The 243,793-nt window shown below is 33.3% G+C and overlaps 5 protein-coding genes across 12 annotated transcripts; 4 read left to right on the top strand and 1 right to left on the bottom strand.

The window, feature by feature from the left end:
• The first annotated feature begins 2,662 nt into the window (after positions 1 to 2,662).
• On the top strand, positions 2,663 to 58,187 carry LOC140449873 (uncharacterized). Of its 3 annotated transcripts, none has more exons than XM_072543261.1 (2): positions 2,663 to 3,016; positions 56,603 to 58,187. In XM_072543261.1, the coding sequence occupies exons 1-2, from the start codon at positions 2,743 to 2,745 to the stop codon at positions 57,646 to 57,648; spliced, it is 1,320 nt and encodes a 439-aa protein (XP_072399362.1). In that variant the 5' UTR covers positions 2,663 to 2,742; the 3' UTR covers positions 57,649 to 58,187. The 3 variants fall into 3 exon arrangements, with proteins under 3 accessions (XP_072399362.1, XP_072399361.1, XP_072399360.1); XM_072543260.1 differs by lacking the exon at positions 56,603 to 58,187 and adding an exon at positions 35,648 to 37,840; XM_072543259.1 differs by lacking the exon at positions 56,603 to 58,187 and adding an exon at positions 12,543 to 14,855.
• Positions 58,188 to 58,241: 54 nt separating this feature from the next.
• LOC140450537 (uncharacterized) lies at positions 58,242 to 98,154 on the top strand. Its single transcript, XM_072544194.1, has 3 exons — positions 58,242 to 59,700; positions 78,306 to 78,674; positions 95,796 to 98,154. Exons 1-3 carry the CDS (start codon positions 58,257 to 58,259, stop codon positions 96,923 to 96,925), a joined length of 2,943 nt encoding a protein of 980 aa, XP_072400295.1. The 5' UTR covers positions 58,242 to 58,256; the 3' UTR covers positions 96,926 to 98,154.
• Positions 98,155 to 112,119: 13,965 nt separating this feature from the next.
• LOC140450538 (uncharacterized) lies at positions 112,120 to 113,187 on the bottom strand. The gene has a single exon (XM_072544195.1). The coding sequence runs from the start codon at positions 113,185 to 113,187 to the stop codon at positions 112,120 to 112,122; it is 1,068 nt and encodes a 355-aa protein (XP_072400296.1).
• Positions 113,188 to 123,878: 10,691 nt separating this feature from the next.
• On the top strand, positions 123,879 to 241,393 carry LOC140449876 (uncharacterized). Of its 6 annotated transcripts, none has more exons than XR_011951909.1 (2): positions 123,879 to 124,295; positions 241,149 to 241,393. XR_011951909.1 is itself a non-coding variant. In XM_072543266.1 (2 exons), exons 1-2 carry the CDS (start codon positions 124,022 to 124,024, stop codon positions 137,113 to 137,115), a joined length of 2,097 nt encoding a protein of 698 aa, XP_072399367.1. In that variant the 5' UTR covers positions 123,900 to 124,021; the 3' UTR covers positions 137,116 to 137,523. The 6 variants fall into 6 exon arrangements, 5 of the variants coding, with proteins under 5 accessions (XP_072399367.1, XP_072399369.1, XP_072399371.1 ...); XM_072543266.1 differs by lacking the exon at positions 241,149 to 241,393 and adding an exon at positions 135,293 to 137,523 and having other exon boundaries at positions 123,900 to 124,295; XM_072543268.1 differs by lacking the exon at positions 241,149 to 241,393 and adding an exon at positions 139,445 to 141,215 and having other exon boundaries at positions 123,914 to 124,295.
• On the top strand, positions 177,154 to 178,975 carry LOC140449400 (uncharacterized). The gene has a single exon (XM_072542559.1). It carries the CDS (start codon positions 177,216 to 177,218, stop codon positions 178,470 to 178,472), a length of 1,257 nt encoding a protein of 418 aa, XP_072398660.1. The 5' UTR covers positions 177,154 to 177,215; the 3' UTR covers positions 178,473 to 178,975.
• Positions 241,394 to 243,793: the final 2,400 nt, after the last annotated feature.

A 243,793-nucleotide genomic window follows, 5' to 3' on the forward strand; every position in this document is an offset into this window, starting at 1 on the left:
AAAGCCGAGTTTCAAAGTTGGCGTCCCAGTAAACAGCTTCCATCCTCGTTTTGTTTGCCCCAGGTCATCAGCTGGAGATGCATTTGCTTGTGTTGCGTCAATCTGAATCCATTTTCAACCTAGGAAATTTACAGTAAAAGTAAGAAGTAAAATGAACATTTAGTGAAATCCAGGTAACATTTTTGTTGAACTTTTAAAGTAAAAATAGACATTTGCCATAAATAATTTCTTTCATAACAGGTTAAGAAATTGTAATAAGTATAAGTAAAATTATAAATGTTAGGGTGTGGTTAAGCTGTCATAATATTATTCTCAAAGATTAGAATTTAATATTGACATATGACAGTTAGCCTTATTTTTTTGACAGTTGATACATACCTAATCACATTTAAGATTTTGTTTTGTTTTTGTTATAGTTAAACTTCATGTATAGTCCCATTAAAAAAAAATCATTTGTAATAATTTATTTCAAAAATTATTTCTGCTACATAATATCGCCCAGTAACAATTGTAAGTTCTTGTAGGATCTCTAACTTCTAGAGTTTGTAAACGGATAGAACATACTAACTTTGTTTTTTTGTTATTTTGTATTTATTTTTGTAACTATTTATATAGTATTTTTTGTACTTTTTATAGGTGGGTTGAGTTTACCGAAAGCACAAGCTGATTATAGGCGCAAATGTCAAACATGGAACAAAAAATTTCGGTATAGCAGTGTTGGCCTATTTTTATAATGTAGATGCTGTATGCTTCAAATATAAAAAGATAAAGCTTTAGAAAAGTACATTTTGTTTATATTATGTTATGAATTCTGCAATTTTTTATTTTTATAAAACAACAATGAGTAAATATTTGTTTCTTTTTAGATTAATTGCAGTTCATTATTAGACATTTTTTTAGCAATTACCCTTTGATAGATTAGGGGATAGATTTGGCAATCGTCAAATAAGCAGTTGCCAGATTACAACAAATGTTTACAATTAATCTCGAAACAGACAAATATTTACTCGTTATTGCTTCATATAAATTAAAAATTTCAGATGCAGAATTCATAAAATAGTATAATCAAAATGTACTTTTTAAAAATTTTGAGAACGATTTCCGAAGTGGAAATTGAAACGTCAATAAAAGTACTTTAACCTTTAATTGTGACTTATTCCCATTTAAATAGTAAGTACTTTTTAAAATTCTCTCTTTATATTTGCAAACCGAAACATTTTTGACATTTGCGGCTATATTCAGCTTGTACTTTCGGTAAACTCAACCTATAGTTGTAACTGTTTGTGGTGAGACAAAAATAAATATTTAATTTTTTTTCTAAACCAATTTGTTTATTTCTTTTAAAAAAAAGTTTCTAACCCCTTTTGTATTTTTTAGGAAGGAAAAGCCTTTTCTTTCATCGAGCAGGAAGATTCTTCAAAGCGGCGTCCTTATTTTAAATAGCTTGAGAACCTTCTTGTGTTTTGTTTGTCCAGGAGATTCATGTAAGTATAGTATTTATAAAGTCAGTTGAAACATTTCACTCCGACGAGATTTATAAGGGCAGTTCAATATTACATTTACCGGTAATCAAGTTAAAGTATAAATAACATGCGTCAATGTTTCAAACGTCTTTGAACAATCCCCGTACTTCGTAGGAACGAGATAGAAGAAAGAGAGAATGAAAGATACATCCCATCAAATAAATATTGGACATTGATATGTTATTCAAAATCACCAATATTTAACAGGCTACTAAGGTTCGCTTCCAACCGGCGGCGATGGTGTACAGATAAGAAACGCTGTTGATTCATGCCAGTGCTGTACAGCTAAAATGTTTATTATTTTACGAAGTATAATAACTGTTTTAAATCATTATACTGTCAATATGGCCTATTGCCATTATACATATATAAATTATTTTTGTTGCTAAATATGACATGTTAAAACTTTTTTATACACTTATGTACTTTACGACTGTTTTAAGAAAATTAAAATTGTCCTTATTCTCTTCATTAATCTATATTTGAATATAAAAATAAATGATGCGCCCATATCTGGTAATATGATATTATTCTTTTAATGTTTGTCGGCAACCAGTTTTTTGGGTGTTTCAACTGACTTTATAAATACTATACCCCTTTTGTTTTACTTTTTGTAGTGGCCCCAATCCAGTCCCTTAACGGTCGGTCGATGGAACACGAACGAGTAATGTGAATTTAAAAATAAAAATACAAAAGTTGGTTGGTCGGTGTCGAACGGTTGGTCGTGGTCGGTCGGGCAGTCTGATGCCTACCTAATACTTTTTTTGTTATTTTTTCTGTATTTTTTGATTATTTGGGCACTTTTACTAGCTTCCAGCACAGAAAACATTAAATTTTGAGTTTTTTTTCACTTTTTCGGCTAAGTCCACAAAAAATTTGGGCATTTTTGAGGCGTTCCGTCTTACTAAATAACTACCAGAAAAATATTTATGGGTGTGGAAACTATTTTATACTTATTCTACACTTATAATAATTTCGTAAAAGTAACTTTATATTTTAAACATTCATAATACATATTATACAAAAAAAATATGGCAACACTGTGACGCAGTGGCGGTGCTTTGACCAATTGACAAAAATATATTTGGTTATGTTATGTTGTGACTTGTGACTGTTTTGTGTTTTGTGTGATGGTGCAAATGGTGCTGGTTGTATTGATGTTATTAGTGGTCTGTGGTATTGATTGTCAATTGTGTGCTCAAAATTAATTATTGTGAAAATGATGTATTGTGAAAATGATAAAATCGAGTTAAATAAGATGAAAGTGAAACAAGAAGATAATAAAAATGAATACACATGTAAGGAAGAAATAGACAATGAGGGAGGTGCTCTTTTTGATACCCTTAAAGTTGAGATTAACGAGGAGCCCAAGAGGGAAGCTACAAATGATGGATTTGATTATTTAGTATTAAAGGGGAACTCTATAAAGACAGAAAAAGAACCATATGAAGATAAATTGATACCATTTGAAGAAAAAGAAACACGTGATAAAAGTAAGTAGTTAAAAGAGTACTGCTCTTTATAAAATATTGCTACTAATAACTTTACTGAAATATTCTTAATTGCGCCAAATGTATGAAAATGCAGGTCCTATTTGCAATGTTAGGTGATTAAACCTTAATGAAAATCATAAAATTTGAAGAAGAATTTCCATCTATAACTTGGTCTTCAGTTCTTGAAAAAAATTGCATAACCCAATCAACAACCAGAACATGCATTTTAAATCAACAACATTGACAATCAACAAATCATTAAAGGTAACTGTAACATGCTATTAACCTTTCAGTGCTGTTAACGTGAATTATTTAAACATAAGTGCTAACGTCCGTTTCTAGGACCATGTATTTATAAATACCCTAGTACTATTAATTTAATTTTTTTTAATTATTTATTTTAAGGGTCTTAATAAATATAGTTTTAATTAAAATAAATACAGTTTTATTTAAAAATTATATTTACGAACATTTATTTTGACAAAAATAATTCCTTAAAAAAACAAGCAGCTGTTGTAAAAAGTGAGAAAAGAATCCTTAAAATCTTACTATAAACAAAAAATTGTCTTTTATTTGTAAACTAAAAATGAATTTATCCACTTATAATACCCACATTTAAACAATTCTAATAATATAACGTAACTTTAAAATTAAAAAAGTCAATCTTTTTCTGAACATTCCACATATATATACCTTTAATTATGTTCTAAACACATACATTTATTACACGAGTAACAACTGTACTTTGTTTTTCGCCTTTTCTGGCTTCCACAGTAAAAACAACGACCATGAGGTTTTCCAATATTTTGCACATTCAATGTGATATCAAACATTTCTCTGAGTCGCATACTTATTATCCTTCGCATACCCATTGTCTCTAAAAATATTCTTCTAAGTGTTATGCATTGGGGCATCCGATCAGAATTACACTTATGTATTTTAAATGAATTTATGCCAGCAATATTCAATATTGCATAAAAAATCACCATGGACCAACGATTAGTTGATCTTGCACAATTGTAGCTTTCACACATCTTATCAATAGTGTCCACTCCTCCTTTGGTTGTGTTGTAATCAATTATTATGTTAGGCTTACCAGTATGTGGATCCAACGTATCATCATCATAATGCATAGTTGACATTGGGAGCACAACTTTTTTCGGTTTTGGAATATACGAAACAATAGTGCATTTATCTTGAAATGCTAACATACTTGTAGAAGTAGGCCTATTGACAGGTGCCGTAAACTCCAAAGGCAGTTCTGGCTTATTTCTTTGAAGAGTTTCAATTATAGTTAGCTGATGATTGGCCAATAATGTATCAGCTAGCTGCTTAGTGTTAAAAAAATTACCAAGAGTAACATTTCTATTTGTACCCCAGATAGGTCTGCACAAACGTACTACTAAATCAAAAGTCTGTGTGGTTTGCTGGTAGGGTCCCTGTGGTTGCTGACCAACATAAATTTCTAAATTTGAGGTATAAGCTAATTTAGCATCAGTCAAAGCATATATTTTTATACCATACCTATTTGGTTTTTTTTTGGCATATAAACCTTGAACCACAGCGCCCTCTAAAGGCTTCTAATTTTTCATCAACTGTACAATAGTTTGACATGCTGTAGTGTTTTGGCAAATTGGTGTTGAAGTTTCAAAAAAGTTTCATATAGGAGCTAATTTATCTGTTGTTTGTCTCTCTGTACGAGTTTGTTTATTATCAAAGGGAATAAATGCCAATAAAAATTAGAATCGTTCATATGACATTGTATTTCTAGTATACCCATCTTTCTGTAGGTTCTATTCAGAGGATCAGCATGTAGTTCAATATTTATGTTTGTATTTATCACAATAAGTTCCAACATCTGCTCTGTTATAAAACAGTCCCAAATATCACTAAAGATTAATTTCTCCCTAGCACCTCCCTTTACAGCTGGTAAATACGTAACTAAATTTTCTGCTCGTGTACGAATTCGCTTATTATCAAGATGCTTTCACCATTTAGTTTTTTATCCTTACCAAAAAAAAATAGGAATTCTTCAGCAAATATTTTCTGCTTCTGACTCATGTAAAATATCATGTTCTGCTTCTGATATATCCTGTTCACTATCTGTATCAAGATTTTGTATTTCAACTTCATCTTCTTCAGAACTATTCGCAGAATCATTGCATTCCAATTCATTATTACTGTCAGCTAAAAGTCTCTGTAAATAGTTTTGCTCCTCCTCGTAGTTCATTTCTATTTCTAAGAAGTAAAAAAAAATATTTTATTCACTAAAAATACAATGCTAAAAGATACAATCCCTACCTTTAGTACAACCACAAAAGCTAAAGTCTCTGAGACTGAAATTTTGTGTAACGAACGAACTATGTATCTAAGTTAAAAAATCTTTTAAAACTAACAAGGGTTAGGTAAAATATGAAGCTATTGAGTGACCTGGCCCAAATATAGAAACAGATCGTTAATTATCGGTATAAATAGGTTCGCTCCGTCTGTGAAACCATACGTTAGCACTGAAAGGTTAAAATAAATGTATTTTCTATCAGGGGGAATTATAACATGAACCACCATAATATTTGACCACGTGTCAGATTCAATAATCTGGGCTAGTTGTGCATTTCTTTGTAGATGTGCATATTTCATTGTCTTGTGTAGGATATTTGGCACTGGGATTAAATTGTTCTATTTTTTACTAATTCTGCTGCTATTATTTTGTATAAGTATTACACTACTTCTTGTTGCCTTCACAATTCTACCATTCCTATCTTTAATATTTACTTACTCAGTTTTCCACTGAACTTTCTTTTTCTCTAAATTGAATCTCTATGCTTCCAAGCATCCAATCCACATATTTAGAATAGTTATTTTAATTTGGAGAACAAAAAATTTGTTGATATCCATAACTGACTTTCTTACAGTGGTCCATGACTTTTCAATGGTATATCTAGTCATATTACCGAAACTATTGTTTATTTCTTCCTATCTCAATTCTTTGAATTTGCTATACTTGAGAATCAAATTTGTAGGCAGTAAAATCTCCGAATTGTGAATGCGATAAACCAACAACATCGTTGCCAGTTTGTAATGATAGATATTCTAGCAATTTATCATTTAATCATTGACATGCAGCAAAATTATCATATTAATGATCGTTTTGTATTTGTTAAGGTATATAATAAAATGTATTTAGTAACATCAATATTTATGTATAATATTATATTTATATACAATACTTATATATAGAAAACATTTAAAGTACGATAATATTCTTTGTAAAAGTCATACATGACAACATCGCATTCTAGGACCGGTAGAAAGGAATAGTAGATCAACGTTGTCATAATATAGAGAGAGATAAATTGCTCATTGACTTCCTAGCTTAGCCTTCAGTAGCGTATCGTTCACACTGTTGCAGTGACTTTTAAAAATTAATCTTAATATATTATGATATGAGACTTATATTTAACTTTGAAGTGTATACTTCTTATCACAAAAAAACACTTACTTTCAAATTCCATAATCTTGTACAAAACATACGAGACAAAGAAACTTTCTATGACATTTAATGAGAAACTAGAATTTTTTTTAATGACATTTTTTGTTTGTTACAAAAATTAATTATCAAAAAGGCAGGTAGAGAGATTTACCGTGCTGTTATTTCAATGAAAGGTTTCTTTTCATTGGAATTACTTATATTTTAAATATACTAATTTACATAATTATGAAAATCCAATTTTGAACTTGCCGATTACATGAAGTGAACTTTTACTTTTAGTGAACATATAAACACTCACACATATATATTATAATTAAATAAAATAAATCGAATCGAATATACCTAATATATATAAGAAGTATTCATTTTTTTAAGAGCAAAGTATATTGGTACAAAATGTATTTTAGTTTGAAAACTAGGTTAACAAAACAAACTTACTTACATATGAAAGTAATCTTAATAAAATGGTTCGACCTCCACAGGAAGTTAAAACATTAATCATCGTATGAAGACGACTCGTCGGCTGATGAAGAGCTATCGCGATCACTATTATTTACATTGATAATTAATGGTTCAACCGAAATGTCCACTCTTGTGTCTAAGTCCCACATTCTATCTTCTTCTTTTATAGTGTGTCTTATACAATTTTTCCAAGACTCAGGTGTGACATTTTGTATGACAGTAGCTAACAAGCATTTCACCTCCTCCATTTTAAAACTCAAGTTTTCCCTTGCCACTTGGTTTTTTATTTGAGCTCATATAAGCTCGATAGGGTTCAGCTCACAATGATAAGGAGGGAGGCGATGTACAATTATGTTGTTTGCACGAGCTATTTCATCGACTGCATATTTCTTGAAAACGGGTATATGTATCCTCACGAGGTTTAATAATTGTCCTTTCAACATGTTGTCATTGAATGGTATATTTTTTTGAGAGAGCCAGTTGATTATTTCACCTTTTCGCCAGGCAGTCGTTGGTGATGCCTCCCACCGTCGACTGTGGTATGACGCATTGTCCATAACAACGACAGAATTTGCTTCAAGGCTTGGTAAAATATTTAAAAACCAACCTTCGAATCTTTAAGCGTCCATTTCCTCATGGTAATCGTTGGTTTTCTTGGATTTGAATAGTAACAAGCCGTTGTCCAAAAAACCCGAATCGCTGCCTATATGTGTTATTATGAGCCTCCATCCTTTACCCACTGCTGTTTTTAATCCTAATGAAAAGCTCTTCAATGAAGGCTTGTCGACGACTTTTAATTTCCAAACCTTGCCACACCTTTGAGACACTATGAACTTGATTTAGCCAAGTTTCATCTAAATAGTATTCTTTTCGTCCTTCACGACGATACTCTCGGATTTTTTGTAAGTAATTTCTCCGCCACAAAACAATTTCATCTTTTTCTAAAAGAACACTATTCTTGCTTCTTTTTATATATTTAATGTTCATTTGTTCTAATGTTCGCAATAAAACACGTCGTGATATTTTGGGTATTGAATTATCGGAATTTATTTCAACTTCAACTTTCTTTAAGGTTGGGATTTCGTTCCGAAAAAAGAAAGCATGGAATTTACTCCGAATAGCATATTTGGTAATTAACTTTAGTCAAATCACTACACAGGGTAACTACATCGTTGACCGACATACTTTTATTCCTTTCACGGAGTCCACAATACACATTGAATATAATAGTTTTTTCTCCCATCTCGAAAAATTTGGACGTCGTTTACTTTTACTGCTTTCACTTTCCATATTACTCACAGCAGTAAAATAAGTGTTCACTGCTTAGATAATCTAATCGATATGTGAGTCATATCCTGCGGTGGGGCTACGATGAATAGAATACTATTTTGCTGACGTCACGTTGCGTAGCAACGACGAATAGAATCGACGGTTGCTGGGCAACGTGATGTCAGCAAAATAGTATTCTACTCATCGTCATCACACCACTGTTTACTTCGATAGCAAAACAACTGAATACCTGAGTAGCCGACTTTCACCGACTATCGCGGTTTTAAGGAGGTGTAACTATTACCTTCTAAACTAAAATTATTATTTATTGTAATTAATTCAAATTTCTAAAACAATAATAAAAAGGAATAGGTTGTACAGCGATGTAGTATATCTTTTCTAAGTAAAAATATTAAGAGAATAAAAGTTTTGATTCTAAAAGTATGTCGAGTGGGAGATAAAAAAATTGAACGTATTAAACGAGCACTGAAAGATATATGTGGCGTCCTTCATTATTTTTAGTTGCGAATTTTGATTTCTCGTTACAAAAAACTCCAGCTTACCAAATGTTGTGTTGTTATCCCATGCCTATCACGAAATATTTAAAAATAAAAGTTTAACTTTGACCCCCTTTATTTTGGTTATTATCAACTTTCGTACTAAAGTAAGTTAGTTTAAATCGGCCTATTTTAATCTCAGGAATCTAAGATTAAGTTATGGCCATTCGTTACCAAACACCATGTATATTATAGTTATATATATATATATATATATATATATATATATATATATATATATATATATATATATATATAATAACCCAAATGTCAACAATAACCATATTAAAATTAACATAATTATAAATAGGTACATATTTATTTAATACAAGTAGCTTTGTCGTAACTTCTTATGATATTTTTCGTACGCCATTGGAAGACCTACAATAGCAATGAACCATCACTATTACTTCCAAGAATTTACTGCCTAGATTTCTGGATTCTGACTATAACACCTTGTATTTCGTTTTTTTAAGTTCTTTTCCTTAGTTTAACATTGGCAGCTAAAGAAATATGCTTAGACTGTAAGTCCACTTCAGGTAACCTATTAATCTATGTAATAATATTTGTTAATGTCCCAATTTATTGTCATATAGTCTATTTAATTAATTTTCATTGTTTCCCCTTTTTATGTGTTTTCATGTTTTTACATCCATAACGGATAGGCACCACAAGAAGATGTGTTTTCAACCTTTAGAGCTCTTGCAACTCTTACACATTAAAATAGTTGTCTGAAAATGAATACTTGCTTAGTTTTTTTAAACATTTATGGCCGCCCCAGGTTTATACATTATGGAGCATTTGTAAAAAAATATTTTGAAATATTCTGAATCTGTCTTAATTTTTTTTTATTTATATTGAAGTTTTATACACTTCATTATTAATATAACCCCAAATAAATGAGTCTATGGTAACCTGCGTGGTCACCTGCGTGGTTTCATTTGTGTTTGAAGACCCTGCATATTTGTAACTAATTTTAAAATGTGAAATTTACAGCTGTTCCTATTTTTGCAATTTTGTAAATAACTTTTTTGGTATCTCCTGTAGAAACGGGTAAATATGTTTCAAAACCTCGTGGACCTCGTAAATACGCATGCCCGAAAAAATAAATGGATCCTAAAAACATTTACCATTTTAATTTCATAGGAAATTAGGCGACAGGGTAGGATTTGCACGTGCTAATGATGTCCAGTATTTCCAATAAACATGACATATTATGTTTCTCTAATCTTAAACATTCTAGTTATGCCATTTTTATTTTATCTCACATTGAGAGATGTAATAAAAATTTACGACTTCCCGTCTTCACTGCCGATAAGAATTGCTGTGTAAAAATGAAAAATATTTACATTGCACTAATTTGGCTTATAAATAAACCTTTTAAGAACCGAAAAAAGTCTAGAGGACAAATAAATAAATAAATAACAAATCAATGTATTGTATGATAGAAAAATAATAGGATTTTGGTTTCAAATTTAGCAAAATAATATGTTTATATGAGACGAAAACCTCGAATTCCTTGGGAAAAATATTCCCATGAGATTTTTTGCATAATCACTTTCATAAAATACCGCAGAATAATGTTCAAGAGGTCTCTCATACAAAAACTCGTCTTAATTTATTAAACCGTTTTGTATAAATCCATTTTTAGGTTGTGATATGGGCCTCAAACAACTAAAAACAATGATTTTAAATTAAATAAGACCAAACTAAAGTCTCAGAAACTGATAGAACAAGGTTTGGTGAATTCAAAAATAATTGTGTGTGTTTTGAGCCTTTAATCATCATTTTTTGTTTTTTTTTCAGTTTTAAATTATTTACAAGTTGAAAACGATCACCTTTAGAGAAAAATTACAATTAACTTTTTTATTCTGAATGATCCAAAAAATGATAAAATATTAAAAACGATTGTTTACAAAAAAAAAAAAAAATATATTAAAGCTATTTCACTAACGCAAAAACTAGTTCATCTCTGTCTCGCTACGATAACACGCTAAAGAGGACTGCAAGTTTTTAGCAATGCCTGATATCATTGTTTCGTTCGTCGATCGACGTCACTAAATGATTACGTCAGGTCCACAACTTATGAATTATTTCTATAACGGAATTTGTCAGAAAAGATGATTACCCTGTATATGCCTTAAAATTTTTCGATTGAATAACTTCTCATCGTTTTTTGTCAGAGTCAATGATTCTGATCCATGTTAGGACTAATTTGATAAGTGTCATAAATTTTACATTTTGTTCTTATTATATTGTTAGATTTTAAGTGTTTGACAAGTCCGTTATGTTTTATTGGCGTTGTATATTCTCTTTTTGACGTTTTCTCTAATATTATTCCCTGAAGAGACTAATGAGCCTAGATGTGTAAAATTCTTTACATTCTCGTAGTTGTAGTGGCCTCAGTTTCTGGAGTTGCCTAAGTCCTTTTGACCTACAAATGTTCATTTATTTTGTTTTGGCATAATTGATTTTTAGGCCGCTGTTTTCTGCTGCTTTCTCTATTAGATTTAATACTTCTGTCATAACATTTCTGCCTCTAGCTATGATATCAACGTCGTCAGCAAATACTAGTATTTGTATATGTTTTGTTATTATTTTTCACCTGGTACTGACCATTGATTTTCGTATGACTTTTTTTCGGGTGATGTTAAATATAATGCAGCATAAAGCGTCTCCTTGGTAGTCCAAGCAGTACTCTCTTAGTAAAGATCGTATCAGTTGATTCATTTTGGATTCTGATTTTGCTCTACACTCGTAAAAATGTTTCTTCGATAATAGTAATCAGTTGCGTTGCTATCTTTAACACTTTTATGGACGATTGTTCGAACGCTAATCAAAACTTGATTGTAATCAAATATTTAACTAAAATCAAATACGTCACATTTTGAGGTTATGTTGACTGATTTATTTTATTCAATTTTATTATTTTGCGTTTTAATTTAAAATAAGCCATATAATTAAACTCTTTCTGATGTTAATTTCATGTTTTTATTTACAAATCAATAATAATAATAATAAGCAATTTTTAATATTTTTGACATCTGCTGGGACATATTTGATTGTAATTTAATATTTGATTACAATCAAATTTTGATTAGCGTTCGAACAATCGGCCCTTAGGTGTTTGGATCTGGAATTTTCGATTGATATAAACATAGGCACTCTAAAAGTCAATGGGGAGGTGATTCGTGTCTGTATCAAATTCGCCCACTTTTTCTTGGGTTCTTCTCAGTGTAAAGATTAGATCTATTGTTGATTTTTACATGCAGAAACCTTATTTGCTCATATACTAAATTGCTCATATATTTAGTAACGTTAAGCTCGATAATTTCCACATTAGAGTTGGTCTAGTTTTTTTGTGTAACGGCAAGATTATTCCAATATTCTATTCCAGCGGATGTTGTTTATTTTTCCATATGGTCAGTATATGTTCGAACATTGGCTTAATAGTTAGTCTTCGCCGTCTTTTATCTCATATTGACGAAAATTAAATCTGCACAAACCATGCAAATTTTTATAAACATACTTACCAATACATGGTTTAAGTAAATGTTTGCTGCCTTTCAAAAAGCGTGTGCTGGCTTTTGCTTCCAGCTACGATAATTATTATATTTTTATTAATATTATAATTACTGTTAAATAAGTATACTTTGTTCTATTAAACATAACCCCGAGATTTACCGACCATAAAATATTGTTTTATTTAAGGACATGATGGTGGTTTAATAGATAATAACGATTTTAGGTTCTCGCCATGAAGATATACAAACTGATGAACAGTTATTCAAAGACTATGTTAGAATTACCGCTGATATGGACCAATGTTTAAGTGCCTCGACGAATGTGAACACCGAGAAAAACTACTTTACCACTGAAATTTGCGATGTACAGTATTCAACAAAGAATCATTTAGAGCCAGATACGAGGGTTTACGTTGGAGACCAAGTTTTCACGTGTACAATATGCCTTAAAAACTTTTCAGAAAGTTCTGATTTAAAATCAAGTGTAAACAGTCACGCTGCAGGAAAAAAACATTTAACGTGTGGAATTTGTTCTAAAGAGTTTAATAAAGATAGTCTTTTAACAGTACCTACTGGAGAAAATACTTTTCCATGTGAAATTTGCTCCGAATTATTTTCACGAAAGTCCGTTTTGAAAGAACATATGCGATTACATATTGACGATAAACCTTTTTCATGTGAAATTTGCTCCAAAAGTTTTTCACAAAAATCCGGTTTAACAGTTCATATGGGAGTACACACTGGCGATAAACCTTTTGCATGTGAAATTTGCTCCAAAAGTTTTTTACATAGATCCAGTTTAAAAGAACATATGAGCATACACACTGGCGAAAAACCTTTTGCATGTGAAATTTGCTCCAAAAGTTTTTTACATAGATCCAGTTTAAAAAAACATATGAGAATACACACTGGCGATAAACCTTTTGCATGTGAAATTTGCTCCAAAAGTTTTTCACATAGATCCAGTTTAATACAACATATGAGAATACACACTGGCCACAAACCTTTTTCATGTGAAATTTGCTCCAAAGGTTTTTCACACATTTCCAGTTTAACACTACATATGAGAATACACACTGGCGAAAAACCTTTTGCATGTGAAATTTGCTCCAAAAGTTTTTCACAAAGATCCAATTTAAAAGAACATATTAGAATACACACTGGCGATAAACCTTGTGCATGTGAAATTTGCTCCAAAAGTTTTTCACATAGATCCAGTTTAATACAACATATGAGAATACACACTGGCCACAAACCTTTTGCATGTGAAATTTGCTCCAAAAGTTTTTCACAAAGACGCAGTTTAACAGAACATGTTAAAATACACACTGGCGATAAACCTTTTGCATGTGAAATTTGCTCCAAAAGTTTTTCACATAGAACCAGTTTAATACAACATATGAGAATACACACTGGCCACAAACCTTTTTCATGTGAAATTTGCTCCAATGGTTTTTCACGCAGATCCAGTTTAACACTACATATGAGAGTACACACTGGTGAGAAGACTTTTGTATGTGAAATTTGCTCCAAAAGTTTTTCACAAAAATCCGGTTTAACAATTCATATGGGAGTACACACTGGCCACAAACATTTTGCATGTGAAATTTGCTCCAAAGTTTTTTCACACAATTTCAGTTTAACACGACATATTATGAGAGTACACAGTGAGAAAACTTTTGCATGTGAAATTTGCTCCAAAAGTTTTTCACAAAGATACAAGTTAACAGAACATATGAGAGTACACACTGGTGAAAAACCTTTTGCATGTGACATTTGCTCCAAATTTTTTTCACATAGATGTAGTTTAAGAGAACATATGAGAGTACATACTGGCGATAAACCTTTTGCATGTGAAATTTGCTCCAAAAGTTTTTCACAAAAATCCGGTTTAACAATTCATATGGGAGTACACACTGGCCACAAACCTTTTGCATGTGAAATTTGCTCCAAAGGTTTTTCACATAGATCTAGTTTAACACAACATATGAGAATACACACTGGTGAGAAAACTTTTGCATGTGAAATTTGCTGCAAAGGTTTTTCACATAGATCTAGTTTAACAGAACATATGAGAATACACACTGGCGATTAAGCTTTTGCATGAGTTTGCTCCAAAGATTTTTTACAAAGATCCAACTTAAGAGAATATATGAGAGTACACACGGGAGATAAACGTTTTGCCAAATTTACGAAATTTGCTCAAAGAAGTTTTGACGAAGATCGAGGTTAACAAATCATGAGAATACACACCAGTTTTTTTAAAAGATCAAGGTTAACAGAACATTATATAAGAATACATACTGGAGGTAAACACTTTAAATGTGAAATTTGCTGCAAATTCTTTTCATATCGGTTATAAATAACCCTTTATCTTGTTATAAAAGAATATACCGTGGAGATAATACTATTGCATGTGGAATTTTGTCATTTACCTATATAAAAATGCTAAAAACAGTAATGAATTTAATAGGAAAATATAGACTAGCGGAATTCATCTTTTTTATTTATAGTTGTAATTAACAAACGAGTCTACATAAAAGTGTTTTATATCATTTGTGATTAATAAATAAACAAGATTTAATACTGAGAGCCTTATTGATTTTTTTGAGCATTTATAATTGATCTGCAATATTAAGTTTAAAAGCGATTTAAACTTAGGTTTTTAGGAACGTAGGTTAGGAACCTACCTGCAGTACGACTTTTATGCGTAACTCTCAAGTTTTAGTAATATGTGTATTTAGTACTTTGGTGTTCGTAATTAAAGAGAACTGACATATCAGCGAAACATATGTCACTCTAATATGATTTACTATGGAATCACTAACAGGAGAATATTACTGTCATTGCATGTGGTTGCTTTTTTAAAGACAAATCACCTGCTATGATTTTTCTGACGGGTATTGTTAAGTTTAAGTTCATTTCATATAATCGAATGAATCATCTTTTAAAAAAAGTCATCCGAGAAATTCAACTCAAAAATATTGACAATATCAGAAAGTCATCTACTTTAAAATGTATAATCATTGTTTTTTTACGAGTAACAAAATTTGTTTTTATTAACGTTTTTTATGTTGAGAATTTTTTTTATATTAAACACCTACTGTGTTTATACCATTGGAATCTGGTCAAAGCTGACCAATTATCAATTTTTATCTGTCTTAATTTACTAAAGGATGCATTCTAAGAGCTTACACTATGGCGTCCTCTTATTTTATCTAACAACTATGCACTAATACCTAACATGCAAATTCACAACACAGCACTATGCTCTGCTTTTACACTAATTACACTTTACATTAACTTAAATGGTTTTGTTCGTTTGAGTCTTCTGTCTAACTCAGTATTATCGAGGAGCTGGATGGCCTCGATGTTTACGTATTTATGTAGCCGTTGTTCGTGACTACCTGCCATCTTCTTGATAATTTTATTTACATCTTCCATCTCAAAGTCCTTGTGGAGGTCGACATTTTTTATGTACCAAGGAGCATCAACGATGTTCCTTAGTACTTTATTCTGGAATCTCTGGATGATCTGGATATTACTTTTATTAGCACAGCCCCACAACCATACATCCATACTGGTCTCAGTATTTGTTTGTATATCAGTTGTTTATTATGTGTGGACAAAACTGAATTTCTTCCCATCAGCCAATACATTTTCTTGTAACGGATACCTAGTTCCTCCCTTTTCTTTTTGATATGGGCTTTCCAGCGAAGCTTTGCTCAAGTGTGATAGCCAAGTATTTTGCAGTAGATGCGTGCGATATTTGGGCATCAGTTATTCTAATTGGAATGTTTTGGATTTTTTTGTTTGTAAAATTAACGTGAATTGATTTAGACTCGTTTAGTTTAATTTTTCATTTTTTTGTCCACTTATGGATTTTATCTATTGACAACTGTAATTTTTCTGCTGCTTCTTCACTGGTATCACCTATTGCTAGAATGGCAGTATCATCTGCAAAGGTGGCTATTATGGTGGCTGGTAAGAGTGATATTGGCCTGTAAGAAGAGACTTCTGTTGGTGATTTCCCTGGTTTTGGTAATTATCTCAGCTATTTTCCATAAATTTGGGACATATCTTAATCTAAAAGCAGCATTAATTAGGTTGGTAAATTTTACTATGGCTGTGCGAGGCAGGTTTTTTAGTAATTCTCCAGTAATTAGATCGTATCCTGGGGCTTTCTTCAGATTTATGTTTTCTTTTATTTCATCAGGTACTTCTTTTGGGGATTTGGTCTGATTGTCTCTTCTATCTGATTAGACTCTATCCATATTTGATCATTAATTTGGTCTTCATGTGGTATGAATGTATTTTCTAAATATATGGCAAATATCTCTGCCTTTTGCTTATTGCTCCTGGCCCAACTTCCACTTTAATGGGTGGAGAATGGATTACTGGTCCTTTTAGCCTTTTCGTTGCTTTCCATAGGGAGTATTCAGTACTGCTATCATCCCTCAATTCTCTCAGATAAGAACTCATTGATTTATTTTTTATATTTTGAATCTCTCTTTTAAGCCTTTGAGTTGCATTGTTCAAATTCGTTTTATCTTGAGGAGCTCTGGTATGTTGCTACCTCCTTATTAGTTTTCTTTTATTCTTAATTAACTTTTTAATTTCCTTCGCATAGTTGTTTCTTTTTACTTTTGATACTTGAATCTGAGTGTTTTCCCATGCTGATTTTTGTATATTTCGAGCAAACAACTCTACTTCCTCATCTAGTTGTTCAGATATTTTTAATTGTACAGATAATTCATTTTTTTCTTCAAGGGTTTATTTAAACTTTCCCAGTCTGTTAATTTGTTGGTTAATATTGGATTACACTCCTTTCAAATAATCATGTCACTCAATGTGAGTATTATTGGAATGGTCTGAGTTCATATCCCAACAATCATCAATATCTACATAATTGGCTGAGATATTTTTAATAATGAAAAAATCAATTAAGTCCGGTATCTTGTTCCGATCACTTGACCAATGCGTCGGTCTACCCGTTGATATTGGTTCACATTTCTGTTCTTTCATGGCTGCCAGCAACTCGTTCCCTTTTGGTGTTGTCAATCTTGATCCCCATTGAGTGTGCTTTGCATTAAAGTCACCTCCAATGATATATCTTTTTCCCATACTCTTCAGATATTCTTCATACTGTTCTTTTTTAATGGAATGCTAGGAGGGCTATAAATTGAACTTATAGTAATTTCGCAATTAGTTTTGAGCTTACACATATTGTGGTTGCTTGTATGTGTTCAGTTTCATATTTTAGCTCCTCATAATGCTGAATATTTTTTATTATTGCGCTGCCTCCTTTTGCTGCATTGTCAGGATGTATAGTGTGGTATATCTTGTATCCTCTAAATTTTATGAAAGATTGTTTAGTGAAATCCACAAGGAATCTACGTTCCTGTAGTTGGCTGTATACTATATATTAAAAATATATGGTATATGTAATATTTAACTTTTAACTCGATTATAGAAGGCCATGTATGTCAAAAAACAACATTTGGTACCTGGTAAATGTAGAACTTTTTAAGTTATAAGTTCATGAACTTAAATATCTGATCGGGTATTTCCGTTAACACCGAGATTTATTAAATCTGTTGATAATCTAATTGTATTTTTGGGTACACAAGATAATACCCAGCCACAAGAATTTGTTTTGAATGCCAATATCGCTTCCCGTATCAAGGGTGGTTTGATTCCTTTGGTCATATATATATATATATATATATATATATATATATATATATATATATATATATATATATATATATATAAATATATATATATATGATGGTGTCTCCATGTGTCATATGGACACATGGAGTAGACAAACTTACTGCATTTCTAGAAATACATTAACAGTATCCATCCCAAGATCAAGTTTACGATGGAATTAGAAAGTAATCAACAACTACCTTTCCTAGACGTCTTAATAATAAAGAAAGAAAACGGCAACATTGGATATACAGTGTATCGAAAACCAACCCACACTGACAGATACCTACATGCAGATTCACACCACCATCCTGCACAATTGAATTCAGTCATAAAAACTCTGACTATAAGATCTGAACGACTAACAGACGAAGAACACAAGAAAAAAGAAATGCAGAAAGTTACAAAAGCGTTAAAAAACAACGGCTTTTCCACACACAGAATCGAAAAGGCACGAAGACCACAAAAAACAACAAAAGAAATAAAAGAAGACGAAAAACCGATTGCCAAAACCACTCTACCGTATATTAAAGGCACAACAGAGAAGATAAGCAGGGTCCTGAGAAAACACAAAATAGAGACTGTCTTCAACACCGACAGAAAAATCGCAAACATATTACCATCTGCCAAGACAAAGATTCCCCTAGAAAACCAAGGAGTATACAAAATTCCCTGTGGAGAATGCGATAGAGTTCCTGTAGTTGGCTGTATACCATATATTAAAAAATTTATTAAAATCCTTTGTAAAAGGTATATATTTAAAAACCCAAACGGGCTATGTTAGACAAAACGTTTTCGGAATCCATAATTCCATCATCAGTGTCTAGGAGTACATGAATGTAGCCACTAAATATATGGGTAAAAACCCGTTAAAAAATAATTAGTTACATTTGGTTTACAGTATTTCTTATAAATTATTAAGATGTTAAAGTTTCCGTTGTATTAGGTAACATGGCGACATATGACTCTTGCTAGTCCTGAGACGGTGTGTCTACGAGGACAGTTGCTTCCATAAAGTCCTCGTCGACACATCGTCTCAGGACTAGCAACATCACGTGGAGTCATATGTCGCCATGTTACCTAATCCAACGCTAACTTTAACATCTTAATACTTTATAAGAAATACTGTAAACCAAATGTAACTGATTATTTTTTAAAGGGTTTTTACCCATATATTTAGTGGATACATTCATGTACTCCTAGACACTGATGATGGAATTATGGATTCCGAAAACGTTTTGTCTAACACAGCCCGTTTGGGTTTTTAAATATATACCTTTTACAAAGGATTTTAATAAATATTTTTACAATGTTGCATCACTTTATATTCAGTGGGAACACCCAAAAAATTTTGGTGAAATATTTAGTAGCAATTATTCAAAGCATATGTTTTGAATAGGTAAAAGAATAAGACTTCCTCACAATCAATTTAATCTACTACCAACGACCGGTTTCGCATACTAAAATTTGCTATGCATCTTCAGGTCAACGGTACATGGTAAACTAAATGCTGAAAATATAATAACTCGTATTAGGATTTTGTCTGGTACAAAATGTATAGCAATTATGCCAATATTATATGTGTGCGATTTATTAAGTATGAATTTAAATTAATTAAATAAAAATTAAGGGAAAAATGATTTAGTGAAAATTGATGTTACTTGCATCCCGATATAAGGATTGTTATTAAATGTTTGAGAAAACATAGTTTAAAAATCTGTTATGGTAAATTGATGACAGGTGATCATCTGTTTAACTGCAACTATTTAACAAGTAAAGGGATAGTTCTTGAGGGGAATCTGATATTAACAACTAGGATAGGAATGTAGGTCTTATATAAATTGTTTGTTGAAAAGTAAATGTGATGTTATATTATTTAAAAGTTATTTATATTTATTGAAGAGGTATATTTTGAAATATGTGTTATTTATTGAAATTATTTATCTAGAACAGGCAGCGCTGTAACAAAGTAGAGTAAGATAGATGTTCTATTTTTGATGTTAGTTTGGGTGTGCAATTACTCCCAATTATATTTATCAAGTAAATGAAGATCCAATCTTGGTCTATTTTGGACAAAAAGAAATTATTGTGATGTCATAAAATTGAATTGGAATTAAATTTAAAGAATTACAATTAAAAAACATTTAAGGACAAACAGAACGCATTCACAAGACAAAACAGACATCAAATAAAAAAAATTAAAACATTTTTAATTCCTCACTCTCCTGGTCAGAATTTCATCAATTTTGTAAAAGGTATTATCGAATTATATATTGAGAATTATTCCAACACTGTGTCACTCAATATCTCCCAGAATTAGGTTTGGTAAGAACTAAAAAAACGGGACAGATATTTCAGTAATTGAAAGTACTCTCTAGCTATTCTAAGCTTTCTAAAGCGCAAATACAACATCTATACTTCGATATTTCCTCCTAGAATTGTTGCTAAAATTCAAGTAAGCTGCAAACCAATCACAGAGTAAAAAAGATACCGAGATCCGCTCATAAAAACAGAATATAATCATATCTCGGCATCTATCAGATTAGAAGTCAATAAGTTGAAACAACAATAGTGAATGTCAGATACTTCTGACCTAGACTACCGAGATGGTGGCAAATTCTGGAACAATTTTAAAATCATAAAACTAAAATAAGTCAAACACTTTCACACTTCCTATTTAACAGTATCTTAAGCAATCCTTAAGACAAGACCGACACCTTTAAAAACTCACTCTCGGCCGCCTTCCAATTCCCAGATAACCCAAAATTCAACCAGTGATTCGGTAAACCGAGCAGAGAATGGAGGACATACTGTATGATTCTCTACTTTACATATAAGCTAAATAACATGCGATAGTTTTCCCAGTTTCAAGAAGAACAAGGTTTTAGGTCGGGACGATCGTGCACCCACGCTATGTTTATAATGAGATAAGTCTAAGGGAACTCATTAGAATACAACAAACCGGCATATCTATGTTTCGTCAACCTTAAGAAGACATTTGATCGGGTCAAATTAAATGACGTTGTCCACTCATTGTACGCAAGAGAGATACCTCTAGGAATAATCAAAACGATTGAAAATATCTACCAAAACAACACAATAAAAGTAAACGAAGAACTAACTGATCCAGTTGAAGCTGGCAATGGGATAAGGCAGGGTGCGTTTTTTAAAAATCCAATTTTCCTTATTACAAAAAATTTGTTTATTTCCACGATTTTATCTCTTATGCCATTTTATGAATCGATAGAGGAATATTGATTCTACTTTTAAAAATTTTCGTATAAGGGTTACTGGTGCCTCATGTAATGTTAATAGGTCCGTGATTTTATTCTTCGTGCCATTTGGACGTTTGTTAGTGTTGGCGATAAGGAAGCTGCAAAAAAAGGCATAACCGCAGATCAGGAAAAAGAAAAATTACGCTTTGGAAAAGTTGCAAAATGTTTCAGCATCGGTCCGAGATTTTCTCGCTTATGCCGTTAAAACTATACGATGCTTATAGCCGGAGTTTGCCGGAGGCATAAGTCGTATATTTGGTAAAAATTGAGTGAATTTCCACGATTTTCTCCGTTATGGTACTTTGCATACATATAGAAAACTATATATTGAGCTTTTGAAGATTATGTTTATAATAAAAAGAATTCTTTTTCCTCAAATTTCCATTAATTTCTTTACCATTTGTAACCTTCTTAAGGGCAGAATAGGCAGTAAGATCTCCCAGACTATATCTACTTCGACCTGCTAACCATTGGGATTTTCCTAAGGATTTATTTAATGTAGCAACATGTCTTGCCCTTTCACCTTTCATTTGCGCCCTCAGAAGAAGATAACAAATGTCTAATATCGAATCGATTTCGACACTACCGGAGTCGGAACTGTAGTTGAGCGGAGAACTGATTACCCTAGTTAGATATCGTAATAAGTTGACTTATCCAAAAATTGGAACGTGTGATACCATGAGTGCATGAACAGTTCTGTGTCGATGCCCACATTTTTCCACATCAATTTAATGTTAACACTTGGGACACCACTTTTTGGTATGTAACTTGCCAATGAGGCACTGAGTTTTTTGGCATTTTCATCCAATGTTGAAACTGAGGAGTGTATATGGAACGTAACCTTCAATTCGACAATATCATGTAGTAGCTTCTGAACTATCACTAACGAATATTGCGGATTTGTTGGGCTTGCGTTCATAACAAGATCAGGAAGAGCATTCAGCTTTTCTGCTGACATACTTGGGAAGTTTTGTTTGTTGCTACTGAATTTGCATTAATTTTTAAATCCAATTTAATTGAGAGAATTTGTTTCTTGAGGTCTGCCAGCTGTTTTAAAAATTTCCTCTTGTTAAGCTTCTAATTCTGCCATGCCAGGCATTTGATGGTTATTCTGGTCGAATACCCTCGATTTTTCGTACCGAACGTAAACGAATAAATAAAATCTTTTATAAATAAATAAAAATAAAATTTTTCCATAAATCTTTTTCCCATACAAATATTTTCTTACTAAATGTAGAGTCAATTTGAACTTTATTGCTATTAAATCAAGTTTATATTAAATTACTAGCGGACCCGACAGACTTCGTTCTGTCAAACAGATTTGGAATGTGGCAGTTTATTTCTTTAATTCTCCTGAACAGAACCGTCACCATGATGATAGGGCGGTGTGTGAGGTTCAGCTCGGGTGACCTAAGTATCTTCGCTTCCAGAACTTTGGACCCACTAAAAACCTCGACTGGGATGTCTGCGAGAGGGCTTCAAACTAAGAGGGGAACTTAACGTTAAAATCTGATTGAAAAATAATTTAAAGGGATAGTGGAAACCTAAAGGTGACAAATATTTATAAAGTGAGTGCTTCAATGACAGAGATAATTAATTGTTTATTACTATTATTATTAACATAGGGTTAATAACCGATGTAATAAAGAATAATGAATTAAAACGTATATAAGTATTTTCAGTAATCGCTTTATTGTAAATCAAGTGAATCATAATTATTAACAAAAATCTGTTTTATGTTTATTATAGTGCTTTATGATATACAATGTTTCTTGTTTGATTACCTGGTGAATTTACAAACAAATCTGACGGTTTTCCAGCACGGGAACAGGTAAGATCTACGGAGCAATCATAACACATTTGGCGGTGCAATGATTTTATTAGCAGGAGATTATAGTCAAACATGCCAGTGATTCCACGATCAACGCCAGCTGATGAACTTAATGCATGTTTAAAGTCCTCCAATTTGTGGAAACATGTCAAGGTAATACACTTAAGCAAGAATATGCGTGTCGAGTTGCAAATTAACCAATCTGGAGACATATTCTCTAAACAACTCGTTGACATTGTTAATGGCAAATTTCCTATAGACACCTTGATTGGTTGCATTAACTTTCCTCAAAGTTTTTGTCAGTTAACTCGATTAAAAGATTATTCAAAAGGTGTTTCCAGATGTTGCTCAAAATTACAGAAACCATGATTGGACGAGCGAACGGGTTATATTGTCTGCTAAAAACATAGATGTAAATTAATTAAATTTCAAAATTCAAGAACAAATTACAGGCGAATTGAGGATATATAAATCAGTTGATTCGGCTACTAACCAAGATGATGCCTTGGTTAGTAACTATCCGCCTGAATTTTTAAACTCGCTGGATTTACCAGGATTGCCACCTCACAATCTTCAATTAAAGGTTGGATCGGTAGTTATAATGTTGAGAAATATACCAACCGCATCTTTGCAACGGCACACGGTTAGCGATAAAAAAATTATTGAACAACGTGATAGAAGCAACTATGCTGAAAGGAAAGTATAAAGGAGAAGACGTTTTGATACCACGCATCCCAATGATTCCGACTGATGTACCATTTGAAGTTAAACGACTACAGTTTCCAGTGCGGCTTGCTTTTGCTATGACCATAAATAAGTCTCAGGGGCAATCATTAAGTGTTTGTGGTATTAATCTAGAAAACCCATGTTTCTCACATGGTCAATTGTATGTTGCCTGTTTCCGTGTTGGAAAACCAACAGATTTGTTTGTATATTCACCACGTAATCAAGCAAAAAACGTTGTATATCATAAAGCACTACAATAAAAATAAAACAGATTTTTGTTAATAATTATGATTCACTTGATTTACAATAAAGCGATTACTGAAGATACTTATATGTTTTATTTCATTCTTCTTTATTAACCCTATGTTATAATAATAATAATAAATAATTATTTATCTCTATGTTTTGTCATTGAAGCACCCACTTTATAAATATTTGTTACCTTTAGGTTCCCACTATCACTTTAGATTATTTTTCAATCAGGTTTAAACCTTCAGTTCCCCTATTAGTTTGAAGCCTTCTGACAGATATCCCAGTCCGGGTTTTTAGTAGGTCCAAAAGGGTGGCCAAAGTTCTGGAAGCGAAGATACTTAGGTCACCCGAGCTGACCCTCACACACCGCCCTATCATCATGGTGACGGTTCTGTTCAGCAGAATTAAAGAAATAAACTGCCATATTCCAAATCTATTTGACAGAACGAAGTCTGTCGGATCCGCTAGTATATATATATATATATATATATATATATATATATATATATATATATATATATATATATATATATATATATATATATATACATATATACAGTATACTCACTCTATAACGAACACGGTTATTACGAGGTTTCGCTTATAACGAGATACATTAGATGTCCCGTGAAATTTCTATTGAACCATAACCCTCTATAGCGAGGCAAATTTGGTTATAACGAGAGAAAATAAGATCCAAAAACGTGTTTTTTTTTTACGTTTTTTGCCCGGTCGTGGCTATAAATAAATACCTTTTTAAACGGCCCCCTAATAAACGTAACTGCCGCCCGCAATAAACAAACTTCTTTACAATGAATAAATACAACTGTTTCACGTCTTTAGAAAATATGATATATAGAATAAAACTGGACAATTTAAAGCAGTTAAAAATGAGAGAGTTCTTAAAATTGCAGAAGCAATAGTTTATGTTATTCTTGGAAATCCGCTTTACCTATACATTATGTAGTTGGAAAAAAATGTAAGTACAGATTTTTTGTTTTAACGTATATCATTGACAATAAAAGTAAACAGCTCTTTTTTGTTTTAATGTATTTCATTGACAATAAAAGTAAATATCTTTTTTTCATAAACGCCGTTCAAACAATATTTATTAGCATCTTATATTGCTCCGAAAGGCTTCACTATAGGAAGTCAATGTTTTAGAAAACTACATATTCATATGTATGCACAGTAATATTGTTGTTTAATATAACGAAATCGGCTTATAACGAGGTAATTAGTCTGCCATTTCAGTTCTCGTTATAGAGGGAGTCTACTGTATATATATATATATATATATATGTATATATATATATATATATATATATATATATATAAATATATATATATATATATATATATATATATATATATATATATATATATATATATATATATATTAATGTGATATCAAGAATTTCAATTTTAAAACTTTACAAAAAATATACTCTGTGGATGGCGGATGCTTATAAATTTCGTATTCACACCTCTTTCTCTTAACTCCCCTTTAAAACGTTCATTTCTAAAATATGTCGCATTATCCAATAAGATGTTGTCTGGTCTCCCCACTGTTCCTATGAAATCGTCGATTTTCCGAAGTATTTCGACTCCCTTCGTGGTTTTACATGGGTACAATTTGACATATTTTGAAAAAATATCCACCATAACTAGGATGTGTTTATTCCTCTGTGTTGTCATTATCAGATCGCTCAACATATCAATGGCGACAATATCAAGTTTCTTCCGAACTATGACGTTTTTTCTGACGTTTTCATTTTTGAAATTCCTACTTTTACACTTCTGGCATATTACACAATTCCGGGTCACTTCTTTGGCTATTTTATAGTTATGTCGACAGATGTAGTTCTCCCTGAACATAAGCCATGTCTTGTGTTCCGTGTCCGTTGTCACCTTGTAACCTTATAAAAACTTCCTTTGCCATCTGCTCCGTGATTACATATAATTCTCTGCCATCGACCCTCTTAAAATACAAATTATCTTCTCGTTCAGCTTCTTCTTCCCTTATTATGTTTATGCCTACGTGAAGAGTTTTGTGGTCTTCTTTTGCGGAATTGTTCATCTCTTGTTAGAGCATCAGCCAAAATATTTTCAATTCCCTTGATATATTTAAATTCAAAATCATACTCTTGAAGTAAAAGAATACCCCTATGAATTTTATTATTTCCAGCCTATTTCTCATAATATGCACCAAAGCTGCATGATCTGTCTCAATTGTGAATTTTGCCCCAAGTAGGTAAAAACGTAATTTATTCACACAAAATAACACACTGGCAAATTCTAGTTCGGTAACGCTGTATTTTCTCTCATATGTTTTGGTGACACGAGAAACAAAACATATTGGCACTTCTACATCTTCCTGGATTTGTAATAACACCCCTGCGAATTTTTGTATGGATGCGTCGGTAATAAGAATAAACGGTTGGTCGTATCTTGGGTGGTGTACTCTTACAGCTGTGGAAAAAGCTACTTTCAAATTTTTGAAAGCCGTTTCTTGCTCAGTTCCCTATTTCCACCGGACGTTTTTCTTAAGTAATGCTATCAAAGGAATTTCTTTTGTGCTTATGTCTGGTATTAGTTTTTTGAAATAGTTTACCATTCCTAAGAAACCTCGCAAAGTTTTTAAATTGGTTGGTTGAGGGTAATTATTGATGACTTGAATTCGATCTTCTGCAAGGCTAATTCCTTTTGTGTCTAATTTGAAACCCAAATACAGTACTTCTTTTTGGAAAAACTGACACTTTTGGATATTTAATTTTAATCCCGCTTGATCAAGTTCTTCGAGAACCGTATTAATATGTCGTAAATGACTTACTATATCCGGTGAGAAAATTAATAGGTCATCTATGTAATGTACAACAAATGCTCCATACCTATTTAAAATCGTGTGTAATGCGCGAACCAAAGCAGCGCATGCACTCTGTAGTCCAAATGGTACCGCCCTAAATCGGTACACAACTCCGTCAATAGAAAACGCTGTATAATTTCGACAACTTTCTGCCAATGGTATCAGCCAAAAACTGTGTTTCAAGTCGATTTTGGAAAAAATGTGTGATCCTGTAATTCGTCGAAATATGGCTTCGATGTTTAAAGGCACTTCGTATTGAGCAACTGTGTGTGAGTTAATGTTTCTTGCATCTAAACATAATCGCAAATCATCACTTGATTTTTTAATGCGTACTATTAAGTTGATATATGGAGAGTCACATCTTTCTATCACCTTGTCTTTGATCATTTTCTCAATTTCCTGTCCGACGCTTTGCCTGTATTTATAAGGGATTGGGTATTTTTTTGATTTAAAATTTTTCAAGTTTTTGACTTTAAACGAATATTCATAATTTCTCGCAACTCGGCTTTCTTCATTGATAAGATCTTCATAATTATCTAAAATTTTCTCTATTTCCTTTTCCATGTTTTCTCCACATATTATTTTTCTTTCATCCTCGTTTTGTTCACATGTGTTCACGGTCCATAGTATATCTTCACAAAATTCTGGATTTTCGTCCATAATGTCCATCTCTTCCCTGTCCTCCTCCTTTAGTTCTTCTTCTGTTTCTTTTCTATTTTGTTGTCGGTTGCCGACAATTCTTCTGTACCTTTTCTTTTCTGGTTCTCTCTTGTCTCAACCTTTTTTTTTCTTCTTTCTTCTCGTTCTCCCTTTTTTTCCTTTTCTTTTCCTCTATTGATTGATTTATTACCTGCATTTCCAGTTTGTTCTCTACTGTCGTATTGATTTCTTTATGGTTTCCCTGTTCATTTGTCCTTTCAACAATTTTCGTCATATCTGTTTCTTGTCCCTCTTCTTTGTGGTCTGGTTCTGCTCTGATTTCCAATTTATTTTCAGAAAAATTAATCGTCATGTGTTTTTCGCTCAACTCATCTATTCCCGCTATCATATCATGATTTAAATCGTCGATCACCACACATTGCATAATATAGAAATTTTCTCCCACTCTGATCCGTACTCCCAAACATTCGTTTACTGTCGTCAATTTTTTATTGTTCGCACCCACTAAAGCAACCCTAGGAATCTTGTACACAAATCTGTCCAAATTCAATTCTTTTACTAAATTTCTATTAATTAATGATATTTGCGATCCAGAATCAATCAAAATTTTAATCGCTTTATTTTTTATAAATGCATCTAAAAATATTAAATTTGAATTAGAGTTTTGTCTTTCGTTCCCCGCCAACTGTATAAACTCTCTTGGATGACAAAATATACCAGAGAGTTTTTTATGTTTATTTAGTGGATGCTTTCTTGAAAATCCTGTCTGGGTTCACTGCATCCATCTTCTTCCTCTCGTTCTATGGATACATGGTTCATTTCTCTTCTGTTTTGTCTTTGGAAGCTTTGGTTGTTTCTCTCGTCCCTTTGTTCGTTAATATTCCTATTCGGATGATTTTGTGCAACTCTGTCCCTATTATTCCTTTCATATGTTCTGTTTTGTGTGCCGTTTCTGTTATCGTAACTTTGTTGTCTATTGTAATTGTTGTAATTTCTCGGCCTATATTCGTTTGTTGTTCCGGGATATCGGTTTCTCTGGTCATAATTTGCTTGGTATCTTCTTTCCGGTCTATGATATTGGTCATTCTGTCTTCTATTTCTCATTTGCCTTCTTTTCGCCTCTTTTAACTGTAAAAATTGGCATAAACTATCAATATCTTGATAGTTTCTTAAGATCACGTGATCCTCCAAAGTTTCCTCAAAATGTCTGCTGATCATTTCTACCAGCTGCTCGATAGAATCTTTGTATTCCAGATATTTTGAATTATTGTATATCTGTAATGCACATCTTTCTTCAGATATCCCCATTTCCTCAGTATACTTTCCATTTTGTAGTTTTTGATTAATTTCCCTTTGTTTATTTTTCCCCCAGAAATAGTTGAGGAATTTGTTTTCGAAATCTGTCCAATTTTCAAATTCATCCTCTGCTTTCGTACCATAACGCTGCTCCTTCTTTCAGATGGTTCCTAATTGTTTCTTTGCCATCGTCAAAATCTCCAATATGTTGCAATTTGGTTTTTAAATTTTTAACAAATGGTACTGGGTGTGTCGTTCTAATGTCCCCGCCAAATTGTACTTTCGCCTCGCTTGTGCTATGGATGATAACTTCTTTTCTCTCTCCTCTTCTTTGTTGTTTTATTTCCGCAATATGTTTTTCATTTTGCTTTAAAATCCTTTCTACTTCTGTCCTGTCTTCTTGTAGCGCCATTTCAAATTTTTCTTCTAACCGTTCTAATTCCTTTTTCTGGACAATCTTGATTTCCTTCATCTTGTTTTCTACTTTCTTTTCTTGTTCTCCCATTTTATTTTTAATTTCATTAATCTCTTCTATCTGTTGTATCATTTCTCTTTTTATCTCCTCTACACATCCTTTAATTTTCTGTTCATAGTTTTCCAAACGCTGTTCTATATTCCTGTTGTTTTCTTCTATTGTTTGTTTTTTTTTCATCCATTTTTAGTGATGTTTCTTTTTGGTTTTTCTCTATTGTTTGTTTAGTCTCTTCCATTTTTTTGTGACTGGAGTTGCATTAGTTGTAATATTTTATCTATTCCTGATGATTCTTTTCTCTCTTCAACTATTGTAACATTTCCTTCATTATCCGATCCTTCTTCCAAAATTGTTTCATATTCTCTGTTTCATCATCCTCCTTCCTTTCCTGCATTTTGCTTTGTCTCCTTGTGACAGACATGTTGTTTCTTTTTGTTACTCTTTTTGTCCCCGCCAAATGTGAAATTTTACCACACTCTATATGTTGCAGACACGACACTTATTTCTCCCCAAATGTAATAAATTTTCACGACAAATATCAAAAATACGAATAGTAAAATAATATTAAACATAAGATTGGTAAAATAAAATTAAATAATTTAAAGCAATAAACATTCGATGAATACGATCACTCAATAAATCAAATTTTTGTCAAATGGAAAATTGTCAAAATAATTTAAAATTCAAAATTCATTTAAAATCTCCGGACCACCTGTAATTATTCCGTCTCTCTTTCCCTATCATCAAATGTAAAGCTTGCGATATTTTAAAGCCCTTATGTTGGGTTGCCACTTAATGTGATATCAAGAATTTTAATTTTAAAACTTTACAAAAAATATATTATTTAAATTTTTGATTTATGATTTATATCACACCTTTCAATTTTGTTATCTCAGGTTTTACTTGTGCTTCAATATCTATACTTTACAGCTGATGAGTTAGGACCAAAGAATAACGAAATAAAACAACATAATATGATATGGAAATAATGTAATAAAATAAACTGATTAAAATACCTCCAAAAATTATTAGCATACAATGTTTATCAAACAAAATTCGTTCTACGTACGTGAACCATCAATAATGCATGGATAATATAATACAATTACAATCTAAAATCCATCTTATTATTCTACATAAACAAATCAAGTAATATTCAGTGTTCTTCCTAATGCAATTTTGGTATATCGATTGTACCAAGAAAAATTTGTATGAATTATCCAATTCTCTCCACAGCTCCGTCTCCCCTCTCAGAGCAAATTTGATCCCCTTCGACTATCGACACCTTATTCACACGTTGCTAATATGATATAAGATTATTTGACTCAAAATTCTCAAATTGAACATATTATGAATGTTTCTCCCGTTGATACGCTTCCTCTGCCTTGAGTTGTCCAATTCCTCGTTCTATGCAAAATTAACTATCAGTTCTCAGCAGCCTCCTATGTAATTGGCAATATTAAACAAGATATTGCAATTTAGTGTCTTCAATGCTCTCCTTCGAATGCACGTACCTTTCCAATGATGCCAGCCTCTTTTCCTCTCGCCAAACTTAATCTCTCGTTCCGAAATATTTAACGATTATATTTTGCCTACCTTAGGGTAATATTTTGGGGGTAGAAAATTGGAGACAGAAACTATGGGAGCGAAGATAGGGCAAGCAAAACAATCGTTATATGTGCGAACGGCACTCGGGGGTTAGCTGGAGAGCTGTGGTCGTGGATAAGTTGAAATAAATGGGTCGGATTGGAGTATCTACACAATGAAATAAAGGGTCATGAATCACTTGGGACAGACAAAACAAAAAGAAACAGGAAACACCTCTAGTAGAGCGCCACTTCGAGGTGCCTAATTATAACCATTACAACAGCTAGTTGTAACTAGGGAAATAATTATCGGAAGTGAAAAATATATCTTTTTTACATGAAACTCAAAAAAGGGGTTAAAGAGTTAGTTAAGAAAAGTAAACAAAATAGTTTTAAAAAAATTAAACATTTATTGTGTCTCACCACAAACAGTTACAAAATAGACAATGCAAAAATATCATATCAATAGTAGCAAAATACAAAAATACAAAGAAAAAAACTTACATGTGTCCTTATCTGTCTAAAAACTCCAGGAGTTGGAGATACCACAAAAAAAACTTGTTACTGCATGGGCAATATAAAAACACTATATTAATGGTCACAAATATAATTTAGAAATAAATTATTGCAAATAAAGAAATATCTTTTAAAAGAAACTATTTCTTGGGAGGTAACCTTCTTTAAAAACCAAAACAAATTAATATCAAACAAATAATAATAAATAGCTGTCATACGATTTACAATATTATTTATTAAAAATTTAACTGGTTATAAAAGCAATAATTACTTTAGCAAAAAAATGTCTGCCTTTACTTTAAAATTTAATCACTTAAAAAGTTAGCTGTATTTCACGGTTTAACTTTAAATTTCTGAAACCATAACTGGAAATATAACTGGGGTTGAACTCTCTGCCCACGATCAAATACAAACTACTTCTATGGTCTGGAATGACGACCACGTACAAATAAAGTGAGGTTGAAATGGACGGCACTGGATACAGACTTCAGACTTCTTAAAACTCAACAATGGAACATGTTGTTATCCTTTAAATTTGTTGTACTCGCCGTATTACAATGTCTCATATGAGGGACGGCTTACAAACAAACAAAACAGTGATTACCCCTACCAGAGTTGACACATTACTTTGGGTGGACATCACTTTTTTTTACAAATTTGCCGGTTCCTAGACCGATTAACTAAAACGTCCGCTTACGATCACCTACATTTCAAACCTGACTTCTATTTTAAATTTGTAGAAATAACACGTATTATATTAATTATTTTAACTTCGTATCTCGATTTTTAATTTGAACCGGAATAATTTTTTACCTGAGAATGTAACAGAGACAAACACATCTATATTTTGAAACAACTGAATACAAAACTTAAAACAAAATTTATACTCATATATAGATATCAAATATAAAACGCTACAATGCCCCTTCTTAAAAGAAAAAACTCGGATAATCTTATCCAGTTTTTGATAAAGGCAAGACAACAAAAACAAAATCAGAAGATGACCTCTTAAATGAGTCGAGACTTCTTAATAATATCTTTTAGATGATGGCTAGCATGGGATTCAACAATAAAAACAAAATTAGTTGTAAAGAATGGGCTAGGGTGCCATCGATCGCCAGACGATTTAAAGTCGAGTAGACTGAAATTTTTGACTACTTGAACTGTAGGTGACATGAGTTTCTATGCCTTGGGAGAAGCTAACCTTATGCCCTGCAGTGAACCTCGCTGACGTTCACAGCAGTAACACAAGTGATTGGTCGGACAGGCATAGGCATGCCACTTCGTTGCCTAAACCAAATGTGATACACAAATCAAAAAAAAATTGCTCTTCACTTAGTAGGTAGGCGTCTACTATCTCCACTATACGCCTAGCGAGACAAGGAATTCGGCAACGGTTCCACAAAAAAATTGGAATATAGACCCTAAATCTATATACCTACATATGACAAAATGTGATCCACATATGTGTCTCCAATCAAAATAGGTTACCTGTACTAAAATTATCAAAAGTGAAACAATATTTCTAAGGGATGAAATCAAATCAACATACAAACTCGAAAGCAAAGACATGGGAAAGGATGAACTAATTACTTAAGGATGACATATTAAAAATTTAAGTAAAATAGTAATGTGTAGTAGGGAGTACGGACTCTCGCTCAATATCAAAAAGACGAAGTTTATGAAAATTTGTAAAAACAACCATAATACTAACGAAATCTTGACAGTAGAAAGCCAGCAGATCGAAAGAGTAAAAAAGTACACTTACCTAGGAACACTTATAACAGAAAATAATGACTACACTGCAGAAATCAAAGTCAAAATCGAAAAAGCACGTTCTAATTTTAAACGCCTAACAAAATGTTACGTATACAGTGTACTATACTATGGAGTGGAATCATGGACGTTAAATCTAGACACAATGAGACGACTTAACGCCTTTGAAATGTGGACCTATAGAAGAATTATGAGGGTTTCCTGGTTAGATAGAGTTACGAATAATGAAGTACTGAGAACAATAGGTAAAGAGAAGGAAGTTGAACTTACAATTAAAGAAAGAAAGCTACAGTATCTCGGACATGTGATGCGGGGCGAGAAGTATGGCATCCTGCGACTCATAATGCAAGTAAAGATATCGGAAGAAGACGAATTTCATGGCTCAAGAATCTAAGAGAATGGTTTCGTAGCGGAGATGGTACCTGAAGAAGAAGAAGACATATTGTCCTCAACTGACACAAAAGGCTTTAAAATCTTTAACATGCCACTTACCAAGATCAGAACCATTTAAATCTGACAAACGATAAACCACTGGTGACAATTTTTCCTTGATGGTTGCTTCAATATACTTCGGTGCTAGTTTGGACATAAACTTGTTGACAGCACGAGACAAAACCTTATTTCTTTTCCAAACTTTATCACCCACTTGAAATTGGACTTCTTTTCTACGTAAGTTGTAACTTCTAGCGTTACGTTCATATCTTTTCGAAGATTAGCCTTAACCTTTTCAAAAACTTTATCTAGACCTTTAACTTCTGAAGCATACATGTTACGGTCATGAATAACTTTTCATCGTTTTTTGGCAGATTCAGTGTTTCTCATACATGTTATGACTAATTTGATAAGTGTCATAAATTTTACATTTTGTTCTTATTATGTTGTTAGATTTTAAGTGTTTGACAAGTCCGTTATATTTTATTGGCGTTGTATATTCTCTTTTTGACGTTTTCTCTAATATTATTCCCTGAAGAGAATAATGAGCCTAGATGTGTAAAATTCTTTACATTCTCGAAGTTGTAGTGGCCTCAGTTCTCGAAGTTGTAGTGGCCTCAGTTTCTGGAGTTGCCTAAGTCCTTTTGACCTACAAACGTTCATTTATTTTGTTTTGGCATAATTGATTTTTAGGCCGCTGTTTTCTGCTGCTTTCTCTATTAGATTTAATACTTCTGTCATAACATTTCTGCCTCTAGCTATGATATCAACGTCGTCAGCAAATACTAGTATTTGTATATGTTTTGTTATTATTTTTTACCTGGTACTGACCATTGATTTTCGGGTGATGTTAAATATAATGCAGGATAAAGCGTCTCCTTGGTAGTCCAAGCAGTACTCTCTCTTGGATTCTGATTTTGCTCTTCACTTGTAAATGTTTCTTCGATAATAGTAATCAGTTGCGTTGCCATCTTCAACACTTTTATGGGCAATTGTTCGAACGCTTATCAAAACTTGATTGTAATCAAATATTTAACTAAAATCAAATACGTCACATTTTGAGGTTATGTTGACTGATTTATTTTATTCAATTTTATTATTTTGCGTTTTAATTTAAAATAAGCCATAATTAAACTCTTTCTGATGTTAATTTCATGTTTTTATTTACAAATCAATAATAATAATAATAAGCAATTTTTAATATTTTTGACAGCTGCTGGGACATATTTGATTGTAATTTAATATTTGATTAGCGTTCGAACAATCGGCCCTTAGGTGTTTGGATCTGGAATTTTCGATTGATATAAACATAGGCACTCTAAAAGTCAATGGGGAGGTGATTCGTGTCTGTATCAAATTCGCCCAATTTTTCTTGGGTTCTCCTCAGTGTAAAGATTAGATCTATTGTTGATTTTGGCATGCAGAAACCTTATTTGCTCATTTACTAAATTGCTCATATATTTAGTAACGTTAAGCTCGATAATTTCTATATTGGAGTTGGTCTCCTCTTTTGTGTAACGGCAAGATTATTCCGATATTCTATTCCAGCGGACGTTATTCTATTTTTCCATATGGTCAGTATAGGTTCGAACATTGGCTTAATAGTTAGTCTTCGCCTTCTTTTCTCTCATATTGACGAAAATTAAATTCGCACAAACCATGCACATTTTTGCAAATGTACTTACCAATACCTGCATTGTTTAAGTAAATGTTTGCTGCCTTCCAAAAAGCCTGTGCTGGCTTTTGCTTCCAACTATGATAATTATTATATTTTTATTAATATTATAATTACAGTAAAATAAGTCTACTTTGTTCTATTAAAGTTAACCCCTTTAGCTTTCTTCTGAGATTTTTTAACCGATCATAAAATATTTTTTTATTTAAGTATGTACACGATAGTGGTTTAATAGATAATAACGATTTTAGGTTTTCCCCATGAAGATATACAAACTGATGAACAGTTATTCAAAGACTATGTTAGAGTTACCGCTGATATGGACCAATGTTTAAGTGCCTCGACGAATGTGAACACGGAGAAAAACTACTTTACCACTGAAATTTGCGATGTACAATTTTCAACAAAGAATCATTTAGAACCAGATACGAGGGTTTACGTTGGAGACCAAGTTTTCACGTGTACAATATGCATCGAAAACTTTTCAGAAAGTTCTGATTTAAAATCAAGTGTAAACAGTCACGCTGCAGGAAAAAAACATTTAACGTGTGGAATTTGTTCTAAAGAGTTTAATAAAGATAGTCTTTTAACAGTACCTACTGGAGAAAATACTTTTCCATGTGAAGTTTGCTCCAAAAGTTTTTCACAAAAATCCGGTTTAACAGTTCATATGGGAGTACACACTGGCGATAAACCTTTTTCATGTGAAATTTGCTCCAAAAATTTTTCACATAGATGTAATTTAAGAGAACATATGAGAGTACATACTGGCGATAAACCTTTTTCATGTGAAATTTGCTCCAAAAGTTTTTCACAAAGATCCAATTTAACAGAACATATTAGAATACACACTGGCGTTAAACCTTTTGCATGTGAAATTTGCTCCAAAAGTTTTTTACATAGATCCAGTTTAAAAGAACATATGAGAATACACACTGGCGAAAAACCTGTTGCATGTGAAATTTGCTCCAAAAGTTTTTCACAAACATACAAGTTAACAGCACATATGAGAGTACACACTGGCGAAAAACCTTTTGCATGTGACATTTGCTCCAAAAGTTTTTCACATACATGTAGTTTAAGAAGACATATGAGAGTACATACTGGCGATAAACCTTTTGCATGTGAAATTTGCTCCAAAAGTTTTTCACGAAGATCCAATTTAAAAGAACATATTATAATTCACACTGGCGATAAACCTTTTGCATGTGAAATTTGCTCCAAAAGTTTTTCACATAGATCCAGTTTAACAGAACATATTAAAATACACACTGGCGATAAACCTTTTGCATGTGAAATTTGCTCCAAAAGTTTTTCACATAGAACCAGTTTAATACATCATATGAGAATACACACTGGCCACAAACCTTTTTCATGTGAAATTTGCTCCAAAAGTTTTTCACAAAGATCCAGTTTAACAGAACATATTAAAATACACACTGGCGATAAACCTTTTGCATGTGAAATTTGCTCCAAAAGTTTTTCACATAGAACCAGTTTAATACATCATATGACAATACACACTGGCCACAAACCTTTTTCATGTGAAATTTGCTCCAAAAGTTTTTCACACATTTCCAGTTTAACACTACATATGAGAGTACACACTGGCGAGAAGAATTTTGTATGTGAAATTTGCTCCAAAAGTTTTTCACAAAAATCCGGTTTAACAATTCATATGGGAGTACACACTGGCCACAAGCATTTTGCATGTGAAATTTGCTCCAAAGGTTTTTCACACAATTCCAGTTTAACACGACATATTATGAGAGTACACAGTGAGAAAACTTTTGCATGTGAAATTTGCTGCAAAGGTTTTTCACATAGATCTAGTTTAACAGAACATATGAGAATACACACTGGCGATTAAGCTTTTGCTTGTGTTAGCTCCAAAGATATTTTACAAAGATCCAATTTAAGAGAATATATGAGAGTACACACGGGAGATAAACGTTTTGCCAAATTTACGAAATTTGCGAAAGTTTTGACGAAGATCGAGGTTAACAAATCATGAGAATACACACCAGTTTTTTTAAAAGATCAAGGTTAACAACATATTATATAAGAATACATACTGGAGGTAAACCCTTTAAATGTGAAATTTGCTGCAAATTCTTTTCATATCGGTTATAAATAACCCTTTATCAGGTTATAAAAGAATATACCGTGGAGATAATACTATTGCATGTGGAATTTTGTCATTTACCTATATAAAAATGCAAAAAACAGTAATGAATTTAATAGGAAAATATAGACTAGCGGAATTCATCTTTTTTATTTATAGTTGTAATTAACAAGCGAGTCTACATAAAAGTGTTTTATATCATTTGTGATTAATAAATAAACAGAATTTAATACTGAGGGCGTTATTGATTTCTTTAAGCATTTATAATTGATCTGCAATATTAAGTTTAAAAAAGCGATTTTAACGTAATTTAGGAACATAGATTAGGAACCTACCTGCAGTGCGACTTTTATGCGTAACTCTCAAGTTTTAGTAATATGTGTATTTAGAACTTTGATGTTCTTAAATTAAAGAGAACTGACATATCAGCGAAACATATGTCACTCTAATATGATTTACTATGGAATCACTAACAGGAGAATATTACTGTCATTGCATGTGGTTGCTTTTTTAAAGACAAATCACCTACTATGATTTTTCTGACGGGTATTGTTAAGTTTAAGTTCATTTCATATAATCGAATGAATCATCTTCTAAAAAAAGTCATCCGAGAAATTCAACTCAAAAATATTGACAATATCAGAAAGTCATCTACTTTAAAATGTATAATCATTGTTTTTTTACTGAGTAACATTGGAATCTGGTCAAAGCTGACCAATTATCAATTTTTATCTGTCTTAATTTACTAAAGGATGCATTCTAAGAGCTTACACTATGGCGTCCTCTTATTTTATCTAACAACTATGCACTAATACCTAACATGCAAATTCACAACACAGCACTATGCTCTGCTTTTACACTATTTACACTAACTTAAATGGTTTTGTTCGTTTGAGTCTTCTTTCTAACTCAGTATTATCGAGGAGCTGGATGGCCTCGATGTTTACGTATTTATGTAGCCGTTGTTCGTGACTACCTGCCATCTTCTTGATAATTTTATTTACATCTTCCATCTCAAGGTCCTTGTGGAGGTCGACATTTCTGATGTACCAAGGAGCATCAACGATATTCCTTAGTACTTTATTCTGGAATCTCTGGATGATCTGGATATTACTTTTATTAGCACAGCCCCACAACCATACATCCATACTGGTCTCAGTATTTGTTTGTATATCAGTTGTTATTATGTGTGGACAAAACTGAATTTCTTCCCATCAGCCAATACATTTTCTTGTAACGGATACCTAGTTCCTCCCTTTTCTTTTTGATATGGGCTTTCCAGCGAAGCTTTGCTTCAAGTGTGATAGCCAAGTATTTTGCAGTAGATGCGTGCGATATTTGGGCATCAGTTATTCTAATTGGAATGTTTTGGATTTTTTTGTTTGTAAAATTAACGTGAATTGATTTAGACTCGTTTAGTTTAATTTTTCATTTTTTTGTCCACTTATGGATTTTATCTATTGACAACTGTAATTTTTCTGCTGCTTCTTCACTGGTATCACCTATTGCTAGAATGGCAGTATCATCTGCAAAGGTGGCTATTATGGTGGCTGGTAAGAGTGATATTAGCCTGTAAGAAGAGACTTCTGTTGGTGATTTCCCTGGTTTTGGTAATTATCTCAGCTATTTTCCATAAATTTGGGACATATCTTAATCTAAAAGCAGCATTAATTAGGTTGGTAAATTTTACTATGGCTGTGCGAGGCAGGTTTTTTAGTCATTCTCCAGTAATTAGATCGTATCCTGGGGCTTTCTTCAGATTTATGTTTTCTTTTATTTCATGAGCTACTTCTTTTGAGGATTTGGTCTGATTGTCTCTTCTATCTGATTAGACTCTATCCATATTTGATCATTAATTTGGTCTTCATGTGGTATGAATGTATTTTCTAAATATATTGCAAATATCTCTGCCTTTTACTTATTGCTCCTGGCCCAACTACCATCTTCCACTTTAGTGGGTGGAGAGTGGATTACTGGTCCTTTTAGCCTTTTCGTTGCTTTCCATAGGGAGTATTCAGTGCTGCTATCATCCGTCAATTCTCTCAGATAAGAACTCATTGATTTATTTTTTATATTTTGAATCTCTCTTTTAAGCTTTTGAGTTGCATTGTTCAAATTCGTTTTATCTTGAGGAGCTCTGGTATGTTGCAACCTCCTTGTTAGTTTTCTTTTATCCGTAATTAACTTTTTAATTTCCTTCGGATAGTTGTTTCTTTTTACTTTTGATACTTGAATTGGAGTGTTTTCCCATGCTGATTTTTGTATATTTCGAGCAAACAACTCTACTTCTTCATCTAGTTGTTCAGATATTTTTAATTGTACAGATAATTCAATTTTTTCTTCAAGGGTTTATTTAAACTTTCCCAGTCTGTTAATTTGTTGGTTAATATTGGATTACACTCCTTTCAAATAATCATGTCACTCAATGTGAGTATTATTGGAATGGTCTGAGTTCATATCCCAACAATCATCAATATCTACATAATTGCCTGAGATATTTTTAATAATGAAAAAATCAATTAAGTCCGGTATCTTGTTCCGATCACTTGACCAATGCGTCGGTCTACCCGTTGATATTGGTTCACATTTCTGTTCTTTCATGGCTGCCAGCAACTCGTTCCCTTTTGGTGTTGTCAATCTTGATCCCCATTGAGTGTGCTTTGCATTAAAGTCACCTCCAATGATATATCTTTTTCCCATACTCTTCAGATATTCTTCATACTGTTCTTTTTTAATGGAATGCTAGGGGGGCTATAAATTGAACTTATAGTAATTTAGCAATCAGTTTTGAGCTTGACACATATTGTGGTTGCTTGTATGTGTTCAGTTTCATATTTTAGCTCCTCATAATGCTGAATATTTTTTATTATTATTGCGCTGCCTCCTTTTGCTGCATTGTCAGGATGTATAGTGTGGTATATCTTGTATCCTCTAAATTTTTATGAAAGATTGTTTAGTGAAATCCACAAGGAATCTACGTTCCTGTAGTTGGCTGTATACCATATATTAAAAATATATGGTATATGTAATATTTAACTTATAACTCTATAGAAGGCCCTGTATGTCAAAAAACAACATTTGGTACCTGGTAAATATAAAACTTTTTAAGTTATAAGTTCATGAACTTAAATATCTGATTGGGTGTTTCCGTTAACACCCAATCAGATATTTAAGTTCATGAAATTACAACTTAAAAAGTTTTATATTTACCAGGTACCAAATGTTGTTTTTTGACATACAGGGCCTTCTATAATCGAGTTATAAGTTAAATATTACATGGTCATTATACTACAAAAGTTTTATTTTATTCACGCAAGAACACTTTCATATTTTAAATATATTTATTTATATTCCACCAATAACAACAAAATTTCAAGAACTCAACTTACTTTCCACATGTGTCTAGTTTCTATTTTCCAGGTACCAAATGTTGAAGAAACATAAAGGGCCTTATATTAAAATCTCTATTTCACAACACTACTACACACATGTATAGTTGGTTGCCTAACTATAACCACATAATCTTCTCTCCACATTTCATCTCATATACATAATTTTAAAACAACAACATTGATGGTTGATACTGTTATATTAATTTATTTTACTTTAACAGTTTTAAATAACGTTGGCTTTTGTCTTAAGTAGACACATACAGTTATATTGACTGCTCTGTTACGACTTCCGTCCTAACTTGTCAACATTGTCATTTTAATCAGTTGCTTCCATAAAGTCCTCGTAGACACACCGTCTCAGGACTAGCAAGAGTCATATGTCGCCATGTTACCTAATCCAACGGTAACTTTAACATCCTAATAATTTATAAGAAATACTGTCAAACAAATGTAACTAATTAGTTGTTAACGGGTTTTTACCCATATATTTAGTGGCTACATTCATGTACTCCTAGTAAGTATTAACCACACTTTACATTAACCTTGGTCAAAATTTAAACTTCATGTTCTTTTTAATTAAGTGGTTACATATTTTCTAGGACACTGATGATGGAATGATGGATTCCGAAAACGTTTTGTCTAACATAGCCCGTTTGGGTTTTTAAATATATACCTTTTACAATGGATTTTAATTAATGTTTAGTGAAATGTGTTTCGGATATGAGACACAAGTCAACTTTGTCTATGTCTAGGACTGCTTGTAACTCATTTTGATGTGGTAGCATTCCATTAGCATTCCATTCCATGATCCGTAATTGCTTAGCCATTTCTAATTTTCGGTATAGCACCTTTAGCGCTATGTTCCAATCTGCTCTCTATATTAATGAGCTTTTCTAATATCATTTTCAATGTATTGTCGGTTTCTACTCCTTGATACGACTGTTTTGTATTGTTTACTACATCACTATACTTTTTATTTTCAGTGACAGCTTGTATTTTTGGTTTTTCCTTCACATTACCCCTTTGTGGGGGTTTTGGAGCACTTTACTTGTTCTCTGATTTCTCAGCTTTTGCATTTTTTTGGCTACATAACATCCGCGGTAATTTGCAGGATGACTTTCGCCACAATGGATGCATTTTGCATCCATTTTTTGATCTATTGCACTGCGGTATCAGTCTTGAACTCTTTAATGGCTGGATCTCAACTCTCATGCTTAGTATATCCGTTATTCCAAAAACTTTGTTTATATCTTCATCCTGTCTGAACGTCAGGACGAACATATCTAAAGGATTTTTAGTTTCCCATTTCAATTTCTTGTCAGCTTGAATAGCTTTGTATCCTCTTCTTTGTAGATCTCTTACTATATCCTGTGGCTGAAAGGTATGATGTAATTTTTTAACAATTACTCTGATTGGACTTTCTTGTTTGTTTTCATATGTGTGATACGAAAAATTACTGGTATTTAAACACTTTATTAGTTCCCTGTATTGATCGCTGTCGGGTGTATTAATCTTTATCACTTCACTATTTATGACTCTCATAGTGAAGTTAATACCAGCATCGACTAGAGTTTTACTTAAGTCAGCAGCATTTTTGAAACCTTCTACTACGACTGGTGGTAGCAGTTTTGGCTTTTTAATTTGTTTTTCGGTGGTTGTGTTTGCTCTGGGGAGGGAGGAGATAATGAAGTATCCATTTTACGCTTTTTGGTATTCCATTTCTCATTTCTTATCCACTCCGTTTCATTTGCTAACTCCTCTTCATCAGTCCCATATTCAGTTTTGTCTGATTTTTTGTCGTCTTTTGATCTGTCAGCATTTATTGTTGATCCTGTATATTGTTGGGTGTTTTCAAGCTGTGCTAATCTTTTTCCATTACGAGCATTATTCCATTTAGTCGCTGATTATCTATATTAAACTTTTTAACATTTTTTTCTGATTGGAACCAAGCATTGTATAGTGCTTGTTCATTTTGGGAACGTTGTGCGTTCTCTGCAAATAACACGTTATTTTGCTGGACTAATATCGCCTCAGTTTCCGTCTGAATAGAAAACATTTTTATTATTAATAAAAATAAAAGCAAAAACTTACTGATTGTCTTTTATTAATTGGTTTCGCGATAACATAACGACCGTGAACTAGATCGTCTGACATCACTCACGATAAATGATATCCTTAATTAACTTAACTATTTGTTGATTAGGCAGGTCTCGGACACAAAACCTTACCGTTCAGCAGTCAAATGAGTACTAGAGAAAATTTCTGAAGTTAAAATTGAGATGTCAAATAAACTCATTGTAAAGTAAAATTGTGGCTTATTTCTCATAAAAACAGGAAATTGCATTAAGATGCCACAACAAAATAGCTTCAGAGCATAATCATTTCATTTCATTATTAACAACATTTTTCTTATTGTTTTGATTCCTTTGGTCATATATATATATTAAACAAGAGGTTCATACAGAATCTTTATTATAGCAATCAAGAAGCTACAAGTTACAAGTTACCCTGGCCGGAATGGCGGTACCGGATGACATCTGTCTGTCATCGGTCTTCTTCTTTTTTACCTTTAACGTAATATATTACACGTTCCCTTTTTTTAGATAGTACAAAACTAAAATACAAATACAAACAAGTAGCCACAATTTCAATTTAACACATAGTCCTTTAAATATGTAGGAGGCTTGTGAGATCTCTTATTTGTTTTAATGATAGTGTTACCTTCCTCCTCATCTCTTACATTCACTAGGTTATCTAAAATGCAAGTGTTATTTTTAAATCTAGGTAAATCACAATAACGTCATTATTTAAATTAACATTTTCAAACATCTCAATATCAGTAAGACCTTCATGGTCACTATGATTTTCACAGATATCACTATCATTCTGACTCACAATTTTAATATCAGATTCAGTTGAGATATCATATCTACCATGACCAGTTGGAGTACTAACATTGTGTACTTCGTTATTGTCAAGCAAGATATTTTCATTTTTAAATAAATTCAAATGAAGATCATATAATAAAAAGTCTTTGTTACACGATAAATTTGTTTTATTTAGAAACTTTCTATTTCGTCTACATTCTGTAGGGGAGAGGCGGGAATAGTGACACACAGGGAACAGTGACACATTTAAAATCCTAGTAGAAAATATGTTAGCAAGTTGGTGATATTGTGGAATTTTACAGTTGGTATAATAAGAATACTACTTGTCTTATAAAAAGTTGACAGAATCTGTTGTGTTTGGAGAAAATCGCATGTTTGTGTTTTGTTAGTGCAGAAGTATTTTGTCAAGGGTGTTTTTAGTTGTTTACTACGAGGAAACAAACCTGAATTATTGGATTGTGTTCTGGGTCGTAAAAAAGTCGTATAAAATGTAAGTAATAGCAATAAAATTTCTTTAAAATCTTTGTAGATTAACAAAAAATTTACAAATTTTTGTATAAAACAGCATTGTGGGTACAGTGACACGAATATTGATAGGGAACAGTGACACGATGTGTCACTGTACCCTTCTTGTGAATTTCATAAAATCTTGACAGCAAATGAGTGCTGGAAAATCACATTAGGGTCTAAGAAGCTTTTGTTAATTATGAATTTACATTACAGATGGTACGTCAGAAGAAAACGGATAAGACAGTGGGTAGATTCAATGAAGATTCTATGAGGGAAGCAGTCAATCTAGTTATCAGTGGTATATCAATTCGTCAAGCTGCTAGAGAGAAAAACTTAAGCTTTAAAACCGTAAGCAGATACGTAAAGAAATACAGAGATGATCCCGAATGCCGAATGGCTCCTAACTATAAAATAAACCAAATATTTTCTTTGGAACTAGAGGAAGCTCTCGTTGATTATATCATAACGTGTTCAAAAATGTTTTACAGTTTAACAATTACCGATTGTCGCAAACTTTTATATGACTTAGCGAAAGCAAATAAATTAAAAATTCCAAAAAATTGGGAGGAGGAAAAAGCTTCAGTCGACTGGTATAAAGGATTTCGCCATAGACATCGTACAATATCCTTAAGAACTCCAGAGGGATGTAGTCTAGCAAGAGCAGCAGGATTCAATAAAGAAAATGTAAACTTATTTTTTAATAAGTTGGAAATAGTTTTGCAGCGACATCCAAATTTTTCAAATGGATTCAGAATTTACAATTTAGACGAAACCGGAACTTTGACAGTTCAAAACAATTCGACAAAGGTGCTAGCCAAAAAAGGCACTAGACAAGTGTCTAAAATTCAAAGCAGTGAAAGAGGTACACTTGTTACCACATGCTGCATTGTAAGTGCAAATGGAAGTGCAATCCCACCCGTAATGGTATTTCCGAGAGTCCATTTTAAAAGCCATATGTTGGCAGGAGCGCCATGTGGGACGTTAGGCTTGGCTACGAAAGCAGGATGGATGAACACAGAATGTTTTATTGAAGTTTTAAAACATTTCATTAAACATACTTGTAGTTCAAAAGCTAACCCTTCACTAATAATCATGGACAACCATGAGAGCCATATATCTCTTGAAGCTATCATTCTGTGCAAAGATAATGGGGTCACTGTTTTGACTGTGCCTCCTCATTGCACCCATCGGTTGCAACCATTAGATGTGGGTCTGCTAAAACCGTTTCATATATTTTACAACGATGCTTTAAGTTCGTGGGAAAAAGCTAATCCAAGCACACCTGTGACAATCTACCATGTAGCATCATTTGTGGGACTCGCTTACCCCAGATCTATGACACCTGTAAATATATCGGCAGCTTTTAAAAAAACTGGAATATTTCCCTTTGACCGTCACGTATTTAATGATGATGATTATTTCGCAAGCCAAGTTACAGAACGACCATTAGTTAATTCACCAAATATTGATCCAAAACCATCTACCTCGACAGGAGGTACCACAGATAACTCTATCAAGAACCAGGACGTAACTCCATTACAGAAATTGTCACCTTCATCCACAAGTGGAAGAAAATTGACATTTGTAAGTCCATCAGCTATTCGTGAATATCCAAAAAAAAGTCTGACAATTTCGGTTAAAACTAGAAGAAAAAAAGGCAAGACTATGATTGCTACTGACACTCCAGAGAAAAACGAAATTGAAAGTAATCGAGCCAAAAAAGCGAAAACAGTTAAAAGAAGCATAATCTCAGAAGACATTAAAAACAATGATGATGTTATTGAGTCGGAAGACGAAGATGGTAAAACTTATAGTCTCCATAATTCTGACACGTCAGAGGGAAGTGAAATATTTTCAGATAGTGATGATGAAGACCTATGTGATTTGACATTAGATCCAGCCAAAATTTGCGACATTAAGATCAATGATTTCTTATTAGTGAGACTCAAATATGAAGCCCATTCCAATAAAGAAATCGAAAAATATTATATTGGGAAAGTTGTGGTGATAAACACCATTGGTACGATGGAAGTCAGTTTTTTACGTAAAAATTCAAAAAATGTCACATGCTTTGTGTTTCCATGTGTCACAGACATTGGTGTTATATTCAACAACCAGATTATAAAAATTTTGGACCATCCAAAAATTAGCAGGGGTCGACACTTTTTTCCTAATGTTAAAACGGACTTGATTTCATAGAAAACAACAAGGATTTATAATATTTTTCTATAGATCAATAATAAAGATACGTTTTTATTGTTTAATTAGTCCTAAATAATAATACTTACATATTACAGTTGAAAAATGTCTTTGCACCCTTCATACCAGGGAACACTGACACAATGCAAAGTTTCAGACTTTTTTTTAAATCTATTTGTTTTCTTAATTTATAGCAATGTAGTCATTCATGATGTATTTGCAACACAATAACACGTCCAAATTGATATTTGCAAGTAAAATCCTATTAATGGTCTAGCGATGACAGAAATTCAAATTTTTCTGTGTCACTGTACCCACCTCTCCCCTACCTTTTGAATCCTGAACAATATAAGACCTATCATTAACTATGTCTCTTATTACTCCCCTTTCCCATACTTTTCCTTTCTGAATTAAAATGTTATCCCCTTTAATAAGTTTATCTAATTCTTTTGCATTTCGGTCAAAATATTTTTTTGAACATTTTGATTATGTTTCAATTTTTCCTGTATAATACTGAAATCTAAAACTTTTGGAAGTAGAGTTTCATTAGACATAGGTATCCAAGTTTTTAACATTCTGTGCAAAAATAGTTGGGATGGAGAATAGTCTAGATTTGTTAATGGGGTGTTACGGTATTCCATAAGTAGAATAGGCAAATCTTTAGTAGATTCAGACTTTTGTAACATTTGTTTAGTTATTCCTACATATTTTTCAGCAGGTCCATTTGATTCGGAATGGTACGGACTGCTAAAAATAACTTCAAAATCCCAATCTTGAGCAAACTTTTTAAAATTCTCAGAATTATATGGCATATTATCTGCATAAAATTTTTCCGGGATACCGAATTGAACAAATTTTTCTTTGCAAAAATTAATTACCTCTTGAGATGTTTTACCTTTAGTTTCAGTTACTTTCAACCACTTCGAGTAGAAATCCACAATCAGTAAATAGTTCTTATTATCGTATTGAAAGAAATCTGAAAACAAATATTGCCACGGTCTACAAGGTATTAAATGATTAATTAATGGCTCTTTTTGATTAGATCTTTGAAATATTTGACATTTTTCACACTTTGAAATCATATCCTCTATATCTCTACTTAAATAGGGCCAATATAGTAATTGTCTAGCTTTGGCTTTAGTTTTTGAAATACCAAAATGTGCTTTATGAACCAATTCCAACATTTCTTTCTTTAGTGAATTTGGAACAATAACTTTATATTCCAAAAATAATAAATTATTAGATAAATAAATCTTTTCTCTTAATTTATAGTAAAACTTTAATTCCTTGTTCAAATTCTTATCACTAACAGGCCAAGATTCAATACAGTATCCTTTTATTTTTCTTAATGTTTCATCATTATCAATTTCCCTTTGAAATATTATTTTCTTATTCTCACTCATAGGAATATCCTTAGATATGGCATGAATGGCATATTCCATTTCTGGATCATCCTCAACTTCTGTTTTTAAATATGTCCTAGATAATGTGTCTGCAATTACCATGTCCCTACCTGGCAAATAAACAAGGTTGATATCATACTTTAATAATTTAAGTAACATTCTGTGCAACCTAGCACTGACTTTATTAAGATCTTTCTCAATAATTGATATCAAAGGTTTTTTGCTAGTCCTGAGACGGTGTGTCTACGAGGACAGTTGCTTCCATAAAGTCCTCGTAGACACATTGTCTCAGGACTAGCAACATCACGTGGAGTCATATGTCGCCATGTTACCTAATCCAACGGTAACTTTAACATCTTAATACTTTATAAGAAATACTGTAAACCAAATGTAACTGATTATTTTTTAACCCTTTGAGACCCTGTGTACATGTGTATGTACATAGCTTTTATTGTTTTGTTAAATACCAACTACTCGCTTATCTATACCGAAATAGCATTCAGTCACTCAAATATACATTTACGATCCACATTTTTAACTTCTGCTTCCATCTAGTGGTCAACAGGTAAAGTTGTCAGCGATTTTGTTGTAAAGTGTCAGCTGTTTAGTTGGTAACCGATACTGCTAGTTTTATTTTACGAGAAACTGTTATCTTTTGTGAAACGAAATCGATCCAACTTTTTAAGTGTGATTTATAAGGTAAGTAGTTTTTTATAAAGTACAAAACATTGCCATAAAAACGATAGTTTTGAAATAAACAAACATTTTTTAGATGCACATGAGCATGTACAAGTGGTCTGAAAGCATATTTCTGATTGTACATCTGTATGTACATATGGTCTAAACTTGGGTAACTTAGTATTGTTGATTGCAGATAACATGGATTACAAAAGAAAAAAATATGATTTCGACAACCCAAAACATCTCCAAGAGTAAATTGACCTGATAGAGGACGGTAACGTATCAGAAATAGACAATTTGGAAGTTCCCGGAGGAGAGAGTTCTGACGAGGAGGATGGAATTCTGGATAACTGTGAGAATAAATCTATTATAAGACCATGGGTTGATGCTTTGACCAGACGTGAGTCACGTGACACTGGAAGAAGGTGATGGCAGTGAAAATGATAATGAGGAGTTAGGGAGAACTTATGATTCAGACGACGAATATATACCAGATGAAGTTGCAGGTTACTCGGGTACAAAAAAATTAGGAAGTAAAGTATGTTTGTACTGGGAAAGAAGTCTTGGTATTAGAATGTTCCTAGATAACATGTCTAGGGACAGATTTTTCCAGCTTAGAACATGTTTACATCTAGTGAACAATTTGGAAAGACCAGCAGGTGATACAGATAAATTTTATAAGGTTCGTCCTATCATCGACGCTGTCAGAAAGAGATGTTTACAGCTTGAACTTGAGGAAGTACTTAGTGTTGACGAGCAAATGATTCCTTACACAGGAAAACTTTCCGTAAAACAATATGTGAAGGGGAAGCCCTGTCCTTGGGGAATAAAATTATTCGTCTTGTGCGGAAAAAGTGGTCAGGCTTTTGATTTTGTTTTTTATCAGGGTAAATCTACAGAACTGAATGCAGATAATAAAACAAAACATGGATTAGGGGCATCTATCGTTCTTCAACTAGCCGAAAGAATTTCCACCAGTGAAGGCAACAAATTATATTATGACAATTATTTCTCATCCTATGAACTACTTGAAATATTATTGGCCAAAAAAATATATGCTGGAGGGACTATACGAATAGATAGATTTTACAAACCTCCTGTGTTACCAGGCAATGAAATGCTGAAACTACCGAGAGGTTCCGTAGATGAAGTCGTCAATAAAGAAAAAAATGTGGTGCTAGTCAAATGGTTAGATACAAAGACTGAAATTAGCCTCCAATTATGTTGGTGCAGGTAATTTAGACATAGTTAGAAGATGGGACAAAAAAGGCTCTTGTTACGTAGATGTTAACCGACCTGAAATTGTCAGATTATAATTATGGAATGGGCGGAGTTGATCTAATGGACCAGATGATTAATTATTATCGAATATTTATTAGATCGCGAAAGTGGACATTGCGTGTTATTATGCACATGATAGACTTTGCTCTCACCAACAGCTGGCTGGAATACAGGAAGGACTGCGACAAATGTAATACAACCAATAAGGATCGAATGAAATTTCTAGACTTCAGAGTCAGAGTTGCCGAAAGCCTAATCAATATGGGCAATTCAGTAAGTAGAAAACGAGGAAGACCAGCATCTTCATCTCCTAAGCCTTCTCTTTCAACATTTAAAAGACGAGGAGAGACGAGACCATTTTTGGAAATACAAACGGACAATTTTGGTCACATACACACATAAAAACACAGATTGTAATGGACGTAGTCATGTGTTCTGTACAAAATGTAAAATACATATGTGTTTAATTAAAGCTAGAATCTGTTTTGCAGCTTTTCATGAACAATAAATATGTAATAATAATTACTTTGTAGTAAATATATTTTTAGTGTTGAGTTTATATTTAAGACCATATGTACATACATATGTACAATAAAATTTTTTTTTTAAAAAGCGTACACAAGTTTTTTTCATTTTATCTTACTAATTGAAGACTTTTGAAATATAAAAACACAAGATTTCTTTTTGAAAATAAAAAAGTCAGGTCTCAAAGGGTTAAAGGGTTTTTACCCACACATATTTAGTGGCTACATTCATGTACTCCTAGACACTGATGATGGAATTATGGATTCCGAAAACGTTTTGTCTAACACAGCCCGTTTGGGTTTTTAAATATATACCTTTTACAAAGGATTTTAATAAATATTTTTACAATGTTGCATCACTTTATATTCAGTGGGAATACCCAAAAAATTTTGGTGACACAACGAAGCGTCGTCGGGTCAACTTAAATTATAGATTTATACATAAAATGCATAAGTATGTACTATATTTTCGGAGAGACAAAATATAATTTTGACAGAGAATAAGTTTTTATATGTTATTTTGTGGCTATATTCATTTTTCAATTCTATTAAATGAATATTTAGTAGCAATTATTCAAAGCATTTGTTTGAATAGGTAAAAGAATAAGAATAAGACTTACTCACAATTAATTTAATCTACTACCAACGACCGGTTTCGCATACTAAAATTTGCTATGCATCTTCAGGTCAACGGTACATGGTAAACAAAATGCTGAAAATATAACTCATATTAGGATCTTGTCTGGTATAAAATGTATAGCAATTATGCCAATATTATATGTGTGCAATTTATTAAGTATGAATTTAAATTAATTAAATAAAAATTAAGTGAAAAATGATTTAGTGATGTTACTTGCATCCCGATATAAGGATTGTTATTAAATGTTTGAGAAAACATAGTTTAAAAATCCGTTATGGTAAACTGATGACAGGTGATCATCTGTTTAACTGCAACTATTTAACAAGTAAAGGGATAGTTCTTGAGGGGAATCTGATATTAACAACTAGGATAGGAATGTAGGTCTTATATAAATTGTTTGTTGAAAAGTAAATGTGATGTTATGTTATTTAAAAGTTATTTATATTTATTGAAAAGGTATATTTTGAAATATGTGTTATTTATTGAAATTATTTATCTAGAACAGGCAGCACTGTAACAAAGTAGAGTAAGATAGATGTTCTATTTTTGATGTTAGTTTGGGTGTGCAATTACTCCCAATTATATTTATCAAGTAAATGAAGATCCAATCTTGGTCTATTTTGGACAAAAAGAAATTATTGTGATGTCATAAAATTGAATTGGAATTAAATTTCAAAAATTACAATTAAAAAACATTTAAGGACAAACAGAACGCATTTACAAGACAAAACAGACATCAAATAAAAAAAATTAAAACATTTTTAAATCCTTACTCTCCTGGTCAGAATTTCCTCAATTTTATAAAAGGTATTATCGAATAATATATTGAGAATTATTCCAAGACTGTGTCACTCAAAATCTCCCAGAATTAGGTTTTAAAAAAACGGGACAGATATTTCAGTAATTGAAAGTGCTCTCTAGCTATTCTAAGCTTTCTAAAGCGCAAATACAACATCTATACTTCGATATTTCCTCCTAGAATTGTTGCTAAAATTCAAGCAAGTTGCAAACCAATCACAGAGTAAAAAAGATACCGAGATCCGCTCATAAAAACAGAATATAACCATATCTCGGCATCGATCAGATTGAAGTCAATAAGTTGAAACAACAATAGTGAATGTCAGATACTTCTGACCTAGACTACCAAGATGGTGGCAAATTTTGGAACAATTTTAAAATCATAACTAGATCAAAAAGTCAAACACTTTTACACTTCCTATTTAACAGTATCTTAAGCAATCCTTAAGACAAGACCGACACCTTTAAAAACTCACTCTCGGCCGCCTTCCAATTCCCAGATAACCCAAAATTCAACCAGTGATTCGGTAAACCAAGCAGAGAATGGAGGACATACTGTATGATTCTCTACCTTACATATAAGCTAAATAACATGCGATAGTTTTCCCAGTTTCAAGAAGAACAAGGTTTTAGGTCGGGACGATCGTGCACCCACGCTATGTTTATAATAAGATAAGTCTAAGGGAACTCATTAGAATACAACAAACCGGCATATCTATGTTTCGTCAACCTTAAGAAGACATTTGATCGGGTCAAATTAAATGACGTTGTCCACTCATTGTACGCAAGAGAGATACCTCTAGGAATAATCAAAACGATTGAAAATATCTACCAAAACAACACAATAAAAGTAAACGAAGAACTAACTGATCCAGTTGAAGCTGGCAATGGGATAAGACAAGGGGATTACCTGAGTCCTCTATTGTTCAACGTGATCATATATAAAATAAAAAAAGTAAACAACTTAAAATAATCTTCTATGCAGACGACGCAATACTATTCTCTTAAAGTGAAGATGATTTACTTCTGAAGCATACATGTTACGGTCACCTGGAATTATCTCAATATCTTGGTTCTGTTGATCCTTGTGATCAACACCATAATAGTTTCCACTTAAAGGAACATGACGGCCATAATTCAAGAAAGCTGGAGTACATCCAGTCACTTCATGCTTTGCAGTGTTAATAGCTTGTCTAATCTTTGCTAAGTTCTTGTCCCAATCTACATGGTGTTTCACATATGTACATATTGCTGTACCAATGGTTATATTGTTCCTCTCCACAAAATTACACTGAGGTGCATATACTGGGCTAAACCATACTTTCTGAACGTTATACCTATTACAGAGCTCAATTAAGAGAGGATTGTTCAGATTTGAGGCATTATCACAAATCACATATTGAGGAACACCAAACATTAGGAAAACATCATTTTCCAAAAACTCAACGTATGGACTAACGTATATTTACTAAACCAATCAGCCACTACTAATAACCACGTATAACCTTTCTTTGAACGAACAAAGGGACCTATCAGATCTATAGCAACTATTTGCCAAGGAAACTTTGCCTCTCTCAATTTACATCAAGTAATATTTATAAAAAAATTACAAACAGAAAATTGAAAAAAATATCAACACAGAAAGATAGAAAAACCACTAATTTTAACTTATTGTATTTACATAAGGTGTTCAAAATGACTTACCAAAACATTTATGCATGATCGAAAGTGGTCGTTGAAAGAGTTCTTACATTATGGAGCATTTGTAAAAAAATATTTTGAAATATTCTGAATCTGTCTTAATTTTTTTTTATTTATATTGAAGTTTTATACACTTCATTATTAATATAACCCCAAATAAATGAGTCTATGGTAACCTGCGTGGTCACCTGACTAATCCATCCCTTATACTCTGTATAACATAAAACAACTTTATGTTCGTGTAATGAGGAAGGCTGATGTTTCATTTGTGTTTGAAGACCCTGCATATTTGTAACTAATTTTAAAATGTGAAATTTACAGCTGTTCCTATTTTTGCAATTTTGTAAATAACTTTTTTGGTATCTCCTATAGAAACGGGTAAAGATGTTTCAAAACCTCGTGGACCTCGTAAATACGCATGCCCGAAAAAATAAATGGATCCTAAAAACATTTACCATTTTAATTTCATAGGAAATTAGGCGACAGGGTAGGATTTGCACGTGAGAATGATGTCCAGTATTTCCAATAAACATGACATATTATGTTTCTCTAATCTTAAACATTCTAGTTATGCCATTTTTATTTTATCTCACATTGAGAGATGTAATAAAAATTTACGACTTCCCGTCTTCACTGCCGATAAGAATTGCTGTATAAAAATATAAAATATTTACATTGCACTAATTTGCCTTATAAATAAACCTTTTAAGAACTGAAAAAATCTAGAGGACAAATAAATAAATAACAAATAAATGTATTGTATGATAGAAAAATAATAGGATTTTGGTTTCAAATTCAGCAAAATAATATGTTGATAGAGACGAAAACCTCGAATTCCTTGGGAAAAATATTCCCATGAGATTTTTTGCATAATCACTTTCATAAAATACCGCAGAATAATGTTCAAGAGGTCGCTCATACAAAAACTCGTCTTAATTTATTAAACCGTTTTGTATAAATCCATTTTTAGGTTGTGATATGGGCCTCAAACAACTAAAAACAACGATTTTAAATTAAATAAGACCAAACTAAAGTCTCAGAAACTGATAGAACAAGGTTTGGTGAATTCAAAAATAATTGTGTGTGTTTTGAGCCTTCAATCATCATTTTTTGTTTTTTTTTTCAGTTTTAAATTGTTTACAAGTTAAAAACGATCACCTTTAGAGAAAAATTATAATTAACTTTTTTATTCTGAATGATCCAAAAAATGATAAAATATTAAAAACGATTGTTTACAAAAAAAAAAAAAAATATTAAAACTATTTCACTAACGCAAAAACTAGTTCGTCTCTGTCTCGCTACGATAACACACTGAAGAGAACTGCAAGTTTTTAGCAATGCCTGATATCATTGTTTCGTTCGTCGATCGACGTCACTAAATGATTACGTCAGGTCCACAACATTATGAATTATTTCTATAACGGAATTTGTCAGAAAAGATGATCACCCTGTATATGCCTTAAAATTTTTCGATTGAATAATTTCTCATCGTTTTTTGGCAGATTCAGTGTTTCTAATACATGTTATAACTGATTTGATAAGTGTCATAAATTTTACATTTTGTTCTTATTATGTTGTTAGATTTTAAGTGTTTGACAAGTCCGTTATGTTTTATTGGCGTTGTATATTCTCTTTTTGACGTTTTCTCTAATATTATTCCCTGAAGAGACTAATGAGCCTAGATGTGTAAAATTCTTTACATTCTCGAAGTTGTAGTGGTCTCAGTTTCTGGAGTTGCCTAAGTCCTTTTGACCTACAAACGTTCATTTATTTTGTTTTGGCTTAATTGATTTTTAGGCCGCTGTTTTCTGCTGCTTTCTCTATTAGATTTAATACTTCTGTCATAACATTTCTGCCTCTAGCTACGATATCAACGTCGTCAGCAAATACTAGTATTTGTATATGTTTTGTTATTATTTTTCACCTGGTACTGACCATTGATTTTCGTATGACTTTTTTTCGGGTGATGTTAAATATAATGCAGGATAAAGCGTCTCCTTGGTAGTCCAAGCAGTACTCTCTTAGTAGAGATCGTATCAGTTGATTCATTTTTCATTCTGATTTTGCCCTACACTCGTAAATGTTTCTTCGATAATAGTAATCAGTTGCGTTGCTATCTTTAACACTTTTATGGACGATTGTTCGAACGCTAATCAAAACTTGATTGTAATCAAATATTTAGCTAAAATCAAATAGGTCACATTTTGAGGTTATGTTGTTGACTGATTTATTTTATTCAATTTTATTATTTTGCGTTTTAATTTAAAATAAGCCATAATTAAACTCTTTCTGATGTTAATTTCATGTTTTTATTTACAAATCAATAATAATAAGCAATTTTTAATATTTTCGACAGCTGCTGGGACATATTTGATTGTAATTTAATATTTGATTACAATCAAATTTTGATTAGCGTTCGAACAATCGGCCCTTAGGTGTTTGGATCTGGAATTTTCGATTGATATAAACATAGGCACTCTAAAAGTCAATGGGGAGGTGATTCGTGTCTGTATCAAATTCGCCTACTTTTTCTTGGGTTCTCCTCATTGTAAAGATTAGATCTATTGTTGATTTTTGCATGCAGAAACCTTATTTGCTCATTTACTAAATTGCTCATATATTTAGTAACGTTAAGCTCGATAATTTCTACATTAGAGTTGGTCTAGTTTTTTTGTGTAACGTCAAGATTATTCCGATATTCTATTCCAGCGGACGTTGTTTATTTTTCCATATGGTCAGTATAGGTTCGAACATTGGCTTAATAGTTAGTCTTCGCCGTCTTTTATCTCATATTGACGAAAATTAAATCCGCACAAACCATGCAAATTTTTATAAACATACTTACCAATGCCTGCATGGTTTAAGTAAATGTTTGCTGCCTTTCAAAAAGCGTGTGCTGGCTTTTGCTTCCAGCTACGATAATTATTATATTTTTATTAATATTATAATTACAGTTAAATAAGTATACTTTGTTCTATTAAACATAACCCCGAGATTTACCGACCATAAAATATTGTTTTATTTAAGTACATGATAGTGGTTTAATAGATAATAACGATTTTAGGTTCTCCCCATGAAGATATACAAACTGATGAACAGTTATTCAAAAACTATGTTAGAATTACCGCTGATATGGACCAATGTTTAAGTGCCTCGACGAATGTGAACACCAAGAAAAACTACTTTACCACTGAAATTTGCGATGTACAATTTTCAACAAAGAATAATTTAGAACCAGATACGAGGGTTTACATTGGAGACCAAGTTTTCACGTGTAAAATATGCATCGAAAACTTTTCAGAAAGTTCTGATTTAAAATCAAGTGTAAACAGTCACGCTGCAGGAAAAAAACATTTAACGTGTGGAATTTGTTCTAAAGAGTTTAATAAAGATAGTCTTTTAACAGTACCTAGTGGAGAAAATACTTTTCCATGTGAAATTTGCTCCGAATTATTTTCACGAAAGTCCGTTTTGAACGAACATATGCGATTACATATTGACGATAAACCTTTTTCATGTGAAACTTGCTCCAAAAGTTTTTCACAAAGATACAAGTTAACAGAACATATGAGAGTACACACTGGCGAAAAACCTTTTGCATGTGAAATTTGCTTCAAAAGTTTTTCACAAAGATACAACTTAACAAAACATATGAGAGTACATACTGGCGAAAAACCTTTTGCATGTGACATTTGCTCCAAAAAATTTTCACATAGATGTAATTTAAGAGAACATATGAGAGTACATACTGGCGATAAACCTTTTTCATGTGAAATTTGCTCCAAAAGGTTTTCACAAAGATCCAATTTAACAGAACATATTAGAATACACACTGGCGTTAAACCTTTTGCATGTGAAATTTGCTCCAAAAGTTTTCCACATAAATCCGGTTTAACAATTCATATGGGAGTACACACTGGCGATAAACCTTTTGCATGTGAAATTTGCTCCAAAAGTTTTTTACATAGATCCAGTTTAAAAGAACATATGAGAATACACACTGGCGAAAAACCTTTTGCATGTGAAATTTGCTCAAAGAAGTTTTTACGAAGATCAACGTTAACCAATCATATGAGAGTACACACTGCATGTATTTCGGAAATTCACTGAAATTTCACATGTAAATCTTTTTTATTGCAATTTGTACCAAAAATGTTCACGAAGTTCCTATTTAAAAAAACATATGACAATACACACTGAAGATCAGTTTTGCATGTGAAATTGACACCAGTTTTTTAAAAAGATCCAGGTTAACAGAACATATATAAGAATACATACTGGAGATAAACCCTTCAAATGTGAAATTTGCTGCAAATTCTTTTCATATCGGTTATAAATAACCCTTTAACAGGTGATAAAAGAATACACCGTGAAGATAATACTATTTTATGTGGAATTTTGTCATTTACCTATATACAAATGCTAAAAACAGTAATAAATTTAATAGTAAAATCTGGACTAGCGGAATTCATCTTTTTTATTTATAGTTGTAATGAACAAGCGAGTCTTTACATAAAAGCGTTTTATATCATTTGTGATTAATAAATAAACAGAATTTAATACTGAGGGCGTTATTGATTTCTTTAAGCATTTATAATTGATCTGCAATATTAAGTTTAAAAAAGCGATTTTAACGTAGAATACACACTGGCGTTAAACCTTTTGCATGTGAAATTTGCTCCAAAAGTTTTCCACAAAAATCCGGTTTAACAATTCATATGGGAGTACACACTGGCGATAAACCTTTTGCATGTGAAATTTGCTACAAAAGTTTTTCACAAAGATACAACTTAACAGAACATATGAGAGTACACACTGGCGAAAAACCCTTTGCATGTGAAATTTGCTCCAAAAGTTTTTCACAAAGATACAAGTTAACAGAACATATGAGGGTACACACTGGCGAAAAACCTTTTGCATGTGACATTTGCTCCAAAATTTTTTCACATAGATGTAGTTTAAGAGACCATATGAGAGTACATACTGGCGATAAACCTTTTGCATGTGAAATTTGCTCCAAAAGTTTTTCACAAAGATCCAATTTAACAGAACATATTAGAAGACACACTGGCGTTAAACCTTTTGCATGTGAAATTTGCTCCAAAAGTTTTTCACAAAAATCCGGTTTAACAATTCATATGGGAGTACACACTGGCCACAAACCTTTTGCATGTGAAATTTGCTCCAAAGGTTTTTCACATAGATCTATTTTAACACAACATATGAGAATACACACTGGTGAGAAAACTTTTGCATGTGAAATTTGCTTCAAAAGTTTTTCACAAAGATACAACTTAACAAAACATATGAGAGTACACACTGGCGAAAAACCTTTTGTATGTGACATTTGCTCCAAAAATTTTTCACATAGATGTAGTTTAAGAGAACATATGAGAGTACATACTGGCGATAAACCTTTTGCATGTGAAATTTGCTCCAAAAGTTTTTCACAAAGATCCAATTTAACAGAACATATTAGAAGACACACTGGCGTTAAACCTTTTGCATGTGAAATTTGCTCCAAAAGTTTTTCACAAAAATCCGGTTTAACAATTCATATGGGAGTACACACTGGCCACAAACCTTTTGCATGTGAAATTTGCTCCAAAAGTTTTTCACAAAGATACAACTTAACAGAACATATGAGAGTACACACTGGCGAAAAACGTTTTGCATGTGAAATTTGCTCCAAAAGTTTTTCACAAAGATACAAGTTAACAGAACATATGAGAGTACACACTGGCGAAAAACCTTTTGCATGTGACATTTGCTCCAAAATTTTTTCACATAGATGTAGTTTAAGAGAACATATGAGAGTACATACTGGCGATAAACCTTTTGCATGTGAAATTTGCTCCAAAAGTTTTTCACAAAGATCCAATTTAACAGAACATATTAGAAGACACACTGGCGTTAAACCTTTTGCATGTGAAATTTGCTCCAAAAGTTTTTCACAAAAATCCGGTTTAACAATTCATATGGGAGTACACACTGGCCACAAACCTTTTGCATGTGAAATTTGCTCCAAAGGTTTTTCACATAGATCTAGTTTAACACAACATATGAGAATACACACTGGTGAGAAAACTTTTGCATGTGAAATTTGCTGGAAAGGTTTTTCACATAGATCTAGTTTAACAGAACATATGAGAATACACACTGGCGATTAAGCTTTTGCATGAGTTTGCTCCAAAGATTTTTTACAAAGATCCAATTTAAGAGAATATATGAGACTACACACGGGAGATAAACGTTTTGCCAAATTTACGAAATTTGCTCAAAAAGTTTTTACGAAGATCGAGGTTAACAAATCATGAGAATACACACCAGTTTTTTTAAAAGATCAAGGTTAACAGAACATTATATAAGAATACATACTGGAGGTAAACCCTTTAAATGTGAAATTTGCTGCAAATTCTATTCATATCGTTTATAAATAACCCTTTATCAGGTTATAAAAGAATATACCGTGGAGGTAATGCTATTGCATGTGGAATTTTGTCATTTACCTAAGTAAAAATGCTAGAAAACAGTGTAATGAATTTAATAGTAAAATTTGGACTAGCGGAATTCATCTTTTTTATTTATAGTTGTAATTAACAAGCGAGTCTTTACATAAAAGTGTTGTATATCATTTGTGATTAATAAATAAATACAATTTAATAGTGAGAGCCTTATTGATTTCTTTAAGCATTTATAATTGATCTGCAATATTAAGTTTAAAAGCGATTTAAACGTATGTTTTTAGGAACGTAGGTTAGGAACCTACCTGCAATACGACTTTTATGCGTAACTCTTGAGTTTTATGTAATATGTGTGTTTAGTACTTTGATGTTCTTACATTAAAGAGAACTGACATATCAGCGAAACATATGTCACTGTAATATGATTTACTATGGGGAGATTTACTAACAGGAGAATTTTACTGTCATCGTTGCATGTGGTTGATTTTTTAAAGACAAATCACCTGCTATGATTTTTCTGACGGGTATTGTTCATTGACTTAAACTTAAGTTCATTTCATATAATCGAATGAATCATCTTCTAAAAAAAGTCATTTGAGAAATTCAACTCAAAAATATTGACAATATCAGAAAGTCATCTACTTTAAAATGTATAATCATTGTTTTTTTACTGAGTAACATTGGAATCTGGTCAAAGCTGACCAATTATCAATTTTTATCTGTCTTAATTTACTAAAGGATGCATTCTAAGAGCTTACACTATGGCTTCCTCTTATTTTATCTAACAACTATGCACTAATACTTAACATGCAAATTCACAACACAGCACTATGCTCTGCTTTTACACTAATTACACTTTACACTAACTTAAATGGTTTTGTTCATTTGAGTCTTCTTTCTAACTCAGTATTATCGAGGAGCTGGATGGCCTCGATGTTTACGTATTTATGTAGCCGTTGTTCGTGACTACCTGCCATCTTCTTGATAATTTTATTTACATCTTCCATCTCAAGGTCCTTGTGGAGGTCGACATTTCTGATGTACCAAGGAGCATCAACGATATTCCTTAGTACTTTATTCTGGATGATCTGGATGATCTGGATATTACTTTTATTAGCACAGCCCCACAACCATACATCCATACTGGTCTCAGTATTTGTTTGTATATCAGTTGTTTATTATGTGTGGACAAAACTGAATTTCTTCCCATCAGCCAATACATTTTCTTGTAACGGATACCTAGTTCCTCCCTATTCTTTTTGATATGGGCTTTCCAGCGAAGCTTTGCATCAAGTGTGATATCCAAGTATTTTGCAGTAGATGCGTGCGGTATTTGGGCATCATTTATTCTAATTGGAATGTTTTGGATTTTTTTGTTTGTAAAATTAACGTGAATTGATTTAGACTCGTTTAGTTTAATTTTTGAGTTTGTTGTCCACTTACGGATTTTATGTATTGACAACTGTAATTTTTCTGCTGCTTCTTCACTGGTATCACCTATTGCTAGAATGGCAGTATCATCTGCAAAGGTGGCTATTGTGGTGGCTGGTAAGAGTGATATTAGCCTGTAAGAAGAGACTTCTGTTAGTGATTTCCTTGGTTTTGGTAATTATCTCAGCTATTTTCCATAAATTTGGGACATATCTTAATCTAAAAGCAGCATTAATTAGGTTGGTCAATTTTACTATGGCTGTGCGAGGCAGGTTTTTTAGTCATTCTCCAGTAATTAGATCGTATCCTGGGGCTTTCTTCAGATTTGTTTTCTTTTATTTCATCAGCTACTTCTTTTGGGGATTTGGTCTGATTGTCTCTTCTATCTGATTAGACTCTATCCATATTTGATAATTAATTTGGTCTTCATGTGGTATGAATGTATTTTCTAAATATATGGCAAATATCTCTGCCTTTTGCTTATTGCTCCTGGCCCAACTACCATCTTCCACTTTAATGGGTGGAGAATGGATTACTGATCCTTTTAGCCTTTTCGTTGCTTTCCATAGGGAGTATTCAGTGCTGCTATCATCCGTCAATTCCCTCAGGTAAGAACTCATTGATTCATTTTTTATATTTTGAATCTCTCTTTTAAGCTTTTGAGATGCATTGTTCAAATTCGTTTTATCGTGAGGAGCTCTGGTATGTTGCTACCTCCTTGTTAGTTTTCTTTTATCCTTAATTAACTTTTTAATTTCCTTCTGATAGTTGTCTCCTTTTACTTTTGATACTTGAATCGGAGTGTTTTCCCATGCTGATTTTTGTATATTTCGAGCAAACAACTCTACTTCCTCATCTAGTTGTTCAGATATTTTTAATTCTACAGAGGACAGTTGCTTCCATAAAGTCCTCGTAAACACACCGTCTCAGGACTAGCAACATCACGTGGAGTCATATGTCGCCATGTTACCTAATCCAACGGTAACTTTAATATCTTAATACTTTATAAGAAATACTGTAAACCAAATATAACTAATTATTTTTTAACGGGTTTTTACCCATATATTTAGTGGCTACATTCATGTACTCCTAGACACTGATGATGGAATTATGGATTCCGAAAACGATTTGTCTAACACAGCCGGTTTGGAATATATACCTTTTACAAAGGATTTTAATAAATATTTTTACAATGTTGCATCACTTTATATTCGGTGGGAATACCCAAAAAATTTGGGTGACACAACGAAGCGTCGTCGGGTCAACTTAAATTATAGATTTATACATAAAATGCATAAGTATGTACTATATTTTCGGAGAGACAAAATTTAATTTTGACATAGAATAAGTTTTTATCTGTTATTTTGTGGCTATATTCATTTTTTAATTCTATTAAATGAATATTTAGTAGCAATTATTCAAAGCATATGTTTTGAATAGGTAAAAGAATAAGACTTACTCACAATCAATTTAATCTACTACCAACGACCGGTTTTGCATACTAAAATTTGCTATGCATCTTCAGGTCAACGGTACATGGTAAACTAAATGCTGAAAATATAATAACTCGTATTAGGATCTTGTCTGGTATAAAATGTATAGCAATTATGCCAATATTATATGTGTGCGATTTATTAAGTATGAATTTAAATTAATTAAATAAAAATTAAGTGAAAAATGATTTAGTGAAAATTGATGTTACTTGCATCCCGATGAAATATGTGTTATTTATTGAAATTATTTATCTAGAACAGTCAGCACTGTAATTAAGTAAAGTAAAATAGATGTTCTATTTTTGATGTTAGTTTGGGTGTGCAATTACTCCCAATTATATTTATCAAGTAGATGAAGATCCAATCTTGGTCTATTTTGGACAAAAAGAAATTATTGTGATGTCATAAAATTGAATTGGAATTAAATTTCAAAAATTAAAATTAAAAAACATTTAAGGACAAACAAAACGCATTCACAAGACAAAACAGACATCAAATAAAAAAAATTAAAACATTTTTAATTCCTCACTCTCCTGGTCAGAATTTCCTCAATTTTGTAAAAGGTATTATCGAATTATATATTGGAAGTTATTCCAAGACTGTGTCACTCAAAATCTCCCAGAATTAGGTTTGGCAAGAACTAAAAAAACGGAACCGAGATTTCAGTAATTGAAAGTACTCTCTAGCTATTCTAAGCTTTCTAAAGCGCAAATACAACATCTATACTTCGATATTTCCTCCTAGAATTGTTGCTAAAATTCAAGTAAGTTGCAAACCAATCACAGAGTAAAAAAGATACCGAGATCCGCTCATAAAAACGGAATATAACCATATCTCGGCATCTATCAGATTAGAAGTCAATAAGTTGAAACAACAATAGTGAATGTCAGATACTTCTGACCTAGACTACCGAGATGGTGGCAAATTCTGGAACAATTTTAAAATCATAACTAGATCAAAAAGTCAAACACTTTCACACTTCCTATTTAACAGTATCTTAAGCAATCCTTAAGACAAGACCGACACCTTTAAAAACTCACTCTCGGCCGCCTTCCAATTCCCAGATAACCCAAAATTCAACCGGTGATTCGGTAAACCGAGCAGAGAATGGAGGACATACTGTATGATTCTCTACCTTACATATAAGCTAAATAACATGCGATAGTTTTCCCAGTTTCAAGAAGAACAAGGTTTTAGGTCGGGACGATCGTGCACCCACGCTATGTTTATAATGAGATAAGTCTAAGGGAACTCATTAGAATACAACAAACCGGCATATCTATGTTTCGTCAACCTTAAGAAGACATTTGATCGGGTCAAATTAAATGACGTTGTCCACTCATTGTACGCAAGAACTCTAGAAATAATCAAAACGATTGAAAATATCTACCAAAACAACACAATAAAAGTAAACGAAGAACTAACTGATCCAGTTGAAGCTGGCAATGGGATAAGACAGGGTGCGTTTTTTAAAAATCGAATTTTCCTTATTACAAAAAATTTGTTTATTTCCACGATTTTATCTCTTATGCCATTTTATGAATCGATAGAGGAATATTGATTCTACTTTTAAAAATTTTCGCATAAGGGTTACTGGTGCCCCATGTAATGTTAATAGGTCCGTGATTTTATTCTTCGTGCCATTTGGACGTTTGTTAGTGTTGGCGATAAGGAAGCTGCAAAAAAAGGCATAACCGCAGATCAGGAAAAAGAAAAATTACGCTTTGAAAAAGTTGCAAAATGTTTCAGCATCGGTCCGAGATTTTCTCGCTTATGCCGTTAAAACTATACGATGCTTATAGCCGGAGTTTGCCGGATGCATAAGTCGTATATTTGGTAAAAATTGAGTGAATTTCCACGATTTTCTCCGTTATGGTACTTTGCATACATATAGAAAACTATATATTGAGCTTTTGAAGCTTATGTTTATAATAAAAAGAATTCTTTTTCCTCAAATTTCCATTAATTTCTTTACCATTTGTAACCTTCTTAAGGGCAGAATAGGCAGTAAGATCTCCCAGACTATATCTACTTCGACCTGCTAACCATTGGGATTTTCCTAAGGATTTATTTAATGTAGCAACATGTCTTGTCCTTTCACCTTTCATTTGCGCCCTCACAAGAAGATAACAAATGTCTAATATCGATTTCGACACTACCGGAGTCGGAACTGTAGTTGAGCGGAGAACTGATTACCCTAGTTAGATATCGTAATAAGTTGACTTATCCAAAAATTGGAACGTGTGATACCATGAGTGCATGAACAGTTCTGTGTCGATGCCCATATTTTTCCACATCAATTTAATGTTAACACTTGGGACACCACTTTTTGGTATGTAACTTGCCAATGAGGCACTGAGTTTTTTGGCATTTTTATCCAATGTTGAAACTGAGGAGTGTATATGGAACGTAACCTTCAATTCGACAATATCATGTAGTAGCTTCTGAACTATCACTAACGAATATTGCGGATTTGTTGGGCTTGCGTTCATAACAAGATCAGGAAGAGCATTCAGCTTTTCTGCTGACATACTTGGGAAGTTTTGTTTGTTGCTACTGAATTTGCATTAATTTTTAAATCCAATTTAATTGAGAGAATTTGTTTCTTGAGGTCTGCCAGCTGTTTTAAACTGTCCTCTTGTTAAGCTTCTAATTCTGCCATGCCAGGCATTTGATGGTTATTCTGGTCGAATATCCTCGATTTTTCGTACCGAACGTAAACGAATAAATAAAATCTTTTATAAATAAATAAAAATAAAATTTTTCCATAAATCTTTTTCCCATACAAATATTTTCTTACTAAATGTAGAGTCAATTTGAACTTTATTGCTATTAAATCAAGTTTATATTAAATTACTAGCGGACCCCACAGACTTCGTTCTGTCAAACAGATTTGGAATGTGGCAGTTTATTTCTTTAATTCTCCAGAACAGAACCGTCACCATGATGATAGGGCGGTGTGTGAGGTTCAGCTCGGGTGACCTAAGTATCTTCGCTTCCAGAACTTTGGACCCACTAAAAACCTCGACTGGGATGTCTGCGAGAGGGCTTCAAACTAAGAGGGGAACTTAACGTTAAAATCTGATTAAAAAATAATTTAAAGGGATAGTGGAAACCTAAAGGTGACAAATATTTATAAAGTGAGTGCTTCAATGACAGAGATAATTAATTGTTTATTACTATTATTATTAACATAGGGTTAATAACCGATGTAATAAAGAATAATGAATTAAAACGTATATAAGTATTTTCAGTAATCGCTTTATTGTAAATCAAGTGAATCATAATTATTAACAAAAATCTGTTTTATGTTTATTATAGTGCTTTATGATATACAATGTTTCTTGTTTGATTACCTGGTGAATATACAAACAAATCTGATGGTTTTTCAACACGGGAACAGTTAAGATCTACGGAGCAATCATAACACATTTGGTGGTGCAATGATTTTATTAGCAGGAGATTATCGTCAAACATTGCCAGTGATTCCACGATCAACGCCAGCTGATGAACTTAATGCATGTTTAAAGTCCTCCAATTTGTGGAAACATGTCAAGGTAATACACTTAAGCAAGAATATGCGTGTCGAGTTGCAAATTAACCAATCTGGAGACATATTCTCTAAACAACTCGTTGACATTGGTAATGGCAAATTTCCTATAGACACCTTGACTGGTTGCATTAACTTTCCTCAAAGTTTTTGTCAGTTAACTCGATTAAAAGATGAACTTATTCAAAAGGTGTTTCCAGATGTTGCTCAAAATTACAGAAACCATGATTACCAGGATTGCCACCTCACAATCTTCAATTAAAGGTTGGATCGGTAGTTATAATGTTGAGAAATATACCAACCGATAAAAAAATTATTGAACAACGTGATAGAAGCAACTATACTGAAAGGAAGGTATAAAGGAGAAGATGTTTTGATACCACGCATCCCAATGATTCCGACTGATGTACCATTTGAATTTAAACGACTACAGTTTCCAGTGCGGCTTGCTTTTGCTATGACCATAAATAAGTCTCAGGGGCAATCATTAAGTGTTTGTGGAATTAATCTAGAAAACCCATGTTTCTCAAATGGTCAATTGTATGTTGCCTGTTTCCGTGTTGGAAAACCAACAGATTTGTTTGTATATTCACCAGGTAATCAAACAAAAAATATTGTATATCATAAAGCACTACAATAAAAATAAAACAGATTTTTGTTAATAATTATGATTCACTTGATATACAATAAAGCGATTACTGAAAATACTTATATACGTCTTATTTCATTATTCTTTATTACATCGGTTATTAACCCTATGTTATAATAATAATAAATAATTAATTATCTCTATGTTTTGCCATTGAAGCACCCACTTTATAAATATTTGTTGCCTTTAGGTTCCCACTATCCCTTTAGATTATTTTTCAATCAGGTTTAAACCTTCAGTTCCCCTATTAGCTTGAAGCCCTCTGACAGATATCCCAGTCCGGGTTTTTAGTAGGTCCAAAAGGGTGGCCAAAGTTCTGGAAGCGAAGATACTTAGGTCACCCGAGCTGACCCACACACACCGCCCTATCATCATGGTGACGGTTCTGTTCAGCAGAATTAAAGAAATAAACTGCCATATTCCAAATCTATTTGACAGAACGAAGTCTGTCGGATCCGCTAGTGTATATATATATATATATATATATATATATATATATATATATATACATATATATGTATATATATATATATACATATATATATATATATATATATATATATATATATATTGTAGCGAGATTAAATAAAACGAGCGGTTCGAATTTATATACATATATTTATTTATAACTTTACAGTTCGGTACTCTCTTATTAACTAACTCTACTTCTAACATTGTTACCTATATATACTACAGTTACTAGGTTCGAGAATATTCTGGCGTTGTCCCACCTCTAATTCGCCTACGTGGCCGGTTATTCTCTCTCGCACTCGATACGCTGCGAAACTTCGAGAGAGTATTAGAGATGCAATGCAACCGTTACCTGGGCCATGCCGAGAGCATGTTCGTAACACTGCTCCCCTCTTAAATCTGATTGTCCCGATCAGCAACTCTATATGTAGGCACAGGATGGCGGAATCTACAGGACTCTCCAGCTCTGCATGAACCCTTTAGAAAGAAATAACAGTCTACTGACTTTGAAGGATACGATCTCATCGGGTTAATGCAACACACAGTAATTCGTACGCCGGTTTCTCGGAAGATTACTTCAAGCATGCTTCTGACAATCTTCCAGTCCAGATTATCTAGTACATGGCCTATCTTGGGTAAGGCCAAATTCTTGATGTCGTAATTGCACACAATTTTCTTCAAATTAGTTAGAGCACGCCATATATCCTCGTAGCTTGCCCTGTCTGTATAAGACTTCCTGGTCACCATATATAGCAAAGATCGAGAACCATCTTCTAATCTCAGTACTCTTCCAACTTTAGGCTGCTGGTTTTTTAACTCGTCCAAACGACCGAATTTCTTATAAAATACAGATGAGATTCCTTTAGTCATATCAAGATCTTGGGCAACACAGTGGGCTAGAGAGACGTTATGCGGAACACTAAAAAGATCCTGCTGAACTTCTGTGGTCACGCCGAATCTAGCACTCTTTCTCTCTGCGTAATTTGACATAAATTCATTAAAGCTTGGTCGTCGGTCATCTTTGATCTCATGTTGAAGGGTTCGTGCTTCTTCTGTTTCATTTGAGCCAGCATATGGTGCAAGACGATTTATGTGAACTACTTTTGGTTTACCTTTCGGCAACTTCTTAATTCGGTATATTACGTCATTTATTTTCTTTTTAATTTCATATGGACCTTCCCATGGTCTTTGCAGTTTGGGAGACAAGCCTCGACGACGTTGTGGATTATAAAGCCAAACAAGATCACCTACTTCATAGCTTTCACTCTTGCATCGAGAATCATATTGATCTTTCATTCTGTCACTGGCTATCTGGATGTGTTGTCGGGCAAGTTCATGAATGTTGTTCATTCTTAACTTCAGGCGGTCGACATAATCTTCGCTTGCAACATGTTCTTCGGAAGGTCTGCAGCCAAACTCTAGGTCGCAGGGTAAACGAACTTCACGACCTAACATCAGGCAGGTTGGAGTCTGGCCTGTAGTTTCATTCACGGCCGAGCGGTAGGCCATTAGGAATAAATGAATGTGCTGGTCCCAATCCCTTTGATGTTCTGATACAACTTTGGACAGGTGTTTACCCATTGTTCGGTTCATTCTCTCGACCATTCCATCTGATTGTGGATGCAGGGGTGTCGTTCTGGTCTTATTGACACCAATCGATTTACAAACGTTTTGGAAAAGGGTTGACTCGAAGTTTCGCCCTTGGTCGGAGTGGATCTCCAAAGGAACACCAAATCGGCTAAAGAATTCTTTAACAAGTACCTCTGCAACGGTAGCAGCTTCTTGATTTGGTATCGCATAGGCCTCAGTCCATTTCGTAAAATAATCCATGGCTACCAGGATATATTTATTTCCATCATTTGTCTCTGGAAGTGGACCTGCAATGTCGATTGCTACTCTTTCCATAGGACTACCAACATTGTACTGTCTCATGGGTGCCCTCTTTTTACCAGCTGGACCATTACTGGTTGCACACAGTTCACATTTCCGGCACCATCTTCTTACATCATCTTTACAGTTCACCCAATAGAACCGTTCTCGAACCTTTTGCAGAGTCTTCGTGATACCAAAGTGTCCACCTGATGCACCGTCATGCAACTGGCGCAATACTTCTGACACTTTACTTTTAGGTACAATTAACTGAAGCTTAGTTTCTGTACCATCATCGTTCTCAAAGGTTCTATACAGAAGATCATCTTTCAGCACTAGGCAATTCCATTGGCTCCAGTAACACTTGACTTCTGGACTACATGCACTAATATCTTGCCAAGAAGGTCTCTCACTTCGACGCATTAAATCCAATACTATTTTTATACATGGATCATCTGCTTGAGCGTCTTGTAGCTGTTGAGGCTGCCATTGCTCATTAATGACGGTGGTTCGTCTCACGGGGCAAAGTCGTTCTTCTAATTTAAGACAGTGATTACAATTTGCACTGCACGGCCGTCTCGAAAGGGCATCAGCATTTGAATGAACTCTGCCAGCCCTGTGTTCGATCTCGTAATCATATTCTTGTAATCGTTCTAACCATCTTGCCATCTGGCCCTCTGGATTACGAAATTGTAGGAGCCATTTTAGAGCAGCGTGATCCGTGCGAAGAAGAAACTTTCTGCCATACAAGTATTTATGGAAATGCTCACAAGCCTTCACTACGCCTAGCAATTCTCTTCTGGTAACGCAATAGTTTCTTTCTGGTTTTGACAAGACTTTGCTAAAGTAAGCGATGACTTTCTCCTGCCCATCTTGGATTTGGGAAAGAACAGCTCCTATTGCACTGTTGCTTGCATCGGTGTCCAACACAAATTTTCCTGCCTGTCTAGGGTAGCTTAAAATCGGTGCGCTGATCAGAGCCATTTGTAAGTGTTCAAAAGCTCTTTGACACTCTTCGCTCCATGTATATTCTTTGCCTTCTTCTGTCAACTTTGTTAATGGCTTGGAGATATTGGCAAATCCTTTGACAAAACGTCGGTAATATGTACATAGGCCAAGAAAACTTCTAATTTCGTGTTTATCTCTTGGTACTGGCCAATCCTTAATTGCTGCAAGTTTTTCAGGATCAGCTGTTACACCATTACTTGCTACAATATGTCCCAAGTACTTCACTTCTCGTCGAAACAAGTGACATTTCTTCGGACTCAACTTCAGATTCGCTGCCCGCAATCGTTGAAAGACTTCTTTTAGATTATTGGCATGTTCATCGAAGGATCTTCCAACTACAATTACATCATCCAAATAAACCAGGCATGTTTTCCATGTTAGACCTCTTAAAACTGCATCCATTAATCTTTCAAATGTGGCCGGGGCATTACATAAACCAAAGGGCATAACTGTGAACTGCCAAAGCCCTGATCCTATCGAGAATGCGGTTTTTTCACGATCGGCTGGCTCCATGTCTACTTGCCAATATCCACTTTTCAGATCGAGTGTGGAGAACCAACGAGAACCAGAAAGTGTATCCAAAGTATCGTCTATTCTGGGCAAAGGATAACTATCTTTTTTAGTTACTGCATTGAGCTGTCGGTAGTCAATACAAAAACGTGTTGAACCATCTTTCTTTTTTACTAGGACTACTGGTGATGTCCATGGACTGTTTGATGGTTCAATTACCCCTTGATGTTCATATCTTTGATGATGTCCTCGGCTTCATCTCTTTTCGCAAATGGAAGTCGTCTAGGTTGTTGTCTGATTGGCTGAGCGTCTCCGGTATTAATTTTATGCTTTACTATGCTTGTTTTGCCATTATCCTTCTTATCCATGGCAAAAACATCTTGAAATTCTATCAGCATAGACTTCACTTTTTTAGTTCGTTCATCATCAAGATCTTGGCACGTTTTAATCATCGTCTCAACAAGCTCCTTTGGATACTTAGATTTCGACGGTTTCTCATTAGTATTCATGGAACAAATCGAAGCCACGGTAACACACTGTCCGATCAAAGTTCTTTTACTTAACTTAATAGCAGTTCCCTTTAAATTCATAACTCTTACAGGAACGACATCTCGAATTCTCACCAAAGCTTTTGCCGTTAGGAACTCGGCATTATTCACATCTTCGACCATCCTTAAACTTCCCTCTCGGCAGTAACCATCAGGTCTGGTCATCAAAATTTTCTCACTATTACCGGGTATTGTTACGTCACAAGTAGTTATTAAGCTGATAACATCTTCTTTGTCTTCATGAAACGGCAACTCTTCACCACTGATCTCGAGAACTCCATCTTTGACATTCAATACAGCCCCAACTTTCCTTAGTAAATCCATCCCCAATATGAAATCATCGGAGATCTCTGCAATTAATACTGTATGTTTCACTGTGGTCTGGCCAATGGATACTGACATATTAGCCTCGCCATATGTATTAATTATCTCACCAGTTGCTGTTCTAAGCTTTACTGTTGCAGGCAATAATTTAAGATGGCCTCGTACTACTTCTGGCCGTGCAATAGTTCTCGTTGCACCTGTATCTACCAAAAACGATCTACATTTATTATTAATACGACCTTCTATGTACAAGCTATGAATTCCACCTGAGGACGTAATGTTCACAGTTACTATGGGGGCTGTGTTTCTCGAGGTCGGCAGTTGCCCCTTGTTGTCGACCCGTTCTAGTTTTCCGACTGTTGTATCATTTTCTTGCAATTACGGCGAATATGACTTACGTCACCGCAATTCCAACATCTGGGCTCGCGTCTCTTCGGCATCGTGTTGCGAACTACTTTTCGTACCATTTCTTCCAGACGTTCATCGTTTGGTTCGTCGCCTTCTTCAATGGTTCTTACTCGATGACTCCGTGAAGTTTGACTAGCTGTTTCATGTTCCAAGGCAATAGCGAGCGCTTCATCTAGAACTTTCGGTCTTGCTAGTCGTAAAGCTTTCTGTAATTCACTTTCTTTTAACCCATTGACGAAGGTATCTACAGCAATTTCTTCTAAAATAATGTCTGGTACCTCCGGATAAGCCAACCGCACTATACGAGCAACATCTGCTTCAAACTCTTGCAAATTTTCACTTGCTCGTTGAATTCTACTTCTTAGTTGCGCCTTGTAGACTTGTTGTAGATGGGCATTTCCATAACGTTTGTCTAGTCGAGTGAACAAGGTCTGGTAACATTTTTCTTGACCCTTAGGAATCGATCTTAGGATATCTGCAGCATCACCTCGTAAAGCAGCAGTCAAGGAAACAGCTTTTTCTTGTTCTGTCCAATGATTGGCTGTCGAAATAGCTTCAAATTGTCTAAGGTATATGGACCAAGAAGACTTTCCATCAAATGGTGGCAATTTGAATCTCATATTATGTGTCGTCTAAAAATAAAATCAGAAGATGACCTCTTAAGTGAGTCGAGACTTCTTAATGATATCTTTTAGATGATGGCTAGCATGGGATTAAACAACAAAAACAAAATTAGTTATAAAGAATGGGCTAGCGTGCCATTGATCGCCAGACGATTTAAAGTCGAGTAGACTAAAATTTTTGACTCTACTTGAACTGTAGGTGACATGAGTTTCTATGCCTTGGGAGAAGCTAACCTTATGCCCTGCAGTGAACCTCGCTGACATTCACAGCAGTAACACAACTAATTGGTCGGACAGGCATAGCCATGTCACCTCGTTGCCTAAACCAAATGTGATACACAAATCAAAAAAAAAATTGCTCTACACTTATTAGGTAGGCGTCTACTATCTCCACTATACGCCTAGCGAGACAAGGAATTCGGCAACGGTTCCACAAAAAAATTGGGATATAGACCCTAAATCTATATACCTACGACATATATACATATGACAAAATGCGATTCTCACATGTGTCTCCAATCAAAATAGGTTACCTGTACTAAAATTATCAAAAGTAAAACAATATTTCAAAGGGATGAAATCAAATCAACATACAAACTCGAAAGCAAAGACATGGGAAAGTATGAACTAATTACTTAAGGATGACATATTAAAAATTTAAGTAAAATAGTAATGTGTAGTAGGGAGTACGGACTCTCGCTCAATATCAAAAAGACGAAGTTTATGAAAATTTGTAAAAACAACCATGATACTAACGAAATCTTGACAGTAGAAGGCCAGCAGATCGAAAGAGTAAAAAAGTACACTTACCTAGGAACACTTATAACAGAAAATAATGACTACACTGCAGAAATCAAAGTCAGAATCGAAAAAGCACGTTCTAATTTTATAAAAATGAAAAAGGTCCTATGTGGCAAAGATTTAACATTAGCTCTTAAAGTACGCCTAACAAAATGTCACGTATACAGTGTACTATACTATGGAGTGGAATCATGGACGTTAAATCTAGACACAATGAGACGACTTAACGCCTTTGAAATGTGGACCTATAGAAGAGTTATGAGGGTTTCCTGGGTAGATAGAGTTACGAATAATGAAGTACTGATAAGAATAGGTAAAGAGAAGAAAGTTGAACTTACAATTAAAGAAAGAAAGCTACAGTATCTCGGACATGTGATGCGGGGCGAGAAGTATGGCATCCTGCGATTCATAATGCAAGGAAAGATAGATGGCAGAAGAAGCATCGGAAGAAGACGAATTTCATGGCTCAAAAACCTGAGAGAATGGTTTTAATGCAGCTCAAAACAACTTTTTAGAGCTACTGCCTCAAAAATTAAAATAGCTATGGTGATTGCCAACCTCCGTAGCGGAGATGGTACCTGGAGAAGAAGAAGACATATTGTCCTCAGCTGACACAAAAGGCTTTAAATCATGCCACTTTAAATATGCCACTTACCAAGATCAAAACCATTAAATCTGACAAACGATAAACCACTGGTGACAATTTTTCCTTGATGGTTGCTTCAATATACTTCGGTGCTAGTTTGGACATAAACTTGTTGACAGCACAAGACAAAACCTTATTTCTTTTCCAAACTCTATCACCCACTTTAAATTGGACTTGTCTTCTACGTAAGTTGTAACTTCTAGCGTTACGTTCATATCCTTTTCGAAGATTAGCCTTAACCTTTTCAAAAACTTTATCTAGACCTTTAACTTCTGAAGCATACATGTTACGGTCACCTGGAATTATCTCAATATCTTGGTTCTGTTGATCCTTGTGATCAACATCATAATAGTTTCCACTTAAAGGAACATGACGGCCATAATTCAAGAAAGCTGGAGTACATCCAATCACTTCATGCTTTGCAGTGTTAATAGCTTGTCTGATCTTTGCTAAGTTCTTGTCCCAATCTACATGGTGTTTCACATATGTACGTATTGCTGTACCAATGGTTCTATTGTTCCTCTCCACAAAATTACACTGAGGTGCATATACTGGGCTAAACCATACTTTCTGAACGTTATACCTATTACAGAGCTCAATTAAGAGAGGATTGTTCAGATTTGAGGCATTATCACAAATCACATATTGTTGAACACCAAACATTAGGAAAACATCATTTTCCAAAAACTCAACGTATGGACTAACGTATATTTACTAAACCAATCAGCAACTACTAATAACCACGTATAACCTTTCTTTGAACGAACAAAGGGACCTATCAGATCTATAGCAACTATTTGCCAAGGAAACTTTGCCTCTCTCAATTTACATCAAGTAATATTTATAAAAAAATTACTAACAGAAAATTGAAAAAAATATCAACACAGAAAAATAGAAAAACCACTAATTTTAACTTATTGTATTTACATAAGGTGTTCAAAATGACTTACCAAAACATTTATGCATGAATGAAAGTGGTCGTTGAAAGAGTTCTTACATTATGGAGCATTTGTAAAAAAATATTTTGAAATATTCTGAATCTGTCTTAATTTTTTTTTATTTATATTGAAGTTTTATACACTTCATTATTAATATAACCCCAAATAAATGAGTCTATGGTAACCTGCGTGGTCACCTGACTAATCCATCCCTTATACTCTGTATAACATAAAACAACTTTATATTCGTGTAATGAGGAAGGCTGATGTTTCATTTGTGTTTGAAGACCCTGCATATTTGTAACTAATTTTAAAATGTGAAATTTACAGCTGTTCCTATTTTTGCAATTTTGTAAATAACTTTTTTGGTATCTCCTGTAGAAACGGGTAAAGATGTTTCAAAACCTCGTGGACCTCGTAAATACGCAAGCCCGAAAAAATAAATGGATCCTAAAAACATTTACCATTTTAATTTCATAGGAAATTAGGCGACAGGGTAGGATTTGCACGTGCTAATGATGTCCAGTATTTCCAATAAACATGACATATTATGTTTCTCTAATCTTAAACATTCTAGTTATGCCATTTTTATTTTATCTCACATTGAGAGATGTAATAAAAATTTACGACTTCCCGTCTTCACTGCCGATAAGAATTGCTGTGTAAAAATATATAATATTTACATTGCACTAATTTGGCTTATAAATAAATCTTTTAGGAACTGAAAAAAATCTAGAGGACAAATAAATAAATAACAAATAAATGTATTGTATGATAGAAAAATAATAGGATTTTGGTTTCAAATTCAGCAAAATAATATGTTTATAGAGACGAAAACCTCGAATTCCTTGGGAAAAATATTCCCATGAGATTTTTTCCATAATCACTTTCATAAAATACCGCAGAATAATGTTCAAGAGGTCGTTCATACAAAAACTCGTCTTAATTTATTAAACCGTTTTGTATAAATCCATTTTTAGGTTGTGATATGGGCCTCAAATAACATAACTAAAAACAATGATTTTAAATTAAATAAGCCCAAACTAAAGTCTCAGAAACTGATAGAATAAGGTTTGGTGAATTCAAAAATAATTGTGTGTGTTTTGAGCCTTCAATCATCATTTTTTGTTTTTTTTTTCAGTTTTTAATTGTTTACAAGTTGAAAACGATCACCTTTAGAGAAAAATTACAATTAACTTTTTTATTCTGTATGATCCAAAAAATGATAAAATATTAAAAACGATTGTTTACAAAAAAAAAAAATATTAAAGCTATTTCACTAACGCAAAAACTAGTTCGTCTCTGTCTCGCTACGATAACACACTGAAGAGAACTGCAAGTTTTTAGCAATGCCTGATATCATTGTTTCGTTCGTCGATCGACGTCACTAAATGATTACGTCAGGTCCACAACATTATGAATTATTTCTATAACGGAATTTGTCAGAAAAGATGATCACCCTGTATATGCCTTAAAATTTTTCGATTGAATAACTTCTCATCGTTTTTTGGCAGATTCAGTGTTTCTGATACATGTTATGACTAATTTGATAAGTGTCATAAATTTTACATTTTGTTCTTATTATGTTGTTAGATTTTAAGTTTTTGACAAGTCCGTTACGTTTTATTGGCGTTTTATATTCTCTTTTTGACGTTTTCTCTAATATTATTCCCTGAAGAGACTAATGAGCCTAGATGTGTAAAATTCTTTACATTCTCGAAGTTGTAGTGGCCTCAGTTTCTGGAGTTGCCTAAGTCTTTTTGACCTACAAACGTTCATTTATTTTGTTTTGGCATAATTGATTTTTAGGCCGCTGTTTTCTGCTGCTTTCTCTATTAGATTTAATACTTGTCATAACATTTCTGCCTCTAGCTATGATATCAACGTCGTCAGCAAATACTAGTATTTGTATATGTTTTGTTATTATTTTTCACCTGGTACTGACCATTGATTTTCGGGTGATGTTAAATATAATGCAGGATAAAGCGTCTCCTTGGTAGTCCAAGCAGTACTCTCTCTTGGATTCTGATTTTGCTCTTCACTCGTAAATGTTTCTTCGATAATAGTAATCAGTTGCGTTGATATCTTTAACACTTTTATAGGCGATTGTTCGAACGCTTATCAAAACTTGATTGTAATCAAATATTTAACTAAAATCAAATACGTCACTTTTTGAGGTTATGTTGACTGATTTATTTTATTCAATTTTATTATTTTGCGTTTTAATTTAAAATAAGCCATAATTAAACTCTTTCTGATGTTAATTTTATGTTTTTATTTACAAATCAATAATAATAATAATAAGCAATTTTTAATATTTTTGACAGCTGCTGGGACATATTTGATTGTAATTTAATATTTGATTACAATCAAATTTTGATTAGCGTTCGAACAATCGGCCCTTAGGTGTTTGGATCTGGAATTTTCAAATGATATAATTATAGGCACTCTAAAAGTCAATGGGGAGGTGATTCGTGTCTGTATCAAATTCGCCCACTTTTTCTTGGGTTCTTCTCAGTGTAAAGATTAGATCTATTGTTGATTTTTGCATGCAGAAACCTTATTTGCTCATGTACTAAATTGCTCATATATTTAGTAACGTTAAGCTCGATAATTTCTATATTGGAGTTGGTCTCCTCTTTTGTGTAACGGCAAGATTATTCCGATATTCTATTCCAGCGGACGTTGTTTATTTTTCCATATGGTCAGTATAGGTTCGAACATTGGCTTAATAGTTAGTCTTCGCCGTCTTTTATCTCATATTGACGAAAATTAAATCCGCACAAACCATGCAAATTTTTATAAACATACTTACCAATGCCTGCATGGTTTAAGTAAATGTTTGCTGCCTTCCAAAAAGCGTGTGTTGGCTTTTGCTTCCAGCTACGATAATTATTATATTTTTATTAATATTATAATTACAATTAAATAAGTATACTTTGTTCTATTAAACATAACCCCGAGATTTACCGACCATACAATATTGTTTTATTTAAGTACATGATAGTGGTTTAATAGATAATAATGATTTTAGGTTCTCCCCATGAAGATATACAAACTGATGAACAGTTATTCAAAGACAATGTTAGAATTACCGCTGATATGGACCAATGTTTAAGTGCCTCGACGAATGTGAACACCGAGAAAAACTACTTTACCACTGAAATTTGCGATGTACAATTTTCAACAAAGAATCATTTAGAACCAGATACGAGGGTTTACATTGGAGACCAAGTTTTCACGTGTAAAATATGCATCGAAAACTTTTCAGAAAGTTCTGATTTAAAATCAAGTGTAAACAGTCACGCTGCAGGAAAAAAACATTTAACGTGTGGAATTTGTTCTAAAGAGTTTAATAAAGATAGTCATTTAACAGTACCTACTGGAGAAAATACTTTTCCATGTGAAATTTGCTCCGAATTATTTTCACGAAAGTCCGTTTTGAAAGAACATAATATGCGATTACATATTGACGATAAACCTTTTTCATGTGAAATTTGCTCAAAAAGTTTTTCACAAAGATACAAGTTAACAAAACATATGAGAGTACACACTGGCGAAAAACCTTTTGCATGTGAAATTTGCTTCAAAAGTTTTTCACAAAGATACAACTTAACAGAACATATGAGAGTACACACTGGCGAAAAACCTTTTGCATGTGACATTTGCTTCAAAAATTTTTCACATAGATGTAATTTAAGAGAACATATGAGAGTACATACTGGCGATAAACCTTTTTCATGTGAAATTTGCTCCAAAAGGTTTTCACAAAGATCCAATTTAACAGAACATATTAGAATACACACTGGCGTTAAACCTTTTGCATGTGAAATTTGCTCCAAAAGTTTTCCACATAAATCCGGTTTAACAATTCATATGGGAGTACACACTGGCGATAAACCTTTTGCATGTGAAATTTGCTCCAAAAGTTTTTTACATAGATCCAGTTTAAAAGAACATATGAGAATACACACTGGCGAAAAACCTTTTGCATGTGAAATTTGCTCAAAGAAGTTTTTACGAAGATCAACGTTAACCAATCATATGAGAGTACACACTGCATGTATTTCGGAAATTCACTGAAATTTCACATGTAAATCTTTTTTATTGCAATTTGTACCAAAAATGTTCACGAAGTTCCTATTTAAAAAAACATATGACAATACACACTGAAGATCAGTTTTGCATGTGAAATTGACACCAGTTTTTTAAAAAGATCCAGGTTAACAGAACATATATAAGAATACATACTGGAGATAAACCCTTCAAATGTGAAATTTGCTGCAAATTCTTTTCATATCGGTTATAAATAACCCTTTAACAGGTGATAAAAGAATACACCGTGAAGATAATACTATTTTATGTGGAATTTTGTCATTTACCTATATACAAATGCTAAAAACAGTAATAAATTTAATAGTAAAATCTGGACTAGCGGAATTCATCTTTTTTATTTATAGTTGTAATGAACAAGCGAGTCTTTACATAAAAGCGTTTTATATCATTTGTGATTAATAAATAAACAGAATTTAATACTGAGGGCGTTATTGATTTCTTTAAGCATTTATAATTGATCTGCAATATTAAGTTTAAAAAAGCGATTTTAACGTAACTTAGGAACATAGATTAGTAACCTACCTGCCGTGCGACTTTTATGCGTAACTCTCCAGTTTTAGTAATATGTGTATTTAGAACTTTGATGTTCTTAAATTAAAGAGAACTGACATATCAGCGAAACATATGTCACTGTAATATGATTTATCATATTGTCATATTTATATTGTCACTGTAATATGAGGATATCACTAACAGGAGAATTTTACTGTCATCATTTCGCGTAGTTTCCAGACCCTTCCATTGTAAAAATGGACTGAGACAGGGAGATGGACTGTCGTGTCTCTTATTTAACCTTGCACTATAAAAAGTAATTCGAGAGTGCCATATTAATACGATTGGCACCATCTTTAATAAATCTGTACAAGTGGTCGGATATGCAGATGACATAGACATTATTGCTACGTCCACAGAATCTCTGATCAAAGCATTTCGATCACTAAGGGCGTCTGCACTTAGAATGGGATTAAAAATAAACGCACAGAAAACCAAGTATATGTATTGTACTAGATAAGGCAACCAGATACCTAGACTATTAATTGATGATCTGGAACTGGAAGGTGTGGACACCTTCGTCTACCTGGGCTCGCTGCTGACCAAAGACAACAATGTCAGCGAAGAAATTAAAAAAAGAATAGTGCTTGCCAATAAGTGCTATTATGGCTTGAGGAAACATATGGCCCCAAAACTATCCAGAAAAATTAAAATGTGAAAATTGCTATAAAGTTTTTTCACACAATTTCAGTTTAACACGACATATGAGAGTACACAGTGAGAAAACTTTTGAATGTGAAATTTGCTCCAAAAGTTTTTCACAAAGATACAACTTAACAGAACATATGAGAGTACACAGTGGCGAAAAACCCTTTGCATGTGAAATTTGCTACAAAAGTTTTTCACAAAGATACAAGTTAACAGAACATATGAGAGTACACACTGGCGAAAAACCTTTTGCATGTGACATTTGCTCCAAAATTTTTTCACATAGATGTAGTTTAAGAGAACATATGAGAGTACATACTGGCGATAAACCTTTTGCATGTAAAATTTGCTCCAAAAGTTTTTCACAAAGATCCAATTTAACAGAACATACTAGAAGACACACTGGCGTTAAACCTTTTGCATGTGAAATTTGCTCCAAAAGTTTTTCACAAAAATCCGGTTTAACAATTCATATGGGAGTACACACTGGCCACAAACCTTTTGCATGTGAAATTTGCTCCAAAGGTTTTTTACATAGATCTAGTTTAACACAACATATGAGAATACACACTGGTGAGAGAACTTTTGCATGTGAAATTTGCTGGAAAGGTTTTTCACATAGATCTAGTTTAACAGAACATATGAGAATACACACTGACGATTAAGCTTTTGCATGAGTTTGCTCCAAAGATTTTTTACAAAGATCCAATTTAAGAGAATATATGAGAGTACACACGGGAGATAAACGTTTTGCCAAATTTATGAAATTTGCTCAAAGAAGTTTTTACGAAGATCGAGGTTAACAAATCATGAGAATACACACCAGTTTTTTTAAAAGATCAAGGTTAACAGAACATTATATAAGAATACATACTGGAGGTAAACCCTTTAAATGTGAAATTTGCTGCAAATTCTTTTCATATCGGTTATAAATAACCCTTTATCAGGTTATAAAAGAATATACCGTGGAGATAATACTATTGCATGTGGAATTTTGTCATTTACCTATATAAAAATGCAAAAAACAGTAATGAATTTAATAGGAAAATATAGACTAGCGGAATTCATCTTTTTTATTTATAGTTGTAATTAACAAGCGAGTCTACATAAAAGTGTTTTATATCATTTGTGATTAATAAATAAACAAGATTTAATACTGAGAGCCTTATTGATTTCTTTAAGCATTTATAATTGATCTGCAATATTTTGCAATAGTTTAAAAGCGATTTAAACGTATGTTTTTAGGAACGTAGGTTAGGAACCTACCTGCAATACGACTTTTATGCGTAACTCTTGAGTTTTATGTAATATGTGTATTTAGTACTTTGATGTTCTTACATTAAAGAGAACTGACATATCAGCGAAACATATGTCACTGTAATATGATTTACTATGGGGAGATTTACTAACAGGAGAATTTTACTGTCATCGTTGCATGTGGTTGATTTTTTAAAGACAAATCACCTGCTATGATTTTTCTGACGGGTATTGTTCATTGACTTAAACTTAAGTTCATTTCATATAATCGAATGAATCATCTTCTAAAAAAAGTCATTTGAGAAATTCAACTCAAAAATATTGACAATATCAGAAAGTCATCTACTTTAAAATGTATAATCATTGTTTTTTTACTGAGTAACATTTTAATCTGGTCAAAGCTGACCAATTATCAATTTTTATCTGTCTTAATTTACTAAAGGATGCATTCTAAGAGCTTACACTATGGCTTCCTCTTATTTTATCTAACAACTATGCACTAATACTTAACATGCAAATTCACAACACAGCACTATGCTCTGCTTTTACACTAATTACACTTTACACTAACTTAAATGGTTTTGTTCATTTGAGTCTTCTTTCTAACTCAGTATTATCGAGGAGCTGGATGGCCTCGATGTTTACGTATTTATGTAGCCGTTGTTCGTGACTACCTGCCATCTTCTTGATAATTTTATTTACATCTTCCATCTCAAGGTCCTTGTGGAGGTCGACATTTCTGATGTACCAAGGAGCATCAACGATATTCCTTAGTACTTTATTCTGGATGATCTGGATATTACTTTTATTAGCACAGCCCCACAACCATACATCCATACTGGTCTCAGTATTTGTTTGTATATCAGTTGTTTATTATGTGTGGACAAAACTGAATTTCTTCCCATCAGCCAATACATTTTCTTGTAACGGATACCTAGTTCCTCCCTATTCTTTTTGATATGGGCTTTCCAGCGAAGCTTTGCATCAAGTGTGATATCCAAGTATTTTGCAGTAGATGCGTGCGGTATTTGGGCATCATTTATTCTAATTGGAATGTTTTGGATTTTTTTGTTTGTAAAATTAACGTGAATTGATTTAGACTCGTTTAGTTTAATTTTTGAGTTTGTTGTCCACTTACGGATTTTATGTATTGACAACTGTAATTTTTCTGCTGCTTCTTCACTGGTATCACCTATTGCTAGAATGGCAGTATCATCTGCAAAGGTGGCTATTGTGGTGGCTGGTAAGAGTGATATTAGCCTGTAAGAAGAGACTTCTGTTAGTGATTTCCCTGGTTTTGGTAATTATCTCAGCTATTTTCCATAAATTTGGGACATATCTTAATCTAAAAGCAGCATTAATTAGGTTGGTCAATTTTACTATGGCTGTGCGAGGCAGGTTTTTTAGTCATTCTCCAGTAATTAGATCGTATCCTGGGGCTTTCTTCAGATTTGTTTTCTTTTATTTCATCAGCTACTTCTTTTGGGGATTTGGTCTGATTGTCTCTTCTATCTGATTAGACTCTATCCATATTTGATAATTAATTTGGTCTTCATGTGGTATGAATGTATTTTCTAAATATATGGCAAATATCTCTGCCTTTTGCTTATTGCTCCTGGCCCAACTACCATCTTCCACTTTAATGGGTGGAGAATGGATTACTGATCCTTTTAGCCTTTTCGTTGCTTTCCATAGGGAGTATTCAGTGCTGCTATCATCCGTCAATTCCCTCAGGTAAGAACTCATTGATTCATTTTTTATATTTTGAATCTCTCTTTTAAGCTTTTGAGATGCATTGTTCAAATTCGTTTTATCTTGAGGAGCTCTGGTATGTTGCTACCTCCTTGTTAGTTTTCTTTTATCCTTAATTAACTTTTTAATTTCCTTCTGATAGTTGTCTCCTTTTACTTTTGATACTTGAATCGGAGTGTTTTCCCATGCTGATTTTTGTATATTTCGAGCAAACAACTCTACTTCCTCATCTAGTTGTTCAGATATTTTTAATTCTACAGAGGACAGTTGCTTCCATAAAGTCCTCGTAAACACACCGTCTCAGGACTAGCAACATCACGTGGAGTCATATGTCGCCATGTTACCTAATCCAACGGTAACTTTAATATCTTAATACTTTATAAGAAATACTGTAAACCAAATATAACTAATTATTTTTTAACGGGTTTTTACCCATATATTTAGTGGCTACATTCATGTACTCCTAGACACTGATGATGGAATTATGGATTCCGAAAACGATTTGTCTAACACAGCCGGTTTGGAATATATACCTTTTACAAAGGATTTTAATAAATATTTTTACAATGTTGCATCACTTTATATTCGGTGGGAATACCCAAAAAATTTGGGTGACACAACGAAGCGTCGTCGGGTCAACTTAAATTATAGATTTATACATAAAATGCATAAGTATGTACTATATTTTCGGAGAGACAAAATTTAATTTTGACATAGAATAAGTTTTTATCTGTTATTTTGTGGCTATATTCATTTTTTAATTCTATTAAATGAATATTTAGTAGCAATTATTCAAAGCATATGTTTTGAATAGGTAAAAGAATAAGACTTACTCACAATCAATTTAATCTACTACCAACGACCGGTTTTGCATACTAAAATTTGCTATGCATCTTCAGGTCAACGGTACATGGTAAACTAAATGCTGAAAATATAATAACTCGTATTAGGATCTTGTCTGGTATAAAATGTATAGCAATTATGCCAATATTATATGTGTGCGATTTATTAAGTATGAATTTAAATTAATTAAATAAAAATTAAGTGAAAAATGATTTAGTGAAAATTGATGTTACTTGCATCCCGATGAAATATGTGTTATTTATTGAAATTATTTATCTAGAACAGTCAGCACTGTAATTAAGTAAAGTAAAATAGATGTTCTATTTTTGATGTTAGTTTGGGTGTGCAATTACTCCCAATTATATTTATCAAGTAGATGAAGATCCAATCTTGGTCTATTTTGGACAAAAAGAAATTATTGTGATGTCATAAAATTGAATTGGAATTAAATTTCAAAAATTAAAATTAAAAAACATTTAAGGACAAACAAAACGCATTCACGTTCAATAATTCAAAAAATTAAAACATTTTTAATTCCTCACTCTCCTGGTCAGAATTTCCTCAATTTTGTAAAAGGTATTATCGAATTATATATTGGAAGTTATTCCAAGACTGTGTCACTCAAAATCTCCCAGAATTAGGTTTGGCAAGAACTAAAAAAACGGGACCGAGATTTCAGTAATTGAAAGTACTCTCTAGCTATTCTAAGCATTCTAAAGCGCAAATACAACATCTATACTTCGATATTTCCTCCTAGAATTGTTGCTAAAATTCAAGTAAGTTGCAAACCAATCACAGAGTAAAAAAGATACCGAGATCCGCTCATAAAAACGGAATATAACCATATCTCGGCATCTATCAGATTAGAAGTCAATAAGTTGAAACAACAATAGTGAATGTCAGATACTTCTGACCTAGACTACCGAGATGGTGGCAAATTCTGGAACAATTTTAAAATCATAACTAGATCAAAAAGTCAAACACTTTCACACTTCCTATTTAACAGTATCTTAAGCAATCCTTAAGACAAGACCGACACCTTTAAAAACTCACTCTCGGCCGCCTTCCAATTCCCAGATAACCCAAAATTCAACCAGTGATTCGGTAAGCCGAGCAGAGAATGGAGGACATACTGTATGATTCTCTACCTTACATATAAGCTAAATAACATGCGATAGTTTTCCCAGTTTCAAGAAGAACAAGGTTTTAGGTCGGGACGATCGTGCACCCACGCTATGTTTATAATGAGATAAGTCTAAGGGAACTCATTAGAATACAACAAACCGGCATATCTATGTTTCGTCAACCTTAAGAAGACATTTGATCGGGTCAAATTAAATGACGTTGTCCACTCATTGTACGCAAGAACTCTAGAAATAATCAAAACGATTGAAAATATCTACCAAAACAACACAATAAAAGTAAACGAAGAACTAACTGATCCAGTTGAAGCTGGCAATGGGATAAGACAGGGTGCGTTTTTTAAAAATCGAATTTTCCTTATTACAAAAAATTTGTTTATTTCCACGATTTTATCTCTTATGCCATTTTATGAATCGATAGAGGAATATTGATTCTCCTTTTAAAAATTTTCGCATAAGGGTTACTGGTGCCCCATGTAATGTTAATAGGTCCGTGATTTTATTCTTCGTGCCATTTGGACGTTTGTTAGTGTTGGCGATAAGGAAGCTGCAAAAAAAGGCATAACCGCAGATCAGGAAAAAGAAAAATTACGCTTTGGAAAAGTTGCAAAATGTTTCAGCATCGGTCCGAGATTTTCTCGCTTATGCCGTTAAAACTATACGATGCTTATAGCCGGAGTTTGCCGGAGGCATAAGTCGTATATTTAGTAAAAATTGAGTGAATTTCCACGATTTTCTCCGTTATGGTACTTTGCATACATATAGAAAACTATATATTGAGCTTTTGAAGATTATGTTTATAATAAAAAGAATTCTTTTTCCTCAAATTTCCATTAATTTCTTTACCATTTGTAACCTTCTTAAGGGCAGAATAGGCAGTAAGATCTCCCAGACTATATCTACTTCGACCTGCTAACCATTGGGATTTTCCTAAGGATTTATTTAATGTAGCAACATGTCTTGCCCTTTCACCTTTCATTTGCGCCCTCAGAAGAAGATAACAAATGTCTAATATCGAATCGATTTCGACACTACCGGAGTCGGAACTGTAGTTGAGCGGAGAACTGATTATCCTAGTTAGATATCGTAATAAGTTGACTTATTCAAAAATTGGAACGTGTGATACCATGAGTGCATGAACAGTTCTGTGTCGATGCCCACATTTTTCCACATCAATTTAATGTTAACACTTGGGACACCACTTTTTGGTATGTAACTTGCCAATGAGGCACTGAGTTTTTTGGCATTTTCATCCAATGTTGAAACTGAGGAGTGTATATGGAACGTAACCTTCAATTCGACAATATCATGTAGTAGCTTCTGAACTATCACTAACGAATATTGCGGATTTGTTGGGCTTGCGTTCATAACAAGATCAAGAAGAGCATTCAGTTTTTCTGCTGACATACTTGGGAAGTTTTGTTTGTTGCTACTGAATTTTGCATTAATTTTTAAATCCAATTTAATTGAGAGAATTTGTTTCTTTAGGTCTGCCAGCTGTTTTAAAAATTTCCTCTTGTTAAGCTTCTAATTCTGCCATGCCAGGCATTTGATGGTTATTCTGGTCGAATACCCTCGATTTTTCGTACCGAACGTAAAAGAATAAATAAAATCTTTTATAAATAAATAAAAATAAAATTTTTCCATAAATCTTTTTCCATACAAATATTGTCTTACTAAATGTAGAGTCAATTTGAACTTTATTGCTATTAAATCAAGTTTATATTAAATTACTAGCGGACCCGACAGACTTCGTTCTGTCAAACAGATTTGGAATGTGGCAGTTTATTTCTTTAATTCTCCTGAACAGAACCGTCACCATGATGATAGGGCGGTGTGTGAGGTTCAGCTCGGGTGAACTAAGTATCTTCGCTTTCACGAATTTTGGACACACTAAAAACCTCGACTGGGATGTCTGCGAGAGGGCTTCAAACTAAGATGGGAACTTAACGTTCAAATCTGATTGAAAAATAATTTAAAGGGATAGTGGAAACCTAAAGGTGACAAATATTAATAAAGTGGGTGCTTCAATGACAAAACAGATTTAATTAATTGTTTATTATTATTATTATTATTATTATTAACATAGGGTTAATAACCGATGTAATAAAGAATAATGAAATAAAACGTATATAAGTATTTTCAGTAATCGCTTTATTGTAAATCAATGAATCATAATTATTAACAAAAATCTGTTTTATTTTTATTATAGTGCTTTATGATATACAATGTTTTTTGTTTGATTACCTGGTGAATATACAAACAAATCTGATGGTTTTCCAACACGGGAACAGATAAGATCTATGGAGCAATCATAACACATTTGGTGGTGCAATGATTTTATTAGCAGGAGATTATCGTCAAACATTGCCAGTGATTCCACGATCAACGCCAGCTGATGAACTTAATGCATGTTTAAAGTCCTCCAATTTGTGGAAACGTGTCAAGGTAATACACTTAAGCAAGAATATGCGTGTCGAGTTGCAAATTAACCAATCTGGAGACGTATTCTCTAAACAACTCGTTGTACCATTTGACTTTAAACAACTACAGTTCCCAGTGCGGCTTGCTTTTGCTATGACCATAAATAAGTCTCAGGGGCAATAATTAGTATTTGTGGTATTAATCTAGAAAACCCATGTTTCTCACATGGTCAATTGTATGTTGCCTGTTCCAGTGTTGGAAAACCAACAGATTTGTTTGTATATTCACCAGGTAATCAAACAAGAAACATTGTATATCATAAAGCACTACAATAAAAATAAAACAGATTTTTGTTAATAATTATGATTCACTTGATTTACAATAAAGCGATTACTGAAAATACTTATATACGTTTTATTTCATTATTCTTTATTACATCGGTTATTAACCCTATGTTAATAATAATAATGATAAACAATTAATTATCTGTTTTGTCATTGAAGCACCCACTTTATATATATTTGTCACCTTTAGGTTCCCATTATCCCTTTAGATTATTTTTCAATCAGGTTTAAGCCCTCTGGCAGATATCCCAGTCCGGGTTTTTAGTAGGTCCAAAAGGGTGGCCAAAGTTCTGGAAGCAAAGATACTTAGGTCACCCGAGCTGACCCTCACACACCGTCCTATCATCATGGTGACGGTTCTGTTCAGGAGAATTAAAGAAATTAACTGCCATATTCCAAATCTATTTGACAGAACGAAGTCTGTCGGGTCCGCTAGTGTATATATATATATATTATTGTAATATTTAAAGTCTAGGTGCGCCAAGCAATAATTAGCTAATTAATTTTTTTGATTAATTAAAATTATTTAAATGATATGATTATGACTCTATCACAATTTTTAATTCTTTTATCTCAGGGTTCAATTCGTGCTTCTATATCTATGCTATTACATGTGAAAGGTAAGGTCCAGAGAATACCGGAACAATAAAAAACACATATGATCTAACACTATATATTGAAATAAAAATAATGAAATAATTCACACTCAAAAGTTTTCAATAAACAAATCTCATATAAGGATTCTCAAAATTTTGTTCTCCGTACGTGAACAATCAAAAATTAATGGTACAAACAATATTAATTGAAATCTCAAAATCCCAAACTATTCTAACTCTCCTAATCCAAATATTTATATCCTTTCTAAATTACGTGTAAAAATTGTGTTATCAATAAAAGAAAAAACTGCAGAAAACAAAATTATCTCTCTCTCTGATGATGAGTGGTCCAAATCCTTGTTCCTTGTAGATTATATTATCTCCTCTCAACCGCTCCCTATGTAATCAGCAATCTTACATCAGATTGTTGCAAGTATATCGTCCTTAATGATCTCCTTCAAAAGCACAAATCATTCAAATTATGATAGCCTTTCTCCTCTCGATAAACTGAATCTCTCGTTGGCCCGAGTGAAAAATTGACTCTTGGAATATCTTCTCTTTACGATAAACTGAATCTCTCGTTGGCCTGAACAGTGACTCTTGGAATATAAGTAGAGAAATATGACTTACAATATTTTGTTGTTTCAGCTTCTGTCAGATACACTAACTCCACAAAAACTCACTAACATTCAACACTACTGCTTGCTACATTTCGGGAACCGACAGAGAACAAACACTGTTCTTTCTTGAAGACTTGGAAACCAACTGACTCTATCTTTTCTCTCTCCTCAATCTCGCTAAACTTTCTCCCACACACTTATCCCACCTTTTTCAATCTCCGCCAATCACAACTCGTCACAATTCCCCCATTTCTTCATTTCGATAACAAACAAATTTTTACCTATAATTATAAATTTCCTAAAACTTATTTACAAATAATATTTTTCTATAAATCTTAAAAACTAACAAAAACCTCTTTCTATAATCCCTTCTATTGTCTTTAATCACTGCATTAATGGATTTTGAAAAACCCCGTTCAATTCTTTGGCTTTCACTTAAACTTATGCGGGTCACCCAAGTATAACAAAGAAATGATTGATGTAAAGCTTACATTTTGTTTGGTACAGGTAATTCAAGGATTTAATAACTTTCCTTCTCCGAAATGTTTGTTGGATATTATCCTACTTATCTGAATTATTTTAATGTTTTTGAACTTTGAAATATTTTTAAACAAACCAATATTTTTCTCGATTTTACATATCATAACAAATCCCCGCCATTTGATCTGCCGAAAACTCTTTGTTAAATTTTAAAAATGACAAAAGTTTTCTAGGATCAAATTTTTCACTATGTTATTAAAATCTACTTATGATACTGACAAATGTCGTGAATGTTAAAACACCCCGTATATTGCCTGTCTTTATACGGGATTGGATATATTTTCGTTTTAAATTTTTCCAAGTATTTTCCCTTAAAAGAAAGTTCATAATTTTTAACCACTTGATTTACTTTATTAACAAAATCTCCATGGTTTCCTAAAATCTTCTCTATTTCCTTCTCCATGTTTTTTCCACAATTTATTTTTCTTTCATCCATCTTTTGTTCACATGTGTTCACTGTCCATAATACTTCTTCACAAAATTCTGGATTCTCGTCCATCAGTGCCATTTTTTCTTCTGTTTTCTTTTTATCCTCTAATTCCCTTTGGTATTCCGAGCACCATGTTTCTATTCCTTTCACTTCTCTGATGATACCTTTTTTTTCTTCCTGCTTCCATTCTGTTTTATCGTCGGTTGCCGACAATTCTTCTGTACCTTCTATTTCCTGTTTTTCTCTGGTCTCCATCTTATTTTCCTGCTTTCTTTTCGAACTCTTCTTCTTTTTCTTCCTTCTCTTTTTCTTTTCTGTTAGATCTTGTTCTTGTACTTTCGGTTTATCCTCTACAGTCATATCGATTTCTTCGCGTTTTTCCTGTGCATTGATCCTTCCAGAATTTGTTTTCCTATCTGTTTGCTTTTCTTCTCCTGTGTTGTCTGGTTCTGCTCTGATTTCCAGTTTATTTTCCGAAAAATTGATGGTGATATCTTTTTTCCTCAATTCATCAATTCCCGCTATCATATCATGATTTAAATCTTCAATCACCACACATTTCATAATATGGAATTTGTTTCCCACTCTTATCTGTACTCCCAAGCCTTCGTTTACTGTCGTCAAATTTTTATTGTTTGCACCCACTAAATCAACCCTAGGAATCTTATACACAAATCTGTCCAAATTTAATTCTTTTACTAGTTTTTTATTGATTAGCGATATCTCCGATCCAGAATCAATCACAATTTTAATCGCTTTATGTTTTATAAATGCATCTAAAAATATTAGATTAGAATTAGAAATTTGTCTGTCGTTTCCTATTGCTACATGATTCATCTCCCTTCTATTTTGTTGTTGGAAGCTCTGGTTATTTCTATCGTCCCCTTGTTCGTTAGTATTCCTATTCGGAGGATTTTGTGCATCTCTATTCCTGTTGTGATTTTCATATGTTCTCTGTTGTGTGTCATTCCTGTTATCGTAATTTTGTTGTCCATTGTAATTATTGTAATTTCTCGGCCTATATTCGTTTGTTGATCTGGAATGTCGGTTTCTCTGGTCATAATTTGATGAATACCTTCTTTCCGGTCCATTATATTGGTCATGTTGTCTTCTATTTCTCATTTCTTTTCTTTTCGCTTCTTTTAGTTGAAGGAATTGGCACAAACTATCAATATCTTGATAGTTTCTCAAAATCACGTGATCTTCCAACGTTTCCTCAAAATGTCTGCTGATCATTTCTACCAGCTGTTCGGTAGAATATTTGTATTCTAGATATTTTGAATTGTTATATATCTGCAAAGCATATCTTTCTTCAGATATTCCCATTTTTTCGTGATATTTTCCATTCTGTAGCTCTTGGTTGATTTCTCTCTGTTTATTTTTCCCCCAGAAATAGTTGAGAAATTTATTTTCAAAATCTGTCCAATTTTCAAACTCATCTTCCTTGCTTTCATACCATAACGCTGCTCCTTCTTTCAAATGGTTTCTAATTGTTTCTTTGCAATCGTCAAAATATCTAATATGTTGTAATTTGGTTTTCAAATTTTTAACAAACGGTACTGGGTGTGTTTTCCGAATATCCCCGCCAAATTGTATTTTCGCCTCGCTTGTTCCATGGATGATAACTTCTTTTCTCTCTACCCCTCTTAGTTCAATTTCTGCCATTTGTTTTTCATTTTGCTTTAATCTTCTTTCTACTTCCTTCCTGTCTTCTTGTAGCGCCATTTCAAATTTTTCTTCTAACTGTTCTAATTCCTTTTTCTGGACCGTCTTACTATCTTTCATTACATTTTCAAGTTTGCTTTCTAATTCCTCCAAATTATCTTTAATTCTCATTTCTTGTTCTTTCATATCATTTTTAATTTCATTAATCTCTTCTATTTGTTGTATCAGTTCTTTCTTTATCCCCTCAACACATCCTTTAATTTCCTGTTCATAGTTTTCCAGACGCTGCTCTATATTGCTCATTGTTTGTTTTGTTTCCAGTTGATTTTTTTCCATTGTTTGTTTTGTTTCATCCATTTTTTGTGATGTTTCATTTTGGTTTTTCTCTATTGTTTGTGTCTGTATTTGCATCATTGCTAATAATTTTTCCAGCATTCCTGTTTCTTTTCTTTCCTCCATTATTGTGGTATTTCCTTCATTATCCGATCCTTCATCAATAATTGTTTCCTCTTCTATCTTATCCTCTTTCCTTTCTTGCGTTTTACTTTGACTCCTTGTGGTCGACATGTTGTTTCTTTTCGTTACTGTTTTTGTCCCCGCCAAATGTGAAATTTTACAACACTCTATATGTTTCAGAACACGACAATATTTCTCCCCAAATGTATTAAATTTTCACGACAAATATCAAATATGCAATTAGTAAAATTCAAATAATTCAAAATAAATATCAAATGTATGATTGGTAAAGAAAATAAAATCAAATAATTCAATAGCAGTAAATATCCACTAACTACGATCAATCAATAAATCAAATTTGTATTCCCTGGAAAAATTGTCAAAATACTTTCAAATTCAAATTCCCTCAATGTTATATGTCTTTATCTCTGGATTACCTGTACTTATTCCAGATCTCTTTCCCTTCCTTCAAATGTAAAGCTGCGATATTTTCAAGCCCCACGTTTTGGAAGCCAGTTATTGTAATATTTATCGTCTTGGTGCGCCAAGCAATAATTAGCTAATTAATTTTTTTGATTAATTAAAATTATTTAAATGATATGATTATGACTCTATCACAATTTTTAATTCTTTTATCTCAGGGTTCAATTCGTGCTTCTATATCTATGCTATTACATGTGAAAGGTAAGGTCCAGAGAATACCGGAACAATAAAAAACACATATGATCTAACACTATATATTGAAATAAAAATAATGAAATAATTCACACTCAAAAGTTTTCAATAAACAAATCTCATATAAGGATTCTCAAAATTTTGTTCTCCGTACGTGAACAATCAAAAATTAATGGTACAAACAATATTAATTGAAATCTCAAAATCCCAAACTATTCTAACTCTCCTAATCCAAATATTTATATCCTTTCTAAATTACGTGTAAAAATTGTGTTATCAATAAAAGAAAAAACTGCAGAAAACAAAATTATCTCTCTCTCTGATGATGAGTGGTCCAAATCCTTGTTCCTTGTAGATTATATTATCTCCTCTCAACCGCTCCCTATGTAATCAGCAATCTTACATCAGATTGTTGCAAGTATATCGTCCTTAATGATCGCCTTCAAAAGCACAAATCATTCAAATTATGATAGCCTTTCTCCTCTCGATAAACTGAATCTCTCGTTGGCCCGAGTGAAAAATTGACTCTTGGAATATCTTCTCTTTACGATAAACTGAATCTCTCGTTGGCCTGAACAGTGACTCTTGGAATATAAGTAGAGAAATATGACTTACAATATTTTGTTGTTTCAGCTTCTGTCAGATACACTAACTCCACAAAAACTCACTAACATTCAACACTACTGCTTGCTACATTTCGGGAACCGACAGAGAACAAACACTGTTCTTTCTTGAAGACTTGGAAACCAACTGACTCTATCTTTTCTCTCTCCTCAATCTCGCTAAACTTTCTCCCACACACTTATCCCACCTTTTTCAATCTCCGCCAATCACAACTCGTCACAATTCCCCCATTTCTTCATTTCGATAACAAACAAATTTTTACCTATAATTATAAATTTCCTAAAACTTATTTACAAATAATATTTTTCTATAAATCTTAAAAACTAACAAAAACCTCTTTCTATAATCCCTTCTATTGTCTTTAATCACTGCATTAATGGATTTTGAAAAACCCCGTTCAATTCTTTGGCTTTCACTTAAACTTATGCGGGTCACCCAAGTATAACAAAGAAATGATTGATGTAAAGCTTACATTTTGTTTGGTACAGGTAATTCAAGGATTTAATAACTTTCCTTCTCCGAAATGTTTGTTGGATATTATCCTACTTATCTGAATTATTTTAATGTTTTTGAACTTTGAAATATTTTTAAACAAACCAATATTTTTCTCGATTTTACATATCATAACAATATATATATATATATATATATATATATATATATATATATATATATATATATATATATATGTATATATATATATATATGTATATATATATATAAAATGTATATATATGTAAAATTGTTTACATTCTCGAAGTTATAATTACCTACAGTTTCTGGAGTTGCCTCAGTTCTTTGGACCTACGAACGTTCATTTATTTTGCTTTGGCTTCATTAAATTTTAGGTGGTTGTTAATGATTCTATAATATTCTTTCTCCTTCTAGCTATGATATTAACACCGTCAACAAATGCTAGTATTTGTATACTTTTTGTTATTATTTTTCCTCTAGTACTGACCGTTGATTTTCTTATGACTTATTTTAGGGTGATGTTAAATAAGATGCAGGATAAGGCGTCTCCTTGGTAATCCAAGTAGTCCTCTATTAGTAGAGATTGTATAAGTTGATTCATTTTGGATTCTGATTTTATTTTACACTCGTAAATGTTTCTTTAACAATAGTAATCAGTTGCGTTAATATCTTAAACACTTTTAGTGTTTGGATCAGGAATTTTCGATTCATATAATCATGGGCACCCTCAAAGCCAATGGAGACGTGATGCGTATCTGTATGAAATTTGCCAATTTTTTCTAGGATTTGCCGCAATGTAATGATTAGATTTATTATTGATTTTTGCATGCAGAAACCTCAATGGTATGTCCGAAGTATTTGTTCCTCATACATTTTTAGTTTTTTCTATTTAGTTTAGTTTTCGCTTACTAAATTGCTCATATAATTTTTACATTGTAATTGGTCTCGTTTTTTGTGTACCCCAAGACTATTCCGATGTTCCATTCCAACGGACGTTGTTTATTTTTCCATATGGCCAATACAATTTTGAGCATTGGCTTAATAATTAGTATTCGCTTTCTTTTATTTCATATTGATGAAAATTAAATCCGCACAAACCATGCGGCGCTTTTGGGAACGCACTGAAAAATGCCTGCATGATTTAAGTTAATATGTGTGTTGTCTTCCAAAAAGCGTATGCTGGCTTTTGCCTCCAGCTGTGATAATTATTATATTTTTTGTTTATATTATAATTACAGTCAAATATGTACACATGTTCTATTAGACATAATCCCGTCCACTCTATTCCGAGTTTTTTTTAACTGGTTATAAAATATTTTTTGATTTAAATACATGATAGTGGTTTAATAGATAATCATGATTTTAGGTTTTCCCCATGAAGATATACAGACTGATGCAAGCCAATTATTTAAAGACCATGTTAGAATTACCGGCAATTTGGACCAATGTTTAACTGATTCGACGAATGTGAACACGGAGAAGAACTATTTTACCACTGAAATTATTGCCAAACAATTTTCAACAAAGAATCATTTTAAAGCAGATACGAGTGTTAACGTTGGAGACCAAGTTTTCAGGTGTACAATATGCATCAAAAACTTTTCAGAAAGTTCTGATTTCAAATCAAGTGTCACTAGTCAAGCTGCAGGAAAAAAATATTTAACGTGTGAAATTTGTTCTAAAGAATTTAATAAAGATAGTCTTTTAACAGTACCTACTGGAGAAAATACATTTCCATGTGAAATTTGCTCTGATCTATTTTCACGAAGATCCATTTTGAAAGAGCATATGCGAATACATATTGGCGATAAACCTTTTGCATGTGAAATTTGCTCCAAGAGTTTTTTAAAAAGATCCAATTTAACACAACATATGAGAGTACACACTGGAAATAAACCTTTTGCATGTAAAATTTGTTCGAAAATGTTTTCGCTAACATCCAATTTAAGAATACATATGAAAATACACACTGGAGAGAAATCATTTACGTGTACAATTTGCACCAAAAAGTTTTCACAAAGTTCTAATTTAAAACAACATATGAGAATACATACTGGCGATAAACCTTTTGCATGTGAAATTTGCTCCAAGAGATTTTCACAAAGATCTCATTTAACAGAACATGTGAGAATACACACTGGCGACAAACCTTTTGAATGTGAAATTTGCTCCAAAAATTTTTCACGAAGATCCAGGTTAACAGAACATATGAGAGTACACACTGGCGATAAACCTTTTGAATGTGAAATTTGCTCCAAAAATTTTTCACGAAGATCCAGGTTAACAGAACATATGAGAGTACACACTGGCGATAAACCTTTTGCGTGTGAAATTTGCACGAAAAGTTTTTCAAAAAGCTCCAATTTAATACAACATATGAGAATACACACTGGTGATAAACCTTTTTCATGCGAAATTTGTTCAAAGAAGTTTTTACGAAGATCGAGGTTAAAAAAACATAGAATACACAATGAATGCATTTCTGAAATTCACTGAAATTTCATGTGTGTAATTTGTACCAAAAACTTTCACAAGGTTCCTAATTAAAACAACATATGGGAATACACAGTGGAGATAACTTTTTGAAATCACCTTTGCATGTGAAATTGGCACCAGTTTTTTTACAAAGATCCAGGTTAACAGAACATGAACAGATAAGAATACATACTGGAAAAAAACTATTTGAATGTGAAATTTGCTGCAAATTATTTTTACATCGATCATCGAGCAAAAAGACAAAAGAGGGAATCTAATCGTTATAAAAAGGCGACCAAAAAAGTGGCCTCTGATGGCGGACATATCCGGAAATGCGAATGCGCCAAATTTAAATTTTCCGACACTTATTAACAGTAGCTATAAAATAGTTTTCAAAATGTGTCTTAGACGAGAAAATTTTAATTAAATATTAACGATAACAGTCTAAAATGTGAAACAATTGTTAAAAAACTTCAATATAAATAAGATTTCATGTGACAGTTGGGACAAATAATAACATAACCCAACTAAATTTGATTTCTTAAACAAGGAAAGACTCTCTTTCCTTGTTTAATGTGGCCTCTCAAGATTGCACTTCCTGTCTAACAATATTTTTGCCCCCACTACCTTTACATTCCCTCTTTTGTCTTTTTGCTCGATGACATCGATCCACTTTAAAAGGTTATAAAAGAACATACCGTGGAGATAATACTACTGCATGTGGAATTTTGCCATTTATCTATATAAAAATGTTAGAAAACAGTATGGAATTTAATAGTATTAATAGCGGAATTCATTTTTTTTATTTATAGATAGATTTACTGTTTATTATCAATCTAATAATTATAATTTATATCTAAAACTAATACAAAGTTAATCATGCCTAATACATCGTTTTGTGCTAATTGTTCCAAGCTAACTTCTACCTAGAAAGCTCCAGTGTGATGGCTGTAAGAAACCAATACACATTGCTTGTACGGATCTCCAGATCGATGATAGAGTTACAAGGCAAAAATTATGTAGTTCAATATTTAAGAATATTACCGAAATCAAGAGTTTATTTTAGAGGAGTTTAAAGCGGAGATTAAGAAGAAAATTGAAGACTTTGATATTAAACTATCTGAACTAAGCAATAAATTAAATCAACGTGATTCTATTACAACAGAATTTACCGACAGCATTGTCAATATAGCAGTTGGCCGTATATCTCGTTCCAAAAATTTTTGGTTAGAGGCGTCCCTGAACCTGTAGGATATATATATATATATATATATATATATATATATATATATATATATATATATATATATATATATATATATATATATATATATAAAAATTCATTCGAATTATCGGGTAAACAGGTGTGTAATGAAAATCTTTCTTTTTTCTAAGATACTCAATATTTCGCTATTTATTTAATAGCTTCCTCAGGAGTAAACTAAAGCAATTTGAACATTACAAAAAATGGCGTACAAATACATTTTAAAACACTCACAGAAATTAAAAGACTTCGCAAATAAAAACTGACATTGAAGTATTTGAAATATTGAATGTCAAGATTAAATTGTCTTAAGCACGTTCTTTACAGCTATACGATAAAAAATTAAAATTATTTCAAATGTAAGAATAAAAATAACAATAAAAGAAACGTTAGAAGAATGATATTTCTTTAATGAATTATTAAGGTTAGTTGTTATTAAGATGAATGTTGGCTATTTTGAATATTTATAAATTTTGTTCAATATATTACAATATATGTTACTTAACTGTCCAGTGTCAATCTTAATAACAACTAACCTTAATAATTCATCAAAGAAATATCATTCTTCTAACGTTTCTTCTATTGTTATTTTTATTTTTACATTTGAAATAATTTTAATTTTTTATCGTATAGCTGTAACGAACGTGCTTAAGACAATTTAATCTTGACATTCAATATTTCAAATACTTCAATGTCAGTTTTTATTTGCGAAATCTTTTAATTTCTGTGAGTGTTTTAAAATGTATTTGTACGCCATTTTTTGTAATGTTCAAATTGCTTTAGTTTACTCCTGAGGAAGCTATTAAATAAATAGCGAAATATTGAGTATCTTAGAAAAAAGAAAGATTTTCATTACAGACCACTTTACCCGATAATTATTTAAGATTAATTAAGATAAAATAAATTAAAATCATGTGGTTACCGAATTTCGCTAAAATATACTCAAAACTTATTTCCCGTTTAGGTCTTGATAATGAGAAAGTGAACAAAAACCATAGCAATGTGGTTTTTATATGGCAACCATTAAAAAACTTTAAAGAATTTTTACGTGGCAACGTTATTTTAACACGCATTAGTAAAAGGTTAGTTGTTATTAAGATTGACACTGGACAGTTAAGTAACATATATTGTAATATATTGAACAAAATTTATAAATATTCAAAATAGCCAACATTCATCTTAATAACAACTAACCTTAATAATTCATTAAAGAAATATCATTCTTCTAACGTTTCTTTTATTGTTATTTTTATTTTTACATTTGAAATAATTTTAATTTTTTATCGTATAGCTGTAAAGAACGTGCTTAAGACAATTTAATCTTGACATTCAATATTTCAAATACTTCAATGTCAGTTTTTATTTGCGAAATCTTTTAATTTCTGTGAGTGTTTTAAAATGTATTTGTACGCCATTTTTTGTAATGTTCAAATTGTTTTAGTTTACTCCTGAGGAAACTATTAAATAAATAGCGAAATATTGAGTATCTTAGAAAAAAGAAAGATTTTCATTACAGACCACTTTACCCGATAATTATTTAAGATTAATTAAGATAAAATAAATTAAAATCATGTGGTTACCGAATTTCGCTAAAATATACTCAAAACTTAGTTCCCGTTTAGGTCTTGATAATGAGAAAGTGAACAAAAACCATAGCAATGTGGTTTTTTTATGGCAACCATTAAAAAACTTTAAAGAATTTCCGTGGCAACGTTATTTTAACACGCATTAGTAAATTGTTTTATTTAAGTTGTCAGTATTTTAATTTAAGTAAAAAGTTCGTTCAATTCAATTCTGAAAAAATTTTTAGATTAACGGAAATGCATAAAATAACAGTTTTACAAATGATTGGTTACGGAGATAACACCCGAACACAACAGGAAGTAACTCGCCTATTTCATGAGAAATTTCCTAATTTACCGCCTATATCCCAAGGAACAATAAGTAAAATAGAGAAGCAGTTTCGCGAGTTTGGTCATGTAAGGCAGATAAAAAAAGCAGCTGCCAATGCACTGAGTGATGAACTCAAATTAGATGTGTTGCTTAAGTTTCAGGAAAATCCACATACATCGAGTAGACAGGCATCCACTACATTCAATGCTAGCCATACAGCGATAGTAAACATATTAAAAGAAAATAAATTGCATCCCTATAAGATGATACCTACTCAGGAGCTCATGGAAGACGATTTTGATAGGAGAACTTTTTTTTGTGAGCAAATGATGGACATGTTGGATAACAATATTATCCAATTAGAAGACGTTATGTTTTCTGATGAGTGTACTTTTTCACTTAAAGGTCATGCTAATCGGCAAAATTGCCGCTACTGGGCCACAGAAAATCCTCACTGGATGAAAGAAGAACACACTCAATACCCTCAAAAGGTTAATGTTTGGGCAGGGATTGTAGGAAATAGTATCATTGGTCCCTTTTTCATCGAGGGCAACTTGAATGGCAACAATTATTTGGCACTACTTCAAAATGATGTCATTCCAACGTTGGCAAATTTATATCCTGATCCAGGAAAACCTCAAGTTCCAGCGAATACGATATGGTTTTAGCAGGATGGAGCACCACCACATTACCAACTTAATGTCCGGCAGTACCTCGATACAATATTTCCCAATCGGTGGATAGGGAGGCGAGGATCGATTGAATGGCCAGCGCGATCACCTGATCTTACATTATTAGATTTCTTTTTATGGGGATATGTGAAGAGCCATGTGTAAAAAACTAAACCTTCGGATTTAAATGACATAAAAGAACGAATAACGCTTGCGATTAGGTCGATCAAGCCTGTTATGTTAAATAATGTTAGAAGGCAGTTTTATTTGAGATTAGGATATTGCCAAGACGTTCGCGGTGAACATTTTGAACATCTACTTCATTAACATTCATAGTTCTTTTTCGTGTTCTACATTTTATTACGTTTTGCATTATATTTTAGTTTTTGATTGTATTGTAGCGAATTTCGGTAACCACATGATTTTAATTTATTTTATCTTAATTAATCTTAATATACTTGAAAGCGACAACATTTTTGAATGGAGAATGAAAAGACCTTTCAAACGATATATCACAAGCCTATACTTCCTATTTTAAAAATTGGGAGTTGTACCTGTCATTCTAAGGGGGTTGAAGGTAGGAGTTGCATTTTCACGTTAAAGAATGTCAAGTTATAATTTAAATTTGACGTGTTTCGGGATTTTTTATAAATATGTACAGTAACCTAAATAATGAATTTATTCCATTTGGCTTTTACACACTGTATATGCGTGGAAGAATACCGTTCAGTATCTTGATAAACCGGTCTGTCTCACCTTGTATCCACGGAAAAATTTTCTAGATACTTATAAGAACTTCTTTTTAACCGTACTTAGTAAATAGAAAAAACACAAGTAAGCCTATATCAAATAAACCTCAGGAACAACAAAAAATAAGGAAATTGGAAGGTAAATTTTACCGATCACCCATTTTCATAAGGAAATCTTATTGATGTAAGTGGCCTACAAACTACCATCGATTTGGATCAGTTAATCGCTTATGGTCGTTATTAAACTGTGTAGCAAGTATTCCTTGTCTGAAGTTGCATTAAGATAAGTGTCTCTAATTCATTCTTATGTACTGTACTTTTGGTTAAACAACGTAAATACTTTAACGTCAGTGTTAGTATCTAATCTATTTGAAGTTTTAAATTTTCCTTCTTTAGTTCGCTCTAATCATAAAGATTTAAATCAACTTTATCTTTGAATTTTACTTTATATTCACCTTTTTATTTATATCATCAACGAATGCATGTAAAGGGGTATAAGTACTTATCAACCTAAGCATTGGTATTTAAAAAAAATTTTTAAAGCTAATTAAGTGTTGTTATAACTATAATTTTTCATGGTACAACCATGTATGCGCTCAGTCATTAGCACTCAAAATTTTATGTCTGTATTTTGTTGAAGTTTTGATATGTAATCACTCAGGTTTTCTTTTTGTATATTGTAAAAATTTTTGATTTAAACAAAGGGAACATTAAAAAAAAGAGTATATCATATATTTTACATTTTACATTTATATATTATACCTTATATAATCAAGCCATTTTTTTTATATTTTTCTAGAATAAAACCACATATTGTATATATTGCGTTTTATTTTACCTACACCTAGTCTCTCTCAGCTACTTGGGGTTTAAATAGTTTTTTAAGATTAAATCATACTTTTATCGTTTATCACTATACTTTCTAGCACTCCCACTATAATATCAACGGAGGAGAAGTTCCAACAGACCTTTACTCCTGGCGCCCATCCTTCTTTTTGTTATCAACTCCTTTCCTCTTCTGCGATCTTCGATTTTTATCTGTTGTTTCTTTATCATCATCTATTTTCTTCTAACACGGCACGAAAAGCCAGCCGATCTCCATTCCCTGAATATTTACGTGTCATCCTCTTATTGTTTTTTATCTCTCTCCCACTCACTAAATTTTAGTTAACCAGCTTGGCCATCCGTTCACTTAAATTCTTTCTTTTTTTCTTCTTTCTTTCGCCAATCCAGTCTTTTATCTTTATTACAAAAAAAAAATAACCTTATATCCCCAAGTTATAAGGTTATAGTGCCTTCTTTAGATATTATAGATCCGAGATATTTATATTCATTGCATGTTTTTGTGTTTCTAATTTCTAACTCTGGATCTTCTTCATCATCTCCTATTTTAAGATACTCTGTCCGCCTATGTCTATTCCCATTCCGGATACCTGTTTCATCCACTGCTCTAGCGATGATTGAATATATATTTTAAATAAGGTCGGAGATAGACAACATCCTTGTTTAAGCCCCGTTGTTATTGGAAATGCTTCAGATATAAAGTTTTCTTCTTTAATGACACTTCTTGCATTTTTGTATATATTTGCGGTAGTATCCACATACTCTCTACTGAGACCTACTTTCGTCAATGTTTGAAACAGTTTTTTCAAAGGTACCGTATCGTATGCCTTCTCTAAATCTACAAACAATAGGTGGGTAGATAGATTCCTTGCCTTCCGTTTTTCGATTACCTGCTGCAGAACGAATATACCATCAGTGCATGATCTTCCTGCATGAAATCCATTTTGTTCTTCTATGTCTTCGTATTCTGATTCTATTCTTTCTTTTATTATTCGACCGTACAACCTACCCACTGAGCTGATAACAGTTATTTCCCTATAATTAGAGCATTTGCATTTATCACCTTTCTTGAATATTGAACTGATGTATCCAATATTCCAATCATCAGGGATATTTTTTCCTTTTAAGCATTTGTTAAATAGTTGAACCAACATCTCATGTAATATTTTTGGTCCATACTTTACCAACTCAATTGGGATGTCTCCAGGTCCTGCTGCTTTACCGTTTTTCGATCTTTTGAGGGCATCGTTTAACTCTCCGGTTGTTCCACCCTGCCCAACTCTTGTTTCACCCATATACCTATCCACCTCTGCACATCTTCGATCCCACATCTCATTTTTACTTTTCACTACTTCTCTTTTTACATCTGGATTTAATTTTTGATATATCTTGTAATCTTCCTCCTTTCTAGTTGACATCTATTTCTGATAAGCAGTTTTATGCTTGTTGACTAACGTTGGCATATTTTCTGACCACCATTCTTGATTTTTTGTTTCATGTTTGTCTTTATAACCCAAAGCTTCACTTGCAGCCTCATGAATGCATTTTTAAGTTGCTGGTATAATTCTTCCGCTGATACATTTTCTCGATCCACATTTTGTAATTTTGTGGCCAGTCGTAATTTGTAAAGAAATTTCGTTGAATCTTCTTTTAAGCTTTCTAGGTTATATTTAGGGGATGTTACTTCTTGTCTCTATATTCTGTACCTGAGTGTTATTGTTTTTGCGATAGTTAACTATCACGTTGACCATAAGTAAACGATGGTCGGATCCACGTTCTGGTCCACGGTATACCCTTACGTCAGTTGTTTTCAGCTGGGAAGTTTGACGTTGGATTACATAGTCGATTATCGAGCGCAGATTCCTAGTAGGTTGTACCCATGTAAATTTGTGGATGTCTCTATGTTGAAAAAATCCATTCATAATTTTGAGAGACATTGTTTCACAAAAATCTCTAAGACGCATTCCGTTGTCATTGGTTATTTGTTCCCCATATCTTCCTACTACTCTGTTATTTTGTTTTCTCCGTACTCTGCCGTTTAAATGTCCTAGTATAAAGATTTCACAGTTTTCTTTAATTTCAGAGAGTATTTCATTCATCTTCTTGTAGAAATCGTCTTTCTGGATCTGCATCTTCATTTGGGGCATACACTCCGACAATTACGATGTTGTGCCTATTCTATTTCATTTCCAGTATTAACAGTTGTTCATTTACTTCAGTCCACGATTTAATATTGTTTTTAAGATTTTTTCGAATGGCAATAGAGACTCCTCTCTTACCTCTATTATCTTTACTCACTCCACTGTAGATATGTATATATTCTCCTATCTCTTCATTTCCTTTTTTCTTGGTCTCGGTGAGAATACATATATATATATTTTTCTTTCCGCTAATTCTTTGAATACTTCTGCTTGTTTGGATCTAAGTCCTTGTACATTGCGTGTAGCCAATATCATTTTCCTTTTCCGTTGCATTAGTCGTCTATGTTTTGATCCATCCTTTGTATTCCGAGGCTTTTGGTCGAAATTTTTAGCATTCATTTGTTTCGACAAGGGATGAGTTGCTAGCCCATCGCCTCAACCCTCCTCCTTTATCCGGGCTTGGGACCGGCACCGGCATTTACTAAGCTACTCAATCCACCCAACACTTACCTGTAGGAGACGCACAAAATAAAAAAGATCATGATAAGAATAAAATAAATTTGAAAGCTTTGGCGATGCCTTAACACGGTGAAGCAAATAATGTTTACTTGTCGGTCGCGAAAATTAGTATTTTCGAAGTAAAGTGAGCCGAATTAAATTTAAAGGAAAGTGGGATAGTATAGTGTGGAATTTGGTGTCACCACCGAATAAATCGTGAGTTTATTCACTCTATTTTAAACATAGTAGCGGGTAGACACTTTTCTACGATCCTGGTAGAAAATATGTCTACTTCAGGGAAGCGTCCCTGCCCACGCGAGCCATGCTTTGCTCTCAATTCCTTACTGAGAGAAATCATGTCCCATTCCTTTATCCTTCCAAAATCTAGTTACCTACTTCCTATCCCTCCCTGGTGAAGGGCAGCAGCGATCATCAGTACCAGTTCAAGGCGTAGAGGAAATGATCCTGGACCGGCTTGAAACTGGATTACCACAAGCATGACTGGAGCAGTTTAAATGGTTGTGGTACTGCGATTGGGAAGGCAACGGGAAAACCACCCCATTATATGTTCCACAAATCTAAATGGCAGACGAGAAAAAGAAAATGGCCCTCAGTCCGGGGCACCCCTTAAATGGGGAGAGGGTGCGAAGGTCAACTGCCCAAGAAAGTGCACAGAGAATACAAATATACGACCGAATAGTACGCATTGCCACCTGGAACGTACGCAGCTTATTTATGTCCGGGAAACTAGCAAACACTGAAGCCGAGATGGTAAGACTGAAAATAGACATCTTGGGGATGAGTGAAGTAAGATGGCCTGGATCAGGAATACAAAAAACAAAACATGGATACATATACTATTCAGGTGGAACCGACCCAGAACATCAATATGGAACTGCTATATTAGTGTCGAACAAAATTGCTCAATCAGTCATAGACTTCATCCCTCTAAATGATAGAGTAGCAATGTTGAAATTACAAACAACTCACAGAAAACTAAACATTATTCAGGTCTATGCTCCAACAAGTCAGACGAAGAAATCGAAAAATTTTATAACAACATAGATGAAATAATGAGACTGACAAAAAGAGGTGAGATAACGATGATCATGGGTGACTTTAACGCTAAAATTGGTCGTGGTGCTGAAGGAGACCACATAGGAGCATACGGTCTAGGTACCAGAAATAATAGAGGAGATAGACTTATACAATTCTGCGCAGAAAACAATCTGTTAATAGCCAATACCTTCTTCAAACAACATCCTAGAAGGCTATACACATGGAAATCACCTGCAGACAGAAAAGACAGAATTGTTAGAAATCAAATTGACTTCATTTTGCTCAATAACACCTTTAAGAAGTACATACAATCTACGAAAACATATCCTGGAGCTGATATACATAGCGATCACAATCCAGTTATAATGGATTTTAGATTAAAAAGATTTCTGAAAGACAAAAAGAAAACAGTGACAAGAAAAATAGACATCTCAGAACGGAAGAACCCTGAACAGAAAAAAGAAATAAGTATCAAGCTTGAGGAAGAAATAAAAACAATCGAAAACTTGGTACAGACAGACATTGAAGTAACATGGACTGCTCTAAAAACAAAAATAACAAAGATACAAGAAGAAGACATCGGGTTCATAAAACACAACAAAAAACAAGAATGGATAACGCAAGAGATCATGGACCTCATGGACGTAAGACGAAAACATAAAACAAGCCCAATAGAATACAAGCGAATCAACAAAATCATTAGAAAAAAGTGCAGGGAGGCGAAAGAAAACTGGATATCAACAAAATGCCTAGAAATCGAACAACTTCAGGAAAAATACGACACCTTTAATATTCATAAAAAAGTAAAAGAAATGACAGGTAGACACAAAAAGAGACAAGCAACAATATTAAAAAATGATAATAACGAAATATTTATGGGTACAGAAGACAAACTAGAGAGATGGAAAGAATACATACAAACTCTTTTTGACGACGATAGACTCCACCATCCACAGATAATCGAATAAATGAAAAAGGCCCAGAAATAACCAAAGAAGAAGTGATTCACGCAGTAAAATCTCAGAAAGATGGAAAAGCCACCGGTCCATACAATATCAATGTCGAAATACTTAAACTAATTGCAGATAACGAAAGTAAAAGCCTAGATTTAATAACAGCACTATTCAATAAGCACTATTTAACATTCGTAGCATTACCAAAAAAATCGAATTCCTCACAATGCGATGATTATCGAATATTAAGCTAGATGTCTCATGTCCTTAAAACTTTTCTCAGAATTATCCATACACGAATTTACAAGAAGTGCAAGTTCAAGATGAATGACACTTAATTCGGATTTCGAAACGGATTGGGAACACGAGAGGCTCTTTTTGCTTTAAATGTGTTAACGCAACGATGCAGAGACATGAATGTAGATGTATATGCATGTTTTATTGACTATCGAAAAGTATTTGACTGCGTTGACCATCAAAAGATGATCGAAATTCTGAGAACAACTGGAGTTGACGAACAAGACTTGCGAATTATCTCAGAACTATACTGGCACCAAACGGCAACAATTGAAATAGAGCACACAACATCCGAAGACATACAAATCCGACGAGGAGTGAGACAGGATTGCGTCTTATCACCGCTACTCTTTAATTTCAGTATATATTCAGAGAAGCATTAGACGAGGTCTAAGGCGGAATTAAGATTAATGGAATCAGCATAGACAACATCAGATATGCTGATGATACCGTCTTAATAGCAAGCAACGCACAAGAATTACAAAATATAATAAATGCGGTAGTTCACCACAGCGAAATGTTCCAGTTTACATCTAAACGTTTCCAAAACTAAAACTTTAGTATTTTCAAAGACACCAATAAACGTACAGGTGTATGCCAAGGGTCAAATAATAGAACAGGTAAATTCCATAAAATATTTGGGAACAAATATCAATAGTCAGTGTAATCCAAAAAAAGAAATCCTATCAAGAATCGAAGAAGCAAGGAAAGCATTCATGAGCATGAAAATATTTTTTACAAGATCAGACCTTAGTCTACGGCTTAGAATCGGAATGATCAGATGTTACGTTTTTTCTGTCTTACTGTATGGCTGTGAAAGTTGGACAATGTACTCTGAAATAGAAAAAAGAATAGATGCCTTTGAGATGTATATATACAGACGAATGTTGAGGATTCCATTGGTACAAAGAGTCACTAATGTTGAGGTACTTCGTCGCATGTGTAAACAAAAAGAATTACTAAGAATAATCAAAGAGAGAAAAATGCAATACTTGGGTCATGTGTTCAGAGGCGAAAGATATGAATTACTTCAAGTTATACTAGAAGGAAAAGTACAGGGCAAAAGATCAGTAGGAAGACGCCAGAACTCGTGGCTGAAAGACCTGAGGAGATGGTTCGACCGCTCATCCGCAGAGATCTTTCGCGCAGCAGTTTCCAAAACTACAATTGCCATTTGGATCGCCAACCTTCGAAAGGAGACGGTGCAATAAGAAGAAGAAGAAACATAGTAATATAAGTATAAGTAGAAACACAAGTCATTTCGAGGTTAATTACCGGCCTTACGGCCGCTTTTTAAAAGTTCAAATCTACCCACGACAGGTGCGTAATTAGAAAAATGTCCAATAACTAACAACCTCAAAATAAATCAACATACTCTTCTATACTTAACCAGAATACAGTTAAATTTCCGTCTAAGAAACAAACCATCATATTTAATGCTCTTAATGACACTAAACTTGAAGAGTATTTTAGTGGCCCTTGGTGAAATTATACACCCACGAAATATACTATTTTTTTCAAGATTGACAAACAACAGAATATGCATATATCTTTTTAGTGAATCCTGCATTAATCTGCATTACTATCTGTTATTTTTTTTAGTGCATTTTTTACATTTTGTACCATGCGTTCCGCTTGCCCATTACTACTTGGATGGTAGGGTGCAACCAATTCTTGTCTAATAAGGTTTTTCTTTAAAAAATCTTGGAACTCAGCTGACGTAAAACAACTTCCGTTATCATATACGACGACATCTGTGATACCATGAGTGGCAAATAAACCATTAACCTCCAACCACTTCGAGTACGAGTCTATGATAATCAGAAACATTTTTCCTTTAAATTGACCGGCAAAATCGAGGTGTATTCTTGTCCATGGAGCTCTGGCCAACTCCCACGGATGGATTGGAGCCTTTTTGGCATGTTTCTAGACTCCTGGCACTCGCTGCATGTATGTACTAGGCGTTCGATTTGTTTGTCTAGATTTGGCCACCAAACATATGAGCGTGCCAGTGACTTCAGCTAATTTCGTTTTTACGTAGTAGATAAGGAGTATATTCGTTTGAAAATTTAATTTTCTCATCAGGCCAACCTTTCCAAGCCCACTGCAAAACTTTAGATAACACTGGGTCTTTCTTAGTCTCATTGGCAATGTCTTTGGCACAGATTAGTTTTTCTGGAATGGTCTCAAGCATCAAACGTCCCTCATCATCACGTTGACTAAGCAGACAACCTACCCCGTAAGGGCTGGCATCACACGTCAAAAATAAATCTTTTTGTTCACTGTAATGTCCTAACACAGGTTCTTTCGCTAAAATTTCTTTTAATAAATCGAAAGCTTTTTGTTCTATGAAACGCGATTGCCAGGGAACGTCCTTTCGGAGCAGTGCATGTAACGGATTCGTAATTGTTGCCTTGTCCTTTAGAAAAACATGATAAAAATTTAAAAGTCCAAGAAAAGCTTGCAACTCGGTTTTATTGGTTGGCGCAGGCGCACTAGTTATGGCCGCGATTTTGTCTTTAGCATAAACCGTCTTCACTAATTTGAAAACCAAGAAACTCTATAGTTTTTGTTCGAAAAACGCACTTTTCTTTGCGCAAATGCAGTCTATTTCTGAGCTTGTAGCATTTTAAATTTATTGGAATCCCCTCGTATATGAGTTAATTGAAATCCCCTTACATATGCATTATAATAACGAAGAATTTTTTCAATGTTTCTTAGTTCGTATCCTTCAGTTTAAAACCCATATAATCTTTCGTTCTTTCTTTAGGTCTCCGCCGCCGATAATGAATCATTTTATTGTTTATTTATGTCACAGGCGCAAATTCTTCGATATTTCTTTGTTCAAACCGCCCGATATTGCGTTTTCAAATTAATTTACGTCTTAATTTCCGTTTTGTTTAGTTTATACGCTAAGTGCTTTGTTTGTTCTAACTTATGCGAGCAATTTTTAAAGATAATTTCGTCACTTTCGTTGGAGCCGCGGTGAAAAGCGGTGATCTGATCTCCAACGTCATGTCCAAATTCAATTTGAATTTGTAGTTTTCTGTTTTTGTCTCTGTTCAGGGAAATCTTCGTCTTACGTAATGGAAATCAATTTTAGTAGCAGTTAATCGTCTAATTCCACCTGTTCCGGTTGTTTAAGAGGCAGAGTCATAAGTTTTGTGCTCAGTGCCGGCTTCGGCCTCAAATGGTCGATCCAATTTGTAGTGTGAGATCCAGTCCCTTTTGTTCGTGTGTTCGTGTCCAGGATTCAACTCCATCCACGTCAGATTTTCGTTCCAGATTATGGAAATGGTTTCCCTTTGTTCCAGAGTTTCGTTCTTGCAGTTTCAGTCCAGAGATGTAACAAGTTTTATGTGCGAAATAGTGAAATCCAGGTAACATTTTTTTGTGTAAATTTAAAGTAAAGCAGACATTTTTTAAAAAAAGTAATAATTGCTTTCATACAAAAAAAGAATTTGTAATACTTAAAGTAGTAAATTTTATGTTTTGACTTTAGCTGTCAATTTATTTGTTCAGTTTTTTTAAATTTAATGTTAATTTATGACAGCCCGTTTTAGCATTTTTGATTTGTTTTGTTTTCTTTAAAGGAAAGGTTAGCTTACATGTAAATTTTGTAAGTTTTGGTAGTATCTTCAACTCCTGGAAATTGTAAACAGATGACACATGTAAGTTTTTTTTTGTATTTTTGTATTTTGCAGCTATTGTTCTTATATTTTTGTATTGTCTTTTTTTGAGCATTCTTGTGTTCTCTATGTTTTGTAACTGTTTGTGGTGACACAAAAATAAATGTTAAATTTTGTTTCTTAACATTTGTTTATTTTTTTAACTAACCCTTTTTTTTGAGTTTCCGTTTGGAAAAGATATAGTTTTTTATGTTTAATAATTATATCCCCAGTTACAACTAGCTGGTTGTAATAGGTATAATTAGGCACCTCAAGTGGCGCCCTATATTAAATTTCTTGAGGTGTTTCCTGTTTCGTTTTGTTTTTGTTTGTCCCAAGAGATTTATGACCCTTTATTTCATTTTTCTGTAGTTGCCCCAATCCAAACCCCCCTGTCTTTTACTTATCCACGACCCCAGCTCTCCAACCAAAACCTGAGTGCCCGTTCGCACATAGTAGCGTTTATTTTGCTTACCCTATCTTCGCCCCAAGAATTTCTATTCCCCAATCTTCTACCCCCGAAATAATACCCTATGGTAGGCAAAATATATCGTTACAAGCTACCGACTATTAAAATGTCATCTTTATAAGGCAGTACACCAGGAATACCCGTTGATCGAGTGTCTATGAATTTTTGAAAAATTTGTGGAGCCACTGATATACCGAACTGTAAACGATTGCATTTAAAAGCCCCTTTATGCGTAATTACTGTTTGTGCTTCAACAGCTTCGCGGTTGACACTTAACTGCAGATAAGCTTGCGCCATGTCCAGTTTTGCAAAAACTTTACCGCCCCCAAGTGTAGATAAGATACCCTGTACCGATGGCACTGAATAAGGTTTCGGATTTAACGCTAAATTCAATGTGGATTTGTAGTCACCACAAATCCTAACCTTCCCGTTTTCTTTGCAAACAGTCACAATTGGGGTGCACCATTTTGGGTGCGTAATCGGCTCTAAAACCCCCTTCGCAATAAGCCTGTCCAGTTCAACTTCGATTTTGTCTTTTAGCGCAAATGGAACTTTACGAGCTTTACACATAACCGTCTTTACATTTTTGTCCAACGAAAAACTTACCGGGGGACCCCGGTAAAATCCCAAATCTGTATTAAATACCTCTGGGTATTCTTCTGAATAATTAATCGTTGATAAAATTTGACTTACCCCAGCTATGGTTAAACCTAAACTATCAAACCAGTTTCTGCCGAGTAGTCCCGTAAAATAACACTGGATTTATCTATTTTAGGTCGATTTTCACTAAAGATTTCATGGTAGGTTGATTTGCTTATCACTGAATAATTCGCGCCCGAGTCAACCTCCATTTTCACATTTTGGTCATTGAGTAGCACATCTACTAAATATTTACTGGTAATGCTATCAGACGTCACGTTATTTAACGAAAATTCATAGTCACTACTTTGATAAAAAACACTCTGAGTGTTTCCCGAAACCGGCTCGGTATTGAACGTAGATTCCACGGTAGTCTGATGTACTTTGCGTTTGTGATTTTGGTTCTTCTTTTTAGCAAAACAAGCTATTTCGATGTGTCCAACTTTCCTGCAATAGACACAGGTTGATTTAATGTGTTCACAAGTTTCAGGAGAATGTTCCCTTTCACACCGAAAACATTTCTTCCTTTCGTGATTAGCTAATTGTTGTTTGAACTGGCCCAGTTGATATTTATGAAAACTTACCGCGTTTACATCTGCGCTCGACTCACTTTCTCGTAGCACTGCCAAACTTTCCACGGCCACCTCGTGTGCAAAGCGCATGTCTTGCGCGTCCTTAAGTTTTAACTTATCTGTGGCTAACAACTTTAGCTGTAGCGATTCGTTGGTAATACCACAAACGAGTCGGTCACGTAGCATTATGTCAAGGCTAGTTCCGAAACCACAGGGTTCTGCCAATTTTCGTAATTCCTTCAGATACACAGATATTGTTTCATCAGTCTGTTGATTCCGACGATAGAACTTAAACCTGCACACAATTTCCGACGTTTTTGGAGAAAAATGCTTTTTTAACTCAACTATGATTTGGTCATAAGTTTTATCAGACACTTTGGACGGCGCGACCAAAGATCTAATAATCTCGTATGTATTTGGACCGCACAAACTTAAAAATGTAGCTTTTTTCTTATCAGGGTCCGTAATGTTATTTGCCAAGAAGAAAAAATCCATACGCTCGACGTATGATTCCCAACCTTTGGAGTCACCCACGTTAAACTGTTCGATGTTTCCGAGTGCCGCCATCTTGCACACAATTTGCTTTATTTATCGCCGGGACGAAATAATGCACTTAAACTGGCACACACACGAATCCCATTCTCGTCGCCAAATAATATGTATCGGACCGCGTTGTAAATAATAACAACAGTATAGAAAATACTACCGATTTTAATTATCACTCCAAAACGTAATGCAAATAACAATATACCTTAAATAGACCATCGTCGCGTCTGTCGTCCTGAGTTTTCTCTCAGCTGATTGTGACGTAACCGCACTGCATGGTTGCCAATACATCACATATACTCTTTAGTTTATCTTCATTTTTATCTTTTAATTTAACTTTTTTTTTATTAAGTAAACCGCGTCAACCATGAGAGGTTATTGGCGGGGAAGAGTTGTACATAAAATCAGATGTTTGCTTATAACAACTAATTACAATTGAGAACTTAAGTCTATTTTCATATTAGATTGTACAATTTAGTTAGTTTTAGAAACTTAGTTACTTTATCACTTTTACTATAGTTCAGAGCACTTTTCAGATCACTTTGAATTCGTTCCAGATGATAGAGTGGGCAACTAACAATAATGTGTTCGATTTTCAGAGGAATATCACAAACATAGCACAGTTTTTGTTGTTCTTTCTTCATTAGGTACTGGTGGGTTAACCTGGTATGTCCTATTCTTAAGAGGTGTCGTATGACTTGATCTCGTCGCTTTTGTGGCATTATCCCTTTTGGTGACAAATTTGGGTTGATGCGTTGTAGTTTGTTGTTGTCAAGTTTTTTCCATCTTTCGAGCCATATTCTCATTGAAAATTCTTTGATGGTGTTTTGAATGTCGGAATGAGGAATTTCTAGGACCTCTTTATCTGGTATATTCGTATAGCAGGCTTCTTTAGCTTCCCGATCAGCTTTTTCATTACCTATTATGCCTACATGAGATGGAATCCAAACAAATTCTACCCTTTTATTCTTACTGTAAAGTTCTTCTAGATCAATTTTAATTTGGCGTAGTATTGGGTGGTTTGGGTAAACCCTTAATGTTCCTTGTACTGCGCTTAAAGAATCTGTGAAAATGAATGCTTCCAATTTGGGCTGGTTTGATATATGTTTGTGTGTAAAGCTTTAGATATGGCATACAATTCGGCGGAATATATGGAGTACTCCTTAGGTAGCTGGAACTGATGTTTAATTGTTTCGTCAACGAAAGCTGCGCCTACCGTTTCCATTTCAGAAGTTTTTGACGCATCTGTATATATTTGGTAATATCTTTTGTACTTGCCTTTAATCGCTTGAAACCGTTGTAGAATTATATGTGATGGAGTATCAGATGATGAAGTATCATATAGTCTTCTGCAGGTCATCATGCAGGGTAGAGTCGATAGCAAAAAGGGAATAGGTAGAAAGAGTTTAGAAATGTGGTCGCCAACCTCCGTTAATGGGGACGACATAGGAAGAAGAAGAGAAGTATTAGATTTAGGATACAGTAGAAGATTTGTATTACATTTGGGGAGTTTTATGGTCAAAGGAGAAGAAGAAAGGGTTTTTGTTCAAAAATTTGTGGATGTGTTTCTTTAATTCAAAGCTGTAGCATTTCTATATGTGTAAATACGGATTAAATGTTCCACTGAATAATAGCCATTTTGTTAACTTTTTTTTGTATTTATCGTTGGAAGGAGTATTTTTCTGTGATGCGTCAGTATCTTCAGAGGTGTCATCCTGAATACTAAAATCTTGGTTTATTTTAGTCTTTTAGTTTATTACAGTCCGAGGAAGCGTGAGCAGCTTGGTGGCATTTGTAACAAGTTAGTTTATCGAAAAGAAAAATTCGGTACGAAATATTTTCAAACTCAATTAGGACGGAGTCGGGTACAGTAAAATTGTCTGTAGGTGCAAAGTAAACTTGTCTTGGAAAACTAAGTGCATGGCTGTATTGCGGGTCTTGTATTCCAGCTCTAAGGAACGAAATCGGAGACATTAATTTATAACCAAGATTGATTAAATACTGTTAGATTATGTCGTGGGGTATAGATGGACATACGTTGCATAAAACTAATCTATTCGCGAATGTAATTAGTTTACGTGCTTTGATTGTATGTTCACCAATTTTAATTTCACCATGTTGACTTAGAAAATCATCTACGACTTGTATGCTTGAAAGGTAGATGCATATTCTTCCGTTTGACATTTTGGATGAGAACAGTACATTTTTTGGATGGACTATAGTTCCTACTGCAATGGTGTACTCTTTTGTTCTTATTTCATCTACTGCCGGTAAAATTATGGCCTGGTTTTTTGTTGGGAATTTAGTTAATGGTTGTTGCTTAGTGATGGTAGAATAGGTAATGTTTTGCTGATCGGGATTAATTCATGGACCCCTGTAGTCAGAAGTACCACCTGTCATTTTGTCAAATTTAATCTTCTATCTTTTTTTAAATTTAAATTGAACTTTCATTTTAATAATTTTAATTTGGGTAGGTCCGACTCTGTTTATTTAAAAGTAAATAGTCGATCTAGTAATTAGCAAGATAACGCCAAGAGTTGAAATTAGTTTTTTTAAATAATTAATAAATACGAAATATAAATAATGTTCTTCGTATGTATATAAAAACAATGTTTGTAATCAAACTACTGCCAATTTGGAAACTGTACTAACAGCTATTAACAGACCACTGTACACTGCTTCTATATATTTCGGTTTATTATTTAAATTTACTGTTTCTTTTCATAGACTATAAAAGTTGTGGAGCTCAAATTAATTTAATTTAATTTATACTTACTATTAATTTTTTATATCATTTTATCATATCCTATCTGCAAAGGTAAAATAGTATAAGTATGTGAAAAGAAAATCGATTTTTGCATTTGCCGCCGAAACTTGTTTATTTTTTTTTTCTGCTCATTCTTATGGAATTTTTAGATTATTTCTCTCTTACTTACTTTTCAAAACATGACACTGGTAAAACAGTATATAGTATTTTTCATATAAAAATGCGTGCACGTCATTCAAGATTTACCACGTCAGAACCCCACAGAAATGCTAAAACATCCGAATAGTTAATAAGTGAGGAATTTTTAAAATGTCGACTATTTGTCAAACTGTTATATTAACAGTAAATACACTTAGTTTTAAGACTACACACTAAAATATATAAGAAAACATTTTAATACAAAATTATATATTATAAATTTTAAACTTACCTCTATTTAGAGCATTAATATTAAAAAGGTCCCGCCATTATTTCTTGTTCAAAATAATCTATCTTATATGAAAGCTTATCAGCTTTCTACGGACTATTTAGTTGTTTTGGCATAGCACAATCACAATACACAACAATAATTAGTTTTTAAAGCTATTAATCTAAACTTAATATGTATTTGTACATACAATTTATTAATATATAATATATTATGATCAAATTGTGTAAGAAATCAAAACATAAACACTCTTACTCTAAAAAAGCGGCAACACTTTAAACAATTTTGCCACACGCTTAACTGTCAAAAAATTTGAAGTATTCCTGTATCAGTTGCGTACAATTGTCTAATATATTTAATTAAAATTATTATTTTGTGGAATATTAGACTTAAAAAATTATTTCATAAAATTTAAATTATTAATAATAACAAATGTTTTTGGTTATTTAATCCAGTGGTCCCCAACCTTTTTCCCATGATCGCCTACTTAGACAAGTTTCACCAGTTATGAATACTACAATCGCCCCCCCCCCTCCTTCACACCCAATTAAATTGAAACAAATAATGAATCTATACAAAAGGTAAGTATCCATATTTATTTATTTTTACATTTCGTAAAATGATAAATGATTATATGTGTGTAAAAAAATTGTTAATGGCTTCCTTGGGCCTGGTGTCCCTCACATAATTTCTTTATGTCTGGCTCAATGTTGGTTAATAACAACCTCAAATTCCCTCTTTCTATTATGTGGAGCCTATTTCTTTGTCTGTTTTTCAATATACACACAGAACTAAAACCTTTCTCCACTAGATATGTTGTGGGGAATGCCAATAATAATAATTTGATTGCATTCCACAAGATTGGATACACTTCTTTTATCTGCGGCAAAAATCTTTCGTACCCACACTCCCGAAACAAACTTTTAATTTCAACATCATGTCTCAAATCAATCAAGTTTTCTTGAAGAGAAGGACATGCCATTGAAACTTCCACGCTGAAAGGATTGATAAACCAAGTTGACACTTTCAGACTAGTCAAATCTTGGAATCGGGACTGCAGATCTTCTTTCAGTGTTTGAAGGTGAAGGCAGTATGTTTGAAGATCCTCAGAATCACCACAAGAAGATTTCAAGTTGGGGAATTTGGTCAGATCTCTTATCTGCATATTTTTTTCAAAAATAGATAGTTTGTCAATGAATGCTCCGACTACTCCCTTCGCTTTGGCCATATTTATGTTCTTCCCCTGTAGTTGCAGGTTCTTTTTATTTAATTTTTGAAAAATATCTGATAAGTAAGCGATGTCATTTCGCTTCTCTTGTAGTTCTGTACTCAGTGTGGGTTCAGTAGTATCAAGAAATTAAATAATACCTAGTATCCATGAGACTGAAGAATCGCCTTATGCAATTGCCTTTAGAAAGCCAGCGGACTTCCGTATGTAGTAGCAATGTATTAAATATCTCATCATTTTCTTCACAAAGTGTACGAAATATTCGATCATTCTTTGGTTTTGCTTTAATTTTATTTACCGCATCTATGACAAGTCGAAGAGAATCGTGCAACCTCCCACTCAAATTCTTGGCAGCCAAATGCTCTCTGTGAATGACGCAGTGAACACACAAAATTCCAGGTACTGCTTGTTTCAGATGTGCAATAAATCCCCGATGGCGTCCTGTCATTGCTGCTGCGTCGTCAGTAGCACAGGCGATCATATTTAATAAGGGAATCTCTTTTTCCTCAAAAAATCTCTTAACGACCTCAAATATTGAAGATCCTTTTGTATCAGTAATCAGACTTCTAACAAACAGCATTTCGTCGGCCATTTCTCCATTGTCGTCAATGAATCGGACATATGACAGCAGCAAAGCTGTGCTGTCACTCAGGGTACTCTCGTCAAGTTGCACAGTAAACTCTCTGCTTTTCAATTTGTTGCAGAGAACATCTTCGACATTCGCTCCCATTTCATCAATCTTTCTGGAGACAGTATTATTGCTGAGAGGAACTGCGTCTGTTACTTGGCTGGCCTGACTGGGTCCCAACATAGTATCAACTATCTCTTTGACAGCTGGGAGGATGAGTTCTTCTCCAATTGTGTGCGGATTTTTGATATTAACAATGATACCTTGTAGGAAGCAAGTAAACCCTTGTCGTTTTTCTTGGTAGCTTTTGCAATCAATGACCCAACAGTAACTCGCCTTTCATACTTTGCCTTGAGCTCCTGTAAACAAAAGAAATACATATTCACTTTAATTATTATAAGTAATGGTAATAAAGTTTAAAAAAGGTTTTCTTATTATTTGTTTTATCTCAGTCTGACTTTTGGTAATAAAAAGTAAAAATAATTATAATATGTTGATACCTGGGTACAGTTACGATCACTAAATAGTTTACACTTATAATTAAATTATAATTTATATTAAATTTTAATTTTATTTTACATTGTAATACTTTTGACGTAAAAGGTGCATTTAAACGGGGTAAAAATTTAAAAAATAGGCTCCTAGATACGTAAGTCTGTAAATTATTCAATGATTGTAACTGTACATGGAAAAATTACATCCTACAGACAAAAGACTTTTACTCACCGCAAAATATTGGACAGGTCTGTCTGACTTCTCTGGATGAATCCTCTTCTGGATGAAGCCGAGACGGCTTCATGGCTTCATTTGACAAAGATTTTGCACAAATGAGACACAATGGTAGATTCTTATTTCCCGGCAATTCAATGAATCCATATTTCAAATGCTCCGTTGAGTACTGCCGGCACTTTTTTTAGGTGCTGACATTTTGAGATCAAAACAAAAGAGTAATTAATTACACCTTATTGAGAAGGCAAAGAATAAAAACACTATCTCGGAATTCTCAATAAATGATTATATTGCCAAGCGTCAACGTCTCTGTCCGAATTCTAACATTGTGACTAATAATGATTCTAATATTGTGACGCCTCGTATTCGATAAGATAAGTGGTTATGTCCGAATTGAAAGACAGACTTAACAGTTTCACAAATAAATCACAGTATCTTTATTAAAATAACAACTCACTGAACACAATGACTGTCAGTTGAAACAAAACAACTTTATATATCACAATACAAAACTCGGGAACGAAAGACTCTCCGCATTTGAAGCGACGACAACCTCGGCCGTTCGCTTTTTGATCGAGTCAGATCGGCAGGAGCGGTATAATACTTCTCATCATTCTTATTCCACTTCTCTCTCTTTCTCTTTTGTGCGGATGATCGCACAATACGAAAGCTCGATCAAAGGAAAATGCAGAATTCGTTATAATGTATAATTATAACGATAATGTATAGAATTAAATTGTATTATGATTCATAGCTCTCTGTGACTAGACGAGATGTTTGTGTTATTATTACTTGCATTGGTATACATATATTTACTTTTTATTATTCTATGGATATGCGATAGAAAGTATTGTATTTTTTTTCTCTTTTCTTATTTTTCTCAATTACCCATTCCTCGTTTTCCGGATGCTAAACGCCCCCCATATCGCCCACCTGAATATCTCAAATCGCCTCCAGGTTGGGAATCACTGATTTAATCAATATAATTCTAAAATTCCCAATATAATGATGATTACATTTTTCTGATTATTCTACCATGTTGACGTCTATGAAAGATCTAGCAGTTCCGTATGGGTTTCGTATACTCGGTTCGCTATCTCCAGTCCTAACTGTCTAGTGAATTTAGTAATTATTTTTTTTGCGAAGTTAGTTACCTTTTGACAGACTCGAAGTGGCTGGAAATTACTATACAACCAAGCACACGTACTTATAGCCAATATTAATAGTAAACAAACTAAATAGTATATAAAATAGAACTTTACAAATTACCAATCAATATCAATATATATTTATTTGCACTATATATAATAAATAGTTATGTTAAATTATAACAACTAAAATATATTTTTTAAATATATACTACCCAAAATTTGATGGGTCTAGTATATACTTCCACTATGTAGAATAATTTTTCTTTTTTTAAAGAAAGAAGTCTACAATAGTAGGATACTTGAGCTATTAATACTGAGAAGTAGGAATTGTTGTGTTTTAGATTTCCGACAATGAATCTGTCAAAATATGCCCGAGCTAAGCGAATGGAGTATATTATTAGCTGTGTTAGGAAAATTTAAGCTCTAAGGTTGACGTTCGGGAAATTTTAAATATAAGTGACGTCACTTTATATAAATTGTGACCTACACGCATTTTTATATGAAAAATACTATACACGCATTTTTATATGAAAAAATACTATATTTCGCTCCATGGTACAATGAATACACAAGGTATGATATTGCGCATGACATTTGACAGCTGGCACAGGAGTGTGGCGTAGTTAAGATCGCCTGAACCACCTCGAACCCATTATTACAGCTTAACGTACACATTAATTTTGAAATTATGGTTAAAAAGTGATCTAATTTTTTTTAAATGTTTTGTTTTGGTTATAATTGAATAAAAAATATATTTTCAGTAGCGTAAAACCTTTAGGTACTTCTCTTAGAGATTCAGGCAAAATATTTATTTTTGTTTTCATACATATACTAATAATATAAATACTCTTTTTGTATGCAAATCCCTTGAAATTTAAAAATTTTCTGCAGAGGAAATACTGTGAATAGGTAAATAGTAGTAGATTTGCTTATTCTGATTCACTGTCACTCACTTCCAAGCAGTTTTACTGAAATAAAAACAAAATAGAGTACAATAGAGAAAAATCTGTTTTACAATTCAATATGGTTTTTTAGATGAGTTATAATGAAATTTAGTAAAATAAAAAATATACACATTACTATAACCTACCGATTATTATATGCAAAATTTACTTATCAAACAATATAATAATATGAAAATAAGACACAAATTAGTTCAAACGCAAAACACAATAAATATCGACTTCAGACGACTTTACACCGGCAAGACAGAAAGCTTGTATAAAAACAAAAGTTCAACAATAATATCGGTTATCAATGGTGACTATTGCAAATTGCAAGTTATGAGATAATAAATATATTTTAAAGTATCTTAATACTGACTGAGTCATCTATTTTATAATAGAAAAATAATTTTGATATATGCTTATATATGTGTCTTTATACAAATGGTGTTTTGTCATCGAATGCGATGGTCTGTGGACTAGTACGCATTTCGATGCGCATCGCCCCGCCTCGAATTTTCCCATTGGCTCTTGACCTGGAAATCCCTATTTATCGCTCGAACAGCGCATATAAATATTGGCGATTTTCAGGTCAGCCAGGTCAGTCCCTCACGGCCTCTCCGAGAGCTTAGTGCTCTCGGGGCTCTGCTCCTGTTCTATTTTCCATACTCTGTGGCTGAGAGTTAATTTCAACTTTAACTTGGTGTTTTTATTTCGACAATCCTTTGTCATGTAAGAAAATATCTTGCCTTTTTCAAGGCAAGACACCGAGGATATAAATATTTACAAGTCCATACCCAGTAAATGGACTTAAGTAGAGGAGCTCTCGACAGTATATTCGAAGCCCTCTACAGAGCACCCGGGGATATCAGAAGGTGGTTAGACCCTTATTTGTTCCACCGAGGTGACAGTTTAGTTACTATTTATTTATACTGTATAGTACATAGTAGTTACTTGCCATTGTATATCTGGTTTTGTACCTTTTTCAAAGTACGCTGTGCAATTGCTTGTTGCAATAGTGACAATGAAGATAAAATCTTTAGGTTTCATACATTTCCTAAAGATAGCGTGACTAGAAAACTGTGGATTATATCTTGTAGATAGGATAATTTTAATTGTAATACTGCAAGAATTTGTTATACACATTTTAAAACTGAAGATTACCAAAGAAATCTACAACAGGAACTTTTAAATTACGTTTCTAAAAAGGGTCTAAAACTCAAACCTGAGGCAGTACCTAGTCTTTCTTTGCCTAAATCAACATCGGCTACCCTTTTAACCAACCAAAAGAAACGCGTACAAGGAGGCGAACACAGAGAGTCCAAAAAGTATGTTGAGCAGCTTCTTACTACTTCTAGGTCAACGACGTAAGTCTAAATCTTTATTTTTATTAATTATTAGTCATGAAACCTTAATGGTTTTTTCATATCGATTTGTTAAGTAAGAAATTAGCCTCAGCCTGCTATGCAATTTGCAATAAGAACTGTTTCGGAGGAAATCAATTTAGCATCTTCCAAAATAACATATTTTTCTTTGTTAAATCATGTTGTCATTATTAAAATATACAATGTTATCATTATTATAAACAATACCAAGATAATTTTATGTGTGAATATTACAAAAATGTCATTTTAAATGTTGTGCAATATTGTGTGCCCTCACTACACTCATATTCGATGGCCAGCTAGCTCATTCGATATAAATAAAGTTGACTTTGTCATTATTTATTTTGATTTTGTGTTTAGTTCAGTAGGTATATATACGTACAAATTTTGTGTACCTCCATTACCACTTTTCTGTATCTTTTTAAACATCTGAAATATCGAACTCTGGAGTATAAGTTAATTAACCTGTACCTACGTGTAATAAAAGATAATTAAAACTTGTCTTATAAAGGATATCTATGTTTTATAAAGGATAAATATTATAATAACATAATTTTATCATCTCTTTATAATTACTATAATTAAATTAGCCAAATTATATAAAAAAAACTTAAAATTAAAAGTCTTTCCTATACAACTACATTCAAATGTTGCGGGAATAAGCGATCTTGACTACGTCATGCGCTAAAGCGAACCGATTTTGGAACATTATGTATCATACCTTGTGTATTCATTGTACCATGATTTCGCTCCGTGCGTGACTGACGCGACACCTACCGCCTTCATCTGACAGTTTTGGACCTACCAATTTTCAGGTTAAACATATGACATATATGTTTGACATTGTTAAATTCATGCGAAATTGACAATTATTAATAATTAACTCTTTGATTATATTTTTTCAGTTGATGTACAAAATAAGTGTAGTATTAAAAACTGGGTTTCTCAAAATTCATCATAATATATCTTTTCAACCACAAACGGAAAAGAAAGGGAAGAATGTAGTACTGGCAAATCAAGTTTTTCACGTGAAAGAGCATATATTTAAAAACAGTAATAGTAAAAGTTACGATATAAAAGCTAAAGTCATCAGGCACTCTGCAGCCTTGAAGCCTTATAAAATATCATTTAAGGTAAATTATTTAAATTTTTCCTATTGCAATTGCACAAAAATGAAGTTATGTGATATTTACTTTTTCATATTTATAGCTCGGATCCATCTTTTTCTTTTCTCTAATTTATATGTAATCTTTGGGAACCTATTAAAACTACACTTACTATTTTTGCTATTATTAGCACAATTAAATACGCAATATGTATCTGCACACATTTTTGATAAAATTTATGCGTAAAAAGGTAGATCCAATTGTGTCATATTTCGCCGCTACGCACGCTGGCATCGTTTCAAAGTACCCCTACCATGGTCACGCACGGAGCATACTATTTGGTTATGTTCTGTTTCTGTTCCTGTTCATATTTCATATCATAGATATAGATAAATAATATATGGTTATGTTGCATGATACAAAGAAAAGAGTTGTACCATGGTTATGTTGTGACGTGACTGCTGTGTCCTCTAAAGTAATCATTGTCTGAATGATGTATTGTGATAATGATAAAATCGAGTTTAATAAAATGGAAGTGAAACAAGAAGTTAATGAAAATGAATACACATGTAAAGAAGAAATAGACAATGAGGGGTGTGCTCGTTTTGATACCCTTAAAGTTGAGATTAAAGAGGAGCCCAAGAGGGAAGCTACAAGCGATCCATTTGATTATTTAGTATTAAAGGAGAACTCTATAAAGACAGAAAAAGAACAATATGAAGATAAATTCATACCATTTGAAGAAAAAGAAGCACGTGATAAAAGTAAGTAGTTAAAAGAGTATTTGGAATGTTAGGTGATTAAACCTTCATAAAAATCATAAAATTTGAAGAAGAATTTCCACCTATGTCTTGTCTTGAAAAAAATTGCATAACCCTATCAAAAACTAGAACATGCATTTTAAAATCAGTTTTATTTAAATTTGAAAATCAACAAATCATTGAAGGTAACTGTAACATGCTATTAAAATAAATGTATTTTCTATCAGGAGCAATTATAACAGGAACCTCCATATTAATATTTGACCACCTGTCAGATTCAATAATCTCAGCTAGCATATTTTACTAATTCTGCAGCTACTAATTATTGCCTGCACAATTCTATACTCCATTCGCTTAGCTCGGGCACATTTTGACAGATTCATTGTCGGAAACCTACAACACAACAATTCCTACTTCTCAGTTTTAATAGCTCAAGTATCCTATTATTGCAGACTTCTTTATTAAAAAAAGAAGAATTATTCTACATAGTGGAAGTATATACTAGACTCATCAAATTTTGGGTAGTATATATTTAAAAAATATATCTTAGTTGTTATAATTTAACATAACTATTTATTATATGGTGCAGATAAATAAATAATGATTGTCAGTAATTCGCAAAGTTCTATTTTATTTACTATTTAGTTTGTTTACTATTAATATTGGCTATGAGTATGTGTGCTTGGTTGTATAGTAATTTCCAGCCACTTTTAGTCTGCCAAAAAGTAACTAACTTCACAAAAAAATAATTACTAAATTCACTAGACAGTTCGGACTGGGAATAGCGAACTGAGTATATCATTCCTATCTCTAATATTTACTCAGTTTTTCACTGAACTTTCTTTTTCTCTATATGGAATCCCTATGCCTCCAAGAATCCAATCCACATATTTAGAATAGTTATTTTAATTTGGAGAACAAAAAATTTGTTGATATCCATAACTGACTTTCTTACAGTGGTCCATGACTTTTCAATGGTATATCTAGTTGTCATATTAGTGAACTTATTGTTTATTTCTTCATTATCTCAATTCTTTGAATTTGCTAATATCTTGTAGTTCCTTTTTTAAGTTCTTATCCTTAGTATCTTAGTATAATATTGGTAGCTAAAAAAATATGCTCAAACTGTAAGTCCACTTCAGGTTACCTATTAATGTATTTAATAACATTTGTGAATGTCCCAATTTATTGTCATATAGTCTATTTAATTAATTTTCATTGTTTCCCTTTTTATGTGTTTTCATGTTTTTACATCCATAACTGATAGGCACCACAAGAAGATGTATTTTCAACCTTTAGAGCTCTTGCAACTCTTACACATTAAAATAGTTGTCTCAAAATGAATACTTGCTTACTGTTTTTTTAAACATTTATGGCAGCCCCAGGTTTCTACCAGCTTTGGAAGTTCTGAGTTACAGTATTCCTATTTCCTTTCTATTACTTTAATTCGTTTTCTAAATTTATCCAGCCCCCTCCTAGGCAAAATTTGCAGTTTTTGTTACTATGTTCTTTTTCTGGGGGAGGGTAATTAGTCTCCTCTTTAAGATACCAGAGATACATTGTTCACACTCCCTCACCAGCTTCATCACTCACCTGAATTGTATGCTTTGTATTTAGCATTGATGGGACTATAATTTACATAATCTTTAAGGATGCGAGAATAAGATTTAGTAGTAGAGCTGTGTTTTATTTCTTGAAACTTTTAATACCTTTCTTTAGGAAACAGTGAGTTTTTCGTAGGGTCTTAGTATAATGTATTCATCTCCAACTTTATTAAAAATGATTAATTTTTATCAAGTTCATTAAATCTAATACAGTAATACCTCGGCTTAAAGATTGCAAAGACAAATTCTTAAAGCTGTGAAAAGTGAAAAGTACAAAATCTTTAAATTCAACCATGGTAAACATCATTGTAAATGTCAAGGTATTATCTTCAAAATGCAAACAATCTTAAAATTATGGGGTGATAATTAAGTAAATGTGAAAAATTGTCTTCTTGATTAGAAGTGTGTTCCCACAATGTGAGCTCTGAAGCTAAGTAGATTTTTGAGAGATTTAAAGAAGATGCTGGGGAGATCACTAACTGTGAAAAGTTTAAAGCTAGTAACAGTTGTTTCAGCTGAGTCAAAAGTCGCTGGAACTGGCATAGTGTTGGAGAAAGTGAAGAAGTGCTGGCAAGTGCTGATAAAGATGTTGCATATTGCTGTCCATAGAAATTAAAAGTTATCATAGATCAATGTGGTTACACCAACCAAACCATTATCAATGCACATGAGACTGAGTACACTTAAAATTGTTACTAACGAACTTAAAATTCATACTAACGAGTAGCATAAGTGTTTCCCTACATAAAATATTACCTTGGCTGGCCAATCCTACAAAATAGTGCAACGTGAGCCTAACCTCCATGGATATTATTATTGCTGTATGGCAGTGTCACCATGTCCTTATAATCTATATGTTGTATGCTTCAAATATAACGAGGGAGCTTTTAAAAAGTACATTTTTTGTTGAGCCAATAAACACCTATTTTATTTACTTTGGACAGTGCTAAGATGATCTTGATTAACACGTTCCCTGTCATGTTGGTCCGATGGGACCATCGCTGATCGCTTCAATAGGCCTTCAATAAGTTTTGCATTAACGGGCCATGTTGGCCCTATGGGACCAACATTTATTCCGATATGTACCGAGCCGTTGGTGTTTATTTAGTATTAAATAACCATGGGAATGGACCAATGAAGCCTACAAGCTATGTGCTGTATACAGAATTTGTGCGATTTATGGAATATGACAAATGTGATCCCATATAAGTCAAAAACGTTATTTACAACTTTAGAATAATATTTATTGCTACAAACATGTTTTTCAACAACAGAAAAATCAAATAATGTAAAACAACCAATAAAAAAAGTTATTAAAACAACTTATGCACAGAAAAGGTTCCTTGTCACAGCTTTTGCAACGGGTGTCTACCTTTTTAGTTTTGTTTATAGCATACTGACTGCCGTGTTGCTTACTATTTTTTTTTTGTAGCAGTTCTTCTGTTCAAGCTGTTGGTGATTATTTGACACTCTTCGTGGTACTGTGGTGTTTTTATTACAAGTAACTAGATGTTTCACTATTTGTTTGTTAAAATCTGTCACTGACATGTTGTTATTTGTTAGAAGCTTATATATTAAAAAAGAATTTATAACCGATGTAGTTATAGTCTAGGTGCCACTGTATCACTCATACATATCAGGCTACAATAATTTTCAGGATAGCTTCATAAGACCTCGACCCTCAAATATCTCTTGGGATACTTTCTGTACTGGGTGCTTTTTCTCTCCAGCTTATCCAAAAGTGGTCATTTTGAAGTGATGTATCAAATTTATTAATAACGTATTGTTGTTTAATGGATACAAAAGTCCACTTCGTGAAATATCCGAAAAAAATCTTGTCTGAAAAAAATTTTGGTTCCATAAGGGAGTCCATCAAACTAAACATGCCAAAAAAAACAACTTTGAAAAATTTAGTAATAACAAGCTGATTTTCTTCTTCGCTTCGCGGCATCCGACCTAACCTAATAAATTAACCATCGCTAACTTTACTCAAGAGACGAAAACTACGCACTACGCACTTGTTGATCCCATATAAAGACATGTAAAATCATTGACAAATAGACTTTTTTTTTTAAATGTTAAAAAAGCGATGTAAAGTGATCGCTTTTCATCGCTTTTTTCATTGCTTTTTTATCACACACACAGAGCCATCTGTGATACGTAGACAGAGTTACCCAGAGACGTGCAGAGACACTCAGAGACAATATAACCTAATACATTTACCATCTTAAGGCACACTTTGACCTTTGACCGTGTTAATGGCGCATGCGTGAAATAATCAATTAGGGTGGGGGAAGCTGTACTGGTAGATAAATTTAACTTCGTAAGGACTCTTTTAGTCTAGTGAGTTTCGAGAGTTCAGTTATTTGTTCTTAAGCATTCAGTTAAAATATGTCTATTTTGTCAAAAAGCGACTATCTGGCTCTTTTGAGTGTCAACGACATTAATGCTCTTTCGCCAGAGGATATGGCAAAGGATTACGAAGAGTTACCAAGAGAATGGTATCATTTAATCTTAAATGAGAGTGACTTTTCTCTTCTAATATGTGCTCCTAATGTAAAATGGTATTCTATTTGCCGATGTCATTTAGTAGCAGACGACGGAAGTACTGCACACGAACACCTCCATGCACTAATTCACTTTACAAGTGGATCCACAATGTTGGCTTACAAGAAGAAAATACAACGTGCAGGGAAAAGACTACATTCAAAAACTACTTTTAGAAAAATTATTTGTTTGGACCATTGTGTTGGTGTTTTGAGATACATTGCCTGTGCTGATGGTCAAAAATCCCTTCGTTGAGATGGAGATGGACTTTTGGGTAAACCTCACTCCCATTATGAGAGAAGAGTATTTAAATCAGAATGGTTGCATTCGAGAGGAAAGTTCTGTGCAGGTATACGTAATGAAATTTCTACCCTAGCGAGCAGAGGCGTTAACAATTTAGAAAAATATACATCAGAGCATGAACTACACGTAAAATCAACCTGCAAGTGTGAAAGAGGTGAGGAAGGTATTAGAAAAAAAGATGAAGCAAATGAAAAGAGAAGAAAATTTTACAAAACTGAACGTGGGATGGCCATATGAAAATCATACAAAGAAAAAATGGTTAAAAAACGTAACATAATTGCTGAACTAATGAATTTAGGTTTAAATAAAAAGGCCGAACTGCAAAGAGAAACTATTTTAAAATTGTTAGATCTATTATAATTTTTAATAAATAATACGTAACATTTTGGTTATTTATTTCATAACAAAAAAACACTTTTTGAATGTGGCAATCATTGCAATTTTATTTAGAATAGCTCAGTCCAAGCTAGACTGTATCATGTCTAACAGAGAATTGACCCATTTAATTTGTATTGAATTTTCGTCCAAGGTTGACTCAAATGTCCACCATAGGACTCCACTGTCCAAGGTAGACTTTCCGTTTTCAATGCTTTTTATATGTGTGTCCAGGATCCTATGGTAGATTTTTTATATCAATCAATTTTATTCGTTAGACCCTATCACATGATACGTCGCACATCCCTCTATTTTGAGTCGTATAGGTACTACATACCTTAGGTTTTTATGGTTCATTGCTATGTTTAATTGTTTAATTACTATTTAAATGGGAATAAGCCACAATTAAAGGTTAAAATACGTTTATTGACGTTTCAATTTCCACTTCGGAAATCGTTCTCAAAATACAAACATTAGTAAATTGTGGCTTATTCCCATTTAAATAGTAATTAATTTAAAATGCCACAAGAAAATAGTTTAATTGTTTTATACGATTATACCTCTCTCTTTCTCTCCTTTCGAACGACCCCTCATACATTACGATCGGACCAATAAGCGTGTAGATACATATCTAAAGCCTTTATGGCATGATGTTATGTTTAATTTTTCTATAGTATCTAAATCTATTTATTTAGTCCTATCACATGATACCTTGCACATCCCGGTACGTTAAGTTGTTTAGGCACTACCTATCTAAGGTCTTTATGGTTCATCGCTTTGTTTAATTCTTATACATGATTGTACCTCTTGGCTTTGCTCCTTTCCAACGATCCCTCATACATTATGACCGAAAATTTATAATTAAATTAATTTGAATAATAGTTAAACTATAAAAATATTTTATAAATTTAATTTGAAGTAAAAATGGCGAATTACTGATGCCGACTTGTCACATGATACCTCTCATATCTCTCTACGTTAAGCCGTTTAGGCACTACATACCTACAATCTTTATTGTCCATGACTCCACGGAAAAAGAAGAAGAATTGGCAGTTGCGGAAAGAATGAGAAGAAGAATAGACAGTTGACAAAAAGAAGAAGAGCGTTCTTAGGCACTACATATCTACAATCTTTATTTGTTTTAGTTATTTTATTTTTATAATAATTTATTTAATATTATAATTTAAAAAATAGCGCCACCTAGCGGACAATAGTTGAATTACGGTAGAGGAGATTCCTTCGACGTGACGTCATCTATCTCACTCTTACTCATTAAAAGATCCTTCTCTCTCTAACACATTGATTTCCCTATCTCTATAATCGTAAAGACTTTGTATATCTACTACTGCCTGTTTTCTGATTCAATTTTTCTTATCCATATTGATATGAATGTTAAATATAAACAACACTAAAACTATATAGAAAGCAACACACTATTCACTAAAGACACAATAAAAAGAATAAAAACATAAACAACACTCAGAATGACGACTGATCGAAGACTGTGATGCGACAAGCAAAACTGAGACTGAGAGTTAAATCAATATTAAATGAAAATATCCAATCAATACAAATATCAACCCCAGTAATTTTTAGTTGTATTAAATACAATAGAATTATTATAAAATTCCACAGAATGGTTACTATGTCAGAAATATGCAAATTGAAATAATGTTATTATGAAATACAAGAGTTTCAAAATTTGAAATACAAAAGAAATTTAATTACTATTTAAATGGGAATAAGCCACAATTAAAGGTTAAATATGTTTATTGACGTTTCAATTTCCACTTCGGAAATCGTTCTCAAAATACAAACATTAGTAAATTAAACAAATTTTGTTTTTTGTTACTTAGTGAAAAATTCTTCTAATAATTTAATTTTATTTGATTCATCTATATTGACAATTCAGACATACATTATACATTTTAAAGTAGACGACTTTAAAATGATATTGCCAATATTGTTGAGTTGCGTTCCTGGGACGAATTTACTTATAAGATAGTTCATTCGATTACATGAAATCAACTTTAACTTGAGAATATCCGTCAGAAAAGATCATAACATGTAATTCGTCTTTAAAAAGACAAATACATACCATGATGACAGTAAAATTCTCCTGTTAGTGATTCCATAGTAAATTATGAGGGAAAAACCAGGAAAAAACCTCATAATACTATCCCGACATGGCAAGTATTTGATCGTGCATTTAGTTTACCTTCAATAAACACCAAATTCCGATTTTATATGTTTGTTATTTAGAAAACATAAATGATGTATTCTCTATATGTTACTGACTTACCAATACTGGTATTTTCCTTTTAATAACTTCGTCTTTCAATATGGGTAACCAGATCCTACTACATTCTGCCGAGGAATTCACGACACAATTGGTCTCATTTAGCATAATTAGAGCCGCTTCTTTGATTTTTCTCTTTTTACCATCCGTTTCTTTTAGGACTATATTTGAATCATTCCATTGAACCCTATGTTAATTATCCCATGCGTGTTTACATATTTGAGATTTATCAAATTCTCTATTTTTAATATAGGATTGATGTTCACTTATTCTAACATTTAATGGTCTTGATGTTTCACCTAAATAAAACTGATCGCATTCACAAGGTATTTTATAAATGCAATTCTTTGTCCTTTCTTGTTCATTGTTAGGTTTGGTTTTGGACAAAATAGATCTCAACGTGTTTGTTGTTTTGAATGTTGTTGAAATGTTGAATTTATTTCCTATCCTTTTAAGCTTTTCCGATAATCCTTTTATGTATGGTATTGTTATTTTCCTCGTATTATTCCTTGTATATGCTGTAGGATCTCGTTCTAAGTTGTTTTGTTCTATTCGATCGATTGTTGAAAATTCCTTATTTATAAACGATAAAGGATAATCATTTTTTAATAAAACAGATGTTAACAAATGTTTTTCCTCCAAGAATGAATTTTCGTTAGAACAAGTAATTTTGGCTCTATCGTATAAGGATTTAATAATTCCCTTTTTAATATTAATATTGTGATTTGATTTGAAATTTAAATATCTGTTGGTGTGTGTTGGTTTTCTATACACCTGAGTTTCGTATCCAGTATCGTTCTTAGAGATTAAAACATCCAGAAAAGGTAATGTGATATTATATTCCTTTTCCATGGTAAATTTTATTGTCTCTTCTTTATCGTTTATATCATTTAGGAATGTGTCCAACAACTCTGATCCATGAGGCCATATTGAGAATACATCATCTACATATCTCCACCATACTGAGGGTTTTAAATTTTGTTTAGAAATAATATTTGTTTCAAAATCTTCCATAAATATATCGGCTAATAATGGAGATAAACTAGAGCCAAAATTAGAAAGTGATGATACATTGGCAACTAGAAAAAGACTAAATATATCAGCTATAATGGAGTTAATAACATTATGTACTAATAATACATACTTTCAACTAAATAATGAATTCTATAAACAAAGTTTTGGACTAGCAATGGGCTCTAGTTTATCTCCATTATTAGCCGATATATTTATGGAAGATTTTGAAACAAATATTATTTCTAAACAAAATTTAAAACCCTCAGCAGTAAAAATCAGCTAAACACTGATAAAAAATAAACACTTTTTTATTGTTGTTTTGTTTTTCTTGATGTTCTTTTTTCTATCCAATTTTATATTTCTTACACAGTTCTAAAATTTCCATTTTTTATATGTGAAATTGAGGTCAAAAGTGTAGATTTCAATCCTTGTTCATTTTCTCTTTTTCGTAACTATTTATTGGAAATGGAATGTATCTGATGGTAACTTAACAAAAATTTTATCTTGGAAGCAATAGGCTTCTGGTTCCAGGTTTTATGAATCGTTAGCTCCTTAAGGTAGGTTTTCAATGTTTTTCAATGGTTCTTTCGCTTTTGCTTCGTTATTTTCTTAAAGCATGTGATCTTCAAACACGACTATTAACTGCATATCTTTATCGTTTTGGTCTAAATAAGAAGAGATAAGAAATCTTCGGTAAAGATATTTGCATCTAATAGGAATATGTCTATCGTTATAATACGCTTTCACGACAATATTTTTAGAGTCTTGGCCTGATCTTCCGAAATTCCGATCTATTATGGGCTTTACGCTTCCAGTTGGCGATTTTGAAGGTATTTAGGTCTTGTTCTACTTGCACTATATATATATATATATATATATATATATATATATATATATATATATATATATATATATATAAGCCTGAGTATCCCTTTTGGTCTTCTTCCCGTACGTCCTGCCTTAGGATTTTCTTGGATGCAAGATCTTCCTATTCCTGTCTACGTGACCCATCCGGCACAATTTTCCAATCTTTATAAACGGAGTGATGTATGGTTTTTTATATACATTGAACAGTTCAAAGTTGTATCGTCTTTGTAATGGCGTTGTTTTATTGCAGTCCCTTGTGCACACCATGATCAACTGTGTTTGTTATATTTGCTATTATAGGAGATAACAAAAGAGTTATTTACAAAAATAGGAGCAACTGTAAGCTTCACATTTTAAAATTAGTTACATGTATGCAAGATCTTTCACAACACTGGACTGAATCAAAGAAATGTTTTTTTGAATGAAATATTCAGTATTTTATTTCAAATTTAAAATCCGCTTCACTTCCTCGTTACCAAGATACAAGGTTGCAACCTGTAATACTAGGTATTTAGAAGCTTATATTACATGAAAATCGTATTAAGTTTAACTCTCTCTATAATTAAAAAGAAGAATAGGATGAATGATCTATTCCAATTATAGTTTTTTTACTAGTCAAAAATCATAAAAATGATTAATTTTGATAGTCCACAAACCAGGAAAATGAATTCCTGTAGTTGCTTGTATAGCATGAACCACAAACAATTTTATTTAAAAAAAATCTTTTATAAAAGGTACATTAATATAAAAACCCTATCTGGCTACATCACAAAACGTTTTCGGAATTACTATTCCATCATGTGCATTCTAGTTTTACATAAATATTTAAAACCACTAAATACATGTAGTCAGTTTAGTAATCAAATAAGATACAGAAAAGAAAATAATGTACATCAAATATGTATAAAAAAATTTAACTATCAAAAAATTGAAAAAAATAACACACAGAAAAATAAAAAAAAACAAAATTTTAACTTATTGCAATTAGATAAGGTGTTCAAAATGGCCTCCCAAAACATTTAAGCATGGTTAAAAGTGGTCATTAAAAGAGTTGCTTACATTACGAAGCATTTTTAAAGAAATATTTTGAAATGCAATTCAGAATCTATCTTTATTTTTTTATTTACATTGAAGTTTTATACACTAACCCCAAAGAAATGAGTCCATTTTGTTAAAATCTCGTGACCTGCGTGGTCACCTTACCGGCCCATCCCTTATACTCTTGGACCTATATACTTGGAACCAATTTTAAAATTGCGCAAGTAGCTTCTCATCTTTTTTGGCAATGTCGATGTTTCTGATTCATGTTAGGACTGATTTAATAAGTATCATAAATTTTATATTTTTTTCTTATTATATTGTTAGATTTTAAGTGTTCGACAAGTCCGTTATGTTTTATTGGAGTACTCCAATAAAACATTTGATGAGAATCCTAGAAAAAACAACCTATAATTGTTCTCATCAGTGTAAAGATTAGATCTATTGTTGATTTTTGCATGCAGAAACTTCATTTGCTCATATGTTTAGGAACGTTAAGCTCGATAATTTCTACATTAGAGTTGGTCTAGTTTTTTTGTGTAACGGCAAGATTATTAGAATATTCTATTCCAGCGGACGTTGTTTATTTTTCCATCTGGTCAGTATAGGTTCGAACATTTACTTAATAGTTGGTCTTCGCCGTCTTTTATCCCATATTGACGAAAATTAAATCCGCACAAAGCATGCACATTATTTGGAAACGTACTGACCAATGCCTGCATGGTTTAAGTAAATATTTGGTGCCTTCTAAAAAGCGTGTGCTGGCATTTTGCTTCCAGCTACGGTAATTATTATATTTTTTATTAATATTATAATTACAGTCAAATAAGTATACTTTGTGCTATTAAACATAACCCCTTCCACTCTCTACCGAGATTTTTTTAACCGACCATAAAATATTTTGTATTTAAGTATATACATGATAGTCGTTTAATAGATAATAACGATTTTAGGTTTTCCCCATGAAGATATACAAACTGATGAACAATTATTCAAAGACTATGTTAGAATCACCGGTGATTTGGACCAATGTTTAAGTGCCTCAACGAATGTGAACACCGAGAAAAACTACTTTACCACTGAAATTTGCGCTATACAATTTTCAACAAAGAATCATTCAGATACGAGGGTTTCCGTTGGAGACCAAGTTTTCACGTGTACAATGTGCATTAAAAACTTTTCAGAAAGTTCTGATTTAAAATCAAGTGTAAACAGTCACGCTGTAGGAAAAAAACATTTAACGTGTGGAATTTGTTCTAAAGAGTTTAATAAAAATAGTCTTTTAACAGTACCTACTGAAGAAAACACCTTTTCATGTGAAATTTGCTCCGAATTATTTTCACGAAAGTCCGTTTTGAAAGAACATATTATGCGATTACATATTGACGATAAACCTTTTTCATGTGAAATTTGCTCCAAAAGTGTTTCACAAAGATACATGTTAACAGAACATATGAGAGTACACACTGGCGAAAAACCTTTTGCTTGTGAAATTTGCTGCAAAAGTTTTTCACATAGATCCAGTTTAACAGAACATCTGAGAGTACACACTGGCGAAAAACCTTTTTCATGTGAAATTTGCTCCAAAAGTTTTTCACAAAGATACAAGTTAACAGAACATATGAGAGTACACACTGGCGAAAAACCTTTTGCATGTGAAATTTGCTGCAAAAGTTTTTCACATGGATGCAGTTTAACAAAACATATGAGAATACACACTGGCGATAAACCTTTTGCATGTGAAATTTGCTACAAAAGTTTTTCACATAGATCCAGTTTAATACAACATATGAGAATACACACTGGCGATAATCCTATTGCATGTGAAATTTGCTGCAAAAGTTTTTCACATGTATCCAGTCTAACAAAACATATGAGAGTACACACTGGCGATAAACCTTTTGCATGTAAAATTTGCTTCAAAAGTTTTTCACAAACATCCCATGTAACAGTTCATATGAGAGTACACACTGACGATAATAACGATAATAAACCTTTTGCATGTGAAATTTGCTCCAATAGTTTTTCACACAATTCCAGTTTAACACGACATATGAGAGTACACACTGGCGATAAACCTTTTGCTTGTGAAATTTGCTGCAAAAGTTTTTCACATAGATCCAGTTTAAAAGAACATATGAGAATACACACTGGCGAAAAACCTTTTGCATGTGAAATTTGCTCCAAAAGTTTTTCACAAAGATACAAGTTAACAGAACATATGAGAGTACACACTGGCGAAAAACCTTTTGCATGTGAAATTTGCTGCAAAAGTTTTTCACATGGATGCAGTTTAACAAAACATATGAGAATACACACTGGCGATAAACCTTTTACATGTGAAATTTGCTACAAAAGTTTTTCACATAGATCCAGTTTAATACAACATATGAGAATACACACTGGCGATAATCCTATTGCATGTGAAATTTGCTGCAAAAGTTTTTCACATGGATCCAGTCTAACAAAACATATGAGAGTACACACTGGCGATAAACCTTTTGCATGTAAAATTTGCTTCAAAAGTTTTTCACAAACATCCCATTTAACAGTTCATATGAGAGTACACACTGACGATAATAACGATAATAAACCTTTTGCATGTGAAATTTGCTCCAAAAGTTTTTTACATAGATCCAGTTTAAAAGGACATATGAGAATACACACTGGCGAAAAACCTTTTGCATGTGAAATTTGCTCAAAGAAGTTTTTACGAAGATCAACGTTAACCAATCATATGAGAGTACACACTGCATGTATTTCGGAAATTCACTGAAATTTCACATGTAAATCTTTTTTATTGCAATTTGTACCCAAAAAGTGTTCACGAAGTTCCTATTAAAAAAAAACATATGACAATACACACTGAAGATCAGTTTTGCATGTGAAATTGACACCAGTTTTTTAAAAAGATCCAGGTTGACAGAACATATATAAGAATACATACTGGAGATAAACCCTTCAAATGTGAAATTTGCTGCAAATTCTTTTCATATCGGTTATAAATAACCCTTTAACAGGTGATAAAAGAATACACCGTGAAGATAATACTATTTTATGTGGAATTTTGTCATTTACCTATATAAAAATGCTAAAAACAGTAATAAATTTAATAGTAAAATTTGGACTAGCGGAATTCATCTTTTTTATTTATAGTTGTAATTAACATTTATAACAAATTTATAATTGATCTGCAATATTAAGTTTAAAAAAGCGATTTTAACGTAACTTAGGAACATAGATTAGTAACCTACCTGCAGTGCGACTTTTATGCGTAACTCTCAAGTTTTAGTAATATGTGTATTTAGAACTTTGATGTTCTTAAATTAAAGAGAACTGACATATCAGCGAAACATATGTCACTGTAATATGATTTATCATATTGTCATATTTATATTGTCACTGTAATATGAGGATATCACTAACAGGAGAATTTTACTGTCATCATTGCGCGTAGTTTCCAGATCCTTCCATTGTAAAAATGGACTGAGACAGGGAGATGGACTGTCGTGTCTCTTATTTAACCTTGCACTATAAAAAGTAATTCCCGCTTCACTTCCTCGTTACAAAGATACAAGGTTGCAACCTGTAATACTAGGTATTTAGAAGCTTATATTACATGATAATCGTATTAAGTTTAACTCTCTCTATAATTAAAAAGAAGAATAGAATGAATGATCTATTCCAATTATAGTTGTTTAACTAGTCAAAAATCATAAAAATGATTAATTTTGATAGTCCACAAACAAGGAAAATGAATTCCTGTAGTTGCTTGTATAGCATGAAACACAAAAAATTTTATTTAAAAAAAAATCCTTTATAAAAGGTACATTAATATAAAAACACTATCTGGCTACATCACAAAACGTTTTCGGAATTACTATTCCATCATCAGTGCATTCTAGTTTTACATATTTGAAACCACTAAATACATGTAGTCAGTTTAGTAATCAAATAAGATACAGAAAAGAAAATAATGTACATCAAATATGTATAAAAATATTTAACTATCAGAAAATTGAAAAAAAAATAACAGAAAAATAAAAAAAAACAAAATTTTAACTTATTGTAGTTAGATACGGTGTTCAAAATGGCCTCCCAAAACATTTAAGCATGGTTAAAAGTGGTCATTAAAAGAGTTGCTTACATTACGAAGCATTTTTAAAGAAATATTTTGAAATGCAATTCAGAATCTATCTTTATTTTTTTATTTACATTGAAGTTTTATACACTAACCCCAAAGAAATGAGTCCATTTTGTTAAAATCTCGTGACCTGCGTGGTCACCTTACCGGCCCATCCCTTATACTCTTGGACCTATATACTTGGAACCAATTTTAAAATGGCGCTAGTAGCTTCTCATCTTTTTTGGCAATGTCGATGTTTCTGATTCATGTTAGGACTGATTTAATAAGTATCATAAATTTTATATTTTGTTCTTATTATATTGTTAGATTTTAAGTGTTCGACAAGTCCGTTATGTTTTATTGGAGTTTTATTGGAGTACTCCAATAAAACATTTGATGAGAATCCTAGAAAAAACAACCTATAATTGTTCTCATCAGTGTAAAGATTAGATCTATTGTTGATTTTTGCATGCAGAAACTTCATTTGCTCATATACTAAATTGCTCATATGTTTAGGAACGTTAAGCTCGATAATTTCTATATTGGAGTTGGTCTCCTCTTTTGTGTAACGGCAAGATTATTCCGATGTTCTATTCCAGCGGACGTTGTTTATTTTTCCATCTGGTCAGTATAGGTTCGAACATTTACTTAATAGTTGGTCTTCGCCGTCTTTTATCCCATATTGACGAAAATTAAATCCGCACAAAGCATGCACATTATTTGGAAACGTACTGACCAATGCCTGCATGGTTTAAGTAAATATTTGCTGCCTTCTAAAAAGCGTGTGCTGGCGTTTTGCTTCCAGCTACGGTAATTATTATATTTTTTATTAATATTATAATTACAGTCAAATAAGTATACTTTGTGCTATTAAACATAACCCCTTCCACTCTCTTCCGAGATTTTTTTAACCGACCAAAAAATATTTTGTATTTAAGTATGTACATGATAGTCGTTTAATAGATAATAACGATTTTAGGTTTTCCCTGTGAAGATATACAAACTGATGAACAATTATTCAAAGACTATGTTAGAATCACCGGTGATTTGGACCAATGTTTAAGTGCCTCAACGAATGTGAACACCGAGAAAAACTACTTTACCACTGAAATTTGCGCTATACAATTTTTAACAAAGAATCATTCAGATACGAGGGTTTCCGTTGGAGACCAAGTTTTCACGTGTACAATGTGCATTAAAAACTTTTCAGAAAGTTCTGATTTAAAATCAAGTGTAAACAGTCACGCTGCAGGAAAAAAACATTTAACGTGTGGAATTTGTTCTAAAGAGTTTAGTGAAAATAGTCTTTTAACAGTACCTACTGAAGAAAACACCTTTTCATGTGAAATTTGCTCCGAATTATTTTCACGAAAGTCCGTTTTGAAAGAACATATGCGAATACATATTGGTAAACCTTTTTCATGTGAAATTTGCTCCAAAAGTGTTTCACACAGATACATGTTAACAGAACATATGAGAGTACACACTGGCGAAAAACCTTTTGCTTGTGAAATTTGCTGCAAAAGTTTTTCACATAGATCCAGTTTAACAGAACATCTGAGAGTACACACTGGCGAAAAACCTTTTTCATGTGAAATTTGCTCCAAAAGTTTTTCACAAAGATACAAATTAACAGAACATATGAGAGTACACACTGGCGAAAAACCTTTTGCATGTGAAATTTGCTGCAAAAGTTTTTCACATGGATGCAGTTTAACAAAACATATGAGAATACACACTGGCGATAAACCTTTTGCATGTGAAATTTGCTACAAAAGTTTTTCACATAGATCCAGTTTAATACAACATATGAGAATGCACACTGGCGATAAGCCTATTGTATGTGAAATTTGCTGCAAAAGTTTTTCACATGGATCCAGTTTAACAAAACATATGAGAGTACACACTGGCGATAAACCTTTTGCATGTAAAATTTGCTCCAAAAGTTTTTCACAAACATCCAATTTAATAGTTCATATGAGAGTACACACTGACGATAATAACGATAATAAACCTTTTGCATGTGAAATTTGCTCCAATAGTTTTTCACACAATTCCAGTTTAACACGACATATGAGAGTACACATTGGCGATAAACCTTTTGCATGTGAAATTTGCTCCAAAAGTTTTTTACATAGATCCAGTTTAAAAGAACATATGAGAAAGCACACTGGCGAAAAACCTTTTGCATGTGAAATTTGCTCAAAGAAGTTTTTACGAAGATCAACGTTAACCAATCATATGAGAGTACACACTGCATGTATTTCGGAAATTCACTGAAATTTCACATGTAAATCTTTTTTATTGCAATTTGTACCCAAAAAGTGTTCACGAAGTTCCTATTAAAAAAAAACATATGACAATACACACTGAAGATCAGTTTTGCATGTGAAATTGACACCAGTTTTTTAAAAAGATCCAGGTTAACAGAACATATATAAGAATACATACTGGAGATAAACCCTTCAAATGTGAAATTTGCTGCAAATTCTTTTCATATCGGTTATAAATAACCCTTTAACAGGTGATAAAAGAATACACCGTGAAGATAATACTATTTTATGTGGAATTTTGTCATTTACCTATATAAAAATGCTAAAAACAGTAATAAATTTAATAGTAAAATCTGGACTAGCGGAATTCATCTTTTTTATTTATAGTTGTAATTAACAAGCGAGTCTTTACATAAAAGCGTTTTATATCATTTGTGATTAATAAATAAACAAAATTTAATACTGAGGGCGTTATTGATTTCTTTACGCATTTATAATTGATCTGCAATATTAAGTTTAAAAAAGCGATTTTAACGTAACTTAGGAACATAGATTAGTAACCTACCTGCAGTGCGACTTTTATGCGTAACTCTCAAGTTTTAGTAATATGTGTATTTAGAACTTTGATGTTCTTAAATTAAAGAGAACTGACATATCAGCGAAACATATGTCACTGTAATATGATTTATCATATTGTCATATTTATATTGTCACTGTAATATGAGGATATCACTAACAGGAGAATTTTACTGTCATCATTGCGCGTAGTTTCCAGACCCTTCCATTGTAAAAATGGACTGAGACAGGGAGATGGACTGTCGTGTCTCTTATTTAACCTTGCACTATAAAAAGTAATTCGAGAGTGCCATATTAATACGAATGGCACCATCTTTAATAAATTTGTACAAGTGGTCGGATATGCAGATGATATAGACCTTAGGTCCACAGAATCTCTGATCGAAGCATTTCGATCACTAAGGGCGTCTGCACTGAGAATGGGATTAAAAATAAACGCACAGAAAACCAAGTATATGTATTGTACTAGATAAGGCAACCAGATACCTAGACTATTAATTGATGATCTGGAACTGGAAGGTGTGGACACCTTCGTCTACCTGGGCTCGCTGCTGACCAAAGACAACAATGTCAGCGAAGAAATTAAAAGTAGAATAGTGCTTGCCAATAAGTGCTATTATGACTTGAGGAAACATATGGCCCCAAAACTACCCAGAAAAATTAAAGTTACCATATCATCATCATCTTATCCACTGCTGGACATAGATCTCCCTCATAATTTTCCATCTATTTCGATCTTGTGCCTCTTGCATCCAATTCCTATGACAACGTTTTAGATCGTCAGTCCAACGTGTTGGTGGACGACCTCTACTTCGGTAGGCATCATCTCTTGGTCTCCATTCCAGTATCCGCTTTGTCCATCTATTGTCTGTCATTCGAGCCACGTGACCTGCCCAGTTCCATTTTAGTGTTGCTACTCTCTCTACTGCATCAGCCACTCCTGTTCTTTGTCGTAGCTGGCGATTTGGGATCTTGTCTCGTAGTGAAACGCCCAACATAGCACGCTCCATCGCCCTTTGACACACACGGATCTTTTGAACTGTTCTCCTTGTCATGGTCAACGTTTCGGCACCGTAAGTTAACACTGGCAAAACACACTGATTAAACGTTTTTCTTTTAAGGCATATTGGTATATCAGACGATTTGAAAATATGGTTCAGCTTGCCGAAGGCTGCCCAAGTCAGTCTTATACGACGGAGAAGCTCAACGGTTTGGTTATCTTTTCCTATGCGAATCTCATGACCTAGGTATTTATAGGCCATTACCTGGTCTATGGATCTTGTTCCTACGCATATATCTTCGCTGACTACAAGATTTGTCATCATCTGGGTTTTAGATATATTTATTTTCAATCCCCCTTCTAGCGAGGAAAGGTAGAGCTGATTTAAAAGTTCTTTGGCCTCATCTATCCTATCAGCTATTAGTACAATATCATCTGCAAACCTTAGATGGCTAAGCTTTTCTCCGTTTATGTTTATGCCCTTGTCGGTCAGTTTTGCCCTTTTACATATATATTCCAAAAGCGTAGTGAACAGTTTCGGCGATATGGTGTCCCCCTGGCGTACTCCACGTTGTATCGGGAATTTCTGGGTTTGACGATCACCCACTCTAACACTGGCTGTTGCGTTTTGGTATATATGTTTAATTATATTTATATACCGATAGTCAATTCGGCATTCTGTCAAGGCTTCCAACATTTTTTGTTGGTTTACGGTGTAGAATGCCTTTTCATAGTCGACAAATATTAAAGCTAGTGGTTTATTATATTCAGTGCATTTTTCTATAAGATTTTTTATTACCAGTAGGTGATCGTTTGTTCCATAGCCTTTTCTAAAACCCGCCTGTTCTATGGGCTGATAAAATTCCAATTTATTTTCTAGTCGTTTCGTAATTATTTTTGTAAATAGTTTATAAATATGTGAAAGTAGACTTATGGGCCTGTAATTCCTGAGATCGGTAGCATCCCCTTTTTTATGAAGTATGATAATTTCTGCGTTATACCACTGGGTTGGTGTTATTGCTTCCTGCAAACGTCTAGTGAATAGTTTGGCAAGGACCTGCCATAATCTTTTTCCAGCCACCTTCAAGGCATCTGCCACTATTTCATCGCCTCCGGGGGACTTATTGTTTTTCATTTCTTGCACTGACCTTCGAACTTCATTGGGTGTTACGTCCGGTAAAATTTCAGATCCCTGATTGTTGTCTATAAAAACTCTCTATCGTATTCATAATTTGAATTCTATCCTCAATGATTTGCCCCTGTTCATTTCTTAATTTGTGGACGTTTTTTCTTCCAATGGACATGCTCTGTCTGAGTACTTTCAAGCTTTTGTTTTCTTCTATTACTCTAGTTATTTCCATCGTATTGTATCGTCTCAGATCTTTTCTAACTTCCTTTTTAATTTTCTTATTCAAAATTCTTAGTTCATTTTGGTTATGATCCTGATTTTCCCTAAGTTTTCTTCTTTCCTCTAGAAGATGTTTTGTGTTGTGGCTTAATTTTTTGTTATTATTTTCAGGACGAGGACAGTATTTCTTTTCAGCTTCTTTCAGTATTTGGGTAATATTATTGTTCATTTCATTGATGCTGATATTCTCTAAGTCGTGTGTATCCAAACTAGTCTTAATATTTTCTTCGTAAAGTGTTATATCTTCTGGGAACAGCCACCTTCCACTTTTCTTTTTGAGGATCATTTTTGTTCTTTCAACTTCAGTGTTAAAAGTGGTTTTTGCTCTAACTAGTCTATGGTCGCTCCCTGTTGAAAATTTATTCAATACTGTTACATCCTGAACAATATCTTTCCGATTTGATATTATGAAATCAATCTCATTTTTTGTTCTTTGGTTCGGACTCTTCCATGTCCACTTACGTTGGGGTTTCTTTCCGAAGAATGAGTTCATCACAAAGAGATTTTCCTGATGTAAGAAGTCAAGAAGCCTGTTACCTCTCTCATTTCTCTCACCAAATCCAAAGTTTCCCATAGCAGATTCTGCATCATCTTGTTTGAATCCCAATTTGGCGTTAAAATCTCCAATTATCAATGTGTAATGTGTTTTTGAAGTTTGTATAGCTGCTCTGATATCTTCATAAAATTGATCAACTTCCTCATCCGGGTGACTCGTAGTTGGTGCGTAACCCTGTATAATTTTAAGTTTGTATCTTGGGTTTAATTTAAAAATAAAAGTTACCATATATAAAACACTAATAAGGCCAGTGTTAACATACGGGTCCAAAACGTGGTCACTTACACAGAACGACCAAGAATTGCTTAAACGTTTCGAGAGAAAAATTCTAAGGAAAATATATGGAGGAATCCAAAAACAGGGTTTGTGGCATAGGCGTTACTTTGAGTTATATAGAAGTTTTGGGGAACCTGACGTTGTAAAATGTATTAAATTAGCACGCCCTCGATGGATAGGACATGTAATTAGGCGAGATCAAGATGCAACGATCAGAAAAATTTTCGACCGAAGAGGACCAGTGGGAAGACGAGCCAGAGGAAGACCAAAACTTAGGTATCAAGATAACATAAAGGATGATCTAAAATCCATTGGAGTTAAAGCATGGAGAAGAGTTGCTGAGACAGGGGCGAACGGAAGATTGTTCTGAAGAAGGCTTTGGCTCATAACGAGCTGTAATGCCACTGATGATGATGATTGTACGTTGTTGCCTATTTAAAGACAAATCACCTGCTATGATTTTTCTACCGGGTATTGTTAAGTTTAAGTTCATTTCATGTAATTGAATGAATCATCTTCTAAAAAAGTCATCCCAGAAAGCAACTCAAAAATATTGACAATATCGGAAATCATCTACTTCAAAATGTATAATATATGTCGAATTATCAATATGAATGAGTCAGATATAATTAAAATATTAGAAGAATTTTTTTAATCAGTAACAAAATTTGTTTTTATTAATGTTTTTTATGTTGAGAAAATTTATTAAAAAATAAAGTTATTTACCAAAATGGGAAATTCAGCAGTTTTATAACAAAAGAATTGTAATTACTTTTGAGCTAAGTTTTTAGTATATAGCGGTAAATGTTACACGGTTTGCTTAAATAGACATTGTCTAATTTTTAATAGGTAGTGCTTCAATTTTCAATGTTTCTTTAATCCATATGCGTTTCACAAATTTAAGACACAAACAGCGTGTGTGTTCAATTTCTTCTGTATTATTATTTTAGTTTTATTTTCATTGTGCCGTGTGTTATTTTGTATACAGTCTGTCCCAAACCCTTCTTTCAGTGCGTCACTAATTTTGACATAATATAGGATTTTAAGAATGTCGAGAATTATTGCATGTCATTTTAGTTAAATTTGACAGTTCATGATCGTAATCCCTCTTTTTCTAATTGAAAATAATTTAAGAATTTTAATATTAGTCTTTGTTCTTTCTCGATGTATCTCGGCATATTTAAAATATTTTTATGACAATAAATACAAAATTAAATTTTCACTGTAAAATGTCTGATAATACTAACCTGGAATGACAATTATTTTATCAATTGACGTTGTGAAAGTACTGTCAAGATCGAGACCTTCTGCGTCAAATTATATTTATGCGCATCATTGATTGGATATCTATTTAGCGTATTCTAAACTCCAACCAATTATACATCCGTAACTAGAATTAGCTTTACGATAAATAATTTTCCAAGTTCTATGTATAATTATCACAGACTCACGTTTTTTTCTGTCACTTCTAGCTTAATGTGTTAGAGAGAATTCGATCAACTATGACGCACTGAAAGAAGGGTTTGGGATGAACTGTATTATTAATAACTGTACGTTTAATAATTATTAAGTATAATTTCAATTAAGTTTGGTGTATTTTTTACACTGTTGCATTACTTTATATTCAGTGAGAATATCCAAAAAATTTTGGTGCCACAATGAAGCGTGGCCGGGTCGTCCTAAATTATAGATTTATATATAAAATGCATAAGTATGTTCTATATTTTCGAAGAGACAAAATTTATTTTTGACATAGAATAAGTTTTTATCTGTTATTTTGTGGCTATATTCATTGTTTATTGCTTTTAAATGAATATTTAGTTTGCATATGCTTTGAATGGGTAAAAGAATAAGAATAAGACTTACAATCAATGTATTCTGCCACCAACGACCGGTTTCGCATATTAAAATTTGCTATGCATCTTCAGGTCAACGGTTCATGGTAAACTAAATGCTGAAAATATAATAACTCGTATTAGGATCTTGTCTGGTACAAAATGTATAGCAATTATGCCAATATTATATGTGTGCGATTTATTAAGTATGAATTTAAATTAATTAAATAAAAATTAAGTGAAAAAATTATTTAAAAAAAATCCACAAGGAAAATAATTCCTGTAGCTGGCTGTATACCACGTATAACAAAAGAGGTTAGTCTTTGTATGTGGGTATATTTTATTTTATAAAAACCCTTAAAAGGGCAACATTACAAGCACGAACGTTTTCGGAACAACTGTTCCATCATCAGGTTAAAATACCTAAAATAAGTATAAACCATTTAATTACAGCAAACATGGTTTAAAATTTTGACTAAGGTTAAAAAACAATAAAATGGTTATACTTACAGGTTACCATGCCTGAGCCACCAAAATATTTGGGTAAAAACCCTTTAAAATGTAATGTGTTACCAAAGATTGTACATGTTGTTGATAATATTATATGATGTTTAATATTTTAATTAGATTTTACTTCAGGTAACATACACCCATGCTTAAGTGAGTTCCAGTGTCCGGAGAGTAAACCTCTTCAAACGGACTACGGTTGGCAACTGATTGATAAAATACCAATGAATGGTGTCAAAAACAAAATGTCAATGAACCATGAAACAGTGTTAGTTAAACATTATATTACTACAGCCAAAAGATTAAAAAACTTTGATGATGTTAAAATGATAACAGCAATCCAGGTGTTGGGATTTAAAAAATTTTTCTATAATTATTTAATATTGGATATAAAATGTAAATTACTGGTGTTGTTTAAATGCATGTTTAAGAGGATGACGTATGCATTAGGCAGCTTATGTTACTCTTTATCGTATGGAGTGTGGTCTAAAAGGTGTAATTTGTGAAGAATTAGCTGAAATATATGGAAATGTAGAAAAAATTTTTAAATCCCAACACCTGGATTGCTGTTATCATTTTAACATCATCAAAGTTTTTTAATCTTTTGGCTGTAGTAATATAATGTTTAACTAACACTGTTTCATGGTTCATTGACATTTTGTTTTTGACACCATTCATTGGTATTTTATCAATCAGTTGCCAACCGTAGTCCGTTTGAAGAGGTTTACTCTCCGGACACTGGAACTCACTTAAGCATGGGTGTATGTTACCTGAAGTAAAATCTAATTAAAATATTAAACATCATATAATATTATCAACAACATGTACAATCTTTGGTAACACATTACATTTTAAAGGGTTTTTACCCAAATATTTTGGTGGCTCAGGCATGGTAACCTGTAAGTATAACCATTTTATTGTTTTTTAACCTTAGTCAAAATTTTAAACCATGTTTGCTGTAATTAAATGGTTTATACTTATTTTAGGTATTTTAACCTGATGATGGAACAGTTGTTCCGAAAACGTTCGTGCTTGTAATGTTGCCCTTTTAAGGGTTTTTATAAAATAAAATATACCCACATACAAAGACTAACCTCTTTTAAAAAATTATTTATTGAAAATTGAAATTAAATACATATTACTTACATTCTGATATAAGGATTCTTATTAAATGTTTAAGAAATCATATTTTAAAAATCCGTTATGGTAAACTGATGACAGATGATCATCGGTTTAACTGCATCTATTTAACGAGCAAAGGGATAGTTTTTAAGGGGAATCTGATATTATCAACTAGGATGGAGATGTAGGTCTTATGTAAATTGTTTGTTGAAAACTAAATGTGATTATATTCTTTAAAAGTTATTTATTGAAGAGGTGTATTTTGAAATATTTGTTATTTATTGAAATTATTTATCTAGAACAGACAGCACTGTAACAATGTAGAATAAGATAGATGTTCTATTTTTGATGTTAGTTTGGGTGTGCAATTACTCCCAATTATATTTATCAAGTAAATGAAGATCCAATCTTGGTCTATTTTTGGACAAAAAAAAAATTATTGTAATATCATAAAATTGAATTGGAATTTAATTTCAAAAATTAAAATTAAAAAACATTTAAGGACAAACAGAACACATGCACAAGACAAAACAGACATTTTATTAAAAAAAAATTAAAACATTTTTAAATCCTCACTCTCCTGGTCAAAATTGACCTTACCACTCCCAAACAAAGAATTTCCTCAATTGTATAAAATACATTATCGAAATTGGGAATTATTCCAAGACTGTGTCACTCAAAATCTCCCGGAATTAGGTAACTTGTCAAGAACTAAAAAAATGGGACAGAGATTTCAGTAATTGAAATTACTCTCTAGCTATTCTAAGCTTTCTAAAGCTCAAATACAACAGCTATACTTCGATATTTGACCGGGTCAAATTAAAGGATGTTATCCACTTATTGTACGCAAGAGAGATACCTCTAGGAATAATCAAAACGATCGAAAATATCTACCAAAACAACACAATAAAAGTAAAAGAAGAACTAACTGATCCAGTTGAAGCTGGTAATGGAATAAGATAGGGTGATTACCTTAGTCCCCTATTGTTCAACGTGATCATATATGAAATAATAAAAAAACTAAACAACTTAAAATAATGATCTATGCAGACGACGCAATACTACTCTCTCAAAGTGAAGATGATTTACAACGTATGCTGCGTCAATTTAATATAATCGCCAGAATTCGTCGGATTTCAATACGAAGTTCAACCATGATTTTTTCCCTATGCCCTTTTGTGTACTGAAAATGTCATATGAGATAAGCAGAAAAAAAAGGAAATTTAGACTTATACCAGGGTGCGTTTTTTTTTAAATTGAATTTTTCTTATTACAAAAAATTTGTTTGGTTCCACGATTTTATCCCTTATGCTTTTTTATGAATCGATAGAGGAATATTGATTCTACTTTTAAATATTTTGGGATAAGGTTTACTGGGGCCCCAAAGGATTTACCTAAACATGTAATGTTAATAGGTCATTGTCCGTGATTTTATTCTTCATGTCATTTGGAAGTTTATTAGTGTTGACGATAAGGAATCTGCAAAAAAGGCATAACCGCAGATCGGGAAAAAGAAAAATTACACTTCGGAAAAGTTGCAAAAATGTTTTAGCATCGGTGCGAGATTGCTTATGCCGTTAAAACTATACGATGCTTATAGCTAGAATAAATACTTTGCCTCATCGGCATAACGATTTGACAAGCCTATGCCGGAGGCATCAGTCGTATATTTGTTAAAAATTGAGTGAATTTTCACGATTTTCTCCCTTATGTTACTTTGCATACATATAGAAAACTATATTTTAAGCTCATATGAAAAAAGCAACGAATAGCAATGATGATTGCCAAACTCCGTAGCGGAGAGGACACTTGAAGAAGAAGAAGAAAAAGGCATAAGTGCTACAAATTGCTTTAACAGTTAAAATCATTTTTATCCTTTTAATTTATTGCTGTCACTAGGATTTGCAATATTTTCTCGTTCATCCTTTTTGAGTGGGCATACAAAACATCAATATATATTTGTATGAAAATTGAAATAAATGTCACGAGCGATTTTTATTATATTCTTTTATGTAAATCGTTTGTAAGAGTCATGCACCGGATCTAAGTCATTCCATGTCAAGTGGGACAACTCCGAAATCCAAAATTGCCCAATTTTCATCATACCAAAATATATAATGTAGGTACGGTGAAGTTTTTAACTCATGTGTTCCATTTTTTAATCATGAAATGTTATTTTGTGTTTTGAAAGTTGCCTATGATAAAAAAATTACATCTATTAAAATAATGTGTATTAATTTAATGATACTAATTTTATGGAGTGACTGTGGAAAAAATCAAAATGATAGGTACTTCATCATCATCGTCGTCCTCATCGACACTATCGTCCGAGTTGTCACTAGTAGATTTTATGTCGTCTAAGAGAAAAAGAAAAAGGAAAAATGTATTGCTCTACACACTGCATTCGATATGCACTTATAAATATATGCACTTTTAAATTTATTTCTTGAACGAATACATCTCCCACGTCTTCAGGGATGTCATCGCCCTCATACCATCTGAAGACTTATGAGTCGTCAACCAGTACCCATCCATAATTGTTTGCCTTTAAGTCAAAGTAATCTAAATAAGCATTACTCCAAATGCTACCTATATAGGACGTTCTTAAGCAATGCTGCTTAAGAACTCTGCTTAATTCTCGCTCATTGACTGGAGTGCCAATTTCAATTTGATTTAGAAAAAATGCGATTTTTGTATCAGCTTTCCTATATCACGCGCTGCAATATTTGTTAATAATTTGGCAATGAATTAGGTTATTGTTAACCAGATACTCGAAGCATTTTTCATAAGAAACATAACTCTTTATCCTCTTAAAAATTTGACAGCAGCTTGCGTATTCCAATGGTCAATGATGAATTTTACCATAGCATCCTTAAATTTGACATTCCTCCATTCTTCACCAAAATCAGAAGGTCGACTTTACTCAGGACCTATTTTATAAAAAGTTAAGAATATTAATTATAAAAATAATGATAATAATAATACAACGAAAAGATTGCCACGTACAGAGATCTGGAAATACAAATAAGAAGATGTAGAATGGAAAGTACCTGGACGATACCTTTCTACTACTCCTCTAACTATAACCCTCTAAGTCAAGAATCACAGAATCACACAAAGAAGACATTTATATGACAGTAGATGTGTCTTATTTGAAGAATTCCAGAGGCTTCAAACAAACTAAAAAATCATAAAGCATCTGTGATTAATGAAATAGCAGCATAATTCTTAAAATATGTGGGAAAGCATTATGTTACCTAATACACCCAAATAAATCACACCTGCAGTAGTCATCCACAAAAAGAGGGCAAAACAAAAAGTATTAGCTACACAGGAGTATCACTCATTAACGGCTAATATAAAATCTTCTCGAATATTCCTTCTGGTAGATGATAATATCAATTCAGTTTTAGGACAAACAAACCAAGTATTCATATCTAGATATAAGGAGTTTAACAGAACCATACATAAACTTTCTAAACACTTCTGAAGGAACATGATCGTATAGCTTGAAATTAAGTACATGATGGTGATGATGGCGAATCTCTCAATACCAAACACTTATTCGTGAGACCAAAGTCTGGATAAAGGGTGGAATATCTAACATGTGAACAGTAGTCTATTCAGCAGCATTCAAATAAACAGTAGACTGAAACAAGGGAACTTTATCGCCCGTGTGACGAAGACACATTAGGAAAAATAGTTGGTTCGGTGACCTCCAAAATTTCGGGAACAACAAATTTCTTAAATCAGGAAAAACCTGAATTTTGTAGGGTTGACTTGTAATAATTACATCTTAGATAAAATGTTTCCCACATAGCTGTTTTGTCATTTGGCATTCATTGGTCTCTTATTCATTAAATATCTGGGAGCTTACATCAACACAGAATTAGATCCAGACCAAGAGATCAGGGTATGAATAGAAATGGCAAGGGCAGCGTTCTTAAAATTCAAGCAATTGTTCTGTGACAAAAATCTGAATACTGCGCTGGGACTGAGGTTTGTTGAATGTTATGTCTGGTCGCAACTATTGTACGGGGTAGAAACATGGACATTAAAAGCGCAAATAGTTAACAAGCTTGAAGCCTTTGAACTTTGGATATACCGGAGAATGTTGAGAATTCCATGGACTGCCAGGGTCACCAATGAGGAAGTGCTGAGAAGGATGGATCGAGACAAAAAATTGTTGAGAACAATAAAAGTACGCAAGACTGCATACCTTGGACACATACTGAGAAATGGTAAATATAGTCTTCTGCAGGTCATCATGCAGGGTAGAGTCGATGGCAAAAAGGGAATAGGTAGAAAGAGGAAGCCATGGCTGCGAAATAGTCGAGACTGGACAAACATGACTGTAGACGAATTATTCTACGTTGCAAAAGACAGAGAAGCTTTTAAAAATGTGGTCGCCAACCTCCGTTAATGGGGACGGCATAGGAAGAAGAAGAAGAAGAAGGTCTCTTGGATTGACTCTTAACTAATTATTTCTTATGACAGGTCCTTTGTTATTGTTGTTAATGCAAATGTACATACAGGTCCCTCGCTTTCTGCTAACTGAGTTTTGAAGTAGGAGCTACATTTTTTGAACAATGTACATCTTGCACATCTAGGAAAAGCCTGGGGGTCAGATAGGTACCACTTCAATAGCGAAGTGTGACCGGTTTGATCTTCGGACATGTGGATCCCACCTTTCAATGGTATACACATGTTCCTAGGGGTAGGGTTGATCACTGCGCGTGTGTGTGTGTGAGTCAGGATCAGTCGTTAGATCACAGCCTCAGCTAGAGCATAGTACGCTCTAGGGGGTCACCGGTCGGGGCTCTGATCCATTGCTACCGCAAATTTTAGAATTTGTAGCCAGTCTTCGCTCTTCAAAAAGTTGTTTCATTTCAACGATGGCCTACCTTATTATACATATAAGAAATTACATACCAAGACTTGGTAAAAATACCAACATCCAGAAGTTAAATTGGACAAATGCTTAGGGGTACTTCGTACATTATACACGAAGCCCTTGAGCAGAGTGAATTTCATAGGTCCACTCTTGCTGCGACGACAATCAATGCAGTAGTTATAATCTTGAACATGCCACAAGTAAACAATTTCAGAACCTTTAACTTAAGTCAATATTACCAGCAATCACTAAACAAGATTTACACTTCTAATTTTATTAATTTGTGTTTGAAGCATCAAATGTAAACAAAACGTAGGAACATTACGTGAGGAACATTTAGTTGAGCAACTATTACCCTTGTACTTGTTCCAGGGACTTCTTAAATGATTTCTAAAATGTCTTCATCAGTTGCATCTATTATTGGACGACACTATAGCCAGCAACTTGCAGTTGAAATGTACCCGTTTCCCGTAAACGACGATCAATGGTCAGAAATAATCGTCTATCGGGTGTATTTCGATTGGGTATTTTACCGCATAACGCCTTGCGGCTGCTGCACTATTTCCTTGACATTCACCTACGATATTCCCGATGGTATATTGAAATCATAATTTAATCTGATCCAACTTACCCAAAGTTAAATGCATATCTGCCATTTCCTGAAATGTGTAGGCCATTGTAATATCAATATTTTTAATAATAATCTTATTCACACAATAAATGATAGCTTCAAATTATTGACTAGTATTGATGGAACTGTTTGTAATTATGGTATCCGTAGAAACTAATTGTAATTGTATGGCCAACTAGGAAAAAACTAGTTTTTCGAAAAAGTGATAAGAAGCAAAAAAGTTTTAAAAATAATGTGTTAAACTAATGATGCCACAAAATTCATTTGATTTGAACGTACTCAAAAGTTTGGGGGGAAATAGGACTGCACACCCCCCTTAAAGTTTTTCTGTGCTCTTAGATTTTGTTGTCTTTTTTATGAAAAATGCTTTCAGAACAAGAGAGTAAGGTGTCCATTTATATTACAAAATGTCAAGTAGTTTAGGAGATAATGCAAAAAACAATTTTTATTTTGTAACTTCAAAGGGGTGTAACTTTTTTTGTGTACACTTTTGTACTAAGGTAAGTTGGATTCAATCAATTTATTTTTGTCCCCGGAATACGTGATTTAATTTATGACATACCTTTTTGAAACACCCTGTATATTCAACCCTGAGTATACCTTTTGGTCTTCTTCCGTACGTGTCTGCGTTAGCATTTTCTTGGATGCAAGATCTTCCTGTATCTGTTTTACGTGACCCAACCGGCACAATTTTCCAATCTTGGAGCGTTGATTGTTGGATTATTCAATCAACGCTTGGAGTGATGTCTGGTTCTTTATATGCACTGAACAATTCAAAGTTGTATCGTCTTCGCAATGGCGTTGTTTTCTTGCAGTCTCGCAATGCGATAATTATTATATTTTTATTAATATTTTAATTACAGTCAAATAAGTACTTTGTTCTCTTAAAGATAACCCCTTCCCCTTTCTTCTGAGATTTTTTTAACCGACCATAAAATATTTTTTTACTTAAGTATGGACATGATAGTAGTTTAATAGTTAATAACGATTTTAGGTTTTTCCCATGAAGATATACAAACTGATGAACAGTTATTCAAAGACTATGTTAGAATTACCGCTGATATGGACCAATATTTAAGTGCGTCGACGAATGTGAACACCGAGAAAAACTACTTTACCACTGATATTTGCGCTATACAATTTTCAACAAAGAATCAATCAGATACGAGGGTTTACGTTGGAGACCAAGTTTTCACGTGTACAATATGCATTAAAAACTTTTCAGAAAGTTCTGATTTAAAATCAAGTGTAAACAGTCACGCTGCAGGAAAAAAAGATTTAATGTGTGGAATTTGTTCTAAAGAGTTTAATAAAGATAGTATTTTAACAGTACCTACTGTGGAAAATACTTTTCCATGTGAAATTTGCTCCGAATTGTTTTCACAAAGATCCAAGTTAACAGAACATATGAGAGTACACACTGGCGAAAAACCTTTTGCATGTGAAATTTGCTGCAAAAGTTTTTCACGTAGATCCATTTTAACAGAACATTTGAGAGTACACACTGACGATAAACCTTTTGCATGTGAAATTTGCTCCAAAAGTTTTTCACAGAGTTCCACGTTAACACAACATATGACAGTACACACTGGCGATAAACCTTTTGCATGTGAAATTTGCTGCAAAAGTTTTTCACGTAGATCCAGTTTAGCACAACATTTGAGAGTACACACTGGCGATAAACCTTTTGCATGTGAAATTTGCTCCAAAAGTTTTTCACAAAGATCCGGTTTAACAGCTCATATGAGAGGACACACTGGCGATAAACCTTTTGCATGTGAAATTTGCTCCAAGAGTTTTTCACAAAGATTCTGTTTAACAACTCATATGAGAGTACACACTGGCGATAAACCTTTTGCATGTGAAATTTGCTGCAAAAGTTTTTCACATAGCTCCATTTTAGGACAACATTTGAGAGGACACACTGGCGATAAACCTTTTGTATGTGAAATTTGCTCCAAGAGTTTTTCACGAAGATCCAATTTTACAGAACATATAAGAATACATACTGGCGATAAACCTTTTGCATGTGAAATTTGCTCCAAAAGTTATTCACGGAGATCCACGTTAACAGAACATATGAGAGTACACACTGGCGAAAAACCTTTTGCATGTGAAATTTGCTGCACAAGTTTTTCACATAGATCCAGTTTAACAGAACATACGAGAATACACACTGGCGATAAACCTTTTGCATGTGAAATTTGCTCCAAAATGTTTTCAAATAGATCACATTTAGCAGAACATATAAGAAGACACGCTAGGGATAAACCTTTTGCATGTGAAATTTGCTCCAAAAGTTTTGTAGAAAGATCCGGTTTAACAGTTCATATGAGAGTACACACTGGTGAGAAACCTTTTGCATGTGAAATTTGCTGCAAAGTTTTTTCACATAGATCCAGTTTAACAAAACATATGAGAATACACACTGGTGAGAAACGTTTTGTGAAATTTGCTCAGAGAAGTGTTTACGAAGATCGAGGTTAAGAAATCGTGAGAATACACACCAGATGTATGTCGGAAATTTACTGAAATTTCATGATTTTCTTAAATGTAAATCTTTTGCATTTGCAATTTGTACCAAAAATGTTCACAAAGTTCCTATTTAGAAAAACATATGAGAATACACACTGGAGATCACTTTTGCATGTGAAATTGACACTAGTTTTTTAAAAATATCAAGGTGAACAGAATATATTATATAAGAATACATACTGGAGATAAACCCTTTAAATGTGAAAGTTGCTGCAAATTCTTTTCATATCGGTTATAAATAACCCTTTAACAGGTTATAAAAGAATATACCGTGGAGATAATGCTATTGCATGTGAAATTGTAAAATTGTTGTCATTTACCTATATAAAAATGATAAACACAGTAATGAATTTGATAGTAAAATCTGGACTAGCGGAATTCATCTTTTTTTATTTATACTAGTAATTAACAAGCGAGTCTTTAAATAAAAGCGTTTTATATCATTTGTGATTAGTAAATAAACAAAATTTAATACTGATGGCGTTATTGATTTCTTTAAGAATTTATAATTGATCTGCAATATTAAGTTTAAAAAAGCGATTTTAACGTAATTTAGGAACATAGATTAGGAACCTATCTGCAGTACGACTTTTATGCGTAAACGTTTTAACGATCGAAAATATTTACCAAAACAACACAATAAAAGTTAAGTCTGTTATGCCGACGACGCAATACTATTCTCTCAAAGTGAAGATGATTTACAACGTATGCTGCATCAATTTATGCATGCTGCATCAAGCGCCAGAATTCGTCGGATTTCAATACGAAGTTCAACCATGATTTTTCCCTATGCCTTTTTGTGTACTAAAAATGTCATATGAGAAAAGCAGAAAAAAGTTACAGAAGTAACACTTCTGTAGACTTCGGTAGAAGTTACACTTCTATACACGCATTCGCCGTTACAAATTTATTTGGGAGTCAATCTGCACAATCATTACATATGTAATGCTATAGGTAAGACATAGCAGAAAGAGAAACAGAATTAATAACAACTTACTAACAATTAATAAACAACATTTGACCTGTAATAGGAGTATAGTAAATGAAGGATTGAATCAATATTTTGATGAAAATGTATATTTTTATTTTCATATATGTATGAAAGGAGTTGAATGCAAAAATTTTTTTACACATACTCTGCAGTAAAATTCATTGTTTATTTTGTTATTAATATAAAAATACAATACAATACACTGCAACATAATTCAATATAATAATACAATACAAATTAAAATGCAATATTCATAAGTATTTAAAAATGACAATAATATACATAACTTTTCTACTTACGCATATGTTTAATTTACCATGTAATAATATTAATAAAAAGTCCTCCCCGACTGGGAATCGAACCCCGGTCTCCCGCGTGACAGGCGGGGATACTGACTACTATACTACTGAGGACATGACATAAACGTATTTCAAAATTAGCAGTTCTGGGTCATACAGTGATTTATTGAGATTATTATTTTGAAATACAAAAGACTAATACAATTATGAACATTTAATAAATAATACAAAACATATCACATAAATAATAATATTATATATATATATATATATATATATATATATATATATATATATATATATTGTTATGATGTGTTTTTTGTTTTGAATGATGAGCAATGAGTATTTTTAATAATATAGGGTTTTTATCGCGGTTCTCAAAGAATTAGCTTGTAAGTACTTTTTTAAATTATCTTTATTATAACTATTATGAAACACACATATATATCTAACCTAGCCAATGTAAATTTAAAATAAACTATCTTTAAATTGATACTCTTATAAAACTAATTAAATTCTATAGACAATCTAAAATTTAAACAAAACTATCTTCAAAATTGAAATTGTTATGACACTAACTAAATTATATTAACAAAATTTTGTACCTTTCTTTCACTGAATGCCTAAATGAACTGTTTTCCACTAAGTATATAGATTCTAATCACCACTGAATGTCTTCGTACTTCAGTTATCCTTGTTTTTTGTGAAATTACTTTTTTCAATTATCAGCTTCTACCAATTTAAGATATATTTTTCTTCACCAGCATCTATACACCACCAACCAAACCAGCAAACAGCATTTATATTTATTCTTCTTTTCAATATACCAATATCCAATTATTATAAGTTGATTTATATTAATCTCCAACCATAATATAATTTAATTTCTTCCAATATACTTTTATAATCTCCAATAATTATTTGTGTATAATTATAAATGTGCATTAATTATATGCATAATTTTTAATCTTCATTTAACTCACTATATTAAACAATTCGACTATTTGTACCTGATTCACTGACTCCAACTAACTTTCATATTTCTTACTAAACTTTTCTGACTGACTTCTTGAAAATTCTGAACAATTTACTTCAATATTCACTAACTAATTGTATCTTTCTACTAACTTTCATAATAAACTGGCCTGACTTCTGACTAAAAACTTAAAAACTGCTTGACTTCAGACTAAAAAAAACTCAAAAACTGCCCTCTTGAATCCAAATCACGGGTATTTATATCTTTTGGACATTCTAGAACCATCTCGTAAGAGATCATGTTCCAATTTGTTCTATTTCATACTTGTATGAATTTTCTGGAACAAACCATTTCGCAAACATGGCCATCTCCGGAGATCCAGAGAATTCCATTCTTTTCTATTAATAATTTTGTTTACATTTAGGCTTTTCAGATCAGAATATATAATTAAATTAGTAACTTAACATTCTAATTTAATAAAATACACATTTCAAACAATATATTATTATAACCCACTTATATTCGTAAATATTCTTAAACGTCACTTCAGAGTATAAATATCTGTCAATCTCCGAGAGTATTTTTGGTTGCCTAAGCACATGGCTCACTTATATATATTTACAATATTAAAATACAACTTTTTACACTTATTATATGCTAATTTATTAAAAATGCCCTCACATAAATAATTTTTATAAAATTCTCTAGTATATAACTTATTTAAAATAGTCAAATACTTTTTTATATCTAATATTATGTAGTATATAACTTATAAATTATTTTCTATAAACCCCAATCGTTACAATACCCCAAAAATAATATTTAAAATAAATAATTTACTTATTATTTTTTTAAATATTAATTTTCCCATACCTTATTAAATTTAATAAATCAATTTTTTTTTTATTTAAAATGTGTTAAATACATCCCTGTTCGCTGTCTATGTCAAAACAGAGGACAACGGAGTACAGTTCGGCTATTCTATGGTCAAACTGTCATGTCAAATGGAACAATGGATGCGATATCAGAGAATAAAATATAACCTTAATTAAAAATATAATAGATATGGTGTTCTGTTTATTTATAGACAAAATCTAGGAATTATTTCCATTCAACAGGCTTTCATCCATATGAATTGGTAAGTTTTACACTTTTTATAAAGACATTTACACAATCAATTCTGTATCTAACCCCAAATTATGATTTTTAGGGTACCAAACAATTTCCATATGTACAAAATTCAACAAGTATGATGTCAAATTTATTCACAACAAAGAAATCTACCATCTATCTATGAAATGGATCTATCAGTAAGTTTTTTTTTTTTTTTTTTACATTCTTTTCTTTGTTTAGTTGACATATTGGGCATTGGGTAGTAATTTCTTTTGCTATACTTATGTCATTCTTTGCAAAATAATTGTCCCTAAATAGCATCCATAGCTTTCTTGAACCAATATGCATATAATTGTTATGTAAATTTTTCAATATTTTCTTTGCTAAAGTTCTAGTTATTACATATACTTCTATGCCATTTATTATTTTATAATATACCCCATCTTTCCTAAGGACTTTTTGTTTTTCACTCAAATTGATCTGATCTCTTATAATTTCTTCTTTAGAATATAATCCAGTACTTTCTACTAATTGATTTAATCCAATTTTTATTGTTCGCTGCCCTTTTTGTGATGTATTTTCTAACCTTGATAAAGCATCTGCCACTATATTGGATTTTCCAGAAATGTATTTGATTTCAAATGAGTATTCACTCAATATTAGACTCCACCGATGTATTCTACTGTTTCCATATTTGTTATTTAATATAGATGTTAAAGCTTGGTGATCTGTTTCTATTGTAAATTCATTACCCAACAAATAAAATCTTAATTTTGTGACACAGTGTATTATACTTGCTAGTTCTAATTCTGAAACTGAGTAACCCTTTTCATGTGGCTTTGTAATTCTTGAAATGAATTGTATTGGGTATTCGACCCCATCATGTATTTGTAATAATACCCCTGATAATCTCTCTATTGATGCATCTGTTCTTAATATGAATGGCTGTGTGTAGTCAGGATAGTATATTTTCAAATTTGACAGAAAAATGTTTTTAATTTCTTGGAATGCTAGTTCTCTTCTCTGATCCCATCTCCATTTTACACCTTTTCTCAGTAGTTCAAGTAATGGAATTTCTTTTATACTTAGATCTGGTATCATCCTTTTATAATAATTAATTATTCCAATAAATCCTCTTAAAGTTCTTAAATTGTGTGGTGTTTTATATTCCTGAATGACTTGTGTCCGTTCTGGATCCATTTCGATTCCCTTAGTGTTAAGTTTATAACCTAGATATATGACTTCTTTTTGAAAAAATGTACATTTTTCTTGATTTATTTTTAGTCCAACTTTGTCTAATCTATTTATTATAATTTTTAGGTGTTTCTCATGATCTTCAGCCGTTTTAGAAAAAATTAATATATCATCAATGTAGTGAATTACAAAATGTTCATATTGATCCAAAATATCATGAAGACATCTACATAGAGCACTGCAAGATGATTGAAGTCCAAATGGTACTACTTTGAATTGATATACTACTCCATCTATCTGAAATCCTGTATACTGTCTACTTTTTCTTTCTAGAGGTATTAACCAGAAACTATGCTGTAAATCGATTTTAGTGAAAAATGACATTCCTGTAATTCTTCCTAATATTCCATCTATACTCATTGGTGCTTCAAATTGCTTTTCAGTAATCTTGTTAATATTCCTGGCATCCAAACATAACCTGATTTCACCTGATCTTTTTCGTACTACTACTATGGGGTTAATAAAACGTGTGTCTGCCTTCTCAATGATCCCATCTTCTAACATATTATTAATTGTTTTGTTTACTTCTTCTCTGTATTTATATGGTATTGGGTATGATTTTGTTTTAAAATCTTTTTCTTCTTTAACTTTTATACTATGGATATAATTTTGTGCAATTCTATTTTCTTTATTGACAAGTCCCTTGTGTTGCTGCAATATGGAAATGACTATTGATTTATATTCTTCAGGGCAATTTAAAACTTTCATCATATCTTCTTCTTTACAAATAACATTATTCTTCATTATGTACTCATTATTCCTTGCTTCCAATTTTACGCACTCCGCCTCGTAGGCATCCATCTGCTTAAAATTTCCATTCCTTAAATATTCACTACAATAATTATTCTTTACATTCTTCTGGGACATTTCCCTATCATCAAAATACATTTCTTCTTCATAAACATCATTATTTTCTTTTAATAATATCCTATCAACTCTTATTCCTTCTTCTACCTCATCTTTCTGCATAAATTTAATTATTTGCCCTTCCAAAGTTACCATTTTTTCTTCAAAATCTATTTTTACTTTCTTCTTTTCCAATTCATCATTTCCCATTAATATATCAACACATAAATCCTTGACAATAAATCCTTGCATATTAATTTCTTTATTAAGAATATTAATTTTAAAATTGGCTAGTTTATCAATTTCACCCAACTTCTTATTATTTGCACCAACAATTTTAATTTTTGGAATCTTTATTATATCTGATAGTTTTAATGTATTAAAAATAAAATTCTCCGAGACTAAAGTACTTTCTGAACCAGTATCTATCATAATCTTAATCATTTTATTTTTGGCCAAAGCATTTATATAAATTAAATTAATAGATTCAATAATTTTATCTTCATCTAAAGAAATAAATTCAGAAGGTTTTTCATAATAGCAATGGCCTAACTTGTAATTCAGAAAGTTTACTGCACAAAATTTTGATTATTAGAATTGTCAGATTGTATCTGACCACTTGAATCTGATGTCCTATGTCTTTCCCTACTATGACTTCTACTCACATTTTCCTGCCTTGTACTACTTCGTTCCCTGTCTTCGCAGCTTCTATTCCTTCGAACACAATTTACCTGTCTATTATAGTTAGGTCGCTCTGTATTTCTTCTATTGTTAAAATCTTGTTTATTATTATTAGTACTGTTATTAAAATGTTGTCTATTATAACTAGTATTGTTATTAAAATTCTGTCTATTTTGATTACTATTATTATTATTAAAATTTTGTAAACTATCAACATATCTATAATTATTATATGATTGTCTATATTGTTGATTATCATTTCTATTATATTGAAAGTTACTATTGTTTTTTCTGTTATTATTATTACTTGTCATATTGCCTCTTTGTATTCTTTGAATAAAATTAATAAAACTATCTATTGTTTGAATATTTTGTACAGTTACGGTTTGCACAACATCAGCATCAAAATGTCTAGATACATTTAAGACTGTTTCATCCTCTCTAAGTGGTGGTTCTAAATATTTTGCAACTGTTATCAATTTCAATGCATAATCTACCATATTTGATTTTAAATTTTGATTATACTTTCCAAAATATAGAATTTCTCTAAACTTGGCTTGCTCTAATTCACCCCAATAATAATTTAAAAATTTATTTTCAAATGTTTGAAAATTATCTAAATCATTCTCAATACTAGCAAACCAAGTTGCTGCATTGTCATTTAATGTCATTCTAATATAATCTTTAATATCATTAATATTATTCACAAATCTTAATTTATGTTTTAAACTATTTATGTATACTCTAGGATGCAAATTTTTTATATTACCAGAGAATTTAATCCCAGTCTCATTTGTTAAATTTAAGTAAGGTCTCCCTATGTCTCTCATTTGTGAAATATCATCTATTCTCTGTTCCACATTTCTTATTTGATTACTATTTATTTGGATATTTTGTTGTATATCGTCTAATTTTTCTTCTGTGTTTCTCCTGTCTTCGTTAATTTTTACTTCTAAGTTACATTTCTGTAACTCTATTTTCTGTTCTATATCTATTTTATTATCTTGAATAATCCTCTTTATTTCTGTCCTCTCATTGTCTATCCTTTTCTTGTAGTCATTCCGTATACTTTTTATTTCATTTGCTACTTTTTTCTCTGCAGCTTCAAGTTTTTTATCCATTTGTTTTTCCATTTGTTTTACAATTTTATTATTATTATCTTCTATTTTCTTTTCTAATTTTCTATAATTCTCTTCCAATTTCTGTTCCATTTTTTTCATGTCTTCTTTGACTTCTTGTGAATTCTGTTCCATTTTTTGTTCTATTTTTTTCATGTCTTCTTTGACTTCTTTTGAATTCTCTTCCAATTTTTTTATGTCTTCTTTGACTTCTTTTGAATTCTCTTCCAATTTTTTTATGTCTTCTTTGATTTCTTTTGAATTCTCTTCTATTGTCTTGTTCATCTGCATCATTAATGCCATCAAAGCTGCCATATTGACATTTTCCTCTCTTTCTGGATTCATTTCTGCAGTATCTTGTGGAACTTGAACTAAACTCTCCTCTTGTATAGGTTGTGTTTCTACTTCCACATCTTCTTCATTCTTTTTGCTTCTTGTACCTTTCTTTCCTTGAGACATTTTGAGACTTTACTTGTTCAAATATAATTAATAATAAAATCTATTATTTTTCCTTTCTACTGATAATTAATTTAGTTATATGAGAGCACTTATCTTCCCAAACTAATTCTTTTAAATAGAGAGCCCCACGTTGGGCGCCAAATTGTTATGATGTGTTTTTTGTTTTGAATGATGAGCAATGAGTATTTTTAATAATATAGGGTTTTTATCGCGGTTCTCAAAGAATTAGCTTGTAAGTACTTTTTTAAATTATCTTTATTATAACTATTATGAAACACACATATATATCTAACCTAGCCAATGTAAATTTAAAATAAACTATCTTTAAATTGATACTCTTATAAAACTAATTAAATTCTATAGACAATCTAAAATTTAAACAAAACTATCTTCAAAATTGAAATTGTTATGACACTAACTAAATTAATAAGTTGATTTATATTAATCTCCAACCATAATATAATTTAATTTCTTCCAATATACTTTTATAATCTCCAATAATTATTTGTGTATAATTATAAATGTGCATTAATTATATGCATAATTTTTAATCTTCATTTAACTCACTATATTAAACAATTCGACTATTTGTACCTGATTCACTGACTCCAACTAACTTTCATATTTCTTACTAAACTTTTCTGACTGACTTCTTGAAAATTCTGAACAATTTACTTCAATATTCACTAACTAATTGTATCTTTCTACTAACTTTCATAATAAACTGGCCTGACTTCTGACTAAAAACTTAAAAACTGCTTGACTTCAGACTAAAAAAAACTCAAAAACTGCCCTCTTGAATCCAAATCACGGGTATTTATATCTTTTGGACATTCTAGAACCATCTCGTAAGAGATCATGTTCCAATTTGTTCTATTTCATACTTGTATGAATTTTCTGGAACAAACCATTTCGCAAACATGGCCATCTCCGGAGATCCAGAGAATTCCATTCTTTTCTATTAATAATTTTGTTTACATTTAGGCTTTTCAGATCAGAATATATAATTAAATTAGTAACTTAACATTCTAATTTAATAAAATACACATTTCAAACAATATATTATTATAACCCACTTATATTCGTAAATATTCTTAAACGTCACTTCAGAGTATAAATATCTGTCAATCTCCGAGAGTATTTTTGGTTGCCTAAGCACATGGCTCACTTATATATATTTACAATATTAAAATACAACTTTTTACACTTATTATATGCTAATTTATTAAAAATGCCCTCACATAAATAATTTTTATAAAATTCTCTAGTATATAACTTATTTAAAATAGTCAAATACTTTTTTATATCTAATATTATGTAGTATATAACTTATAAATTATTTTCTATAAACCCCAATCGTTACAATATATATATATATATATATATTATATTATATGTATATATATAATATTAAATATGTATACAAAAGGAACATTTTTATATTCGAGACAGGAAGAGAGAGAAAATATATCTTCTGTCTCTCTCTTACTCATTATCTTACATATGTAATGATTTCACAAATTCACTCCCATACAAATTTCCAACGTGGAACGCGCGTATAGAAGTATAACTTCAAAAATTTATTTGGTTCCACGATTTTATCCCGTATGCCATTTTATGAAGCGATAGAGGAATATTGATTCTACTTTTAAAAATTTTGGGGTAAGGTTTACTGGGGCCCCAAAGGATTTACCTAAACATGTAATGTTAATAGGTCATTGTCCGTGATTTTATTCTTCATGTCATTTGGAAGTTTATTAGTGTTGACGATAAGGAATCTGCAAAAAAGCATGACCGCAGATCGGGAAAAAGAAATTACACTTCGAAAAAGTTGCAAAAATGTTTTAGCATCGGTGCGAGATTTTCTCGGTCATGCCGTTAAAACTATACGATGCTTATAGCTAGAATAAATAGTTTGTCTCATCGGCATATAGATTTGACAAGCCGATGCCGGAGGCATAAGTCGTATATTTGTTGAAAATTGAGTGAATTTTCACGATTTTCTCCCTTATGCTACTTTTCATACATATAGAAAACTATATTTTAAGCTCATATGAAAAAAGCAACGAATAGCAATGATGATTGCCAAACTCCGTAGCGGAGAGGGCACTTGAAGAAGAAGAAGAAAAAAGGCATAAGTGCTACAAATTGCTTTAACAGTTAAAATCATTTTTATCCTTTTAATTTATTGCTGTCACTAGGATTTTTTAAAGTGCAAATATTTTCTCGCTTATCCTTTTTGAGTGGGCATACAAAACATCAATATATATTTGTATGAAAATTGACATAAATGTCACGAGCGAATTTTACTATATTCTTTTATGTAAATTGTTTGTAAGAGTCATGCACCGGATCTAAGTCATTCCATGTCAAGTGGGACAACTTCGAAATCCAAAATTTACACACCTATTCTGTAGGTAAAAACATAAAGATTGCCCAATTTTCATCATACCAAAATATGCAATATAGCCCGTACGGTGAAGTTTTTAACTCATGTTTCCATTTTTTAATCATGAAATGTTATTTTGTGTTTTGGAAATTGCCTAGGATAAAAAAATTACATCTATTAAAATAATGTGTATTAATCTAATGATTCTAATTTTATGGAGTGACTGTGGAAAAAATCAAAATGATAGGTACTTCATCATCATCGTCGTCCTCATCGACACTATCGTCCGAGTTGTCACTAGTAGATTTTATGTCGTCTAAGAGAAAAAGAAAAAGGAAAAATGTATTACTGTACACCTTGCATTCGATATGGACATATATATATGCACTTTTAAATTTATTTCTTGAACGAGTATATCTCCCACGTGTTCAGGGATGTCATCGCCCTCATCCATCTGAAGACCTATGAGTCGTCAATCAGTACCCGTCAATAATTGTTTGCCTTTAAGTCAAAGTAATCCAAATAAGCATTACTCCAAATGCTACCTATATAGGACGTTCTTAAGCAATGCTGCTTAAGAACGCTGCTTAATTCTCGCTCATTGACTTCAGTGCCACTTTCAATTTGACTTAGAAAAAATGTGATTTTTGTTTCAGCTTTCCCATGTCCCGCGCTGGAATATTTGTTAACAATTTGGCAATGAATTAGGTTATTGTTAACCAGATACTCGAAGCATTTTTCATAAGAAACAACTCTTTATCCTCTTAAAAATTTGACATTCCGCCATTCTTCACCAAAATCAGAAGGTCGACTTTACTCAGGACCTATTTTATAAAAAGTTTAAGTTAATATTAATTATAAAAATAATGATAATAATAATACAACGAAAAGATTGCCACGTACAGAGATCTGGAAATACAAATAAGAAGATGTAGAATGGAAAGTACCTGGACGATACCTTTCTACTACTCCTCTAACTATAACCCTCTAAGTCAAGAATCACAGAATCACACAAAGAAGACATTTATATGACAGTAGATGTGTCTTATTTGAAGAATTCCAGAGGCCTCAAACAAACTAAAAAATCATAAAGCATCTGTGATTAATGAAATAGCAGCATAATTCTTAAAATATGTGGGAAAGCATTATGTTACCTAATACACCCAAATAAATCACACCTGCAGTAGTCATCCGCAAAAAGAGGGCAAAACAAAAAGTATTAGCTACACAGGAGTATTACTCATTAACGGCTAATATAAAATCTTCCCGAATATTCCTTCTGGTAGATGAGAATATCAATTCAGTTTTAGGGCAAACAAACCAAGTATTCATATCTAGATATAAGGAGTTTAACAGAACCATACATAAACTTTCTAAACACTTCTGAAGGAACATGATCGTATAGCTAGAAATTAAGTACAGGATGGTGATGATGGCGAATCTCTCAATACCAAACACTTATTCGTGAGACCAAAATCTGGATAAAGGGTGGAATATCTAACATATGTGAACAGTAGTCTATTCAGCAGCATTCAAATAAACAGTAGACTGAAACAAGGGAACTTTATCGCCCGTGTGACGAAGACACATTAGGAAAAATAGTTGGTACGGTGACCTCCAAAATTTCGGGAACAACAAATTTCTTGAATCAGGAAAAACCTGAATTTTGTAGGGTTGACTTGTAATAATTACATCTTAGATAAAATGTTTGCCACATAGCTGTTATGTCATTTGGCATTCATTGGTCTCTTATTCATTAAATATCTGGGAGCTTACATCAACACAGAATTAGATCCAGACCAAGAGATCAGGGTATGAATAGAAATGGCAAGGGCAGCGTTCTTAAAATTCAAGCAATTGTTCTGTGACAAAAATCTGAATACTGCGCTGGGACTGAGGTTTGTTGAATGTTATGTCTGGTCGCAACTATTGTACGGGGTAGAAACATGGACATTAAAAGCGCAAATAGTTAAGAAGCTTGAGGCCTTTGAACTTTGGATATACCGGAGAATGTTGAGAATTCCATGGACTGCCAGGGTCACCAATGAGGAAGTGATGAGAAGGATGGATCGAGACAAAAAATTGTTGAGAACAATAAAAGTACGCAAGACTGCATACCTTGGACACATACTGAGAAATGATAAATATAGTCTTCTGCAGGTCATCATGCAGGGTAGAGTCGATGGCAAAGAGGGAATAGGTAGAAAGAGGAAGCCATGGCTGCGAAATAGTCGAGACTGGACAAACATGACTGTAGACGAATTATTCCACGTTGCAAAAGACAGAGAAGCTTTTAAAAATGTGGTCGCCAACCTCCGTTAATGGGGACGGCATAGGAAGAAGAAGAAGAAGGTCTCTTGGATTGACTCTTAACTAAGTATTTCTTATGACAGGTCCTTTGTTATTGTTGTTAATGCAAATGTACATACAGGTCCCTCGCTTTCTGCTAACTGAGTTTTGAAGTAGGAGCTACATTTTTTGAACAATGTACATCTTGCACATCTAGGAAAAGCCTGGGGGTCAGATAGGTACCACTTCAATAGCGAAGTGTGACCGGTTTGATCTTCGGACATGTGGATCCCACCTTTCAATGGTATACACATGTTCCTAGGGGTAGGGTTGATCACTGCGCGTGTGTGTATGTGAGTCAGGATCACTCGTTAGATCACAGCTTCACCTAGAAGCATAGTACGCTCTAGGGGGTCACCGGTCGGGGCTCTGCTCCAGGGCGCCGCCTAACTAACTTTAGTGCAGGATTCGTTCTTCGTACTCCCGGCGATAGTTCCCAAGGTACTTTAAAATGCCCTCTCGTCGCCGAGTCTACGCCGAACGCCTACCTGCTAAACCAGACCCTCCTCTGTCATCCAGCGATCCGGAAGCGGAATGGCCGCTGTAAGGCCGGCATCACTTCCGAATCACTACCTTTATTCATTCATTCTCCATTCATACACATCCACACTCTATTCATCAGCAAGGAGGTTCCTTGTCTCGTTCCAGGTAGCGCGTAGAAGACACTCATCGCTTCTAGTTCGGCATTATTTCCAGATGGGCATTTCCTCCTTCCCCACAGTCTGACTCACGCATTCCAACTCACACAGTGTGACCCACTTTTCTAGCTTCACCTTCCAGCATCATTCACTCTTACCTTTAGCGTTAGTTTAGCAGTCTTTCTTCCTCTTCCTTTTTCTTGATCACTGCACGGATATAGCTGTGTATGTTAGTCCAAACTAATTTATTTTCAATCATTCTCTCAATCATTTCTCTCACTGTAACAAAATTCACACCTGTCTCTCTCTCCATTCTGTTCCTTTCCACTATCCATCTGCTGCAATCTAACATCGTATGTGTCACAGTGTCCGAGTATCCACAGTATAGGCATTCATCTGTATCAGCCTTTCCGATCTTATAGAGGTAGGCCCTAAAACACCCGTGTCCTGTGAGCACCTGCGTCAGGAAATAATCCAGTCGCCTGTGGCCACAGTCCACCCAATCTCTTATGTTCGGGATCAGCATTTTCGTCCACTGTGCCACATCTTCCGTGTTGTTCCATTCTTCTTGCGATCTTTCAACTGACCTTTCCCTTTCCTGTCTTTTCTCGGCCACAGTAAGGTTTGGACCTCTTCTCTTATAAAGCTCTTTTCTTTCCACCGCCAAAACATGCAACGGAACACATCCAGTGATGGTCCATAAGGCTGCCGCAGACACAGTCCTGTAGGCGCATGCCACTCGCAACAGACTTGTTCTGTCTACTCGTGTCATGAGACTCCTACAGGCAGTTATCTCTACCGCCTCGCTCCAGACTGGTGCCGCGTAGAGGACGATCGATTGTACAACACCGTGTAAGACCCTCCTCCTTTCGGATTTGGGTCCTCCAATGTTCGGTATCACCCTCCCCAACGCAGCCGTATTATTCGCAGCCTTCCGGACCACCTCCCGCACGTGCTTTCCCCATTTTCCATTCTGGTGCAATGTCACTCCTAGATACTTTACTGTTTTCTTAGGTGTTAGACATGCTCCCGCACATTTTAATTCAATATTTTGCCTGTTCCTTGTCCCCTTCAGAATGATGGCTTCGGTTTTCTCTGTCGCAAGTTTCAGTCCGTGCTGCGTCATCCATTTCTTTACGACGCCGCCTGCGTTTCTAACCCGGTATTTGAGATCTGGCTCATCCCGGGCCACTACCAGTACAGCGAGGTCATCCGCGAATGCGAAGGGAGTTGTACCCTCTCCGTATTCACAGTGCATAACCCCGTCATATGCCAGATTCCATAGCGTCGAGCCCAAGACAGATCCCTGGGGTACCCCGGCCGTCACGTCCACGATCGTGCCCTTTTCCACCATAATCCTTCTCTCGGACAGATACTCCGCCACCACATTCATCAGGTAACCAGGACATTCTCTCTCCTCCATTGCCTTCATTACCTCGTTCCACTGCAACGTATTGAATGCATTCTTAACATCAAACAACAGCAGAGCCGCCCAGCGATGTTCATCCCCTCTGTTGCGCAATGCTTCGACTACACTCATGATTGCATCAATCGTGCTTTTCCCTTTACAAAAACCAAATTGCCTCCTTGATAAACCACCTGACCTCTCAATCATGTCGTCTATGCGTACTCGCAGCATTCTTTCATACAGCTTACTGATGCATGGAAGCAGACAGATGGGGCGATACTTTTCCCTAGCTTTGGGAAGCAGTATTAACCTCGATGTCCTCCAAGGCTCAGGAAAGGTTTGTGCTTCCAGCAGTGCATTCATATGTTCCAGAAGCCACGCAGGTTCCAGCCGTCCTAGACCCTTCACCGCCTCAGATGGTATCTGATCTAGTCCTGGGGACCTACGAGTCTTCAGTGAACCCAATGCCTCGATAAGTTCATCCATGGTAAAGGGTACAGCTCGCTCAGCTCCTTCATCCCTCCATACACCATGACATCTGCCGTCCGGAAAGAGCTCTCTTGTTACCTCAAGCTTCTTATCCATAGGCATTTCGTAAGGAGAATACGCATGGAACTTCTTCATGACGATCTTGTACCCCTGACCCCAGATGTCCTCATCCAGCTGTTCACACAACTCTTTCCAGTGCGTTCTTTTTTCTGTACGGATTTTCCTGTACAGTTCCCTCTTCCTTGCGCGGTACTCTTCCTCGATCTCCTCGATGATCTCAGGGTTGATTCCTGCTCTACCTCTTGCTCTTGTTAACCTTCTTCTCATTGCTATACACACATTTCTTAGTGCCTCGATGTCCGCATTCCACCAATATGGCATCCTGTTGACATCTTGGCGACCAGTCTTGCTTCCCTCCATCGCTTCTTTAATGACTCTCTCCAGGCTTTCCACTGTCGGTGATTGACCCTACATTATGCTCTCTCCATTTAATTAGCTCCTCGTATACTTTCCAGTTATTCCCATCGTCGCATCTGCCCACCGACGTCCCGGATGCACGGACCGTGTTAGTGGTCCCCTTTCCAGTTATCGAGAACTCAATGTATTGATTTCGCCGCTATTTCTTGTGTCGCCATGGTCACGTCGATGTACGTACCTGTACCTCTCCTAACAAACGTAGGTTCCAGACCTGTGTTCAGAACCACTAGGTCTAGAGCACCCACCCAGTCAGTTAGTATCCTGCCGCGAGCATCGGTGATGGGAGATCCCCAGTCCGCTGCTTTTGCGTTAAAATCTCCCAGCACTACGTATTCTCCTCCTGTGTTTCCCACTTCCTGCATGATCTCGTCTATCTTCATCTCGTACTCGCCCACCGTCACGTTTGGAGAAATATAACAGCAGACCAGTCGCACCCCCTCCATCCGAACAATCACATATCCTTCTTTCGGCTTAATTTCATACACTCGCAGTTTCCTATTGTAGATTCGTACAGCAGCTCTCCCGGTCGTATCTACAAACCATCCTCTTCTTTTCACCGCTGTTGGATTTGGTTCCGCCGTCACCAGCACATCGATGTTCTTTTCTACTGCGGCAGTCTCAGCAAGATCATGTGCTAGTCTTGCCGTTCCCACATTCAGGAACTCACAACAGGCACTCTCAGCTCTCGAGTCCTGTTTTCTTTGTTTGCCATTTCTAAACCTTGGATTTCTTTCGCGCTCTCTTTTACACTCTCATACTCTTGGGACTAGTCCTCAGTTATTCCTATTTTCAACCAGTCGGTTGAACTTTGGGCATATTCTTGAATTTGCCACATGCCCATTCACGTCGCAGTTGAGGCATCTGGTTGTTTCTTCCTTGCATTCCAGCGCTATGTGACCCTCTTTGCCACATCGGAAGCAACATCCTCTTCTGTTCTGCCCCTTGCAATGCCATTGTTTGTGTCCAAAGGCAAGACATCTCAAGCATCTCGGTCTTTCTAACCTTGATTTTATTACTCGGCAGGATGTGTAGTCTACTTTTATTCTTTTCATTTGCAAGATCTTTTCGGCAACATCTTCATCCACATCGATCACGGCACTTATCATCCCTCTTACTGCGCCTCGTGTCTCGGTCCAAATTTTTATAATGTCACAGACCCGCTCTTTTCCAGCTGCTTCCTCTGTGGCCTTTTGGATCTCTTCCTTCGTTGTATTGGGTGGGATTTCCTGTACTAAGATTCTTCTCTTCACGATGCCTCGTTTTGCCACTGCTCTCGACACGCATATATTATCAGAGAGAAGTTTCTTCACTTCCTCCGCCTTTTCCCGTCCTCCGACCAACTCCAGTGATATTCCTTGGTCTCTAGTCTGTCTGATCCTTTTAATGTCAATGTCCTTTCTTCCTGTCAGCTTGTTTTTTACCTCTGTCATTAGATCCACAAAGGATTTTTCTTTGGTTTTATTGATGATTACGACTCCATTTTGTTCTTTGGACTTGGTGTTGATATTGGTCCACCTTCTTGTTGTTTTTTTTCCTAGGAGCGTGATCGTTACATCTCTTCCTCTTACAGCCCATTCCATAATTTTTCTCGATGTCTCAACTCCCAGTGCTGCCGGTGTGTGGATTCCCAAGTTTTCTCTTCCCAGCTTCTCCATCTTCTGTACCAGTTTCCTGCATGTTTTCAGGTACTTCACCGGCACAGGTTCTTCCTTTTTGTTTGGGAGAAGTTTAAATCCATACTTTTCCTAGTGGATCCACGTTCCATCTTTATGAACAGACATCGTGACTTTCGTAGTTCCCAGGCCGCCCTCCTCATCCACCTCCGCTGGAGCACCTGGTAGCTGCGGAAACATAGCTTTGGCCTTTTCCATGGCTTTGTTGTCCTCGTCATTGTTGGTGACAAAGACTGCCACGTCTCCTGTTAATTCTGAGATGTCACCTTCTTTCACTATAGTCCTAGTGAAGACATCCTCTGGCCAGTCTTCATTTAGAAATTCTATTGTTTCCTTCTCTTCCTTACATGTTGTCATCTTATTTGTGATAGCGTCTACCCTTCGTTTAATGGCTTGTGGATTCTCTAGATCCACTTGAACCCCCATTGTCGCCAACTTCCTAACTTTCAAGGGTTCCATGTTGATCTGCACCCCTCTGGATGTCATGCACACAGACTTTCTTGGAGCCTCTTCTTCATTATTTTCCTCCACTTCCTCGATATAATCGAGCATCCGATTTCTCAAGATGTCGACCTCCCTCTTTATGGATACCCTTGTATTTGGCACCTTTCTCATAAGTTTCCCGAGTTCCGCTACGCTGTCCTGGAGACGCTCCAACTTTGATCTAGTTTTGTAGTTCAGTGGCTTCCCCTCTTCCTCTAAACTGGACGTTTCTGTCCTGTTACTTGGTTTTCTTTTTCTTGACCTTCTTTTTTTCCATTCATCATCAAAGCTGCATCTGCTGTCTGAGCTGCTTGCTTCTTCGTCTTCCTTTCTTTCGTTTTCTTTCCTTAAAATCTCCTCCCTCATTTTATTTTTTTCTTCCTTCTGCCTGTTTTCCCCTTTCTCTTTTTCTCCTCCCTTTATTTCTTCCTCTCTCTTGGTTTGCTGATTTTCCCTTTCTTCCCTATCCTTCCCGCTATTTCTGTTTGTTTTATTTCTATCTACAATTTCTTCCACTTTTCTTCTCCAGTTTTTCTTCCCTTGAGTTTCATCCCTTTCTTTCACTTATCCTCTTCTACTTTCTCCTTCATCTCCACTGTTCCCTTTTCCGTATCTTTTATTTTTCTTTTTCTTTCTCATCTTTCTTCCCACGAGTTGGGTCGTGCTGATCGGTCCAGTGGGGCAGTGCGCCCTTACCCCACCAAGGCTGTTTTCCCCTCAGGTTCGCCTAATTTTTTGACCTAATTTTCTCGCTACCATTGCTTCTTGGATTTCAACACTTCAAACTTCTATTTGGAAATCTTCGTTTTATTTTTCTAACTATCTGTTAATCCCTGTAGATGTCGATACTACCACATAAGCTTAACAATGTTGTCAATAAACTTTTCAGGACCATCTACTTTGAGTAGTTTTTCTTTATCATACGGCCTAGAAAAATACTCATAACAAGTCTGGTTTTATTCTGGACTTCTTTCAGGATCTTGGCCAGTGTGGCATATAATAGTTTGTTTGCAAAGGGTCCATATAAGCCTACATATAAGCATATCGATTTGCATTGGTATACCTGTAGGATATCCGGGCAAATCACTAAATTTAGTAAATCCTTTACCATGTATTGTTTTTTATGGGGGATTTGGTTTATTATTGCATTCACTACAATGAGTACCACGTTTTCTGATAAAACTATACCATATGTACACATTTTTACACCTAGACTGTAATTTCTTCCCTGAATATTCATGAAAGAAGTGAATTGTATGCAATGCAGCCACTTCGATGTCAAATGGAAAAACGCCAGGATATGGAGGTATCATTTATCTACCTGGGTATGCAAGACCTAGACAATCGCCTTGTTGCTCTATGAATCGGGGCTTAAATGGACAGCAGTCTGTATGTACATTGATCTGTTTTTGAAAACAACGAATCGTCTTTAGGTGATGAGTTTTTAGCCATCGTAGGTTCGTAGTCGTAGGGATCGTCTATACATTGTTTTATCGGATTTTGGTGTATATTTGCTAATTTTAAAACCTTTACCAGTCTTCTTGTATCTATACAAAGATTTTCTTTCTTTGATTTTAACTAATAGACTTTTCGTTTAGATTCATTTGGAAATGCGTCACTATAAGCTTGCCAAAACAGGACATCCTGATGTAGACATCTATTGGGAGATGTTATATAAATTTGCCTCTTAAAAATTGGTCGTGAGAACATTTTCTTCATCTTCAGTTGAATCAGTTATGCTGGTAGCATGCTGCTTTAAAAAAAATGTGAAATTTATTCAAAGCTTCTTCAGCTTACTCAGGATACAGAGAAAACAGGCAAAAAAGAGACTTTCCATTTTTTATAATGGTAAATTTTGGGCAATTAGATTTATAATTTTATCATGAATTAAAATCAATTTTATATGCATAGAGGAGAATATTATCCAAAAACTGGAATGTTACATCTTTCAAAATTTTTAATTTATAATCCAAAAAGACTCGATTGTTACACATTTTTCAAAATTTTCACAAATTTTAGGCAATTAGATTTATATCATTATTTATTTTATCAGAACCTTTAACTTAAGTCAATATTACCAGCAATCACTAAACAAGATTTACACTTCTAATTTTATTAATTTGTGTTTGAAGCATCAAATGTAAACAAAACGTAGGAACATTACGTGAGGAACATTTAGTTGGGCAACTATTACCCTTGTACTTGTTCCAGGGACTTCTTCAATGATTTCTAAAATGTCTTCATCAGTTGCATCTATTATTGGACGACCACTATAGCCAGCAACTTGTAGTTGGAATGTACCCGTTTCCCGTAAACGACGATCAATGGTCAGAAATAATCGTCTATCGGGTGTTTATTCGATTGGGTATTTTACCGCATAACGCCTTGCGGCTGCTGCACTATTTCCTTGACATTCACCTACGATATTCCCGATGGTATATTGAAATAATAATTTAATCTGATCCAACTTACCCAAAGTTAAATGCATATCTGTCATTTCCTGAAATGTGTAGGCCATTGTAATATCAAAATTTTTAATAGTAATCTTATTTTCACAATAAATGATAGCTTCAAATTATGGACTATTATTGATGGAACTATTTGTTATTATTGTATCCATAGAAACTAATTGTAGTTTTATGGTCAACTAGGAAAAAACTGGTTTTTCTAAAAAGTGATAAGAGGCAAAAAAATAATGTGTTAAACTAATGATGCACAAAATTCATTTGATTTGAACGTACTCAAAAGTTTGGGGGGATTTAGGGCTGCACACTCTCCTTAAAGTTTTTCTGTGCTCTTAGATTTTGTTGTTTCTTTTTTATGAAAAATGCTTTCAGAACAAGAGAGTACGGTGTCCATTCATATTACAAAATGTCAAGTAGTTTAGGAGATAATGCACAAAACAATTTTTATTTTGTAACTTCAAAGGGGTGTAACTTTTTTTGTGTACACTTTTGTACTAAGGTAAGTTGGATTCAATCAATTTATTTTTGACCCCGGAATGCGTAATTTAATTTATGACATACCTTTTTGAAACACCCTGTATATCTAACCCTGAGTATACCTTTTGGTCTTCTTCCCGTACGTGTCTGCGTTAGCATTTTCTTGGATGCAAGATCTTCCTGTATCTGTTTTACGTGACCCATCCGGCACAATTTTCCAATCTTGGAGTGATGTCTGGTTCTTTATATGCATTGAACAATTCAAAGCTGTATCGTCTTCGCAATGGCGTTGTTTTCTTGCTGTCTCGCAATGCGATAATTATTATATTTTTATTAATATTTTAATTACCGTCAAATAAGTCTACTTTGTTCTCTTAAAGATAATCCCTTCCCCTTTCTTCTGAGATTTTTTTAACCGACCATAAAATATTTTTTTACTTAAGTATGGACATGATAGTGGTTTAATAGTTAATAACGATTTTAGGTTTTTCCCATGAAGATATACAAACTGATGAACAGTTATTCAAAGACTATGTTAGAATTACCGCTGATATGGACCAATATTTAAGTGCGTTGACGAATGTGAACACCGAGAAAAACTACTTTACCACTGATATTTGCGCTATACAATTTTCAACAAAGAATCATTCAGATACAAGGGTTTACGTTGGAGACCAAGTTTTCACGTGTACAATATGCATTAAAAACTTTTCAGAAAGTTCTGATTTAAAATCAAGTGTAAACAGTCATGCTGCAGGAAAAAAACATTTAACGTGTGGAATTTGTTCTAAAGAGTTTAATAAAGATAGTCTTTTAACAGTACCTACTGTGGAAAATACTTTTCCATGTGAAATTTGCTCCGAATTGTTTTCACAAAGATCCAAGTTAACAGAACATATGAGAGTACACACTGGCGATAAACCTTTTGCATGTGAAATTTGCTGCAAAAGTTTTTCACGTAGATCCAGTTTAGCACAACATTTGAGAGTACACACTGGCGATAAACCTTTTGCATGTGAAATTTGCTCCAAAAGTTTTTCACAAAGATCCGGTTTAAAAGCTCATATGAGATTACACACTGGCGATAAACCTTTTGTATGTGAAATTTGCTCCAAGAGTTTTTCACAAAGATTCTGTTTAACAGCTCATATGAGAGTACACACTGGCGAGAAACCTTTTGCATGTGAAATTTGCTGCAAAAGTTTTTCACATAGCTCCATTTTAGGACAACATTTGAGAGGACACACTGGCGATAAACCTTTTGTATGTGAAATTTGCTCCAAGAGTTTTTTAAAAAGATCACATTTAACAGAACATATAAGAATACATACTGGCGATAAACCTTTTGCATGTGAAATTTGCTCCAAAAGTTATTCACAGAGATCCACGTTAACAGAACATATGAGAGTACACACTGGCGATAAACCTTTTGCATGTGAAATTTGCTGCAAAAGTTTTTCACATAGATCCAGTTTAACAGAACATACGAGAATACACACTGGCGATAAACCTTTTGCATGTGAAATTTGCTCCAAAATGTTTTCAAATAGATCACATTTAGCAGAACATATAAGAAGACACGCTAGGGATAAACCTTTTGCATGTGAAATTTGCTCCAAAAGTTTTGTACAAAGATCCGGTTTAACAGTTCATATGAGAGTACACACTGGTGAGAAACCTTTTGCATGTGAAATTTGCTGCAAAGTTTTTTCACAAAGATCCAGTTTAACAAAACATATGAGAATACACACTGGTGAGAAACGTTTTGTGAAATTTGCTCAGAGAAGTTTTTACGAAGATCGAGGTTAAGAAATCGTGAGAATACACACCAGATGTATGTCGGAAATTTACTGAAATTTCACGATTTTCTGAAATGTAAATCTTTTGCATTTGCATTTGTACCAAAAATGTTCACAAAGTTCCTATTTAGAAAAACATATGAGAATACACACTGGAGATCAGTTTTGCATGTGAAATTGACACTAGTTTTTTAAAAATATCAAGGTGAACAGAATATATTATATAAGAATACATACTGGAGATAAACCCTTTAAATGTGAAAGTTGCTGCAAATTTTTTTCATATCGGTTATAAATAACCCTTTAACAGGTTATAAAAGAATATACCGTGGAGATAATGCTATTGCATGTGAAATTGTAAAATTTTTGTCATTTACCTATATAAAAATGATAAACACAGTAATGAATTTGATAGTAAAATCTGGACTAGCGGAATTCATCTTTTTTTATTTATAGTAGTAATTAACAAGCGAGTCTTTAAATAAAAGCGTTTTATATCATTTGTGATTAATATTGTTCTGAAGCTATTTTCTTGTGGCATTTTAAATTAATTACTATTTAACTGGGAATAAGCCACAATTAAAGGTTAAAATACGTTTATTGACGTTTCAATTTCCACTTCGGAAATCGTTCTCAAAATACTTTTTGAACGATTTCCGAAGTGGAAATTGAAACGTCAATAAACGTATTTTAACCTTTAATTGTGGCTTATTCCCAGTTAAATAGTAATTCATTTGTGATTAGTAAATAAACAAAATTTAATACTGATGGCGTTATTGATTTCTTTAAGAATTTATAATTGACCTGCAATATTAAGTTTAAAAAAGCGATTTTAACGTAATTTTGGAACATAGATTAGGAACCTATCTGCAGTACGACTTTTATGCGTAAACGTTTTAACGATCGAAAATATTTACCAAAACAACACAATAAAAGTTAAGTCTGTTATGCAGACGACGCAATACTATTCTCTCAAAGTGAAGATGATTTACAACGTATGCTGCATCAAGCGCCAGAATTCGTCGGATTTCAATACGAAGTTCAACCATGATTTTTCCCTATGCCTTTTTGTGTACTAAAAATGTCATATGGGAAAAGCAGAAAAAAAGGAAATTTAGATTTAAACCAGGGTGTGTTTTTTTGAAAGTCGAATTTTTCTTATTACAAAAAAAGGGTGTGGCAGTCCGGTGGGACTGCCGGTAGAAGTTACACTTCTATACACGCATTCGCCGTTACAAATTTATTTGGGAGTCAATCTGCACAATCATTACATATGTAATGCTATAGGTAAGACATAGCAGAAAGAGAAACAGAATTAATAACAACTTACTAACAATTAATAAACAACATTTAACCTGTAATAGGAGTATAGTAAATGAAGGATTGAATCAATATTATGATGAAAGTGTATATTTTTATTTTCATATATGTATGAAAGGAGTTGAATGCAAAAATTTTTTTACACATACTCTGCAGTAAAATTCATTGTTTATTTTGTTATTAATATAAAAATACAATACAATACACTGCAACATAATTCAATATAATAATACATTAAAATGCAATATTCATAAGTATTTAAAAATGACAATAATATACATAACTTTTCTACTTACGCATATGTTTAATTTACCATGTAATAATATTAATAAAAAGTCCTCCCCGACTGGGAATCGAACCCCGGTCTCCCGCGTGATAGGCGGGGATACTGACTACTATACTACCGACGACATGACATAAACGTATTTCAACATTAGCAGTTCTGGGTCATACAGTGATTTATTGAGATTATTATTTTGAAATACAAAAGACTAATACAATTATGAACATTTAATAAATAATACAAAACATATCACATAAATAATAATATTATATATATATATATATATATATATATATATATATATATATTGTTATGCTATTTAAATTGTATTATATTGCTTACTTAGGAAAAATCCTGTCTATATTTATTAAATGATCTAATCTCCAATTTATCACAATAAATCAGCATTAATTAATTACAATCTCAAGCTATTTAAATTGTACTATTTACCTTTGATCGTGGATTCAAAATATTTTCCAATTGGCTTCCTAATCGGGATAGGTAATATGACCTAAATAAAATACATAGAATTTCAACTGAACTATATGTGAGATGTCCTTTATTTTAATGAAATTTTATATAACAATCAATCCTGTAATATTTGCAATATACTAACTTTAAATATATGAGAATTTGTTTTCTATCATGGACCCAAATGTTATTTTACATTGATTTTTAATATGTGTTATAACTAAGCTCCTTTTATAATTCTTTTTTTTTTTAAGTGATCGCAAAATTAACTGTCTCTATTATTTATTCAATTTATTTAATTAATAAATGAAAATCACACTCCGGCTCTAATGAAAATTGACTGACCTTTCCTTCTCTGCCGTTGCAATTCTATGGCCACGCCACAACAACAAAATCCTTTCTCTGCTTCTGCTCCTATTGTGGCCCAGATGACGTACACCTTTCTCCTATCTGTCACTGTATCTGCAACCCAACAACTCGTGTTAGTCTATGCAGCCTCTTTTTGAGCCAATCTCCGCGGCTGTTTACAACTCCAAATGTTTCCGGCTTCGTCTGGTATTAATATTCTTATACCCTTTGGTTTTCTATCTCTCTGTACCCCGTTCCTCACACTGGTCAGCTTTTACACAGCAAATAAACACACCCGGTAAATTACGTCTTCAGAACTTCAAACAAACACAAATCACAAAGCTCCTTCCTTCTTGGACGACTAAAACTGACTAACCAACCTTTTTTTCTCTCTCCTATCTCATAGCCAAAACCAACCTCCTTGCATTCAAAAATTTACCAATAAAAATCATTCACCTCTGTGACGTATATCGTTACCAACCAACTTTCTCTATAAAACGTCATTCGGGTAATTCCAGAAAACAACCTTCTTTAATTATTCTAACTAAATCTATCTGCTTTACAAATATTTCTTACTAATAGCTACAAACGATACCTGTTTCTCAATTCAATGTCTTTTGTTAATAAACTTTTACCGATATAATCTTTCGGGGAGAAAAACCACCGCAAATTCCGGTCTATTGTTCCAACACTTTCTATATACACTTTTATTCCGGGTAAATCCATTCCACAATAACCGACTTATTTAAATTTCTTATCGATAATATTTGAAAGTCTTGTCTCTGAGGCCTAATGAACAATTCTTCGAACAACTTAAAATACATATTTTGTCTTATACAGGATGTTTGAAAATTTATATGCCCGTGTCTTTATGAAATATCAATAATTTTAATTTTTATTTAAGTAATAAAATTTGTATATCGGTTTTTTATTGCTTATGGACATTCAAAAGTACAACAAATCCCCGCCTTTGTAATCGATAAAATTTATCAATTTATGCAACTAAATTTTCTCGAGGCAAACTAAACGCGCTTCCTGTATGCTAGCTGTACTTATTCTACGTATTATCCTATCCTACTATCTACTTTATACAAATTTAAATCTTCATTCGTGATATTTATATACATCATGGATATTATAAATACCTCTGATCTTTTCAGAATCCATATGTTTCAACTCATAGCTGTTTACTCCATCTTCGTTGTTTACTATGTATGGCCCTTCGAAAACAGGCATCAATTTTGCGCAAATACCGGTCTGAAGATTTGACACTCTTAATGCTCTTACCATTACTTTGTCACCCTTTTGAAAAGTTACTGGTCTTCGTTTCCTATTATGACCCTGTCTCTGGATGTATTTCTCATTGCTTCTTCTTAATCTCCTCTGAACGGTTTCTATAACCTGTCGATACTCTCTTTGTTCTGGATCTTCCCACGGTCTTATCGGCATGACGCCTTTCATGATGTATTCTGGTGTTTCTTTCGTTACTGTACTTGGCATGGAATTTAGGTACATCTCTATTTCTCCCAATTTTCTGTCCCATCGCCGATGTTGACTATCCGTTGCAATGCGAAGAAATTTCGTTACCTCTTGTATAAATCGCTCAGAAGGATTACTTTGGGGATGCCTGATGCTTACAAAGTTCGTCTCGATTCCCCGTTCTCTAAGCTGTCCCTTGAAACGATCATTTCGGAAGTACGTTGCATTGTCTAGTAAAATTTTTCTTGGGGTTCCTACCGTAGCGATGAAATTGTCTATTTTTCTCAATATTTCTTCCCCTTTTGTGGTGCGGCAACTATATAATTTTACGTATTTTGAGAACACATCCACCATCACCAGAATATGCTTGTTCCTTTGCGTGGTCACAATTAGATCGCTTAACATGTCGATGGCTATAATGTCCAGGTTGTTCCGGGATACAATGCTCTTTGCAATATTTTCGTTTTTAAAATTCCTGCTCTTGTATTTCTGGCATACTTCGCATTTCTGTGTGATCTCTTTTGCAATGCGGTAATCTTGTCGACTGATGTAGTTTTCCCTAAATACAAGCCATACCTTTCTACTGCCAATATGTCCATTTTCCTCGTGTAGTTTCTTGATGATTCTTTCTGCCAATGTCGGTGTCACTAAATATAATTCCTTTCCGTCTATTCTCTTAAAAAATATCTCGTTTTCTAGCTCTGCTCTTCTCTTTTCTCTTTCTTCTAGGCCTTCCTGGTCGGTCCTTATCTCATTTAACGAAAATATCCCTTCGTCTTGTGTCAATATATTCAATCCCACATGTAATGTAATTGTCTCCTTTTTTCCTGTATCTTCGTCCTGTGTTAAAGCGTCAGCTATTATGTTGTCTTTCCCTTTGATGTATCGAAATTGGAAATCATACTCTTGTAAGAGCAGAATGCCTCTGTGTATTCTGTTATTTACCAATCGAGTCTTCATGATGTGTATCAATGCTGCATGATCCATTTCGATGGTGAATTTAGCTCCCAATAAGTAAAACCTTAATTTGTTTACGCAAAATAGTACACTGGCGAATTCCAACTCGGTGACACTGTATTTTCTCTCATGTGTTTTAGTCACTCGAGATATAAAACATATCGGAACCTCTTGGCCGTTTTATATTTGCGACAACACTCCTGCAAATTTCTGTATCGACGCATCCGTACGGAGTATAAACGGCAAATTGTAAATAGGGTGATATATTTTTGTTCCTTTAGCAAATTCTTGTTTCAATATTTTGAAAGCTTCCTCCTGTTCTTCTTTCCAATTCCATTTTGTCCCTTTCTTTAACAATTTTTATAAAGGAATTTCTTTTTGGCTTAAATCGGGAATTAATTTCTTGAAATAATTTATCGTACCGAGAAACCCTCGCAATGTTTTTAGATTTGTTGGTCTTGGGTATTCGTCGATGAGCTTTACTCTGTCCTCGGCTAGACTTACAGTTTCGGTGTCAAGTTTGAAACCCAAATAAATCACTTCCTTTAGAAAAAATTGACATTTTTCAATGTTTAGTTTTAATCCCGCTGTGTCCAATTCTTTCAAAATTATTTTGATATGTTCCACATGACTCTGCATATCTTGTGAAAAAATTAATAAATCGTCGATGTAATGGACGATGAACTCTTCATGGTGCTTCAAAATGGTATGCAAAGCTCGTACAAGTGCTGCACAGGCGCTTTGTAATCCAAACGGAACTACCTTAAATCTGTATACTATACCATCAATTGAAAAGGCAGTGTAGTTTCTACACTTTTCAGCCAAAGGTATTAACCAAAAACTATGCTTTAGATCAATTTTTGAGAAAATATGTGATCCCGTGATTCTTCCAAAAATGGCCTCGATATTTAACGGTGATTCATATTGTGATACTGTGTGTTGGTTGATATTTCGGGCATCTAAACAGAGTCTTAACTCTCCACTGCTCTTCTTCACTATCACAATTGGGTTAATATAGGGTGAGTCACATCTCTCAATGATTTGATCTTCCAACATTTTTTTGATTTCTTGCTTTACTTCTTGCCGATACTTATAAGGAATTGGATAAGTCTTCGATCGAAAATTTCCCAAGTTTTTCACCTCAAATGAGTGCTCGTATTTTGTGGCCACTCGGTTTTCCTCATTTATCAGCGTTTCATAGTCTCTTAAAATTATACGCAAATCATTTTCTTTGCCTTCTCCACATATCAATTTTTTGTCTCTCCCATCAAATTTTTCGCACATATTCACCGTGTACTCCGTGTCTTCTTCAAACACCACTGTCTCCATTGTGTCCTCTTCATTTTCCTTTGTTTTTTTTTTGTTGGGCTCGTCTCTTCTTTTGAGGAATCCCAAGTTTTGCTTTCATTTCTTGTCAAATTTTTTCCATCTTCTTCTCCTGAGCTCGTCTCATCTTTTGAGGAATCCCAGGTTTTTTTTTTCTTTGATCTTTTTCAGACCTTTTCCCCTCTTTCTTCCTTTTCCTTTCTTCGTCGCCAGGTTCATTTCCACCGTTTGTTCTTTCTCTGATTCGTCCGTAATTTGTTTCTCTTGTTCCTTATCCTGTTCTTCTTCTTTTTCCTTTGTTATTTTCATCGTATTGGTTTTGAAGTCGATCACTACATGTTTTTCCGTTAATTCGTCAACGCCTACAATCATGTCATGTGACATATTCGGCATTATTACACATTGAAGTGCATACATATTTTTTTCAATCGTACCATTACTCGTATACCTTCATTTATTGTTGCCAATGTCCGTTTATTTGCGCCCACTAAATTCACCCTAGGTATTTTATAAATTAGACTTGTTAAATTTACTTCTTCGATTAATTTTCTGTTGACCAGTGTTATTTCAGAGCCTGTGTCTATCATAATTTTAATTGGTTTCTCATTTATAAATCCATCCACAAATTTTAAATTAACTCCATTTCTCTTTTCATTGTTTCCTGCCAGTTTAATAAATTCCTTGGGGTGACAAAAAATTCCTGTTTGTTTCTTCGTTTTTAGTGAGCGCCTTCTTGAAAACACGCCTGTTGTTCTTCTGTGTTTTCTCTCCCGTCATCTTCTCTCTCATATTCATTTTCTTCTCTTTGCATATTATTTATTTCTCTTCTGTTCTCTTTTGGTCTATCATTCCCGTATCGGTTACCGCGAGATTCCTGTTCATTCCGTGGGTTATTGTATCTGTTTCCTTGGTATGGGCGGTTATTTCTACTCTGATTTTCCCGATCCCTGTTTTCATTCCATCTCTGGGTTCTGGGTTCATAATTCTCTCTTCCGTTCGGTCTATTTTCATATCCCCGTCTAGGTATGAATTCTCGTCTTGTATAATCTCTTCTTTCATGCCTACGTGATTCTCTCATTTGCAAAAATTGACATAAGCTGTCAATGTAATTGTAATTTTGGAGATTTATGTGGTCTTCCAAGGTATCTTCAAAATGTCGCGATATCAACTCTACCAATTGTTCTGATGAATAATTATATTGCAAATGTTTTGCATTATTATAGAGTTGTAATGCGTACATCTTTTCTGATACGCCCATCCTCTCATGGTATTTTCCATTTTGTAACTCTTTATTTACTTGTAGTTGCTGGATTTTTCCCCAGAAATAATTTAAGAATCTTCTCTCAAAATCTTGCCAATTGTCCAATTCTTCTTCCTTGCTGACAAACCAAAGATTTGCCTCTTCTTTGAGATGGTTTCTGATGGTTTCCTTTGCTGTTGCAAACGGTCCTATGTATTTGACTTTTTCCTTTAGGTTATTTATAAAAGGCACTGGGTGTATTTTCCTTATATCCCCGCCAAATCGTACTTTTACGTCTTCTGTGCTATGTACGATGACTTCCTTTCTTTCTACTCCTCTTATCTCCATCTCTGCAATTTGTTTAAATCTCCTTTCCGTTTCTTTCCGGTCTTCTTGTAGCGCATTTTCAAATTTTATTTCTAATTCCTCCAAATTATCTTTAATTCTCATTTCTTGTTCTTTTATATTATTTTTAATTTCATTAATCTCTTCTATTTGTTGTATCAGTTCTTTCTTTATCCCCTCAACACATCCTTTAATTTCCTGTTCATAGTTTTCCAGACGCTGCTCTATATTGCTCATTGTTTGTTTTGTTTCCCGTTGGTTTTCATCCATTTTTTGTGACGATTCTTGTATTTGTTGTGTCTGTATTTGCATCATAGCTAATAATTTTTCTAACATCCCTGTTTCTTTTCTTTCCTCCATTATTGTAGCATTTTCTTCATTATCCGATCCTTCATCAATAATTGTTTCCTCTTCTATCTTATGCTCTATCCTTTCTTGCGTTTTGCTTTGACTCCTTGTGGTCGACATGTTCGTTAGATTATTTATCCCCGCCAAATATGAAACTTTGAAATTTGTGCAATAATATCCCGGCCAAATATAAAATTCTACTGGTCTGTTGCAACAAACGGGACTTTTCCTGTTCAAATGTAATAACTCTTGAGTACGAGTATCAAATTTCAATATCCCACAAATAAATTAAATGGTACAATATCAAATGTCAAAATCAATCAAATAATTCAAGTATGGTAAAATTATCAAATGTAAATATCACACAAATAAATCAATTATGGTAACCTATAAATTGTCAATATCACGAATAAATCAATTATGGTAAATTGTATCTTAAAAAAAATATATAAATCTTTATGTCCTCACTTTTTACATAATATTTCACTTTATCCCCGGCATATAAACTTTCAAATATCTGCTCGTCTACTCCTATCCTTTCAAATTTGCCAACTAGAAATATTTTTCAAAGCTTTACACGTTGGGGGCCATTTTGTTATGCTATTTAAATTGTATTATATTGCTTACTTAGGAAAAATCCTGTCTATATTTATTAAATGATCTAATCTCCAATTTATCACAATAAATCAGCATTAATTAATTACAATCTCAGGCTATTTAAATTGTACTATTTACCTTTGATCGTGGATTCAAAATATTTTCCAATTGGCTTCCTAATCGGGATAGGTAATATGACCTGAATAAAATACATAGAATTTCAACTGAACTATATGTGAGATGTCCTTTATTTTAATGAAATTTTATATAACAATCAATCCTGTAATATTTGCAATATACTAACTTTAAATATATGAGAATTTGTTTTCTATCATGGACCCAAATGTTATTTTACATTGATTTTTAATATGTGTTATAACTAAGCTCTTTTTATAATTCTTTTTTTTTTAAGTGATCGCAAAATTAACTGTCTCTATTATTTATTCAATTTATTTAATTAATAAATGAAAATCACACTCCGGCTCTAATGAAAATTGACTGACCTTTCCTTCTCTGCCGTTGCAATTCTATGGCCACGCCACAACAAAAAAATCCTTTTTTTCTCTCTCCTATCTCATAGCCAAAACCAACCTCCTTGCATTCAAAAATTTACCAATAAAAATCATCCACCTCTGTGACGTATATCGTTACCAACCAACTCTCTCTATAAAACGTCATTCGGGTAATTCCAGAAAACAACCTTCTTTAATTATTCTAACTAAATCTATCTGCTTTACAAATATTTCTTACTAATAGCTACAAACGATACCTGTTTCTCAATTCAATGTCTTTTGTTAATAAACTTTTACCGATATAATCTTTCGGGGAGAAAAACCACCGCAAATCCCGGTCTATTGTTGCAACACTTTCTATATACACTTTTATTCCGGGTAAATCCATTCCACAATAACCGACTTATTTAAAATTCTTATCGATAATATTTGAAAGTCTTGTCTCTGAGGCCTAATGAACAACTCTTCGAACAACTTAAAATACATATTTTGTCTTATACAGGATATTTGAAAATTTATATGCCCGTGTCTTTATGAAATATCAATAATTTTAATTTTTATTTAAGTAATAAAATTTGTATATCGGTTTTTTATTGCTTATGGACATTCAAAAGTACAACAATATATATATATATATATATATATATATATATATATATATATATATATATATATATATTATATTATATGTATATATATATATAATATATATATATATATATATATATATATATAATATATATATATATATATATATATATATATATATATATATATATATATATATATATATATTATTGTGATATTTAAAGTCTTGGTGCGCCAAGCAATAATTAGCTAATTAATTTTTTTGATTAATTAAAATTATTTAAATGATATGATTATGACTCTATCACAATTTTTAATTCTTTTATCTCAGGGTTAAATTCGTGCTTCAATATCTATGCTATTACATGTGAAAGGTAAGGTCCAAAGAATACCGGAATATTAAAAAACACATATGATCTAACACTATATATTGAAATAAAAATAATGAAATAATTCACACTCAAAAGTTTTCAATAAACAAATCTCATATAATGATTCTCAAAAATTTTGTTCTACATACGAGAACAATCAAAATTTAATGGTACAAACAATATTAATTGAAATCTCAAAATTCCGAACTATTCTAACTCTCCTAATCAAAATATTTATATCCTTTCTAAATTAAGTGTAAAAATTGTGTTATCAATAAAAGAAAAACTGCAGAAAACAAAATATCTCTCTCTGATGATGAGTGGTCCAAATCCTTGTTCCTTATAGACTGTATTATCTCCTCTCAACCGCTCCCTATGTAATCAGCAATCTTACACAGATTGTTGCAAGTATATCGTCCTTAATGATCTCCTTCAAAAGCACAAATCATTCAAATTATGATAGCCTTTTCTCCTCTCGATAAACTGAATCTCTCGTTGGCCCGAGTGAAAAATGACTCTTGGAATATCTTCTCTTTACGATAAACTGAATCTCTCGTTGGCCTGAACAGTGACTCTTGGAATATAAGTAGAGAAATATGACTTACAATATTTTGCTGCTTCAGCTCCTGTCAGATACACTAACTCCACAAAAACTCACTAACATTCCACACTACTGCTTGCTACATTTCAGGAACCGCCAGAGAACAATCCCTGTTCCTCTCACAGACTTGGAAATCAACTGCCTATCTTTTCTCTCTCCTCAATCTAGCTAAACTTTCCTTATCCCACCTTTTTCAATCTCCGCCAATCAAAACTCGTCACAATTCCCCATTTTTTCATTTCGATAACAAACAAATTTTTACCTATAATTATAAATTTCCTAAAACTTATTTACAAATATTATTTTCTATAATTCTTAAAACTAACAAAAACCTCTTTCTAAAATATCTTCTATTGTCTTTAATTACTGCACTAATGTATTTGTAAAAACCCGTTTCAATTTGTCTTTCACTTACTTATGCGGGTCACTTAAGTATAACAAAGAAATGATTGATGTAAAGCTTACATTTTGTTTGGTACAGGTAATTCAAGGATTTAATAACTTTCCTTCTCCGAAATGTTTGTTGGATATTATCCTAAATTATTTTAATTTTTTGTTGAACTTTGAAATATTTTAAACAAACCAACATTTTCTTGATTTTACATATCATAACAAATCCCCGCCATTTGATCTGCCGAAAACTCTTTGTTAAATTTTAAAATGACAAAAGTTTTCCAGGATCAAATCATTTCACTATGTTATTAAAATCTACTTATGATACTGATAAATGTCGTGAATGTTAAAATACCCCGTATATTGCCTGTCTTTATACGGGATTGGATATATTTTCGTTTTAAATTTTTCCAAGTATTTTCCCTTCAAAGAAAGTTCATAATTTTTAGCCACTCGGTTTACTTTATTAACAAGATCTCCATGGTTTCTTAAAATCTTCTCTATGTTTTCTCCACAATTTATTTTTCTTTCATCCTCCTTTTGTTCATATGTGTTCACTGTCCATAATACTTCTTCACACAATTCTGGATTCTCGTCCATTAGTGCCATTTTTTCTTCTGTTTTCCTTTTATCCTCTAATTCCCTTTGGTATTCCGAGCACCATGTTTCTATTCCTTTCATTTCTCTGATGATACTTTCTTTTTCTTCCTGCTTCCATTCTGTTTTATCGTCGGTTGCCGACAATTCTTCTGTACCTTCTATTTCCTGTTTTTCTCTGGTCTCCATCTTATTTTCCTGCTTTCTTTTCGAACTCTTCTTCTTTTTCTTCCTTCTCTTTTTCTCTTCTGTTAGATCTTGTTCTTGTACTTTCGGTTTATTCTCTACAGTCATATCGATTTCTTTGTGTTTTTCCTGTGCATTGATCCTTCCAGAATTTGTTTTCCTATCTGTTTGCTTTTCTTCTCCTGTGTTGTCTGGTTCTGCTCTGATTTCCATTTTATTTTCCGCAAAATTTATGGTGATATCTTTTTTCCTCAATTCATCAATTCCCGCTATCATATCATGATTTAAGTCTTCAATCACCACACATTTCATAATATGGAATTTGTTTCCCACTCTTATCTGTACTCCCAAACCTTCGTTTACTGTCGTCAAATTTTTATTGTTTGCACCCACTAAATCAACCCTAGGAATCTTATACACAAATCTGTCCAAATTTAATTCTTTTACTAGTTTTTTATTGATTAGCGATATCTCCGAGCCAGAATCAATCACAATTTTAATTGCTTTATGTTTTATAAATGCATCTAAAAATATTAGATTAGAATTAGAGATTTGTCTTTCGTTTCCTATTGCTACATGATTCATCTCCCTTCTATTTTGTTGTTGGAAGCTCTGGTTATTTCTATCATCCCTTTGTTCGTTAGTATTCCTATTCGGAGTATTTTGTGCATCTCTATTCCTGTTGTGATTTTCATATGTTCTATGTTCTGTGTCATTCCTGTTATCGTAATTTTGTTGTCTATTGTAATTATTGTAATTTCTCGGCCTATATTCGTTTGTTGATCTGGGATGTCGGTTTCTCTGGTCATAATTTGATGAATACCTTCTTTCCGCTCCATTATATTGGTCATGTTGTCTTCTATTTCTCATTTCTTTTCTTTTCGCTTCTTTTAATTGAAGGAATTGGCACAAACTATCAATATCTTGATAATTTCTCACAATCACGTGATCTTCCAACGTTTCCTCAAAATGTCTGCTGATCATTTCTACCAGCTGTTCGGTAGAATATTTGTATTCTAGATATTTTGAATTGTTATATATCTGCAAAGCATATCTTTCTTCAGATATTCCCATTTTTTCGTGATATTTTCCATTTTGTAGCTCTTGGTTGATTTCTCTCTGTTTATTTTTTCCCCAGAAATAGTTGAGAAATTTATTTTCAAAATCTGTCCAATTTTCAAACTCATCTTCCTTGCTTTCATACCATAACGCTGCTCCTTCTTTCAAATGGTTTCTAATTGTTTCTTTGCAATCGTCAAAATATCTAATATGTTGTAATTTGGTTTTCAAATTTTTAACAAACGGTACTGGGTGTGTTTTCCGAATATCCCCGCCAAACTGTATTTTTATGTCACCCGGACTTTGGATGAGTACTTCTCTCCTGTCTCCCATCTCTCGTTGTTTTCTGATATCCTCAATTTGTTTTTCTATTTCTTTCTTGTCTTCTTTCATTACATTTTCAAGTTTGCTTTCTAATTCCTCCAAATTATCTTTAATTCTCATTTCTTGTTCTTTCATATCATTTTTAATTTCATTAATCTCTTCTATTTGGTGTATCAGTTCTTTCTTTATCCCCTCAACACATCCTCTAATTTCCTGTTCATAGTTTTCCAGACGCTGCTCTATATTGCTCATTGTTTGTTTTGTTTCCCGTTGGTTTTCTTCCATTTTTAGTGATGTTTCTTGTTGATTTCTATCCATTTTATCCATTTTCTTTGATGTTTCATTCATTGTTTGTGTCTGTATTTGCATCATTGCTAATAATTTTTCCAGCATTCCTGTTTCTTTTCTTTCCTCCATTATTGTGGCATCTCCTTCATTATCCGATCCTTCATCAATAATTGTTTCCTCTTCTATCTTATCCTCTTTCCTTTCTTGCGTTTTACTTTGACTCCTTGTGGTCGACATGTTGTTTCTTTTCGTTACTGTTTTTGTCCCCGCCAAATGTGAAATTTTACAACACTCTATATGTTTCAGAACACGACAATATTTCTCCCCAAATGTATTAAATTTTCACGACAAATATCAAATATGCAATCAGTAAAATTCAAATAATTCAAAATAAATATCAAATGTACGATTGGTAAAGAAAATAAAATAAAATAATTCAATAGCAGTAAATATCCACTAACTACGATCAATCAATAAATCAAATTTATATTCCCTGGAAAATTGTCAAAATACTTTCAAATTCAAATTCCCTCAATGTTATATGTTTTTATCTCTGGATCACCTGTACTTATTCCAGATCTCTTTCCCTTCCTTCAAATGTAAAGCTGCGATATTTTCAAGCCCCACGTTTTGGAAGCCAATTATTGTGATATTTAAAGTCTTGGTGCGCCAAGCAATAATTAGCTAATTAATTTTTTTGATTAATTAAAATTATTTAAATGATATGATTATGACTCTATCACAATTTTTAATTCTTTTATCTCAGGGTTAAATTCGTGCTTCAATATCTATGCTATTACATGTGAAAGGTAAGGTCCAAAGAATACCGGAATATTAAAAAACACATATGATCTAACACTATATATTGAAATAAAAATAATGAAATAATTCACACTCAAAAGTTTTCAATAAACAAATCTCATATAATGATTCTCAAAAATTTTGTTCTACATACGAGAACAATCAAAATTTAATGGTACAAACAATATTAATTGAAATCTCAAAATTCCGAACTATTCTAACTCTCCTAATCAAAATATTTATATCCTTTCTAAATTAAGTGTAAAAATTGTGTTATCAATAAAAGAAAAACTGCAGAAAACAAAATATCTCTCTCTGATGATGAGTGGTCCAAATCCTTGTTCCTTATAGACTGTATTATCTCCTCTCAACCGCTCCCTATGTAATCAGCAATCTTACACAGATTGTTGCAAGTATATCGTCCTTAATGATCTCCTTCAAAAGCACAAATCATTCAAATTATGATAGCCTTTTCTCCTCTCGATAAACTGAATCTCTCGTTGGCCCGAGTGAAAAATGACTCTTGGAATATCTTCTCTTTACGATAAACTGAATCTCTCGTTGGCCTGAACAGTGACTCTTGGAATATAAGTAGAGAAATATGACTTACAATATTTTGCTGCTTCAGCTCCTGTCAGATACACTAACTCCACAAAAACTCACTAACATTCCACACTACTGCTTGCTACATTTCAGGAACCGCCAGAGAACAATCCCTGTTCCTCTCACAGACTTGGAAATCAACTGCCTATCTTTTCTCTCTCCTCAATCTAGCTAAACTTTCCTTATCCCACCTTTTTCAATCTCCGCCAATCAAAACTCGTCACAATTCCCCATTTTTTCATTTCGATAACAAACAAATTTTTACCTATAATTATAAATTTCCTAAAACTTATTTACAAATATTATTTTCTATAATTCTTAAAACTAACAAAAACCTCTTTCTAAAATATCTTCTATTGTCTTTAATTACTGCACTAATGTATTTGTAAAAACCCGTTTCAATTTGTCTTTCACTTACTTATGCGGGTCACTTAAGTATAACAAAGAAATGATTGATGTAAAGCTTACATTTTGTTTGGTACAGGTAATTCAAGGATTTAATAACTTTCCTTCTCCGAAATGTTTGTTGGATATTATCCTAAATTATTTTAATTTTTTGTTGAACTTTGAAATATTTTAAACAAACCAATATTTTCTTGATTTTACATATCATAACAATATATATATATATATATAATATTAAATATGTATACAAAAGGAACATTTTTATATTCGAGAGAGGAAGAGAGAGAAAATATATCTTCTGTCTCTCTCTTACTCATTATCTTACATATGTAATGATTTCACAGATTCACTCCCATACAAATTTCCAACGTGGAACGCGCGTATAGAAGTATAACTTCAAAAATTTATTTGGTTCCACGATTTTATCCCTTATGCCATTTTATGAAGCGATAGAGGAATATTGATTCTACTTTTAAAAATTTTGGGGTAAGGTTTACTGGGGCCCCAAAGGATTTACCTAAACATGTAATGTTAATAGGTCATTGTCCGTGATTTTTTTCTTCATGTCATTTGGAAGTTTATTAGTGTTGACGATAAGGAATCTGCAAAAAAGCATGACCGCAGATCGGGAAAAAGAAGTTACACTTCGAAAAAGTTGCAAAAATGTTTTAGCATCGGTGCGAGATTTTCTCAGTCATGCCGTTAAAACTATACGATCCTATACGATAGAATAAATAGTTTGTCTCATCGGCATAACGATTTGACAAGCCGATGCCGGAGGCATAAGTCGTATATTTGTTGAAAATTGAGTGAATTTTCACGATTTTTTCCCTTATGCTACTTTTCATACATATAGAAAACTATATTTTAAGCTCATAGCTTCATAGCTCAAACTCCGTAGCGGAGAGGGCACTTGAAGAAGAAGAAGGAAAAAGGCATTTTTATCCTTTTAATTTATTGCTGTCACTAGGATTTTTTAAAGTGCAAATATTTTCTCGCTTATCCTTTTTGAGTGGGCATACAAAAAATTTTACTATATTCTTTTATGTAAATTGTTTGTAAGAGTCATGCACCGGATCTAAGTCATTCCATGTCAAGTGGGACAACTTCGAAATCCAAAATTTACACACCTATTCTGTAGGTAAAAACATAAAGATTGCCCAATTTTCATCATACCAAAATATGCAATATAGCCCGTACGGTGAAGTTTTTAACTCATGTTTCCATTTTTTAATCATGAAATGTTATTTTGTGTTTTGGAAATTGCCTAGGATAAAAAAATTACATCTATTAAAATAATGTGTATTAATCTAATGATACTAATTTTATGGAGTGACTGTGGAAAAAATCAAAATGATAGGTAATTCATCATCATCGTCGTCCTCATCGACACTATCCTCCGAGTTGTCACTAGTAGATTTTATGTCGTCTAAGAGAAAAAGAAAAAGGAAAAATGTATTACTGTACACCTTGCATTCGATATGGACATATATATGCACTTTTAAATTTATTTCTTGAACGAGTATATCTCCCACGTGTTCAGGGATGTCATCGCCCTCATACCATCTGAAGACCTATGAGTCGTCAATCAGTACCCGTCAATAATTGTTTGCCTTTAAGTCAAAGTAATCCAAATAAGCATTACTCCAAATGCTACCTATATAGGACGTTCTTAAGCAATGCTGCTTAAGAACGCTGCTTAATTCTCGCTCATTGACTTCAGTACCACTTTCAATTTGACTTAGAAAAAATGTGATTTTTGTTTCAGCTTTCCCATGTCCCGCGCTGGAATATTTGTTAACAATTTGGCAATGAATTAGGTTATTGTTAACCAGATACTCGAAGCATTTTTCATAAGAAACAACTCTTTATCCTCTTAAAAATTTGACATTCCGCCATTCTTCACCAAAATCAGAAGGTCGACTTTACTCAGGACCTATTTTATAAAAAGTTAAGAATATTAATTATAAAAATAATGATAATAATAATACAAAGAAAAGATTGCCAAGTACAGAGATCTGGAAATACAAATAAGAAGATGGAGAATGGAAAGTACCTAGACGATACCTTTCTACTACCCCTCGAACTATAACCCTCTAAGTCAAGAATCACAGAATCACACAAAGAAGACATTTATATGACAGTGGATATGTCTTATTTGAAGAATTCCAGAGGCCTTAAACAAACCTAAAAATTCATAAAGCATCTGTGATTAATGAAATAGCAGCATAATTCTTAAAATATGTGGGGAAGCATTATGTTACCTAATACACCCAAATAAATCACACCTGCAGTAGTCCTCCACAAAAAGAGGGCAAAACAAAAAGTATTAGCTACGCAGGAGTATCACTCATTAACGGATAATTTAAAAGGTTCTTGAATATTCTTTCTGGTAGAGGAGAATATCAATTCAGTTTTAGGGCAAACAAACCAAGTATTCATATCTAGATATAAGGAGTTTAACAGAACCATACATAAACTTTCTAAATACTTCTGAAGGAACATGATCGTATAGCTAGAAATTAAGTACAGGATGGTGATGATGGCGAATCTCTCAATACCAAACACTTATTCGTGAGACCAAAGTCTGATAAAGGGTGGAATATCTAACATATGTGAACAGTAGTCTATTCAGCAGCATTCAAATAAACAGTAGACTGAAACAAGGGAACTTTATCGCCCGTGTGACGAATACACATTAGGAAAAATAGTTGGTACGGTGACCTCCAAAATTTCGGGAACAACAAATTTCTTGAATCAGGAAAAACCTGAATTTTGTAGGGTTGACTTGTAATAATTACATCTTAGATAAAATGTTTCCCACATAGCTGTTTTGTCATTTGGCATTCATTGGTCTCTTGGATTGACTCTTAACTAAGTATTTCTTATGGCAGGTCCTTTGTTATTGTTGTTATTGCAAATGTACATACATGTCCCTCGCTTTCTGCTAACTGAGTTTTGAAGTAGGAGCTACATTTTTTGAACAATGTACATCTTGCACATCTAACACGTACTTTGTCCTAGCTAAAAATTGTTATATTATTTATAGTTAAATATTGTATTTACATGGGATTAAACCACAATTTATTGTAATGAAAATTATAAAAACAAATGGTAATAATATATCATGTCATCAAGTGCCCTAGTCTGTCAACCAATAGCACGCACTTGATGCGCATCGCTCCGCCTACCTCGACTCGAATCTTCTTCTTCTTCAGTGCCTTATCCGGTCCGGATGTTGGCGATCATCAAGGCTATCATGGTTTTGTTGACTGCTCTGCGAAACAGCTTCGCTGAGGTCATCCCAAACCATTGTCGGAGATTTTTCAACCACGAGATACGACGGCGTCCCTGTCCACTTCTGCCAAATACTTTACCCTGCATAACGAGTTGAAGAATTCGATATTTTTCTTCGTTCCGCATCACGTCGCCGAGGTACTCAAGCTTACGTTGTTTAATTAAATTAAGCACTTCTTTTTCTTTTGTCATGCGCTGTAGGACCTCAACGTTGGTGACATGGTCCACATAAGATATTTTTTTTTAGTATCCTTCTGTATATCCACATCTCGAAGGCTTCGATTCGTTTTTCAGTGGCTTGCGTCAGTGTCCAGGCTTCAACTCCATATAGTAACACTGGAAGAACGTAGCACCTCACTATACGCATCTTGGTTCCCAAACTGATGCGGAAACAAAGATATTACAAGCGGTTCGAATTTATGTAAACATATTTATTTATAACTTTACAGTTCGGTAGTATCTTAACAACTGACTAACTTCTAACATCGCGTCATATATATACCAAAAGTATTAAGTTCCAGAACATTCGGGAGTTGTCCCACCTCTAATTCGCCTACGTGACCTGTTGTTCTGTCTCTCACTCGATGGATCGCGAATGTTCTTGATGCCTTTTTAGAGTTGTAACCGTTATATGAGCCATGCCAAAAGCATGTTCAAAACACTGCTCCCCTCTTAATGAACCCCTCTAGAAGAAATAACAGTCTACAGACTTTGAAAGACACGATCTCTTCGGGTTAATACAACATACAGTAATTCGTACGCCGGTTTCTCGGAAGATCACTTCAAGCATGCTTCTGACAATCTTCCAATCCAGATTTTCTAATGCATGGCCTATCTTGGGTAAGGCCAAATTCTTGATGTCATAATTGCACACGATTTTCTTTAAATTAGTTAGAGCACGCCATATATCCTCGTAGCTTGCCCTGTCTGTATACGACTTCCTGGTCACCATATACAGCAAAGATCGAGGACCATCTTCTAATCTCGGTACTCTTCCAACTTTAGGCTGCTGGTTTTTTAACTCGTCCAAACGACCGAATTTCTTATAAAATACGGATGAGATTCCTTTAGTCATCTGAAGATCTTGGGCAACACAGTGGACTAGAGAGACGTTATGCGGAACACTAAAAAGATCCTGCTGAACTTCTGTGATCACGCCGAATCTAGCACTCTTTCTCCCTGCGTAATTTGACATAAATTCATTAAAGCTTGGTCGCCGGTCATCTTTGATCTCATGTTGAAGGGTTCGTGCTTCTTCTGTTTCATTTGAGCCAGCATATGGTGCAAGACGATTTATGTGAACTACTTTTGGTTTACCTTTCGGCACCTTCTTAATTCGGTATATTATGTCATTTATTCTCTTTTTAATTTCATACGGACCTTCCCATTGTCTCTGCAGTTTGGGAGACAAGCCTCGACGACGTTGTGGATTATAAAGCCAAACAAGATCACCTACTTCATAGGTTTCATTCTTGCATCGAAAATCATATTGATCATCTCAGATTGATCTTTCATTCTGTCACTGGCTATCTGGATGTGTTGTCGGGCAAGTTCATGAATGTTGTTCATTCTTAACTTTAGGCGGTCGACATAATCTTCGCTTGCAACATGTTCTTCGGAAGGTCTGCAGCCAAACTCCAGGTCGCAGGGCAAACGAACTTCACGACCTAACATCAGGCAGGTTGGAGTCTGGCCTGTAGTTTCATTCACGGCCGAGCGGTAGGCCATTAGGAATAAATGAATGTGCTGGTCCCAATCTCTTTGATGTTCTGATACAAATTTGGTCAGGTGTTTACCCATCGTTCGGTTCATTCTCCCCACCATTCCATCTGATTGAGGATGCAGGGGTGTCGTCCTGGTCTTATTGACACCAATCAATTTACAAACGTTTTGGAAAAGGGTTGACTCGAAGTTTCGCCCTTGGTCGGAGTGGATCTCCAAGGGAACACCAAATCGGCTAAAGAATTCTTTAACAAGTACCTCTGCAACGGTAGCAGCTTCTTGATTTGGTATCGCATAGGCCTCAGTCCATTTCGTAAAATAATCCGTGGCTACCAGGATATATTTATTTCCATCATTTGTCTCTGAAAGTGGACCTGCAATATCGATTGCTGCTCTTTCCATAGGACTACCAACACTGTACTGTCTCATGGGTGCCCTCTTTTTACCAACTGGACCATTACTGGTTGCACACAGTTCACATTTCCGGCACCATCTTCTTACATCATCTTTACAGTTCACCCAATAGAACCGTTCTCGAACCTTTTGCAGAGTCTTCGTGATACCAAAGTGTCCACCCGATGCACCGTCGTGCAACTGACGCAATACTTCTGACACTTTACTTTTAGGTACAATCAACTGAAGCTTAGTTTCTGTACCATCATCGTTCTCAAAGGTTCTATACAGAAGATCATCTTTCAGCACTAGGCAATTCCATTGGCTCCAGTAACACTTGACTTCTGGACTACATGCACTAATGTCTTGCCAAGAAGGTTTTTCACTTCGACGCATCCAATCCAATACTCTTTTTATACATGGATCATCTGCTTGAGCGTCTTGTACCTGTTGAGGCTGCCATTGATCATTAATGACGGTGGTTCTTCTCACGGGGCAAAGTCGTTCTTCTAATTCAAGACAATGATTACGATTTGCACTGTATGGCCGTCTTGACTTAGCATCAGCATTTGAATGACTTTTTCCAGCCCTGTGTTCGATTTGTTCTAGCTTTCTGACTGTTGTATTATTTTTTTGCAATTTACGGCGAATGTGACCTACATCGCCATCATTCGAACATCTGGTTTCGTGTCTCTTCGGCATCATGTTACGAACTACTTTCCGTACGATTTCCTCTAGACGTTTATTGATTTGTTCGTCACTCTCTTCAGAGGTTCGTTCTCGATAGCTCCGTGAAGCTTGACTAACTGTTTCATGTTCCAAGGCAATAGCGAGCGCTTCATCTAAAACTTTCGGTCTTGCTAGTCGTAAAGCTTTCTGTAGTTCATTGTCTCTCAACCCATTGACGAAGGCATCTACAGCAATTTCTTCCAAAATGGTGTCTGGTGCTTCTGGAAAGGCCAACAGCGCTATACGAGCAGCATCTGCTTCAAACTCTTGCAAATTTTCACTTGCTCGTTGAATTCTACTTCTTAGTTGCTCCTTGTAGACTTGTTGTAGATGGGCATCTCCGTAACGTTTGTCTAGTCGAGTGAACAAGGTCTGGTAACATTTACTTGGCCCTTAGGAATCGATCTTAGGATATCCGCAGCATCACCTCGTAAAGCAGCAGTCAAGGAAACAGCTTTTTCTCGTTCTGTCCAATGATTGGCTGTCGAAATAGCTTCAAATTGTCTAAGGTATATGGAACAAGAAGACTTTCCATCAAATGGTGGCAATTTGAATCTCATATGATATGTCATTTCGTCTCTAGGTGATTCTTCTTTCACTACCGGATCTAAAGCTACTGTGTTAACTGGTAGTAGCACTTTTGTTTTGGTTATCATGCTCTCTAACTGTTTGATCTTCTCTTCTACTTTATCGAATGTTTTAGAAACTTCTTCAAATTTTTCATTGTTCTTTTTAGAATTTTCTTCCATTATTTGAGAAACATTTTCAAATTTCTCGTCGAATCTTCGAGAAACATTTTCAAGTTTCTCGTCGTTTTGTCTAGCTATTTCTTTAATAATTTGAGACGTTTCATCGAATCTTTCATCATTTTTTCTGGAACTCTCTTCGATCTTCATTAAAACTGCTTCTTCTGCTGATTGAAAATGGAATGTCTCTGGGTCATCTCCATTCTTGTTAAGAGCATTCTTTAGTCGTTCTTAGAGTATCTTCTTGGACCCGCTGCAGTCTTCATCGCGTTCTTCCAGTTGCTCTCGCAACTGTTTTACTGAAAGTTGTACTAACAGCATCTTTGGTCAGGCACACACGTAATTTTTAAATGTTCTTTCGTACAAAGGACACTACCGAACTACGCGGATGTTCCCGACGAACAATACTTTTCAAAAGTCACTGCTGAATTTATTTGCAAATCTCACACCGGACACCAACTGTAGCGAGATTAAATAAAACGAGCGGTTCGAATTTATGTAAACATATTTATTTATAACTTTACAGTTCGGTAGCATCTTAACAACTGACTAACTTTTAACATCGCGTCATATATATACCAAAAGTATTAAGTTCCAGAACATTCGGGAGTTGTCCCACCTCTAATTCGCCTACGTGACCTGTTGTTCTGTCTCTCACTCGATGGATCGCGAATGTTCTTGATGCCTTTTTAGAGTTACCCCTACAGTTAGGTGGCTAAACTATAGTCAATAAAAACAGAGGGTGTCCCATTACCCAGGGCACTTAGTAACTTTCAGATCATAATCCTCCTCACGTCAGTCACACGATGAGGAGGGGTGGAGGAAAAGCCTGGGGGTCAGATAGGTACCACTTCAATAGCGAAGTGTGACCGGTTTTATCTTCGGACATTTGGATCCCACCTTTCAATGGTATACACATGTTCCTAGGGGCAGGGTTGATCACTGCGCGCGTGTGTGTGTGTGACTCAGGATCAATTGTTAGATCACAGCCTCACCTAGAGCATATTACGCTCTAGGGGGTCACCGGTCGGGGCTCTGCTCCATTGCTACCGCAAATTTTAGAATCTGTAACTAGTCTTCGCTCTTCAAAAAGTTGTTTCATTTCAACGATGGCCTACCTTATTATACATATAAGAAATTACATACCAAGACTTGGTAAAAATACCAACATCCAGCAGTTAAATTGGACAAATGCTTAGGGGTACTTCGTACATTATACACGAAGCCGCTGAGCAGAGTGAATTTCATAGGTCCACTCTTGCTGCGACGACAATCAATGCAGTAGTTATAATCTTGAACATGCCACAAGTAAACAATTTCAGAACCTTTAACTTAAGTCAATATTGTGTTGAAATGTGTCAAATGTGTTGAACTAATGATGCCACAAAATTCATTTGATTTGAACGTACTCAAAGGTTTGGGGTGATTTAGGGCTGCACACCCCCCTTAAAGTTTTTCTGTGCTCTTAGATTTTGTTGTTTCTTTTTTATGAAAAATGCTTTCAGAATAAGAGAGTAAGGTGTCCATTTATATTACAAAATGTCAAGTAGTTTAGGAGATAATGCATAAAACAATTTTTATTTTGTAACTTCAAAGGGGTGTAATTTTTTTTGTGTACACTTTCGTACTAAGGTAAGTTGGATTCAGTCAATTTATTTTTCCCCTGGAACGCGTGATTTAATTTATGACATACCTTTTTGAAACAAGCTGTATATCTAACCCTGAGTATACCTTTTGGTCTTCTTCCCGTACGTGTCCGCGTTAGCATTTTCTTGGATACAAGATCTTCCTGTATCTGGTTTACGTGTCCCATCTTTCACAATTTTCCAATCTTGGAGTGATGGCTGGTTCTTTATATGCATTGAACAATTCAAAGTTGTATCGTCTTCGCAATGGCGTTGTTTTCTTGCAGTCCCTTGTCCACATCGTGATCAACTGTATTTGTTATATTTGCTATTATAGGAAATAACAAAAAAAGTTGTTTACAAAAATAGGAGCCACTGTAAGCTTCACATTTTAAAATTAGTTACATGTATGCAAGATCTTTCATAACACTGGACTGTATCAAAGAATTTTTTTTATTAAACATTCAGTATTTTATTTTAAATTTAAAATCCCCTTCAATTCCTCGTTACAAAGATACGAAGTTGTAACCTGTTATACTAGGTATTTAAAAGAATCTAACCAATATTACATGAAAATCGTATTAAGTTTAACTCTCTCTATAATTAAAAAGAAGAATAGTGAACTATTTTTATAAATTGAATTTATTGACTTTATTTATTATAAAAAATGTTCTACACTTTACAACACTTTATGAGTTTATTTACATACATTTATTTATTTAATCTACTTAGAAAACACTTAAATATTAATTTATTTACACTTATATAATTAATTTAAAACATTCACACCGGTTACAATCTAAAAAGCCGCGCGAACAATTTATTAATCGACACTTGTTTTCGTGTGTCCTTTTAAATCTCAAATCGTCCGTTTTATACCTGATTGTTTATCTAGAAAGTTCCGACGACTTCTTTAACCTTCGGTCGGGACGGAACGATATTATTCGATCCTCATCTGGAAAATTCCAATAGCAGTTATAAGCGACGACCCGTTATGACTCACATTTATCGTAACAATAGGAATAATGATCTATTTTCCTGTAGTTGCTTGTATAGCATGAATCACAAAAAAAATATTTTATAAAAGGTATATTAATATAAAAACCCATCTGGCTACATCACAAAACGTTTTCTTAATAACTATTCCATCATCAGTGCATTCTAGGTTTACATATTTGAAGCCACTAAATACATGTAGTTAGTTTAGTAATCAAATAAGATACAGAAAAGAAAATAATGTACATCAAATAATTATAAAAAAAATAACACACAGAAAACTAAAAAATCACTAATTTTAACTTATACTATTTAGATAAGATGTTCAAAATGACCTCCCAAAACATTTATGCATGGTTGAAAGTGGTCATTAAAATAGTTGCGTACATTACGAAGCATTTTAAAAAGTATCATAAATTTTATATTTTGTTCTCATTTTATTGTTAGATTTTAAGTGTTTGACAAGTCCGTAATGTTTTATTGGACTTATTGTACACTCTCCTTTTGATGGTTTCACTAATATTATTCTCTAAAGTGATTAGAGAATAATATTTAGCCTAGAAATGTAAAATTTTTCTGACCGTTGATTTTCATATGACTTTTTTTATGTTGATTCATTTTGGATTCTGATTTTGCTGTACACTCGTAAATATTTCTTCGATAATAGTAATCAGTTGTGTTGCTATCTTTAACACTTATAGGTGTTTGGATCTGGAATTTTCGATTGATATAATTATAGGCACTCTAAAAGTCAATGGGGAGGTGATGTGTGTCTGTATCAAATTCGTCCACTTTTTCTAGGATTCTCATCAGTTTAAAGATTAGATCTATTGTTGATTTTTGCAATCAGAAACCGCATTTACTAAATTGCTCATATATTTAGGAACGTTAAGCTCGATAATTCTACATTGGAGTTGTTCTCCTTTTTTGTGTAACGGCAAGATTATTCCGATATTCTATTCCAGCGGACGTTTCAGCGTGAAAAATTTTACATATCTAAGTTCACTAGTTACGGCAGATAACAATGTCAGTGAAGAAGTTAAGAGAAGAATACATATCGCTAATAAAACATAATGGACTAATTAAACATCTAAAATCTAAAAACATCGCAAGAAAAACCAAATGCAAAATATACAAAACCGTGATAAAACCGATCCTTGTATATGGATCAGACATGGACACTGTCGAAAAGCGATGAGTACTTATTAGGTACGTTAGAACGAAAAATCCTTAGACACATATATAATGGGGTGAAAGAAAATGACATATGGCGCAGAAGATATAACTTTGAACTGTACACAGCATACAATGAACCCGAAGTCATAACATCCATAAAGATCGGACGTCTGAGCTGGATGGGCCATGTTGAACGGATGTTGGAGACTGAAACACCAAAACATATAATGAGGCAAACACCAGTAGTGAGAAGGTCAAAGGGAAGACCCAAACTTAGATACATGGAACAAGTGGAACAAGATCTGAAAACACTTAAGGTTACCAACTGGAAAAACAAAGCAAGGAACAGAACGGAATGGCGGAAAATCGTAGAACAAGCCAGGAGCCAGAAAGGATTGTCGAGCTACTGATGATGATGAAGATTATTTCGATATTCTATTCCAGCGGACGTTATTCTATTTTTCCATATGGTCAGTATAGGTTCGAACATTGGTTTAATAGTTAGTCTTCGCCTTCTTTTCTCTCATATTGACGAAAATTAAATTCGCACAAACCATGCACATTTTTGCAAATGTACTTACCAATACCTGCATTGTTTAAGTAAATGTTTGCTGCCTTCCAAAAAGCCTGTGCTGGCTTTTGCTTCCAACTATGATAATTATTATATTTTTATTAATATTATAATTACAGTAAAATAAGTCTACTTTGTTCTATTAAAGTTAACCCCTTTAGCTTTCTTCTGAGATTTTTTAACCGATCATAAAATATTTTTTTATTTAAGTATGTACACGATAGTGGTTTAATAGATAATAACGATTTTAGGTTTTCCCCATGAAGATATACAAACTGAAGAACAGTTATTCAAAGACTATGTTAGAATTACCGCTAATTTGGATCAATGTTTAAGTGCCTCGAGTAATGTGAACACCGAGAAAAACTACCTTACCACAGAACATATGCGAATACATATTGGCGATAAACCTTTTTCATGTGAATTTTGCTCCAAAAGTTTTTCACAAAGATCCAAGTTAAAACGACATATGAGAGTACACACTGACGATAAACCTTTTGCATGTGAAATTTGCTGCAAAAGTTTTTCACATAGATCCAGTTTAACAGAACATATGAAAATACACACTGGCGATCAACCTTTTGCATGTGAAATTTGTTGCAAAAGTTTTTCACAAAGATCCAAGTTAACACTACATATGAGAGTACACACTGACAAAAAACCTTTTGCATGTGAAATTTGCTCCAAAAGTTTTTCACAAAGATGCAACTTAACAGAACATATAAGAGTACACACTGGCGATAAACCTTTTGCATGTGAAATTTGCTGCAAAAGTTTTTCACAAAGATCCAAGTTAAAACAACATATGAGAGTACACACTGGCGATAAACCTTTTGCATGTGAAATTTGCTGCAAAAGTTTTTCACAAAGATCCAAGTTAAAACAACATATGAGAGTACACACTGGCGATAAACCTTTTGCATGTGAAATTTGCTCCAAGAGTTTTTCAAATAGATCCAATTTAACATGTCATATAAGAATACACACTAGGGATAAACCTTTTGCTTGTGAAATTTGCTCCAAAAGTTTTTCACAAAGTTCCAGTTTAACAATGCATATGAAAATACACACAGGCGATAAACCTTTTGCATGTGAAATTTGCTCCAAAAGTTTTTCACAAAGATGCAAGTTAACACAACATATGAGAGTACACACTGGCGATAAACCTTTTGCATGTGAAATTTGCTCCAAGAGTTTTTCAAATAGATGCAGCTTAACAGGTCATATAAGAATACACACTAGGGATAAACGTTATGCTTGTGAAATTTGCTCCAAAATTTTTTCACAAAGTTCCAATTTAACAAAGCATATGAAAATACACACTGGCGATAAACCTTTTGCATGTGAAATTTGCTCCAAAAGTTTTTCACGAAGATCCGGTTTAACAGCTCATATGAGTATACACTGGCGATAAACCTTTTGCATGTGAAATTTGCTGCAAAAGTTTTTCACATAGATCCAGTTTAACAGAACATCCGAGAATACACACAGAGAGATTATGAGAATACATAATAGAGATCAGTTTTGCATGTGAAATTGACAACAGTTTTTTAAAAAGATCCAGGTTAACAGAACATGTTATATAAGAATACATACTGGAGATGAACCTTTTAAATGTGAAATTTGCTGCAAATTTTTTTCATATCGGATATAAATAACCCTTTAACAGGTTATAAAAGAATGTACTATTGCATGTGGAATTTTGTCATTTACCTAAGTAAAAATGCTAGAAAACAGTAATGAATTTAATAGTAAAATTTGGACTAGCGGAATTCATCTTTTTTATTTATAGTCGTAATTAACAAGCGAGTCTTTACATAAAAGTGTTTTATATCATTTGTGATTAATAAATAAACACAATTTAATAGTGAGAGCCTTATTGATTTCTTTAAACATTTATAATTGATCTGCAATATTAAGTTTAAAAGCGATTTAAACGTATGTTTTTAGGAACGTAGGTTAGGAACCTACCTGCAATACAACTTTTATGCGTAACTCTCGAGTTTGATGTAATATGTGGATTTAGTACTTTGGTGTTCTTAAATTAAAGAGAACTGGCATATAACATTTGTCTTATCAGTACTAGAACAAGTATGAAATTGAAATGAAATGTTTAAAAATTTTGTTTGAAGTCAAAACATACAGGGTGATCAACTTTTGTGGCAAAATCCATTATAAGAGATACCAAAAAACTTATTTACCCAAATAGGAAATTCGGCAGTTTTATAACAAAAGAATTGTAATTACTGTTGAATTAAGTTTTTAATACATAGCAGTAAATGTTATACAGGTCTGCTTAAATAGACATTGTGTAAATTTTTAATAGGTAGTGCTTGAATTTTCAATTTTTCTTTAATACCATAATTGATTCCACTGATACCAGTACGTTTAATAATTATTAAGTATATTTAATTTCAATTAAGTTTGGTGTATTTGTTACACTGTTGGATCACTTTATGTTCAGTGGAAATATCCAAAAAATGTTGGTGCCATAACGAAGCGTGGCCGGATCAGCCTAAATTATAGATTTATGTATAAAATTTATATTTTCGGAGAGACAAAATTTCTTTTTGACATAGAATAAGTTTTTATCTGTTATTTTATGGCTATATTCATTTTTCATTACTTTTAAATGAATATTTAAGGCTGTTTTAGCAGTTCAAGCCAACTGCGATTTGAAATGGGCGTATCACTTACTTTTCTACACTGCTTACGCGAGACCATCTTTACTCAGTGCCGCCGGCCGACGGGTAGTTTAATGACAACAAATACATTATTCTCCATTCAAATTAGTTTTAACACGAACTAACTGACCGTACGTTCATGAGATTTGACGTCACGAAGGCGATAACGATGAAACTAAGCCCAATGATGAGTAACACGTTTCACTATTAGATTTCAGTATTTTTTAGCAATTTTCTTTAAAGTTGGAACACGCTTTTCTCGATTATTACTGGACACAGAAAGGTGAAACAAAAATCAACGATTACAGAAAAAAAACTCTTTCGAGTGATGGGCGTAAAAAGTTTGGTTATAATAGAACGTTAAACAGTATATTCCAATTTTTCAACAGAAGTTTCAAAAAAATAAAAAAAGTAAAACCATCAGTTTAAAGGCAATATAATTTCGAATACCGTGTCCAAATTTCGAGACATTTTGTCAGTAAATAACAGAGAAAACACTGTCCCTTGGTTTTGATGCACCGATAAAACAGCCTTAATAGCAATTATTCAAAGCATATGTTTTGAATAGGTAAAAGAATAAGAATAAGAATAATACAATCAATTTATTCTACCACCAACGGCCGGTTTCGCATACTAAAATTTGCTAGGCACCTTCAGGTCAACGGTTCATGGTAAACTAAATGCTGAAAATATAATAACTCGTATTAGGATCTTGTCTGGTACAAAATGTATAGCAATTATGCCAATATTATATGTGTGCGATTTATTAAGTATGAATTTAAATTAATTAAATACATATTACTTACATACCGATACAAGGATTATTATTAAATGTTTGAGAAAACATACTTTAAAAATCAGTGATGGTAAACTGGTGACTGATGATCATCGGTTTTACTTCAACTATTTAACAATTTTTTTTTTTTTATTAACACCTGTGCGGTGTTTGTATACTGCTATCTGGTCACAAATGACCAATTATCAGTTATTTTCTGACCTAACATAATAACAGCAAATGATTAAATCTAAGGCTTACCCTATGGCTTACTCTTATTTTATCTATTAACTAATGCACTACAACTAACATGCAATAATTTCACAGCACTATACTCTGCTTTTTACACTAAACTGTTACACATTTACACTAGCTCAAATGGTTTTGTCCTTATGAGTCTTCTCTTTAGTTCAGTGTTGTCAAGAAGCTGGATTGCCTCGACATTCACATGACTATGCAGCCTCTGCTCGTGACTTGCTGCTGTTCTCTTGATTATTTCGATCACAGTTTCCATACCCAGGTCCTGGTGGAGGTTGCTGTTACGGATATACCAAGGAGCATCAACAATGTTTCTCAGTACTTTGTTTTGAAATCTCTGGATAATATGTATATTACTAGCTTTGGTACAGCCCCAGAGTTGGCACCTATATACCCATACTGGCCTCAGTACTTGCTTGTAGATGGATAATTTATTATGAATTGATAATGTTGAATTTTTTCCAATCAGCCAATACAATTTCTTATATCTAATATCAAGCTCCCCTCTTTTCTTTTTGACATGGACTTTCCAGCGCAGCTTCGCGTCTAGGGTGATGCCCAAGTATTTTGCTGATGTTGCATAAGGAATTCGGGTATCATTTATTCTAACTGGCAAATTTTCTATTTTTTTATTTGTAAAGTTAACGTGTGCAGATTTAGTCTCATTTAATTTTATTCGCCATTTTCTGGTCCAGTTATGTATTTTATTTACTGATAGTTGCAGCTTATCAGTCGCTTCTTCACTAGTGTCTCCTATCGCCAGTATGGCTGTATCATCCGCGAAGGTGGCAATAGTATTTTGTTCTAGCTCTGGAATGTCACACGTATACAGTAGGTACAGGACCGGACCTAAGACACTCCCTTGTGGCACGCCAGCTTTGATCTCCCTTAAGTCGGTGTAAACTTCTTCTTCTTTTACTCTGAAATATCTATTCGCAATGTATGATTTCAAGATTTCTGAATACTGTTTAGGCATGAACGTTCTTAGTTTATAGTTTAAACCGTCATGCCAGACTTTATCAAACGCCTGTGCTACATCCAAGAAGATTGTAGAACAGACTTTATTTTCTTCTAATGTTTTTTCTATTATATTCGTTATTCTGTGAACTTGATCTATAGTGGAATGTTGATTTCTGAAACCAAATTGATGATTTGGTATAAGATTTTTTCTTTCTATTATTGGTTTTAATCTTTTCAATAGAAGTTTTTCAAATAGTTTTGACATCACCGGAAGGAGTGATATTGGTCGATAGGATGTCACTTCATTAGGAGATTTACCTGGTTTGGCGATCATAATTACTTCGGCTACTTTCCAGAGTCTGGGAACATATCTCAATCTAAAAGCAGCATTTATTAGGTGTGTCAGCTTAACTATGGCTTTTCTTGGTAAATTTTTTAATAATTCGCCTGTTATGAGATCATATCCTGGAGCTTTCTTAGGATTTATATTCTCTTTTATCTCTGTTGATACTTCTCTAAGTGATGTTAACGTTATTCTTTCTTCAGTTTGGAAAGGTTCTTCCCATCTCAGTATTTCGCCATCATTGTGGTTGGGTTTGAACGTACTTTCTAAATGATCTGCAAATCGTTCTGCTTTCTGTTCGTTACTTCTAGCCCAGTTGCCGTTTTCCAACTTGATAGGAGGAGAATGAATAATTGGTCTCTTCATTCTTTTTGTTGCCTTCCATAAAGAATAATCTGTGTTTTGGTCAGCTGTTAAATTACTTAAAAAAGAATTAATTGTTGAATTTTTTATATTATTTATCTCCCTTTTTAGTTTTTGTGTAGCATTATTTAGACTAGTTTTGTCTCGTGGAGCTCTATATTGCTGCCATTTTTTCCTTAACTTCCTTTTTTCTACTATGAGTTCTCGGATTTCTTTTGGATAGTTGTTCCCTTTTGTTCTAGAAGTTATTGTGGGAGTATTTTCCCAAGCTGCCTGTTGGATATTTTTTATAAAGACTTCTAATTCGTCATCAAGTTGCCTCGTGTTTCTCAATGGCACAGCAAGATTAATTTTGTGTTCTAGGTTTATTTTGAAGCTCTCCCAGTCAGTTTTTTTATTAGTCAATATTGGATTAAACTCTTTTTTAATCACTGTATCACTCATAGTTAAAATTATCGGTGAGTGATCAGAGTTCATGTCCCAGCCGTCATTGATATCCAGATAGTTAGCTGAGATATTCTTGTAAATAAAGAAATCTATCAGGTCTGGAATTTTGTTCCTATCGGTAGGCCAGTATGTTGGTCTACCAGTAGAGATTACTTCACCCTTTTGTTCCTTAATAGCTGACAATAATTCTTTTCCTTTAGTTGTAGTTAGCCTAGAGCCCCAGTGGGTATTTTTTGCATTAAAGTCGCCACCGATGATGTATCTTTTTCCTAAAGTGTTCATAAACTCTTTATATTGCTCTCTTTTAATGGAGTGTCTAGGAGGACAATATATTGAACTTATATTTAAGGTATGTGTTTTCATCTTCACACAGACTGTTGTAGCTTGTATGTGCTCAGTTGCATATTTTAATTCCTCATGATGCAAGATGTTATCTTTAATTATAATAGCGCTTCCTCCTTTAGCTGCATTATCTGGGTGTACAGTAGAATATACTCTATACCCCCTAAATTTTACATATGACTGTTTAGTGAAGTGTGTTTCAGAAACGAGACACAGATCAATTTTCTCAATATCTAGTACTGCTTGCAACTCGATCTGATGTTGTAACAGTCCATTTGCGTTCCACGCCATTATTCGGAGGTCTTTAGCCATTTCTGATTTTCGGAATAGCTCCTTTAGCGCTATGCTCTAGTCGGGTAACTCTGATATCGATTTGAGTTATTTTGTCATCAATCTTGGTGAGCTTTTCCAATATCATTTTTAATGTAATGTCAGTTTCTTTTTCTTCTTGCGATGATGCATGTCTCCTTGCATTTTTTGTTACATCGCTGTAACTTCTATTTTCAGTGACCTCTGCCGTTTTTAGTTTTTTGCTTTCAATAACTCTATGGGGCGCTTTTATAACATTGCCTTTGTTTGTTCTCTCGTTTCTTATTATTTGTAATTTTTTAGCTATATAACATCCGCGGTAGTTTGCAGGATGGTTTTCTCCACAATGAACACATTTTGGTTTATCTTCTGGTGGTTTTTGGCAATCTTTAGTAAGGTGTTTACCAATACATTTTACACATCTTGGCTCCTTTTTACAGTATTTCCACGTGTGTCCGTAAGCCTGGCATCTTTTACATTGTGGGACTAATCTGGAACTCCTTAATGGCTCGATTTCAACTCTCGTACTAAGTATGTCTGTTATGCCGTAAATTCTATTTATATCTTCATCCTGTCTAAATGTTAGGATGAACATATCTAGTGGTTTTTTAGTTTTCCATTTGAATTTCTTATCAGCTTTAATGGCTTTATATTGTCGGTTTTGTAGGTCTTTTACTATTTCCTCTGGTGGCCATGTGTGATGTAATTTCTTAACAACAACTCTAATTGGTCTCTCTTGCTTATTATCATAAGTGTGGTACGAAAGGTTACTCGTATTTAATTTATCTATTAAAGCTCTATAATGATCGCTATTGGCTGTATTAATTTTTATAACTTCACTGTTTATGATTTTCATAGTGAATGTAATACCAGCCTCAGTCAGAAGCTTGCTTAGGTCAACAACACTTTGAAAACCTTCTACTACAACCGGAGGTGGTGGTTTTGGTTTTTTTATTGGTTTTTCAATTTGTGTTTCTGCACTTGATTTTTGCTGAGAGGGAGGAGATAATGAGGTATCCATTTTACGTTTTTTGTTAGTTTTCCTGTTTTCGGTTCTTATCCAGTCCGTTTCATACGCTAAATCTTCTTCATCGGTGCAGTATTCAAGTTTATCTGTTTTTAATTTCTTTTGTGATTCATCAGCACTTGCGGTTAACCCTGTATGTTGTTAGGCTTTTTCCAGCTGCGCTAATCTCTTTTCCATATCGGCGATTATTTGACTCAACCGTTGGTTATCCATATTAAGTCTCTTAACATTTTCTTCTGACTGACACCATGCATTATAAAGCGACTGCTCATTTTGTGAACGTTGTGTATTCTCTGCGAACATCGCATTGAATAACTAATATAAATAAATAAATTTAAATAGTCTAATAATTTTTGTTTAAGGCCTGGCCTATTTTATTTTTATTAATGGCACAAGCGATAAAAACAAAAACAAACATTGCGATAGCAGATCTGTCCAGATCTACTCTTCGAAGACAAACCTGCTCTGAACGTCTGTTGTTATTGTTTCTTTATTTTATATTAACAATGAGTATAAATACTAATAAATTATATTTAATTAACTGAACGGCTTACCGCTTCTATACTGGTTTATTCTCTTCACTACCGAACTCAGTCACACGCACGTGCTTACCGTCCGACAGTCAATCGACTAATATTTATTTAACAAATAAAGGGATAGTTCTTGAGGGTAAACTGATATTAACAACTAGGATAGGGATGTAGGTCTTATGTAAATTGTTTATTGAAAAGTAAATGTGATGTTATATTCTTTAAAAGATATTAATATTCATTGATGAGGTATGTTTTGAAATATGTGGTATTTATTGAAATTATTTATCTATAACAGACATCACTGTAACAAAGTAGAATAAGATAGATGTTCTATTTTTGATGTTAGTTTGGGTGTGCAAGTACTTAAATTAAAAGATTTTTAAATCCTCACTCTCCTGGTCAACATTGACCTTACTACTCCCAAACAACGAATTTCCTCAATTGTATAAAATACATTATCGAAATTGGGAATTATTCCAAGACTGTGTCACTCAAAATCTCCCAGAATTGTGTAACTTGTCAAGAACTAAAAAAACGGGACAGAGACTTCACTAATTGAAAGTACTCTCTAGATATTCTAAGCTTTCCAAAGATCAAATATAACAGCTATACTTCGATATTTGACCGGGTCAAATTAAAGGATGTTATCCACTTATTGTACGCAAGAGAGATACCTCTAGGAGTAATTAAAACACAATAAAAGTAAAAGAAGAACTAACTGATCCAGTTGAAGCTGGCAGTGGGATAAGACAGGGAGATTACCTGAGTCCTATATTGTTCAACGTGATCATATATAAAATAATAAAAAAAGTAAATAACTTAAAATAATCTGTTATGCAGACGACGCAATACTATTCTCTCAAAGTGAAGATGATTTACAACGTATGCTGCATCAATTTAATATGAGCGCCAGAAAATTTAACAAGTTAATTTCCCCAAAAATGGCAAATAGACAGTCGGATTTCAATACGAAATTTAACCATGATTTTTTCCCTATGCTTTTTTGTGTACTGAAAATGTCATATGAGAAAAGCAGAAAAAAAGGTAATTTAGACTTGAACCAGGGTGCGTTTTTTTGAAAATCAAATTTTTCTTATTACAAAAAATTTGTTTGGTTCCACGATTTTATCCCTTATTCCATTTTATGAATCGATAAAGGAATATTAATTTTGGCATAAGGGTTACTAGTGCCCCAAAGGATTTACATAGACATGTAATGTTAATAGGTTATTGTCCGTGATTTTATTCCTCATGCCAAATGGAAGTTTGTTAGTGTTGACGATAAGGAAGCTGCAAAAAAAGGCATAACCGAAGATCAAGAAAAAGAAAAATTACAATTTGGAAAAGTTGCAAAAATGTTTTAGCATCGTTCCGAGATTTTCGCTTATGCTATTAAAACCACTGTCACTAGGAGATTTTTTTTTAAGTGCAACCATTTTCTCCCTTATCCTTTTTGAATAGACATATATATATATATATATATATATATATATATATATATATATATATATATATATATATATATATATATATATATATATATGTATATATATGTATATATATAAGATTATATATATATATATATATACAAAAACCGCCCAAGCACTGAATCTAGAACAACTCAGCGTTAATAAAATTAACAAAGTTATAACACAAGAACTATTGAAAGCTAGCTCAGAAGTAGCAACCCACCATAACAACAAAAAATCCAAAATAAGTGCAGAATCGAAGAATATGCTGAAAAAACGAAAAGAGCTCCTGTCACTAAACAAAAGAAATACCACAGAATACAAAGAACTTAATCGAGCCATACGAAAACAGATAAAAGACGATATTAAAAAACATCAACAAAAACATGTAGAAAGAGTGATAGAGAAAAATCGAAGTCTGAAATATACCAAACCGAAATTAGGAAAGAAAAATATTATAACTATGAAAAATCAACAAGGCCAACTAGAAACAAGCAAAGCTCAGATATCAAACATAGTTGAAAACTTCTATACTGAGTTATACCGCTCAAGAAACGATCCCCCCGACTCTTTAAAGCAAAATCTGAAAAGACAAATAACAAACGTAAATTCTGAAGTAATGCCCGAAATAAGCGAAGTAGAAATAGAAAATGCAATTAAAGAATTGAAAAGAAATAAAGCACCGGGTAGTGATGGAATTCTGGCAGAAATGTTGAAAGAAGGCGGAGAAGAAGTCATCAGGTACCTAAAAATACTTTTTAATAAATGCCTATTTGAAGGAAACATACCAAAGGAATGGAATACTGCTAACACAATATTAATACACAAAAAAGGGACAATACAGATCTGAAAAATTATCGTCCAATATCACTACTATCACAACTTTATAAAACATTCACAAAAATAATTACAAATAGATTGACAACAAAGTTCGATGTATATCAACCAGTAGAGCAAGCCGGATTTAGAAAAGGGTTCAGTACATGTGACCATCTTCACACACTAAAGGTCCTAATAGAAAAAGTTAACGAATACAATTTACCAATCTGTTTAGCATTTATAGACTACGAGAAAGCTTTTGACAGCATAGAATTATGGGCTATTGAGGAAGCACTGGTCAACAGCAGAATAGATTCTAGATATAGGATATTAATACATAATATATATCAACACGCTGAAATGGTAGTCACGATGGATAACGGAATGAAAACGAGGCCAATAAAAATCAACCGAGGAGTAAGACAGTGAGACACCATATCTCCAAAACTATTTACTGCCGCACTTGAAGACATCTTTAAATCACTAAATTGGGAAACGAAGGGACTATCGATAAACGGAAAGTATTTAAACCATCTAAGATATGCAGATGACGTAGTACTAATAGCCGACAGCTGGAAAGAACTGAAGACGATGATCGATGAGCTTCATACGGAATCCATAAAAAAAGGACTGAAAATGAATCTGAGTAAAACTAAGCTAATGTTGAATAAAGATGATCAACCGACGATAACCATCCAAGGAACAAAAGTGGAACATGTAGAAGAATACATATATCTGGGTCAGAATATCAAGGTAAACAAAGAAAACCAAACTACCGAAATAAGCAGACGAGTAAGAATGGGATGGGCCGCATTTGGAAAACTCTCATACATACTGAAAGACAAAAAGATACCCCAAAACCTTCGAACCAAAGTGTTCGATTCTTGGATCAAGAATCGACATGGAAAAGATTCGAAAAACTCAGCGAGCCATGGAACGACAGATGCTTGGTATCTCACTAATAGATCGGCAAACGAACGAAGCAATCCGGAACAAAACAAAAATAAAGGACGCCGCGAAACAAGCAGCTAAATTAAAATGGAAATGGGCTGGACACAACGAACGTCTCAAAGATGGTAGATGGACCAAAGAAGTCGGAAACTGGCCACCGTATGATGCGAAGAGACCAAGAGGAAGACCTCAAATGCGCTGGAACGACGATATAAAAAAAAAAAAAATGTTTACAACTTTATGAAATAAAGTGTATTCTAATCGTTTTTATAATTTTATACGATTTTTTAATCGTTTTTATATTACCAGGAATTTATTATACAAACAAGATAACGACACTCCACAGTAACTTCAATCTTACCTGAATACTTACCTGCTCAACTAATGTTGACTAAGCTGGGGTACTTGCGGTCGGGTTTTATTGCAATCATTAAGCACTCAACCATTTTTCGTGAAATAAACTATACACACTACATTCGATATGCACTTATAATATTTTTACACACTTGTATCCCAAAGATTGTTTTTTTCATTATTATAACTACGTTCAGCGTCATTTATTTGAACGAATACATCTCTCACGTATTCAATGACGTCATCGCCCTCATAATATCTGAAGACCTATGAGTCGCCTACCAGTACCCATCCATAATTATTTGCCTTTAAGTCAAAGTAATCCAAATAAGCATTACTCCAAATGCTACCTATATAGGACGTTCTTAAGCAATGCTGCTTAAGAACGCTTCTTAATTCTCGCTTATTGACTTCAGTCCACTTTCATTTTGACTTAGAAAAAATGCAACTTTTGTATCAGCTTTCCCATGTCCCGCGCTGCAGATTCGTTAACAATTTGGAAGTGAATTGGGTTATTGTTAGCCGTATACTCAAAGCATATTATATATTTTCATAAGAAACATATTATCTTTGAATTTTATATTAAAAAGATAAAAAGAAAACTCTTTATCTTCTCAAAAATTGACAGCAGCTTGCGTATTCCAATGGTCAATGAGGAATTTTACCAAAGCATCCTTAAGTTTGACATTCTGCTATTCTTCACCAAAATCAGAAGTTCGACTGTGCTCAGGACCTATTTTATAAAAAGTTAGTAATATTAATTATAACAATAATGATAATAATAATACAACGAATGCTTGAAAATGACAACTACAAGCTATACTGAGACCGCACTGTGCTTACAGACCAACCAGTGGCGCATAATAGACCGGATCTCATACTAGTTAATAAAATTACTAGGCAAACAACAGTTATTGATGTGGCGATACCCAACACCAATAATTTACGTGTTAAATACAATGAAAAGATCGCCAAGTACAGAGATCTAGAAATACAAATCAGGAGACAATGGAGAATGGAAAGTACCCAGACAGTACCTATTATTTTATCTACTACTGGTGTTATTCCCAAAAACCTCCTAGAGAACATAAAACAGCTGGGTCTAAATGACCATCTCTATAAGGCCATACAGAAAGCTGTACTCCTCGCGACGTCCAGATGTGTACGAAAATTTTTGGGGGATACTTCAACATACCAAGTCACCTAGGGCTCGATAACACGGAAAGAGTCCCACCAGAGCTCAATCCTTTTGATACCGTAGGTAACTGGGATGAGTGAATTTTCCCCTTAGAGGGAGTGTGAGCCGTATGGCTAAATCTGGATACAACGAAAAGATTGCCAAGTACAGATATATGGAAATACAAATAAGAAGATGGAGAATGGAAAGTACGCAGACGATACTTTTCTACTACTGGAGTAATTCCGAAGAGCCTTCTAGAAGATATAAAAAAGCTGGGTCTAAATGAACATCTATACATATAAGATCATGCAGAAAGCTGTGCTACTCTCTGAAGATAGAACTGGAAATAATATTAATAGAACCATATAAACATAATACCTACATAATCACATAAAAAAGAAAAACTAATAAAAGAATGGAAATAATATTTATACAACCTTCTAAGTCAAAAATCACAGAATCAAACAAAGAAGACATTTATATGACAGTGGATGTGTCCTATTTGAGAATTCCAGAGGTCTCAAACAAACTAAAAAACCATAAAGCATCTGTGGTTAATGAAATACCAGCAGAATTCTTAAAATATGTGGAGAAGCATTATCTTACCTAATACACCAGCTAATAAATCACACGTCCACAAAAAGAGGACAAAACAAAAAGTATTAGCTACACAGGAGTATCACTCATTAACGGATAGTATAAATGGTTCTTGAATATTCCTTCTGGTAGAGAAGAATATCAATTCAGTTTTAGGGTAAACAAACCAAGTATTCATATCTAGATATAAGGAGTTTAGCAGAACCATACATAAACTTTCTATAGACTTCTGAAGGAACATAATAGCATAGCTAAAAACATGATGGTGCTGATGGCTAATCTCTAAATACCAGAGATACTCATTCGTGAGACCAAAGTCTGTATAAAGGGTGGAATATCTAACTGAAACAAGGGTACTTTATCACCCCTAATATGAAGACACGTTAGGAAATATATATATATATATATATATATATATATATATATATATATATATATATATATATATATATATATATATTAGAAACTCAAAACCTCCTGCTCAGAACATTAGCCAATCCGAGAAAAAAGCCCTGAAAGAACTTCGGTCAAATCCAGATCTAGTCATTCTTCCCGCCGATAAAGGAAACGCCACCGTCATCCTAAACACTTCTTCTTACATCAATAAACTTTCAAATCTCGTTAACACTCCAGACTACAAACCAATTCCTAATAATCCAACAACCTATCTGGAGAAAACAACAAAAGCCATTATCAATAAGACCTCTCTTACTGTTGACATCAAAAAATCCCTAATTCCTCGTGAAAAGTCTTCAAGAACATCTCGAATATATGGCCTCCCCAAAATTCACAAACCCGATATTCCTCTACGTCCCATTGTCAGTGCATACAACTGCCCTACACAACCATTGGCCAAGTATTTGGTCAAAACTCTACAACCTTTCGCCGAAAATGCTTCATCCTTCGTCAAAAACTCTTTTCATTTCATCGAACTTCTTAAACAATACCCTATATCACCGTCAGACATTCTAGTAAGTTTCGATATTGTCTCACTTTTTACAAACATTCCTATAGATGAAACTCTAAACATTCTGAAAACTAAGTACAGTATCCAACAAGACCACTTATCTCTCATTAAACATTGTATGTCCAACACCTATTTCATCTTCCAAAATCAATTCTACAGACAAATAAATGGTGCCCCAATGGGCTCCCCTCTATCTCCAGTGATTGCCAATATCTTTATGGAAGACTTCGAGACCCGAGCACTATCCACATCAATGCTCAAACCCACATGTTGGCTACGATATGTTGACGATACATTCGTCATTTGGCCCCATGGCAGGGATGCTTTGGTGTCTTTCCAAACCCATCTGAATGGTATACATCCTAGTATCCAGTTCACGATGGAGGTGGAAACTGATTTATCCCTACCGTTTCTCGATGTTTTCATAAAGAAACACCAATCCCAAGGTTTTCATTACTCTGTCTATCGAAAACCCACACATACCAATCGTTACTTGCATGCCAACTCTCACCACCCACCTTCACAAATTAATTCAGTCATTAATACCCTTGTATCCAGATCAATACGCCTTTCCGATGATGCAAGTAGATCCGCTGAGCTTTCTTGTTTAAAACAAGCCCTCATCCAAAACGGCTACCGCGAAAATCACATCAATAGGAGCATCCACAGACATCAATCTCCCACTCAATCTCAATCCAAAGACTCAGACCCTTATCATACGAAAGCGTTTCTTCCTTACATCAAAGGTGTCACTGACAAAATCGACAAAATTCTTAAACCAAGAGGAATAAAAACAATATTTACCCCCCAACAAAAACTTTCATCTCTTGTCCGATCAATCAAAGACAATATTCCAAATGAACAGCACGGAGTTTATGAAATTCCTTGTGCAGACTGTCCCCGATCCTATATAGGCCAAACAAATCGTAGAATTCAAAATAGGATTTATGAACATTCCATTTCTGTTCGCAATTCCGATTCAATTTCAGCTCTCGGTCAACACCATCTTCATACAGGTCACAAAATTGATTTCGAAAACTCCAGAACCATAGCCCCCATCCGCTTTTATAAACCAAGAATTATCCGAGAAGCCATAGAAATAGAAAAAAGACCAAATTGCCATATATATATATATATATATATATATATATATATATATATATAATATATTTATATATATTTATATATATTTATATATACATATATATTTATATATATATATATATATATATATATATATATATATATATATATATATATATATGATAGAGGAAAAGTTACTTGTTCTAAGTAAAATTCGTTCTTGGAGGAAAACATTTGTTAACATCTGTTTTATTAAAAAAATGATTATCCTTTATTGTTTATAAATAAGGAATTTTCAACAATCGACCGATTAGAACAGAACAACAGAACGAGATCCTACAGCATACACAAGGAATAATACGAGGAGAATAACAATACCATACAGAAAAGGATTGTCAGAAAAACTTAAAAGGATAGGAAATACATTTAACATTCAAAACAACAAACACATTGAGATCTATTTTGTCTAAAACCAAACCTAACAATGAACAAGAAAGGACAAAGAATTGCATTTATAAAATACCTTGTGAATGCGATCAGTTTTATTTAGGTGAAACATTAAGGCCATTAAAAGTGAACATCAATCTTATATTAAAAATAGAGAATTTCATAGATCTCAAATATCTAAACACGCATGGAATAATGAACATAGGGTTCAATGGAATGATTCAAATATAGTCCTAAAAGAAACGGATGGTAAAAAAAAATCAAAGATGCGGCTCTAATTATGCTAAATGAGACCAATTGTGTCACAAATTCCTCGGCAGAATGTAGTAGGATCTGGTTACCCATATTGAAAGAGGAAGTTATTAAAAGGAAAATACCAGTAGTTGTAAGTCGTTAACATATAGAGGATACATCATTTATCTTTTTTAAATAACATACATATAAAATCAGAATTTGGTGTTCATTGAGAGTAAACTAAATGTAAAACCAAGTAGTCACCATGTCGGGATAGTATTATGAAATTTTTTTCCTGGTTTTTCACTCATAATTTACTATGGAATCACTAACAGGAGATTTTTACTGCCATCATGGCATGTGCTTGTCTTTTTAAAGACGAATTACATGCTATAATTTTTTCTGATGGATATTCTCAAGTTGAAGTTGATTTCATGTAATCGAATGAACTATCTTACAAGTAAAGTCGTCCCAGAAACGCAACTCAACAATATTGGCAATATCATTTTAAAGTCGTCTGCTTTAAAATGTATAATGTATGTCTGAATTGTCAATATAAATGTTTGGAAGTATTTTACCAAGTAACAAAAAAACAAACTTTGTTTAATTTACTAATGTTTGTATTTTGAAAACGATTTCCGAAGTGGAAATTGAAACGTCAATACACTACTTTAACCTTTAACTGTGGCTTATTTCCATTTAAACAGTAATTACTTTAATATGCCACAAAAAAATAGCTTCAGAACAATATTTATAAAAGGTATATTAATATAAAAACCCATCTGGCTACATCACAAAACGTTTTCTTAATGACTATTCCATCATCAGTGCATTCTAGGTTTACATATTTGAAGCCACTAAATACATGTAGTTAGTTTAGCAATCAAATAAGATACAGAAAAGAAAATAATGTAAATCAAATATGTATAAAAAAAATTAACTAACAGACAATTGAAAAAAATAACACACAGAAGAAAAATCACTAATTTTAACTTATACTATTTAGATAAGATGTTCAAAATGACCTCCCAAAACATTTATGCATGGTTGAAAGTGGTCATTAAAATAGTTGCTTACATTACGAAGCATTTTAATAAGTATCATAAATTTTATATTTTGTTCTCATTTTATTGTTAGATTTTAAGTGTTTGACAAGTCCGTAATGTTTTATTGGACTTATTGTACACTCTCCTTTTGATGGTTTCACTAATATTATTCTCTAAAGTGATTAGAGAATAATATTTAGCCTAGAAATGTAAAATTCTTTTGAGCGTTGATTTTCATATGACTTTTTTTATGTTGACTCATTTTGGATTCTGATTTTGCTGTACACTCATAAATATTTCTTCGATAATAGTAATCAGTTGTGTTGCTATCTTTAACACTTATAGGTGTTTGGATCTGGAATTTTCGATTGATATAATTATAGGCACTCTAAAAGTTAATGGGGAGGTGATGTGTGTCTGTATCAAATTCGCCCACTTTTTCTAGGATTCTCTTCAGTGTAAAGATTAGATCTATTGTTGATTTTTACAAGCAGAAACCTCATAAACTAAATTGCTCATATGTTTAGGAACGTTAAGCTCGATAATTTCTACATTGGAGTTGGTCTCCTCTTTTGTGTAACGGCAAGATTATTCCGATATTCCATTCCAGCGGACGTTGTTTATTTTTCCATATGGTCAGTATAGGTTCGAATATTGGCTTAATAGTTAGTCTTCGCCGTCTTTTATCTCATATTGACGAAAATTAAATCCGCACAAACCATGCACATTTTTGCAAACGTACTTACCAATACCTGCATTGTTTAAGTAAATGTTTGCTGCCTTCCAAAAAGCCTGTGCTGGCTTTTGCTTCCAACTACGATCATTATTATATTTTTATTAATATTATAATTACAGTCAAATAAGTATACTCTGTTCTATTAAACATAACCCCTTCCCCTTTCTGCTGAGATTTTTTTAACCGACCATAAAACATTTTTTTATTTAAGTATGTACATGATAGTGGTTTAATAGTTAATAACGATTTTAGGTTTTCCCCATGAAGATATACAAACTGATGAACAGTTATTCAAAGATTATGTTAGAATTACCGCTGATATGGACCAATATTTAAGTGCCTCGACGAATATGAACACCGACAAAAACTACTTTACGACTGAAATTTGCACCATACAATTTTCAACAAAGAATCATTTAGAACCAGATACGAGGGTTTACGTTGGAGACCAAGTTTTCACGTGTACAATATGCATTAAAAACTTTTCAGAAAGTTCTGATTTAAAATCAAGTGTAAACAGTCACGCTGCAGGAAAAAAACATTTAACCTGTGGAATTTGTTCTAAAGAGTTTAATAAAGATAGTCTTTTAACAGTACCTACTGTGGAAAATACTTTTCCATGTGAAATTTGCTCAGAATTGTTTTCACAAAGATCCAACTTAACAGAACATATGAGAGTACACACTGGCGAAAAACCTTTTGCATGTGAAATTTGCTCCAAAAGTTTTTCACAAAGATTCAAGTTAACAGAACATATGAGAGTACACACTGGCGATAAACCTTTTGCATGTGGAATTTGCTCCAAGAGTTTTTCACGAAGATCCAGTTTAACAGAACATATGAGAATACACACTGGCGATAAACCTTTTGCATGTGAAATTTGCTCCAAGAATTTTTCACGAAGATCCAGGTTAACAGAACATATGAGAATACACACTGGCGATAAACCTTTTGCATGTGAAATTTGCTCCAAAAGTTATTTACAGAGATCCAAGTTAACAGAACATATGAGAGTACACACTGGCGATAAACCTTTTGCATGTGAAATTTGCTCCAAGAGTTTTTCACGAAGATCCAGTTTAACAGAACATATGAGACTACACACTGGTGATAAACCTTTTGCATGTGAAATTTGCTCCAAAAGTTTTTCACAAAGATCCAAGTTAATACAACATATGAGAGTACACACTGGCGATAAACCTTTTGCATGTGAAATTTGCTCCCAAAGTTATTCACACAGATCCAAGTTAAAAGAACATATGAGAGTACACACTGGCGATAAACCTTTTGCATGTGAAATTTGCTGCAAAGGTTTTTCACATAGATCCAGTTTAACAAAACACATGAGAATACACACTGGCGATAAACCTTTTGCTTGTGAAATTTGCTCCACAAGTTTTTCACGAAGATCAAGTTTAACGGCTCATATGAGTATACACTGGCGATAAAACTTTTGCATGTGAAATTTGCTGCAAAAGTTTTACACATAAATCCAGTTTAACAGAACATCCGAGAATACACACTGGTGAGAAACCTTTTGGGTGTGAAATTTGCTGCAAAGGTTTTTCACGAAGAACAAATTTAAGAGAACATACTGGAGATAAACGTTTTGTCAAATTTGCGAAATTTGCTTAAAGAAGTTTTTACGAAGATCGAGGTTAACAAATCATGAGAATACACACTAGATGTATTTCGGAAATTCACTGAAACTTCACACGTAAATCATTTGCATTTGCAATTTGTACCAAAAATGGTTACAAAGTTTCTATTTAAAAAAACATATGAGAACACATACTGGAGATCAGTTTTGCATGTGAAATTAACACTAGTTTTTTTTTAAAAAGATCTAAGTTAACAGAACATGTTATATAAGAATACATACTGGAGATGAACCCTTTAAATGTGAAATTTACTGCAAATTTTTTTTCATATCGGATATAAATAACCCTTTAACAGGTTATAAAAGAATATACCGTGGAGATAATGCTATTGCATGTTGAATTTTGTCATTTACCTAAGTAAAAATGCTAGAAAACAGTAATGAATTTAATAGTAAAATTTGGACTAGCGGAATTCATCTTTTTTATTTATAGTTGTAATTAACAAGCGAGTCTTTACATAAAAGTGTTTTATATCATTTGTGATTAATAAATAAACACAATTTAATAGTGAGAGCCTTATTGATTTGTTTAAGCATTTATAATTGATCTGCAATATTAAGTTTAAAAGCGATTTAAACGTATTTTTTTAGGAAAGTAGGTTAGGAACCTACCTGCAGTACGACTTTTATGCGTAACTCTCGAGTTTGATGAAATATGTGTATTTAGTACTTTGGTGTTCTTACATTAAAGAGAACTGACATATCAGCGAAACATATATCACTGTAATATGATTTACTAGGATATCACTAACAGGAAAATTTTACTGTCGTCATTGCATGTGGTTGCCTTTTTAAAGACAAATCACCTGCTATGATTTTTCTGACGGGTATTGTTAAGTTCATTTCATATAATCGAATGAATCATCTTCTAAAAAAGTCATCCCAGAAACTCAACTCAAAAATATTGACAATATCGGAAATCATCTACTTCAAAATGTATTATAATATATGTCGAATTATCAATATGATTGAGTCAGATATAATTAAGTATTAGAAGCATTTTTTTAGCGAGTAACAAATTTTTTTTTTATTAATGTTTTTTATGTTGAGAAAATTTCTGAAGTTAAAATTGAGATGTCAAATAAACTTATTTTAAAGTAAAATTGTGGCTTATTCCTAATAAATACAGTAAATTACATTAAGATGCCGCAAGAAAATAGCTTCAGAGCATAATCATTTCATTTCATTATTAACAACATTTTTCTTATCATTACTAGAACAAGCACGAAATTGAAATATAATGTTTAAAAATTCTGTTTGATGTCAAAACATACAGGGTGATCAACTTTTGTGACAAAATCCATTATGATAAGAGATTCCAAAAAAGTTATTTACCAAAATGGGAAATTCAGCAGTTTTATAACAAGAGAATTGTAATTACTTTTGAGTTAAATTTTTAGTATATAGCGGTAAATGTTATACAGGTTTGCTTAAATAGACATTGTGTAAATTTTTAATAGGTAGGGCTTCAATTTTCAATGTTTCTTTACTACCATAATTGATTCCATATGTGTTCCTCAAATTTAAGACACAAACAGCGTGTGTGTCCAATTTCTTCTGTATTATTATTTTAATTTTATTTTCAATGTGCCGTGTGTTATTTTGTATATTATTAATAACTGTACGTTTAATAATTATTAAGTATAATTTCATAAGTTTGGTGTATTTTTACAATGTTGCATCACTTTATATTCAGTGAGAATATCCAAAAAATTTTGGTGACACAACGAAGCGTGGCCGGGTCAGCCTAAATGATAGATTTAAATATAAAATGCATATGTATGTACTATATTTTCGGAGAGAAAAAATTTATTTTTGACATAGAATAAGCTTTTATCTGTTATTTTGTGGCTATATTCATTTTTCATTGCTTTTAAATGAATATTTAGTAGCAATTATTCAAAGCATATGTTTTGAATAGGTAAAAGAATAAGAATAAGACTTACTCACAATCAATTTATTCTACCACCAACGACCGGTTTCGCATACTAAAATTTGCTATGCATCTTCAGGTCAACGATTCATGGTAAACTAAATGCTGAAAATATAATAACTCGTATTAGGATCTTGTCTGGTACAAAATGTATAGCAATTATGCCAATATTATATGTGTGCGATTTATTAAGTATGAATTTAAATTAATTAAATAAAAATTAAGTGAAAAAATGATTTATTGAAAATTGAAATTAAATACATATTACTTACATCCCGATATAAGGATTGTTATTAAATGCTTGAGAAAACATAGTTTAAAAATCCGTTATGGTAAACTGATGACAGGTGATCATCGGTTTAACTGCAACTATTTAACGAGTAAAGGGATAGTTCTTGAGGGTAAATTGATATTAACAACTACAATAGGGATGTAGGTCTTATATAAATTGTTTGTTGAAAAGTAAATGTGATGTTATATTATTTAAAAGGTATTTATATTTATTGAAGAGGTAGGGTAAAGTGTGCACATCGCGGTCACCTAAGAAGAAAATTTAATATAAAAAAAGTAAAACTCTGTGAATCAAATTTAAGGCGTCAACCGGTCATTTGGAGTTTTAACTTATTGCAAGACACATTCAATTTAAAAAATCAAAAATTTTTGTCTTTGACAGAGACAAAAAGTAAAAAAGTATCTTTGACCGGTATTGTGACCATATATGGACAATACCGGTCATGAGTGGGCAATGCCAGTCAATTTGTTTGTGTTATTATTAAAATAAAAATCAATATCTATTTAACAATTTTTTGTTATAAAACGATTAACGAATGTGCCTTAATGGGTAATAATTCAAGTAAATCAGTAAGAAAGGTGAAAAATATTTTTTATTACAAAACAAAAAAAAATAACAAAAATATGGGCCCATCTTGAGCAAAGGGTACATCTAAACCATATTTAATTGTTTTTGCCAAACTCGCTGCAAACCAGGCATCTATCTTCGTCTGCATCGTCACTGTCATCACATGGTATATCGATATCCGATTCCGAAGAACTAGAATCAAACACCTTTCTCTTGTAATGAGGTTTCTTAGTTTGTACTTGTTTTCCAGTCTTATTTGTATTTTGTCCTTTCTAAGATTTTTGGGTATTTAATTTAGTTTTTTCTTTTTCTTGAATTTTCTTTATCTTTTCCTGTTTTTTCTGTTCCTTTTCTTCTAACTCTTGTTTAAAAGGCGTAGATGTCAGGACTTTGCCATGGTGTTTTTTTCTGGTTATACTCTTTCTTACAGTGGAATTTGTAATAGACGTAAGTTCTTTAAATGATGTGAAACTAGTAGAAGGTCCCGGAATAGGATCCATTGCTGTTGTTTCAACCTGATTTTTATGTATAGGTGGCAAAGTTTGAGATGGGTTTGTATTGTAAATTTCGGATGGTCTGGCTTCATTATTATGTTGGACTTCAACAAGCGATTGGTTTTGTAATGTTATAGCAGCTAAGAAATCTTGATCTGCAAATACTTTTGGGTCGAGTGGAAAAATGCCAGCGCATTTAAAGCCAGATTCTCCTTTACTTATGGTCGCTACTATAGAATATGCTTTATTAAACAGACCAGCAACATCATATGGCGTGATATTCCACATAAAATATGTTTTAATAAACAAATTACATTCATTTCGATATTCAGCTTTAAGAGGCCTATAAAAAACAATATCCAAGGGTTGGATCTTGTGAGATAAATGAGGCGGAATTGAAAGCATAGAAATATTATTTGCTGTGCAATATTCATAAACTTTTATTGATGTGTCACTGGAATGGTTATCTGTAATTAGAAGAACTGGTGAGGTTTCACTGGGTTTTGAGTATTGTAACAACCATTCATAAAATAAAGCTTCATCACTCCAACCATTATTTGAACATTTACATAATGCTTCCGGAGGTCCATCTTTTTCTAACAGAGGTGTCAGTCGTTATCGCGGAAAAATAAATATGGGTGGAATGTATCGCCCAGCGGCATTCATGGCACACATAACTGTGATGTTTCTACCCCTATCTCCACTGATTGCAAAGCCCATTTTTTCCTGGCCTTTGGGAGCTAAATTTTTTTCAGGATCCTGAACTGTACTAATTCCCATCTCATCGGCATTGTATATTTGTGTTGGACCAAATTGATATTTTGTCATTAAACTTTCTAATAGTTTAAAAAACAGGTCCACTTCTTCTTTATTAAAAGCTGTTAATCTGTTTAGACTCGTGCCTTCTGCTTTGCGTATGGATACTGTTGGATTTCTGCGAAGAAAACTTCGTAACCACTCGACACCAACTAATCCTAAACAGACGTTAAAACTATGTTTAATACTGTTTCTTAGAAAAAAACTAAATGTATAGTGATCAGTAAAGAGCCGCGTAAATGCAAACTAGAAATAGACGGCAAAATTATAGAACAAGTAATGAAATTCAATTACCTAGGAGTAGAGATCACTAGTGACAGGGATATAAGAACAGAGACCACAAGGCAAGCATCAAAAGCGGCAAGAGTGAGTGGTTGCCTCCGAGAAACCATATAGAGAAACAAATATCTGACCATGGAAAGCAAAATGAAAGTATACAAGACAACAGTAAGACCAATCCTAACATATGCAGCGGAGACAAGGACCGATACAAGAAAGACGAAACAAGAAATCAAATCTAAATGAAAGTATTAAGATCAATAGCGGGCATATCATTAAGAGACAGACAAACTAACAGAAGTATACGCGAACAATGCAAAATTCAAAATATTAACAGGTGGATAAAAACAAGAAAAAAACACTGGAACGAACATGTAAACCGAATGGGACCAGATAGATTAGCGAACATCTGTAAAAACAATAAGCCGTATAGCAGAAGACCCGTTAGAAGGCCGCCAAAAAGGTGGAAAGATAATGTACAGTCAACAACGACTGAAACAGAATAAGAGGCAGACAAACAGGAGTAATCCTAGTCGCGCGCAGAAGAAGAAGAAGACTGTTTCTTTCAGCAAACTCAAATGCTAATTTTCTCACTTCTTTTGCTATTACGCCATAAAAAATAGAAGCTAAATATTTTATTTGTGTGGCTATTTCAGCTTCTTGTTCGACAGAAAATACTGATTCTCTACCTAATAACGCACCTTGAAGATTTTTATTTTTTTAATCTTTCTTACAATGTCGAAAAAGGGATAGTATATGCTTTTCGCATAGTCATTTCACCATTTCGATAAGCTAAAATAACTTTTTCTAAATCCTGTGGACTCCATTTTGTTTTACAAGTCGTTCTTTTTCGATTGCTTGTCATCTGAAATATAAAAATTCCCTAAGGATTAATAGTACAAACTGTAAATTAATATAAGTCAGCAAGGGGGTAATACCGGTCAACTGACCGGCATTGCCTCCTGTTGACATTTTTTTTTCTTAGAATTTTTTACTCGTAAACATGTATTAAATTATTGATCTTTAAAAAAGGAAGAGACAGATAACATCATTATAATCAATTGTAACCAATTTTAGGATCTACAAGTGAATAAAAATGAATTAAAACCTTATATTACTCACCATAAAAATAAGATCTAAAACACTGAAAACAGGTTAATAATATTTCTATGTTCTATGACAATGGTATGCGCCAACTTAACGCTCGTCTTAAATCTGAATACAGAGTAGTGTAGCGACACGTTGACAGTTATAGGAGGTTGCCAGATTGAATAGATTTCGCACAATCGGGATGACCGCCATTACCCACTGACCGGTATTTGCACAGTTTACTCTATAGTTTGAAATATGTGTTATTTATTGAAATTATTTATCTAGAACGGACAACACTGTAACAAAGTAGAATAAGATCTATGTTCTATTTTTGATGTTAGTTTGGGTGTGCAATTACTCCCAATTATATTTATCAAGTAAATGAAGATTCAATCTTGGTCTATTTTTGGACAAAAAAAATTATTGTGATGTCATAAAATTTAATTGGAATTCAATTTCAAAAATTAAAATTAAAAAACATGTAAGGACAAACAGAACACATTCACAAGACAAAACACACATCTAATTAAAAAAAAAATTAAAACATTTTTAAATCCTCACTCTCCTGGTCAAAATTGACCTTACCACTCCTAAACAAAGAATTTCCTCAATTGTATAACAGATATTATCGAAATTGGGAATTATTCCAAGACTGTGTCACTCAAAATCTCCCGGAATTGGGTAACTTGTCAAGAACTAAAAAAAAACGGGACAGAGATTTCAGTAATTGAAAGTACTCTTTAGCTATTCTAAGCTTTCTAAAGCTCAAATACAATAGCCATTCTTCGATATTTCCTCCTAGAATTGTTGCTAAAATTCAAGTAAGTTGCAAACCAATCACAGAGTAAAAAACATACCGAGATCCGCTCATAAAAACAGAATATAACCATATCTCGGCATCGGATTAGAAGTCAACAAGTTGAAACAACAATAGTGAATGTCAGATACTTCTGACCTAGACTACCGAGATGGTGGCAAATTCTGGAACAATTTTAAAATCATAAAACTAAAATAAGTCAAACACTTTAACACTTCCTATTGAACAGTATATTAAGCAATCCTTAACTACTATATGATTAATTAAAATCCTTTGTAAAAGGTATATATTTAAAAACCCAAACGGGCTGTGTTAGACAAAACGTTTTCGGAATTCATTATTCCATCATCGGTGTCTAGGAGTACATGAATGTAGCCACTAAATATATGGGTAAAAACCCGTTAACAAATAATTAGTTACATTTGTTTTACATTATATCTTATAAATTATTAGGATGTTAAAGTTACCGTTGGATTAGGTAACATGGCGACATATGACTCCACGTTGAAGTTGCAAGTCCTGAGACGGTGTGTCTACGAGGACTTTATGGAAGCAACAGGAACGTAGATTCCTTGTGGATACTATATGATTCTCTACCTTACATATAAGCTAAATAACATCCGATAGTTTCCCCAGTTTCAAGAAGAACAAGGTTTTAGGTCCGGACGATCGTGCACCCACGCTATGTTTATAATAAGATAAGTCTAAGGGAACTCATTAGAATACAACAAACCGTCATATCTATGTTTCGTGAACCTTAATAAGGCATTTGATCGGGTCAAATTAAATGACGTTGTCCACTTATTGTCCACTTATAAAACGATTGAAAATATCTACCAAAACAACACAATAAAAGTAAAAGGAGAACTAACTGGTCCATTTGAAGCTGGCAATTGGATAGATAGATAGTATATTTGACTGTAATTTACAACAACGTTTACAGCAAGTCAAACTAAAATTATAAATATTAATCATTACAACAAAATGAAAACAATACATTAAAAATATTTAAATCATTAAAATACATATAAAACGTACAATATGGACATCATAATATAATTAAAATAATATTAAATTTGGTTATGTTACAGCTTGGGCATTCACAGATACACTCTGGTAATATTCACCTAATGTATAAGGACACATGGTCACTAGGTACTCTTTGACTTGGTTTTTAAAAGCTGTAGTTAAATGAATGTTTTTAAATTTTTGAGGAAGTTGATTATACAATAGTAAACCACAGACAGTAGATGACTTCCTACTTATTTCTAAATGTCGATAGGGTACTACAAACTGTCTCTTATTTCTTGTGTTGTTTGAGTGAATATCACTGTTACATAAAAAAGTTCTTTTATTTTTATGAATTAGTATCAATAATTCCAAAATGTAAATTTCATACACTGTTAATATATTTAAATCTCTAAATAGGTTTTTACAAGACCAACCATACGGAACACCTGCAATGCATCTGACAATACGCTTTTGAAAATAGGCCTTGAAAACGTCCTTTATACTAGAAGAGCCACCCCAGACAGTTATACCGTAACTCATTGTCGATTGTACCTCAGCAAAATAAAAAAGACGAAGGTGTTGGAGAAAAGTACCCAAATTTCTCAATTGATAACATTTAGAATTGAGTTTTTTACATGTATTCCAACAATGAGTCTTAAAAGATAAATGAGAGTCGAAAGTCACTCCTAAAAACTTTACATCACTACAACTCAAAATACCCTCACCATTGATGGAAATACTTAAATCAGGTTTAGTAGAATTTGAACGGGACGTAAATGATAAAAATTTAGTTTTGTGAACGTTGAACAGGAGCGACTGATTACTGGACCAATCAGAGAAGGTCTTCAGTGAGTTTGTTATTTTATCTTGTAAAAAATTTATGTCTTTATCGCGATATACCATTGTTGAGTCGTCAGCATAAACTGATACAAATGCATCAGACATTACATATGGTAGTTCATTAATATACAAAATAAATAATATCGGGCCTTGTGGTACTCCATTCTTATTAACAATCGGATCAGACATTGAAATCTTGAAGTTATTTTTCACTCTAACTATTTGGTGCCGGTCTTTCAGATAGGAACCAAACCAAGTATGGGCAACTCCCCTAACACCATATCTGTACAATCCATCGAGGAGTACATCGTGTTGCACACAGTCAAAAGCACGACTGAGGTCACAAAAAATGGCAGTTGGATTTTCACTGTTTTCAATAGAGATTAAGACGTCCTCATAGAAACTGTTAATGGCTGTGGAAGTAGAAAATTTATTTCGAAATCCATGTTGATGCTTTGTGATAATTTGGTTGATATCCAAAAATAATAAAAGTTGTTTTAGCATTGCATATTCAATAATCTTAGATATCACAGATGGAACAGACAATGGTCGAAAATTTGACATTGATTCAGGATCACCTTGTTTTAATACCGGTGAAATGATAGAAGTTTTCAGCAGACTGGGAAAAACACCAGAATTAAAAGAAGCATTTATAATGTGAGTAAGTGGTGTCAAAATCTGAGACGCAATTTTCTTAATTACTATACCTGAGATTTCATCAAAACCACACGATGTTTCGTTTTTAATTTTATATTTTATTATGTCTAAGATATCTTCCTCTGTTACATAAGATAGGAACAAACTATTTTGAACAAAATCGTTGGAATGCTGAAAATTTAAATCTGATTTAATTATTTTACTAATTATATCTATTGATGCATTTATAAAGTAATCATTAAATTTGTTAGATATTATATCTGAATCTGTAATCCTAGTTTCATCTATTTTTAGACAGATATTTTTGATATTTTTTTGTTTTCCATTAAGTTCATTTATAACAGCCCATGTGGTTTTGTTTTTGTTAGAGGATTCAGAGATTTTGTTAAAATAAAACTGACCCTTTGTGGCCTCAACAAGAACTTTGTGCTGATATTTTTTTGTCTATATAAAGTTTTTAGCTCAGGGTATGCCCTACTCAAAATATACAAATCCTTCAGACTATCTGAAGAAGATTTTACTTCTTGTGTGACCCATGTTTTTTTTATTTGGTTTTGGTAATGTTTGGTTTTTCTAATAGGACAACTAATATTGAAATAGAACTGTAATTTATCATGAAAGGCATTATATTTACTCTCAACATCAGTTGCATGATAAACATCTTGCCATGTTTCTTTACTCAAGAGATTGTTTTTTTTTTTTTTTTTTATTAGAAAAAGATGTCGCATCCACCAAAAGGTTATTAGCGACGGAACAAAATATAAATAACAAAGTTAAACACCTACAGATTATACAAAATGTTTATGGATCTAAGATAATTCACTATATTGTCACAGGAACAGTTTTGACCTAAAGCCTGTGGTAGAGCGAGTGGATCTTGTAGCGCTGTCTTTCTTGGTCATATTTACTACAAATTGTTAAAAAGTGTTCGACTGTTAATCGGACGTTACACTGATCACATATAGGTGGATTTTTCTTTGTGAAACGGTAGGAGTGCGTTAATCTGGTATGTCCTAGACGTAAACGCGCAACCGCAATTTGTTCTCGTTTATTGCGCGACGATGGAAACCACTGAGACACATTATTTTTGATTTTATTTAAATTGGAATTAGTTTGAGACCACCCATTTCGCCACAAATACAACACTTTTTAAAATAAGCTTTTAAGTCACTGGAAACACACTTGTCTATCGGCTCCGACAAATCACTTAAAATTGCCTCTCGTGCAATCCTGTCAGCTTCTTCATTTCCTGTTATTCCGACGTGTGAGGGAACCTCACACCTGAGAGTTAGATGATACTGAACGATTGTCTACAGAAGAGTCACTATCTAAGTCAGAAATCTCTTTCCCTAAGTGGTTGTGTAGTTGCTTTTGAAGTTTTGTAAACTTGCTTTTTGTAGATCTATCATTTGCATATTGATAGCTGCTTTGTAAAAGATGGAGTAAACCAGCCATATCAGTTGTAAATTCTTTTACGACGCTAATAGTGTCGGGGGAGCCTTGGACATTATCAATCAGTAGGGACAATTGGTGGAAATTTAAAACGAATGGTGGGGTATGATTATCAATGAAATTTTCAAGAGTTTCCCGTGTAGATTGGACTTTAGATGAGCGTGGTTTTTTTGGTTTAGAGAGTTTGGGTTTTGCAAACAGATTTTCTGATGAAATTGCTGAATCTGAAGGAGGCGTGTCGATCTCACCAATACTGCGTTTTATGGAAGAACTTGCGTTTTCGCAATTGCTATTAGACATTTCACTTAGATGATGTGGCTTTGTTACATTTGGAAGTACTGGAGCGAACTCATTGGTAGTGACAGAAGTCGAGCTTGTAGTTTTATTTGTAAGATTGGTTGAAATGGTTGTTTCAAAAAATTGTGGTGATGTATCAGTTTTATTAGAATTTTCTGCAGTTGTATCTAATGGAAAAGGAGCTGATAGATTGGAAAATATTGCTTCCGAAGTTTGTGAAAACGGTACTGCCGCTGAAGGAGGTTGATTAAAAGTGTTGCTATGAGTAGGAGTATTAGTAGTTTCTTTGTCGTGGAGATTTGTAGATGTAGGTGATATGCTCGGATTTGATAATGGATAACTTGATGACTGCTGGGTGTTTGGTACCTTGTGTAGTATACTTGTTGAAGCTGTTTGATTTGGTACTTCATTGTTTGACTCAATATGAGTTGATTCCGTTACTGAACTGGTTTTGCATTGGGATGATATGTGTCCTGCATTTTTGCAAATAAAGCAGGTGAGTGTACCTTGTGACAAAAATATGCGGTAAGGTGTTTGGTCGAAATTTATTAGAATAGAATCTGGAATTGGTGATGTTATAGGGCTTATATAAACTTGCCTCCGAAAGCTCAATATGTGACTATATTCGGGAAGAGTCGAGCTAATTTTCAGAAATGTTATTGGGGAAATAAGCTTTAAACCGATATTCTGTAATTCTTCAACTAATACTTGATGAGGAATTGACGGGCAGACTCCAGACAAGACTAGTCTTTCTGCTGGAGAGACAAGTCTTCGTGCTGCTACAACTTCGCCGAGTACTTCTATAGAGCCGTGTTGTGTCATGAAGTTATCTACTACGGTTTTGTTTGCCAAATACATGCAGATTCTATTATGAGATAATCTAGATGAAAAAATAATATTTTTTGGGTTGATGATTGTACCCAAAGGAATGAGATAATCCTGCAGTTTAGCATTATCGATACAACTAAATACAATTGCTTGGTTCTTACTCGGAAAAGAATGTGAAGCGGCTGAAGCATAACTGTTTGTGATATTCGAACGTTGATTTACTGGACTGGTTAGATCGGAAGGTGTGTTTACATTGTGTGAAGTCATTTTAAGCTGCGGTGGCGAAGGCCTTACTCCGACTCTGGTAAATGAAAAACCAATCGCATGCTACTATAAGATACTTATAGTAGCTAACCTCACAAAATGATTGTACGGTAGTGTATATTTATTATTTGACGTATTCTTTTCACAATAATAAAATAATAATTACGTATAGATGACTTACGTAGTAGTATCTAGTAGATAAACACTTTAATTTTAAAAAACTATTTAATAAAACCACTTGTTTTTATTAAAAACTAGGAGTACGATATCAGTACAACTTAACCGTACCTTGCCAGGGCCGGTCTCCTCAAGAGATTGTTGAATGCATCTATAGCGCCTTCGTGTGTTACTCTGAAAGTATTTCGAACTGATGTCATAGTTAGATTAATAAAATTCAATCTCAAAAGGAATATATCGTGATCCGATTCAGTATTTACATTTACAGTACCTATACAATCATCACAATTTGTATATACCTGATCCAAAATATTTCTGCATGTTGAAGTCGACCTTGTAGGTGTAAAGTTCCTGGGTGACAAACCATAAGATGCTAGAAGACCAGAAAATCTGTGTGAATTATTTAGTGTCATGGAATTTACATTAAAATCGCCTGTTAAAAATATGAATTGATTTGGTTTAAAATTTGAATTTAAAATAAGATTAAGTTTTTCATAAAATACATCAAATTTACCTTTAGATCTGTAGCAAACTAAAATTGTGTGTTGATTTGAATTATAATGCCACTTCAGCCCACATACCTCCATGTCTTTTTCAACACAGTACTGATCGAGTAAAATGGAACTAACCTTCATATCATTTCTTGCTAAGACAGGGGGATTACCTGAGTCCTCTATTGTTCAACGTGATCATATATAAAATAATAAAAAAAGTAAACAACTTAAAATAATCTGCTATGCAGACGACGCAATACTGTTCTCTTAAAGTGAAGATGATTTACAACGTATTAATCATCATATATCAATATTATAACATCAATTTATGCTTGCTGCATCAAGCGCTAGAATTCGTCGGATTTCAATACGAAGTTCAGCCATGATTTTTTCCCTATGCCCTTTTGTGTACTGAAAATGTCATATGAGATAAGCAGAAAAAAGAAAATTTAGACTTGAACCAGTGTGCGTTTTTTTTTTTGAAAATCGAATTTTTCTTATTAAAAAAATTTGTTTGGTTCCACGATTTTATATTTTATCTCTTATGCCATTTTATGAATCGATAGAGGAATATTGATTCTACTTTTAAAAATTTTCGCATAAGGGTTACTGGTGCCCTAAAGGTATAAGCATGTAATGTTAATAGGTCCGTGATTTTATTCTTCGTGCCATTTGGAAGTTTGTTAGTGTTGACGATAAGGAAGCTGCAAAGAGGCACAACCGCAGATCGGAAAAAGAAAAATTACACTTTGGAAAAGTTGCAAAAATGTTTCAGCATCGGTTCGAGATTTTCTCGCTTATGCCATTAAAACTATACTATGGTTATAGCTAGAATAAATACTCTGTCTCATCGGCATAACGATTTGACAAGCCTATACCGGAGGCATAAGTCGTATATTTGTTAAAAATCGAGTGAATTTCCACGATTTTCTCCCTTATGCTACTTTGCATACATATAGAAAAATATATTTTAAACTCATATGAAAAAAGGCATAAGTGCTACAAATTGCTTTAACAGTTAAAATCATTTTTATCCTTTTAATTTATTGCTTGTATTTTTGTTGAATACATTAATTTTACAAACGAATTCTTTCAGGGTATTAAATGCTGCCCTGTAACACACGATTATTTTATGTAATATATTACATACCTACACAAAATGTTATTTTACTTACTATTATGCAAAATCATTGCGCAATTATGCAATATTTTCTGCCACTCTATGCAAGAAATACTAATTTTTCATATTTATATTGAATATTGAATTATTTATATATATTCATATTCAAAATTGAAATAATAGTGTAACGGCACACAGGAAAAAAACATACTATTGCTTAAAATTAAATACTCACTGATAATCTTTTTTTTTTTTTTTTATTTTATTAACGCATCAACCACGCAGGGTCATTAGCGTATTTAGATTAATACAATAAGTAAAATATACATTAGTTTACAATAATAATAATAATAATATCTTTGTGTGTTACAATGTTCATTTTAGATCTTTTGAAGGAGTTGGCAGTCTTTAAGATAGGAAAATATTTTTCGGGTGTCTGTATTTTCTTCTATTGCATCTCTTAGGGAGTTGGGTATGTTATATTTGAGTCGTTCACTATTATATTTGGGACACTGTATTAAAAAATGTTTAACCGTTAGAACACTGTTGCACACTTCACACACTGGTTTATTTTTGCGCTGTAATAAATAGTCATGAGTAAGTCGTGTATGGCCGATACGGAGACGGGTAAGTATCACTTGCTCTCTCCTGTCTTTTATTTTTGGTTTCCAAAGATGTGAATGTTTGTTGACTTCGTATAGCCTTGATGGAGTGTTGTTCCAAGTTTCTTGCCATTTTTGAATTATTTTTTGTTTTAGGTATGGTTTTAAATCGTTTTGTACCAATATATTATTTTCTTCGGACATCGGGTTAGTTGGTGCGTTCTTAGCCAGTTTATCTACAACTTCGTTACCTTCAATTCCTATATGAGAAGGCACCCATAAAAAGTGAACTTGGATGTTCTTATTTGCAATGTTTTTAAGTTCTTTTTTAATAAGAAGTAGAAGGGGGTTATCACAGTACAATTGAGTCAGTGAGGATAATGAACTTAAAGAATCTGTGATTATTATATATCTTTCTTTGTTTTTGTTTTGTATTAACAATAGTGCTTTTAGGATTGCAAATAATTCAGCCGAAAAGATGGTTGTAATTGATGGCAATTTGAAACTAACTGAGGAGTCTTCCGAATAAATTGCTGCTCCAACTCTGTCTTCATTTTTTGACGCATCGGTGTAAACGTTGTAGGTATTGCCATATACTGATAATCTTTGTAATTGGGGTTTTGGATGTCTATAAAAGCTTGTTGAAATTATTTCGTTTTAACGATTTTATAAAATGATGGGTTAAAATCACAGCCTGTAGAAGCGTGAAATGCAGGAAGTCCCTTATAAATCTTTGCCCCCAGCGAACTATAGATGCTATTTACATCGATAAAGCATTGTTCCCTTTGCTAAACTGTAGCAATACTTTTAGTCCTTCTTTAAAATGCGTCATATTTCCTAAGAATATTATTAAGATATCTGTATCAGAAGATTGCACTATGACTTCAGTGCCACTTTCAATTTGACTTGAAAAAATTCAATTTTTGGATCAGCTCCCCCATGTCCCGCGCTGCGATGTTCGTTAACAATTTGGCAATGAATTAGGTTATTGTTAACCGTATACCCGAAGCATTTTTTATAAGAAACAATATCTTTGAATTTTATATTTAGAAGATAAAGAGAAAACTCTTTATCTTCTAAAAAATTGACAGCAGCTTGCGTATTCCAATGGTCAATGAGGAATTTTACCATAGCATCCTTAAATTTGACACTCCGCCATTCTTCACCAAAATCAGGTCGACTTTGCTCAGTATCTATTTTATAAAAAGTTAGTAATATTAATTATAAAAATATTGATAATAATAATACAATCGAATATACAATAATGCACAACAATAATACAATACTCGAGAAAGATGTTTCCCGTGACTGAGTGTTTCCTACTTGACGTTCATGATCATGTTATTCCAACTTAAAAGTACCAGGCTGCCAGGCGTTTGTCGGTACTGATTATAAAGAACGCCATGACTCAGTAGGAAAGATTATCCACCAAGATCTAGATGACAAACTGAGACTTCTCCAAACTTTTTATCAATACGTCCCTGACAGAATGCTTGAAAATTACAACTACAAACTATACAGGGACCGCACTGTGCTCACAGACCACCCAGTGGCACATAATAGACCGGATCTCATAGTAGTTAATAGACTTACTAGGCAAACAAACACTTATTGATGTGGCGATACCCAACACCAATAATTTACGTGTTAAATACAACGAAAAGTTCGCCAAGTACAGAGATCTAGAAATACAAGTCAGGAGACAATGGAGAATGAAAAGTACCCAGACAGTACCTATTATTCTATCTACTACTAGTGTTATTCCCAAAAACCTCCTATAAAACAGCTGGGTCTAAATGAACATCTTTATAAGGCCATGCAGAAAGCTGTACTCCTCACGACGCGCGACGTCCAGACGTGTACGAAAATTTTTGGGAGATACTCCAGCATACCAAGTCATCTAGGTCTCGATAACGCGGAAAAAGTCCCACCAGAGCTCAATCTTTTTGATACCGTAGGTATCTGGGATAAGTGAATTTTCCTCTTAGAGGGAGTGTAAGCCGTATGGATAAATCTGGATAATACAACGAAAAGATCGCCAAGTACAGATATCTGGAAATACAAATAAGAAGATGGAGAATGGAAAGTACCCAGATGATACCTTTCTTTCTACTACTGGAGTAATTGGAAGCTCCTAGGTAACATAAAAAGCTGGGTAAATATTTAAAATGTCCTCCGTCGACGTCAATACTACTTGCAAGCGATCTTAAAAAGAGCGACTTCACTAATACATTTCTGTTTATTGTCATACATTCATTTCTAATTCTCTCATTTATTCCTTCTTTAGTTGTAGCTGGTGTTTTATACTCTTACGATAAATATGATTCATATTCAACCTGTAAACATGTTATTATTCTAATAAGAATTTTCTAGTAGTTTCCTCTACGATAAAACCGGCCTTCTTCCATGCCGTTCGAGACTGTTCAAGGGTCAGCACAGGTCAACATCCATCCGCTTCGAGAGATTCCAGACTAACGGCTGTTTGATATATATAGAGACATTTTCATTGTGTGGGTTAGTCTGAATAATATTGTCGAGTCGAGTTTTGAAATGTAACGCGCGTATTGTAATAAATGATATAATTATAGTGTGAAATAAATTAGTATAATATTGTACAAATAAAGACTTTAATAAACTAAGTGTTAGAACATTTTATAATAAATAAAGTTAATAAATTAGACAAATAAACTCAGTTCAATACACCTTATATTTTGTTTACCCCCTGAAAATAAAATCTAAGTATTTTAACTTTGGAGATCGTGAAGGCACCTTCTCGATCCTTTCCGTGTATTCCCTCATATATGTTCAACGGTACTACTTAAAATAATTTCGGCAAAAAGAAGGGTACTATAACATAATTTTCAGTAACTCCAGCACAAACATTTAATGATCGTGTTGTTTGACTGGGTGAGAATTTTCTTGTAAATCGGAGGTTGTGTATCTAACAGTGGAAATTATGTCTGTTTACAATACCATTAGTAGATGTATAGCGTTCCTTTCAGAGCGGAAGTGACGTCACACGTCGATCGTCAAGCGTACGTATCCTCATGTATCAAGGCCACGCCCCCTCGTGACGTAGGAACGTGCCTCGTGTCTCAGGGCCACGCCCCTCGACCAAAGGCGGCGTAGGAACGTGCCTCGTGTCTCTAGGCCACGCCCCTCGGCCAATGGCGGTATAGGAACGTCCCCCTATGTCTTGCTGACCAATGGTGGACGTCCTCGTGACGTCGGAACGTATCATCGACCAATGGCAACATAGTAGCGTCAGTGGTGGGAATAGCAGGCCAATGATGGCATAGGAACGTCCCCCTATGTCTTGCTGACCAATGGTGGACGTGGTATGTGGGAAGTAGCTTTATCTCCAAATAAAACATATTCCAAGAAATATGCATCATTCTGAATGTGTTCCTACGCCCATCGACAACATTATACTCTTTTATTATAGTTATCCTCATTAAGCTCTTAATGCAACTGTGCATGATATGAATGAATCTTGTTCTTTTTAAAAATTCTTCCTACACTTCTTCTTATGGTGCCCTATCCAATTAGTGGATGTAGGCGACAATTCTGGCATACTTCTCTTGATCTTGTGTGGCTCTAAAGAGTTAATGGGCATCGAGGTTTGTCCGATCCCTTATGTTTTTAAGCCATGAGTATTTCTTTCTTCCGATGCCCCGTTTCCCTTCCATAATAAGCTTTAACAACTGGTACTTGGAATTTCGAAATATATGACCCAGATAAGCTTTTCTTCTTTTTATTATTGGCAGCAATTCTCGTTCTCTGCCCATTCGATTTAATACTTCGACATTTGTTTCAAAGGCCTCCAATCGGTTCATCACATTGGCCTTCATGGTCCAGGTTTCTACATCATATAGCAGTATGGAGTAAATATAACATTTTACAAAGCGATATCGAAGCGTTAATTTAAGGCTGCTGTTGCTTAGCAAAGTTCTCATATTAGTACCTACTATGTATCCTAATCCCAATGAGTGATAGTAGTGTAGGTTCCTACACTACTATCACTAATTTCAAAAACATTTGCAATTTACTTTCTGCTAATATGCGGATTCTCAGTGATATTAAGGATTACCTACATTTATTTCATTTTCTTCATTTACAATAAATTTTGTTCGATCAGATTTTTCGTAACTTACGTATTTAATCCGTTGAAACTTTGAAAAAGTTTCTCTTCTTGGTTGTCGTCTATCTGGGAATTGCTGATGATAAATCCTCGTTGCTAGTAGCACATTTTTGTTATACCCTCCTAGCGCAAAAGCTATATCAACTATATCAATCTGTTCTTTGGTAACAAATTCACTTTTATGGGTGGCCCTGTATATTTGAAAATATTTTAAATATGGTCCTATCTGTGTTCCAAGTTTTACCTAAATATTCTTTTTTCGTATCTCTTAGGAGAAATGAGTAATTGGACTTTAGTCGTAATTTTAAATTTACACTACCATTATTCCTCCCTAAAGGTTAAAATAATAACATTTTGATTGGGGTAACACGCTATACAAGGTCAAATGCCATCACGACTATAGAAAATGTCACACCGAGAGTGCAGTACGGCTAATATAGGAATGCACAATTGCCGGATTTCACGCCTTGTGCTTAGCGATACAAACAGGTCCAAGTGGTAGTCACAGAACCGTACCCAGATCTCTACGCCGGGCTCTGTTATTTATTATAAAATAATATATTGATAAAATAATTGCCTTCAAGTAGCCAAATAAGAGGCATGAATTTGAATAAAAAGACCTTAAGTTTTTAGCGAGAATTTTATTATAAAACTGTATGCTTTATTAAACTAACAAATGTATTTTAAATTACATTTCTTGATAGTTATAAATATACCGGGTGGAACCCCCGGTAACTCGATTTCCGTGCACCCAGCCCAATATCCAAACTTTTTCTTTTGTAAATATGTGAAAAATTATCAGGAACGGGAATATCGAAAAAGCTTTGCACATTTTTTAATCCCGGCGATGTTATTAAAAAAACAAGTTGCGCACTTG

This window comes from Diabrotica undecimpunctata, chromosome 9 (assembly GCF_040954645.1).
Source record: "Diabrotica undecimpunctata isolate CICGRU chromosome 9, icDiaUnde3, whole genome shotgun sequence".
NCBI lineage: Eukaryota > Metazoa > Arthropoda > Insecta > Coleoptera > Chrysomelidae > Diabrotica > Diabrotica undecimpunctata.

What these genes read in the sequence shown, in the direction of transcription:
- LOC140450537 (XM_072544194.1), top strand. Translation starts at nt 58,257, where the DNA reads ATGGGAGTACACACTGGCGATAAACCTTTTGCATGTGAAATTTGCTAC. An exon ending in ACATATGAGAATACACACTG is followed by an intron (nt 59,701 to 78,305) that starts GCGATTAAGCTT and finishes TAATGATTTTAG; the next exon opens with GTTCTCCCCATGAAGATATA. An exon ending in TGGAGAAAATACTTTTCCAT is followed by an intron (nt 78,675 to 95,795) that starts GTGAAATTTGCT and finishes TCATGATTTTAG; the next exon opens with GTTTTCCCCATGAAGATATA.
- LOC140450538 (XM_072544195.1), bottom strand. Translation starts at nt 113,187, where the DNA reads ATGGCGGCACTCGGAAACATCGAACAGTTTAACGTGGGTGACTCCAAA.
- LOC140449873 (XM_072543259.1), top strand. Translation starts at nt 2,743, where the DNA reads ATGATGTATTGTGAAAATGATAAAATCGAGTTAAATAAGATGAAAGTG. An exon ending in AAAAGAAACACGTGATAAAA is followed by an intron (nt 3,017 to 12,542) that starts GTAAGTAGTTAA and finishes TAACGATTTTAG; the next exon opens with GTTCTCGCCATGAAGATATA.
- LOC140449400 (XM_072542559.1), top strand. Translation starts at nt 177,216, where the DNA reads ATGGACCAATATTTAAGTGCGTTGACGAATGTGAACACCGAGAAAAAC.
- LOC140449876 (XM_072543266.1), top strand. Translation starts at nt 124,022, where the DNA reads ATGATGTATTGTGATAATGATAAAATCGAGTTTAATAAAATGGAAGTG. An exon ending in AAAAGAAGCACGTGATAAAA is followed by an intron (nt 124,296 to 135,292) that starts GTAAGTAGTTAA and finishes TAACGATTTTAG; the next exon opens with GTTTTCCCCATGAAGATATA.